Source organism: Pseudopodoces humilis, chromosome 10, assembly GCF_049639895.1.
Source record: "Pseudopodoces humilis isolate 2021_Gansu_Grassland_sample_001 chromosome 10, ASM4963989v1, whole genome shotgun sequence".
NCBI lineage: Eukaryota > Metazoa > Chordata > Aves > Passeriformes > Paridae > Pseudopodoces > Pseudopodoces humilis.
Genome location: NC_142209.1, coordinates 20,543,811 through 20,805,626, shown reverse-complemented (window position 1 = coordinate 20,805,626; position 261,816 = coordinate 20,543,811). Strand labels below are relative to the sequence as shown.

The 261,816-nt window shown below is 38.6% G+C and overlaps 1 protein-coding gene across 1 annotated transcript; it reads left to right on the top strand.

Moving 5' to 3' along the window:
• The first annotated feature begins 21,867 nt into the window (after window positions 1-21,867).
• ST6GALNAC3 (ST6 N-acetylgalactosaminide alpha-2,6-sialyltransferase 3) lies at window positions 21,868-240,171 on the top strand. Its single transcript, XM_005521051.3, has 5 exons — window positions 21,868-22,327; window positions 122,379-122,573; window positions 163,109-163,518; window positions 230,427-230,534; window positions 232,742-240,171. The coding sequence occupies exons 1-5, from the start codon at window positions 22,310-22,312 to the stop codon at window positions 232,926-232,928; spliced, it is 918 nt and encodes a 305-aa protein (XP_005521108.1). The 5' UTR covers window positions 21,868-22,309; the 3' UTR covers window positions 232,929-240,171.
• The last annotated feature ends 21,645 nt before the right edge of the window (window positions 240,172-261,816 follow it).

The window sequence follows — 261,816 nt, the reverse complement described above, 5'->3', positions numbered from 1 at the left end:
TATATATATTTAAGAGATTATCAGAATATAGTTTTTTCTTGCAGTTTTCACTAACAGCTGCTGGAAAACAGTTATAGCCAGAGAGAAAATATGGAGATATGTGAAACCTAGGGCACACTAAATGCAACGCTGATTAAATTCATAGCAAGATCATTTCCTGTTCAGCAAAGCTTGCTTAGCCAGCCAAGAAAAAACAAGAAGACAGATACCCAACCTGCCTTATTTTCAGTGCTCAAATCTTGTGCATTCATCCTCAAGGTTCAACAGTGTGTTTACACCAAAGCTTTAGTTGGATCTGTATTATTGAAAGCCTGTCCTGGAGAGAACCTCACAACACATTACCACAGAAATCACCCCTAGCAGTGGAAACCTAAATGCTGCTTAATTGCATAAATAAAGGCAAAACTCAAGGCATCTATAGGCTGAAGCAGGGCTGGCTTAAAATAACATATCTACAAATTGCTCAGCTCTGGTAACAACTGATAACAAGCATTAATGCATAACACAGCAAAGAAATTATAGACATTTATATCCATCTCCTCTCTACAAAGAGCCATAAATGTTGTTCTTTCAAAATGTGTTACTGCAATGTGTGAGACTTGACATTGGTGTGACGAGATAAATTATTTAATTGGGGTTTTAGCATACTAGCAGTGTACTTATCACAGTATTTAGCATTCAGTGACTAGGGAGCCATGAAAGATTATCTTTCCTGAAGAAGCAGAAAATGGCACATCCTTTCCACTTGCTGTCTTCTAAGCCTCTTCTGAATATCCTGTTTACCATTTGGAATCACCTTGACTTTTCCCTGTGTCCAGTTTTCAAGAGAAAGCTTATCTTGGAGTTGTCCCAGGTTAAATACATTGCCTCCATCGACTTCTCTAGCCAGATGAAAGCCTCTACTTACCTAAAGATGTTTGATTGTATTAACTTGTGCTTTTTCTGCCTGTGCAGTATGTTGCAGTTGCCTTCTCAATGCAGGCAATCAGGGTGGCCTTGGGAGTTTACTGCTTGAAAGATTTATGGTGTGGATCACACCGAAAAAAAAGCAAAAAAAGAGAAAATGTCAATGTCCAGTGGTTCTCACAGGTTCTGGGTGCATCCTACTTTCCATATGTGTATATTTCAACTTCTGTTATTAAGTGAGGTGGAGACACTTTTATCTTAAAAATAATGGATGAGCTACAAAGTAGTTTTCTCTCCCAGACTTATGTTTTACATCCAACAGAATCTGGCTGGTTTTTTACTGCTACATACTGGTGTGGTGCAGTTTACTCAGATTCTCTCTGCGTGTCCAGAAAAAATTGATCACAATCAAGAAACAGCAGCAGGGTACAGGTGAAGGCATTATCTACTGCTACATAGTCTTGAGGATGAGGAAGGGTAAAGGAAAAGTTAAAAAGACGGTCAGTATTGCATCTTTCCAGCCTGACAAACAGTCTGAAATACTTCTCTTCATTTTCACGTTTGTGGACGTCATTGATCCAATCCAGAGCCGGCAGTTTGACACAAGTGGGAATGGCCTCATTTACAAGCTCAAACACTTGTAACATGCTGCTGGTGTTTAATATACACATACTCAATTCCTCCTCTGTGGTTACCAAAACCACAAAGCTTTAGTCACATTCCCTTTTTGGTCGGAAAGGGGAAAGAGTGGAGTGTGACATAGTTTTAGTATTTAACTATACAATGAGTATCACTAGGATCATCTTGATAGAGCTGTAGCTGTAAGTGGGTGAGGCAATTACTAAATGAGGGCATAGAAACACCCTTGAATAAGGATCCTGCAATAAACTTCCATATTTATGGGTACTAGAGAGAATAAATTTTGTAGTAAAATATGATTTATTATATTTATGCAGATTTGGAAACTGCTGACAGCTGGGCAGAGAAGTCACAGAGATGTGTATGTGGGTATCAGCTTGTGCTTTATCTTCTGCAGGAATACAAGAATTCCTGCCCCAACCGTTTGCAGAGATGGGTTCTACCAGCTGGAGAACAGAATAACCTTCCTTTAGGTACACCCATCAAGCATCTGTCCAGCAGTCACCTTAAAAACCCAACTACTGCCACATTTACTGCTTTTTTCCCTCTCCATAGATACTTCTTACCCCCAGATTCTTAGAGTGCTGAGTGTTATGCCTTTCTGAGGAGTGGGACACAGATCAGATTATTTTGTTGGCTTCAACTTGTTTTCCCAAAATGTTTGACTCTTACCAAGTCATTGTCTTCCATACTTTCATCCCACTGGTAGCCTTTCTGTGCCTCTTTAAATTAAAGAGCCTGATCTTCTCATGTGATAATCTCCTTCCACTTGGCTGCAGCTGGCATTGTGAGCACTCAGCACTACTGTAAATTAGTCTCCAAGTGTGTAACTGGTAGCATTTGTTCTTTGTAAGCACTGGCTCACTTGTGCTGAGCTGCTGCTTTAGAAGCTTTGAACTTTCTTAAGTCGCAGACGCACAATTCATTTCCTACTGGAGTTCCTGATTGTATGGGAAAATCTTTATCTTGTCAGAGACAAAGGGAAAGGATGTAGTGGGTTTGTGTTTTAAACTCTGTTTGCATGATGTCATGCGCTGCTCACTAGTATCTGTACAGGTTTATTGAATTTTCGTAGGACTAGCTGGAATTATAATCTTCTTCATCCTATGTTTTCCAAACATCGTTTTCCTAACACATCCTGTTAGGCAGATCACCACTTCATATGACCTGCAACCTAAGGCTGACAAAGACACTTTCTAAATCACATTGGCTTAAATGTGTAACTGCTTATATGAACAAAAATCAAATGACTTTCTACAGTGGACAGACCTAACACATCAAAATTTTCTGCAGTTCTGTGGTCACAGTTTTTAACTCATTTAACCTCACCCTTTCTAGAGCTGAGCTTCCTGAGCCAGATATGCAAGATTCCCAGGAAAGCTCCCAGCTTGCTTTCTGAAATCTCTTCTTTGCTGTTTAAGACACTGAACTTTTGCCTCTACTCAGGCTGGTAGTCACGAGTAGTCACGAGTGCTGGCTGCAGCCGTGTGTGCTTGCTCCTAGAACGCAGCAATGCATTTCCAGCCTGCCTAATGTTCCCATCAGCAAAGGCTGCTCATGAGCTATGCCTGCTAAACCTATTTGTCTCACCTCTATTGCATTGTAATCCAGCTCCGTTGTTTCTGCAGGAGTCACTTGTTTTGGCATGCTCCATAACTGCAGTATTTCAACCACACAGCACAGAACTAAGGGGATTTCACATTCTTTCACTAAGGTGTTATTGAAACTGGATGGCCACAGCAAAATGGCTGTGGGGCAACTGTTTGTAGCTATGTGAAGGAGATGCTGGAACTCAAAATAGCTGCCATGATTGCCTTCTTAGCATACACCAACACAATTCATCCTGACAACAACTTTGTCCCATGGCCAAGGCAGGTTAAATGATGTTGCAAACACTGCTCAGAGAAAGAGATGGCACTGTAGTCCTCTAGCTGGGACTGCTAGCAAGGACAAACCCTGAGTAGAAGCTGGAGAAAGAAAAGCAACGTTTAATTACCAACTCATCCTTTGTATTTATCTATTTCACCTGGGAGCAGTGCCTTCTAATGGAACAAAGATATTTTCAGAACAGAATAAAGCCAGCATGGGCATGAATAGGAAAAAGGCAGGTTGACGTTCCAATACCACAGAAACATATTAGAGGGGGCAGAAATTGAATATTTTTTTCCTTAGTTCCCCCCCACATCCTTTATTTGCACTAGAAGAGCTTTCCACTATAGTATTATGTGGTCTGTGATTATCTGTTGAAAGAAAAAGCTACAGAACACTTAAGTCACAGCCTAAAATCAATCTCCAAGTACAGTGGTCATGCTACATCTTGTTCTCCATGACTGTTTGTGGTAGTAAATGAGAAAAAAACCTGGCACTTGCAGAGAATTTTAACATCGTTAATGTGTTATAAAAACAATTAATTAAGGCTCCTCAGGAAAAACATCCTTTTGCCTCCCACATTCTTCCCTTTTGCAGTCAAGTTTCCAGCTCTGCAGATATGGGAAACAGCTTGTCTGAAAGAACTTGGGAGAGATTCTCTGACATAGCAGATACAACTGGCAGAAAGGGCAAAAAAAGATATTTTTGATTTTTCCATTTACATTTTGGCTATTCAATCGATCAAGATAAGGGAAGTTAGGAACTACTCGGTTGTAGGACTGACTCTGCAATGATTTACTGTGGGTGGCTTTGTGGTTAAGAGCAGCGTTCATCACTGCAAATACAGCTCCAGATGTGCCAGCCCTGAGCAGTACCTGACCCTTTCTATCTGCAGAAGGAACTGAGCTTTGCTTAATCAGTACTAAACAACTTTATAGAGGACATTTTCCTCCTACGTGGTTGAAATGTTTTTCCAGAGAGACATGTAAAGGAGGGAGGTGGTGGCCCTGCCAGGTGCAGCAAAATTATTTTTACTAAACTTGGACAGTTTATGAACTCGAAGAGTTTCTCACAGTCTCTGTCAGTAAGTGGTCAGCTGATGGCAATACCAGCATAGTTTGATTACCTGAATTAGATTCCAATTGTCCCAATTGGCTTTATAGGTTCTACTTTAAAAATAAATTAAATGTGAAATGAGATACCAAGCGGAGTCCCAGCAGTAAGCTACAAGTGGGGATCAATTTGAACTATGTAATCTAACATGAAGGAAAGAATAAGCCAGTAGATACCGAGAGAGCCAGGGAAAGCAAGTAAAAAGAACCTGACTGGAGAAAGTGACACAAATGTGTTGTTTGTGCCAAATAATCAAATTAACTCTGACTGGAGCTGAGAGATGATAGTTTGCACAGCATTAAGGCCTAGAGATGCAGAGAGTAATTGTCTTTGGTTGTAGTAAATTAGTTATATGCCTAAAAGCCTTTGAAAACCCAGTCCTTAAAATGCTTAAATGTATACAGCTCTTACAAAATTTGAAACTTCCCACAGCTACTAAAGAAGTGAGCAGGTAGGACAAGACAAATTTGGCTTTACAAAACAGCTGCAGAGCAGAAGCTCTGGTTGTGAATGTCACTGCTGCCCGAGGATTTCCCAGGAAGGGGTGGGGTGGTTTATTTGCTGCCAAATATTTCCTGAGCAGGTTGATCTCCATGGCTGATGTAGCTGTAATCCAGGGGAGAGAGCTGCTCTCCACTCTGACAGCTTTTCCCTCAGGGCTTGCACTCAGGAGACCACGTTGAGCATTATTCTGGGTAAATATGGAAGGAGTAGGGTGTGCTGATAAAAGCTGTTTTGCAAATGAGCTGGGTTGTGAGGTGTTATTAGGAGTGTTTTTTTCTTGAGACATTACATGTGCAGTGCTGGCTTTCTACTACTGACACATTTCAGAATATCTTCACTTGTGTGGGCTATGATGTCTCTTGAGCAGGCCTGGAGTTTCATATGCATCTTCAGGATAATGAATGTATGTCGTATTTATTTCCCTTTTCGGATTTTTTTTCTTCATATTAGAAATCCTTTCACTTTGTTTTAAATCATTTAACTAATGTAGATCTTGAAATGTCATGAGGATTAGCTTAAATATTTTTGCTGTGCTTGCTTTGAAGATGTAGAATATTAAAGTGCTAAGATTAAAATATGGGCTGTGAAGAAAGTGCTGCTGATTGAAATTTTAGAGGCAGCATGTTAGATAACACTGAGTTTGTTATTTAAAGGTAAAATGAAAGCCATGGAGAACTGCAAAGTATGAATAGTAGAGAAAACTTCTTAATGACTGTAGAAAACAATATGGCTCTCTTTCATGGATGCTTAAAAGCCCTTAGGGTTTGATATAGATTAGAATACTTGAGGCATTGTGATGAGAATGGCAGTCAAAGCCCATCTTTTGGCCTGAGACTATCTTGTGTTGTTGTATATGACAGATATAATTGATGCTTTATAGTTTTTTTGTTGTTTTAAATTTTGATCCATATGTGCAAAACCGATAGAATAAAGACACAAGAGCTTTACTCTGTGCACTACACCCCCCAGAGGATAAGGAAATGCAGATGAACAGGCTTTAGATGGAAGGGTTATAAATTTTCCTCTAAATCAAATACCATTTTGCAGAACAATATGGTACAGATATTAATGGGTTAAAGCATCCTGCTAAATATGCTGTTAAACCTCTAGGAGGGGAAAAAAAAAATCACAGTTTAATTCCAGTTTTCTTCAGGGGGTACAAGTATATGGATTGTGGTGTTGTATTCTATGCAGCAGTTATAAAACCCATGTGGCAAATTTTCTTTCATTAATAAAATATTTGAATGGAAACTTAATAATATATGTGCATACAGATTGATGTGTTTCTAGTTTTTCTCTTTGAACAGAGAACATATTAAAGTCTGCCTCAAAAACAGTATTAATGACTCTTTTGCAGAATATGCAATAAACATTTAAAGTGTTTCCTCTGTTAGTGTCTTCTGCAGCCACATTTCAGAAGGTTGAAAACTTCAAGTATGAAATGCTGCCTTCTGTTTTGAGCAGGGCTTTTGTTTGTTTTCTCCCCCAAGAAATGAGAGTATTTTTGACTAATTGGAAATGAGTTTTTGTGTTCCCCAAGCAGCTTGCAATATCAATTATTTGCATAGCCTTAGTCTTACTGTGTATCATCTGCTATTGTGTGTTCTCAGGAAGGCAGTAGGTCTTGGATGAGCTGGAATATCTCCAAACAGCCTAAGTGGTACCTTAGATCAGTTTGATTCTGTGATTTACAAAATCAGCATAAAGATGAAGGCAAATCTATTTTCTGTTTGTTTCAGCAAGCAGCTTTGTTTCACATAACATTATTTTACCACACTTCATCTGACGCAGAATAATCCTCGTAACACATTCTGAGTAGGATGCTGGAAGGATGTTCTAAAAGAAAGGGGAAAATATGTTCTCAAAGGGACCAGCACTTCTGAAGAGAATGAAAGGCCAATGAATAGTTGTTCAGTGTTTCTTCTGCATTTTCCTTCACTTTTCTCCAGAGATTTTGCAAATATCTTTTGACGGAATATAGCTGTCAGCACTGTAAAACATAGAATGCTTGTACCTTGCCAAATATGTGATGTCATAGTGCCAAAACTATCAATAATATGTATTTTCTATTTTAGAGGGCTCCCTAAATCATGAAATTGAGTGAAAATCTAAATTCTTGATTCCCTGCAGGCCTAGGCAGAATTTAAGCACTATTTTTGTTGATTAGTTAAATAAACTGATGTCTTATGTGAGAGACTGCTGGATTTGAGAACTTGTAACTGGGGTGAGAGGTTTGCAGCATGAAAACATCCAGAGATGGCAGCAGTGGGTGAAGAGCCTTGTATTGGCCAGGAAAGCCAGGTAGCAAAATCAGGACTATATACAGCATGTATTTATTGTGTACTTGGTAAGCTAGCCTTGGATCTTTCTGCTGTGCTGGATATTTTCCTACAGACAGGTGGCTCAGACTCCTCTTTGGTTCACTACAACATTTCAGTTTGAAGTTACGAGTCAATATTGATGATCTAACTTGGCATCTGGTGGGTAGGTGCACCCTTTATGAGACTTTGGCAAAGGAAAACTCTAGGAAGAGGTGGTCAGTGTTGGAAGTCCCTTTTATGTGCCGCCACAAAGCTTATTCAGATGCTGCAGCAGTGACAAGAGGGTGCCATCCTGGCAGATGGGCAGCAGTGAAACTGTTGAGGTTTTTTTACCCAGGGTCTTGCCTGACTTTTATCACCTTAGTAATAAATCTGCTTCCCAGACTTGTAATACACATTAAGTGACTTGTATACAGCATCCAGTGCTTTGCCAGCAGCAGCCAACAATTAAAGCTCCTATTGGAAGCAACTGGAGGAGAACACTGCTCAAGCTTCACTGGTGCATGTGGGTGACTTCTACACCCATCCTAGTTTAGCTTTCCAGGATAAAACAGGTAAACTTCAAACTTGCTTGACGTTTCAAAAACCCTCACGTACAGATGGATACCTTCACTGGTGTCCACTGGTAACCTGCCATGGCCAAGCTGAGCATGTGAGATGGAGATGCTCCCAAGGAAGAACACCCTAGAGCTGTTGTTATGCTCTCTTTGAAGGTTTGCAGAGGCCTCTTTTTCCCCAGCAGATGTTCTGCAGCTGGCTATTACACAGGAAGGAAGCAGCAATAACTCTTTCCGTTGTTTTCAATGAAACAGATTTTTACCAGAAGAGTTATAAGTATCTACCCTTGGCGGTGTGTGACCACAGAAAGTGATTGTATGAGATCTTCAAAGACATGGCTTATGAAGTTTTGTAGCAAGCTAAAGGCATTATTTTAGCTAAGGGCGGGGGGAGTCATTAAGTACAATGGAAGAACATTAATTTGTGCAGTAATCACTGTCCCCATCCACCTTCATTCTGGAGACTAATCAAAGTCTTAGCCACTCAAAATAACAAAAACCAAAAAAAGTAATTGATATAAAAGATGATAATGAAATTCAGTAGTAGAAGAAGAAAAAGTGTTAGGGTTGTGTCTGAGGCTTTGCTTTCGGGCAAGTCACTTGATTACTGAGAAGAATAAGAGCTATAATAGGTGAAGGCTGTAATCTTTCTAAAGAAATAAATTCTGTCAAAAGCTTCCCTATGAGGTTCTGAGTGTTAAGCTTGGGGAAAGAAAATCTGGAATTAACTCAATTAGTTATATAAGCATATGTGACTGTTCTTTTCCTACAGGGAGTATGCTATAAATGGAGTCAATCCAGAATGGCTCAAGGGCTTTTTGGTTTGTTTAGCTTTTATCAGCTTGTAAGGGTCACTTGTGAACTAATAGCTTCAGAGAACGACCACATGGAGGGTCTCTGGCAAATCTTGGAAAGACACAAACCTGAAAATTCTCATCAATGACAGTCTGTTTCTTAGCTGTTGCTTAGAAGGACAGGAATTTCCAACTGATTTGAAATTTCACTCATCAGGGTGTGTGAGGATCAGCTATGGGGCAAACAAAGAGACAGTATTTTTATCAAAAAACCTTCCCAGGGAGGATCACAAAAAGATAATTAATTCCAAAAGACAACAGTTCCAGTGAGAATTCACTTTTCTCATATGTATGTTATGAACTGCTGCCATAGCAGGACTGAGTGATATAAAGTCCAAATGACACAACAGATGAACTTAGGGGAATTTTGAAAAATGAAATGGAAAACATATGGAGGCAATATGAATGTCTCCCTAGTGTGAGGATCCAGACTAGATCATTACAAAGGGGTGGTACCTCCTTCCTGTGATCTTGCATCATGTTTGGCTAGTCAGTGACAGGAGTATTGCCGTGATTTCTATCCCCCAGCTCTGCAGAAAAGGCAGGCCTTCTCCAGAAACTGAAGGATCCAATTTGAATCATGACTCTGACAATCGAGAGGTTATTTATTTTAATCACATGCATTTTTCTGTGGTATATATCCTAATAACTGTGAATACTTCAGTGGAAAACACCAGTTATTTCTGACAGTTAACTGAAGTGGAAAATTCAGATAGACAAGCCCATTCTATTATTTCATTCCAACAAGAAATGGTAGATTGGCTCTTGGTCCATATTCAACATGCTACTGGTATTTGCTCTAGGATGCCCAATGTCTATTATTCCTTTATTACTCTTCCTCTTGAGAATGATTTCACAGTAAGACAAGACAGGCCTAGGTGATCCTGGCTGCCTCAGTATGTCCTGACAGGTTTTGCTTTATAATCTAACTGATGATGTGGTCTATACCATTGAATGCTAATATTTTTTAAAATTATTTTTATGTTTGGGTTTTTTAAAAAATAAAAAATAATTTGGTTGGGCTACAAGTAACATAGGAATATGAATGCAATATCTGATTCAATTTGTAATCTAGACTGGTGGAGCTATTTGAAAATGTAAAAATACAATAATGTCTGGCTAAATCAGGCTGAGTTCAGATATTCTGTGCTATAAGAATGGTGCACTTGAGACTACTGAAAAGGAGAGGAGAACAGCAAGGTTAGAGAGGGCAAGTTATAAAGCTCTGACTTGGAAAAGTAATTCAATCTTCTCACCTGCAGTCACTGTTAAGTACAAGCCATGAATTGCACTGTTGTAGTTCTGAATGGCATTTAAGAACTGCAGTGAGCTGCTGTACCCAACCAAATACCATGAAGGGGAATGGAGGTCAGTGTATGTGCTTGGGTGCCTTTTGAATTTGTCACTTGAAACTGTACATTCTCTGAATGCTGCTGCATGTGTGCTCCCAAGCAAAAGCATTCAGTGAAAATTGGAGGGCTCAATGCTAACACGTTTATTTTCCTATGTTATTTTATGTTTCGTTGCCCTCTGCTGAAATCTTGAGCAAAATGTACTAACTTTCCTCCCATGGCAGCGGTTTGCCTTTGAACCTCAGGAGGAAGGCCATGGCTGTAGAAATTTGAGCACTCTGTCTAATAGCACAGCATAACCCCATCACAAATAATCTGTCTTGGAGGTTGCTAGTGCCAGGCTCTAACATTGTTCTTGTGTTCTGTGATTGCTACAGTGCTGTTTGACTACAAATGCTGTTTATTATCCTTTTGGGAAGGTTTCTTCTCTCTTACTTTCCAAAACAAATCTAAGTGCTCACTATTTAAATTCTTACTTCATTAGGTAACTAAGCCATTAAAGTCTGTGAGACAAATACCATGAAATAATTTTGAGGGATAGTGTGAAGAAACTGAAATGTGTTCACAGCCACAGAAGAGAAGCTAATTATATGAGGACTTTATATACGTACACCCACAGACATACATGTGTGCACAAAACCAGACAAATATATGTACCCACGCTGGTGGCTAATTATGCTGTAGATAATTTAATAATCTCAACTCTTTTGGATCCTTCTTCTGGGTTGCAGTGTCAATATAGAAATATCTGATGTGAGATTTGCTAATCCAAGATGAAGAGAGAAACCCTTCTAGTTTGTCAGGACATGCACCTAGGAATATTTCTGTTATATGATTCTTATCAGTATTTCAAATAGCAAGATATTTTAAATTAAGATAAGGAAAGCTTTATAGCATTTTTTTCTCCCATGTTTCTCTTACAGCCTGCAGAACAGCACTGGTTGCAGTGGAAAATACCCTTGTTATTCTTTAAAATTAACAGTTCTATTTACAACTGATTATTGGTAGTACTCTGTGCAAGAAGGAAGCAAGGATCCTGTTACATGTGGGTATCATGGATAATCCCAAAGAATAATACTGTGTGAACACTAGAGTACACTTGAGGCTAAAGCAGAATAATCTCCTAATGGGGTATTTGCTGCTCAAGACAAGTGGCTCTCTTGATGATAATATAATTAAGAGCTTTTTTTAATAACCAAGCCTGACAACTTTACACTTAGTGTCTCTACTGGCCCTTACACAAAAGGTACTTTGATGTCTGTGTAAATAGCTGCCACCATTCCTTGAATTTCTGTATGGTGCTGTGCAGGTGTCCAGTTTGCAGCTCAGGCAGCGCTGCTTTTCAGACATGTCATGAACACTCAGTCACAAGTAACAGGCAACAGCACAGATTTGGCATAGAAGATGTTTAAATAACTTTTTCTTAGAAAATGATTCTGTTCCAGCAGAGCAAACTGTTAGATTTATTTGCATTTACCTCACTAAAAATGCATGTACTTACTGTGAAAGTACACATTGGGTGACATGACCACCTAGTGGGGCTTGTTTTTTCAATGTGTAAATAATTTGCTTTTGGAATAAGACGTTCCAGTAATGACATTGCAGCCTGAAGTGAGAACTGAAAGAGCCAATATAAACCTGGGCTCAAAGAGATGTGGTTTTTTTTTGGGTTTTTTTGTGATTTCATCATATGCAGTATGATCAGTCACTATAGTTAATGTCCTAAATTCCTAAACTGTTTAAGAGCAGATCCTGACTTCTGTGAATTGCTTTATAGCACATCTAGGAACTTCCTGAGCAGTTCTTCGAGTTTTCTTTCTCAGGACTAAATCATAATACTGTTTACTTGCATTTCAGCCACAATAAGGAAACTTTCTGACTAATCTTGGAATAGGTGAATTTAGACTGTTCCTGTAAATAGATTCATGTTTTGTTTGAGAATGTTTTCCAGTGTGTTTCACACATCACTGAAAATTCTTTTGTAGTTTTAGAAAGAAAATGCAAATGTGTGCCAAACACTTGAGCAAATGCCTCCTTGAATCACTAATTAAGTTAATACAGAAAATAAATTAAAATATTTAAAACTTTAAATTTTCATCTGTGTGTTAACAGTCTTGTCTCATGGTCTTCTCTCTCTCAGGTTTTTCCATGCAACTTGCAGAGTCCTGACCTAGTTTTGTTTTGCCTCATGAAAGTTTAGTCATTATTTTTGTCAACTGCATCAAGTTAAACAGAAATGCTGGCTTTTTGTAGATTGTTGCTTGCTCCCCAGCTGATTTATATTTCCTCTAAAAACCCATCTCCCCTTGCTGTATCAAAATGCCTTTTTCCTAGCATTTACCTTGGCACACAAATATGGGGCTATGTGGGTGATCTCTGACACTATTCTGGTTTGGGCATGGTCAGCATCCTTGCCACTGCTTTGAGCTGGCTTGGAGACAGGGAAGTAAGGATGAAGGAGAGCAGGAGGGGGCAGGTGGAGGGTTGGGGAGAATCCCACATATTTCTGCAGCTATTCTCTAGGAGAGACAGGATACCATGATAAAACTCCAAAAGCTTTGTTCAAAGTACAGCAGAGCTCCTGTTTGAAATATATTTGAATCTAAATTCTTCTGCCCCTCCACTGAACTTACTTTAGCAGTGTGTGTTTTGACTATGCAAAAGAAAAGCTTCAAGTGATGCAAATAATGGCCTTCTGAAACCTGGATAGAAATAAACTGGGCACACTCTAGAAATGTAAATGTCACTGAAATCTCAAGTGGGTTTAAGAAACTGCTTTGAAAATTCACAGATTTGCTCTCACTTAGCCAGGCCTTCTGTTGGGGAAGCTGTGTTAAAGGAAGAGATTTTCACTTTAGCAAAACAGTCTCCATTTCTGTTTGTAAAAACAGAATTAAACACCAATCTGTCAGCTCTTCACCCAGCCCTGATGCCGCTCTGTTGAGCTGTGCCAGTCAGTGCCCTGGTGCCTTCGCCCTTCTAGTGCAGAGCTGCTGTCACCTTGGAGGAATTCCTGATGCTTCGCTTTGTGGGATTTAAAAATAGTAACAAGGAGAAGGAAGGAAATGCTCTTAAAGTTGCAATAGGGTAATTTTCTGATTGTCATTTTTCTTTATCACCCCACCATCTATTAAATATTCCAAGACCTTTAGTCCCAGCTGAAACCTTACTAATGTTACAGCCCTTAGCACTCCACAGCAACAGCAGCAAACTGCATGGTTCACAGGAGGAGAGTGTGACAGCAAAGCCTGATGTCCTTGATGTTTCCAAAAGGGAACTCTACTGGTTGCTATTATATTAAACTAAGATTTTTACAGGGCCATAACAGTGTGCAGTTCTCTTTATTCTTATCAGGAAAAGATAGAGAAATGTTGAATTGCAAAGCAAATTGTCCAAAAATACAAAGGTTATGTCTGAGCTATGAGCTGAAAAAGCTGTCCCTCCTTCCTCCCACTTAACTTCTGACCCAGCTGCCTCTCAGGTGTTCATGACTTCACCTAACAGTCAGGTTTATTTCTTCCTTCTAATAAAAACTCTCAAAAGATGTTGATTTATACCAGGAAGGATGTAAATATAATCCTGGACAAAGTTCAGTGGATCTGGCCATTTCTCCCGTGGTATCTGCTTCAGGAATGATAATTCATTAAGGGAATTAAAGGAGAGGATTAGTCCAATATAATAAAATCTCCCTTTTCCAACTCCAAAGTTATGCAAGTCTACTTCAGGAGCCTTTAACTGCAAAAGATAATTTCAGATTAATAAAATAGAGGGACTCTATGTTTGTAGATTGGTGTTGCATTTAGTATCACACACAAAAAAAATTATGCAATCCATGTACTCTGACACTTAGTGCTAGCAGCCATCCTATTTGCATCTGAACCCCCTGAATTTAAATTAAACCAATCCTTAAAATACTTCATGGACCTTGTCCTGACAGCTTGCTTCCATGACTGTTATCCAAAAAATTACAAAATAGGTGTAAAGTAAATCTTAGCTACTAATGTGTGGGTTTTTCACTCAATGAAATCTGGTACTGCAGTTTCTGCAAATGCTGTTGTAAATTTTATTAAAATGGAAAGCCAGACACAGTAAATTTATCTCCAACTATAAAATATTTTCTTTATCAAGTACTGCAGCATTATAAAGAGACAAGTGAGCTATGGGAAGAATTATGTCATATCTTGATAAAGAAAATCCTAGAAGGTCTTGAAAACAATAAAAATGTTATAAAACTGTATTAAGGTGTGGATAATAAATTACAAGCTATTTTTAAATTTAATGCTTTCTGGTTGATTAAGAAATACTGTAGTTTTATTGAGATTAACAGTAATTCTAGTAATTTGTTGCTGGGGGAAAATGAAGAGTGTTACCCACCTGAGGATGATTAAAACTATTTTCTTTCCAAAATGTTTTCTATTTAAAATATGTCTCTCTATGCTTAATTTTTCTTGTCCTGGATGTTGACATGCAATACTACTTGTACTTCTGGTGCAAAAGAAATAGGTTTTTATGTGACCTGCTAACACTGCTCTCAATATATGAACAGACAGAAAAATGAGATGCTGATGATCATCTTCAAAATATAGGGGCAGGAAAGGTCTTTATTTGTCATGCATATAAATTTTAAAAATATGCATTATGAACACATTTCACTTGGATGTTCTCAAATTGGCTGGACCCAAGTTCTGATTCCTTTGCTCCTGAGATGTAGGCTATAATTATAGAGCAATCTTAACAAACTTCTCCTGGAGATATGGAACTTGCTTCCAGTGAAAACTTTGCAAAACCTGGTATTTTACACCAAAGGCCACTGTGTCGATAAAATCTCTTACTTGGCTTAGAGTGATCTATGGCAGGATTGCATTGCTTATAAAAAGGGTTTTTTAAAACAGTCAGATTACCAAATCTTAGTGTTTTGACACTATAGTGGATGTGTGAATCTTCAGCTTTCAGTTTGGGGAAGCTGTTAACAGAGGGCTTAATGACTTTTCGAAAATTCAAAAACAACTTTGAACAAAACATCAGAGTCACCAGAAGCCATAAAATATCAAAACTAATTAACTAGGTTGCCTAATTTCCTAATGGACACTCTTATGTAATTCACTGTAATATGACATCTTGACATTAAAAATTATTACTGTTTTATAGGAAATAAAGTGAGTCACAGGGAAAAGAATTAATGTGTCCTTTTATGCATTGGTGTCCAATATTGGGTGCCTAAGATTTTTATTTTTTTTTTGTTCAGAGCAGTCAGCATTATGTATAAATTAATATGATCAAAATGTAACTCCTATTACCTTCAATTGCAGCTGCAGGTACCCAGTGCATTGATAAATAAGCCCTTATGTTTTCAAATTGAGTCCAGAAAATGAGGAAAAATAATACCAGAGCATAGGTATTAAATCAGGGACCATTGCAGTGGACTTCTGTTAGAAACAAGTTCAAAATCCACCTCTTCACAGCTGCTTTCAATGATTTAAATCAACTTCTGCAGCTTTTCTTTAAAACCACATCTCATGCATTGTATCATATTTCCCAGTAAATGAAGCAGTGATCCTGTAGGAAACATCATATTCATGCAATGCTGATTCACACTCATCTTTTGCAAGTTTCATTTTTTGAACTAGAAAAGAGTGGACAAATGGAAAAAAAACCCAAAACCCCAAACCTCACTCCTCACTCCAACTAAAAAAAAAACCCAAATGAACCTAAAACCAAACAACAACCCACAACCTCAAAGCTTCCTCTGGGGAAAGAATGGTGTGATCATGTTAAGCAATTAAGCAATTCTGAGATCTGTATACTCAGGCTGAATTCCTGTATTTTTTTAGTCTTGTGTTCAGTGCTGCAATTTTGATTTCAAGGTTGCTGTTTGGTCCAACAACAAGTTCTTTAATTTATTAAACACCTTAAGATCCCCTTATAAATGCATCTTTTTATCTTCTAGTTCACTATTACATAGCAGTGTAGACAAGTGTCAAAGGCAAAACTTGTCAGCTGTAAATTTTGTTAATTAAAACAATTGGACAGGTTAGATTTTGTTAAAAATTTGTATGAGAACTGTATGAGAGATCTTCCAAAACATACAAAGGTGTTTTCCTTGAGTATATGTGTGAATAGTTGGAGATGGACTCTTCAAAGTATGGCAACGCTTTGCTACTGGCATCTTTTATGAGTGAAAATCACTTCAACAACAAAATATTTTCTTCACTTTATATCCAGTGGAGCAAAGTCTGTTGGCATTAGGGCACAGCAGGATGGCTGGTTAGAGCCTCTGAAGGCTCCAAGGAGAGTGTGGATTTACAGGGCAGAAGGGTAGCAGTTTATTCGGATTCAGAGGAGTAAAAGCTCATGATTCCAGATGTATAAGCAGCTTTTGCTGCTGCTCATGCTGTGGCTAGGTAAGACATTAAATTTGCCAAGAACAGAATTTCACAGAGAGAATCTTAATGGAAGGAGTAGAGCTGGATTTCAGTATAGTTCAACTATAACTCAGGAATCAAGTACAGAAAGAGGTTTAAAAACAGGAATTAAGTGTTTTTTGTGACTTTCTGATCATCTTCTGTAAAACTCCCCATATGACACCTTTGCTACGAAGAAAATGTCACTTACATTTGTGGTTGCACAAATCAAATTCTTTTCTGCATGTCTAAACATTGTGGCCATAACTGAACAAAATATATCCAAGACAGGAAAAAAAATCTGTGAAAACATTTTTTTTTATTCCTAAAATTATGGTAATCATGTTAAAGATAGATTTACAGCACGCTAAAATAATGCTAATTCATGTAATTTCCTGAAACAAGACCACCAGTTACACTTGAGTCTAGTTGATATCCCATTTTGTGATGGTGTGAGCAGGATCTTGCTGAACAAGGTGGCTTAAACCTGACACTGTTGGGGTTGAGACCCTCTAGATGTTACTTGAGAGTGGTGTAAAAAATCCACCCTTCCCTCCCCTGGCCTGCACCAAAATTAAGTCACTCCTGAATTAAACATATTTGTCTTTTCTGCTGCACTTCTAAAGTTTTCCTTTCAAGAGCAAAGAAACATTAGATAAACCCTTTGGATGGAAGAGAGAGAGGTTTGGTTGTTTTTGTTTTGGGTTTTTTTTTAAATACAAACCGTTTGGATAATGACAGAGCTTAGCCCACAAAAACAGGCTGGATCTTTGGAGGAAGGAGGCAGGGTATGTCTCTGCTTCTTCAGTTCAGGACAAGGTATTCCCCTAAGCTGAAAGTCTGCTTTTAAATTTTGTTCCAATTTAAGGCTTTCAATACCATGATTGAAGTTGTTTCCGGTTCCTTTTCCTAAGCTGCTTTTATGTGCACAGCTGTATTCTCCAGGATAAAATCTCATTAGAGGATAAACTGACATGGCCATAGACTGTGAAACAGTATCAGTATTTTTGTGATGTTCGTTACATCTCATAAAACTAGTGGGAGTGTAAAGCATTGATAACAGAGCAAAGAAATACCTATTGACCACCCATATCCTCTACTCAGCAGCTACCTGCAAATGACAGTGCATTTTCAAACACATCATTTAGCTTTTGAATGTCCTTCAGAATATTACTGGTAGGTTTTCTTCTCCTGGAGACTGCAGCAAGTTTTACATTTGTTTAAAGTACTATTTTTATACAGGCAAAACATCTGGTGGCATAAGCAGACACAGCACTCTTCAGAGTTGCTTAGTCTGTTTATTAATTAGAGGAAAGCTGTCTGGGACAGACACTGTTCTGCTCTAAGCATGTGGGAGTTTTGGTTTTTGTTTTGAGTTTTTTCCCCCTGCATTTAAAAAAATCGACTGTTTTTGTTAAACACATTTAATAGAAAAAATAAATTAAAAATAACAGATGACATACAATTTTTCATTTATATTTAAAAAGCCCAACAATTTGTAGTTTAGTATAAAATGATCACTGGTTAATGACCATCTTTGAAAACAGACACCTGAAGCTCTCAGATGAGCATGCATTGAAAATAAAATGTCAACAGTCTGAAAAGATTACTGATTTGGTGGGGTTTGCTTTTTTCTGCTTTCAGGAACTTCTACAGACCTTTGTGTTTTAATCTCTGAATATTCATGCAGTGTTAGGTGTGGACAAAACTTGGTTTTATTTGTTTATTTATTTATTTATTGAAAATAATGTTTAGTTGAAAGAAAGTTGTGAGGCCTTGATTTGAGTGTTTGTGTGTGTGTATTACAATGGGGCTGGGGGGAACAGCAGGACATGCAAGGTCTGCAAGGGCTGTGTGGCTGTGCTAAATTGTTACCATGACACTGAGTAATACTGAGGTGATGAGCTGAATTTCAAATAGCAGGAATGGTGCTGAGCAATACTTGTCTCCTGCCGCTGAGACATGCAGAAGTATTCCATGACTAAACCCTTTTTTTTTTTTTTCTTTTTTTTCTTTTTAATTTTTTTTTTAATGGATCTGGGTTGTCCTGCAGCTGAATCAGGTTCAGATGAATTATTCTGAGAAGGAAGCTGGGCAGGGCAATATATACTGGCTCTTTCAGTAATGTGCACATGGCAAGCTTGCTTTAAGCTGTAAGGATATTCTGAAAAGTAACAGTAGAATTTAGGTTGTAACAAACCCTACCTACTCTCCTTAGCTTCTGCACTCCAGAATGTAGCAGAGGTTCACCTCTAAAATGAAGTACTCAGGCTGGATTAAGCCTTTTTTCTTACCTGGAAAATCAGCATCATTAAGAGTTTTAAATTAAAAATTCCATGTAGCATTTGAATAACCTGGTAAGATTTCCTGTTCATAATAATAACCTGCTGGTTTTTTAATCATCTCATCCTCTACCTCTGCCATGACATTGGGCTGCTGGGTACCTTAAATTTCTTACTTATAGTGTTGAGTTACATGAGGTAAGAACTTGATACAGAAGGTTGGGAAGATGAGATCTCTGCATAACAGCAGAGTGGATCTGTTACTCTGCCACTGACTCAGGTTGCACCTGAAGGGAGAAAAATGTCACCTTGTGTCATCCTTGTCTGATAAAACTTTGTAGTGGCAACAAGTGTAAGAACAGGTTCTTCCTTTTTGGCACGTTTTCACTACATGAACCAGTGTCTGATTTCATTGATCAGTGAGATGATAGCTTTCAGGCTTTGTGTAAACCTGCACTTCTAAAATACAGATGTGGGACGACAAAATTAACTTACTGTTTAAGTCTGTGAGGTTTTGGCTTTGAAGTTCTTTCCATAGGTGAAAGTGCAGCTTTATCAGTGCCACAGTGCCCAGCCACCAAGCAAGCCAGCTGTTCATGGCACAGCCTGCCCAGCAGGACTACCCACACTGGCACTATAAACTCCTGCCTGGATGCTGGGATTTCATAGCTGTATTAATCTCTGCAAATTGAGGCTTGATCAGCCGTCTCCACGAAGGATTGATTTCTTATGACAGAAATAGTTTTTAAGAATTAGAATTGAAAAGGGCTGCTGCCCACACAGCCGTATTTTCCCCAAGGTTACGTCTCCGTAGGAATGTCATCAGAAGGGTTTGGACTAGATGGAAAACAGGCAAGGTCTTTCTCCTCAGAACTAAAGGTCTTTGTCCTCAGAACTAGAAGCAGTGACTGTGTGGCCTGTCACAATGACTCAGACTTGAAAGGCAGATTCACACTGCCTTTGACATCCCTACCAGGCAACAACAACCGTGTTAATTTTGGATGGAAAATTGCAATTTATGTGAGCTATGTTTGGCCTAAAGCTGATTTCAAGAGTATTGTAAATTCAGGTAAAGCACTTCATGAGACTCATGGAATGATGTCCTTACAATGGCTCCTTGCTTTTATAATTTGGTGGATGCCTTTCCTTGTGTAGTTTCTCTGAGATGAAATTAGCTCAGCCTGAGGCTGGGCTTCCTGTTGCTCTTTGTGGTGATCTCAGCTCAAGTCACACCTTCAGTTTTGTCCCAAGGGAAAAATAAAGTGAAATCTCACATCCCTTCTGAAAGAAAGTGAGAAGGATAGATGATGCTGATGTCTAGTAATGATGAAGTATTTTTAAGATAAATATTCATTTACAAGAAGTCTAAAAGTTAAAGTTCACTACATTTTGGCTGATGTGATGTTTAGAATAAAAGCATGTCAGGGATGCTTAAAACAAGACAACTACCCATGCCTCTGCCTTTCCTTAAGTAATATAATTCACTGGAAATCCCTCAATGCTTTGGACATGTTGAAATGGTTGACCTTTCCAGGATGGTTTCTCTCCAGTCTCATTCCTTTTATTCTTTACAGAGCTGGTACGGTGGAGGGTGGGAAGGGGGTGGAATATGAAAAACTCAAATGAAGACTTCTTTCATGCCCATCACACAGGTGAAAGGAACAGTTTCACTCCTAGGAAAACCAGATTCTTGACTGCTAGAGAGAAAAATAGCCAATTATTTTTTATTCAGGAAAGAATGAATTATTTGTTTACCTTATTCACTAAGAAACAGAGCTTTGTTACAAAACTCCTTATGAATAACTAGCACTTAAAGACACATAAACTGCTATCCAGAATGATCTAACACTGGTTGGTGGTAGCCTCTAATTAAAAAAAGCTTGTAAGTCCTTCCTTTAACACCTTCTTACACTGACTTGTCATTTAGATATTTGCTAATGTTAATCAACACAGTTAGAAACTTCACTAAATTCTTTTTCATTAGTCGTCCCAGCAATACTACAATTTTCAGCTCAAGAGCTTCGGCTTGTGTCTGTAACTGAGCAAGGAAGTCAATCTCCAGTAGTGAGAGGTGCTGAGGAGTTTGCAGGACCTGTGTAAGAGTACAGCACTTTGGATACTGATACAAAGGCCAAACACACATTGGCATCTTCTCTGGAAATGCACAGGAAGGCAGCCAAGGAGTGTGAGCAGGAGAAATCCCCCCAGGCCGTTTGCTCTGGGGAGGATTTGCCCCTGCATACAGATGAGGACATCAAGTTCCTTTAGTTTCAACCTACTTACTGTCTTGAGGGATTGCACCTGGATCCCAGAGGCTTGCCAGGCAGGGAACAGTATTGGTTGTTAAATGGGCAGCACAGCACTAACCCCTTCTGGCTCCCACCCACTGAGGGGCTCTGTGGTACATGGTTCCATAACTTGAACTGGAGGCTATTGCCTGCATGTGAACAGGTAACCTGACTTGCTGCAGAGGGGATGAAGACACACATTACAAGGAATTTATTAAGAGAGCTGGAGAGCTTTTGGTACTAAAGCAGCAGGAGTGAAGCAATGTGGCACAAAAAGAATACAGGGAAGGTGCCAAGTACAGAAAATGCAAAGGGTTCCAAGATGAAGTAATGAGAAGTACTGAGAAAGTGTAAGAAGGGGAGAAAGAAACTGCAGAAGTGACAAATATGAAGTAAAACCTCTATGATATATAGAGTATGTTATGTAAGGGAAAAATTTGAATTTGATGAGATTATGTAAAGCAAAGGATTTCTTCAACAGCTTAATTTATTCATCTGCACTTTACCCCACCTTCTTATCTTAAGAAAGTCCAAAGAAAGCTGCACAAGCAAAAAACTTCACAAACCAAGCCTAGATTTCCATTCTCTGTGATGGATGCCAGCTCTTTACGCAAAAAGGCGTGCACCACACAACGCAAACACCTCTGGTGGGATATTTGAGCTGATAATTATTATTTCTCATAGGGCAGCAATTTAGACAAAGTACAGTGCAAAGGGCTGAACATAAAACAACACCGCGCTCTAACAAGCAGTGTAAGGATTTTTCCAGCGCAAATAACAGAGAGAGTTTGGACTTTTCTGCCCAGCTGCCAGCAGCCGTCTCCTGCGAGCACTGAGCGGGCTGCAGGGGGTTAAGGATGAGCACGCAGCTCGCTGTGCAGGCATTGCAGAGCCCCTGCGAGGTGCAGGCTGCCGTGGGCAGGGATGGCAGGGGCAGGAGCTCAGGAAAACACGCTGGAGCCATGAATCAAAGGCGGTCATGTGACGGAGGGGAGGCGCTGGGCTGGCTCCCAGCCAGTGGCAGGAGCTGATGGGTGGAACGAACCGGGCAGAAAAAGACTAATATGACTAACGGAGCCTGGATGCGTGGTACCTCCGTTCGGATCTACGGGAATGTAGGCTCCAGCAGTTCTGCAGCTCCACCAGCCTCTTGCCCGACACTGGAACTGATGCTCACAAAGTAGAATCCTGCTGCTCCTTGGTAGGAAGGATAGAGAAAGAACATGGCCTGCATTCTGAAGGTAAATCTCTGTCTGTTGCTTGAATGCATTGTTAAGAGAGCCCCTCACTGCTCGGAGGCATGGATTTGGTATGGTCCTATTGCATCTTCGTTGTCTTTTTGAGTACTGGCTTTGTTTGGCAAATGAATATGGAGAGATTCTGCAACGCACAGCTGTGCTCTGCTTCCCTCTGCCATTCTTTCTCTTTTTCCCTGCATTGTCAGAACTGTGAGCTAGCGGGAAGAGAAGTGTGTACGAATAACGGGAGGGGGGAGAGCGGCTCTGGATTGTCTCAGCTGACTTTGTCTCCGCTGAATTCCTTCAGGAGCAATAGCATTTGGGCAACAGACTTCCAGTGCAAAGGACAAAACGGGCAACTTCTTTTCTTTTTCTAACCATGCAGCATTTACCGCTCTTAAAACGGCTGCAGATGTCCACAGCTGTCCCAGATGCTCCTTAAGCACACACTCCCCTGCTGCATCTGCTCCAGATCCACATGCCCCACACAATTACACTTAGCATTTAACCGCATTTTCTAATTAAGCAACCTATTTGACAGCGGGTTTTCCCCCTTGGCGCCAGCAGACACAAGCACAAACTTACCGTGTGCTCACGTGTTTTCTGCAGCCTGTTCCCCAGCGGGGTGGCGGTGCTGGAGCCCTCACGCCGTGCGGCCGGAGGGAGCCCCGGCGGTGCTGGAGCCCTCACGCCGTGCGGCCGGAGGGAGCCCCGGCGGTGCTGGAGTCGATGGCAGGGGAGGAGGCGGAAGTGCGGTCAGCCAGAACAGGCAGCGTTTGTTTCCTTGCAGCGCTGTCACTTGCGGGGAGCCGCTCTCCTGAGCTCGCTTTCAGACCCATTTGTTATCCGCCCTGCTTCAGATCCCTTCGTTACCTGCCCTTGCTGCTTCCTCTGCATACTTAGAGTATATCTGCGCTTTGTTTCTTTTGGCAAGTAAAAGTGATCTGAGAATTCTTTGTTATTTGCAGTCTGATCTTCTAGCATAGAGTTGTTTATCTCAAACTTTGGGATGGCCTGTGGTAGCAGTTGCTTTCAACAAATTAACGAAGTGGATAAATTGCAAAACTTTAAAACACCTTCTGGATAACGCACATTTAGGTGTTTCCATTAATCCAGTCCTTAGCACTACTTTTGGGCATTCACCTTTGAAAAAAACTTGTTACTTTGCTGCACTCTTTTCCTCATTCATTCATTCGTTCGTTCATTCATTCATTCTCAGCTAGTGGGTCTGTGGCACATGGATGTTTTTTGAGTTGTCTGTCTTGTAGGTTGTGGTAGCTTATGTTAATAAATATGGCAAAGTCTGCTGTGAGTGCAGAAACTTCCCTGAACTAGCAGGTTCTGTGTGGAGCTAGATGCTAACAAACTCCTTTAGTCAGACAGCAGTAATGCAACTGAGAGTTGTGATTTGAGATGAGAAGATGTGAGCTCTGTGAATGGAGCCTAGTTTCACAAACATAAGCATGTACACCCCTGTTTAAACACTCCCTAAATGACTTAGGTTGGATCTGCTAGTGATCTGGAAAACAGCATTTTTTTTTGTTTTGGTTTTTTTTTTTTAATTCTGTGGCAAGATCACATTTCTGTGGCAAGATCACATGCAAAATCTTTCTTTTGGCCATAAGAGTTAAGTAAGAATCCCTTTACAAGAAAACTCCAGTGTGTCTCTCACCCTTCTAATTGTTTCCTCTGCCATCTAATGACATAGCCTGCCACAAGCACCTTAGAGTTTGAATTACAATGCAGTTTGTCTGGCCAGGAACTCCATTTGGTTGCTATTCTGATGGTTAAATCAATAGATTAATTGGCATTCCTTGACAGACAGCCCTCTTCCAGCTTAATTCTTAATCTTGTTAATTCAGGCAGGTGCAAGGATAAAAAGTGAAACAGATATGAGATTAGCATTGCCATAAGGCAAGCTAGGTTTTCTCAGACAGACATCCCACAGGAGTAATTTAAACGTCTAGCTCAAGATACTTGTATATAAGTTTTTAATGTAATGTCTACAGCTTTTCCCCTAACAGGGAATTTCAAACTAATATGTATATTGACATGACACTAAGCTCATTCCTTCCTGAAAATACAAACCTGTTAGCTACACCCTTCTTTCCCTAGGGTTTGCCTTGAGCTTGTGTGGAAACAGGAAAAGCCCCAGAAATCTGTAGGTATAGATTTGAAGTAAGTTGTGGCACAGTGGATGGGAAGCCAGAACAACTATGTGTCCTTTCCACTTCACCCTGAGTGTCTCTCTGACCCTGCCATGTGGCTTGCCCTCCTCTCTTCCTAGATTTTTAACCCCCTTACAAAGCTGTTGAGACTTGTTGAATGTTGGAGTTCCATATGAGTGAGAGTTTAATATAAATGCGATTGGATAGAGGTGTCTGTAAAGTGCAAAGATCAGCGATGGCGGTTAATAATTAACTGGAGTTAGAGTGGTTAAGAGTGTATTAGAAGAGGTGTTATCACCTTCAGATGTGAACATCTCCTTGTACTGTGACTGCTGCATGAAATAATCTCTGTGTGCAGCCAGAGAGAGCGAAAGTGCTTTGGAAGGGGATTTTCACTAAGAGTGCCTGCTGTCTCTCTGGTGTTTGCTGTTCACTCTTCCTAGGTAAGAGTGATGGGGCTGTTACTGATCGTGGCTCCAGAAACTTTGTCTTCTGGCCAATAGTGGGGCATTCTCAGTAAAACCGGTGAAATAATTATTCTGAGGCATTCTTTCCTCTGTTAAAGAAAAGCAGGGAAAGATGCAAGTTCTAAAGTGTGTGATGTGTTTTTATTTTCTCTGTCATGGTTTTAAAAATCATGGCAAATAGCTGAGTGAAATGTAGGCATTTTTGGAAGCTAACAGTTGATCTTATGCTTGTTACTATGGCAGCTGCATGTCACCTTGCCAACCACTAGATTAGCAGTAATTACTAGTTATGTGTCACTCTTGTCCCTAATGATATTGAAGTCCCTAAGTTCCACTATCAGCCAGTGACTCTTGAAAATGAGGACAAATTTCACTCAATAAATTACTTCCTGCTCTACTTCCTGCATAATTGAAAAATAATACTTTAAAGTATGTGTCATTTTATGATAAACACAGCATGAATGACAACACTCTGTAAAACCATGATATCCCCCAGTGAAGACTGGACCATGATATTTTATAGCAAATAGGACAGGTAACTGAGTTTGCACATGCTGCTGTTTGCAGGAGATTGTTTTACCCTGTTCCCAAACTCTTCTTTTTGAATGGAAGTTTTGAAGAAGATGATGGGGATGGATTATGTTGTTATTCAAGTACAATTTTAACTGTTTAGGCTTAATGGGGTAGAGCTTAATAAACAAAATCCGTGTGTGATGGGCCTGTACGGTGAGGACTAAACATGAAGTCAAGGAAGACACTTCCTTCTGGTTTGTGTGCTGTGTATTTACTGTGCAGTGAACAACAGAGGTTTCGTGTGCCTGGGGGCTGGATGTGACCTTCTATCTACAGGGATCATAAACCTTCAGTGAAATTCTGTGGTCTAGATATTATTTGCATAATGAGAGGCAATGTTCTTATTACCACAGCTGATTGAGGGTCCTCTCAAAGTAAGCAGGTGGCCAACTGAAATTCATAGCCTCTTTAATATTTTTTAAATCTAATTTAAAGATTGAAAGAACTGTTTGAACTGATTGAAAGCATAACTTACAGGTTTCAAACAAATAAAACCCTTCAGCACAGGCTTGTAACTGTTCTGCAGGATGCTGTCAAAGTTAACAGTACCTGTGTGTTCATGTACAATTCTTTTACATGCTTCCTCTCCGTGGTTATCTCCACTGGCTTAATTAAATTCACAGGTTGCATTTTTTCCCTTAGTGCACATGGTGAACTTTTTTGGCAGGAATTTTCTCTGAGAGTTTTTTCCTGAGTGTTCAATGGCCTATGTCTGATTGGGGTCTTCAGACACTGCAGTAATACAGATAACATTACTATCTACAGGCATATGCTCCATCTGCACTTTTGAGACTAAAATAGCAAAGTTGATCTCATTACATTGAATTTTTACCCTGGTAAGTAGCTGGTCAGAGGGGAGAGGCAGAAGGTCTGAAAGGATCTGATCCCAGTGTTTGGATGCTTGTAATCTTGGATATTATTTGATTTTTTTTTTTAACCTCTATGTACATGACAATGAGTGTAGATATTTCCTCCAAGCATGTTCTCTGTTTCAGTCTGCTATGTTGTGCAGGGTAGGCTATGAGTCTTACCATTATTCCATTCTTTGCTAGATATTTTCAGGATGCAAGCATTTCCATTGAGTTGACCTCTATATCCTGCTTGAATCAGGTCCAGGATAATTCACATTCTGCCTTGACTGTTAAATTGACTGCAGCAATGTTTATGCATGGAATCCATCCGTTTTCCTGTGCTGAGAGTTGTACTTGGATCCTGTTTGATTTTCATGCTGTGCTCTTTCTTCTGACATGACAAGGGATGGAAAGATCCTTGGAAAAGGAACAAGGGTGACCTCCCCTCCATATGGGAGGGTGCTGCACTGAGGGGCCATTTCCCAGCATTTTCTGCAGGTTTGCTGTAATGTGAGCTCGCTCCTCAGCATGTCTTAACATGATCAACAGTTCTGTGGGCTGCAGCATTTCTCTTGTAACTGGAATCATTTCTAGGATTGTATGGTTGTGTCTCTAGGGAGGGAAGGTGTAAATATGCAAAGGTGCCCCTTATGAGGTGTGCATAAATGAGCTGGAAAGTATTTGGTGGATGCAACAAGGAGTTACAGAGAAGAATCAGGATTTCTGAGGTAATATCCAGGTTTTTTTGTGGATCACTCCATCCATATTTGTTATGGGTTAATGTTCACATCCTTTTTCACCCCCACCCAACAAAACTGGCAAAACTTAATTTTTAATTATTTCTAATGCTCCTTCTTCATTGGATATTTCTACTTTTAATGGATTTCTTACAATTACTCTGTTTCTAAATATTTTTTTTTTTGTGGTTCTACATTGTTTACCTTTAAATTGCTCCAAAGTAAATGAAGCTGAAATTAATGAACCTGCCAATGTTCAGGGCTAGGATTTGCCATATCATGGTCCAGTGGTGCTTAATTACCATGTAAGATTTTATGGAGTGCAGTACATGGAATTTCATAGTGTGTTTTTTGTTATGTTCACTTCTTGAAAATCTAAGGAAAATTAAATTCTGAGAAGGATAAAACCACTTTTCACTCTCACTTGCAATGACCTTAAACTAATTATACTTTATGGATAATATATTAGCCCCCTCCCAGAAAGAGACAGTTTCTAGTCAGTCTAGTTGTACAAGAGGACTTGCTGTGGCTGAATGAATTTGATTTTAATGCCCATGTAATTGAACCAAGAAAAGCTCCAGTTTTCAGTGCACTTCAGTTGGTTTAAAACTGGAGATTTGTGTCTGACTTGGAGGTGTGAAAACTAGAACCACAAGACCAGCATGAAATTCTGATGTGTCTTACACATTTAAGTAGTTATTTGATAAAGCAGTAATGGGGAAAGGTTTTTGTCTTGCAGTTCATCTTTAAACAATGGAGCATGTGTCACCCAGATGTTTTAGGCTTCCCCCTACCAGGGGCACACTATCTTTGTGTGCTGTTTGAGCAGCTTGGTGTAAGTAAAAGTGTCCCTGCCCAAACTGATTTGGCCAAATTGCCCAATCAGTTCTGTGATTCTGTGATTATCAGGGGTATGGAGTCACATATTAAAGGAAATGGTCTCAAAATTCAGCCATTTGTAGACTTGTGTGTGAGCTTTGATGGTTTATATCTTGTTCATTTTTTTCAATTTCCATTTTGAAGTCCTGAATGCCAGATGACTTGGCATGTCAGAGTATGACATAAAGCATCATAGAAAGCAGCAAATTGCTATACTTTGACATAACATATTGAAATTCCTTGAGATGTGCTATTACCTATTTCTAGTTACGTGGTAGCCAAGAGAAAAGCACATCTTTTCTTGCCAAACAATCATGATTAATTAAAGGGAGTGTGAAATGCAGCTAAAAGACCCCATATTTTAGGTTTTAATCACAACTATCACAATATAAGTGTGGCTAATTAAAAAAGGCAGAGCTTTAAGCATTTTGTTCCTTTGCCATGTTTCATTCCAGCAGTATCTTATGCATCTTCCAGAAGTGTAATACTGGACATGGTGATCTTTCCAGGATTTGTTCTCTCATCTTTTCCCAGGAAAGCAGTATCTATGCAGCAGATTGACTTTTTTTTTAAGAGGATTTTTTTTTCAATGTCTGTGGCTTAAAGAGAATAAAAGTTTTCTGTGTGTTTTCTAGGAAGGGAAAGGTCAAATGCTTACACATGAAATGGAAAGTGAATTTCTTTATCTTCCTGAGGCTAATGAATAAATATAATTTTTCGACCAATCTACTCCCCAGGGCAGCTTCTACCATAATATCAAGAGCTATTTTGTGCAAGAAAAATTATTGTTTCTAAATTTATTTTGAAATTTTAGTTTTACTTTCAGATATTAAACAGGTAATTTATTTTGTAGTTGTTATCCATGGCATTTTCCCAATACTTTCTTCTGCCTATCAGCTGTTCTCCATCTGTATTCGGATTCCTAGCACAGAGGGTTGGAAGTGTGCACATACATAACAATGAGAGCTGGAGATGTGTTTTATCTTATTAGTGATTGAGACTTCTCTGAGACCTCTGACCAGGAGCTAGGAGAAATTGATCTTTGTGGAAATCTGGAAACAAGGTGGGTAAAGGCAGCTCCATTTATTGGATATATTCTTAATAAATAAGGCAAAACTCTGACTTGGGCCTTTCATCTCTTAAAGCTGAGGGAGCAGTTGCCTTGCTGTTGTCAGCATCAAATACTCATATGGAATGAATCTGCTGTTGCTTTGGAGAGAAAGCTGCATCTGCTGCATTTTTTGTGGTGGTTCTTGTAAATAACCTGTGGACTGCTGAGAGAACGGCCACTGCTTTTCCCCCAGCTTCACTGGTTTCTGTGAATGGGAAGTATAAAAGGACAATGTGTGACTGTAATGTGTGTTGTGTTCCTGAATCTGTGGACAGAATAAATTATGGCTGGATGAGGTGAGAATTGCTTTGTGTGATCTCAGAAGATGTTAAATATTGAGCTGACTGTTCTCTGCACCCCTGCCCCTTCAGGAACATCCTCTGTTTATGTAAATATTGCCTTTACATGATTATCTGCTTTTAAATAGCAGTGTCCCAAGTTATATTGAGTAAGATATCCTTCTGCTGGTGCATTCATATGCCTTCTGGGAGCTGTAAAGGTATACTAATTTTTTTTTAAGTCAGTCAACTAGCTAAAATTGAGTACAAAGTTCATATAAACGTGATTTATATTGAAAATAATAGCAGTTATTTTCATTCTGATTATTTTAGCAGAAGCACCTGAAAAACATGACAATTTTTGGTTTATATATTTGAAAGTGGATAAAATACCATGATGGATATTCTTTTTTCATATTTACTATTGAGGAGGACAAAGGTGCGGCAGGAACTGAACTGGAGGGGTTTAGGAGATGAGATCTTGTAAGTGATGCTGTTCAGGATCAGTGATGGAAAGGCAGTCCTGTTAAGCAGTTCTTGTTTACTTGCATAGCATGTGTGACATTTAAAATTAACGTGGGAGCACTACACTTGCAAATAATTAAATGAAGCAGTAGCTTCTTACAAAATATATGTTTTCAGCAATTTGCATTAACAATAGGTAGAGGAATGCTGGCCTAGGCAGGTAGGACGGCAGGTGTGGAGCGGCTGGAAGTGATCAGAAAAAACATGTTTATTTCATGGGAACAGCAATTTGTACAGAAGATATGTGAATGAATTATTTATAGTTCCTGTCTCATCTAATGATGTGTTCCCTGCAGTGCTTGTTTGGTGTAGGATTTGGTATCTTATGTCTCTTTCTTTAATTCTTTTCCTTAAAATTATATATAATCTTAATACTAGGAAACGTTTTCCCGGGCTTTGGCAAAGAGAATGTCCCCCTGAGCATGTAACAACATAAGACTTTGTTCCATGAGGTTTGGTGATTTAATTCTAAATAGGAAAAGTCAGAAACCAAATACCAATTAATTATTTTTTTCTAAGTTTCACAACCCTTTTTAGCCATCAGCTTTTAGTTTCCTCCAAATCTATTGTTTAGCCAGATTTGAACATAATTATTTTCTTGGAATGATGGGCTGCCATTACATTTAAGAAATAACAATATGTATCTATTAAGCCTTTAATATACACAATGGTATTATTACTAACATGTTGAGGCCCATAGAGTGCTTCTTGGTGTACTTTCAATAATTATTATGACATTGTTTTACATTAGGTTATAAAATCATATGCTATGTAATTTATGTATGTACTCCTCAATATTACTATGATCTGGCCTTTCTCCGTAAGTGAAAATCACTTTATCTTTTAGATTAATTCAAAAAGACTAGAAGGCTTTTGTGTTTTGATGTGTTGTGTTCTGCTGTGGGATGCAGTTACACCAGAATAAGTTCCTACAAAATTTTGTTTGGCTTGATTTGTCAGGGGACCAAATATTTTAATTCCAGGTTATGGGTGTCCACAATGGGGCTTATGTGATTATTGAAATTCCTTATAGTTTTACTAAACCTTTCTATCTCAGTCCTCTGAGCCATGTGGATAAGTTATTTACAAGTTACTTCATGGCAGCTGATCTGTTATAGTTTTCCCGTGTTTACATTCAACTCTGACAAGCTAGTCAGGTTAAAATCAGCTGTTAACAGAAAAGAGCTTTCTATTAGTGTTTCTTACTTGGAAACAAAAAAAAAACCCAACATTTTAAAAAATGGAATGGAGAATGATACTGACTCATTCTGTGGGATCCTTGGGAGCTGTGGAATGTGTAATGTGGGGAAAAAACTAGAGGAAGACACATCTTTAGTAACCAGGGAATGGAAGTTTTGACAAAAGATTTTGTAACTTTTTTCCGTATGATTACAGAGAGAATTCAGACAGCTGTCTCTGTGTGTGTCTCTATTCCTTTTCTATTTTTCTTCCATGGGGTATAAAAATATTTTTAAAGAAAAATAAGTTCTACTCTACTAAATGCTCTTCTTGAGAATGGCAGCGGGGAGAGAAAAGAGTACACCAAACCAGAGAGAAGAAATGGCACCTTGTGAGGACACTTCTTGAACAGCATCCTTGCTTTATTGTGCATATTCTCTCAGCCAGCATTTTCTGTACCTGTTACAGGGACCTGGAAGTCTGTCTCTGCTGTTCACAACTCTTATTATGAAATGAAATTTATACTGTATTTTTACTTTGTGTTTGCTGCCACTTGCCCATTCATGTTTCATTAAACCAGTTAAGGTATCTTAGTGGTTTTGCCAGGTCACTTAAGGTGAAAACAGAGAACCGAGGACCTGGAAATGCCATCAGAGCTCCCCCCATTCTAAGCACGCATCCTCTTGGGAATCCTAAATATGGAGGCTCAGTTGCCTTGTCTGTAGCTGCTGCCTTAGCCACGAGAACAGAGTGGGATCGCAGAGCCAAGTGAGGAATCCAGGAGTCAGACGGCTGGCAGTGGGCTCTGTCCCAGGGATTGGGAATGGGCTCTGTCCCAGGGATTGGGAATGGGCTCTGTCCCAGGGATTGGGAATGGGCTCTGTCCCAGGGATTGGGAATGGGCTCTGTCCCAGGGATTGGGAATGGGCTCTGTCCCAGGGATCGGGAATGGGCTGTGTCCCAGGGATCGGGAATGGGCTCTGTCCCAGGGAGCAGCACATCTCACCCTCTCCTCAGCACAGCTCTGGTTCATGGAGTGGCACCCCTTCAAGCCACCTGCGGCTGCTCGCCTCCCCCTCTGCGATGCAGCATAGCTGTTACACAAACCAGAAATGCAACTGGACTACCAGGACTCTTCTTGCTTTCTTGAGTGTTATTTTTAAGATGTATTTGTTTCCTGAGTGTTGCAGGGTTGCATTTGACCCAGCTGAGAAGGTGGTGCAAGTATGAGAGAGTAGCTTAGAAGGGGTCAGGAAATCCTTATGAGGGTCCTACTACCAAAATACTCCTCCTGGAAGAGTAGGAGCTCATATTGTTAATAGAGATTGCTTGCCAATGTAAAGGCAATAAACCCAGACTGGATCTAGCTGCTGTTTAAATGGGAAGTTCTGTAGCAGAAATTCAGCTTTATTCTGTGTAGGCCCTGCTGCCCTGAGGAGGCAAGGCCCCTTGCACAGTTTGATAAATTGGTGCCTGCTGAGTGCTGGAATATGGCTTTAGTGTGCCTAGAATGGACAAAAGGGAGTGTTCCCTATTTCATATGACCCTGATGGATGTCACTGTTTGTCCTGGGCTTGTAGTACCTGTATAAACTTTCCCAGGTAAGCTGGTTCTGTCCAGCTTTGCTGTCTTTGGACAATGCCCCTGTGGCCCCCCTGTGTCCGTAGGTGCCTCCACCTCACCTGCAGCCCTGCACAAACTCCAGGTACCACAAAGTATTTGCATTCTTAACTTCCATGCTTGACTGAATGCAAGCCTTATTTATTTAGGAAGCAGTAGTATTTGTATAATGCTGTAGTTTTAGATAGTAGTTGTATTCAAGCAGCCTTGTATTCCTCATTCACAGTTAGTGACTGTGTCTGTTGAATCTATGCTTTTAGGCCCTTTATTTCTTCAGATACACCTCTTACTCAGCAAATGAGTATATATATCCTTAAAATGTTTGTTGTTCTTTTGTGCTTCCTATGTCTGCAGATCAAAGACTTTATTTCTATTGCTGTTTCCCCCAGCCAATTTTTTTTTAATTAAGAGAATGATTACCCAATATTTGTCAGTCAGAGAGCTTGGAGAGTTTGGAGAAGCTATTCAAAGTCCACTCTACTTCAGTATGTTTCATAATACGGCCAAAAAGACGAGACAAAATTTTCCCTTGTTCAATCCTACAAGAACAAGAGACAACAGTGACTGCACTGTAGGTGGTCTTTATTGAAAGAGGGATGCTTGTCTGACAAATAAAAAATACTAAAATTGTTTGTGATCTTGCATCATGCTGCATTCTGAAGACATTTTGTTTCCCTTGTTTTACTAATTGCCATGGGTATTATGGGTATTCCAAGGTTGACCACTCGTCTGAAAGACGATGTGGTAGTTCCTCTGCTGTCTCCCATGTGTGCTTTTTGAGACACAGGAGATGAAGCTCAGCTGGCATTTTGTTAAAGCTTTACTTGCATTGTATTCTTTGCCTCTTGGTGAGGCTTGTAAAATGAGTGTTTCTGAAAATTCAGCTTTCGGTATTTGCTAAAACTAATGTTACACTTGGTGGCACTTAGGAATTAACAAGATGATCGTCTCTGCTTTTTTCCCCACTGAAATCTTGCATGACAGCTTATTACCACTCCCCATTCACTGATTCCAGGGGGAAAAGCTGACTTTGGTGTACTTGTTCCGAATGCAAACTGCAAGAGCTGTTAGAACTCCTCTATTTTGTCTTTTACTTCAGATCCTCAGTTTCAAATCTGCCTGAGGCCATTGCAGTGAGGAGCAATTGTACAGTGAAAAGCACATCCCCCAGAAGGCAGATAGCATGCAGGTCACAGATACTGTGGAAATGGATTATAACTTGTTTTTACCTTTAAAATCTGCAGGAAAACACTATCAGTGACACTGAAAAGAAAATGGTATTTGACAGCGTTGCTTCTTTTTAGTTTTTTTTTTTTTCTTTCTGTCACATCTTTCTCTCAATGGGAAGTCCTAAGCCCCTCTTGGATAAGTCCAGAGAGTTGAATTTCCTTCTGGGCCTCAAGACAAGGTACCATGGCTTGTCCGGATTTTGCTAATGGCACCATTAAGCAAGCTTTGTGTTGGCAAAGTGTCTTGTGAAGCATTGCAAGGAGTGCTCTAAAGTGAGCTATGGAAAAATGTCATCCATTTATGGAAATAAACATTCTTGAAAGAAGGAGAATGGAAAAATCATCAGTATGTTAGATATAACTGTGGGAAGTCTACTTGGGGGGTGTCTGTGTGGAACTAAAATAAAATAAAAACCCGAACATTTAAAAATATTTACTGGAAGGAAACATTTCTTTTCTTGTGCTAAATGAAAAGGAGTTATGAAATTGTTCAGGCTCCAAGGTCTATGACTCTAACAGCCTGAGATGTGTGATTACTAGTCATGTATTTCTTCATTCAGCAAAATGTTCTGTAAACAGTTGTGCAGTTTATTAATTCTTAGTTTTATTGTTTATCAGTATTTCATTACCAGCTACAAAATGCTGTTTTCATAGGATTATAGAATGGTTTGGATTGCAAGGGACCTTTAAAGGTTATCTCATTGCTTGGACCAGAGATGTTACGGTAACATTGATCTAATGCTTCCCTTTAGTGGACATAGGATTGTTTTGGTTCAAAATAGTGATTAATCATTTTATATAAAGGAATTATGCTTTGTTTTTCAAGTCAACACTTGTGACCTTTCATCCAAACAAAATGGGAAAAATTGCTTTACTTACATAGCACTAGCATTGCTTTACTTCATCTTTCCTACCATCTGTAGCTGGGAAAAGTGAGATTATGGGATCTGTATTGAATCATGGGTATGGTATTCCACGCAACTGGAAAGACAAAAGCTACTTTGCATACTTCTCTAACTACTAGACAGGCAGAGTAGAGAGGAATATAATTGGTAACCAACTCACTGTCTAGATGATGTTCTTTAATATGCCCTGGAGTAAAAAGCATAAATTATTTTTGTGCTTTAACAGGCATGTTTCCTTTCAGGAATTTAAAAGTACTTATAAATTCAGCAAGAAAGGTATTAAAAACTTCAGAAAATGAATCAGGTTTTGCTGATCTTCTGTTAAAAGCTCCTTCCTAATATTCCATTTATATGATTGCAGACTATGATAATAACTTAATTAGTATGATACATGTACAGTATTGTTATGTATATTTAATATACTTGCATAATAATTTTGTTGGTTTTGTACTTCTATTAGGCATCTATTTTCCATGCAGTCCATGAGGAAAGGTAATGAAATATAATAAGGGCTGTATCCAAAGCAGTGGAATGAAGTAATTAAACCTAATTGAAGTAATTTCTTTGAACTATAATAGCAGATGCAAAGGATTAATTCAAAGCAGATTAAGGCCAATGCATGCTTTGAATTGCCAGCCTGCAAACAGATAAGTATTACTGTTATTTAAATGAAGTTATATGAAAGTATCTTCTGAAACCTGAGTCTGGGAATCAGGTCTAAAAATAGACAGTTGGGTAAGGTTTTGATAAGAAATTTCTGTTTCCTAATTTATTACACTCTGCCAGTCAGAAATGAAATCTTAGTAATGCTGTGTACATCTCATCAACCAACTGCACTAGAACTGGGAATTAGCCTGGGCTATCCCTGAAGTTATTCTCTGAATGGCAACTTAATCATCAGCTGTGACAAGCCCTTAGTTGGAAATTACAGGAAAAACTACTTTAATGACGTGGAAGTAAAATTACTTTGTATTTAGAAATGTTACCTATGAAGTTATAAATGTTCTTCTGTCTTTGTACTGTAATATTCCTATGGATTTTACAGTCAGTTTTACATTAGAAACTTAAATTAGGTTTATTTGTACTATAACAGGAAAACATATTGGCTAATATTGCATAGGGGACTGAATATGAAAATTTATATGAAAAATAGGTAAGATAAAGTTAGGTTTTACAGCACATGTTTTATTTTTTTGCAGAACTGATGCAAACAAGAGAACCTTAAACATAAATTTGAAGTTTTGGTTTCTTAGTCTATAGAACTTTAGAATTGGTAATTTCTTTCCGCCTGCACAATGATTCTAAATAAAAGAGGATGTCAGATATCTCAACTGACTAACTGTTCTGTCAAACTCCTAAGTGTGGCTAGATGTGAGTATATCCTTTTCTCCCCAGACTTACAATGTGGAAAAATAGAGAAGTGAGAGCTCTGAAAGACAACCATCCTTCTCTGAATTTGGCTGATGGGCTGAGTGTGGGGGTAGGAACTGAGGCAAAGCTGAAGCATATGGATCGGGAGATAGGTTTTTCCAGCACTGAAATGGGAAAATGAGATAAGCCATACACAGACTGGAAGATGTCAACCATTAGGAAGAAATAACAGAATTGTAGTCTGGGCTTTTTTATTTTTCTCTCTCTCCCCTGGTTTAATCTTATTGTTGCTACTGAAGCACTAAACAAGAGGGGCAACTGCAGTAAGATTTACTGCAGAACTGTGAGAGGGACTGTACTTCGAATGTTTTCTTGGTGTTAATTTGTAGCTTAGACTGTTGGTAATTCATGGCAGAAGTAGGGTGGTATGACATTGTAAGCATAATTCCATAGACAGCATCACCAGGCTTCCAGAACTCTTTTAATTGTGAGAGGAAAGAAAAATTGACTTCTGCTTTCTGTGTTGCAACAGTGAAGGGCTTGTAATACGAGCCCTGTGAGGAATGGCTGAGAGAGCTGGGGTTGTTTAGCCTGGAAAAAAAGAGGCTCAGAGGTGACCTTATCACTCTCTACAGGTACCTGAAAGGTGGTTGTAGCCAGGTGGGGGTTGGTCTCTTCTCCCAGGCAACAACTGACAGAGCAAGAGGACACAGTCTTAAGCTGTGCCAGGGGAAGTTTAGGTTAGATGTCAGGAAAAAATTCTTTACTGGTCATTGGGCACTGGAATAGTCTGCCCAGGATGGTGGTGGAGTCACTGTCCCCACATGTGTTTACAAAAAGACTGGATGTGGCATTCAGTGCCATGGTTTAGATGATGAGGAGGTGTTAGGTCATAGGTTGGACTTGAAGATCTCAAAGGTTTTTTCCAACCTGGTGTATTCTGTGATCAACTGCTATAGAGTCTGTTCGCTGCCCCCATTCCCTGGAACAAATAGCAGGCATGTCTGTGCGTATGGGAAGTTGGGATGTGTGCGCCTTCCTTTAATAGGAACTAAAATTAAAAGTGAAAAATCCCCGGAGTCTGAGGTCCTCCTTTGCAAAGGATAGTGAGAGGCAGATAACCACCTACTAATATACTAGTTGTTACAAAAGAAAAATCTTCTGAGTCTGAGGCAACTGGGTTTGCCCAGCCTGTAAAAGCAAAGACCTGGGGAGTAGCTTTTGGCAGAATGCTACCTCCTCTACAGGAGATGGAAGCAGGTTTTTCTCATAGGAGCATAGTGGGAAGTGTCACAAGCTGCAACAAAGAAAATTCCAACTGAATATAAGGAGAAAAATACACAGCAAAACTGGAATACTACTGGCACAGGGGCCTGGCAAATACAGCCTTAGAAATACTCTAAACTCAACACGATATGGCCCTGAGCAATCGGATGTGACTTTGAAATTAGGCTTGCTTTAGGCAGGAGGTTTGGCAAGATGATCTCCAGAGGTCTCCCAGTCTTAATTATTCCTCAGTTTTATGATTTCTTCAATGTTGCTTCTGCCATTCATAACGTTAATTGTAATGTACCATATGTAGTGGGTTTATTGAAGCATGTCTAATAGCTCTGTTAACAGAATCACCCTCACCTGTGGGCAGGCCAAGAATTTGTGGTTGTTTCATTAATCTTGCTGAGGTATAGTGTTACCTCCAGAAGGTAAAAACACTGGAAGTTTAATTTACATGTCAAGGGGTAAATTGAAGAAATGGAAACAGCGGCCTCTCAGTCATTAGTAGAGAAACCATTTACCAATTGGCTTAGGACACAAATAAATTGCTGTCTGGCTATCATGAGTGTGGCATCCTTGATCTTTTTTTAAGGTCTCTACAATGAAGTGCAAACTTCTGCAAGGAATTACAATTTGCATTACTCTTGAGAATGCTTGAAGGGTTGTATTTGGCAGAAAACTTTAATGTGACAGGGTTTTTTGTCCTAGAGCTTAAATTTAATTTGTTCATGCATAATGCACTCAGTTGAGAATTTTCTGAAGTGGTGGAGTGTAACTCTTCTCCCCAGGTTCAACGAGACAGGAAAATCTAGCTAAACTGATGAGCCTCTAGTAATTTGATGGTTTGCGAAAGAGTGTGTGAAAACTCAGTCTTTTCAGCTTTTCTTTCTGCAGTTCACTGTCTCATCCTTCCCTGTTTTTCCCAAAGGACCCTATTTAAAACCTATATTCAGGGTTATTAACTTTTTTACCAAGAAGGTTAAGCTTGATGTAATTATGCAAGAGAGGATAGTTGCAATGAGGTTTATAGCTCATTACTGGTATGAAAATTCTATAGAGGTTTTTTATTTGTATTAGGGATAAGTGAGGGAATGTTTGATACATATGCCTTTAATAGATACGAGTATGATAAGCAGGAGAGATTTATTCCAGCTGTCTGTTGTCTGTTGAAATCCACACCTTTCCTTGTTTCTCAAGGGCTGTAGTGCAGGCACAGGAAACTTTGAGTTCTGCTTAAGCCAAGCTGTGCATGACTCGACTGTGTTATTTGAATTTCACAACATTGTATTTACTGAAATGGTAGAATGTACAATGTTGCTCATGGATTATGATTCCTAGATACGCCTAAAGTCTTGTGGGTTTCAGAGGAGTTAGATAAATGCTTTGCTTTGTTCTCATCTTAACACTTTTCTTGAGGATTATAATGCAAATATATTGTCAACATATTTTTTCTTTTTTCTTTCTTTTTTTTTTTTTTTTTTTTTTTTCCTATTTGCCATCTGGTCACCATAGCTTAAAATCAACTGTCTGCAAAAGTGCTTAGTGGTAAAGTTGTAGAATCATTGTTGGAATGAAAGGTCCATGGCCTGGTGTCTGAAAAATGGATTCATTCTAACGTGATGGTCACAATTCTTTGCTTCAGTGCAGTCTTGGCTCTCCTGTAAGCAGCTCTCATTTGTCATCTGGAAAGGTTCAAATGACCATCCTCTGGCTAATATGCTGCCACGTTTTATATTTTTGAATTGAAAGCTAAACTTAGTCCAGGTTCTCAGACAAACTGTAAATGGTGGGAGTTGTACGCTTTGCATCCTCTGATTCTGGAAGTAAATATGTTTTTGCTTTGGCACAGAGACAGAAATTCAAACACACAAGTTCTAGAATTTATTACAAGCATCCCACAGCCACAGAATCTATTTTATTACAGTATTTTTGCAGACTCATTATCAGTGGCAAGTATGTACAATTTAAAGTAGATTTGTTTGTAAGACTGGCCTATAATGTGTGTTTGCATGCATGTCCACATTCTAGTGGACAAATAAGAAGGGCCAATGTCACTACAGACTTTGTCTCATATCCCCCCCCCCTTTCTGGATGTAGTTTCTGGCTTCTCGATACTTTTTAAAGTTCCTAAATTTTTCTTCTCAGAGATTCTCTAATACATATACAATATTCTTAATATTTTCTGAATTTAGACTGGAGACCGTAAGTGGATTACTACACTTGACTAGAATAAAGCTTCAATTTTAGCAGTTCAGGCCTTCATATTCAAGAACAACAAAATACTCCAGATTTTTCAACTGGAAGGTTGGTGTTCCACCTTAGAGAAGCTGTAAATAAATCCTTTGTGTCAGTTTGTCGGTGTAGTTGCTGTTCTGTGCTTAATGGATTGTAATTTTTTCTTCTGTGGCTAAAGGCAGAACTCCTTGTTAGGTTAGCTCCTCTGGAGCAATAGTCAGAGGTTTTTCTAGTCTTTCTCCTCACTCCAAAACCTTTCAAAGTCTTTTTCTAGTAAAGGATATAAACTAAAAGGACAAGTAAAACTGTTGCCTTTACTGATACTCTTAGATTGAACAATACTGTTGACTCCTGCAGCTCTCTCAGGGATTTTAAGGAATACTTACTAAAAAAAAAAAAAATCTGAAAAAATAATAAGGAGAGACTGGACATAAGTCAGAATAATGTTCTGTCTTAAATTCAGTCTATTATGTCTTGTTTGATTTTCATCTAAGCAAACAAGGGTTTGATTTGAGTTGCCAAGTGGTTGTATTATATAAAAGTCTAACCTGGCTGTCAGGGACAGTATCTCAAAAGGGTCTTTTTGAGTAATCTGCTCTTTTCTGAGCCATCTACTTTAAATTTAGAATCTAGGAAAATAAGAGACTGCAGATCATTTATTTACCTTTTTATTTTCTAATGGAACAAGGTATTTTTTCACTGCAAATGGTTTAACAACAACAGACATTTCTGATCAGCTGCAAGAATTTGAAGTTTTAGTCTCTTAGTTTGAATTCTTCTTGTTTAGGCTTTTGCATATTTCTAGGAAACTTGTGCAAGGTCAGCTCTGACTGTACTCAAATGGGAGTAATTAGCCTGCTTTCTGTGAGGCTTGACCTATACTGCCCAGAAGAAAGGATCTCACTTCTTTCTTAAGCTCTGCTTTTTAAAGGAGTATCATAACAGAGCAGTATAGTAAGTTAAAAAAAAAAAAAATTAAAAATTTGTGCTCTGATGATTTATTCACAATTCTTGCTTCATCAGGATTGTCTTTCCAGGACAGATACATGCTGGTTTCTTCAGATTCAATAATGAGACTACTGGTTGTCCTGACATAGGGAATTGGGTTTGCCTTAAGCATTTTAAGCATTTTTGTAGCCATTCAGGAATTTGAATGCACAATATGTTATTTTGTTGCTTTTGAAGCAATCTGTGTGCTCCAGGGGTGGAAAAAAATTTGAAGTAGGAAAAGAATAGGGAGGGAATGGTGCTGGGACAGAGAAATAAATACAGCAAGTATTTTGAGCAGTACTGAGTCACCCTACAGAAGTGTTGACAACAGGCTTGCATGCTTCTGTAAGTTATAACACATTTCCATGGAATAAAAGATGCAGCACAGAGCTCCTTAAAAATAATATTATGGCTTTGCATATTTTGTTTGCTACCAATAACCAGATTTCTGGGTAAATAGGCACAACTTCATTAACAACAGCAAGGGTTCACTGGAGTAAGAATGAACGGAATTAAATTCTGCAGAGCTTCTGCTCTTATTGAAGCTTCAAGGTAACAGCTAATGCTCTGCACAGCATTTAGAAGAAAAAAAGCACAGCTTAATTGAAATCAGATGCAGTGACAAAGTTGTGTCCCAAGGTCAAGGTGGGTGGTGGTCATTTGCCAGGAAATATAGCATTGGTTGCACTTGCATCTTTTATTTGGGGGCATGACTAATGTTCGAATAGCGAGGAATCAAATTATTGCATGCAAATCATAATTTAACAAAACCAAAAAAAAAAAGGTGTTTAATACCACCTTACTTCATGGAAATTTGGGGTTTTTCTCTGGTTAACATTTTAAGCTGTTTGAAAGTGCTGGGATCTTGACCCTTTAACTGTGATATCAAAGGTACTGCACCAGCTTGCTTTTTCAAACTGAGTCCAAAGCACTGCTCACTTCTAAGGTATAAATACACTGTAGAAACAGAAGGTAAGCTTTGAAAATCTGCAAGTGAGACTAGCAAGTCTTAAGGTAGTTGCAAGAGTTCAAAGACAAGTAAGAATCAGCTCCCTGTTTTAAAGGATCCTTCCAGGACCAGAGAGATCAGGGATTTTACTCTGGAAGTCTCCCAGAGCATGGTGTTCATGTGGTGTTTCTCCACCCTGCTGTTCAGTTCTGCTGGGTATCCAGAGGAATGTCTTCTGTCTGAAGTCAGGATAGCCTATAAATTGTTAATACATTCATCCTAAGCTATGAAGTAGTTACTACAGAGAAGACTGGTGCTATTTCAACTGCTGTGAAAATGTGTTTGTTTTGAGCGCTGCATAACTTGGAATAAATGTTTCATTAACTGTGTTATGAATGATGTATTTAACAACTGGAGCAGGTCAGTAATGTTCAGAATTAAATTTAGTGGGTTTTTATTAAAGGTTGCCTGTTTCAGTGGTGGATAGTTTAGTAAGCATGTGGTGCTATAAACAAATGCTTCATATGGTCTGTTATGAGTGCTTTATTAAGTAGTTTGTCAATAGCTGCATTTACCAAATGAACTTAATTTATTGTATTTATTTTTTCCTAAGGGTTTCACAGTTCATTATAAATGATTTACTGAACATATGTAAAGCAATTTAGTAAGCTATGTTCTGCCTCTTAAAATGAATGCATTGCTAGTAGGGCTTGGTATTGCTAACACTTTTGTTTGAAGAGTGCTTATAAGTTACTAAAACATCATCAGAAAACACTGTTTGTAGTGGTGGTTGTTGTCTTTGTTTTTTGGTATTATTTGTTTCTTTCATTTGTTTGTTTGCTTTCTCCCCTTCCTTAGAAGTCATTGTAGATGATGTTTAAAACATTTAGTCAGTCTGTAGTGTGGTGCTTTCTGTAGTTCATACTTACTGGTAAAAGCAGTTGTGGGGACTCACCTGTATACATTAGTATTGTTTTTTTAGGCAGCAACAACAAATTCAGCATTGCATGTGGAAGACACCAAAACTTACTTCATAGGAACCATCATCTAGGAAAACAATGCATGTGTCACTCTGACATTTGAAAGCTATCCTCCCTTATATTCCAGCCAGAGATGTGTGCCTGATATATTTGAAGACTGATATTTGAAGATGGATTGTTACCATTCTCTGAGAATCATTTCCTTTCTTTTTTTTTTTATGGCGTGCCTGTCAGCAAAGAAAACAGTTTTTCTGTTTAGTTTTTCTGGTTTAGAGGCCAGAGCAGACTTCAGTTAGAGAGAGAGAAAATAGGGCATATTCTCAAATTCACACTTATCTTCATGGTTGTGGCTAATATTACTTCTAGCTGGGCTATGAATAGCCAAAAGAGCTAGTTTGTCTGGCAGAGTAATGTTGGTGAAGGAAACAAGAACCTGGAGCAGAAACAGAAACTCAAGGACAAGGTGGGGTTGGGAGCTGCACGGTCTCTGCTTTGGGGCAAGGTCTTCGTCCCATTCTAGCATGTTTCCTTCTCCATCAGTGCCATGAATTAACATGTTTAATTGACATGAATTAACAGATTTAATTATTACATTTCTTGGCTGACCCTGAAACTATTTTGAGCCTCATCCAGTTGGTCTCATCACCCTGCCAGTGTGCCCTTATCTTGTTGAAGCTAAAGGAGTCTAGAGCTCCGTGAATTTGTATGTGGGGTTGGCATTTGAGACAGCTTTTAAGCATACTGTGGATGCAAAAAGTATTTTTGTTGACATCATAAAACCCACTAAAGGCCTTGTCTGAGGGAAGGTTATGGTACTACGGAGCTGAGTATTGATATTTATAAGCAGCCTACAAAGTAGAAAAAACCCCACACTTCAGTTTGATTGCTGTTCTGTGAAATGGTGTATATCACACATGAATAATTCATAATTTAAAAGCTTAGCTGAAAGTACCTACAGAATGTGCAGCTGTGTGTGGATTGTGCCCCTGGTTGTTTAGTTGTTGTTTTGGTTTTATTCTGTTTTGTTGGTTTTTTTTAAACAATATATGATGAAAATTAATTTGGAGTTGTAGCATGGAAGCAGAAACAAATGTCAAAATATTTTTTCAAGAACTATATCCGGAGAAAGCATACAAAATTGTAAATGTAATACCACATGCATGACAGAAGAAATAAGAGTAAACATGAAAAATGCTTTCTCTATAACTATGCCCTGGAAGCAGAGGCAGCAAATAGTGAGAGTGTTGGAAGTGTCACGTAGTGCCCTTATCATTGCTGAGAAAGAGCACGGAAATGCAGGAGGTTGTTCACTCCTTCAGATAAAAATGCAGATGCTTGTACTGGCAGGATATGTTTGAATGCAAAGCATAGATGAGCAGGATTAATCCGTTTCTGCACACCATCCATGTTCAAAAAGTGGTCAACAGCCCATACATTCAACAAGCTGCTTGATGAGGTATTAGAGATTTTTGCCTCTGTTTTGTGGTTTCTTAAAAAGCTCCAAACCAAACAACTGTGTGTTTGTAGAACATCTTTCTATAGCTTTAGCTGTCCTTTCAGTTTTTCTTCTTTTTTGCACTTCCCAAAAGTAGTTGCTGCACAGTGTTGCTAGTATAAATGTTCTGCACCCTTTATTAAACTAATGACTCTAGTTTGTTGTCCTGAAATCTACACATAGAAAAGTTCTTTAAGTAAAGGAACATTGTAAAAGACTGGATTCCTTTCAAGTTAATGAGTTCACAGAATCACAGAATAAGCTGAGTTGCAAGGGACCCACAAGGATCATTGACTTCTGGCCCTGCACAGGACCATGCCCCAAATTGGCACGTGCCCAAGGGCATTGTCCAAACGCTTCTTGAGCTCTGTCAGTTTGGTGCTGTGACCACTGCCCTGGAGAGCTGTTCCAGCCACCCTTTGGGTGAAGAACCTTTTCCTAATATCTGACTTGAACCTCCCCTGACGCAACTCAGGTCATTCCCTTGGGTCATCTCACTGGCCACAGTGGAGAAAAGATCAGGTAGCTCAAGCATGGAGGAGAAATATTCTCTCCTGTTCAGACCTTTGAATTCTAGTTTGACTGTACTGTGATGTTATCTTATGGGCATTGTGAACACACAGGAAATTATTAGACCTGTTGTTGTTTGTATTGGTCATCATTTGAATTAATCCAGGATATCCTGTTCAGTTCTCTGTACACTAAAACAAAATGTCCAGCCTGACAGAAAGTCTGATACTGGGTCTGGTTGTACGTGTGCAAGTCTGGTTTGTTCTGTCCTGACTCCCTTCCCCTCCGGCTGGAATGTAAAGGCTGTTTAGGTGATTTTGATGAATTCAGTCTTTAGGACTCATTATATTTTAGTGTGTCAATTAATGACTGAATAGCTCAGTAATCTGGCTTTTTAAGGTCCAGAATTAATTTTGTCTCCTCTCCTCCCAGCTATTTTCTACTGCTGTTAGCAAAATCTACTTTCTTTCTGATTCGGCAGATGGATATACAAAACCCTGAAATAACTCTCTTTGGACAATGGTGACAAATGCTGCACAACGTTGGCCATGACATGAAAGGACTTGAGCCCAGAGCCCATAAAAGGCAATGGGAAGAAGCTCGTTGACTAGATTGGATCTCAACTCAATCCTCTTGCCAGCAGAAGAGAAAGCTCGATGGGATAAGAACTCTTACATGTCTAATATTGCATGAGAAAATATTTGTGCCTGATACATTAGGAGATTTGTCATCTTCTCAGCAGTGTCAACGGAACTGTGTGCAATTCTTCTCAAGACATTGACATTATTTGGGTTAGACTTCACCTTGTGCCTTCTATTTATGCTTTTCTTCTATGAATATTCTATTAACCCATCTCAGAAGCTTCAGATCCTTGTTCTATGCTCCTGCCTTGCTTTCTCCCCTTTTTAAGACAGTGTGGTATTGACAGATGTTACAATAAGACTCTTACTTGCTACAGATTTATCTGTCCTGCAGCTGTTCTCAATCTCCGTTTGATTTTTCAGCCACCCTGCACATTTCCTTGGATCTGGGTTGTCGGCTGCTCTCCATTATTTCTACCACAAACAGAATCCTTTTATACAATATGGGAATTAAGGCTGGTGATGAACTGGAGAAAAGGCTCTTTGATTTGTGATGGCAGAGACCACACAGAAGTGTGGTGATGTGTGTGAAAGGTGCACACAGCACAGTGGTACAGTCTGCATTGTCCCGGTCTCTCCAGTCTCTGGTAGATGTTTGTCTGTGCCACAGGAGCTTCCCATGTGCCAGAGAAATGTTCCAGAAGATGGCTGGGAGTGATGTCAATCTTTTTGCTTTATATAAGACACATCTCATAGCAACTGCAGTTTCTGGGTTTTGTTCTTTGGCTTTCTTTTTGTCTCCAGTAATCTGTTGGGTGTTTTTGTCAGACAGTCTTGATGCCAGAGCATGGATGGAATTGTGGGGAGAGCAGGGGGAACAGGTTTGGGGGTTTTTTTGCCTTCTTTCTGAACCTCCTTCTGCCAGTCATATATCTACTGCTGTTAGAAGAACTGAAATCCAGGCCCGGAATCTTAGAAATTTGGAATGTTAACTGAAAATACTGATCAGTTGCAGAGACTGCTGTATGAATATGAAGGGTTTTTTTGTGGTTTGTTGCTGTCCTTCCCCAGGGAGCCTGGTGAGAGGTGTCAGGAGGTGTCTGAGGTAATGGGTATCCAAGCCCAGCGTGCGCTGTTAATCAGGCAGCTGAAGAGGAGCCACCACATTCAGATTGCTGCCTGATGTTTTTATCTGCACAGATTTTCAAGCTGTGAAGCCAGGGCCCTGCCAGGACTGATAAGGCTAGGCATATGAAGTATTGGAGATGGCATCATGTTGGCCCAAAGGGTAACAGTACACAAGCCTGTCACACTTGGGGTTTAAAAAAAACTTGCAGGATTGCTGGGACTCAGTCTCATGTCTGAAAAGCAGTTTAAGCATTTAGGCAGACAATGAGAAATATCCTTGGTGCCTGATTTCCATTTCTCTGATATTAGTGAGAATTTAGGTCATAGGAGCCTGTGTGTTATTTGTAAGGCTCCCAAGGCCTCAGAGTTGCTTTTCTTGTATCTTACCTGAAGTGGTGTTTATTTTTGAAAGAGATAGTTTAAACAGGTACTTGTAGATATAACTGAGCATTTTACAGCTGCTGTGTGGGGTGCTCTGAGCAGTGACATGTGGAGATCTGAGCCCTCCTGTTCCCATTTCTGTGCAGGTGCTTTAGGGCTACCAGAAGCCATCGATGCCTTTCATGTCCTAAGTAGCTCTAGCCCTGTGCTCATGGAGTTTGATGCTCCTGTCATCATGAAGACTTTGGAATATCATTGTGATAATAAGGTGGGAAATTACACAAATCACATATAAGCCTGGCTGTGAAAAGTGAGACCAAAGGCCTACTTGGCAGAAATGAAAGACCAAAGCAAACACAAGACAGTTTTTCCCCTGCTCTCTTCCAGCTCTCAGCAAGCCAGGAGGACAGATCTCCTGAGTCAGCCATGGTTTCTGTTTATTCCGTAACCCTCAATGCACTTGGTGAACTTGCACAGGCTGCTCATGAGCCCACAGAGTTTTATTATGTCCTGTGTCAAGGACAGCCACGTGCACAGGAAACACCTCTAAATTCACTTGGTGTACCCTATTCCTGTTCTTGAAATGGACACTAAAAAACTATCCTCCTTCATACCACTCCAAATACTTTTTCCCCAGCTACTTGGGGAAGGAAGATACTCAGCATAATTTCTCTGTGTAATCTAGAGAAGTCTACCATTACCTGAAGAGAAGCTTCTCTTTCAGTAAAAGACAGTTGTCTGCAAACTTTGAGTGTAGAAAATAGTACTGTAGCATTCCATCTGATTAACATGATACTCACCTGGATAACATCTCTAGATATTATGTAGCTCCTGTTGTATTTAAAGAGATTGATGCACTTTGAAACCCCAAATGTGGCCCTTGGTGACAGGAAGTTTGTTGCTACCTAAGTAGCCTGACCATAAGGCTGGGAGATGGGAAGTCCTGCATTTTAATCCTTATTCAGGTTGTTTTCTTAAATGTGAGACAATCTGCTTGTATTTCCTTTTCTCAATTAACCCCCCCTTTCCACCAAATTGTTTAGAGAGTATTCTTTTATAATGACAATTAACCAGCCAGCATTTTGTAAACACAGAAGAGCATTCTTTAAGTAATTTTGATACTGCTGATTCTTTGTTTTATTTTTAAATGTTAATATTTTTGATAATACTGATGTTAAACTATCTTCATGTGTTTCTGCATTTAAAAGACCTTGTACTAAATAGTAGAGCACTCTAAACACCATCATACTACATTTAAATATTACAGAACTTTTTAAAAGTTATTACTCTGTTGAAAACTTGCAAATAGTGTCTGTAACCTTCAAGCTGTCTTTTCAAGTCACATTTTGGTTGGGAAGATGAAATTGTGGCATCTAATGGATATAAATGCTTCAATGCTGGACATATTAAATAAAAGAGATAAACATCAATAACTGTTGCTTGTGATCAGTGGTTTATAGCCTTTCATTGTCTAGAAAATACATTTTCTTAAAACTTAAAATCTGATTTTCTGATCTTTTCCTAGGTATTCTAAAAGCTTAAGCTTTCCAGACAGCAACTCAGACATTATTGGGCATATAAGGAAAATCAAACTCTGCTGTGAAACCAGTTTTTATTACTATACCCACTGGTAGTAGATCACATCCCTGGGAGAAGAGTTTTGTTGATGAAAAATACAGTCCAGAAACAAGAATGATAGGAGTATCTTTGAAATAATGAAGAAGGGTTATAGTTTACAGATCCATCTATATATATTTTGAAACTCCCTTGTCCACAAAAAATATTCTCCATTCCAGTTCAACAACCCTATATAGCTGTGCATTTATTTTAATGCCATGAAAAGTCTTGATTTATTAAAATAAAACTCTGGACCAAGGAGAGGCATCCTCCATTCCAGCCTCTGTGGATGGGGTGTGTCAAGTGTCTTGACCTTTTATTGTTCTTAAAATTTTATCATCTTCTGCCCTTACTCGAGGACAGTGCTGAGCTGAAAAAAACCCTACACAAAACCTGAAAAAAACTCTCTCAAAACACTGCTACCAGCATAAAACCCCCCAAGACCCAACCCCCAAACAGGTGTCTGAGAAATTTTGAGAGAATAGTGGAAGATGGGTGTAAAGTAATTGCTTTTTTACATCCGGTTTGTGAGTCAGTTGAAAATCTTTTTCACAGGAGTCCACACAGAATGGCATGGTTTAAAATAGTATGGAACACATCAAAGTCTTCCTGTCCCTTAAATGCCTACGTTTTTCATTGCAAGGTGTGACCTAGATTCCTCACTTCTTGCCTTCAGCAGAGCTTTTTCTCTGTGCCACATAAAATGAGGGTTTAAGAGAAGCTGCCCTGCAACCTGTCCTTGCAATGCAGGTCCCTTTTGGAGGAATTTTGGAGGAATTCTGGCAGTGTCTCAGGCTTCCCAGTGAGGAATGGCCAGGAGGATTCTGCTGTGTACTGTAGAGAAACACAAGCAGCACAATAGACTGTTGTTTTGCTTCCACGTGGTAAGCAGAAGAAACTCCCTGCTGATGAGAGGAAAGCTAATGACTTTACCAACAATTCGATGGGTGAAGGGCTGGCTGCTGGCATCTTTGCAATGGCTGTAATGTCTCTGCTGACTTTGGCCAGCAGGTTTGCTGCAGGGCCCGGGCGGCTTGGCTCCTGGAACAAACAGGGGTCTGCACGAGCCTGAACTTGAGAACTTTGGGGTAAAATGTCAGCTTCAAGGGGGAACATGGGGTAGGAGACTGGGGAAGGCTGTACCTTCGCAGTCCCTCAGCAATGGGGAGGGCAGAGAGCACCATGTGCTCAGGAGAAAAGGAGACTGCGCCCTCAGAAACCTCGAGAGACAAAACCCCGCGGGCCTGCGCCCTGGACTCTGCCTTTATTCAGATAAAGGTGCAGAACTCCTCTGTGTCCTGTTTGGACATCAACATCTGGCTTTTGTGGATTTTCCTAACTCTGCCAACTCAGGAGCCTTTGTACGTGTTGTTTCTTGGAGCTCTGAGCTTTTCTTTGTTGCTTTTGCAGGGAGTGGGCTTCCAGGCATTGTTTATCCAGCAGAAAAACTGAGCTAGCTGTGGGTGGGTGCCCTCCCCCCCACCCCCAGGCACACATAACCAATTAACTTGTAGGTTTAATTGGGGGTTGAGGGAATAGTGGGCATGGCATTATTTCCATATTGTTAAAGGGCTGTAGGGACCAGTTAGGAGACTTCTCAGTAACTGGGATTTTCAATGACCTGGTCCTGTTCACATTTCCCAGACAGGGATTCAGAGCACTACCAAAATTGTAGTAGCTGGTGTTGTGTCAAAAGTCCTCCACAGCAGCTCTGATTTCTGAAGGTATGATCAGTGTGGGATATGCAATAGCCATGTGGATTTCTAGGTCAGCTGGAGCTTTGTGTTCAGAGAAGTTGAGCAGAGCCCGCTCGGGCCACTTTCACAGAGTAGTCTTGGTGTGGAACAGAATTGGGAGGTTTTACGTTCCAGCTGTAGCAGGAAGGAAAATTAAATAATTCATATTACCTTAATTTACTGTATTGTGTCTTCACTTCTAAGTCTCACATTGCTTTCAGCCATTTGTAAGGCCAAGGAGATCTGTCTGTAACAGCAGCTATTTTCTGTCCCAGTAGAAGGTTCCTAACTAAGCAAAATACTGGATCTAATTCTATTAATCTTGAAATAATGTCAGAGGTGATCTTGGTGAAGCCTGTGGTTACTACAATAAATATTTACTTGCAGCTCCAAGATGGCAGTGCCTATTTATTTATTTATTTACCCTGCAAAGTCTCCCTTTTGTTGTGTCTTGACAAATTCTCAGAGGCATTTGTTGCATGTAGGATTTGGAAGGAGGTTATTTTCCAGATAACTTGTATTTCCACATGGCAGCTTTAATATGACCTTTGTCCTAACCAGGTCTTAAGCTTTTCCCATAATTCTTAACAGTTGAATGTTTCATTCATTGAAGCTCTCAGACTTCCATTCCATTTCACTGACCTAGATTTTGGTGCTTGGGACTGATTGCTGGGATGATCTAGGCTGCTGTCTACTAAAGCCTTAAATACTCTCCTTGGTATAAACAGAACATTATTTCTCAGCTTCTTGTGTAGAGTGTAGTCAGGAGAAACAAATTCAGATGCTTTTTTAACTTCAATTTTCATTCCTGGGGAAGTGACCCAGCTTGGATTTTGCTTAGAAAAGAAACCAAAGTGTAAACTGGATTTGCTGAGGCAGCAGACCAAGGAGAGATGAGACAGCTCTGTGCCTTGTGCTGTGGGACACCAAGGGCAGGGGAATTGTTACTCAGGCAGCTGGTGACAGTGACACTGCTGGGCTTTAAAAATCTTCGAGGAAAAAGTGGTGGGTGCTGCTCATAATGTGCTGTCTGTCAGTCTCTGACATCCCAGAGGAATGTTACTGTGACTTTGGAGGCAGTCCAGGAGTGCTGTGTGTTGACATTTGTTTTGCCTTTTCCATTTATTTTCTTTACTTTTTTTTTTTTAATCCCGCCTTAATTTTCTTTTTTCCTTGGTGTGGGATTTTTTTTTTTCCATAACCATGAAGGCATTCTAGAGGTATATTAAAATACTGCTGTGGCTCTCAGGTGACTAAATACTTCTGCAAATAAAATCTGAAAGTTCGAAGGACATAATTTACAATTTGGTAAATGGATTGGAAAAAAGCAAGATGATAAACTTGCTAATAAAAAATGAAGCTTCACTGTTTTTGACAGAAATAATTTACATATGCTATTATCTGCCTCTTGGTGTTCACACAGGGAGCACTAAATGTAAATATTACCAAGGTCTGGAAGAGAACATGTAATAAAGAAGGATGGATGTGTGTATGAGGGAAAGGGAGGTAAATACTTGGTCTGATCCCAGCCCACTTCTGGCTTTCTTACAACACTGAGGATATGGGCAGAGAGGAAAGACTATTGATGGGTAACAACGGTACACATGTTCCATTAGGATTCAGTCCTTTGTGGGATGAGAGGAATGTCTTAGTGTCTTGGCTTATGACCAGGAGGTATCTGAAGATTTAATGAAATTTCATGTTATTAAAGTAGGAATCTGGAAAGGCAGTGAGTGGGTCTGGTATATGGAGGCACTCATAAAATTGATAACACCTTTTATTATAAGTAGCTCTTAACACAGCTCTTGGTGTTTGTGCGTAGTATTTTCTCTCTGGGAATCCCTTTGGTGACAAATATGCCCATATCACAACATATTGTGGGGAAGTTGTGCGTTATTTTTTATTAGATCCAGTCTGTGTGCACTGGTGGCTGTAGCTGATCATTATTCCACATATTCATTCTGATGTAGAAGAGCCCATATTGAGTTGAAGTTGTCTTTCTTCTAATTTTCATGGTTAGCCTTTTGCATGAACGGGTGCCTGCAGTAATTTTGAGGTCTGGTTTCATTGCCTTTTTATAAAAGTGAATGACAAGGATGACAGAACTTGTATTTTCTGATAGCCTTTCTTAACCCTTTGCCAGTGCTCTGCAGCATGACACCCCATTTAATTCTGTTGAGGATAATTAATGCAGAGTTAGAAATAATGATGCTTTGTATTTGTTTTTATGAGCAGTTTTGCCTTTTTAAAAGCTTTGTCCTGTAGAAGCCTCTTGAAGTATAAGGCAGAAATAAATGTGGTTGCATTCAGTAGGACAAGGTAGCATTCTAGTTTGTGTGTCTTTAGATTTTTATTTAAAATACAAGGAATGATTATCACTTCTCTTTCACTTGTAATGTGGAACAGGTAAGAATTCTAATAAGTGTAGCTTCTCAATCACATCAAGGGGTTTTTTAGTAGTTTGTCAACATAAATGCAGATCTAATTACATGAAGATTCACTTTTTGATACCTGTGAAGAGACAAACATTAGACAAGAAGCATTTATATTTATTATAATGTGCTTGAAGCATACTAATCCAACTTCAGGCTCCTTTATTAAGTGTCAGCAAAGGAAAAGCAGTTATCAGCTTTGGAGTCTCTTCAATCAGACCTGAAGTTTTGTGGTGCAATTTAGAGCCTGTTGTTAGTGGTATTTAATGCAATGGTGTGGCAGTAAGTATACTTTTGAATGACATCTGTTGCTAAAGATTCGCTAATTTTAGACTTAAATGTTTGCTGGGTCCTAATTCAGCTGCATTTTCAATTGTTCCTCCATTCATATGATAATCAGGCTGCACAAGAGTTGCTAATTATTACCACTGTTGTTTAAAGAGTACAGTGAGAAAAAGCTTGTCTGTGACCAGATGCTTTTAGAGATGTAAGCATTAAGATGATAAAGCTCACATAATTCACAGCCCTGCATCATGTGCAGGGAAATGATTAGAAAGTAGCTAAGCCTGTCTTGTCAGCCTTCTAGCTAAAAGGAGAAAAAGTCTGTGTTTGTAAGCAACATGGTAACATTTTAACTGAGAGATGAATGTCAGCATTTCCATAAATCTCCAATTTAGAAAATTAAAATGCTTTGGGGGACCGTAAAGGGCTGAAGCTGACATCTAGTTTCAGTTCTATGCTGCTACAGAAGACAGGCTGTCAAGGACGTTCAGTTTAATTGCTAGGAGAAGGCAAACACAGAATTAAAAGAATGAGTAGCTCTAGTGATGAGGATTTCATGTTCTATGTGGATTCAACTTGTAAACTCCTTTCCTCTCCTGGGCTTCTTTTATCTTCCTTCATTTCAGGTCCTTCCATCTGCCTCCTCCCTTGTTTGTTTTTGCCACACTTCCTCAGTAGCTCTGAGTCTGCTTTACTTTTGGTGTTGATAGCAGCTCTAACAGGCAACATGTGCATTTTCCCTGGTAAATTTGGCTTTGCTCTGGCCGCTCGCATTTGGGGCTTTTAATGAGCACCTGCCAGTTTGCATTCTGTGGCATTAGTCAGTACATTACCTTCGAGCAAGTGTCTGAGATGCCTTTCAGTCTTCATCTTCCTCTGTGACAAAAGATGCTTTGCTACCGACATTCCAGTGTAAATAGATAATTATTTTCTGGAAATTTCCAATTGCTGACTGTCTGATTTGAAGATAGACAATGAAAAGCGAGTTGAGTCCCCTGCTTGCTCACCTCTCAATTCAAATTCCATTTTTTTCAGTTTTTCTCCTATCAGCTTCAAAGTGTCAGCTGATATTTTCTTCTTATTTTTATTAGGGTCTGGTATGTGCCAGTGCCGCAGCCTGGAGGGAAGTATCACTCCTGCAGAGCTGAGTAGGGAAACACTGGAAGAAACTATTTAGGAGACAAGATAAGGAATAGGTTATTTTACACTGATTTGGCTTTGACTTTGCCTGCTCATGTGTCCGTGAGAATAGAAATCCATTGAGAACAGGTTGGAAAAAAAAAATTGCCTGTCAGGAACAGGCAAAGTTATAGGGTGATAAGAGGGCATGTAATTACGTTGTTGCACTTTTGGAAGTCCATCATGTTTCAGCATTGCACTCAGTGTCTGGCAGTTCTCACACAAGAGGGCGCTCCGGGAATTTTAAAAGAAATATTAGGATGTTAGGACTCTTTACATGCATGGGTAGTTGAATGTGCCGTTTTCAAAGCTCTCGTACTTTAACTGAGGTTCAGTCTCCGAGCCTTAGAAAGCAGTGTCTCCCTTCTATGTTTACCTCCAAAGTAATTAATAGAAATAACTGTTCTGATTATGACTTTTAGCCACTAAATCCACTCAGTGAGAAGGAATGATTGGCAATCAATCTGAACAGCATAACCATGCAGATTTTGTTAACAGCTGTGTAAATAGTGGGTGTTTATTCTTGTGTAATATGTAGTATTTGAGTAACGTCAGTCAGAAACACAACCTAGTTTTAATTTTATGACAAAGCTAATCCTTGTATTGGGGAAGCACTATTACATTTCTAGTATATGGAAGGAAACACCTGCTTTTAGGCTAATATAGAAAAAAAAAATTAAGAAACCAGAATCTACACAGAAAATCACAGCAAGAAGGTGGTGCTGTGGGATTTTTGTTTGTTATTGTGGGGGGTGGGTTTGTTGAGTTTTTTTCGTTGTTATTTTTTGGTTTGCACATTAAAGAAGTGTGTTCAGCCAAGATCACTGTCTTGGGTACAGTCAGAACAGGGTAGGACATCTGGCCTGTAGCTTGGAAGGCAATAATCAAGTGTAATAACACTTGTGAAAGGTGGAAATTCCATTTCTTACTGAGCTTGTCTCAGCTGTTGTCACTGATGCCATTTGGATGCTCACTGGCCTGGTTAGAGCTTGGACTGGATGGTATGAAGCTGAAAGACAGTGTAGGTCAATTAGCAGCACCCATTTCTTACCAGTTTCCATGCTGAGAAATGTTAAGTGTTGGTGAGAGAACACTGACTTTCTGGGAAGAGAAATGTGTTAAATCTGGTTGTGATTTTTTTGGAGCTCACGGGAGCAGACTCTTCCACTTCTCCAGAAATGCACCTGCTTTCCCATGAGTTTGTTACCTCCTACTTACACTTTTAAAGGAGAAAACTTGTGTAGCAGAGCACAAGCCATAGTTTAGCCCCAGTGTTAATGCATTAGTTTTGCAATGCAATCTTCTAGATCTTTTTGTGAATATTGAGACAGCCAATATTTTTCTCCTAATATCTGGGCATGCAGATTAGTGAGTGCTCTGTCTTTCAGGACAGGAAACCAGAGGGAATCGGTCTCACCCTCGCTTGCCTTCCTAGTGAACTATTCTTTGTTTTGCAAAGTTAACATGTAAACAACCATAAATAATCCCACTACTAGTGCTACAGCTGTACAGTCCTGGTAAGTTTGAAGATATTTTTCAGTGTCTGTTAACGTGGGTGATTGCTTTTAGGAGGGTATTTAACATTCAACCTCTATTTATCCCCGGTAATGAGTTCTGTGGCCTAGCAAACTAATGTCTTAAAAGAGTATTTGCCATTAATTCACTTGGTTTGCTTCTTATCTTCTGTCTTTCAGATTCAGTGACTGACCTTGTTCTTCACCTGTTGATAGGCTTACAGGCCTGGACAGGACCTCTGTAATCACCCCTGTGATCTTGCCCTAAGGCAGGATCAGCTGTATTTGGTCCTTTGGGATGGTGATTTTCTAACTAGGTCCTAACACCTTCAATAAGCCAGACCTTACAGGCTAAACCGCTGTATTTCATTACAGTCTGAAAATGTTGTCCTTATCGGTCTTGCTGAAACTTAATCCCTTTACTACTTGTACTTTTATGTATTTGAAGCATATCACATTGTCATCTCTCCTTCGAATTAATGGAAGCATTTACCCTAGCCTTTTCCATTATTTTTTTAGCATCTCTGGTCTGATCTTCTTCATTGCTTATCATTCTTTGGATTCCCCATTTCATTTCCATTTTTTTGATGTGTGATGCTCAGGAGTGAGAATGATATTTTGACTGATATTTTACAGTCTCTCTGTAGAACAAAAGTATTTGCAGATGCTTCTATGCAGAGATCCTATGTGACGTTGACTCATTTTGTTTTTTCAAGTCAGATAGAGGCATTTTAAGTTGCAGATTGCTCATTGGGTCTTGAATAGAAGTATATTTCAGTTTTGCTATTTTCATGTTCTTAATCAAACTTCCAGTCTGATGAGTCCAGTCTTAATATTCATTTATAAGCAGGCTAACTCCAGATTTTTCAATCGGTTACACGAGCTACTCTCATAGAAATTCAATTCTTCTGTTTCCTCTAAAATGAGGATATTAGAACTGACTTTGTATCATTTGCTGCCAGTTTAATATTATCTCAATACTTTCAGTAGTTGCCACTCCTTCACAATGTAAATCAATCACTTTATTTATCTTCAATCTTTAATCCACCACAAACAGGAACTGTAAAATCCAGGATTTTGTTTTGGTTTTTCTCTCAGCGATTGTAGTTAACCTGGAAACTAGCAATCATAGTTTGAATTACTCTATTCTACATATATTACACTTCTCAAAGTTTCCCTTTTATCTTTATTGGGAAGAATTGAGTTCACAGTTGAAATTTCTCAAGTACCTAACCATCTTCTTCCCTTAACCTGAGTAAGTAGATGTTATGCTCACAGGTTGCTGTTTTACTCTTAGACTAGTTTTTTCCCCTTTTCAGTGGAGTTTTGAGTATAGCAATAAGCACAAAGCATAGATTTTTAAATTTTTTTTTGAGGAGGAGGAATAGATTAAAGGTTTTCCAGCTTCTTGATCTGTCAGATTGAGGTGAGTCTTGTTAAAAAACAGCTTGCCTTTTCCTATTTGTTTTACATTATGTGCTTTTCACCATGAATTGTACCAGTTCTTTTTTGATTCACATTTCCTAAATCTCTGTTTTATATTTTCTGATCTGAGGCCCAGGCAAGCACAACACATGAGAAACAATCAAAATGTTAATGTAATTTTCAATTACTTTAAGCCCAGCCCTAGTGCTCTCTTCCTAGAGAATGACCTTCATTTTTGTCCCTGCAGGGAAGAAATCTTCCTTAGGCAAGTATAGGCCATAATATGCTACTGTTTTTTAAGTAGAATTCCCCATTGATTTCTTCAGGGAGTTCCACTTAAAATGCGACATCACGGCAGAGCTCAGTCTAGTTACATATATCAAATGGAAGGATGCAGTTCACATACATTTTTGAATCCTGTGTCTAAGATGCAGTGGCCACTAGAGGGAATGAGAGATCTCAGACGTTTACATTTCAAAAGAAACATTTTTTTCTCTGGTCGGTTTTAGATTAATCTCTGAGAAATAGCTGCTAATCTATATTAGCTCAGTTATTTTTTTATTGTAAGAAAATTAATCGTGTGCATAAATGTTTGTGATTCTTATCTCCACTGTGTGTTTTCTAGCTCTTCAACAAAAATTGGATTGGTCCCAGAAAAAGATTTGCAAATCATCAGTACAAAAATTAAAAATAATAGGGATTGTGGTTAAAGGGATGTGTTTCTTTTGCCTCTCTCAGAGAGCTCTAGAGCTACTGGCAAAATACTGGATTAGTGTTGCAAACTGTTGGGGCCTTCAGTTTCAATACTGTCAGACTGTTTATGCCAGCTACTAATGACTATAGAAGAGTAGGCATTTAATGTTACTGAAAAATCTAAATTGCATTCCAGACAGGTTGACACTGATGCTTCAAATTGTGGGTTTGTGAGATGATAATTCCTAATCTCAATAGAAAAGAGGTGTCAGATTCCGTTTTACTAAGGGACTGATTGTATTTTGCATTTTAACTCTAGAATGCTACAGAAACAATCCACTCTTTTTGGCTCTAGAAGTATTTTCCCTTCACTTTTTTTTTTCTGTCTGTAACTAAACATAGTGTACGTATAAGCAAATTTGTTCCTTTAAGTTTCTGGTTACCAATTCTCTGCAAACATGATTTGATCTTAAACAATCTCAATATTTTCTCTGTTTTAGCTGTCCTTAATCCTGAGTATGCATCAGGAATTGAGCGTGAGGATGTCTGAAAGAGATTGTGCACCAAGAAATGGGGACTTCTTTTGGGGGGGATAAAAAAAATGACTTTCTGGATTACCATAATATTCTCTCAAGTCTCTGTGGTTCTTTTTTTGAAGAAACTGGTGGGAAAAACTAGGAATGTTAGAGTAATGTAGTGTTTTACTTGTATTTCCACATAAGGTAACAGAAGCACATGTTTGAGTAGAAATGACAAGGTAGTGCAAAGTTTGTCCTGCACATATCCAGAATGCTATTATGCTAAGTGGTTTAGGATCCTCAAAAAAATAAATGAAAAAAATCTGACGTTATGTTCTACAACATTTGTTGAGGTTCATACGAATTCTAGTCCCGTGTGCTTCAAAGGATAGACATCCTGAGCATGTAGTACAGCTAACACAACAAGCCAAATTGTTTAAATACCCCTTTTGAAGGGGCAGGAGGAGTGATATTGGTGAGAAAATCCTAATAATGAGAGCTTTTGGGGTGTTTTGATAGCAGCTAGTGTAATCATGAAAGGTGGTGAGCATGCTGTTATAGCCTTTTCAAGATGAATAATGTTACACTTAAAAAGAGGCTTAGGATGAATTTACTGATAAAGCAAGCTTTTTTAAGGTCTTCCATATATAGAATACTTATTGGCACTCGACCAAATTATCTAAAAGAAATATGTGCCTGCCCTAAAATAAATAACTTTAGGCTGTCTTATGGCTTTCAAAATACATACTAATTTAAGAAGAATAGATCTCGGTATCTTTTGTCCTGAAATAACTCGCCTAACCTCAGTATTTGTACAGTGTATATTTGGATCACTTGCGAATATTAACATGATCCAAATTGTTACCCTGTGCAAACATTTACTATTACTCCAGATAGGCAGTGTGAGGTATAGTCTGTAGTCTGATGGAACTTAAAATGCCAATTAAAAATGATGACTTATTTAATGCCAACAGGCCATACCCTGCAGTGCTTACTCAAGCAAAATTCTAATTGACTCCAGTGGGAGGTTTGCTGAAGTGAGAACAGTGGAGAGGGGAAGAGGCATAAGCAAAGGCACGACCTCAAATATTACTCCAAGCATCACAAGGGGCAGAATTTTATATTTCCTGGCATCAGTGAGGAGCCTGTCTTGCTTACAGACAGAGATTGGAAGAACAGGGGTTTCTCTGCGTGTCTGGAGCTCCCTGCAATTGTAGCTCACTTTAGGGAATGTTTCGGTGAAGCCTGGCTGCTCATTGAAAATTGCAGGTTTAATGACAAAGAAATAACTCATGAGTTTGTATGTGTTTTCACAAATGGACATGGGATGATGAATTAGGGGATAAAAGGGGAGATGACATTAAAAAGTACCCACAAAAGTAAAACTTTACAAGGATCTGTTTATTTTTTTAAATTATCTAGAAACAAGATTCCTCAAGAAAAAGAAGTTGCAAACAAACAAAAAATGTAATTTCCATCTCTCTTGGGCTTTATTTATTCTCTTCTGGTTCTCCATGCCATGCTCCCAGCAGCCAGAAGAGCCTCTGCATTTCAGTTCGAGTTAGTAAGGTATAAGAAATGTCATCCAAGTGATGTTCTGTTTGCTGTCCTCTGACCATTGTTTGACAAGTACTTTGATGTGCTTTTTGAACTGCAGTAAACTATCTGTTGAAGATTTTGGTTGCTGCTACTTGAGATGTTTTCACTAGACAGACAAGTTGGAAGGTTTTTCTCTGGCTTTGTCACTGGAGTTATTCCTAAATGCTTTTGACAGTACCAAAAACCCTAGAGAGCAGACCTGATTGATTACTATTGACTGACAGATTAGTTGGTTTGTTTGGGTTTTTGCAGGTAGTAAGTTACTCTCTGTTCAGTGTGCACCTATAAATTATAGTGGTTTAGTTACCTTTATTTTTAATAATGCTTTAATTTAGTATGCTTCTTGCACAACTTCACTGCTGCTGCATTTTAGTCAGCAGATCAACTTTATTGCAGACTGGAACACATTAAGAGATGTGTGGTAAGATGTTAAAAATAGCAAGACATACTTTTGCAAGTTCTGAAGCCAATGACAGGACCATTTAATAGACTTGACTTTTCATATCTACTTATTTTTAAATTATAAAAGCTTAAATGTGGACATTTGTAATGGATTATATACCTCTCTAGTAGTCTTTGTACTTCTCCACTTTGTTCTCAGAAAACAGAAATGGCTTAAGGGAGAAATGAAAGTTGAGTTTATATGGTCCTCTTGAAGACCTTTGCCATTTATTGCCAGAAATACTGGGTTTTTCTACTATACTATATCGCTGTGAGCAAATGATGTCTTGCTCAAATTTACCATCTTTGTGACTTTATTTTTAAATTTTTAAAGTTCTTGAATGTTGCTAATTGTCCTGTGAGATAAGCAGATGATCTATTTAGGGAATAAAAACCTGCTATTTAAGTGCAGCTGCTGTTCCATCAGTGGAGATGTCAGCTGTTGCTGGTGGTAGAGGATTTAACCAGTGGGCGTGGGCATGTCAAAGAGACAGGAAAGGCTCCTGTTCAGCGCAGCTTCATTTTTTTATCCTTTTCTGATCTCCATACAAAAGGAAGAATGGCAGCTCTGCATTGGAATGCTGAGTGTTAAGTTTAGAGAAGGAGCAAATATAAATAACATCTCTGTTTTTATAGATGACATCTTCATCTCTGTGGTATCTTTCTAGCACAGAGGATTGAAGCTATCTGAAACTCATTTACCTTTGATAAATGTTGGGGGTTTTCCTCCTCTTTGTGATCTTGTTTCATAAATGACAGATATTTAAGAGAAGTGTTCAGTTGATTTAGAGCTCTTTACTCAATGCCGTCTAAAATTATGCTTAAATCACTGGAAATTTTTGTAATAGATTTTGACATCAGCAGTGCTGTATTTTGCAAGAATTGTATTCTAGTAAGACTTTGCGCTAGATCACTTCTAAAAATGAGAAATGTGCAGTTTCCCTAAATTTTTTTTTGGTAGTGGTGTGCCACCCCATTGCCATGCTCCATTGTGACTGCCACAGTTGTCTCAGTGCCACAGATCACGGTGACAGTACTAAATAAACTGGGCAGTAAGGCTGTACAGACTGTGTTTAAAATACAGTTCTCATAGTGATGTACGCCTGCTCCCAGACAGTTGCTTTAAATGGTGCCTCATATTATGCAGGTCTGCAACATTTACCTGGCTACATTTAGACTTTAGTATTTAATATGCTTAAAAGCTACTAATTTTTAAAAGTATGTCTAATCCTGGGATTATAGTCACCTAATTGTTAATTAGTAATTTATTTTTCTGTTGAGAGGCTTTTTAATAAAGGTAGTAGTTTGGTCTTGTTTTTCTTTTTCACTTGTGATAGGAAATTTTCATGGACTATTGAGAATATTCTCCAACTCATGAGATATACTGCTTGTGTTCTTTCATGGAGTTTCTTTCCTAAGAAGAGGTTGGTTTTGAATTTCACAGTGTAATGAAATTGGCACCATCAATATACTGCACAAGAACACAGTGCCTTGCTGACCACAGAAAACAAAATATCCCACCCAACGTGGAAATTTAAGTTCACTTCAACATGTGAACAGACTTTCACCAACAGTTAGTAGTACTTATTCAGTGTTTCTTTATCAAATGCCTTCTACTAAATAACTGCATGTCTTCTAAAAAAAAAAAGGGGAATGCCAAGGCATTAATTGCATACAGGCATTGGATTTAACGTGATGGTGGTGTTTTTGTTCTGTCATAAGAGTGTGTCTTTTAACATGAAGTTGTTAGGAGAGTTGACAGCTGCTTAGGTGGCTCATAATAAGGGAATATTTCATGTAGCAGCTCTGGTTTTGTAGATCAATTTTTCTATTGAATTTTTGCATTCTGTATCTGAAAATTTAATTTATTGTATCAAAAACTGATTTAAATAGATTTGCAATTCAGGGCTGACTTTGATCTGTCTCTAACTAAAAAACTGAACAGCTTTATCTTTTTATTATTTTATTTTGCAGAAGTGTAATAGCTTCAAGTGCTTAAAAACCACAGTGACTTAAATAATTCTCTTTCTCCTTATCTTTTCTGTTGGTTTCTGTAATTTAACAGTGCAGGTGAAATGATGAAAACTGTGCAGACTTGTAAAAATTTTATAATGGTTGACTTCATTGTAAATTAAGATTTTTTTTTTTGTAAATGAGATTTTTTTTGGCTTCCACTGTAGCCTTTAGTCTCAGCTGATTTCCACTTGTGGGTTTTTTGTGGAGGTCATGTTCTGAATGCACATTTAAATATGTAATCATGTACATGGGTGTCTGCAGGGCAGTCCCTCTGCTGACATTAGAGGCCTCTAGTGATCCTAAAATCAAGGCCATTCAGAGCTGTATTCCAGGTCAGGAGCAGATGTTTCTGGGGGCTAAAATCTACCCACTTAAAGCGTGATGATTGACCAATATTTTCTAAACATTTTTTTTCCCTTAGGATTTGCTTCTTAGTAAATATCTTGTGTGTGGCCCTTATAAAAGACATGCTTGTTAACAAAAATGGCTTTAAATGAGTTTGTTCTCCTGAAAGGCAGCCTGTTTCCAAGACCTATGCCAACTGAAACGTGCCCTACTAATTATGACTGTAGGGACACCAAGCAAATAAAAGACTGAACTGTGCTTGTGGCAGTCATTCATCACACAAGAGGATGCACATGGAATTCATTCTCATTATTACTTTCACAGCCTGGGCACTGGTGACTGTTCTCTTCTGCTCTGGTTGTGCACTCTTGTTGTTTGAGCTGTCCTATTGAGCGTCCTTTTATGTTTCTTAGAGATTGTAAATGTTTGTTTTCTAGATTTGTTCGCTTTAAAGAATAATATTTGCTTTGTAGTAACTGTGCTTTCTAATCCATATTAAACAGTGCAGCTATACGTGTAGACTAGTTTCCAAGGAAACGTCATCCCCTCTCCTGCCCCTGAACCCCTCCTGGAACTTTAGAAAGTGAAGTGTCTTACTTTAATCACACCCTGGTTTTGCCATCCTAATCCTGAACTCATATTTCCAACAAAATTACAGCTTTTTAAATGTTTGCAGCGCTGTTGTGAAGTTTATCATGCACCAAATTATTTCAGATACTTAAATGGTATTGGAACAAATTACTGCCTTCATTGTGACAGACAACAGATGAGTACATTACACTACTTAGTCTCAGCTTCTTTAACTAAAATACCGTGATTGTTTTCCATCCAGTAGTTCTGTAATTACTCTTTCTTTATGTTCAGTGTAAGAAGTAAGATGGCACTTTTTTAATCTCTTCAAATGGCACAATCAATATACGTCTTGTGCATTGTTGGAAGATGATCCATTACTTCATTTATGTACCCATGTGAGTAGAATGGTGGTTTAGTTGGGTAAAATTTGGCAAAGATACTTTCTTATTGTTTTGATTCTATTGTAAGATTTCATGGGGTAAATTTCAAGGAGTTTAATGTATTTACTACAGTGCTGATAGGAGCTAAGATGGTAATTTGAGGAGTGTCAAATTACATCCATACTTTGATCACTAGATACCTGCTTTGGCTTACAGGTTAAGGAAAAGAGAAACTGATGACTCAGTTAAAGATAGTATTGACCAAGGTTTGAGTTTGTTGGTGTGGAATTCTCTCTCCAAGGTTTACAAAGACCAGAACCTGCTGCTGCAGTTTCACCTCTCCCAGAAGGGTGTCAGTCCAATGTTGTTCAACTTGCTTCCCATTTCCAGGCTTTCCAAGTGTGTTGTTTTTCTGCATGTGCTGGGTGGATTTTCTGGTGATCAGATGAAGTGAGGGAGGTGGTCTGCTCTGTGTTCATTGCTATGTTGACCAAATTCAGATTAATTTCATATCAACTGCAAATAAATCAGAAAGTTTTGTCTACTGTACTAGCATCTAAGAGAGCCAGTAAAGACATGGAGTCTAAATAGCTTCTGTATTTCATTGGTTTAAAAAAGGCATAAAGTTAGTGCACTGATAAAAGAGGATGCTTAAGAGAACTGTGTTCTGAATTGGGAACTGTGAAATAAAGAATTAGGAAAAGAAGTTTTTTCAGATGTTTTCATATTTCTAACAAGGTGTTTGGAGTTACAGCATGTGCTGTGGCAAACTGTCTGAATTTTATAAATGAGGGATCAGATACTTTGCGCAGACAAGTATTTAATGACATACTGCTGGTATTTTTTATTTTTTCAGTGCTTTGCTTTTGAAGGAGCTCTCAGTGAAGTTACATATCACACACAGGCACAGAGGCTGCCTGAAGCAGTTGAGTGAATCTGTGACCGACTGCTTGTGCCCCTTGGTGCACGGGCTGTGTTCCTGCTGGAGCCAGCTTCTGGGAATGTTAGTGTGGGAGCATCTGGGAAGAAGGGGATGCTGCTCTCCTGGGATGCTGAAATGATCTCATGCCATCAAAATAAAAGTGTTTTCAGAGAAGTATTGCTGAGGAGTGAAACTGGTACTTAATGTAAACATGTCCTAGACAGACCACAGATTATGTCTGAGAAATGCAGCATCTTTGCTCACAGAAGTTTTCTGAAGTCTAGTAAAGTCAAACACACTTCTCCAAGGACTCTTTGCCGTTGCTTTGAATTACTCCTAAGAAAATTACTTAAAGGACTTGAAGAACTGAGATGGTAAGGAATGTAGTGCAGAAATAATTGATCCTTTTGGTTTATTAGGTTGTGTCCCTGTTGTGGAAGCTTCGTCAATAACAATAACACTGTAGAGATGTCTGTCTGCAGTTAGTCTGTAGCTAGATCAAACATTTCATGAGGTTCTAGCTACGTGATTTCTCCTTGAAGAAGGTGATGTATTATTTAATTTGTAACTAAGTCCTGGGACATCTTGAAAAACAGCGTTGTTATTTATCTTTGCTATTCCAGGCAAAAGTCCACTGGTTATGTACAGTACTAGCTTGAGTTTGTGAAAATCTGGCTTGCATACAGTTGATAATGATTTTGGACTATTTTCAGAGCAGAATTAAACAATTAACTTCTTAATTTGATTTGAAAGCGTAGTGTGTTTGACGGAAACCTTTGAGTATGGTGTTTGCTGACTTTGTGCTTGTAGTTCTTACAGAGTGATTTGATTTGTATTTTATATTTCTTTAAAAATGCATTTCCTTTTAGATACCAGCCTAGCACAATAAAAATATTTTCTCAGTACCAACACCACCACTTTTTTCTCTAGGGATAATAAAGATCTGTTTGCCTGGGATCAGGCTGAGGTGTGTAACTCACAATTACCAGGCAGACTTTGGGTTGCTCGTTACAACTGTTTGGATGCTGGGGAATCAAACTGATTCTGTGCTGGCTTTTTAAATGTTTCAGCCCCCCTGTACAAAAATCTGTTGCTGCAATTGGTATGCTGGCTTTTCTGCATCAGTCATGTTGTGCAAAGTAGTTTCTGATGGTTTCCTTTAGCAACCTTCATATGGTAAATTAAACCATGAGTTCTAGGTATCTGATTGTACTGACCTTCACTTCAAGGAGGTTTTTTATTTAAGCTTCCAGCCTTCCATCAGACAAAAACATGATCGCCAATAAAAATAAAATAAACACCTAGTCTTGCACCCTCTGCTTACTCAAACTGAAGTGTTCATAAACGTATAGCTCTTAGTTGGGCAAATACAGGCAGCCTGCCGAATTCATTTACATTTTAAAATTTACTGCAGTGAGGGTCATTCCAATTCAAAAGAGAGTATTTGGTAAATGAGTTGGCAGGCAGAATGACTTTGTAGTGTTTAAAGGAGCTCTGCCAAGAATTGGCTGAAAAATGCTTGTTGTCTGGTTGCACCCATTGAAATGAGATGGGAGAAAAGACATTTGGATTTAGTAGAATAAATTATATGAGACTCCCTTAGTCAGTGAAGGAGCTGCCATATTCTAGCATGTAATTCCTTGTGATCTCTGCCTTGAAAATGCTGATGAAGAGAGAAGAAATTTGATGACCAATAGCAATCAACGAGAAAGTGTCTAATGAGTGATGTAGCCATAAATGACAGCTGCTTTTACAGTTACTCTGTGGAACATCCAAAACCCTTGTCCTGAAATGCCAGTTTAGTGTAGGCCATATAGCATATTCAAAATATGCTGTGTATAGGTCAGGATGATATGAAGGAAAATCACCCCGGAAATCATGAGATCCAAATCTAGTGAGAGAGCTGAGAATTTATTTCTCTTGCTGTCAATCACACAATCATGGGATGCCAGAATTTGTACCAAAGTGTTTGTGTCTTCATCTTGTCTTCTGGCAAGTGGGCTCCAGTGAGCAGCACATTCTCAGTATAGCTGGTTTTTCACTAGAGCAGTTGAGGAAAGAGGCCTCTGGCCCAATATTTGCATGACACATGTAACAATAACACAGAGAAACCTTTGAACTGTGAGCAGTTCAGCTCTTATTTGTAGGAAATAGAGATTGGAGGTAATTACTTGCATTTGTTTCAGATTAGCTGTTTCCTGCCCTTCTTAAGAGATAATCTTTCCCTGTTTTTTCTTTTGTACAGCCATCTATTTTACTTATTCTTCCACTTTCTGAAAGGAAAAGAACAGTAGGAAGGAAAGAAAAAGCTTTGCTTTTTGAATGGACACCCGCATAATATGGCTAAGGAGTGCACTCTCTTCTTATAACTCATGGCCTACATCCAGATTAATCAAAGGGACCCTGGGGGTAGAAATTCAAGGTTCTTCTGGACTACAGAAGATGGTGTGATCTACAGGTGAAAAACCTCCCCAGAAATTTCCCTGCCACAGACCTCTTGCACTTACAGTAAAGGAGATTTAGTTCTAATCTGGCACTGTGTGATTTGTTTTGTTCGTAATGAGAATTTAGTCTCATATTTTGCTCTGGTTCAGAGACATTTCTGTGGTCATACTGGCAAAATACGTAGCATAGCATTAAATTTTTAGTGAGGAGGATTGTTTTTTTATTAGTTAAAACAAGGTAGAATATCTTTGTGAAAAGAATTGATAAAAACCACGTTTTCTTAGCTGTTGCAAGTTAATACCTGGCAGTAAATACTAAATCCATGTGTGGTGACAGGCAGATTAAGCACTAGGGATTGCAGTGAAGATTAGACCACACGTTTTGTGCAGATGTCAGTACTATTTTACGTCACTGTGCTGAGTTTAGCTGCCTTATGTTTTGCATATAAACAGGGGCTATTATATCGTCCTTTTTTTCCTTTTTTTTTTCTTATTTTCCCTTTTATTTGGTGTCCTATTTTCTCATTTAAGTTTCCTCACAGTGGTGCTCATCTTCACGGAGATGAAGTGTTAACTGGTGCAGCACAAACATGAAAGGCAGTGTAAGGCTGTGTGCCCACTGCATGAGTTAGGCAGGTGGCCTTCTGGTTAAATGTGAGAGTGGAGGAGAAAGAACTGGAGGATTTGAGAGAGAGTTGAAGTCAGGCTATTTAGTGGCAGAATAAAAATAGGGACACAGAGGTGGAAAAACTAAATGAGACATGGCTTTGGGAAAGTTGTGTCATACAGATGTGATACTTTTCAGGGCTGCCACCTTTCACCTGGGTTGCTCACAGTTTGCTAGATAATGTGTTTATGTGTTAATACCAGATGCACTTTATGAGTATGCTTATGAATCCATGTAAAGCAAGTAAAAGTCGTAAAAGAAATATTTCTGGCTTTGAAGCCTTAAAATCAATGTGGGGAGAAGCGAGTGGTATGCATAAACACAGCAAAGTGAGAGAATGGATTCACTTTCATCAACTAAAAGTAAGAGTGCAGCCAATCCTAAGCAGAACTATCCACATGTAACTGATCACCACCACTCACTGGTGTTGCAGGATCTGCTGAACAGGAACAAATGGTGCTAATAAGTCCAGTAATATTATCAACAGACTTACTGTGTCATAAATGTCATTAGTGACTCTTGCTAGCTTTAACTGCACTCAAGGGATGGAACAGTGCCCTGGGGAGACAGTGGCCTTGCATCACTGTATTTAAAGAGATATTGTCTCCTCTCAAAATAACTATTTTGCTTCATTTTTGTCAGGTGTTCTTTAATTTATATGTAGCGAAGGTGTGCAATTAAAGGTTCCTTGGCCTGTTTCTTTCCTCCAGTGAACCCTGAAAGAAACTAGCTTTTATTATGTAGAACTCTGCATTAATATGATGATTATATTATATTTCATACATCAGTGTTTCTGCTAATTGCCTGCCAGGAATGAATCCCTCTTCTGCACTCTGCCTGTTCTTCTTATGTATTTTGACTTTGGTGAAATCAGGGTTCCTTGGGAGCATCAAAACCAGGTCGTAGCTGACATCTGAATATGAAGTAGGTCAGGTCAGTGTAATCTCCAGGAAGCTGATGCAGAGAATTCCCTTGCCTCTCTCGGCAGTGATTTGCTTTCAGACCTGTGATCATTCAGGTTTTTCCTCTGGCTTAGCCTGGCTGCAGCTCTGGGAGTGTTTTATCTCTGTGCTGCAGAGGTGTGGTTTGGCTTTTGGAACTGTCTGGACTTCTGCTCATTAGCTCCTGGCCATTGCAAAGGCTTTGTGTAACACTGGTGCTTTGGCTTTTTCTGTTCTGTAGTTACAGTAGGCTAAGTATTTCACTCCTAAACTGAAGTACATAACTTGCAGCCTAATGAATTTATTTGGGTGGGACACAGTTGCATTTTCTATAGAGGTCAGACTGGATCAGAGGTCAGAAATGACATGTGCCTTGCTATGCAGAAGGGATTTAATGTTCTGCAAGTCTGACTCCCAGCCTTTGGGTAGCTGAAATTAAGATTATTCTCCCTCAAGTGGCCCCTTATGCTCAATCCTTACCATGAGTTCAAGGACAAAGTTAATGTTTAGCCCGTGTTTTCTCCCAATTGAGATGTCTTCAAAGAATTATTCTTTTCTCCCTGACTGCAAAGAGCAACTCTTTCAGCAACTTAACCAAAAATATCTGCCAACCAAGGGAATAATTAGCAACCAAAGAGTTTGAAAAAGCTATTTAACCTTTTCAAATAGAAGTCCATGTCTTGCTTATTCCACATTGAAGCTGGACTTTCTTTTTTTTTTTTCCTTTCTAGCACTGCAGAAACAGTTTTGAATGGATAAAAACCAAATTGCTTCAAAGGGAGGTGGATCCTCCAACACTGCAGTAATGCTGAAGGGAAAGGAAACACAATCATTGCAAGTTCTGCTATATTAAAGCTCTCAGACCTAGTCATCTCTTGCAGTTGTGCCACTTGCAGCTGGAGGACTTCTGTCAATCTACTCTGCTTAAGCTTATGCTTTTGCCTAAACTAGTTGGTTTGGGTTTGTTTGGCAAGTGTGGCGAGGGGATTCTTTTTCTTTACCTGGCCTTCCCAGACTCAACATTTCCTGCATAAAAAATTGTATTTTAATATTATAAAAGGATTTTGAAAAAAGACTCTAGATTTCTCCACTTGTGGGATGCAGTATCTATTTAATCTACTACTTAAAAAGTGACACTTTACACTAGATAACTCTAGTGCTCTGAGCACATTCTTGGGACACAGCCAGGCTTCCTGGTTTCCCCACAACATTTACAAATGCACAGAGGAGATCTTTGCATGATTAATTCTGGTTTTATCCAAGGCAGTGAAGTCCATTTTCATGTAAATCTTTTGTATTAGTGTTCTTTAATAATTAGTCAGAGATGTGAACAGAACTGTGCTGATGAGTAATAAACTGTCGCTGCTTAAGGAAAAGACACGTGAGGCAGCAGGGACTGAAAGGGGACCTCAGGCATGTGCAGCATCCTCTGTGTAGCTCAAGGGAGAGGGAGCAGAGGATGGAGCTGTGCCTGTGGGGCCCTGCTACAGAGCCAGGCGTGGTGGCACAGCCCCAGTGGTGACACACTGACTGGGGAGGCCCCTCCTGCTGAACCCTGGCTGGAGATGGACGGCTGCTGTGCTGTTCTGTGAATGCAGCCATACTGTCCTCCTGGGACACCCGCTCTTGGGAGCCTCTCCAAATCAAACCCTTCTGATTCATCCGAAGAGGCAAAGCTGAAAAAAACGTGCCAGACATTTTGTCTTAATTACACTTTAAAAAATTGTCTGCACATTTATATAATAAACACAGATATGTAGATAATAAAGGAAAGGTGGAAGAAATGGTGCTTTAGTGGCAGAAAGCCTATCTGATTTTGAAGGTGTTAATCTTTCACAGTTTACTTTTTGTTGGGAACTGCTAGTGACCTCAATTTTAAATTTTTTTTTTCCTTAAGTAAGTCTGAATCTTTCCTTAGAGTAAAAAAAATTCTTGACAGAATAGGATTTTAGAAAATTTTGCCATTTTCTTTTGTGATCATCTGATTAAGTCTCAAGAGCATATTATGTCCTCTTCAGCATTCTCAGTTATGACTTGGCTTGTTATGAATAAATTTACATGGGTTTTTTTTTGTGAAATATATCACAGCCTTCTGCAATTTGTTTATGAATAAGTTAGCATCTGCTAAACAGATTTGCTCTCCAATTTGCTCTGAATGACTGACTGTTTCCAAATGTGACTGAAGTTAGGCCTAATAATCAGCTGAAGTTAAGGCTGATGTAACCATGGAATCATAGAATCATTAAGGTTGGAAAAGACCTTCAAGGTCCTTGAGTCCAGCCTTTAGCTGATTACCACCATGTCAACGAGATCAGGGCACTCAGTGTCACATCCAGTTGTTTCTTGAACACCTCCATGCCTTTAAACAAAGAAATGTAATATATATGTATTTTCCTCCTAATTTTTGACTTCTGGTTTGGCTGCTTTTGAGTGTTGGGGTAATATTACAATGTCTGACCATTTAGCCAGCAATCTGGAGGGCTTTTTCTACATTGTGCTAATGTCTTTCCTTGTGCTTAGACTGGGCACCATTGTGTGAGCTACATTTTTTTTTTTTTTTTTTTTAAGCAGCTCTCTGGTGATTTATTATCTTTTCACTAGAGTGGTTTCCTGTCCTTGAACCAAACTTTTCACATGCAAACGCTACTTTAAGACATTTCTTTTCAGTCAGGTGTGTATTTTTCCTCTGGTGATAGTGACCTTCACACACAAGGTACTGACTGTCCCTTTTATAGGAATGATCCTTCAAGCACCATCTCACTGGCCTCATGTTTTGTGATTTTCTTTTCATTCACGTACTGCTTCAAGGTGGGATGATTGGTAATAAGCTTCATGCTACCTCTGATGGCTGTGTCAAGTTAAAAGAGACATATTCAGGCTGCATCTTTATTTTGCATCAGCCTCATCTCTCATAAGAACACTGCTTGTTTTAGCATTGCCAGGAACAGCCATCCACTTGTTTTAACTGAAGGCACTGATTGTATTGTCTCTACTTTCTGAAATGTCACTCTGTGAGTTTATTCTTTGGTGCTTTGTATGTAATTATAATCTGTGTACTTCCTTCAGTTTTATGACCATTTAATTCAGTTGGTCTCACAGTAGCTTTACATTATTTTCTTGTGTAATTCTGAGGGAATTTGCATGATGTATTACATTTAATTGTTTGAACTTTGTGCATGAGTGTCTCTATACTTAGTGTTGTCTTTGCTCTGCAAACAAGGCACTGCATGAATGTTACTCATGCAAAATGTTGTCTCCCAAGCCATTGATCCCTGTTGCTGCCTGCCTCAATACAGTGTGTTACTTGCTTGTCTGGATGCTGTGATATAATTTTGCTCTGTACCATAGTTAGTGCAAGTGACCCCTTATACTAACCCTTAGACTAACCTTATACTGTCCTGGATATTGCTCTTCCTGATTTCCACACTTCTTTGTATGAAATTCATCCATATTTTGTACTTTAGTATTTGCTTTTTCCTTGTTTCCTTACCTTCTGAGGTACTGCATGAGTGGACTCCAGGCCTGTACCACACATTATCTCTCTTTGGATGTGGTATTGCTCACTAGTTTTGCATGTATCTCTACAACTTTATTATAGAATTCCTGAGTATTATTACTTGTTTCTTATATTTGTATTTCCCCTTATTAATCTATTGCATGTTAGTTGATCTTTATAAGATTTCATAATAGCATGACTTGGCCATTTCACACAGCTTGGCAACTGACCAATCTGCTTTTTCTCCAAATGCATTATTACGCTTTTTTGGTATATGACAAAAATTGTGGATTGAAAATGCTTCTAGAATTTGATATAGGTGCTCCTGGTTTGTGTTGAAAAATCCAAGTGCTGCTTGTTGCCTGTGGCAGCCATTGCCCATTACAGGTGGTAATGTGATTGCTTTTATTTGAGTTCTCTCTGTCAAACTTCACTGCAATTTTTCAGTGTGATCAGAAGGGTTTCCAGTTTCTAACTAAATTCCTTCCATGTCCATCTGCTCAGGTGCAGGTCTCTGGTCCATTGTCATGATCCCTGTTGGTTCTTTGTGTGCGTGTGTGTGCCGGAGGGAGATTCATCTTTTTTAGCTTCTGATATTGGGTATCTGAAGGAGCTAATTCCTTTCTGTCACCAAGTTCACTGCAGGAGAATAAATGGGGATGGAGCTAGGGGTCTAACCTGAACCTTTTGCCTGTTTCTGTATTTCCCCATCTCCTCAAGCACTTTTAAAATGAAGAGCTGTCTAGATGTTGTCTCATATATGAATATGCCATAAAATCGTATCATTATGATCATAAAACAACAACCTTGAGGAACTATTGTCTTTCCTGTTGGGTTTGCCTTTTTTTTTTCTTTTCTTTTTCTTTTTTTTTTTCTCTTTTTCTTTTTAGTTTATTTGCCTGAAAATGGGTTGGACAGAGACTGGTTACATCATTAATGAACACTTGTATAATCCTTGGCAACTTTTAAGTGAACAACTTGATTGAACTGCAGAATTGGTGGTAGTGATGGCTGTCTTTGTTCATGCTCATTTTCATTATTGCAGCTGCGTGTGGTTTCCCTCCTCACCTGTACTTTAACACTTTCTTCTCAGCACATAACAGTCTCAACAGCTTGGGTTTAAAAAAAGAATATAAATGCCTTGCTTGGTTAGACCAATTGTCCATGTAGCCCATAGCTCTGTTCCAGTAGCAGCAGCAATCCCCAGCACCCACCATCACTGACTTTGGGATCTTGGAGATACATTCCCTCCCCTTTATCATATGTTAATGGACAGATTTTGCAAGAATTTCTTCTTTGCTGTGGTGATATAGTGGTTGAAGCTTATCACTATTGAACTGCTTTTAGCCTGAGCACCTTCTCTTCAATGATCTGCTTTCTTTTGCATTTGATAAAATTTGCAGTGCTCACATGTTTATGATCACCGAGTATTTTAAAAGTCAAATCTTCTTCTGCTCTTACTGGTTATCTATAATGCCAGTATCCCACTTGAAAATACTGATCCTAATTCCACAGAAGTGCTGGAACAGGGTGTGTATGTGCTAATTTCCAGAAAGGGCCAATGCTTCCTAAGGGATTCACCTGAGTGAAAAGCTGTTTGGGTGTCTCCTTACTGCCAGCCTTACTTGGTTGCGTGATCCCCGTTGTGCCCCAGTGAGAGGGCTGAGTCTGGATAGATCCTCCTCTGCTTGTGGTCATGGGCAAAAATGGGAACAGAAGAGTTATTCTTTTTACTGAAAGTTTACTTTGTAACCTTTGGCTTGTTTTGAAATGTAGAAGTTAGTAATTTCTAAAAATTATTTCCTGTCTTAATTAAGCTCTCACCTTAGAGCTCACCTCGGAGATGTTTATTTTTTCTGTTAAAAAAGAAATGGTTGAATTACGCTGTGATTTTCATCTTGGCAGTATCCTCAAAGAATCTTAATAGATCAGAGATGAGCTTTTTTCCCCCCTTCTGGAAATAGATCAAATTTGTTTTAATCAAGTAAATTCAATTTTGTTGTTCCTCTTTTTGATCTTAAGAGAGCAGTTTCCATTAACTCAAAGTTTGTCTAAACTCTGTGGTTCCCTAGGGCACATACATGACCTTTTGTGTTAGAATTACACTTGTGACTAACACTAGGAGTCTTACTGGCTTGAACCTGTTTGTGAAAAAGTATCTTCTGAATTCTGTGAGTGATCTGGGTATCATGGTTTTTCTTCTAGATGGATATCCCTCATTTTAAACAATATCCTCAGTAGTGTGTTGGATATAAACAGAAATTGTCTTCTCTCCCACTGAAGAGACTTCCTTTTCCCTAAGCTTCTTAAGTAAATATCTGTGTTTTGTAAGGATATCTTAGTTAAAAGGCCTTACTGATGTAGCTTCAAAATTTGCACACAGGTGGAAGCATATAAATGTCATTTGTAATTCTGCATTTGTCCCACTACATGTACATGAAGAACTGTATTTTAAACATATTATTGTCCAATGCTCTGCATTGTAAAGTGGAGCTTTCTAGTAATCTCATTATGTAAAGGCTTTATCCATCTAAACTGAGGTGGTGGTAAAAACCTTACAACCTTAAGAAGCTAATTAAGGACAAGAACATCTTGGTCTTGAAATAAAGAGCAAAGAGCACAGTGCTTGTTCCAGGGAGCTTAACAGCAAATTTTATATACTGAATTCCACTAAAAATTGGATGTACACTGTAAATTTAGTCACAATATGAATTTCTTAGAAAAATCCTCTTCAGAGGTGTACAAACATTTCAAAGAGGAAGAACTCAATATATTTACTCTGGGGTTTTGTTTTCTTTGGTTGGTTTTTGGGGGTTTATTTCATTTTGTTTTGCTTGATAGAGAAAAAGAATATTTTATGCCTACTAAAGAATATTCCCTGGACTTAATCACTTAGTCCTGTGCAAGCATTTAATATTGAAGACATTCTTTTCAGGTTTGGTCTGTAGCTTGCTTATGTTGCCAGATGAGTTGCACATTCTCACAACCCAAAGCATGCTGGCTTTGGTTTGTACAAATGCTATGTGTGCAACCTTGAAAACTGCAGGCTTGGGTGTTCCTTTGTTAAAATTTCTGTGAATAAAGGTAACCTCTGAAATTCTGACAGAAAGCAGAAGAGCCAAAGGGCTAAGCATGGCCAAAAATGATCTTATTATGATTGAAAGCTGCAAATATCTGGCTCATCTTAATTATGATGTGGGGCAAGGGGTGGGTTGGGGTAGTTGAAGGGTGGTGCTTTTTGGTGTTTGACATCAAAGCAGTTAAAAGCTGTGGGGAAACTTAGAAAATTAATTTTGGCAACAGCTTTTTGGGAGCATTTGAAATTAACAAAATTTTAGCAGCTGTGTGAAGAAAAAAATCATCAAAACTGAAATAGCAGGGACCCAAATTAGTTTGCAGTGATGTGCACACAACAAAGAAATGTGCTTTGGAAATGTTACGTAGGAAGTAGATAGCTTTGGGACACCTAAGCTTTCATTCTTGAGAGGGAAGAGTCAAAGATGATCCCCCATCTGTTGGCCCAAGGATTACAACTGCAGTGATTATTTGCAGAAATATTCTGCAGTAGCAACCAAGACTTACTGATTATTTCTCACACATGTACTGCGGATTCAGAGAGCAAGATGAGCAAATCCTTGTTTTTCTTCTCAGCAGAAATGTCAGAGAACAAACATTGGCTACCTTTACCAGAATTTCTGCTAGCTAAAATAAAAAGCTTTAAGGGAATTGGAAAGCTCAATAAACTAACTAAAAGGAAATGTTAGTGGGTTTGTTTGTTTTAAATAAGGCTTGTTTTGTAGTTATTATATATGCATGTGCACCAGTATAATTTTTTTTGAAAATTGCACATAACAAAGTTGGAAATTGTGCTCAAACAACATTATTCTGGTTGTACATTTTATTGCCCTTCCATTTTCCTCTACTGTTGCTCATGCTGCAAAAAAAAAGATTATACTAATTAGTTGATGATACGCAACAAAGGTATTCATGGTGTGGAAGTTAAAGGTCATCCTAGAACTGATTTTTAGATCATCATCTTTATTATTTCAAGCAGTTTGTCTACAGTAATGGACAATAACACATTAGGAAATTATGCTTAATTTTTCTTCAAAGTTTAAAAAAAGTATGTAGTGCTTTTTCATCAATTAGCAGCAGGAGAGCAAATTACAGTTATATTAAACTGTGCATGCTATATAAATCACAAATCTTGTTAGCAAAGAATTAACATCATAACTGGTAATTTAAAAATTGCCTTTAGCTCTGAATAAGGATTGGCTGTGTATATATTTTAATGGTATTGAAGAAGTAAAAATAGATCTCTCTAGAGGAGAGCTTTTCTGGTGGTAGTGAAATTAACTATCTGCTCTTTTATGAAGTAGCAGTGTCTGTCTTAGCTGTGTAATGGTAACGTGCTATAGAAAGGACTGGCTATCTTTTCCTTGATTCATGGCACTGATTCTAGATTAAAAAAAAAAAAGCAACCAAAGCCAAACTGTTTTTTTTTTTAAATAATGGCAAGACTGGATTGTATCACCAAAGGACACAGACATCTAGTTTTCTCACTTTTGTTGGCTATCCAGATACAGATGCATGAAAACTTCATGACTTCTCAGATGTGGATTAATAATAAGGAAGTCAAGGAGATCTTTTTTTTTCCCTCCAGCATATCAAATATGTTTGGTATGTTTCTGAGACAACAGACAAATTGCTGAGTTGCACGCTCCAAGACTTTCCTCCTGCTGGCAAATGAAGTAGAACAAGACATAGAAGAAAAATACACCTTTTTTATTGGTTTGCTGTATCTCATTAATTATCTTGTAGATTCTTTCAGTGTACTGACAACCTCAAAATGGAGCCTATGCAAACAGTAAAATGTGGTTTGCAGTGTATGTTAGTTTCTGGGGGTTTTGGTTTTGTTTTTTTTAAAATTTGGGTTTTTTTCCTGGGAGGTCAGGAGAAAAGCATTATGTATATCATTAATAGAAATTAAAAACAACCCACTTACAGTGATGACTTTCCCTTCAAATATTCCCTTAGTTAGGGAATATTCCCTTAGGTTAGTCTTATTTTAGTCTTATTTTCTTTCTGGCTTCATCCTTATCTGCTCCTCACAATAGATGGAAAATACTATATGAAGAACACCTTTATCATTAAAAATGGTTTATTTTAGTGTGAGTCTTGGCATGTTGTATCCTTTTTATCCAGGTCAGTTCATGCTCTCATATACTTTGAGGTCTTCAAAAGCATTTTAAGACTGTCCTCCCTCACTGCTACTGATAGCTTTGGTCTGAGAGAAATACATTATGCAAGTATTTTGCTGCTCTTTTGTAATAATGCTGATAATTACTTAAAGACTCTTCCCAATTTGTTGCAGTTAGGCTTGATCAAAGACTGATATAAACAGACATTATGGCTGGGCACTTGTGTTTATTAATCTATTATGGCTTAGAGGACTCAATTAGAAGAGAAGAACACATAATGATTTTATGCAATGCAGAAGAATAAACCAAATAATTTCCACAACCTCTTTAATTTTTAAGATACTTTCCATTTGGTTAACAGATGTGTTCTGTGTTCTTCAAGCTATTTCCCATTCTGTTTATACATTTTTAATGTTTCTGTAACCCACAATGTGTAGGCATTAGATGCAAAATTCAAATTCATGTTCTGGATGGCTTTAAAGGAAGAACCGCTATTTTTGATGTCTCTCTTTCTTTGTTGTTTTCACTCTACCTGTTTGTTTTGTCATTTGGAAGGTGTTTAATGCAGCCTTTGGAGGGATGAGAGATAGCTGTGAAGAAAGATTAACCTTACAGTGACTTGGACCTGTTTTCTTTGTCAGTGATAAGGAGTTTCCTAACACAGACTATCCCTGCTAGAATTTGGGAGGTTTAGTGGGGGACAATGAAAGGGAAAAAGAAAAAATCTCCCTGATACTGTATCGATCCCAGACAGCCATAATGTGTTGCACAGGGTGTATGGTATTCCAGAGCAGAAACTATATTCTTAATATATCCTTTGAGGAAACAGTTCTTTAAAATACCTTGTTATGTTATGCCTTGCATTTTCCTGTATACATGGCTGTGATGTATTGAGTCAGCTCTTGATATGAACGTGTGGGACCCAGTACAGCTTTCCTGAAGCAGCATACAAGAAAAAGCTGGTAACATTGGAAAAAGACATTGATTCTTAAACTTCTAAAGTAAGTGGATTTTGAGTCCTAAATTAGGTTGGAACAGGATTAGCCTAATATAATTTTTACATATTCTGTAAAAAATGTTTAAAAAATCCTAACCCTGTTTTCAATTGGGAAAGTTGTATTTAAACTTAGCTTTTTCTGTTGTTAGGTATTGTTGTGATAGTTCATGTCCTCTGATGCCTTAGCGCTCCTCCTGGCCTGCAGTAGGATTTCAGTGTTCTGGCCCCAGGTTCCCTGGGCATGCAGACTCTTGGGCTGAGTACCAAGGTGGGATGTGTAGGAAACAGTTGTAACATCTGCAAAATAACATGGAGGGGTTTATTATTTGTTTTTTTGGGAGGCAGAGGAGGGGGACAATTAGTATGAAACTGTTCTAGCCTGTGCTATACCTGTTTTGTATGAATTTGTTCTCTTTGCTGTCTGTTGCATCAGACACAAAGGCATGTCTGCTTCAAAATTTCAGATCCCCACCAACTAAGCATCAGACACAAAGGCATGTCTGCTTCAAAATTTCAGATCCCCACCAACTAAGAATCCCATAAGCACCATGATCCTAGAATATATTGAACTGTGATTATCACACTGTTTAATAGTATACACTTCAGACCAAAATACAAAAATTTTCTAACTGCCAGAGACATAAAGGGAACTTCAGTATTAAAGTATTTTTCTGGGTTGGGGTACTTTTCTTTGGTAGACAGCAAGTAATATATCTTCTCTTTTTGTTGTTATTTTACTTTTAAATGTCAGAGCAAATGTTGATAAAGGATCCCCATTCAAACCACAGATAGTTTTTTCTCAATTTTTTTCCCCCCCTGAAATTCTCAGCTCTAGGTTACTTCTAAAATATCACCAGCATTGCATTCTCACCAAGTGCCTCATCTTCTGGTCTGCCTCCTGTTGTATTTTGTTTTCAGTTGATAACAGGACCCAGAAGTGAGCACAGGACGTTGCCCTACATCCCTCCTCCTGCTGCCAGGGCTTGCAGGGGTCTGTGGTGTCGCAGCCCAGTGAGGGCAGCGCTGGAGTCTGGGAGTGACCGGGCTGCTGTGGGTCTCTCCTGAGCAGCTGGAGCTTGGCATTGCACTCAGGCACTCCTCAGTCACGTTGCTCTCAGAAGTGGTCAGATCACGTTCATTTTCTTTTCCAAGCTTCCCAAAGTTTCCCTTTCAGCGTGTGACTGTTCCTAGAACATCTAATGATGTGGAGCATGATTGATGAGCCCTCACTAGAGCCATATCCCTGTGATGTAGATGATGAGAGTAGATTTCTATATTGCTTTCTAACTTCATCTATGAACTCATCCCACAGAGCTACACTATCTGGGGTATGTTCTTTTTTACCTAATTTTTTCTCTCTTTATTTCCTTCTTGAGCAGAGGTGTCTTGGTGTGGTTGTGGCATTTTTTTCAGGGTTTTTTTTTGATTGTTTGTTTATTTTAATTTAGTCAGACTACCTAAAGGGGAAAACAAATTGAAGATGGCTGAATAAGTTGAATAAAGTGGATTGAGAAGTGCTAGAAAATATGGAGGAAGTGAATGTCTTCTGCTTCTTTGTGAGTCATCTACTCTTCCAAGACACTTGTGGCTATGTGTGTTTCTTCACACATATGATTGCTTTTGAACTACTTCATAACTAAATTTACTGACAGCAACACCCACAGGTTGGCCTTGTAGATCATCAATGTTATGACACTGTTGTTTTGTAATACCACAATAAGAAACTGAGGCAGGGAAGTTTAAATTATACTGGTGAGGGCACAGTGGCATTGGCAAATTTTGGTTACTGGTCTGCAGTTTGGGCTCATTGTTCTTTCTGAAGAACACTTGCATGGGAGTTACCCAGTGAACCTGTTTTAAAAAACCTTGTTTAATTCTACTGAAGGTTAATAAAGCCTTTTCTATTTGCTGAGTTAAAAAAAAAATTAATAAAAGGAAAGGAAAAAAGAGGAAAAGAAGGCATAACAGATGATTTTATTGGTACGCATATATTATACTTGCTTTGACACTTATGTTTTCCATACTGATAGATGAATTATTTCTGTGCCAGTAAATCAATTGCACCAGAAGTAGTAGCACCAGGGTCTTTGTGATCTAAAACAACAGAGGTTTTGAAATATTTTGAAATATAATTTAACATGCTTCTCTCCTGGAAGACTTCAGTGGAGTTTTTTTGCTCCTAAAAAACATAACAGTTTTGCAACCTGATGTTTAATGTAAACATTCATTCAAATTTCAAGGACCTGCCAACCTTACTTCTGAAGAGTAAAGTAAGAAATTCACTGATTTTTCTTTCCACGTATTTAGTGTTCACTTCTTTTCTAACCCCACTTTCTTCTGCCTAATTCTGAATATTGTAATCCAGACTTCAACATTCAGTCAAATTATTGTAACTTGTAATGTTTTCTGCCAGCAGATAGCAGTCATTTGTTATTCTTATCAGAGTTGTTTTCTTAGGTAATGCATATTTTAAAATATTTTCTTGAAATCAATTATAAAACAAAAAGGGAAATTGTGTAGAAAGAATGTTCTAAGTTCTTAGAAATAATTAGGTAATTCAGTGATTAATTTCATGATTGGCAGTCAGGCAAAACTATTAGTATGTGTTATGACAGAGTTTGTAGGAAAGGTATTTAAAGAGATTTTGAATAATCTGTTCCAGTACTTTTGTTGAAAAATTTTGCCTTCGCACCACAATTTGAATAGCAAAACATTTACTTGGTTTCGCTGGCCCCCTGTGGATTCCCAGATGATTATTCCATCTTCCCTAACTGTGAAGCAGTATGAAATGCTATTATTATAACAATCTACTGTTACAAAATAGCAGTGACTAATATGTAAACTCAAGTGTACAGTGAATTTATAGAATACACCAGTCTTAAATATTTTCAATATGGTCTTTAGGGAATCTGTCCTTTGAGACAACAGTGGAATTAAACTGTATATAAAAATACCTAAAGCTCTGAGGTTCCCCTTCATCTGTCCTGAACCAGGTGCTGAATTTGGAGCAGATCTTATCAGACTGATGCAATGTTTCTGCTTTGGGAAGGTCTGTACTGGATGATGGGATTCCCTTGCTTCAATTCCTTCAATACAGGTGTCCAATGCCATTTCACATGTTCTGGGACAGAAAAAACATGTGTAGGCATCACACAGCCTTCTTGGAAAGTCAGCCAGAGACCAAGGCTTGTAAAATGGTGGTTTGACATGTGCGTTCAGGTATCTGATGTTCATCTGTTTTGTCCAGAGTATTAGAACGAAGATTGTTAATGGGAAGTAGCTGACCAGAAAATCAAAGCTGATCAGTTAGCTTTGGTACAGTTGTAACAACAGGCAGTGCTGATCTGAGAAGATGAAAACCAGATTTTGATGCCTTCTCTAAAAGGGGGAAAGGGTAAAAAGAAAAAGAAAGGCCTTTAATCATTATTTTTAAGAAGAGGCATTTTCCTCACTGAAGTGGTTTTTTATTCATCTTTACTTAAGGTTTCCTGTGTCAAAACATAGCTGTGGGAAGGAAAATGCATGGAAATCGGTAGGAGTTCTGCTGATTTCAAGGAAGAAAGCTTTCATTACTAGATATTAACTATCCACCCAAAAGAAGTCTGTCCCTTGCTCTAAGTCATGTGCCCTCACAAGGTATCTTTCATTGCCTCTGCTCCCATAAAACTGGAGGCTTTCAGATGAGACATTTACAAGTATATCTTTCTCTATATAGAACTGACATCTCTGTGACACCTTTCTTTCAGGTAGTGTTTGTTCTGGCACCTTTTTGCTCTGCTTTCTCCCACAGTGTGCTGGTTTGGGGCTCTGGGAGGCTAGTTTCTCTGTTCCTGAGATGGCTGGATTTCAATATGCTGTGAGGATATAGACACTAAAGCAGTCGGGGTAAAGATAAATAAATCATAAATTAAATGTATATTATTCATGTTGTTCTCTTGCTCAATGAGGCAAAATTCTACTAGTGAGAATCACTAGCAGTGTTGAAGATTATGAGAATATCTGAGTATCTGTCTTGCACATTTAAGTATAGGTTTTAAATTACTTTCCACACTAGCTAAATGTTACCAATCAGGGAAGTGACATAAAAGAATGATTCTTAAGATAATGCTCTTTACAGTTTCCCTATGCATTTTGTATCACAGAAATTTCTTCAAAGTAAGTACTGCAGCTTTCAAAAACTGTCATTCAGAAACTGTAAACTGCTTACAGACACATTCTATTCTGAATTAGCCTTCTGCAAAATCTTTCGTCTCCTTAAAAGCCAAGGCAGTGCAGCTTTTTGCTTTTTTTGTTGTTCCAAGTGTGGCCTCACTGGTAGCCATAAGGCAATTTCTGAAGGGAGCTGACACCAAAAGCAATGAGCTGCCTTGTGTTGTTCCTGTTATTTACAAACTTTAATTCAAGGTGTTGCAGTAAGAAAGTGATACCATCAGCTCAGACAGAATTTTTCTTATTCCCTCCTTAGAAGCGTCATTGACCTGTGGGGAAACTGTGGGATGCCCAATCAAATGCAATACAACACACTCAAAGGCCACAGTCGTAAAACATATTATTAAATGTCAATGAATACATTTGGGCATTGGGATGCAGAAAAGGTACCTTGTTTTCCAGACTCAGATTGGAGAGAACAGAAAGCAGCACACAGATCTATGGCAGAGACATAGATCAATGAAGGACGCTTTTAAAAAATGTATATATCTGGAAATCCTTTAAAATGTGTTTTGGAGGACTGGAAGAGATGGTAATTAATTTTGCATTGACTGCTTGTAAAATATACACAATTATGCAAGTGTCTTCAGCCCCCAGGTGATTAAGATTGAGGAACTGGAACAGGTCTGAATACAGGGCCATTATCCTGTCAGCAGTGGCATGAACAGAGCCTTTGCAGGGTGTCCACATCAACACTGAGCTTGTGGGAGGAAATTACCACCTACAGAACTGGAGCACAGTTCCATTTTTACTGAGACCTCCCAGGGGATTATATTTTACCTCCTAAGGGATGAGTCTGGGATTATGCATACGAGATAGTTTTATTAATTGAACAATAGCAAAAACAGTCTTCCATTCTTACTTTGAGTAAGGTTTCAGTAAAAGGGATTATTTTGTATATTACTTGATGCCCAAAGCATGCTAAGTGCAATGGTAAAAATAACTAGCAGTCAAAGATTTTATAATGATGATAGATCTTGACACAGTAGGTAAGAATAGCTCCAGCACAAAAGAGGATAATAGAGAATAAGGTTTTCAAACTACTCATTGGTGCATGACTTTTTTGGGGGGGATGGAAGGATAAATGGTTCATATATTAGGCGGTGAACTAAGCCTTGGGATTTTAATGAGGTCCAGACTTTCTCAGACAGATGAAGAGGAAAAGTTCTGCTTTTTGTGTTATTTTTGGATCACTATCAATGGTGAAGCATCCTAGTTAAAGGCAAGACTAACTCCTAACAATGCTGCTCCTTTATTAGTAAAAAAGTTTGTAGTTTCACTGTAGTGAATGGCAACCAAATTTTGCTGGTCAAGGTCTTAAGTGCTATTTTTTCCATTCTAACTCAACTTCTTTCTTACATTCATGAATGTCATGCCAAATTCTTTCTTCAACTCTAATTTCTTCTTGATTTTTTTCCAAGGAGCACACTTGAATAGGAACAGATGGCACCTGATACTGTCAAACATGAGGGCTTTTCTATAAGTGATTTATAGCTGTGGCTCCTTCTGTATTTTGAGCATGTAGCTTTGCAATTTAGATATTATATAGATTAAGCGCTTTGCCTCAGGATCTGCTGCATGACCACTCTGCTCTAACCACTGTGCAAGTTTGTGCAAGGATACAGTTGCTCTTTAGAAGTTAAAAAGTTTTTTGCTATACAAAGCTTGTTTCAGCAGAATGGAACATCATACGTCATATAACATATAGGTGAATATGTCTTGCTTTATGATGTTTCCATATCTTTTGTAATCTTTTCATAGTTTGATTTTACCTTCACTGTCTAAAGTCATGCAGCTCGGTAACAGTTGTGCCTGCACTAAATGGCTGAGTTAAAAGGCAGTATTAATGCTTGGGCGACTCACAGGGGTATATGCACATGTTCTTCTATTTGGATTGCATTAAATGAGTTTTCAGAACCATATGGCAACGTACCTTAACTGTTCTTTCTGAAAGAGTCTAACTGTTGCAGCCTTCTGTTCTAATTAGTTACATCTTCTGAGCTTTACCAATTCGCTGGAAAAACTCCATGCTTAATATTGCTTAAATTTTACCCAAATGCTTTTTGTTCTTGGGGGTGTATTTTAATACTGTGCATGTGAAATGCAGATAGCTTCTTAGTTACTTGCTTTACTTTTAATATCTCCCCAGACAATACATCACTGTTTAGAAACAGTTACCATTGTTTATTACAGTGAGAAGTATTTTTCCTGAATAGTGGGGATTTGATGAGTTCTAGAAGTCATACAAATATTCCTTCTTCGAAACAAGGAGATTGCAGAGCTGCACTGAAATATATTATCTATGTTCATTCCACCCTCTTGGGGACAGGGAAGAATCATATAACATGTGGGTTTCAAATGGTTTTGTGCTAGCCTGTCATTTCCAGGTGTTGGAATATTCTTCTGGAGTATGTTCTTTATAAAGGACTTAATGTTACATAAAGGATTTGTCATTTATTTAACTGCTTTTTAAAACAGTCAAATAATTCTTGCTACATGAGTAAGTTATAATAGGGTTTTGCAAACACAGCAGCATGTTCTCAACCACTGAGCTGAACTGCTCTATGCACTTTTCATTAGCAACTGGGATAATATTGGTGAGGTTTGTACTATTCAGTGTGTTAAAGGTGGAACTGTGTCTGCACTGTGTGTAAATTTGAACTTGCATCTTTAATAGGAGTATCAAATGTATTGGTTTTGTTATCCAAAACAGTTCAGAAAATGGAAGAAGCACTAAAAGTTGGTTAGCATGAACATATGAAGACAGGTAACTCTTTTTTTAGAAATTTGTAGGCTCTTTGTGTGTAGAAAAGGGAAAATACCTTTTCATCACTAAAAAGAAAACTCCATTTGCTTGTTCCCAAAGGCGCTGTGCAAGTAAGAATAATATAAGATGTAATATCAAATCAATCACATTTACATTTCAAAAGCATCCTTCGTAAAAGTGCCCTAGAGGGCTGAATTCTGCTAATAAAAACACAAATAAAATAAAATATTTAACAAGCTATATCAAGCACAGGTAGGTTGTGCATGTTTTGTAAGTCTGACCTTAAAAACTAACAGGAAATCAGAATTTTTAAAAAAAAAGTTTAAAAAATGCAATGTCTAAAGGTAGGGACCAAAAAATACAAAAAGAGCATGGAATCTATAGTATCTGCTCATGATCAGAGGAAAGCCACTGAGGCTGAACAGAGATATTGGTCTGAACAAGAGAGAGAAAATGGTCATATGGGTGTGAAACTCCACAACACTGCATTGAAGAGTTCATGTGTTGCCCAAAAAAAAAATTAAAAATATAGACTCTTCTTAATTGATTGCTCGATATAAAAATAAAGTTGTAGGATCAGACACTCAGAATTAAAATATTTTTCTCAAATTTACTTTACACATTGTCACAACTGGGCTGTATTTTCAGTCAGGCTTTCAAAGGGATTGAATAAAGAGTGGAGATTTATGTTTAAAATGGCTTGCAAGGACAGGAGGCCTTGGATGGCCTTTGATCTAAGGACACTGTAAGCTGGCCTTTTATCATAATCATTTTCATGCTTTTCTTTAGCATCAAAATGGTTCCTTTCAAAGGGTTTAAAACATGACAGACCCACACACTTGTGTATAATGTTACTGTCTCTCCTTAACTTCTTCAGAGCCTTTTGGGTTGCTCTTCAGGTGACTTTATTTAAAGATTTTTTTTTTCATTTTATGTTGGAATGCAGTATTTTTTGCCCTGTATTTTTGCTAATAGATATTGTTCTGAATTGGACTAAAACTGTTGCTGCCAATGGGGAAGCAGAAGTTGCCCTTCATCTGGGAATACTGTTGTGAAAAGAAGTGCTCTTTTACAGAACAGATGGTAGAGTGATAGCAGCTTCCACTTCAAACAGAGCAGGCACAGGGTGCATGTGGGCAGAAGGTTTTGTTGCAAATGACTTTATGAAGCCTTGAATGTACAGGTGAGAGAAAGTAGATGGGGAACTGGAGCAGTAAGAGAGGGCTGTATATTTAAAGCATTGGATATTGTCACAGAATCTCCGGCGTTTGAGTTCAGAGTGAAGGCCAAAAAGTCCTTCTGAACTGTCAGCTAGAAAGAAGTTTGGTACTCTGTGACTAAAGAAAATATCTCCTTTTACTTTAATTTCTGTTACATTCAAGGCAAATCTTGTGTGTTTGGGGTTTTTTTTTTCCGGGGGGAGGTTGTTTTGTTTGATTGATTGGGAGGCTTATTTTTTTGTTTGTTTTTGTTTTTTTGTTTGGGGTTTTTTTTTCCATTTTTTTATTATCAGACAGAATTGCATGTGATACTTGGTTCTATCATAAATTTCTCATCCTAATCAGAATAAACTGCAGCCCTCCTGAGCTGGGTGATGAATTCTGTCAAAAAGGATTATCAGAAATATGAATTCTGTTAATTTGCTGTTGTGTCTAAATTGTTGCCATAAACAAAACCCTTACATTTTCTCCATGGAAGCATTTGGTTCCTGATAACAGGAAATGTATTTATCTAAAAGTCTTTGTGATGACTTCTGACTTGTGTTGGTCCATGATAAGGCTTGGACTTGGTGGCTGTATGGTGCCACTGCTAATAGAGTCTGAGCACTTTAATTGTGACCTTGCAGACATTCAAACACCCTTACATTGACTCATTTGTCCCGCAGACATATCGCTACCTGACCCTCCTAATCAATCTCTCTGTTCTGGGAGCAATGAGAACAGACACCAGCAGACTGTCTAAGTGAGTTTCTTAACGAGTAAAAAGTCATTCCATCAGTAATGCAATTCACACAATGTGCTTGCCTCAGGATGGGACTATTGTGTGGTTGAACGTTTCCCTCCCTCCTTCCACACAACATCTCTTGCTTTTCTGGCTGTTTCCTCATAGCCTTTACAAAAGAGCATCTCCTTGCCATACTTCTGACGTTTTCCTTGGTGTTTTATAGTTACTTTTCCTTTGTAGAAGGACATTCTCAAATCAGTGCTGTGAGAGATCCTGAGCTCCAGGAGGCCTGGGTACCTGGCTAGTCTGTGTGTATTGGTATGGACCAGAAGTGCAGTGGGTGTCGACAACTTTTGAGTATACCCTCAAAGTAAAGATTTTCATGAAATTTGCAAGGAAATCTGACTATTGAAAGTGGTGAATAGACAGGCAGGTTAGAGACATCTGTGAGTTCTTTTCTTAGAACAGCAAGCTAAAAATGAAAAATGAGAGGGACGATGCTGGAAAAATACTGGAATGCTGCTCACTACTTCTAGTGGCCTTTCAGCTGAATCTCGTGTTAGTGCAGACTCAGTCAGTTCCTATTTGTTTCATGCAAGTGTTAAGTGCCTTCTGTACTAGTCAAGGCTTTAGTGGCAGACCTGTTTGCAACTGGTGGTTTCATCACAAGTTTTCTTTGTGTTTAGGCCGGCAGATCAGGTGTGAATGTAATGGCACACAGGTTACAACAGCCCCAGGCAGCGCTACAGGCTTGGGGAGGAGTGACTGGAAAGGTCCCTGGTGTGAAAGGACCTGGGGATGTTGATTGTCAGGCAGCTGGACATTAGCACTGGTTGTTCAGGTGGCCAAAAAGGCCAATGGCATCCTGACCTGTGTCAGCAACAGTGTGCCCAGCAGGAGCAGGGCAAGGATTGTTCCCCTGTACTCAGCACTGCTGAGGCCAGACCTTGAATCCTGTGTCCAGTTTTGGGTCCCTCACTGCAAGGGACATTGAGGGGCTGGAGCAGGTCCAGAGAAGAGATGAAGCTGGTGAAGGGCTTAGGGAGTGAGTCCTGTGAGCAGTGGCTATGGGGGCTGGATGTTTTTAAAAGTCATGGTTGTTTCACTTAGGGATATGATTTAATGGTGGACTTGATGGAGCCAGATAAGTGGTTGGACCTGATGATCTTAAAGGTCTTCTCCAACTGAGACATTGATGTGATTCTGTAAGCCAATTGGCAAATAATGGTTGCCCTTCTCTCCAGGCATCCCTTCCTTCTCCCTACTGCATGCATGTATTTCCTTCTCTGTTTTTTGATGATCTCCTAAATTCCTGTGCCAGCTTCTTTATTCCTCAAGCTAACTTTCAGCCCAGTTTGCTTTTTACCCTTTCCTTTATTTGCATGTACGTGCACAAATTCACAATAGACCTGACCAGCAAATCTGTGTCCCCTCCTTCTGCAGACGATGTCTCATTTGTATCATGACTTTGCCCCCAGGAGTTCTCACCCTGTGCATGTGTGTCCCTGCTGTCAGCTCAAACACAGATCATTAGCAGCAGGGGACTTTCTTACCCTGGAGTGCTCTTTCGGTGTCCTGCAGTGTTCTAAACAACTTCAACCTGTAGTTTGTCTGTCCATGTTTGGGTCTGCGGAATATGAAATGTTAAGGCCCATTAAGTTTTTGCAGCAATTGGATTTTTTTGCTGGAAGTGGTCTTGGGTATTTGAAGTAATATTAGGATGGGTATAAACTGAGCGGCATTTTGAAGTTTTCTTTCACTTGAACTCTCATCTCAATTGAATTGCAGTGAAATTGTAACAAAACATTTCATCTAATTGTTAAATAGTTCAGAGGCAGAGCTCAGTTTTAAATGAAATTTGCAGGATATGACAGCTCATAAAACAATCTTAGTAGGAGTGAGGCATAGATTTCCCTGGCAATCTTCCTGTGGTTTGTAAAAATTCAGTGACTGGTTTTGAAACAATTAGAACCAATTGATCAGAAGTTACTGTCCACAAAAGACAGGGTTTTGTCTGGAAGTAATAAGAAAATTAAAAAAGTGTCAAAGGATGGTGTTTCCTTCGATTTATCTTGCTTTATGGGAATATTATAGCCTTTCCCACTTCCCCTACAATTTCTGTCTTGTAGTATGTCTTTTCAAACCAATGAAGTTTTGGAACAGCTTTTAAACTGCAGTGAGGAAAAGGGGTTTTGTAAGGTTGGAAGGGATGCCCAACTGAGTCAACTCATTTCAGGGTGACATCTTCAGAGTCAGCCTGCTGTGCTCACTTCATGTTTGTAGACTAAAGACTTCTATTCCAGAAAAATACACGCTATCAATTAGCAAAGCATTTCAGTCATGAGAGTTTCTACAAGGAAGGTGAATTGGTCTTTGACTTCTGAGATAAATGAGTTTGTTGCTTGCTGGATGCTGTTTCTACTGGCAAACTCAAGACTTTTTGAGGGAGAGCTGTTTTGAAGTATGGTCTGAAATATGTACACATATTAATAGTGTTTTACCCATAGGTTGCTTTCTTTTTGCTGGAACTATTTTGTTCCTGTGCATTAATTAGACATTTGCATCAAAATACTTTTTAACTCTGGTGAAAACAGGATCAAGTGGATGGTGAAAAAACAATATATGTAGATTTGACCCAAGCCTTGTCCTTGTTTTACACTTCTTTTCTGTATACCATAGGCTTTTCTTGAGGGCTGGATTCAGGAGAAAAATCACTGGCACTATGTGCATCTTTAACAAACATGGAAGAAATAGAAATGGAGAATCTGTATGTTTTAAGGGTATGGAGATATATCTTTACTGTTTCAATAAGGGATGCATTTGAGGTAATTTACTCTTATCTCAAGTAATGTGAAGTATGTGAAAGAGAAATGAAAGGATATTAATTTCAGAACTTATCTTTTATCTGCTAACAATATCCAAGGGTTTCTCTGAACAGTTGAAGTGTTAAGCAGTTCAGGAGCTTGCCTTACTCTGTCTTTGCTAAGTAAATACAATTTAAGTATTTATGAAGGGAATATTATCCTGCATGATGTATTTGTACCCTCCTCTTTTTTGTTTATTTACCGGTCAGTAGTGTTATTATAAAGCCAGAAATTCTTGGCCTTGAAAAATATAAACTATGCTTTAAATTTTTGTCATCTTGCTGATAAAAAAACTTGGGGGTATTTCCTAATAAATTTACAACAGGATGCTGTTTGAATTAAGTAATTTCAGTCTCTGGGCCAAATTAGGTTTCAGTGAAGTGGGTACAGTGTTGGCAGAAGTGTGCAGGTCCATGATGGTTATGGCACATGCAGTTATTCTGAATATGGTATAGATGGGCTCCAGGCAGAAATTTAGGAACAGTTTCTCACTCCAGATCAGCATTCAGATTCTAAACAGTCACTGCTTTGGCCCGAATTCAAGCCACAGAATTTGAGAAACTGAGGACCCTGGATCCCTTATGTATCTTTCATTTGGGATTGTTTGAATTCTGCTAATTGTTGTAGTGCAGAGGCCACTTGCCAGTCTTGGTTTGGAGAATGACAGAACTAACAACAGAGTTGTGGGCATGTTTGTCTTGCATTTGAACATAGATCAGTCTCCAATTTCTATGGTGTGCAAGCATACTTTAGGAAACTTATTATTTGCCCTTGAGTGCTCCAATTTTTGAGATGCTGGAACAAAAGAAAGCTCAGTCATATAGACTTAGTTTAAAAGCAGCATGTGTCTACAAATACCTGATTCTAGCTGCTCTGGGAAGGGTGCATGAGGTGCTTTTTGTGATTAAATCCAGCATAAACAGTGGAGAATGCTGAAGCAGGGTTTATGGTAGCTATAACTGGGCTGCAGGAGAGAGTGTGGGAATTGGAATACATTACTAATGTGGTAGCTTTTGCTATGAGGGCAGATCATTCCCAAAGGCAGATTATGATAGTGCATTTTTAAGGCATCTAAATGGTTTAGAAATTTCTAATCCCAGCCTGTTTGCCACAGTTTAGTGCTGTGTCAGGTTCAGCAGCACTCAAAGACAGCTAATAAGGGCTTTTATGCATAGTGGTGAACAGTTATTGAAATGTTAGTGGGACTTGTGTGTCAAGGGTGTGCAGTCTAGTCCCATTTCTATTTAAATCACAAGATAGGAAGCTAAGCGATGTGGAGAGGGGTCTGGTTTGCAGGAACAGAGATGCCTTCCTTACCAGCAGAGCAGATGAATCATCTCTGCTGTGGGACTTAGTATGGTAATGTAATTAATACCATTTAGTCCAGAGAAATTTGTGCAGATGCATCTGTTTAACAAAGAAAAAGCCTGCCCCACCATCAGTACATTTCTGAGCAATTTCTTTATTTTCTTTTTCATTCATCATCCGTTTGATGAATCTGAGAATCTGGTACTGGTCTAAGAGCACAGACTTTGTGCATAGCAAGTTGGTATCTGTTTCACACAGCTGCAGTTTTTAGTATGTCTGCAGGACTGAAATACAGCAAATAATTCTGCATGGCTGCATGCCTTTACATTTCATATTGTACTGCATATTGTATGCATTATATCCCTTTGACTTCTTAGCTTTCAGTAGTAAATTGATCAGGGTGCCAGTATGCCTTTCCCACAGTGCATGTCACACCATTTGCTTTGTCTTTAGTTTTCAGAAGCTTAAGCAGAGATCGTTGCAGACTAAAAAGTCTGCACTGCTGTTTATATAGAGTACTGATTTGATTTTTAAGACTAAAAATCAGAAGCTATGAGAGAGTTCTGTGACAAAAAACAAACGTGAAAATTTCTGCAGAGGCAGTAAGAGAGGCTGTGGTCTGAAAGTAACTAATAGAAGGTTGCCTCTTGCACCTTGGCAATGATGATCTTTAAAGGAATGCTGAACCACTTTACAGAGATCCTTGCTACAGGTTATGAGAAGGACATGACACTTCATCCTCTTTGTGATTCGCCACATTTTAATTTACCCAAGGCACTTTGCAACTTTGTTCACTTCCAGTGGAAACATATACAGAAAACACTAAGCACAGGAACTAATTCCCCACTCAGGAACAGACAGCCCCAGCAAGCACTATTCATCCCTGACATCCCACCTTCTTTCCAAATAGAAGATGCTTCAACTGTACTTTCTCTAACCTAAGTGCTGTGGCATTAAAGGAAACTAATGCTTAAGCTTGTCTTTCAGACAGCTGATGACAGCAAAAAAGGCCAAGTTTATTTAATGTGTCTCTTGACAAATAATAAATCAGTTTGAGCTCTCACCCAGAACTCCTGTAAAGCTCCTTTTGCTGGTGCCTTTGGAAGCAGAATTCTCCATCCATAAGCGTGGTGGAGAAAATTTATGACTGCAACACCTCCCTTTTAATTTGAAAACCACCTGAACAACAATCTGAAGGGGCAGTGAGACAATATTCCTTCTTGGAGTGAGTGAGTGAGACTCCTCCTTCTTGTAGCCAGTGGCAGTGAGATCACCCAGTTGTGTCTTCTATTCCTATAAAAAAAATCATCCTATTGAAGTATCAGTATTGGCCAAACATCTCCCTTCAGACCAGCCCCCTGTCCCAGCAGTGCTTTCTGCGTCTTGCCTCAGGTTCTGGCACCTGAAATAAATGAGTGATTGAAGTGACAAATAGCTGAGGTCCCCCGGCTTTCACTCAGGGCTATTTCCAGTGGGTGCTTGCTAGTCCCTAGGATACATGGCATCCTGGTAGCACAGGGAGCACTTTAAAGGATTAGAAGACCAGCTGGATGAAGCTCATCAATAACACTATTTCCACCTTAGCCCCAGTGAAGCACACAAAAGCTCTCCTTTTCCCTCTGAAATGTCTCACAGCAAGCCTGCACGATGCGCACACCCAGCCGTGTCCCTGGAGAGGGGCTGAGACACGGGCAGGTGACACTGACTGTGCATCAGGAGAGGATTTACTGTAGTGAGCATGCTGGGACAGCCTGCAAGGAGTGCAGGGAAGGCAGGGCTTGTGTGTCACCTTTCCTCTGCACTAACTGGAGGGAACATAATGGCTTGTGGACAATGCTGGGAGAAAGTAATGGACTTTAAAAGCAGCGTCCTTGCTCTTAAACTAGAAGGTTTGGTTCTAGGGCATGTTGTAGTGGCTGAGAAGCAGAGCTTATGGCTGTATAAATATGGCTATATAAATGTGTAAATTAGTGCCTGCTCATAGACCAAAGGAACTGATTTAAACCTGGTTCCTTCTGCATGGCAGTATCTAACAGTAAACTAACTCCACAGCATGCTGAAATCTGGTAACCTTAAACAAACGCTAAGCATATACCTTTTGAGAGAATAGGCAGAAAGAAAAGGAGGCCTTGACAGGAGAAAAATAAGTAAAAAGCAAAAATAAGACACAAGAGAATAAAAGTAGAAAGCATGAAACAAAGGCAAAACCAAATCCACTAATAAGAGAATTGTCAGACAGGAAAAAGAAATAGAGAACAAACAGAGAGCAAGACAGAAGTAATGAGACAGGGGGGAAATCGGATTCAAAATGAAATCTGGTAATAAAAGAACTGTCAGACATAAAACGAGCCAATATATGACAAAGGAAGAAAGAGCCAAGGAGACGGAGCAAGGCAATCTTTGAAGAATTAAGCTAACCAGATGTGGCCTCCAAAGGTAATTTGTGGAAAAGTTGATGTTACTCCTGATTTCTAATGAAAGCAGACTCTAAGAAGCACGTTTCTTTTGTGCTCTAAGGAAAAAGGTGTTTGGCTTTTTTAGAAAATAAGAAACTATGCAAGAGAAATCGGAGTTTTGCATTACTTTCACAAAACTGTTTTGTAGGTAAGGCTGTGCTGAAAAACAATATGAAACAAATAAACTGTAATGGATCTTGTGGTTTGTGTGTTGAATCTGGTGTGCTTAGTCATCCACCCTAATGTGGGTTCCTTGACCTAGCTGCATTGCCTTAGTTTTCCTCATTTCAAAATACAGACTGTAATATAAACACATCACTAAAACTGGAATGGAACAGAATTCAAAATGTTCATAAAGGTTTTGGTTGTGGGAGAATTTTCTACCTTGCCAGATAGAATCTAAGGTTTTCTTTGAGGACAAAGATGAAAAGAAATCGGTGGAGGACATGAACCTTTTTACTCAGGCAGAATAAACTCATTGACTTCAAGGGACCTAGAATTGAAAGAAAGACCACTGATTTAATAGGCTAGCTCAAGAAACCCAGAAGTCCACTTAAAATGCTTGTTATGTTGGAATTCTTAAAACTTCTTGTGTCTAGAGGAGTACATACAATAAAAAATTAAACACACATATGGGCAGTGCATGTCCCAGGTACATGCTGCTGGCTTCACAACCACTCCCTGCCTACCACCAGCAGTGGCTGCCTGTGGGAGCAACAGCTTCATGTCCTCTGGAAGCTCATTGTGTCCTTCACTTACTGAATTTCGGGTCAGATCCTAAAATGGGTTCAGCTGAGATGTTAGGAGCATGTTAATTCTTCAGTCTTGCAATGCTCCCTTTTCCCTTTCCTTCCTCTTAAGACATCTGAGGATAGTTCCAGAAAGATACTTACGTCTTGTCGTTGCTGTCTTTAACTTGTACAAAATACAAAGCTTTTTCTTCCCATTTTGGGCAAACAGTGAGTTCTAGTCTGTGCTGATTTATCAGGTGGTACTTACCAGGAGTTTAGCCAAACAGTCCCTTGCTTGATGTGTAATATTCCACTTGAAAACTGCTTATTTTGTCTCGTTTCTTTTTCTCAGTTAGATGGCTAAAACTTCTCAAGTAGAAATAAAAATTAGTAATTAATAAAGAATATACGTATTTCCTCACGTACCAGAATATAGATATTTGCAGAAAGTGTTGCTATTTGTCAGATATTTGGATAGAAATACCAGAAATAGCAACTGAATCACTAATACAGGTAAACTAAGCAGAAACTCATGGACTGAATGTGAGGTCAGGACTGCTGCAGAAATAAGTCAAGCCATGCCTTCCTGTGAACTTCGGTGACCCTTGGAGGAAGCTCTTTAGACTTCCAGTGATGTTAAAAATAATAATTCATCCTATCTACTTTTAGTTTTGAGGATAACATAGAAGAAGGTACCAGCTCTGTGGACACAACTTTTGGGTTTTTGCTTGGTTTGTTTTATTTTTTTTCCCCTTCTTTTCCATATAACTTTTTTTTTAGAAGAAACTAATGCACTTTCTGTGTCTGTGGAAATGGAACACTTACACTGGGATATACTTGAAGCAGTATTTCTAGCCACATGTATGTAGCTATGTGATAGTTAGTGGGAAGGTGACATTTGGAGAACTCTTCTGAGAGCACTCAGGGTGACAGTAGGGAATGAATAATAGAAGTGGTGCTTGCTGAGTTTCCTCTTGTGAGATTTGCCATGTCCTAGGTTATCATGTTTGATGCACTCAGAGTAGTAGGTTACCTCAAGGTACCTTACAATTGGCCAAATTGTAGGATAATCTGCTTGGGGTTTGGGGGAAAGGGGTGGGAGTAGTGGTGGCGAGGTGTTCATATTTAGTCAATTGAAGAGAAAAAATTAGAAATGTAGATTGGAATATGATTCTTACAGGTAAATGTTTGGGTTTGGAGATATTTCCTTAGTCCTGCTTGCAGCTTACCAGGTGGTCCTTGTCTGCAGTATAGCCTTCAAGTGAAAGATTGTTTCACAGAACTCTTGGAAAAGCTTGAATATGGGAAATTTGGTTTCCACACAGAAGTTCTGGATTTCAGACAATTTCTCAGATGAAATTCATATCGTATTTGGAAATTAAGTTAATAATTTATACAACTGCATTGGAATTAAGGGTTTCATGAAACTTAGAGTTTCATGTGCTTATAAGGAAACTGCATGCAGAATGATGCCTTAAGGATTAAAATCTTGATGGTAACAATAAATAATGCAGAAAATTCAAATATTGAATGCAGAAGAGACTTCAATCAGGCAGAGCATTGCTGACATTTTTTTTCACACTACTCTGTTCATATTTTTTCTACTGTTGTTCCTGAAACCAGTGGCCTCCTCGTGAGAATTTTATCATGAGCCGTATGTACACTTTGGTGTAGTTTAAAAATGAATACTCAACTTGAAGGCAAATTGAAAATGCAGGAGGGTGGAACCCAACAGGGTCGGGTCCCAAGTGAATCTCTGCGTTTCACTGAATAATTTCTACCCTGAGTTATCATGCAAATGATAATAAAATAGTGAAAATCCTGTGGGATTTGAAATCAATAGCCAAGAGTAGAGCTACACATCTGTTGCATTTATTTTTAATTGTTTTAAAGAGGGAACTCTTTTATTAGATTTTTTTAGTCAGTGAAAGAAAGTTGTATAAAAGCATTAAGAGGAATGTGCAAAGACGAGTTCAAAAGCTGAAACATCAAGCAGTGACAGAGTTGCTGAGCTGTGAAACCTTTAACTCTGTATTCTTTTGAGTTTCCTTTAAAATGGAACCACCCTAACCTCCATCTACCTGTCAGCCATTATTGTTAGCAACAAGAACTGGGCTCCAAGTCTGGAGTGTCTGTGTAGAAACATGAAACAGGATTATTTTGTGTTCCTGATGAGTTACCTGGGAAAAGCTTGGGCTTGCATGATGGGTGATGCTCATACACAGAGACTTTGGTAGTACAGTTTCTGACTTTTTAAAAAGTGTGTTTCTTCATAACCTCTTTAATCTGTACCTGTAAGGGTAAAACTGTTGGATAGGATTTAGAAAACACTATAAAAAAGTGGATCATTGCATCAGGGGATGGCAGCCATGGGAATGTAGAAGCCGGACATCCCTTCCCTGGTGTCCCAGCCTTGTCAGTGCCCTCCTCGGGGCATGTAAAGTCTTTTTTCTTCCACCATGTGGGCAAGCCTCAGGGGAAGCCTTGTGCTTCTGTGCAGGACTTCAAGAGGCAAGCTGCAAGTGTAGCAGAGCATTTTGTTTGTGATGGGAAATGCTTGAACAGGTGGTCAGTTAACAGGCTAGAGATGTCTGCAACTGCCATGGAAGATTCTGTCTGGAGAGGGCTATGGCTACAGAAGGACTAATGGCTTTAATTTGGTGAAGGGATTTCCCTTCTCTCTGCAAAATGACAATGGCAGAAAAGCCAAGGGACAAATTCTAGACACCTCACAGCAAAATATTATTTCACTCTATTTATTTTATAGAATTAAAAACCAGAGTATTCTTTTTCAGTGATAGAAGCTGAGGAGACTGGGTACTGTTAGAGTTTTGAAACATGTATTTTTTGCACAAAAATGCTAAAGTAACAAGAAAAAATGAGAAGCAGTGTTATGAGAAAAGTGACTGAAGTAAAACTCCAGGAAAGCAGAAAGGAAATTAAATGCCAGGTTTCTTTGAAAGATGGACTTTTCCCGCTCCTGGGAATAGAATTTTTAAGGATTCTTAAATTATAGACTGACAATTCCTTATACAAAGAAGACAGTTTTAAAATTTTATTCATAAAATTGGAAGTTATATTTGCATGGGAAATGGCTAGAAAGCTCTTCATCTTAATTTGAATCAGAGGATTCTTTGCAGGAGTTAGTCATAGCAGAATCTCTTTTGAACAGGTCAATGTGGAAGCAAATTCCCAGGCTGTCTTACTGGGAAAGATATGTAGCTGGCATTTTATCAGCTACAATCAAAAGCAGCAAGGGGTAAAAAGATACTGTGGCAGTTTAGTTGAAGCTCTATATTTGAGTTGAAGCACTGTTTGTTTTTCAAGAATCAAAATATGGTCTAGATTTGGAACAAGGATGCTATTCCATCCAGTGCAGGTGGGCTTACTGAATGACAGCACTCAAAGAGCAGAACAGCCTTTTAAACAAATAATTGTGATGATGATGAGACCACTTTGAGAGCCTTAGAGCTGTTGTAAACCAATGGAAATTGTGCCACAGAGTTCAAGCAATACAGTCTGCTGTGAAATTGCTGTACACAGAGCATGGGCCGATCAATGGAGCTGCGGCATTTCTTCCCAAGGGGAAGAACTCTCCAAAGGCAGGCCACTGAGAATGGAATAAAATTCCAGTGACATGAAAGGTGTGAGAGCTGGAATCAAAGCAGGCTTTTCAGACAGAGCGCAGACACAATGGCAGAGGTAGAAAGTTTGCACCTGGTTTTTTTCCAAGAATGCAGACAGTGGAAATGCTTTTAGGGTTCTGTGTGCAGAGGGAGCATGTGGGAAACCTGAAGGGGATAAACCTTCAAGACAAGCACTGGCAGGCAGACTCCAGTGCCTCCAAGTTCTGTGCTATTCAGAAAACCTTTAAGATTCACAGGAGCAAGGTTACTAAAGCATTTGAGTTATAAGAACCAAGTTATTTTTTATTTGCCTCCCAAGCAACAAACCCAGACTAGCTATGTAAGTTAGTCCAGTGTTCCATCACTGCAGTAAGTGCCCAAGTCAGGGAGATGTGAGAATCCAGGTGTGCTGATTCTTGTGTCAGTAGCCAGGTAGTGATTTCACCTGTTGACAGAAGAGTCACTGGAAATGGAAATTTGTCTCGATATAACTTTGTTTTATGTTGAATATTATGGATGAAAAAGAAAGAGCTTCTTATTAGAGAAATAGGAATAAACTCTTTTTTAAGCAGAAGGCTTATTTATTCAATTTGCAGAAGGCTGTCTGAGATCCAGTGTGGTGCATGTTTTGAAGGCCCATTATTGTCAGTGTTTCCAGTTACATATTAAAGGACACTCCTGTATATCCTTACAGTCCATGGTGCACCTGCAGATTGAGGGTCTACTCTGTGCTTGTCCATCCTGTGGTCAGTGTATTTGATAAAAACATTGAGGGAGAACTGCAGTTGAGTAGCTTGGATCATAGAAATGCTATTTGATATTTCCCCCCTCAATCTATCTAATCCTTAAACGTGTTAAATGTGTTTGGTTTATGTGTAGATTTAGATGCCTCACCCCACAGATCAGCTCTAAATTTAATTCAAGTCCAGCTATTCTAGTTAGGCTCCAAGTTGCAAGACACAAGGACACTGCATGACCCAGCTACTATAGTATAATGTGAAGATAGTGCAAGGTGATTACTTGACCACACCCTCAGTGCTACAGAATTCCAAGCATCTCAGTTCAGTCAATTGTAGCTCAGTATTATTTATGCCTGTTTTTCCCCCCCTTTTGCTTTCCCGTATTTTCACTTGGTTATCACTGTCGAAGTCTGACATTAACCTACATGTGCACTCAGAATCACTGGGGCAGAAATATTCAACATGCTGATTGTAAAACACATTCCAGCATCACAGCAGAGACATGGATGCCAGGATAATCGAAATTTCAGAGGTGCAAGTACAGAATTCCTTCTCTATTTAAAAAAAAAAAAAAGAGAAAATCTTTTAGTGATTTTTGTTGGAAATTATTGACTGCTATGTAGGCTGAAAGCTTGATTCAGTGTTCTTTGCTGAGTAAATTACAGCAAGTTATCTCACCATCTGTGATACTCATGTGGATTCTTCAGAGGAATGGCACAGTTGTTATCAATCAAATTGCTTTATCAAGCAGACCTCTGCACCGTGCACTATCAGAAGAGTGTGTTCACAGGACAAAATAGAGAAAAATTATATAATGTATTACTCTACCCTATTTCTTTTTAAGATGCTTGGCTGCTTGATTTACTGCTGTCCAGGAAGGCAGGTTTGCTGAATTCATGTGTGTAAAACACTTGAGATGCACATTCTGCACAATACCCTCTGAAAATGCTTTCACTCTGCAATGCCCTCCAGCAGTTGTACAAATCAGAAATGTAAGTCTGTAGGTTGTAATCCTTTAAGACAGCTTTCTCAATCTTATGGGCTGAGGTATAATCAGACAGCATTTCTGGAACATGCCAAACCAATCAGGAGCAGACGTTTTTTCTATTCATTAAATAGGCTTTTTCAAGATGCTGTCATTAAAATCTTATACCAAAATGTTAATTGAACATTATCAGATTCTTGCACGCCTGCATCTCTTTTCCTTTCTTAAAATTAAGCTTCGTAATAGAAATGTTTCTCAAGCCAGCTAGCCAGTGCCTGGGAATACAGAACAGTTGTCTCTAGTGAATTTTCTCTGTTTTTCTTTCATTAATTAAATATTCGACATTGTAGCATCCTCATTTCTCACTTGTTTGAACTGGATCAGCTTTCATTCTCAGAACATTTTGTTGCACCAATTCATTCTAATCATACTGCTGCCTTGAGCGTGTATTTAATCGCATCCCTGGGAATAGAACCTGTGTAGTTCTATCTACATGTGTTGTATGTCCCCAAATTTCAGAACTTTGTTGTTGTGGTTGTTTTGTTTTGTGGGTTTTGTTTTGGTTTTTTTCACCTCCAGCCCATCCCTGGCTTTTTGTATAAGCTTCCCATGCACCTGAACCTCATGGAGTGTATCTTGCTGTTCATCTCTAGTGAGATGCCAGCAGAGCAAGATTGTCTGACAAAGTACATTTTTGTCTACTTACCAGTTTGTAACTTTTACCATTGATATAAAAATAACACAGTCCAATTAAAATCTTTGATTTACTGTAGTATATGCATCTTTCAGCCTCTCATTTAGTTCATGGGGTTGAAAAACCTCCATTTTTTCGTAGTATTGAACTGAATTCTTGTAAGCGATGAAAAACAGAAATGGTTCAATTGGCATAAATACATCACATTAGCTGGAGTGTGTGACAGAAAATCATGCTCTGTGGGTTCAATGTGCTTGTGGAACTATTGTCATATGTGATTTAACAAATATTTGGATTTTCCAGCTTGGTTGCATTACAGCATCTTCTGAAGCGAGTTTGAGGTAAATGTGTTTAATGGTACTCGGGGTTCTTCTTACTTGAGCTGGTCATGTCTGATGAGCTGCTGAAAGAGTTTTAGAATTTCTTTACAGCACCAGTGGTATTTGAGTAAGCAAGTTTTTCTCCATGTGTGGTGATCTCATGTGCCCTTTATCCTCTTTATACTCTCCTGCTCCCCTGCTCTCTTTCTGTACTCTGGATGTGCAAGATGGCAAACGATCTGTCAAGTCTGGAGCTATGTGCGTGTGCTGGCCAACCAGCAAAATGTCAAGTTGAATGTTGAATAGCTGAGTTGAGCCCATCTGACCTCAAGTGTGGGTGCTGCTGGTTTTTTCTCTTGGGAATTTAATTAAATCTGAGATAAAAGACCAGCCTAGCACTCTTTATCATTTTGTCAAAATTTGCAAGTGCATATTAACTGTGGGCAGAAAGAAGGGATAACAGACAGATGAGCTGCATTCAAATTATAAAAGAAAACCATTCTGCCCACAACCAATAAAAAAAGCCCCCCCATTACCCCAAACCCCCAATATTAGTATGTTTTCAGTAGTGAGTTCTTATATTAAAGATGTTTACTGCTGTAGTTCTTACTTTTCATCTAAGAGTGAGTTATTTAATGCTTATATGCTTCCAACAAATGGAATTAAAATTGTGTAGCATGCACTCAGTTTTGGCAACAGTTCAAGAAAAATTCTTTTTGCCTTGGAAGGATTAAATTCTCTCTTAGTTGCTTTAAAATGTTCTGCTGGCCATGCTGCTTAATATAGTTACAACTGTGAATCCCTCCATGGTCCTGGGTTTGTTAAAGAATTTACTAAAGCCAGCAGTATCCAGAATTAGAGTATTTCAGGCTACTTCTTTTAAAATAAGTCCCTAAGGGGCTTTGCAGTTACATTGTACTTAAGTGCTACAAAAAAAATCGTTTGACACTGAGTTGGATCCTGTCTTACTGTTCCTATGAAATGAAGACTATCAAGAAATGCCTGGGAAGAGCAGGTGGAGCTACGATAGAGGTAGGATTTTCTTTGTTATCCTCAAGTTTGAAGGCAAATAAGAAAAATCCATTCTTTAAAAGCTGTTCAGTCTGTCCTTACTTATCATGTATTTTAAAACTGCTGTGCAAGCCCACAAGGAAATAACTGGAAGAACAGTCACAACTGAAGTTTTTACAGCCATGCTTATGTGCCCATTTATCTGTCTGTCCAGTCCTCTGCTCCAAATAACGTCTGCATTTCCTCATCATCTCAGAACTACTTACATTCCTCTAAGCTTTGTGAGGAAAAAACCATTTTCTCACAAAACTTCCAGTGGGAGTCAAGGATCCAAAGCAAGCTCCCAGGCTGAGGAAAGGCAGGCAAAGCTGAGCTGTAATACACACTCTGCATACTCTGCCAGGCAGCAGCTGCCAGTTAATCAATGCAAAAATAATTTGTTAATAACTGCAGTGTATGTGGTCTCTGGCTTGGGGAGAGTGTCTTAGAGGACATATTTTCATTATTTCCATTATTCATGGATCATCTTGTAGTGCTAAATGATATACAAGCAGTGGGAAGATGGAAAACTCGTCTCTGTTTGATCATGAACTGTAGAAACCTCCAGGGACTAATGAGTGTATTGCTGCTTCGTGCTCTCACCGCGGCCCAATGACAAACAGAACGTCCACAGCCAGATGCAGATGAGAAATCATCCATCTGTACTCTCACTATCTTTGATCTGACATTACAATTAGGTAATTGCAAAGGGTGAGCAGTGTATGTGGGCACTCACGTGCACATTCATACAAGGGTATCTCAGCTCTGGTACTTTTCTCTTTAATTTACAATCCACAGGAAACTGTGAGGGTGTCTTACTTCCATTAGTAATGTTATCATTGCTGTTATATTCTGGACAAATGCACTGTTTGTAGTGATATGAAATCTTTCCCCTGAGACTCTCCTGTTTAAATATCCTCCTTTTGTTTGAAATAAAAGACACTTTAAGTTTCATTTTTCCTTTATTTCTGCCTCCTTCAGATGTAAAAGAATAAGATATATTAATTCTGCTCGTAGGAATTCATTCCACTCTCATGATCATAACTGCATTGTAAACTGTATGTGTTGGGGGGTATCCTCCTTTGTTCTCTTTGTCACTGTGTACCAAATGGTTCTACTCCCAGAGAATGGAATGTTATGCCTACAATATTTTTATCACGCTATCTATAAAAGACAAGTCATGAAAACAATGCACCAGGAAGATACAAGATCAGAATAAGGGCCAGTTGTTTTACAGCAGCAGTGTGCTGCTATCCTACGCCTTTTAGGTCTGTTTTCCAGCTCTCCTACCACTTATGCTTCTGTTGAAAATGACCTAGGGAACAAACCCGTATGGTCAGCTCTGGATGATCAAAGCAGGAGAAATATCAAAGAAAAAGCAATGAGGACATGAGTTTAAAAGAGAAGGATGGAAAGAGGGAGGTACGGATAATGAGTTTCTTAACCTCATCTGCAAGCCCCAGTTTCAAATTTCTTTATACTGAGGAGTAGAAGTGGGCTATCAGCAATATGTGACTTTTACTGGAACAGTCTCTAGTGAGCTCAGATATCTCTCAGGAAAAATTTTCTACTTCTTTTGACAGATTTAGGATGAGATTTCTGTGGTGGCTGCTTGCCGCACCTGCAGGTTCCTACACACAGGCAGGCTCCTGGAGTCCCTGTGCGCTGCCAGCGGAGCCTGGACAGAGACTGATCTTGCCCCTCTGCAGGTCGTGCTCTTCAACAGTTTCACAAACGAATGACTTGGCACAGGACTGGAAGGCATGCTGGGGAACTTTGCAGATGATACAAAACTGGGAGGAGCTGCTGAGTCCCCTGAAGGCAGGGAGGCCTTGCAGAGAGACCATAGCAAATCACAGGGCCGGGCAATCACTGACCATGAGGTTCAACAAGGAAAGGTGCTGGATTCTGCACCTGGATGGGGCAGCCCTGGATGTATGGACAGACTGGGGAATGAGAAGCTGGAGAGCAGAGCCATGGAAAAGGACCTGAGACTCCTGGTCAATGGCAAGTTGAAGACGAAACAGCAGTGCCCCGGCAGCCAGGAGAGAGATCGCTGTCCCGGGGTCATCAGGCACACCATGGCCTGCCGGGCAAGGAAGGGGATTGTCCTGCTCTGCTCTGGGGCAGCCTCACCTCGAGTGCTGGGGGCAGTTTGGGTGCTATAGTGTAAGAAAGACATTAAACTGTTAGAGTGTCCTGAGGAGGGCATGAGGATGTTGAAGGGCCTTGAGGGGAAGCCGTGTGAGGAGAGGCTGAGGGTCCTGGGTCTGTTCAGCCTGGAGGAGACTGAGGGCAGAGCTCACTGCAGTCACAGCTTCCTCGGGAGGGGAAGGGGAGCGGCAGGCACCGATCTCTGCTCTGTGGTGACAGCGACAGGACCCGAGGGAATGGCCTGAAGTTGTGCCAGGGGAAGTTTAGGTTGGATATCAGGAAAAGGTTCCTCATCCAGAGGGTGTTTGGGCAGTGGAACAGCCCCCCAGGTCAGTGGTCACAGCACCAGCCTGACAGCTCAAGAAGTGTTTGGACAACAGTTGTGGGCACATGGTGTGACTTTTGGAGGTCTTGTGCAGGACTGGGAGTTTGACTTAATGATCTTTCTGGGTCCCTTCCACCTTGACATACTCTGATTCTGTGATTTCTTCTCAAAAAGAAACCGTGCAACAAATAAAAGGCATTTTCAGACGCTTTTGTCTCTTTATGTTGCTTGCTCTCCATTCATCTCTTGGTGCCTCATGCTTAATAGCCTTGCTAATAAAAAAAGAAAATCAATTTCACTTCACTAGATTTCCCAGAGAGATAGCAGAAAGTGTTATTGGTGAAATTTATTCTTGAAACTTTGTTATAAAAGAACTCCAGGCCTTACTGAGTGCCACACCAAATACTTCTTACAGGGGATCAAGGGCCATGCTGTGAGGTCCTTCTTCCCGTGACCCTCTGGTGCAAACATTCCATTTGAATTCAGCACATTTAGCATCTGCTAAATAGTTCATCAGAAGCACACAGTATTTCCCTGAGAAAAAGTGTTCTTTCTTGGTGCTGTAAAATGTCATAAAATTATAGGTAAGGCAGTGGTGTTTATCGTGTTGTGTTACTCAATGTGCATTATGTAGGAGTTTAACTAGGGCTTCAAGGAATGGGAAGAAGGTTTTTTTCCTTTGTTCCAGCCTTTCCTTGTTTAGTCACAATGTTATAAATGTACATCCAGTCAGTTTGATCTTTCCTGAAGCCTTGGGAAGCATGGTTTTAGGTTTCTCGGTTCAGTGATCTGCTTTTGTTCTGCACGGTGTCGGTGTTAAAAGCTTAGATGTTATAAAACAACATGTACAGCAGAACAGCAATTCCCATCCACCCCTGCTTACACGGTGTTCTGGGAGTCTGTGCATGGCAAACTATGCTGTCCTCTCTTCAGTTTTTGAAACAAAACATTTTGATCGTCTCTCAGTTTATTCTAAAGGGGTTTTACAGGTAAGAGCTCCATCCATCAACATGGAAAACGTTTTACAATTTATTGGACAGTTCAGTGTGACATAGTTTATCAGAAAATGCAGGGACTAATTTCTGTTGAAAATTTACATGTGAATACAAGATTCTAATCTAGATTACTTCCCATTCATTGTTTGGTGAATGCTATTCTGCCATAAAGACCATATAATTAAATTTTTAAACCTAGGACTCGGGAATCAGATATATGTTTAGAAGAGATTTAATCCAAAATCTGTAGAAATTGATTTGTCATGATGGAAGGGTGAGGAAAAATAGCAAAATCATGCTTAAGTTTTGTATTCATCTTCCTTACTGTATGTATTTACTGCTAGCTACTGCTTAGGGTTAAATATTTGCCCAAGGCAGTATAGTTTTCCAGCAGAATAGGTGACAAATTAAATGGCTTGTAAGATATGTTCTTTAAACGAGGGTCCATTATTTGACTGGCACAGTCCTTCTCACCTTGAACTTTCGGAATTCAGAAATTTTTACTTATATCCCCTTCTAGCTTGTGGTCATGTTAAGCAATAATACAGGCTATATATAACAACAGCAAGCTACTTCAATCTTTTTTTCCTCTCTCCCTTCTTGCAGCCCTCCAGGGTGTTGGAGTTTCCATAAGATGATGTATTCCTAGTTAGAATTTAAGTCTAGTGACTGGAAGTTCAAGGTTCGCATCTGCTCAGAATAATATTCCTGGACTATTGCCTATTAATTATTCTCTTACAAAAGCTTTGCAAGCAAGTATCACGGGTCAGGATGATTTAAACTTCCTTGAAATTAATCTAATTAATAGATAATTTTACCATTGTACTTTCAAAAAGATGATAAAGTTCAACAATAATGGACTCTACTATGGATTTTTTTATCTATTAATATCATTATAGATCAAATTTGGTGATCAAATTAAATCATAGATGGGTATTAAAAACCTTTGATGAAATAGTAATTTTTTAAAATCTCATTCCAGTACTGTTGTAATGTGCTGCTTAGGAGGAATGAATTAAATGAATCAAACTGAACTTATTCATTATTAGACAACAGCATAATAAAAAAAGGAAAAAAACAAATCAAATTTTGCTTTCTTAGTGGTGTTACTACCTTACCTGGTTTGATTCTTAGAGTAATTGACAAATTTTGAACTGCTTTGCATTTTGAATTTGTGGGCTATTATTGTATAATTTCTTTCCCTCTGATGCCATTTTTAATGGGCTTGTAGTTCAGCTTATTGAGCAAATAATTTACCCCTATATAATAAAATAACAACATTTTCCCCTAGTCAGCAGTGTTGCCTGCTGTGGTCTGCTTTTGCTGCAGGTAGCAAAGGGGATCTTTTAAGGTCTTTATTTTTTTCATGGTGCAGACTGGATTCTCTAACTTAGCTTGTGTACCATGACTGGGTTTGGGGTTTTTTTGCCTCACAGTTGGTTTGTCAAAACCTCTTTGATGCTCCTTCCTCCTCAGTCTCTGTGCAGTAAAATATATCCATTATTTTTCTATGTAATTAGTATCACATATCTGTATTTATCCTGTGTTCAGGGAAGACAGAGGAAACTCAGAGTACTTCAACCAGTGCAGAGCTTTGCTGTAAGTTTTGGTACTCTTTGGATCACCAAAGGGAAACACTTTGGGTGTACGAGAGAAGCTGTGTTACTTCTCCATTTCTGTGAGCGTCCAATAACAACAAGACGAGACAGATGTGAAAGATGAGCAGCAAATATCTTGCTGTACTTACTGTTATTTATCACCCCCAGTTTTATGATATCACAAAATCTCTTTTTCCTTTCACTTTAAAGGGTTATGTTAGCTGCTGTCTCTTTGAGGTGACAGTAGGAGGCTTTTAGGAGATGACAGCTTTAGTATAGAAAGGCAGGAGGGTGAAATAAAATGTTTGTAACCCTAGTAGCTTACTTCATCCTCTAATGCTTTGTACCCTTCTTCTCTTCACTGGACAACATATGACAGGGGTGGTACAATCTTGGTCAAAATTTGAGAGGCTAAATAATTTGGTGTCAAAATTTCTCTTACCTCTGTTTAAAACCATAGTGAATGTAAAGTGACCTGGCTGTGGCAAGATTTCTGTCATGGTACAGCTTGGGCACAGTGTGTTTCCTTGAGACACTTCCAAAGTTTTTGAGTTAAGGCTGACCATTGCAAACTGTTTTTAAAGTAGTATCTAAAGGCTTGAAATAGATTGAGATGCTGTTTTCAAGACCCATTTCTGTAACTTCCCTGTCAGAAAGTGGAGAGTGCTTTCCAAAAATCTGACCCTTAGCCCAACAGCTCCTATTATTCTAGCTGCTGCAGCCTTTTCTGTCCTGCCTGGCATGACAGAGATAATTTCTGAAAGTTGTTTTGTAAAAATAACTTCTGGAGGTCATTTGCCTCCTACAGCTGATACCAGAGTTAAAGTAACAGAAAAGTCTATGGATGTTCTGCAATGTAAAAAAAAAAAAAAAAAAAAAAAAAAAAATTACAAAAGTCAATTAGACAAGCCCTAGAAAAACAGGATCAAGCAACCATGGTGCTTGACATACTGACAGCTCATTAACCGGAAGCAAATGACTTAGGATTTGTTATGGGCATGCTGATCACTCACAAAATTATCAGGAATCTAAATAAAATTGAACCATGAAATACCTTTAGCTGGGGAAGTTTTGTAGCTGAACACACAGAGTGAGATCCCTTTTGAAAGGTTGAGTTCACTACCTGTGGTCAAAGAGGATGACCTGAAAGCAGAAGAACAGAGGTTGAGAAGCTGATGTATCTGGAGAATGGGGGACCTATTTTCTGGAAGATTGAAGAGTTATGTTTAGTTACCTTGGTAAATCCAGTTGAGAGAAGATATATCAAAGTCTGGTTCTGAGAATGGATAGGACCAATTAGATACATTACATGCAGTCTATTGGTTAGAAAACTCCTAATCTAGAGATGGTTCATTTAAATTAGGACTTTCTAGGCAAATGCTTCCAAAAGGGCAGTGCCCCCAGCAGCCCCCCAAAGCTCCTTCTTTCACCAGTGTTACAAATTCCAACTGTGCTTCCTTCATAGAGGGCACCTTGCACGGCCCAAGCAGAACAGTACTTTCCTTAATACAACTCCAGTCAGAACATCTGGATCTCAGTACCAAAGTCTAAAAACTGTTACCAGGGCTGAGATACAGCAGCACATGACCATTACAGCAGACACAGGGGCAGTGTTGTAACAGAGAAACAAAACCCAAACAAAGACAGGAAAAAGGGGCATACACTCACTGCTCTGCAGGGGACTATGTTTCCGGAAAGAGAAAGGCTATATAGGAGGGTATAGATGGAGGAGAGGAGAGATGAAAGATCATATTCTCAGGGAATTTAGCATGGAATTAGTCAACTAGGTAAAGAACTATGTATAAATGTTGAACACTTAAGTACAAGATTCTTAAAAACAGTTATGAAAGGAGAAACTGATATGGAGGTTTGACTTAAATGGGAAGTTGGGGCATAGCTGCAAAAAGAAGGGATTAAAGAATTAAATATTGCAGTTCCTTAAGGAAAGTAAAAGAGGAAAAATTGACTATTTTTCTGTATTGTGGGATAGTAAGAAGCTGCTGAAGTAGAGTCACTATCTGGCAAAATAGGTGTGACATTTTGGAGGATTGGAGTACCTAAACATAGTCAGAGGATATAAAATTAGTTGTGGTACTCAGTGAAGTAGTAGCTTTCAGACAAAAGGAAATGGAGGAAGACAGGCTAAAATTGGACCAGTGACATTTGTGGTGAATGCTGAGTAACTAAGAATGAGAAATTGAAAATATCAGGATTTAATGTCTTGAAACATTAACATCTCAAATGGGATCTTGTAGGCATTAAGTTGTGAGAGTCCCAACAGACTTGAGGTTTCAACAAATTAAATCTATTTTCCAGCCCTCTGGTATAAGTTATGTGTGCAGAAGCAAGGAAATTGCAGATAAATATTCTGATTACTCACATATTCTGTTTTTTATTTAATGAAAAAAAGTACAAAAAGATCTAACGAAAAAGGAAGGGCATCATTAATTTCGGCATCTAAAATCAAATGATAAATGATCAGCTGATTAGTGATGTGCACTTTGTTCTTTTAACTTCTTCAGTAATGTGTGAATGTCACATTGTATAACACTTAAAATGAATAAACCTGGAAATTAAATACATTAGGATGCATCTTTGTGTTCCTCCCCTGACTGGTGGACAACTTGTCTCATTAATCTGTACAATGGTGTTAGTTTAAACAAACAGCATTATTTGTTGAGATTTATGGCTAGAAGATTTAGGGGTTCACTAAGAAAATCTTGAGCTGTTTTATTTTCAGAGCACTGGGATATATTTTATGACTTTTAGTATCTGGAACATGTAATAAACTCTCATAACTTGTAATGACTGTACAAACTACTACAGACCCAGGTATTCTGACAGAGAATGAGGGCACAATGAAAGATGGCCATCAACATGTGGCCACAGGGCAGTGGGGTGTTATATCCTGTTCAAATTCCATCTTGTGTTGGTAATGGCTGTCTAACCAGCACTGGGATAAAGGCAGAGATAAAAACTGATAAAAGTGAAGACCTTAGAGAGGAAAAATGGAAAACACTGAAAACAGATGAAATAGTAAATGTAAGTAACATTTCTGCATTCATTATACATGCTTTTCAATATTGTAGAGTTGAAGTGTCTAGGATTTATTTTTAGAAGTAATTGAGTATGATTCTGCTTCTAAATGAACTTTAGGAAAACTCATCTTTGCCTAGTACTTCCAAAGGGTCGTGGGGCATATTATTTAATCTCACCAGTGTCTCAGGCAGTTTCCCTGCTGGAAAGGAAAAAAAAACCCTTCAGTAACCTCTGAGACACTGTGATGAGTTCATTAAGGCTTTGGTGGCCTTATTGTACTGCTTTAGACCAGATTGGTGTTTAAGATAATTGAAGATACATGGCCTCAGGGCTGTTAGTGTGTGGGAGAGTTTAATATCCTACAGCAGAAGGGTTGTGGGCAGAACCTGCTTCCTGCACCAGCTGCAGAAATGAAGATGAGAAGTTTTTGTTCATATCCAGGTCAAGGCATGCACAGTTGGCACCTTAGGGAGTTCCCCTGTGGCTGAAAGCTACAGAGCTGCTACAGAGATGCAGTGCTGGGTCCCACAGATGTCAGCAAGAACATTCACAAGCTGGGTTTGGTGACACCAGACTTGGCTCAGGTGGGAGTTGAGGGATCTCGAGTTTGCAAATTGAGTAACTCGTACACAAAGGCCCTGGGAAAGAATCTTAAAAAAATTGTATTTATCTTACTGTTCCTGTTCAAATTCAATTGTGCTTCTGGCTTTCTCTTGCTCTCCTTTGAATCAATTAGAGGTATCTTTATATGAAGGAGGGACAGAATTCCACAGTTGGCTTTGTTTGGTGCAAGCAGCTGGATATGCTGTCATAGAACAAAGTACCTGGACAACAAAATTATGTCTTTATTACACAAAAATTAAACTCAATTTGAATGTTTTGAGGGTTTGTGCTACTTTTGTTTGTTTCTTGCATGCAGTAGAATGTGGATGCAGGGAACCAGGGGTTTGAAATAATTTCTGACACATGACACAACCTCTCTGTGTTTGATGGACTGAAGGATGGAAAGCTCTGCTAGGTGCCCAATTGTGTTGCATTTCTTCTGTCAAAATGTTCTAGACCAGCTCTGATAAAGTGGCTAGGAGTGGTTTCTTTTAAGTTTAAGAAAGCCACAAATAGGATATACTTGCATTTCCACATGCAGCACATTTAGTTTCTAATATAGAATCATGTACAAATGTGTTTTTATCTAAGCCTTATTAGACAGAGATTGATAATCTTCTGTATGAATTTTTCATGGGTTTTTTCTTGTGCATATGCTGGTTCAGTGATGCATTTTCATATGAAATACATAAAGCTTTTTTAAGCAAAAATAAAAGCACAGGAAATCCAAATCAGTTCAATTACACTTGCAGATTAAAATAAAGCTGTAATATATATATCTATTGTATTGAAATGCTAACTCTATGAATTTTTGATCTGCTTTAAAAATGTAAAACTTGGATTTGATTAGATTAGCTGTGGAGTAATCTACACTGAATAAATCTGTCTTCCTTTCATGTGATTTGTCAGTGTTTGTAGTGGGTTTGTACACACAGCTTTCACCATTATTTTCCAGGCAATAAAAGCAGCCATGCAGAAAAGCCACCCATAAATGTCAGAAAACAGAGATATTTTGTTGCATTCCAAGGGCTTTGAAGGTCAAGTTCAATTCAGTTAGCTCACCCAGCGTGAGAGGAGGGTGATACGATGATGGAATGTGTGTTTGGGTAGGATATATATGTTACTGTCCCTGTACTATTCTATCAGGGTAACAGATCAGTGAGAGATTAAACTTTACTGCTTGGAAGAATTTCTTTTGGAAAACTATCAATTTTTATGATTTTCTCCAGCTCCTATTGAGATGCTGTGCAGAAGTAATGAATCCAAAGAATTTACAGCTTTTATCACAATGGAGGTTGACTCCTGATTGTGGTTTTTGGGTGCTGTTCCACTGCAGGTATCCCATTCAACTGTGTGTATTCACAAAATAAGTCTCAGATCATGTATTTTATTGTAAACATGAAATTGTATTTTGCCTCCTTCTAATGAAAAGATGTTGTATATAAATGGTTTCCTAATTCCTAGAAGTGAGAGATCAGCACAAAAGGCAAAGGTTTCCCGCTCCAAGGAATCTGTTCTGCCAAGTTCCACTGCAGCTCAGTGCTTTGTGGTTACATTCCCCTGCCATGGTTTTTTTCTTTTTATAAAGAGAAGACATGATCAATAAAGCTCATAATTAAATTGAAGGCACTACCTTGATCAGTGTTTTTATTGAGTTTCAGTGCCCTGATTTAAAGAGCTCCCCAGTCAACGGAGGGATATGTGATCAACTGCTTGAGCAGTATGTGAGCACTCGTGTTTTGTAACTGCAATGCTGCATATTCTTTGCTATCTGGAGAGTCTCCTCTCTGGTGGTTTCTGATAACCTCTTGCTCGTGTTATCCAAGCACAAATAATGAATAGACTCCTACCTGTAGAAGGAATACAATTGTATTAAATGGGCAAGAAATTTTGTTTAACTTCCTGCTGCATTGCAACATCTTCCCATGATTGTATGAGCAGAAGTGAGTAAAGCAGGGTCAGATCACACTTCTCTTTCAGAAAAGAAATCTCTCTGCCAAAAATGTACAGGTCATTTGCCCCTCTGTGTTGGTACCGACACTGCATTGCTCAGTGCAGACCCTCCTAAAAAAAAGATGTAAAATGCAGTCCTGCCTCCTATTTTTTATTGGGATCATGAAATAGTTGGATGTGCTGCTAGGAACATGCAGTGTTTAACACAGTTGATCTGCATCCTAGATGAAAAGCTGTGTTCTGTAGTGCTGTGATAATAATGTGATTGCTGATGTTTCCAATAAAAGTGCCTGGCTGAGTTCTGCTTGCCTTCATCCAAACACACCCCTTTAATCCCCTCCCTCTTCCATGTGTGTCCTGTGGCATATTGCTCTTGTGCTGGATCATGCACTCCTTGGAATAGACCCTATCGTGACCATCCCAGCAAATCCCACATCCTCCATGTGCCTCCATTTGCCCAAAGACTGTGTGCCCTGAAGGTCTGTAAGTTTTGTAAGCCACAGGAATAAAGTCTTTTCTCAGAGAGGACTCTGCCATGCAGGTGTCCTGATTTTGGGGTTATTTTTTTGTTTCCCCAACCCCTTTTTCTAACCATCCAAAAAAGGAAACAGCATACAGAACAGAGCAAGAACTAAGCTGGGAAGGTGTTTTTTCCCCTCACTGAAAGCAGCATGCTCCCAGCTGTATGGCAGAAAATTTCAAATTCCCATTACAAAACAGCTGATCTCAGCCCAGACTTCTCTGTAATTAGGTCGTGCTTTTTATTGGCTACAAATGGTTACTGCTATTGGAATGTTACTCAGCGTGCCAGAGGCAGACAATTCTTGGAGACATTGAATAATACATTTTGCTTTTCTGATGACGTATGTGTCAGTTACCTATGGATGAAGTAGGCTGGAACAGGTTTATCCAAAGTAAACAGGGAGATTGCCATGTCTGATGGAAAACAGATGAACTGCCACAAGAATTTAGAGCCCAAGGTTCCCTTGTTTTGTGTGAAAGGCCATCCATAGAGGCTGCTCTTGCCTCCTGCCAATCCAGGACAACATTCCTCAGCTGTGCTGGAGAGTCTTTTGGTCAAATGTAAAAGAAAAAAAAAAGAAAAAGGAAAAAAAGAGAAGAGACTAGAGAAGATCCCCTGCAGCCTGGTTGAAGTGCATCATCTCTGCTTAAGAGCAGCTTCTTTCTAATTCACAGTTACCCTCCCGTTTTTGTTTTGGTTTTTTGTTTTGTTTGGTTGGTTGGTTGGTTTTTTTTTTGTGTTTGTTTGGTTTTTTTTTTTAAGTAGACCAGTGTGTAAAAACTTCTTTTTTCTTCTGTCTGAACTTGGGCCTTTGCCTGATGGCAGAGCTATCACTTGAATATTTTTATATTTCAGAGTAAAGCTAGTCTTTCATTCAGCCAGACCTTAAAGAACCCATATGGCTAATCAGGGTTTGCATCCCTGCCTCTGGAACAAGGCATTCACCTGCTCTGTGTTAGGGTGCCCTGGCTGGCTGAAGGTGCAAGAATAAAATCCATAATGATCCCCTGCTTCTGTTTTTCTTTTCATGCTTATGAACAGCAGCTGCATTGCACAGACTGGCAGAGAGAACATCCAGAGGAACTTTCCAGAAATGCTGTCCTCCCAAAGAATAGTGTGGGATGAAGCTGGTGTGAAGGGCCAGAGCAAGAGTCCTGCCAAGTAACAGGCTGGGCAACATCTCCTTTGCCTTCCAGTGTTAAAGGGCTTCTAGAAGCAACCAAAGGCATGGTGTTACTTCTTTGTAAATTTCAAGTCCAGCATGGCAATCAGGGATCTTTACACAAGAAAATTCAGTGGAGAAAGTCTGGGGTAGTCCAGATGGTGGTAGGCAATTGCAATTCATTTGTGTGAATTTCTGGTTATGCAGTTTTTGCTCTGTAGCATAAACTTTCCCCCACAGGCAGAAGTGAGCTGCAGGCAAGTAAAGGTTTCCAGCAAAAGCATTTTCTTCACAGATGTGCAGCCTGGGAGTGTGGGGTTGTTACAACATTTTATTTACTTTCATTTCTTCTGCCTCTGGGCTGCTGTCAAGTGTTTAATTTTATTTGTCTGATTATTTTCTTTCTTCTCTACTAGTTAGTACTTCCAGAGGTTACATCCCAGTGTAGTATTTACTAAACATATAGGTATGTGATTAACATCCATTCCTCCTGCTGCATACCAATCACACTAATGATTTTACTGCTGCGAGCAAAAATTGAATTTATCTCACTTTCACTTCAGAAGCATTACCTTTTCTGTGAGTTTTTGAAACAAGAAATTGAGTATTTTTGGTATTTCAGGTAAAATAGCAAAGAAATTCAAAAGACTTTTAATACTTTTAATACTGCATCTTTTTTCAAATGTAAAGATCTGCTGATCAGAAGTCTGCTGGTATTTTTTTGTCTTCTAAGAATCTTGATGTATTTGTGATGTTTTTTGTTGTTTTTGTTTTTCTACTGGTTATGCATTTTTCAGTCTGTTTCTGGTTGAATGAATCAACTTTTTGAAAGGGATTTTAATGAAAATTTTAGCAGCTATAGAGTGCTTTTCAGAATGTTTGTGAAAATCCCTCAGTTACAGACTCAGTCTTAGGATGCTGCCGATCATGAATCTTTATATATTTCTATAGAGGAGAAAGAGAGGTCATCTAAGTGAGGTATATGTGGCAGGATAAGAGTTAATACTCACATATGGGTGATTTTTTTTTTTTTCTTTGAACTTTTCTCAGCAGGTGAAAAATAGCTACAATCAGGTACTACTTCAATAAGTAGTAACAACCAACTGCCAGGTTGAAAGATCACAAATTCTTATACCAGCAGTTCTATTATAGGGAAGCGTATGTCAGCCTGTGTGTGTCGGAAAGCTTGCCAAGGTATTGATAAGAAGAGCTGGGCAATAATCCAGCTCCAGAAAAAAAAAATAAAAATTAAAAATCACCATTTGAGAGCTGTGCTGCAGTGGCTTTTCTTTTTTTCTCCTTTTTAATATTACTTTATCATGCAGAGACTACATTAGTGTTTATATAATATGCATCTACAGCTACTGATGGAGCTCACCCTAGTTGTGAAGGACATCAGTGAATCAGTAACTGGAGTTTTAGATTAAATATTCTTAGCAGATCTTATAGAATGAAAAATCAACAACCTTATTTAAAGTGTGCTTTGCTGCCATGGGGATTTTATGGGGATAGATCTTTTAAATTACTGGACAGCTTTCAGCTGCACTATAAAATCAAGTAGCAGACTAGCCAAAGGCATGCCCTGCTCAGAAGTTTAGGTTGTTTTGGTGGTACTGTGACCTTGTGGTGTGTGACACTGGGGCTGTGCTAATGATATTTGTGCCTGGTGGACTGGGGCTGTTTGCACAGGGAAGCCTGGGCCAGGAGTAGGCTGCTGAAGGAGGTACAGGTTCAGCTTTGAGTAAGCATGAAATGAATAGTGGGAACTATAGGATATGGGGAGCTCAAAGTGCTGGAAAGTCTGAAGGGATAAGAATATCTCCAGACAAATAAATGCTCCTTCTTATCAGGCTTCAGTTTAGGGCAAGAGGGAATAGTGACAGAAAATAATTCCTGAAATCTGGCAATGCTTTGCAATTTGGAGGGCTCAGAATCACTGGGGCTTTTCAAATGTAGTCGCTTCTTATGCATGATAGCATATGGAAGGCCGTCAAAATACTTCAGCAGTTACTCCTTGAAACTTGGAAGTTCTTCACCCTACATAATTTCATATTATTACCTAAATAAATGTGCTCTTTCTGATGGGAATGCTATATGTAATAAAGCTGTGCAGTTACCTGAGACTAATAAAAGGAGTTTACATATAGGAGGATTATCTCTTATATAAGGTTTTTAATACAGACTGCTGCTGTTACATCAATTATTTAGACTGTGCTGATTAATGTTTTGTTCATCGCTCAGGTCTTACCCCACCCAGTAAGCCTGAACCACTCTGCACAGTTGTGGCTTTAATGAAAGATTGAATATCTATGAGCCTGAATATCTATGAATTGCAATGAGCCTGGACACACCACCTGTGAATTGTGAACCATCGTGAAAACTGAATTATGTAACAAGTTTTTAATAAATGACAACAACACAAGAAGTACAATGAGCTGTGTTTTGAGAGCCCTTGAGCTGCCTTAGCCATAGAAAAGGCCAGAACACCTGCAGAGAAGGCATGCAAGAAGTAATGTGTCTTATATTCATGTTTGCTTAAACACCACAGTTCTCAAACACAGTCCTGATTCAGGGTACCTTCTTATGAGAAACTCTTTTCAGGATAAAACTCACATGTTTCTTTCATTGTAACTACCTATTTTTAGGTATGCTGCATTTCTTACGTTTCCTTCTTCATCACTGAACTTCATTTTTGCTCTTATTTCTCAGCTTCCTGGCTGCTTACATTCCAGTTTAGCAAATGTCTGTTTCCAGAACAGAAATAATAAAAAAAGATGTTGCTTTAATCCTAATTTTACTGGTTTTTGAACCCAAACCAGATCTTACAGGTGATATAACCCCTGCCAGCTTTGTTCTTCTCTTCTGAGAGAGAAACACTGACAGCAATCTCCTGTGGAGTCTTTGAACATATTCAGGTTAACTTTCACATCTGGAAGAGAAGAAAGTAAATCTTCAGCTACTGATTTTATGCAAATGATATTTGACATGTGACTATTTCTAGAAGGATCTTTGCTATATAGTCCTACTCTCTTTGCAAACTTCTAGGACCCCTGCTTGATTGTCTGTCTCTTCAGCAGCCCTGTTAGAGGGATTTTCAGGACAAAAGAAATAGCTGGAAGGCATGTCTTTTTCCAATACTGGTGAAATCAGTAAGGTATACTGAACTAGAGTGCTGAAAGAATTTCATTTAATGCTCTGTTGTAATAGAAAGTAGCTTTTAAATGGGATGCCTTAGACTATAAAAGAGAAAATTAAATAAAATTATTTTTTACATATAGTGGTCTACAAAATGAAACAAATTCAGTAAGTGTAGCCATTATTGTTTTCAATTGGTATTATGCTTGAGTAAAAACTGAAACCCTACATCAGTCCTGTAATGAAAGTAGTATGATGTGAGGGGATATTAAAAATGTGTTGAGTTACTCACTGTGCCTGTAAAGGTAGGTATTGTGAGAATAATACAATATTGCTGCATATTGTGTCAGCTGAGAGACACAAAGCCCTCACATTAGTCTTTACCTTTCATTTGTCCTTCCAAGCTCGGTGCTGCCATGTATCTATAAAATAAAAGACAGAATGAGTACTGAAGAAAATCAATTTATGAAAAAAAGGCTTATTTGCAATTACTGTTTGGGGCATGGTTCCTAGGGTTCTTTGCTGGAATCTTTCATAATATTATGTTCAACTTTGTCTTTTAATAAATTCAGGCATGCACTTGTGATAGAAACAATAAGCCTGAAAAACAAAATAGTTCTAGAATGAAAGTTTAGGAGTTGAGTAAAATATCTTCTTCTGTTGAGTTCTTTGTGATCTTAGGGAAGTTGATTTCAACCTCAGTTTATGCACCTGTGAAATGGCTTTTTACTGTGAAACTCACTAGGAAGGGGATTTATTCCTGCTTGTGAAGTGGTTTGATAGTCTCTGCCATATAATACATGCCAAGTGGCAGGGTGCTGTGCTTTGGCTAGAGAGTAGAATAAAGATACTTAGTACAGATCTCAGTAAAATTTACAACTTAAGAAATTATCTTCCCATGCTGAAAATATTTCCTTCCTCCCTCCCTCCTAGACAACTGTATACAACACAAAAAATGTTTGTGTCTTATTATTCTGTCAGGCATTATTGAACTATAAAAAAAAGGATCTTGTCATCTCACACTTCTTAACAGATTATGAAAGAAAAATGACTAAAACTTGTTCAGACTGTCAAGTTTCTGCCAAACTGAAAATAATGAATCACCCTGGCACTGGTAATTAGCCAAAACTAGATGATATGAAGCATATAAATCGTGCTAGGGACCGTGTTGCCATACACATATATTTATACCCCTGAAAGTTGTTATTGTTTTATTCCCATGAAGTTTTTAATTAAATTCTATCCAGCAGAGTAGTATGACACTCCTGTTTTTATTTCAGTTCTTACTTTAACAACCTAGATATAAATTGAATGTGATTCATGCCTACTAGTTATTGATTTTGATATACATGCTAGACAGAATGAGCTTGGTGTCTGAGAAATGACCGACACCAAAAGTGGGATGATGCTGTTGTGGGGATTGAGTAAAAAGAATTAGAAGAAACTGTTTAGTCCTAGTGAGTGCTTTTGGCCCAATGGGGTCTCTAGTATTGCAGTTCATGTACTCTGATCTCAGGTTTTTCATCTTCTACCCCTTTTTGTTTTCTTTTCCAAACTGGGAATGAACCCATAGGTAGATTTAGTCTCATTAACAAAAGGTAAACTCCTTCACTCTTCTGCTATAGGATCCTGTATTCCTATATGTATGTATGAGAAGGGAAATTTTGTTCTTGCCACTGCCATCTAGGCTGATCAGGTACTATAGTGACTGAAATAAAATGTAACAAAAACTAATATACCATGCAAGTCATCCAGCTAAGAAACACTTTAACATATGTCTTACTGTGTACTCCTCACTGCGTATGTGAAAAATGGGAAACATTTAAAAGATGTTTATAACTGAATATACATTTCTTATGCAAATGTTATCAATATCAAAATGTCTACATTAGATTAGCTAAAAAAAAAAAAAAGGATTGATTGAGATTTATGCACGGGGTATGTCCATATTAGAGAAACATTTCTTTTGTTAAGAGACAATTTGCATTCCTGAGAACTGAAAATTAAGAAGGAATAAGATTTGTTTCTCTGCAGACTTACGAATTAGTGTTGGTTTAGCTCTCCCAAATGGTGGGCTGTGTGAGTATTTAAAATGTTGACGCAGACAAATTTTGAGACAAATTACAATTTGGTATTCATCCCTGTTTATAGCTTCAGACTTTTCTGTCATATCCTAATGACATGTAGAACTTTTGGATTATCAAATGCTAAATTTTAAGTTTTATCAGAGGACCAATAATGAAATCCATTTATCTACAGTAAAGGAGATTTTACAAGAACCAGTCAATGACAAATAGCATCTGGGTTTGATTGTTTTGTTTGTTTTTTTAATGAGCAGGTAAAGAACATAGGGACTTGAGGGAATCTAATTACTTTTAGAAGGGCCCTGTAGAATACTCATGGCCACCGAGCAGACATTTTACTTGGTGCTTTAAGAGGGCTAAAATTATGAAAAGTATGTGTTTTGGTGTTTTTCAGTATTTTTACAGTGAAATTTATGGAGCCACTGAAATTCCAGTTTGCAGTATTCTCTCCTGCAGAGAATGCCTATTGGATCTCATGCCTTCAACAAATATTGCAGGGGAGCTGAATACTTAATACAAAAGTCCTTTGTACAAGTTGATAAATAAACATTGTGTTTGCATATAGCTAGATTTTTTTTTTTTTCCAAAGCAATTTCAATAGATGCCTTAATTCTGTTCTGTTGTAAAAATTCCTTTCTCTCATTTGAATGATCTTGTTAGTGCAGATTCTTACTGGCTAACAAACACACAGAGAAAAATCTTTGCTGTTTTCCTTTTCAAACAATATTTTCTTACATAAAAAAACGAAAGGCCACAATTCTTCTTTCATCTGGTAGTACAGTGCATTTTACAAAAAGAAATACAAAATCGAGTGGCTTCCTAGTGAAGGCCAGGAAATTTAGCTACACAATCTGAATTCTTCTCAGGGCAAGGGCTGTTTAGAACAACTCCTTGTGAGAAACACATAAAGCTGATTGCACTGTTTTCAAGTTCAGAACAGATCTGCACCAAAAAAGGAAGTAAAAGGTGATACTCAATACACCAGGAAGACAGAGTATGTGGAAATCAGGTAGTTGCATCATACAAGCAGTCTTGCTTCCTGCTGTGGATGTTTTGATTGAAACATGCTCATGTAGTGGAATGAGACTCTAGATTCCCCTTTAAATATTTGTAATATTTTAATTCTGGTTTGCAATAAATAATACGCCTAATCCATGCTCCCTCTCATTGCCTTATGATTATCACTTGCACTGCACATCTTGGCTGCTCTTAGCACTTACAAGGCTCTGATATATAGCTAAATGTTTCTGACTCCATCTGCTACAAAGAGAAGTGACACAGAAGTGCTCCCCAGCCATTTTATTGCAATTTAATGTAAATCTGTTATAATGCAGATGATGAAAAGTGCGGTGGCTTCCATGAATTCTGAAAGCTGCGATTGGGTTGTGGCTGCTGCGCTGCCCTCTGAAGATTTGCTGGGTTTAATTTTACATTGCACAGCCATTAGCTGACTGAGGTTCCTCACTGAATCATGCTGCCAAAATACTTCTTCATCCTCCTCTTCCTTTTCTCCTCACAGTGACCTCGTTCACCCAAGTTTTCCAACCCAGTCTCTCATTGCTTTTATCTTATAAATTGAAACCTCCCAGTACGTCAGAACACAGAGCCATGCAATTGACCCCTGCAATGGATTATTTTGTTAACTCTTGTTTGTGAGAATATCATAACATCCCTTCCAATTTGCTCATTGTGATTCTCAGTGTTGTGCAAGGAACAGATTTGTCTTACCTGGTTGCAATAGGAGCTTGCCTTTACCATGGCATCATGTGTGATCTTACTGCCATCGTGTAAAATAAGTGGTGTGAAATGTGTTCTCTGCTGCTTAGTTGGTGGAATTTGTAGATGGGAATTGGGGTGGTCAGATTCTGTCATCCAGCATTAACTTATGTATAGGCCCTTAGGCAAATGATTTTTTTCCCACTCTTTTTTTTGTAAATATTACTGTTTAGAATGATAGAATTGCCTTCAGTAGAGTAATTAAACGGTGGCAAATCAGGTAAACCTAGAATGTAATTAAAGTACAGTAAAAACTCCTGTAAATGATAATTGTGTCATTCCCTCAGGGAGCAGGTGAAAATAATCTTTTTGATAGAGTATCATATCTAGAATCTTTACACATGCCAAATGACATGTTTATCCTTATGTAATTTGTCTAGAAGTAATTGACTACAGTATTTTAAAAAATAGCTAAAAATAAGGAGAACATCCTTTTTTCTTACAAGTTTTTCACCTGCAGACTGGGGAGTTACCCAGGGAAAGATTTTTTTTGTGATTACATTCTCCAGTCCAACTGCCTGGATGGGGTAGAGGTGAAAGGGAAGCACTAATTAGACACAGACTTCAGATTGGTTGAATTATTAACAATGGAAGTCATCTTGTCCAAAATAATAATGCCTTACTTTGTAAATTCATGAACCGGGGAGTAAGGCAGAAAGTGGTGCTGACTCCACCAACAATATATTCTAAAGTATTTAAAGTTAGAGCATGAATTCTGTTGCATGGAATGATCTGTAGTGATGGTAATCTTCCCAGTAAACTTTGTGTGGAATTTTCCTTTTGTGTATTGTCCCTAGAAAAGTGATGATTTTTAGCGAAGACTTTGGTGTGGATGTTTACATAAAATCTTTATTCCAAATGCAAATAAAATTTGAAGTGGATAGATTTTTTATGAACCTTAAAAAAAAGGCTCTTTTTTTTTGTGTGTGTGCAAAACTGACTCATTTGCAACCAGTTCTAAAAGAAACTCTGCAAACCTCTGAAATGCAAATTTATTGAAATGAAACAATCCAGTCACCTGAGTCCTTCTGCTCCTGCAGCAAGGTGAATACCAGAGGAATAATTTCACCTAAAGCTTTCTCAAGTGTTTTTCCTTCATCCTCCAATTGAAGATATGTATTTTTTTATTAAAATTGACTCTCAATTTTAATAATTTATTTCCTTTCTTCTTTTCATTACAGAGAAAGTCCATTGTTGCTGTGAGTTTCATTGCTGCATTCCTCTGTCTGATCATCGTTCGTCTCACAAATGAAGTAACTTTCCCTTTGATCCTAAACTGCTTTGGACAAACCAGAGTCAAGTGGATCCCATTTTCTAATGGCCAAAGGCAGCCTCTGAAAACTCATTATGGATATATAAATGTAAAAACACAAGAGGTAAGACCTGCTTTTAACAGCCTGGCAAAATGGACCAGTAGATTTCTTTTCTCCAGTCACATCTAATGCTTTTTTACAACCTGCCCAGTGCGAAAACTGAACAAGGGTGTTTCTGAGAAAAGTGGCTATTTTAGAAGTCTGCTGCCACTTAGATGACCTTTGAAATTTTAAAAATTTCTGTCATGTCTGCAGTGGAGAGAGCAGTGAACTGGCCTCAAAATGACCCTTGATTGAGTGAAAACTTGTTTATACAAACAAGAAAACCTTTCAGATTAATTTCAATCCTTCAATCCCTCTAATGCAAAAAGAAATTTTCTCGTGTTTGTTGTAATAAGGTCCTAAAAATGTTTCATTTTGCCGGGGCTGCCCGAAGAAGAAGTAGCTTATTTTTGTTTGTATGGGCATGAAAGAGGAAAAGGGAGTGATTTGTGAAATGAGCATATGTGAGTCTAGTAAATGTTTAAAGCTAGAGGTTTACTGGATTTTTCTGGAAGTATTGCATTAATATTTGATAACTAATTCAAAGCTAGGTATGTGTTTGCATTCTGTACTTTAAATACATAAATAAATTTAATTAAATTAATTTAAGCAAATAAAAATACTTGCTGTGTGATAAAAATACTTGTCTGATGAAACTAAGTTTTACAGGGACTCCTGCTTTAAAGTGCCTTAGTTGTCAAAATTTCTAGAGCCACTGTTGGGTTTTGGTGGTGGTGGTGATGCATTTTCTTCAGGCTTTTCTTCTCTCTTTGTAATATTTTTAAAATGGAAACTTTCAAAAATAAGGTAACATAAAAAATGAACTCTTTCTATAGTTTGTGATCAGTTATAGCACTGTCAATCATGAAAAATACTATCAGACTTTCAATAACTGTTAGTTATTTTTTTCTATAAAATTGCGGTTATTAATGAGTGAAATTCATTCACATAACAGCTTTTATAGAGAATGAAAATGCTTTCCCACTTCATTGTATTTAGTCCTGTAAGTGAATTGGACTAGCCAGTTATTATCCTACCTTTAGGGGGTTAAATATGAAAGTCAGAATGACAGAGGGGCAGTTTTTAGGAGACAGCTTCTTTTAAACATTTATAGCTTTTAATCATTGCTCCTGTAAGATGCAGCACTATTTTGGAGGCCAAAGTACATTATCTATGAAGCAGAAAAAGGACAAGCACCTGAAAGGAGAACTGTTCCCATGTGAATCGTAGTCCCAGGGAAAGGAATGGGAGGTGCTGTTGAGCTCAGAAGGGTTAAGGCTCCATGCAGCATCTTCATCCCTCTAGAAATGAGAGGGCAGCGTGTTCTGCATGTCCCTGGGCTGTTGGCACAGTGGCAGGTGTGGAATCTGAATGAGGCAGAGCTGCCACGGTCACCTGATCACTATCGGTCTGAACTGATAACTGAGAGCAGAGGAGCATGCTAATCTGTTTTTATTCACCACTGCCTTCATCAGACGTTAGAAGTAGTTTGTGAGGGCCTTAATTCATTCTTAAATTTGATAACACGCTTGGAAGTTCTAACAGTAAATGGAAATGAATGTCCTGAAAGCTGGTGACCGGTATAGATTTGTAAGACATTTGTCTCAATTTAGCTCAGGTCATGAAGGACTCCTTAAACTTAGTAATTTTAGTTGTTTTCCCTGTTGTATTTGCAGATTACATTAATATTTGCTAATTAAAATGATAATGAAGAACCTGAACATGGCTTGCTTATTGTAAATGCACTGATTTTTGACTTAATTATTCCCTGTGCGAGGGAACTTTTGTTGTGATGCTCATGTGAAAAGCTTTTACATAGCTCATGTTCCTAGCTCACAATCATAGCTTTCTCAGACTGTGATTTTTAGAACACATTTTGCTTTGTCAAATAAGCATTTGTATACTATTTGTATTAATATAGCCAGAAAATCTCAGTTATTAATTTCTTTATTGAATCAAATACATTAATTTTCTGCTCATTTCATAAAATTAAGATATTTTCTTTTTTTTTTTTTTTTGTGCTGCTGTGGTATGTAAGATAAGCAGAAAAGTCTACTCTGTGAAACAAGCTAATGGCCCAAACAGATGTGGACAAGTTTTTTGCAAGATGGGACACATGATGTCTCATTATGGACCAAGTGGTATAAGGAAACAATACCACAAGGAAGTATCAGAAAATAAAGTGATGGAAGAGAAGATAGGAGATAAGGCTTTTAAAGATGTGAATTTTGGCTTTTTCTCTTTTCAGATTCTGTAAGGGAATCTTTTTGCACCTGTTGAATGTGCTCATGTTCTAGAGTGTCCTTTGAATCCTGTCACCCCACTGGTGTCTCCTGCTGTCTGATAGCACTCCCTCCTGTTCCTCAGCCACTTCTAACATCCTTCTTCTTTTCTTCACATTTGTTCTCTGTTCTCCTTTACCTTTTCCTCTCAGGCTGCACTCCAAGGTCTGGCTGCATGCCAAGTCCTTAGTCTACTTAAATACTTAAATGTACAAGGTCAACAAACCAGAGGAGTTAGGGTAATTTGCCACCAACCCAATCAGTCATCTGAAGTGACAGGGAAGATGGAAAATCTGGAATGAAGTACTTCTCTGCATTTCCTGTCTCTATATTGCATGTTTACTTTCTGAAGAAAAGGGAAAACCAAACCAAAAAGGCCCAACCCCTCAAACTTTTCCATATCAATAAAAGTTTAAGTTAGGAGGAGCTGGTTTTTTTGGGGTAAGTCTGAGTGGGATGAGACTTGAAAAATCTTATGAGATGATGGAAAATCAATTACTTGGTTAAAGTGGTAGTGATCAATCATTTGTATTAAAAAAGATCAGGAAATATGATGATATGAACATTAGTGTTTATCTCAAGTAAAAAACAATGATGTGGCTGTTATTAGGTATGATCAGAATAATGCTGTAAAGACATTTTTCAAGGCTGTTGTGTATTTGACTTGACACTGTAATATTGTGGAATTTTTATTATTAAAAATTCTGAAAAAAATTAAGATTACTAAAACTAGATTGTATTGGAGTATTTAATATAAAATGCAAAGAGAGACATAACTTAATCTGCAATTAAGGCTGTACATAATACAGGGTTGTTGCTATGGTTTCCTTGATTTGTAGCCATAGCAACAGCTTTGGAAAAGCTGTCTTTATGTACAGTAAATATATTAGATTTGAAATACAAATAGATGTGAAGTGTTGTATATACTGGGCCATTATGTCTAGGCACATTTTAGTTTTACGTTGGAGATATTTCTAAAATAGAGGATTTTTCACCTAGAAAATTTGCATCCTGAGCCCACCCTCACTCCCCTTGGTAGGAGAGGATCTTATAGTAGCCTCCCATGATGTGATCTCTTTCCCCTTTTCAATATCCACATCCGAGGTGACTCCTTGAGATTTGTGGGAAACCATGCCTGTCTGTTTTGCAGTATTGCTGTCTCGCTCAATACATGAATTTTGACCTTTCAGTGAGAAGGAGGTGTATGAACAAGATGACCTTTCTTTCCCTTATTTCCTCCACTTTGTGCCTAAGGATTTTTGGTGAGAGGTCCCATGAAATCTGTCTTTAGGAAATGTCATGCCTATCATGTCTTAGTTATTTTTATCCTATTCCTGGTGATTTTTTTCCATAGAAAATATTAATTTGATACAACTCCACAGTGGTTACCCAATTGAAACCTATTGAAACCCCCCATCCACGTCAAGCTGATGTAGTGACTCCTTTTGTATATCAGAAATGGGGAAGCAGATAAAAAGAAGCAGGTAGAGAAAATCTAACCTTCCTCCTTCTTTCATACCACTCCTACTCCACAAAGAGTTCTGGCAAAATTAATGAACATCATGTATTTAAATTGCAGCATTATGACATCAATTTAAAATCCATTAGCAGTTTGAAACTTTATGCTAGGCAAGTCTAATAGTGTTCTTGGATATTTGATTGTGCTTCCTGAAAGGTGAATATTGAATAGATTTTTACTCTACCATCAGTATTAAAATAATATAGCATTTTCCTTCATACGTAAAATCTGAAATATAGCTGCAATAACACTTGAAGCATAATTATAAAAGCGTGTTCAAGTACTGAACAAAGATTAAAACTGTTCTTGGAAAAGGGTAAGTTCTGAGATGACCTAAAATCCCTACATTAAACTGCAACTGTGAGATCTAATGGCTTCCTCTGAAATGAATTCCGAGGGAGCAAAGAGCCTTTGTGTCGTGAACATTGAAGAATCTTGCATTACAGTGATGAGCCCTAGATAAAAGGAATGTGCATTGTAGCACTTAAGACTTTTTAAAAATCCTGTCATAACAGAAAAGCTCATCAGTACTGTATTGATATTGAAGAATAACATTTGGATCATATTATCCCATACCATTTTGTCCCTAACCTGAACAGACCTGGGTACAAGCATTAATTGCTCACCACTTGTGGCACACACAGCTACAAACATGTGTGACTGGACTGCTTAAATCTGATTCCTTTTTTTTTTCCCTTTTTGCCAGAAGTTCTGTAGTAGAACTGGGCTGAAATGAGTGGAGGTTTCCACAAATGAAATACCCAATATATGAATATTAACAGGAGGCTACAGACCTTATAGATATTTGTGTTGTCCTTCTTATTATTCTTTTTTTAACACAGTAAATTAAGTGCACTTAAAAATTACATGAAATGTAGAAGAAAACTAACATAACATGCAGAAATATGAGCTGGGATGTGGTCTCTGGCTGTAATGTAAGGCACATACAATTTCAACAATAGCAGAACTATAGTTTTCAATGTGTTATAAGTAATCATTAGATGGACCCACACCTACCATGACACACCACCTTCTAACAAAACTTGAAAAACTGAATTAAAAAGTGCATAAGGAAAGCATAGAATGGGATTGATGTTTTAATATTAGTTCCTCTCCCGATAAGGGAAGTAAGAAATATTTTCAAAAAGACTGGAATTTTATAAGAAATATTATAAAAACTCTAAAGCTAGCAACCAACCTAGGAAGGTTTGCTTTGCCTCTGTTAGTAATGGATGAAAATGACACTATGAAGTGTCAGTGGAGAATATTGGAGTGCTATTGGAGAACAGCTTTGGGTTTAATGTCAGAAGAGAAGGTACCAGACTGTGAACTTGAATGGTGTGTTCAGCTGACTCCAGAGATGCTCATTTCATCTTGGGAGAAACTAGGTCCTAAAGAGGCTAAAATGCTACATCAGCCAGAACTCCCTGTGTCAGAAGGTTGCTTTAGTATTTAATTTCTGACACATGGATAATTTCTATCCTGTCTTTTCCTTTGGGATCTTGTTCTATGTTACAACTGAAGAATTCACAGGATATTTTGGTAATAAAAGGTCATCTGTTTCATAGTAATTTATCATTTATATCCCTTCTAAGACACTTTTTTTGTCAGTTGCACTATTACTCATTATTTCAGCCTCAGAAATAATGTAATAATAATAAGAATGAAAGTACAACTAAAAACACATCTTCTGGGTATTTTTCTGCTTCCATTTTATAAATTTTTGGGAACAATTTTAGTTGCAAGTATTGCAGAAGGATTAGTTACATAGCACTCTAAATGACAAATCACATTGTCTGTTAAACTTCCGAGAGACATTCATAAGGTGGGTTGGTGGTTCCTGTCCCCCTACCCCAATTATGTTTTCTAACTGTACCAGTGCTCCCATTCCTGGCTCTGGGAGCCACAGGCACACACTCAGAAATAAAATTCCTGCCAAGGACCTTAACCACCAAATGAGCAACTCTAGGAACACATCTTCTTTTATAGAAATAGAACCCACTAAACAAATAGACCTCACCAGAATCCTCACTGCGCTCTTCCTCTCTCCAATCCTCTTTTGGCCAGGAAGAAGAGAGAATGATCCAAATGAGCTGCAAGGTCCACTTGAAACCACTCAGGCTGTTACGAACCTACAGGAGAGAAGGGAGCACAGATAATGTGTGTCCTCATTGGAGCAAATCCTGCCAGCTCAGCCATTTTCCTTCTGTATATATGGAATTAGCTTAGGTTTTTAAAGCTGCCACGACTCTGATGGTGTCTCATGAGGAAAAAGTCAAGTGCCAGGATAAATATATCAAGTATTCTATACAGAGGAATTAAATCTGCTCCACACAGAGCCTCAGTGTGATGAGTCAAGCAGTGCTGCCTGTGTGGCAGCTCTGCTTTAAAAAAAAACAGACTAAGGGACTTGAGAAGAGATTAGTATCAGCCAGTGAGCTGTGCCTTCAAAAGTCAATCCCTAAAGAACCTGGGCTGGTAGAAATAAATGTCTGCGATGCAGTCATGGGCTGGATTGATCTGTTGAATGGAGCTTATAGGTTGTATTGCAGAAGGTTACTGGTATCAAAGATTTGCCATCCACCTTGGTTATGTGTAATTTTCTGAGATTTCTTCCACCTTCTTGAGGACTTTTTTTTTTTGTTGCTGCCAAAGGGTAGGGTTATAGTAGCTAATGTTAGTCTTCCTATTGAGAGGATGCCAGTTGTGTTCTCCATGTGAAAAGTGTGAACAATGTCTGCCCAAACAAGAGACATGACACCTAGAAAATTGGCAGGGGATCATCTGGAAAACAGAAGAAAAGCTGACTTTTGCAGTTAGCTAGTTTGATAGGCAAATTTCTGTCAGCAATGTTTTGTTTGAGTGGCAGGTGGACCAGAAAAGGGAATGGAGTATTCTTTGGACTGGTAAAGAAAAGAGCAGAGAGGTTTGGTGTTATGTCTTCTTGAGTGAGACCAAACCTCTGTGAAAATCAGAAAGATGTCATGAGCAGATGAGAGTGAGGCTTGTCAAGGGGAGGAGGAACTTACTGATCTTACTCTGGATGAGAACTTACTTCTGTTACTGTGACATGTTTTCAGCTTTTGTCAGTAATAGTTGCCAAGTGAAGGATGGGCTGTTTTGCATTAGTGGCAGGCAGGGTGTCTCCTTGGTGTTCCAGTTCATCAGCTGGGAGAGCAGTGCCCTATCATTTCTTCCCTGAATATCCTCCCACTACTGCTGTTTAAAAATGAGGATGCCTTCATTAAAAGAAGCCCAGTGTCACTCTCAGTGCCACTCTCCTGAGTTTATACTTGAAGCCCATTTCTCACAGAGATTCAAAGTGTCCATTGTAGCAGAGTGTCACTGGTTCTGGATTTGGTGATGGCAGCTGAGGTACAATTTGTACTGGTGTATAAAATACACCACAGAGTAAAAAGAGTCACTAAAAATGGAATTTTGCTCTTATAATCGTTCCTACACAGGGGCTTCCTGCTGGCTGTGGCAATCAGTGAGTTTAGCTCTTTGAGCTCTTGCCCAGCACAGCTATTCTGGCAGAGATGCACAGCACAGAGCTGACCCAAAGCTATTAATACCTCCCTGCAGGGAGCCGCGTGCCAGCCGCACACAGACGTGTGTGGGTGCACATGTAAACACAGCAGCTAGAACTCGCTCAAGAGACAGACTCCTAACACTGACAGTCATGCCAATTACTAGTTAGCTTTAAAGCCACAGCCATCTTCCTTGAAAGCCTTTGCTTTCCAAGTTTGCTCCCATGGCCATCTGTCACAGCCTGCGTTTGGCAGCTTCAGGTTCTGCTGTGAGGCTCTGCGGATTGAGCACAGAGTTCTGTCTTTTTTATTGTTCTCTGAGTGGGTGGAAAGTTTCTATCACATGGGCCTTTCCTCTTAGGCTTTTTTATTAGATTAAAATGTAAACCTTAAATGCATATTTGAGCTGTTAATCTGTGCTATCTGCTCTCAAACCAGGAAGGAACAGGTGGACTGGTGTAAGTGCTGCACAGAGAGAAATGAGCTTGGAGACCCTCTTGCAGCAGATGCGAGTTGTACCATCAATAATTGCTTTTCTTGGGATAATTTCTCTTGTCTGACTGAATGGCTTAGTCTGTACTATCAAGTCTGTGTTGTTTGGTCTGTAAGAGACCTGTATGAATGTTTTATCAAAAACCTCATGTCCATTAATGACATTACTGTGCTGGCAGTGTGTGCATCTTAGAGCTCTACTTAATAGACTTACAGTATCTGTTACAAGGAGCTACATTTTCTATGGGTGTAGCTGTAAATTTTGTGTTCTCATCACAAATAATTTTATACCTCTAAACCAATAAATTGTATTCCTACCAATGGTGGAAAGTTCATTGCAAATGGTGTCCATGCAGCTGCATCCTAAAATGAAGACCAATTCAATCTGGGGAGGGGTGGGAGGAAGAAAAATGAAGTTCTGTGTTACTTGCAATATTTCTTCCATCTTTATTTTTCTTTCTCTCTAATTGATATATTTTCCATATTGAGCTAGTCAAAGATTACAGTAATCTGTTGTTTCCTGTCACTTAGAAAAGTAGTTGTCCCATTAGATGAATAAATACAATGTTAAATGAAAATCCCCAAACAAGTGCAGAGAAATTACTAGAGTGATTTTGGGATTGTCCTCTTAATAACAACAATTCATCCTTCTTTTTAATCCCCAACCCCAGGGATCCACATTTACTGCCTTTACCAGTCAAGTCCTCTTTTCTGCACCTAATAGCATTGAAGGACCACTTCTTGAATTTGTATTTAAGAGTTTCTTGTAGTTAGGACCCAGAGTCTTGGATTTGAAATTGATGAAAATGCTACCAGTCTTAGATCAATATTTCTTCAGCGGATGAAACCTACTTTGTTCTAGTTAGAGACTGAAATGAGCACTCAAGGGTCTCGTATTAGTTACACCAGCCAAAGTGCAAGTTGGTTTGGGTTGATTTCCCTGGTTCTAGTTCAGTGATGCTACCACCCTTCCTCCCTTCTGCCTGTTTCAGTGCTGGTACCTAGGATTCACATTTGTAAAGAGAAAAATAAAATTTCTGGAGTGCATCAAGTTGAAAAGGCATATTTCTAAGCTTTTACACAGATACCTTCAGACTCCTATGAAATGCCTAACTGCATGCACAGGACTCACTGCAGAGTAGTTCCAGGGCAGTACACTGAAAGCTTAGATCAGCACTGGCAAATATCCTGCAACAGAAATTAAATACCAAGGTGAAGGATAAAGTCTGGCCTTTAGGTAAAAACAATAACCCTGTATTTGATGACATACAGTGTCTTATGGAATTGATCAATGAATGACAGTTTTGTTCTCAGGTGTTTTTTGTGTAATTAATTTTATTGATTTATCAACATTTTCCAGCTTACAATACAGTTTCTTGTGTCACCTTATTCCTAACATGTAAAAGATTTGTAATGTCGATCCTATTTCCTATTAGCTCTGTCTTTTTAGAGCCAGTCCATGATGTACAAAACTGATGATTTTTCTTCAGCTTCCCCTCCAGTTTGTCTTTCCCTTTACTGCCAAAAATTTCTTTCATTAACTCATCAGATTTCCTCTTTCCCCAAAATATATTACTATTTATGCTTTGAAGGCATAGATTGGAGATTTAGGAGATAAAAGGCTGTTGTTAAGCTACCTACTGCTGCATTCTGTGCAAGGTTTGATTCCTGATGGAGTCAAAATGTGGCCTCAAGATGAACATATTGATCCAGTCTTCTGGTAGCAGGCTTTGGATGAGCATCTGGAAATAGGTTTCAAATCAGAAAAACCTGTGGCAAAATTGTGTCTCAGGTCAGTTCTTTTTAAGTTTCTTTCTGATGTCCTTACTAGAATGACTTCTTTTTCAAATGGAATAAGCCCAGAAAAAGTTTATTTGAAGCCATGTCAGTGTTTCCCAAAGGCTGAGTACAGGCCCTTCTCAGTGTTTCCAAGGCTCCGGTAAGAAGCCAGAAAAATGCAGTTTTCTCAGCCACATAGCAGATGGTGCTTCTTCATGAATCGTCTCCATGACAGACCTTCAGAGAGTCCCACAGGAGTGTCTTGGGGGTAGTGGGATCATCCTTTGGGATGCTCCATGCTGGTGAGGTCACTCTGGAGCTGTCCTGTTCGTTTCTGCTCCAGTTGGCCCTTGGTGTTGAATGTGCCTTGTCACCATTGGTGTCAGTGACAATAAATGGAGCTGATGACATTATTGTGAGGCAAATAATGATGATTAGTGTTGGTCCTTTACTCAGAAAGGAGTGGGCAGAGGAACAGGCTGGAACTCTTACGAACTTGTCTCAATTTCTGTCCTGCTGCTGATGTGGACCAAAGTATTCTTCACTGCTTCAGGATCATCATGTTTGTAAAGGATTCAGGTTTATAAAGAAAAAGTAACATTTTTTGATCAAATTACTTGTGGTCATGTTCAAAAATTAAAACGTTATGGTCATACTGACTGTCATAAAATGATCGTGAATCTACTATCCCAGCTAGATTATCGCTTATTACGATTGCATTACAGCCAGAACTTTATTGTCAGAACCACAACAAAAATAATCTTTGCACTGCACTAATGCTTCATTCTGATTGACAAAGGATGAGGCAATCCACGTACTGTGACAGCAGCGTTGGCATGTATTATATAATGATATATAGCAACTTCCATAGACTGCCATTAATTTCTGCATGAATCCTGTCTGTCTTTGATAAGCCTGTGTAACTCCTAGTAAATTATTTTGGAGCTGAGCATAAGCATCAAGGAGAAAGGACTTTTGTAGGGATGGGGGCTGGTGATAGCTGAAAATGAGAAGGCAAAACTGACAGATAATTGTAGATGAGAAGTCATTTTCAAGCAATAGACAGAGGTGATATTGTTTCCTGTTTAAAATTAGTTGCCACCTGTTCTGGCTGCAGTGAAAGGTAAGTTCTGCTGTAAAATCTAAATCACTTGATCATTTGTTATGTATAGGCTGTTGATAGTAACATAGGAACCAGCTCCCTCCACTTGTTCTTAAATGGCTTGCTTCCATTCTGGTAGGTGTTATCCACTCTTCATTTCCTGGGGAAGAAATGGCCCTCTGTGAGGCTGTTTATCTGAATAGTGCAGAAATAATTTTCTGCAAACGTAACTATTACCATAACAGAGTCCTTAAAAAAAATTACAGTGACACTCCGAGTTTTCTAAGATTGCTGTCTTCCTTTAAGGTCTCTATTACCTCTGGTATTACTTCCAGTCCTGTTCACTGAAACTACAGTGCATGTCTGCCACAAATAGCATGAATAATGCATGTATTTTTCTGCTGGTTTCAGTGTGTGCTAAATAGTTGTATATACAAAAAATAAAATCTAGAGCTGAAAAAAGCCAATTGGCCACTCATGACCCCACTAGTACATGATTGACCCATATTCCACATTATCTCAGGTTTTAACCTGCCTGTTGCTATAATTGCAATTCTTGGACCTTTACCCCACATCCCTTAGAAGATCATGTGGTACCACTTGAGTATTTTCTGAGATTGAGATATGGCAAATAGTACAACTGTTTGTATCTCTTTATTTCCTGTTTCTTTAAAGATCTTAGATGTTTCTAGTTCTTTTTCTCTTTTTTATTCCAGTGTGTATAGACACTTGCAGTTTCACCTTTATCACCTTGTTATCAAGCAAAATGCTTCCTTATTTTTCCTAAATGATCCATAGAAAGAGCCCACTTTTTCTTTTCTCGTTTCTTGCTGTTCAGTTTCCTAGAACTCAGTATGGGAGCTGTAATGGAAGAGAGGAGATGATGTAACATGGTCCCTTTGTTTCTAGATATCAAATTACCTAGGACTTCTTTTTCCTGACATGTCTCGGATCTTTTTCATGAGATGAATCGCTTCGTTATTTTCCAAGATGATGCCACCATGTTACTTCCCTCATGCTTATGACCTCTTTATGCAAATACCATTTATTTTCCCCTGAAGATTGCTTGTAAAAACAAATGCAGATTTTGCAAAAAAAATAAAAAAAAAAAAATAAAAAAGCCAAAAATATGGTGTTGTATGAGGCCAATCAAAAAGATATAGAATTAAAAGGCAAAGTGATTTTTTTTGTTGGTTGGTTGGCTGGTTTGTGGTTTGTTGGGGTTTTCCTCCTTAGTTTGTTTCAGTCCATATCAGAAATCTTAGAGTGGCTTAAATTATTCTTGAAAATAGAATTTTTGGTCATAATTTTTCCTATTGAGTCTGCAGTAGCATTCTTGCAGTTTAAATGCTCATGTTCATTAGAGGAACAGTTTTCATAATGGAATAAGAAAATGGATCTGTTAAGAAATTACAGCTTCATTTTATGTTCAGAGCACTTGATTTGTATATACATTTGTATTTCTTGTACATTCAGATTAATTGTTCAATTATCTAGGAAGCTGTATTCTGAATTCGTGAAAATCTGTCTTTTTATCAGTCTTTAGTAAATGCAAGAATGCCTCTAGTAATTTCCCTTCACTCACTAAGCATGTCATTTTTCTTTGAAAAATCTAGTTTTTCTGGCAAGATCTTTATAAACATAAATATAATTTTAGCAACTACATATCACTAAGTGGCATTTCTATGTTAGATGTGAGTGAGTAGATATTATTGCATAATACATCTTAAAATCTGTTCGAATTTTTAAATTGCTAGAGGATTCATGAATGTAGTTTTTAGTTTCTTTCCAATATGAGTATCTATCTCTCTATACAACCATTAGTTATTTTTAGATGCAATGAAGTATTTATGTATTTTAGGATGTCCAAGAGTTTTTCTACTGTTTTGTATTTGAGATGGCATGATTTTTAAAAGTGCTCAACACAGAGGCAGTGTCTATTATTTAATGACTGTGGTGATTTGAGAGGGTAAGGGTGTTTCTGGATTTCACAGTTAGGTTTGGTCCCAGTAACACTTGGAGTGAAACCTCAAGTTCTCCTCTTTGTGAGAGGAGACTGCAAGATTCCTTTCCTGTTAAACAGATACCTGTTTTGTCAGGTTCACAGCCCAAATCCTGTCAGCCTCTGCAAAGCACAGGTCACAGCTCCATGCAATAGTTGTAAGAGCAAAGGAGACTGAAGAAGGTGAGGAAACATCTGCATATATTCAGCATATCAGCTTACCCAGCCCTGTGCTCAGTGCCATTTAAAGCCCCCATGTTTTGCCCCTCCATAACAGAACAGTGCACAGTAATCAGTAGTGTTTTTGGCTGTATTTTAAATTCTGTTGTGAAAGGATGCCCAGTTTATTTTTGCAGCAGAAAATGGACTCGACATGAGCTTTGGTCCATAGGTAATAGGTTCTTGAAGGCTCAGAGTGTTTCTTTCAGTAAAATGCTAATCTGGTAAATTGGTACATTTAGCAGTTGTCTGGAAATGCACCCTTTTGTGTAATATGTAGTTGATTGTAACAATTATGGATGCTATTTAATGGTGCCATCCTTAAACTTTCCAGTGTGATACTACCTAGAGAATTTGTTACTGATGAAATCATTATAGTGTTATAGAAATGAAATAGGTTGCTGCTGAAATTACTCTCAAAATCTAATTGTAACTTCACTGGAATTTTTCCCATGATGGATGTTAAGTATATCTGTATTTCTTATTTTTATAGAAGCAGCAATTTTATTTGTATGCTTAATTTTATTCCACTATCTACTGTGTATATATTACGTTTTGCTTCTCATTTCCAGTTGTGGTCAAATACAACTTTAGTCCAATTTGGCTTTTATCTGATATTTTTTATTTTTATTTCTCCTGTCACATGACTGAATAAGGTAACATATTTCTTGAGACTTCCCTAGGATTTCTCAAGTTAACACAATAAAGAGTTCTATTTTATCAATACCTGAAATGATGCAAGTCCTCTCAGTTTCCTTGTGAGGGCTTCCCTGGAAAGAAGAATGTGTTTTATAATTTCTGATTTCTAGCCTTCAATTCAGATTATTTTTTATTTTTTTTAAAAAAATCAAATCCTTTTTTGTACCCGAATTGTTGTTGCTGTACCCTAATTTTCCATCAGAAAACTGAAATTCATGAATCCATGCTTCTAAAAATGTACAAGATATGCTCCATCTGTACAAAGTATAATAATGTGTATTTGAACCCTGTGCTCTCACTGTTCTTAGAAGTAGGCTGCCCTCTCTCCTAAAGAAAGCTTTGCAGAGTAAGGAGGGAAGTATTGTTGGCATGGTTTGGATAGTCCCATGGATTTCTATTATTTTGTTTAACAATTCTTTCCAAGGATTCTCAGATACCCAAAGCTATTCGTTAGAAGCAAGTATTTCTTAAAGCCATCATGCTTATGCCCTACTGTTGAGAAAATTGCCATGGAAGTGTTACCTGTCAGCCAGGTGGTCCCCAGTGATGGGCAGCAGTGACCTTGCTGGGGTGTCTCATGTGAATGCAGGCGGCTGGAGCTGTGCCAGCCATCCCCCAGACCTCTGCTGCAGTGTCAGCATTGGACACGAGCCCATGGCTCAGTCAGAGACGTGAATCCCTGACCTTCCAGTGGAGAGGCAATAGTGCTGCCAGCTGTGTTATGCTGACAGGCAAAGGACTTGTTTTTGAGATCCAGAAGTGAAGAAATGGAGCTAAAAACACAACACAGACTTGTAACTGTTGAAAAAATGTAGCAGTAAACCCCAGACAATCTTACCTTCAGTTTCCAAATTATTTTGTTTTCCAGGTTGCTGGGAGTAATTTGCTTCATTAATGCAGTTCTGCAGCATGAGCTATTTAAATTTTATCCCAGAATGAGTTCTTCTAGCTGCATAAAAGCCTTTTGAAAAAGGCTGATTTATGTCACATCACAGCTTTAAATAGAGCAATTGTGGTTCAGTGGCAAAGCGTCGGGGTCAAGGTCTGCGTTCCGCGTCCCGAGTGCTGTGCATGGATTTGCATGCACACAGCTTACATTAGCACTAACACAATTTGTGCATGTGGCCCCTGTGCAGTAGTTTAGGAATGTAGCCCTCAATAGAGAAGATATTTACAGCACTGAAGTTCATGTTGGGAAATATGAACAGCTGTGCTCCAAACAGAAAACACACATCTGAAGTAAGACAAGCATACTGAAAATTATGTCCTGGCAGTTAATGTTTTTATTTATACACACTGCTAGGCAAAACTGAAAGGAAATACTGTTCTTTCAGGATTCATATGTTTTGCAGAGCTAATAGGAGGAAGCACCTGTCATCAGAAAAGATTTTTGCTGATTATAATTTTTTTTGCTGCATTTCCTGTAAGTGTTGGTACGAAAGAAATATAATTAATAAGTAAAAGCTGTGTCACTTACTAACTATGTTTTACTAGCATTCAGATGGCCTCTCTACTTCTGAATACTCAGTTGAAATTATTCCTTTAGAATATTTGCATAGATTTTTAGATTTAAATATTTTGGATTTTCAGTTCTAATATCTCAGCACCTGCTGTGCACAGAAAGTGAGCACCTGAGAAAGGCATTATCCATCATGCTGTTATGGGGACTTTGTATTTACTTGCATAATGCCTAGAGCTGACTGGTTGCTAAATCCACGGCAATTTTAGAGGACTTTGGAAAAAGAAGTTTTAATTAATTTTAAATTTAGCTGATGGAGCACATGCCAATACCTCAGATTTCACCTGCTGGGCTTCCCTGGCATTAATCTGCCTGCGTGTTCCCCAGTCCCTGCAGGGTCACACCTGGGGGGTTGTTGGCTCTGTTCCACTGATGCCGTGTTCAGGGCTCTTGCAGGAGGAGTGATAACTCTCTGACTAACTGGACCATGCTGAATACTTTGCCTTCACAAACAGCGTTACCTGTGGAGAGGTTTGAGGTGGAGAGACTTTTTTTCAATAACACTAACATAGCAAGGCAGGTCTGTTTTGCAGATTGCCAAAGTGAGACATTGAGGTTGTCATTTACCTGACACATGAAGCAGGTCAGACCACAGCTCAGGCTTCCCGAGTTCAAAACCCCAGACCTTTATTTTGCCTTGCTTCTGGGGTGGTGGACTTGTACGTCCAGGGAATAATTTGTATTGCCAGATGGAAATCTGGTGGGTGAAAGACACAAAAAGCAGTCTAGAACACGGTCTTGATAAATACCACTTAATTAGTTTACATAATGAATTTTGGAACATGGCTATCTGTTAGACAAAAAATTTTGGGTGCTTCTTTAATATTAATATTTTATTTCTTAATGATATATTAGTTTGTCAGGTGGAAATATTTTCACTAGAGTTAGTTGGAAAAATATTTTCCCAATAACAATTATGACATTATAATTACAAAGGAAAAATAGTGTGGCTACTGAAGTAGAGAGTGGTGCTCTGCTGCTGCGTTAATTCAACTGACTGAAATCTGTGTGGAGGATAGGCAGGTTCTGGCCCTGCTGGACAGCACAGGTGTCACTCTCATGCTCTGGACAGATTTCTTGGCTCTTCTAATATCCTTTTTTACTTTTGAGGCTGACATAATATTAGTAGGGTTGCAAAGTCAAGGCTCAGGAACTGGGGAATGCCATAAATAACTTGTCCACTTTTGATTCAGAATTCTTTAATGTATTCATAGCTCTTCAGAGAGGGACAATTTCAGCCTCATTCATTGTCCAGATTTTACCATTTTTAGTGCTGGGTGGAAATGTATAAAGAAGTTGCTAGGACTACTGCCTCATTTGCTGAAGAAATGAAAAGGTGTGAAGGAGTTGGGACACTACAGGAATGGAAGGCAAGGCTGTCACAGTCAAGTGTTAATGCTAGCTGCTATATTCTATTCTTGCCTCTGTTACAGAATTTCCATGTGATTCCAATCTAATCAAGCTATGTTTTTACTAATTGTGTGTGTTTACTTTCTGAATGCTTAGTTTGAGACCCTTGGGTCTGATTTATGAAGCACAGACAGCTCAAGTCAATGAAAACTGTTTGAACATATAAATTACCAAAGAATTCTAATTGTTCCAGGTTCTGTATGCCAGTGAGTGTATTCTTCTTAATTTAAATTATAACTTTTACTTAAATTTCTCAGACCCCTTTAGCTGAAGAGGACTAATACAATCTTTTCCTGTCTCTCTTTAGAATCGTATTTGAGAAGGGAGGAGCTACTGTGAGTGCTGAGTGACAGCCCAGGCAGAAATTAATAAGTCTCAGAGCAGGGTGTGAATAATGCTCGATAAATGAGGCATGGGGACACATTGACTAATAACAAGAAAACAAAGGCATTGAGTAGCTGCTCATTATGTCAGTCAGTGCAGGCAGGGGTCCAGTGGAAAAAATAGTAGGTGGTCGTGTAATTAAAGATAGTATCTTAATGCATGCACACAAGGCTGCCCAATTAGGGCTGCGCAGCAACTCTAATTCTGACACTTCCCTAAATTTTCAGTGCTTGATTTTACACATTTAATGTTCCCTAGCATATTTTTGGTGTATTTACATATATATGCTCCCCCATTGCCTTCTTCATTGCCAAACTGTTAATTAGGTAGAACTACTGAGAAATGCAGTTGGATAAACAGGGCTTTGCAATGAACCTTGGATATCATGCTGCAGAGCAGGAAACCTCAGGCTGCCAGAGCTTTGAAGGGTTTACATCAGTGGTAATGAATTTGTTTTCTTTGCTTAATTATTTTTAGGAAGTTACGTTTTTGGTGCAGTCTGTTTTCTTACTCACTATGCTATGTTATTTGTTAAGCCTTTATGGCTGATGGTCTGGATGAAGCAACTTTTAATGAGACTTGTTTTCATAAGACTCTTCTCCTGGGGCTGTGAGTTTAGTGAGTTGGGTCTTTAGCTGTGGCTCTCATTTAAAGCAATAAATTTATTTCACCCATTTCTTTTGGAAAATTGTGATCTGCAGCTAGATACTTTGATTTTCAAGTGGGATTACCTGCCTGTGTGATGTGGAATTTTTCAGAATATCACAGAAGAACAATAAATGGAAAAATGAGAAAAAAGTGGAAATAAAGTGGAAAAATGAGAGACTGGGAAGGGAGAATGAGGGACAGAAAAATAAATAAGCTTTATTGAGACTTTTTGTCTTGTGCATGCACATAAATTATTTCAGTGCTTCAGTGATGCTGTTCTCCTGAGCTGTTCCACCACAACTGCTCTGTAAGTGTTCTACTGATGCAGGAGTCCAGTATTCTGAAATATGGCCTCACCTGAGTATGAATATGGCCAAGGGTTGAGCAGGGGCTGTGTTCCCTGTGCTTCCTGGCTGAGGAGAGATACCTGGATCTCTCTGTTGTTGACACCAGCCAGAGCACAGGGACAAAAGGAGGGATGTGATGAGTGAGAGCCACCTTTGCTATCCCTAAGAACTTGCAGAGTTACAGCAGTCTTGTTTCCTGGTAAAACTACATTCTTACATTCCTACTCATGCTAGATCTGTCTTCATACCAAAGGGACTGCTGGTGGTGTTGGGTAATCTTCAGCATTAGTAATAGCATCAAAATACAAATCCAGGTGATAGATTCAGGATTAGAAAGCCTGAAAAGCTGAGCCTTTTTTCACCTTGCCCTGTCTAGATACTCATAACTCAATTATTTTCTTTCCCTTTTCTGTGAATTTACCTGAAATGAAAAGGTGTCATTATGGTGACAAGAAATCACAAATGAAGGTGTCTTCATTATATGTCAAGCCATGCAGACATCATCTTTAAAGCACTGTTTGTATTTTTTTTGCAGAACCAGTTCTTGGACTTAGAGTCAAATGTGCTATAATTAAACATTGATTCTCAGGAATGAAGGGATTTTTTTTTTTCTTCTTTAAGGAAATGGATTTTAGGTGAGTAATGGAACAAAGGAAACACAGTATAACTTCAGTTTTATGTCAGAAAATCAGCTGCAAGCAACCTCTTACTTGCACCTAGAGCTTAATATTTATTTTAGTTTTTCTTTCATATTGTCTTTAGTTGTATCTTTTTCTTTTGATTGCTTAGCATTCCAGAATTCTAGCCTTTCACAAAATATCTAAAGTTGCAGTGAAAATAGATGTCTGACTCTGAAATTATATTTACTATTTTCATGCACTTTTCATAACACTTTTACCAAGCCTTCTATTCTTAGAAGCCCTTTTGTTTTAGAAATTGCATGGAAATAATTTGGCAATTAATTACATTATAGCATAGCCTCATATTGTGAAGCCTTTTGGGATATTTTGTTGAGACTTAGGTTGGTATGGGCTCTGACAGTCACAGCATTTAGGTAAACTACAAAAATTTTTCAGAACCATTGTTAATTTGAGCTCCATGGCTGAATGTTGTGACCCATGTTTTCTAGTTAAGGATTTGTAGAGTCACATTTTCCTGTCACTCCCTGTTCATGTGAATTAAAAGCTGAAGCACAGAGAACACAGATAGTCAGATGATAACAAACAAGGATGATGGGTTCAGTATTTATCCAAAACTTAGAATATAACCTGCTGCTACACTTAAGATTCTTCAAGAATTTGGTCTTGTAGTGTCCCAATGTTTCCACCTTACACTGTTTAAAACTCACTGTCTTGGATGGACCAGTAACATTTAAGTGCTCAGACAGACAGAAGTGACCTCTGTGAAATCTTTATTTCTCTCTGATACTTGTTTAGCAAAACACCTCAGCTCATGCTTAGTCCCAGGTATGTTTAACAGGGGCTTCATCCCAGACCAGATAAAAACATTGATTTTTTCATGTGTTTTGGAATGGACCCCAAAACATTTAAGCACATGAAAAATTCTGTATTGGCTGAATTACCTCCAATTTGTAATAAATAAAAATTTTAAAGGGAAATAGTAAATGCATGTACATTGAAAGCAGTGAAACTAGGAGACATTTACACTACATGAGTATTCTCTGAATTCTCTTTCCTTTTTTTCTTTTTTTTTTAACAATTTGCTTTATCACAAAACCCCATGATTTTGGTTGATTTCCTGCTGTATTTCTCATCCACAGTAAGCTTCCTTCTTGCAAATTGCAGCTCTGGATGCTCACTAAAGTATTTGTAACATGGTCCTGCTCTGTGATGGTTTCAGAAAGTGACACCAATTGTAAAGATACCATACAGTTGGCTTTAGTGTATAATTTATTGTAACCTTCAAATCCTTTCCTTGTTCTGGATATTGTACTGTTCATTCCTCCCTTTTATGATTCAGTCTATGTGATTTTTACTACCATTCCATCTCAGAAGCTTGCACTTCACTTTCTTTCAGAACCCCTTTGGAAAACATGGGTTTAATCTTTCAAAATTAACCTGGATATGTATGGTATTTACAAATTTTGATTCCTTGGTTAGTTTTCCAGAACGTGGGCTGATACCTATACATAATTAAAAAAAAAAAACCAAACCAAGAAAACCAAACCAGAGCAACCAAACAAAAGTCAGTTTGAATGAACTGCTATCCCTCATTCTTCCTTGTTTTGCTGCAATTTGGTGTAATTATCTGCACTGTGGATGCAGAGACGTTTGACTTTTTGCAGTAGAATACTTTGCCACTCTTGTCTAGTGATTGCACAGAGCTTGCTGATATTTTATCCCAAAGCTATGATTTCAGCTCTCCGTAGTCTTGCATTTAAAAGCAGCCAATTGAGATAGCTCCTGTGGACCTGAATCTTTCTCTTCAACTATCTGTGCAGATACAGCTTATTACTAGTTTTATGCTAACAATAAAAAGCAATAAAATACATTTTAGCAGAGACAAAAATATGTAGTGAAGGCTTTTTTTAAAAAAAACCTACATGTTATCTGCATATCTAAGATACATAGTGTCTATCTTTGACAGAAAATTACTCCATTAGGTGTAAGAAAGGACCACAGGCTAGCATGGAAGGTTACAAGTTCATTTCTTTCTCCTTAGCAGAGATTTTTTACTATCAATTTCTGGTTTTATGTTTTACTTACGTTAGATGCCCTGATTTATCTTCTTTGTAATGGCAAAAAATGGTATAAAAAAAGCTCAAGTAGGTACATATATGGCACTACACATTGTTTACAGTAAAACCTTGGAATGTTCTGTTTATAGACATCCTTGTTTTCTTGTCTATGGAAAGATTTATAACCAGCTCTGTTTTCTGTCTTTTTCAATGCCATGCTTTCCTACTTTAGAAATCAATCTGTTAGATGAAGCAGCATCAAATCAGTTTTTGAGATCCAGAAAATAGATGTCTAGCCTTATACCTTTTTGTTTGCTGAACAGCAAGAGGGTTTTTTTACACATGGTCTTCCTCTTCTTAAAAAAAAACACAAAAACTGCCATGAGTGAGTGATCTTTCCTGTGAGCACAGCTCAGCTGGGGTTGGTGGTTGTATTTGCCTCTGGGTTTGGAGGCTCAGGAGATCATCTAGTCCAACCTTGATCCCCAAAGCAGAGTCTGCTAGAACAGATTGCTCAAGGCTCTCTCCAGGTGTGCTTAAATGCCTCCATGGATGGCGACTTCCCAGCATCTTTGGGCAACCTGTTCCAGTTCCTGCCCAGGCACCCTCACAATAGGAAGGTTTTTTGTATGTTTGACTGGAATTTCCTGTGGTTTTGTTCATGCACATTGTATCTTGGTCTGTCGCTGGCTATCACTGAGAAGAGTTTTCTTTCACCTTAACTCTCACCCACCCCAGTCAGGTATTTATACCAAATCTTTGAACAGTACAAAGTCTTTCTCTTGGCATTTAAAGCTGTAAATTCAGACTTTCTCCCATGAGCCAGGATCCACAAGGTAAATATTGCTATATATTGCTGTCTTTGAGACTTTGGCCCCTTATGTTCCCTGCTCTCCCTGCCTACCTTCTGCCTTAATAAACTTCTATTCCCATTCCTTCCTCCCTACATCTGTCTGTGCATTCTCCCCATAGGAGTGAGCAAATGTTACACAGCACAAATAAAATTGCATAAGAATGAATGTTGCCTCAAACAGCAATATTTTGGGATCAAGTGAACATAAGCAATAGCTCACTCTAGGGATAATGCTGCTGATTGTGAGAGGCCTATTCAGAAGAAAGTGCTATTTAAGGTGACACTATGAGGCTTAGAGTCCAAGGGAGTGTGAGTTACATGTCATTTGTTATCCATTTGCTTCAAGACTAGAAAAATTTATGTTTCTTTCAGAAATAACTTGGTATCAGAAGTAACCCCAATGGCAACTCCCCCAGTTCAGAAATGGATACGATTGCCAAAGTTCAGACTCCTAAATTTGAAAATGCACCCACAGACAGATCTTTTCTGCTCTGTGCTGTTTATTGCTTCTTCACGGAGGTTGTTTCGTTACCCTGCTAATTACCCCTCATCTGTACTTTAACATAGCCCTTTAACAATATCACTTGTTTATGATAAAGGTGTTTTTAAAAAATCCACCTTGATTTGAAGGGTGTCTGTGTTCATTATTATTTCTCATGTATCAGGATTTTGGGGAAACAGAATTGATATTTTTGTGCTCAGCAAAAAGGACAAAAGTAAAAAGTACAGTTATATACCAGAAGCAATATCTCCCTTCAGCACAGCAGAAACTTGTGCAGTCTCTTACCCTCCTTAGTTCAGATCTCTCTATAGTGGTTTACTATTCACAGTGAAGGTTTCTTATTTCTGCCACTGGCATAAATGACTTACCCATAATTTCAGGTTTATATTAGTATTAAAGGAGAATTAAGTCCTTTGTTCCTTTTCCTTTGTCTGCATTATCAGACTCATACAAACTTGGGTGTTGGTTTTGGACATTTTTTTCTTTTTTTAATTGTCAGTGTTATAGATTCTGGTCATATGAATAGTGCTGCTGAAGATGTAAGTAAATTAATAAAATAGTGGTGTAAAGGTTGTGTCTTAGAGAAATCTCAGCATGATTGTGCAGAATAGAGTGACCTTGCTGTGCTATTACATTTAATGTTTATAAGTGTAAAGTCAAAGATAGCAGACACAAAAAAACATCAATCTGATTCTCACATCCCAATGCCAATAACTGAACAATCACATCCCAAAAATGGAAGCACATCAGCATTTACAGTCTGTCTTTCTGAAGCCTGCAGTTGTTATTTTGCCTTATAACCTCTTCTTCCCATTGTAGCTGAGCCCTCACTGTGTAGCCCTGTGCACGTGGTTCTGTTTCCAGAGCTCTGTGTGAGTGCAGTATTTGCTTCTCATTCAGGAATTGTTGTAAACAGACTGATCTCTGTCACAGGGAGTCATTCAGTACTGTAACTGATTTGCAAATGTTGAGGCCAGCCTGGAGTTCTCTCAACAAGTTCAGCTGCAGTGATGGATGTGGAAATCTGCAGTAGCACAATCTCTACACGTGCATTCCCACAAGTGGTGGGTTTTGTTTGGTGATACACTGAAAGCCATGAATTACAAGACCTCTGTGATGCAGGGGAGCATCAGAGATTCCAGACAGTACACTGGTGTCTTATCAAGGGTTATTGCCTGGAACTCCATATCTGTTTTTACAAGTGATATGGTTACTTGCTTATCATGTAAACTTGCAACAGCTTGGAACTGAGCAACACATAAAATGCAGATTTAACCTGTGGGTTTTTCCTAGGCCAATAGGGTCATTCACCTAGCAATGGCTTTAAAACATTCATGAGTGCTTTTCTATTGTCTGCATTATCAAAGGTAGTAGCCACAAAATGGCATTTCTTACCATAGGACATGTAGGGTGTCTCTGCAGTAAACAAACATATGTTTGCCTTCACAGGAGAATTCCACCAAGGAACTTCAGTGCACAGCAGGTTTATGCTCTGCAGTCAGAAACTTTCTGCAGAAGGTTCCTTTAAGGCTTCATTGCCCTTGAGAAATTTGTGGCATCTGATTCATTTTCCCCTGGCAGCTATATATGAAGATGATGCTAACAATATGGCAAAGACTTTGGAAAGGAGTCAGGGAAGAGCTGATCAGAAACATGTGAAAATGCACACCCTCAGACTGACTTAAAAACAACATTTTTTGCACATATAGAAATTCTTATTCTTTAAATACACATCCAACACCTCAGTTAGTGCAGACATATCACTATTCCAGACTTGATATGTACATCAGGCAGCTTTTTAAAAAGTAACTCATACAAAATACTATTTATTTAAGCAACCTTGAAAGCAGGGTCTAATTGCTTATCATTTGACAGAGCTTACAATAGAGAAGAATTTGACATCCTTACTCACGATGAGTGGTACTTTATTCCACAATTATTCCTATTCTTTGTACTGAAAAAAAAAGGAATGGCAAGTCTAGAGCTATCATAAACTATGAAGAAATACAGCTTTTACACAAAGGCAGCTTCATATCTACTGTTGTCAAGAAACAGGGGTTTGCTAGAAATGCCTCAGGTAACATTTAAATAGATTTACAGGAAAGAATGGTTGATTTCAATCCTTCTATTGCATTTAAACAGGATTTCAGCAGAAAAGGCGATGGGCTAGTGAATATTTGTATTTCAGTTTCATTGTGCTGTAGCTTGAACTTGAAAATCAGAAATGGCACTACTAAAACAACTGTTAATAGGAAAATATTCTTGACTTCTTAAAATGTTTGAAGCTAACTTAGCTGCTGCTGCATTACCTGTTCTCATTTTCCTGATTTTTCTGTCTGGGGATCAAGGTTTGTCAAATTGCAGGTTGTTTTACTAGAGCATGAGTTCCATCCATCCACACACATCTGCCCTGGTACCTTTTTGATACAGGATACTTGGATAGCTGCTTTTCCATGTAGTGCAGAGCGCAGTGCTGAGCTAGAGACTGCAGCACTGAACATTATCTTCTTTCCTAAGTGTCACCCAGGAAGGCTAAGTTGTGAAGTGCTGTGTTTACATCAACTAACTAAAATTCACAGAATTACAGAAAATAGGATAAGAAAAGAATTCTGGAGATAGCAAGTTTGTAGCTGTGCCCCTGGCAAGATTGTTTATAACTATGTTTTCATATAGAAAGCTGCTTAAGGTTTAACCCAAATCTAGCTACCACCCTGCTAATGTAGAACAAACGTGTAGAATCCTTTGCAGCATGTTTTACATATTTGGAAACATTTATCACAGCTCCTCCATTTTCTGTTCTCTCTTCTCTCTTCTCTCTTTCCTCTTCCTCTTCCTCTTCCTCTTCCTCTTCCTCTTCCTCTTCCTCTTCCTCTTCCTCTTCCTCTTCCTCTTCCTCTTCCTCTTCCTCTTCCTCTTCCTCTTCCTCTTCCTCTTCCTCTTCCTCTTCCTCTTCCTCTTCCTCTTCCTCTTCCTCTTCCTCTTCCTCTTCCTCTTCCTCTTCCTCTTCCTCTTCCTCTTCCTCTTCCTCTTCCTCTTCTCTTCTCTTCTCTTCTCTTCTCTTCTCTTCTCTTCTCTTCTCTTCTCTTCTCTTCTCTTCTCTTCTCTTCTCTTCTCTTCTCTTCTCTTCTCTTCTCTTCTCTTCTCTTCTCTTCTCTTCTCTCCCTCTCCCTCTCCCTCTCCTTCTCCCTCTCCCTCTCCCTCTCCTCTTCTTCTTGCATTGCTGTTTAATTTTTCCATGGCATGGATTATTTTTTTTTCCTTTTTTCTGGCCTTTCAGCAGCAGATCCAAATCTGTGCTGAAGTCAAATGCCCAGACTGAGTTTACTATCAGTGCTGCTGAATAGAGTGAAAAGATAATTTCAAAACCCTTTATGTATGTCTCAGGATTATGTCTGCTTTTTTAGTTGCTAAAACCTGTATTGATGATTTTGCTGCCACTGAGCACATGTTTGTGACTTGTAGCTCTGGAGATGACTGCCATTGTCACTGAAGGCTGCCCCACTTTAGGAAGTTAAAGCATCAATTAAATTAGCTAAATGTTTATATTGCTGACATCTGGCCAGCAGAACAGATGTATCTTTGTTGGAATAAAAATACATAGAAATTAAAGGTTATGCTCAGAATAAGATTATAGCATCGTAATCTCATTACTTGAATTGAGAGGGGGATGTTGAGATTAAAAAGAGAGAGAAATGGAATGCAGTATACACCAAAACTGATATTTGTTACAGAGAAAATGCAAATGGAAGAAATTAGAGGAGACATGCCTGATTTGAACTTCAAAACAGTGAAAATAGCATTTCATTTCTATTTTTATTTCAAACTACATCCAAGAAAAGGAATAATGTAGATGGAGACAAAAAGAGACTTCTAAGTGCTTTTCTTTTCAAATTTTTTCCTAGTGAGAGATGGATGGCAGGGGATTTTATGCCCCAAACAGCACTTAAAAGTGCTTTTGTTTTTTTAATACCGTCCTTCGACTGGGAAAGGGAGAGAAAGGAGCAGACAAGGTGCCCTGACACATCACTTCCAAGTGATTTATTTCCCAAAAGTATTCAAAATACTGATAGAATATTTTTTTTCTGTTATATATTTATTTTGTTCTATGACTTGGCAGAAATGAAGTGGGAAGATGAAGGGAGAGAGCTCTTCCTTGTGGAGCAGTATTAAATACCTGACTGTAGTTTTAGCTGTGAGAGTGATTGGAAGGGTAACCTTCTCTATTTGGCATGACATGCTACAGAATTTTATTGTTATGTCTTATGTATTTCTCATTGTGGGTCTCTTGTTCCAAAGTATGTAGCTAAGCCTCACCAGGGAGCAAATCCCAAGTCAAATTGTCTCATGCATAAAGAAAGACAGTTTGGAAGGCAGGAGTCATTAGAGGGAAAGGATTTTTCATTTTAGTTATGAAACTTAATTTGTTTTCACTGCCTTCCCTCCTTTGCATCTCTAAAATATTGATAGAGGTTATAATTTCTGACAGTGATGTTGATTGTGGCAAGTAAGTAGGATCCAACAGCTGATACTGCAATATCGTGACAGGGCTTATCACATAGAGACAAGATTGGAAGGTGCAGCTGAAAGAGTGTATAATTGGTATAAACGAGAATCTTGAGTCTGAACAGGCCTGAAATTAGAGAAAGTTTGTATCTGCATGCAAGTTTCACAGCTCTCATCCAAGTTCTGAATTTTAGCAATGATATTTCAAGTGCGAGGACTGAGCAGCACTGTGTGATCACAGGGATACGGATGAGAAGGAAACCCTTCCTCAGCAATATAGCAGAGAACTGAGCAAGCCCATGGACTTTAATCCTGCCAGAAAATGATTCTGTCTCCTGTTGCTTCATGGCAGATCCTGCCTTTCCTATTTTGGAGTGCTTTCCATCTCTGGCATTAGTGATGACTCCCATCAGACACCTGTGGTCTCTCTGCTGATGGCTGATTGATCATACATGCAAGGCAGAGAAACAGCCTTGCAAACCTTTGATCAGTGTCCTTAAGTAGAGTATGTTTTATGCATTAAATTTGACTCAAGGATTTTAGAACCATGGACTGCTTTCTCTTTAACTAAAGTTTCAGAGTATTTGAAAACTGAGGAAATTTTTTGGTGCATGCCTATGTCTGTATTTTGTTTTTTCCATAAACCTTTTTACAGAAACAGTTGTTCTCACTTTTTCTTGAAGTTTTTCCAGCTGCTGATAGTGTTCAAAATAGCTCTCCGCTATGTGGGATCAAAACAGTTTAGGCATTTAAATAAAGCACAGCATTAACTGTTTCATTTCAACGATAAAATAGGAAAGAAATTAATAATTTTTGAAAAATAGTTATATTATCAAATAGACTGCACTCCAGAATTAATTTGTGACGTGTATTGGTTATCTCCACAGTTAATTACATTTTGATTTGAAATGTGTGGATGTGGAAGTAAACAGCAATGTGTTTAATAGTCACTGCAGCTGGGTCACCCCAAATAGCATTTAATCCCCCCACATCAAATGGTTTGTGGGTAGAAGGGAATATCAAGGCAAGAGAACAGCCATGCTCTTCACATTTAACCTATTAATCAACAGGTAAGAAGAAGAAATGTCTTGTGTCTGTTTAGGTATCCATGAGCAGCAGCCAGATGCTTTGCCCTTTCCAAATGTACTCTGAAGAAGAATGGAGCCATGCTCCTTGTTTAGCCCATTAGATAGCATTATCTCTGTGGAATGCCAATTCATATCTCCTCGTGCCGTGTGTGGTTCTCACATATGGGATTTTAATAACCTTCATGCTGTGCTATGAATTCATAAACAGCGCTTATAGAGGAAAAGCACCACAGGACTTTATTTTTTAATTATTGCTCTTTTGAAAAATGGGGTCTGCAGGATTTTTGCAAGGGTCTTGTGACAGAGTCAGCAATTGTTTTGCTGCTGCAGTGAGGTTATTCCAAGAGGAAGGGATAAATACAGTATTTACCTATGATACACTTTTTCAGAATTGATTTTCAGTATCCTACATTTCGTAGCCATTGTAATTCTGCTGTTTTATAGATGGAATTTTGAAGGTCTGATGGCATGGGAGTTTTCCCCATTTTTCTGGAATGTAATGTGCATTTGATTTCTTAGAGCTTACCTCTCCTCCTCAGCCTGTAAAACCACAGTTTACTGCTTACTGGACACTAGCACATGGCAGCAGTTTCGATTTCTGTTCTGAAGAAAACCTATTCATTCTGGATCAGTGGAGGTTTTTCTTTCTTTTTACCTCTCTTCTCTCTTGAGTCCATTTGAGCACCACTTCTGCATCTCAGCCATGTTCCAGTACTGGTGAAGAGGGCACCAGTGGTTAGCTGGTAGAGCTAAAATGAGTAACAAAACCTCCCAGCACTGGTCTCCAGGTATGGCATAGTATTTATCACCTTCTGTTCACTGCTGACAGCCTTAGAAAGTAGACCTGTGAGGATGGCTCAGTAAACTTAGCTTTCTCTACAAACACCTACAAAGTAATGAGTCTAAACCGTGGGATACATCCATTTTAGCAGTCCAGGCATTGGTTCACACATGCCAGGAGGGAAATTGCACCGTGTTGCCTGCCCATACCCTGTGCCACAACCAGCAGGAATGAACCTGTAGTCATTCTGGATTCCAGTCTAGTAACTGTACCTAGTAATATTTTATCTGGAATAAGATTTATTAGGTCTGTGTTCTGTGCAGGATTCTCATAGGACATGCAGATCAAATCTTTAGTCCGTTTTCATTTTAGGAATGTTTCTCTCTCATGCTGTATTTTGTATGACTTTGTGTATGACAGGCAATAGAACCAAGAACAGACAAGAAAAAAAGAGAATAATTTTTTACTAATTATTCCATTTTCAATATTTTGTTGTCATTTTGAGTTATTTTATTTCTAAAAAAGTTCCCCAGCACATTGAATAGTCCTCATTATCAAAAATGTGTGCCTTTTCATTAAAATTCATTGAGCTTCCCCTTGGTTCTTCATAGTGATAGAACTATAGAATTACTAAAAAAAGTATGTTGGAAATAACCTCTGGAGACCATCTTGTCCAATACCAACTATAAATAAGATGAACATTAAGGTTAGATCAGGTCTATGCCTATTCAAGCTCTGAAAATCTCTAGGAACAGAGACTCTAGAATCCTTTGGGCACCTGTTTCAAAGATTAATTGCCCTCTGTCATAAAAGTGTGTTCCTTGAAAAAAGGATTATTTTTTAAGGAGATATATATAGTCCATCAGGTGGTTTTTTTCTCCTCAGCTCATCTGCCTTGGTCTTTTTTAGCCATGAGAACACTGTGAATGTCTGACACCATGTATGATGGGGTAGCTGAACACAGACACACACAAACTTCTTCGTGCTGCATCTATAATTCTGCAGTTGTATGACTCAGAGAGAGGGGATGCCAAAACTTGCACATTTGCTTTGTAAATATTTTCTTAGAGTTAAATTAATACGTAATCTAGACCCTTCATCTCTCACTTGCTTCTTTTGGTGTTGTTAATACATATGTACACGCATGTGCTTTTTTTTAAAGTCACTAAGCAAACAAGAACATAGAACTAAAGTTGAGTATGGAAGAGTTTTCCATTGTATATATAATATATGAATTATATATTATACATATAGTGTATTTATTACATATAAAGTTTTCCATATATATATTTCCATTCTATACTGTTCATAGAAATGAAATGTTATTTTTATGCTTTTCTTCAGTATAAGCTGTAACCTGGACACCTGTTCATTTCCTTTGGATAATTATTTTACAATTATTTTACTTCAGTTGATTTTTTTCTTTTCTTATTCAGCTGCATCTCTGAGTCCCTCAGACCAGCTTTGTGGCAGTGAGGGGGAACTTACCCTCCCAGTTCCTAGTGTGCAGTTGTGAGGTGTTGATAGCTTGAGGTGCAACAGAGCCTGTAGCATGGAGCAGCATTGCTCCAGAAGGAGGATGAAAGGAGAGAAATAATTTATTTGCTTAGAAGGCAGTTATCAGTATTCCATGATCTCTTCTCTTCCTAGGCCCTCAGCTGAGATGTATTTTGCTGTATTCATAGTGCCAGCAAGCCACAGCAGGCAGATGCTCTCAGAGGGCACTGATTTTCTTTCTCATGTTGCTCTCCCCAAGAACCCGTTTTGTCAGAACCATGGTAGTCATTGCTCTATCAGTGTGAGCTACGGAGCCACTGATGAGCTTAGGTGTTGACCTTTAAGCTTGCTTTTCAAGTTTCAAAAATCCTGCTGTCATTTACAGTCCTTGGAAACATTAGGAATCACAAGCTCCATTAAAGCCAACAGTCTAAAAGAAGAAAACAAAAAACCTACACAAACTCTGTGTACTCACAGGCAGGGTGAAAATACAGGGTCTAATGCTGGTGTGGAAGCTAATGTGGCCTCAAGGCTTCCACCCCAGAGACAGACTTGGGGCAGGAAAAGCTTCCAGCAGCGACCAGGGAAGTCCATCCAGCCCAGAACATCAGTGTGTGTGCTCACACACAGAGGAGGAGCACTGCATTCTGGCTTTGTGAGTAGGTAACTTATAGCAGGAAAACATTCTACGTCCTTTTCAAGGGTTGAAGCAGAATCACAGCTGAAAGGCCTCTGCTGCTGCCCAGGCAAAGGAGTAGCATCATGATTTTGTAATCTTGACCACCCATGAACTGCAAATCCAAATTTCTTTTCCTAAAATTCCTGTGTTAAGTGAAATCTCCATGAAGTCTTTGGTCATGTCAATGGGAATTTTGCTTTTAACTGTAAGGAAGTCAATGAATGTGCCATAGACTTACCCAGAAGGTCTGTGTGTAAGTACATTGCAGTGGTCTTTTTCTTCTGAAGATGTATGAAGGACTAAAACCTAATTTCTCTCTTAAAAATTTAAATTATTGGTAGAGGACCTATATGATTATAAATACCCATTTTGGAAGTAGTGTTTATATCTTGCAACTATGTCACTGTCAGGCCAGACTATATAGTGGAGAAAAGATTGATAGGGTTTATTATTTTCATCTTTTAATAAGATTTTGTTTTGCAATTGCTTCTAGCATGTTTCACCTCATAACTTAACCAGCTCATTTGTGTGTGTGTGTGTGTGTGTGTCTATGTGTGTGTTATTCAGCACCTCAGGCCTTGGTTTTGCTCTGGCTCTGTGCTGAGGATGCACTGACCTGCCCAAGGGCCTGGACTTCAGTGAGATTTTGGCAGAGGCCACTGGGGCTTTTCTTCAGCAAAGGCTTTTAAATGAGGGGTAAATGGGGCTGGTTTGGGATGTGGTGGGAGCAGGAGCTGCACTGTTGGGCCCCATAAGAAAGGAGAACCGGTACAGAAGGATCTTTGAATTATTTACAAGTCACTTAACCCCAGTGGTTTCCACCTGAGTTCCTGTTTACCGAGTTCTTGCAGGTGTTAGTCCAACTAACTAGTCCTACTAACTAGTCCAAACTGTTGTCTGCATGAAATCTACACTGATTAAAAGGTGATTAGTGGACATATGCACCAAGGCAATGATGCAAAAGCAATCAGAAGAGAGTATATGTACAATGATTTTTTTCTTTTGAAACAGACTTTTAACTTCAAAGTTTTAAAATATGCAGCTATGCTTCAGTAGCTTTCTTTAATGACTTTAAAAAATGTAAAACACATCTACCAAATTATTTAAGCAGAGCTTCCCAATCCAGTTTAAATTTTTGTCCTAGTGCCCATTGCCACAGTGTTTGAAATTTCAGGTGTCTGACAAAAATGATGATTTAATCTTGTATCTTTCTGCAACTGAAGTGCTTTTATGATCTTAAAATAGAAGATATTTAAAACAATTAAATTTTTGTACTAGCACTTCCTAAGTGAAAATTTAACCCGAAATTATATTTTTAGAGAAAATTTTAAACATTTTTACAGATGACAGTCACAGAGTGGTACTGCAAATATTGCCAGTGTACTAGTGAAAATAAATGAATGTGGCCAGAAGCAACTGTGTATTCCCTTTCAGATAAGGCATCCTGCAATTAAAAACACTGGACATAGAGAGCTTCTTAAGGCTTATTTTGTCAAATGAAAAATGCCACTGGTTTTAATGCTATTGTAATAAACCTTATTCTTATTCCTGGCATGGATATTATATATTTTTCTAATATCAGAAAAATGGATAATTAGCATTTTAGCTTGTCACTTTCCTTCCATGCATACAAATAATTTGTCAGATAGACCACCAAGAGAGACAAAATTAAATAATAGGTCTAGACAGCATGGAACCAAAATAAATTAGAGGTTAAGCTTCCAGCCCGTTAGGTGGGTTTTCATGGGAAAGAAGAGTTGGGGGGTTAAGACCAGGAAGTTTTTCTGAACAGTTTTTGTTGTCTACCTTGATATTGTTTCTCCATATCAAATCCCAAATAAATTGACCTGAAACAAGATGTGAACTTCACATTAGAAGTCCCCTAGTTTATTTGTGAGTCTAATTTTTTCAAATGTATTTAGATTAGAGACCTAACAGGCATTACTGCATCTGTGATTCAGCCAACTAAGTTCCTAGATAATAGTCCATGATTAATGGTGAGTGCTCATAATAGGAGGTTATTAGAGAAAGCAAACTTGGAACAAATCTGCTGTATACATTATATACTTCACCGCCATCTGTGGGTATTTATAATAAATACAAATTAAAGTCAGCGGTTAGAGAAACCCATGTTTTCCATATGTGACGGAGAATTCCTTAGACGTAGTCTTCCAGTAGGCATCTTCACTGGAAGAATTCCCGTTCATTTTTTTGCGGAGACACTTACTATTACTTGCAAAGAAAAACCAGTTTTTGTGGATAGAGTTCTTTTGGCCTTGGTTGCTGTCGAGGATGTCTTTCTAGAGTCCACTCTGTAAGGAAGGATTACGTGTTACATGTTACCTCTACTGTGCTGCCACACACGTTATTGGGTGTGAAAAATTGTTTTTGTCCTTTCGTACTGAGATTCATTTGCTATTCAGCCCATGTGCTAACAGGATGTTCCTCCCTTTTATGTCTCCTTGAGTTGTGACATTTTACCTCCTTGTGGTTTGTATTGTTTGCTGAGCAAATATGTCTGTATAGACAAGAAACAATTTTTATCTTCCTTATTACTAAATGTAAAAAGCAGAAAAGAAATGTGATACAGACAGAGAATTGCAGAAGATAAATTAGAGCTAAATATTATGATACCAATAACCTGCTGAATCAAGTGACATGTTTTGCTGGTAGCAAGTGTACTGTTGCAAATACAGTTCTGCAGCAGAGTGACAAAAGGGGTGCCACTGTTAGGATCAGCCTGTGTTGTGCTCTGAGTTGTTTATGCTGTTTGATGGACAGTGTCTGGTTTACATCGTGTTTTTCCAGTAACTTTTGTGCACAAAATTCAGGAGTCATCACGTAGTACTGAGGGCAGGTGAGCAATGTGGTGGATGTTAAGATAAATGACTTACTGGATTCAGCATTCAGCAAGCAGTATTTGGTTGGAAGAATTCCCGGCTTTTGTACTATTACAAAGTCATGATATTTTAAACCCTGTGTGTTTGTAAATGGGTGATAGATGAAGTGTCACAAACGTTTTGGTTATTTATGGTCATCAGCTAAACCTCTGGGATGAAGTTAGGAGTACTCTAGAACTAATGCCATTTGTTTGGTTTTCCATTTTGTACAGCTGTGAAGCTAATTTTTTCATGGGTTGTTTTTCAGAGTGAATGCTATTTTAGTGCCTACTTTGTGAACTTGCCTGCGTAGTGTGTGCATGATGGAGTTTAACTTCCTTCCATAGCAATTCAATCCTCAACAGTGTTTGACAGGATGTTTGATGACAGGAATTTGGTGATTTCCACATATGTTCTTGGGTTTACTTGTATTTTTGTGCTTATTTATATAGATATATATATATATAGATAGATAGATAGATAGATATATATATATATATACACACATGCCAAAGAGTATTCCACTTTTCTTCCAGTTCAGAGGTGTTCATTATGTGGATCTGAAGGTGCAGGCATCTGCATGCCTAGAGATATCAGGGTTTCTGGTTACCTACAAACTATAGTACTATATGCTGGACCAAGCATATCCATTTCCATCTATTTTCTTCTTGAGCAGTTGAAGTGTAGAGGACAAAAGCTTTTCTCTCTGCCTAGTCATTTCCAAATTATTTGATTGACACATCTGATGAAGTTTTCTTCACAACAGTTAGTTTATAACTTAACAAATACCTTTAGGAATTTTGGTTCTTCTCTGCTGGATTGCATTCCCAAACATCGTGGTTTATCTTCTCTGCTGTATGTCAGTATTTTGCTTTTTCTCAAATCCTTCTTCCCCTTACATATTTCCCTTTTAAGCACTAAACTACATTCTACCCTTTCATAGGTGTCTGAAATTTTTTCTGCTCTCTCTTCTCTTCTGAGTGTTCTTTCCATTTATTTCCTCCCTGTTCTGTGACATGATCCATTCCTGTAAATAAGAGCATGTCCCTTCTGCCATCCCGCCTAGGGACAGGACACTTTGCCAGACACCTGAAACACAAATGAAAATAGGTCTTCTGCAGACTGACTGAGAGTGCACATGCAGGACAGGTCTTCACATCCTTCAGGAAATGCCTTAGAGCAAAACTTTCTTCACCTGCCACTCTCTCAGAGCCCAGAGTCCTTCAGAGCAGTTGGCCATCACTCCTGCAGAGCTCTGCCTCTCCCGGCTCTTTCTGTTCTTGAAATCCTGGATCTGGCAGCTTCCTTCCTTCATTAACCCTCCATGCAGGGGCAGAATAGTTTCTCCTGTTCTTATTTACTCCCTGACACCTATCTATTTTTAAATTGTTTTTACCAGTAGACCTATCAAGAGTGTTCTAATAGTTTATTACTCCAGAAGAAAATACTAGTGTAGGCTTATTTAAATGGTGCCAGTTTCCATAACGTTTCAGCTAGAAATTGGGAAAAAATAAAAAAATGAAGGGGACTGTTTCATTGATGTGAACTCCCATTCTTTCACCTTTTCATAATAAAGCAAAATGTTCAATTGGAGGAGCATTTTAACTACATTTTAGAAAATTACTTAAATGCAATTTTTGAAAAATAGAAAGTTAAACTATTTTGATCAAGCTGGACATAGCTTTTATTCAATTTTAGTAAATTTTGGTTTATGAGATTATCATGAGGGTATTATTTTCGCCTTATAATAAAGTAGTGGAAAATACCTAAAATACATAACAAGACCTAGTTTTATTCTTTATAGGTTATATTCTTGGTTCTTCCTACTCAGAGTTTTCTCATGTTTATTTGAGGCATTTGGTTTTTAGCTTTTGGTATCATGGTATGTACCATGTAATTCTTGCTTTGTTTCAAAGCCGCCTATATTGTTCCCAATAGGAGCAGCAAAATCAACAATATTCTGGTGAGCATTTGCTCTGCTGTATCTTGAAAGAGGTAGGAGCTGGCATGGAGTTGTCTGGAGCTGTCTCTAAAGTGAGAAAGATGACACTGCATCACTTTACACTGTGGTTTGTGTTTGGAAGGTTTGAGTTTCTGGTTTGTGGTTTGTTTTTTATTCCGTGAGAAATAAAACTGTTTCAAAAATACACTTGCTGGTTGAAAGTTTAGATGGGGTGGGTGACTTTGGTGCACAAGTTTCAACCTCTGCTCAAAGTCCGAGCTTCCTTTGTTTTTCTGTCTCATTACCACTGATATGAGGAATCCACGAGATATTTGTTCAAGCAAAGGGCTGGTACAGCCCCTTTAAGGAGCTGTAACAAGAGCTGCAAATCAAACAGTTCTCTAACAACTGGGTCAGTGTATATAGAAAGACGTTCAAATATGGTTATTTATTCAGTCTCCTGCTGTAAGATTAGTCCCATTATGTGCCTCTTATGCATTCCCTTCCACTTCATTCAATTTTTAAAAAAAAAACTTTCTACTAGAACTCATGTACATATCAGTGACATTAATCTAAATAAAATATCCCAGGCACTTGAGTCTCAGGAACAGTTTTATGAAGAAGCAGATCATATTCTATTTATTTGGAAATGGGATGCATGTTGACATTGGGCTTTTTTCAAAATAATGTCAAAATGTTAAAATCTTTATGAAATCTTAACATTAAATTTTATGAAGACAGAGATGTTTACTGGGATGTGATGCCGAGAGTTAGGACCAAAGTCAACTGCTGAAGGTAAAAAAACCACAATACTTCTGGTAGAGGGAAAGAGGGAACAAACACGAACTCAGGGTAATCAGACCTGTCTTTTTATCATTTTTATCATTTTTTTGCTTGATGTTAGTCATATAATGTAAGTTATATACAGTGCTGTACTAATTTGGCAGTTCTTGCTGGGTGAACACAAAAATACTATCTTTTTTTTCTTCTAATGTGCTGAGTTTTTTTTCCTAGAGAAGCATGGCAAGTCTTTTCTCCCAGTCAGAGGTCGGAAGAAATTGAGTAAGTGTAGATAAAACCAGCTTGTTTAATCACTGAAACACAGGAAAAATTAAAATGCATTTTTTGCTTGTGAAGTAGAGAAAAGCAATAAAAACAATGCCAGACGGTTAATGCCTCTCTTGTACCTTTCATTTCAAAGACCTCAAAAGAACATCAAGAAGAATAAAGGCAAAATCTATTCCCTATTGGCATCATTATAAATGTTGTATCCTCTAAAACTCTAAAGACATCCAAGAAGAGTAGAAGAATAAATGGCATTGAAATAAAGGAAGTCTCTCTGGAGCTTTGTTCAGTCGGCTTTGTTAGAATTGACTCAAATAGGATGATTATAAGAAAAGATCTCATTTGTTTCAACATTAAAGGAGCAAATTAATATGTGGCAAGCTGCTAATAATTGCCTCATTATGTAGTGAATGGGCATTGCGTCCAATTTACAAAATTACAATCTATTGTTAAAGTAACAATTGAGAAAGTTTAGTCTGAGTTTCCTAACTGTCTGCATGATTAGTTGTGGGATTCAGAGTGGAACAGAGTTGGTCAGAGAGAGTGCACCACTGGTCTGTAGTGCTGAGAAGCCACAAGAGAAATTCAGCTTTTCATTAGTGGAAATTCCATCTGCAGAGGTTCTGAGCTGGATTTGGTCCAGCTGAGGAGTGAATCTGTCAGTCTCCACTGAGACCAGAGCTTGCTGTGTGTCTGGTCTGTCCAGACTTTATTTTGTGGTTCAGAGACCTGGCCTAAGATCACCCCCACGTGGACCTCAGCAGATGGACAGGGCTGGGAAACTTGGTGGTCCAAGATCTGTGCCATTGGGAAATCTACCCATAGAAATGGTTGTGTGGCTGGAATTGCAGTCTCCTGGTGGAAACACTGGAAATGGTGGGGGAGTTGTCAAATTTGGAAAGTAAGCAATTTTTCAAATAATGAAATCCTGCGTGGAAGAGAATCATGTTTTGTGACCTACTTTAGTTGGATTTGTTTGTGACCTTTTCTAATTCCGGCTGATTTTGTTATTTAATGATTTGACCTTTGATTCAATGAAGCCACTTCGGTGCTAAATGCAAAGATTTAATAACTAGAACTGTTTGATAAGTGACCTTTATTACACAGCTATTTCTCTTTGCTAGAGAAATGGCAGTGTTTTGTGAGTTCTAATTCACAGTTTTAATTATCTTTTCTATTGTCTGTAAGCTTGCACAGGAAATTGAAAGGTCAGACATTTCATTTTCTTTACTGATTAAAATATAAGTGTTCCTCAACAGTTACAATGTATCATTCAGAAAAACGATGGGACTATTTGTAAGAACCATACCCAGCTGCTCTGCTGAGGACTTCTACATTTTTCTGGTCGGCAACAAAATGAGCAATTTTCTAGCTGCAATAATAGCTCAGCCCCCTTCGTGTTTAGAGGTGAAATAAATGTCTAAGTACATGAAAAGAGAAGAAAAGGTGAATGGTTCTTAATGTTTTTGTCTTTAACTCGTGTATCTATGATGCAAGTGAAGGAAGATCTTGTGAGAGGTGAACCTTGGCCTAATGTTCTGGATCCACAGAGGATAAGCAGTAGCAGCACGAGTTTCTGTGTGGTCCTGCCAATCTGTTTCAATCCCACTGGGGATTGCTGGGGTCCTGCTGGACCATCTCTGCAGATGAGGGCAGCCTGAACTGCCTGGAAGACCCATTTGTATTGTATGTGGATTCATGTGTGTTACTGAAACCGCCCTTCTCATCTGTGACACTTACAAACCAACACCACAAACTGCTGCCCTGTCTCCATATGGGGTTCAATCAGTGAATATTGATGTATGTTTTCTCATATGTTGAGGGAGATACGATGCAAAAAGATGATGAAGACAGTGGGTGATTCTGGAGTCAGTGGAATATCTATAATGGGTATCAGTCAGTCTCCTAACTCTGTCTGGGATCTCTGTTGAGAAATATGCATATTGGCACGTGAAAAATCTCTCTACGTTGCAAAAATATTTATTGAGATAGAGCTGGGAGCGGGTTAGCTTCTGAGTCTGTTCAAGAAGAGCAGATTATATGTTGACCTAGTATAGGCATTCAGTATTATGAAAGCACTTCATAAATTGGAACAAGATAAATGAATCACAACAAAAGAGCTAGAAAACCAGGGGACACAGTTGCTGGAGTGAGTGTACTCAGCTTATTCAAGCAGAACAGTTGCACTCAGTGAACAGAAAATGTGCAATGCATTTCTAACTAAGGTGAGAAAATCAAACTATTCCAAATTTAAGAGACCAGCTCCATTTTAATGAAGAAGGAAGAATTTAGTGAAAAAAACAGCTCTGAGGATGAGACAAATTTAAATGGAACCAGATTCTTGACCAAATTGGCTTTTCCTATCTAGCAGTTTCATATTCAGCGTTTGTTAGTTCGAAAGTTCACCCTGAAAGCTATAAATTAATCTACTGGGACTGTAACAATTCACTTCATTCTAGGATATGAGTTATGCCCATGGATTTGTTTAGGTCACCCAGCCATGTCCTCATAATGTATCTTAGAGAGAATTTCTGTAAGTAAGCAGTAAACAGAAAGACGGCTGCGTTCAGCTGCATCTCCTGGGATTTCATCCCTGCTGTCAGAGAGCCATGCAGGACAGCTCTCTAAAACTGTAACAGCTATAAAAAATGCATGGTGCTCTGTAAAGGAAACACTGACAATGCTTTTGCATTCAATCAGGAATCTTTAGCTACTGATGAAATGAGGAAAGGATGTTTTCCTGAACCAGCCACATAACGAAATCAAATCAATCACAATAGAGAAATCAAAGCTTTGAAATTGTGAGGTTTACTGCACAAGTCTTCCAGGATGCACCTTAATTCAGTACAATATTTGTCACACAAAGATGAGATATTTTAGCTCTTACAGTTTGGCTCTCTTCAGATGTTTGTCTCTTGTCCTTGCATTATTCCCCCCTTATCAAAGAATTCGGGTTTTTTGTCAGCAATTGCATCCTAGGGTTATAGTGGTCAAATGTAGGCAGGCTATTCATTCCCATCAGCTAAATGAGGTGTGATTTTTGAAGAGAAATAACCACAAGTCTGATCAGAACAGCACCTAGCATTCTGTCAGAGTAAATGTCCAAAGAACGTGAAGGGAATTCTTCCTAAAAAATACTAAACTGAGGTCACTGGCTCCCAGTTGTGAGCATGACAGAGAATCAAGTCTGTGACCATACAAAAAAAATGTAGGTTATCTCTGACCTGGATGATCTTCTGTAGGGGGGTTTTTGATGGATCTAGTTTTCATTTGATTTTGATTTCTAACTGAACTCTATACAATCAAATTTAAATAGAGGGCATTTCCTTTTAGTCTGTAGGTACAAAAGAATGAAAAGCATTTACTCTTTATCCTGTGATAAATGGGACATCAGAAAGGTCCTTATATCTCTGTTAGATGATTTTTTCTATTTTCAGTTCATACTGGAGTAATAGCACCCTAGAACGTGGTCAGGAAATAGTGTCTTTGACTGAAGTTTTCTCAGGATTAAGTTCCTAGTTCAGGTGTCACCAGTCCATCTGCCTCTCATTTTCCATGGATCATAACTGCTCTCTGGACGTATTCCTCTGTCCACATTTCCTTTCCAGCTGCAAGATTTTCATACTATTAGGTTGCGTTTTAGAGTTATATCTCGCATTCAACTTCTGTCACAAATTTGGGAACTATTCATTCAGACACAAACACAGTTAATGTACAGTTAAACTTCCAGCATTACTTTTTTAGTAGGTTTTTTCCTATTGCTGACACCTTGTTAAAAGAGAAGCCATTGATCTAAATATTGCTTTCTGCTGCTTCTTTATTTCCTTGCTTTTTAGTGAAAAGAGTAACATTTAGAGGAAGAGAAGGAATGATTATTTGTATAGTTGACTTTGCAAGGTGTTAACTAAGGCAAAGATTGGAACTGCCTATTTCACTGAGGAGGTTTGCATTTGGAGCTTTGTAGTGGCAGAGTTTCCGAGCAGCTCTGCCACATGGGGATTGTGGTTTTGTTTTTTTAAAGAGAGGCATTACTTTCAATTTGTTGTACTGTACTGTTTTTCTTTTAACTGAATTTCCAGTCTTTAATGTTTTAAAGAGAAAAACCTGCAATATATATTATTGTTTCCTGTCTTCCAGCCTCTACAACTTGACTGTGACCTCTGTGCCATTGTTTCAAACTCGGGACAGATGGCTGGCCAGAGGGTGGGCACCGAGATAGACAAGTCCTCCTGCATATGGAGGATGAACAATGCTCCCACAAAGGGCTATGAGGAAGATGTTGGGAAGAGGACAACTGTCAGAGTGGTCTCTCACACAAGCGTGCCTCTCCTGCTCAAGAATCCGGAGTACTTTTTCAAGGAAACCAACAACACCGTTTACGTGATCTGGGGTCCTTTTCGGAACATGAGGAGGGATGGAAATGGCATTGTGTACAACATGCTGAAGAAGACTGTTGACAGCTACCCAACTGCCAAAATCTACGTGACGACAGAGAAGCGCATGAGTTACTGCGATGCGGTATTTAAGAAGGAGACAGGAAAAGACCGGTAAGTCTTAAACGTGAAGAACAATTATAATGTTTGACAAAAGATATGTGAGAAGAGTCCATGCAGGATGTCAGCTACTAAATGAGTCCCCAGATTGGTTTTTAATGGATTGTTATATGGGTTTGACTGTTACAAGCACTTGATGAAGCAGCAGCTAGGCCCCATTTACCCCACCTACGCTACCTTCTGTTCATTCCATTTCTGTTGGCTTGAATCCCAAAAATATTGGATGTCTTCCTGAAATGTTTTCAAATGTGTGTTGTTTTCAGCTCAATTTACTATTGATTAAATTGACATTTTATTTGAAGAGGATAATCCTACACAAACATTTCCAAATGCACAACCTCAGGATAATTCTGGATATTGCATTTTCTTCTGTGTTGAGATTCACTGTAGCTTTACTTTAAACACAGACCTCGGCATTATGCATTATTTCAGTTTCTTGGTGAAAATGGGTTATCAGAGATACTGGAATAGATTTAGGTTTTTACCAGTATTATGCTGAAATTCTATTTTCTTGCTTGATAATGTGTATTTATGCTACTCGAGTGAGGCTGTAAGAGGCGAAAGTGTGAGGGCCACTGTTTGGGTTAGCATGTTCAAAGCAGAAACTGGATTTCTGGGATTAAGACCACAAATTTCGAGAATTTGCAACCAAGCTGCAAAAATTCAGGTCATCTGTGTTTTGGCATGGAAGAGCACCTGTAATACATATTCATTTGAGCTAACTAGGAAGGAGTTTCCAGATCACTGCTGTGCCTTAATATTAAGTTTTTAATTTTCACATCATGAGTTTGAAGTTGGGAAGGACTGTTGCTATTCTCTCCAAATTAAAGATACAGATACTCACAAGCAGCTTGATGTAGTCTGAATTTTTGACTTAGCTTTTGAAGTAGAAAGGCTTGTTATCTCAAATGTACTTGTTTCACTATGTTATTAAACTGTTAGAACTTGGTGACAGTTGATTTTTCCTAATTTTCAAACTATTGGAAGATAAGGAGGAACCTGCCCCCGTTCACAAAGTGCACATGTTGCTGCTGTGGTTCTGGAGTTGGAATGAGCTCACATATCTCATAAAAGTGTCAAGGTTATCATGGCTTCTTTGGTTTAGCTGAACAAACTGATGAACAGAGGCTAATAAATACACAAGATCCATTCTTCAAAAATGACCTTTAATAATCCAAGTCATCCTGTTTACATATTAATCAAGTTAAATATGATCACAGGTACATTATTGCATTGCTGTACATAAATTTGTTTATATTTATGAGTCAGTCATGTCACAGCGACTTTATAATACTTCATCAGAATCCTTATTGTGAGAGTAGACCTTGAAAAAAATCTTTTTCCTATGTAAAAGAACCTCATCATTCAATGTCAAAGTATCCTTCTCTCCAGCCTAATCCATTCCTCTTCAACAAATTAACACATCTCAAGATTTTATAGTTACGCAATTAACACAATACAAATGCTTCTTTTCATATCAAAAGTAGATTGAACTTCTGTGCTTATAACAAAGTTCTTAAGCAGCCTAATGTTAAAGTGGCCCATGTTCTTTCTCCTTGAGCTAAGCATTGCAACAACAGTAAGTTTTTATGAGCCTGTCTCACGACCCATCACATTGTTTGTGCATGTGCGTCTCTTCGACACCAAGGGAAAAGCCTACCACTTCTCACAGTGCCAACCAGGTAACGTCCTTGTATCTACTGCAGCTTTAGTCCTGCTTTTCCACTTCAAATAGTGATGTTTTTAACATCATTTAATGCTTTTGTCAACCAGAAACAAGGGAAATGATTGATGAGTCACCAGCTAACACCTTCTGTATCTCAAGAAAACATCTTGCAGTTCCCTATTAATCGGGGACTTCAGTTAGGAAACCATTTCATTTTCTGTAACATCTTCAATTTGCAGGACCTGTCTTCTGTTTCTAGGGAGGGTCATGAGACTGTTAGAGGTATGTGGCATTTGTGGAAGGAGTAAATGGAGAGCACAGGAGATTTGTGGGTGATGAAAATACTTTCACACATTGTGCCAGGTTATTACAATGCTGAGAGACTTGGGTTCCTCAGCCAAATACTCCTTCAGTTCCTCAGAGAAACATCAACCCTTGCTTGGAATATTAGATTGAACAGAGGTCTGGTTTGACATGTTTCCAGCAAAAATTCTGGAAGGAAACCAATTTCAACTCATATTTTAAAATGTACTGAGTGGATTGCAACTACATCTATTTTAGTTTACTCCTAAAATACTGCCTTTCTGTACAGTGTATGCTACTAATGCGTAGTAAGATTGCAGCAGATTTCTAGTCTGTCAAGCCTTTAATGAGTTTTCTGTTTCTACTCTTTGATGTACAATCTTTTGAGGTAATTAGTGGGACTTCTCAGCAGTTTCATCCTTGTGGTGCCCAAGTTTTTAAAGGACGTTGTGAGAAGCAGCTAGCAGGTATGTGGTGCAGTCACTTCTCTACTGCAGAAAAGCTCTGGTCCTGCAGTGCTGACATGGGGGCTTTATCCCTGAATTCACTGGGTGCAGGTTCAAAACACACAGCTTTGGTATTGACAAATTATTTTTTACTGATGTATGGAAGAAACAAGAATTGCTTCTGAGTAACTTCCAACAAACAGTCCTTTTTTATTTATTTATTATGTGATGCATTTTTTAATTCTACAGCAGTACAAAATACCCTCTGATATGGGCTATCTGCACTGGATAATTAACCTCGCATGAGTGTTAAGAATCTGGGGAACATATGTTCTTTCTGAGAGTCTTTATTAGTGAAGCAGTTGAGTTCAAGGTGGTGAATGCTCATCCACTTCCAATAATTGTTGTACATAAATAATATTCATTACCAGACATTCACAATTTTTCATTAATGCATTTTACTTGGTACTTCCCTAGAGGGAGCATAATGCTGGCAGCTTCTTCCAGTACTTCACTAATGTGCTGGTGTGTTATATATATTGACTTAAGTGAAAGGATTTAAAGAAATATTAGATAATTACTTAATGTGGCATCTTTGTATGTACCTCAACCCAGATAAGTGTTTCTAAATCCATGTGTATCTTTGCCATGCAATACAAATATAATGCAATATGATATAATAACATTTATTTGGTAATAACAGAGAAAACTGTAGTCTTCATTAAAGCAGCAAAGCTAATTCTGGTCTGATAAAGTGCACTGAGCATCCCTAAATAGGTTTTAATTAGCTGGCACCAAAGCTGCACCACCCTTAGGGAGGGTAAAATTAATGAAAACTAGCAGCAAATAGATCAATGCTACTGGATGTTCTTGCCTTAGGTGAAGGTGATGAGAAAGAAAGGAGTGTCTTTTAAGGATCATTGAGAAAACAGTCTGCGCTAAAAGTCACTTTCCAGAAGCAATGCTGAAATAAATCTGTGCTGATATCAGCAGAGCAGTCTAAAGCACTGGCTCCCTTTGTGTTTGTACTGCAAGCATCTGGGGCTAACCCTGAGCAGTGCCTGTGGGGGCCAGCTCCTCATCCCTCCTGGGGATGGGCTCAGACCACTCCTGTCCCCCTGCACAAGGGAGGCGTTCAGCCCCAGCCAGCAGCCAGTGCTGCTCAAAGAACAGCTCAACTGGGTGTTTGTAGTCACTCCTTTTGTGACTAACTGCTGAGCTCTGCTGAAGAAATGTGTCCTGAGCTCCTAAAATTTCTCAGTAGGAGATGTGAGATGATGTTCTGAAACCCAGCCAGTTTGGTAGACAGAGGACTTTCCACATACACTGTCTTAACTCTGACAGTGCCTGTCCCATATCCAATCACTACAATTCAACAACATTTTTTAAAGATCATTAGCTGCACACACATGTCTTCAGGACGTGGGTTCACTGAGCCACATTTGCAGTCAAATCACTGTTTCTGAAAGACTTCTGTCAATATCTTGCACAATTCTGAAGAAACAAAACTGCTTTTGTGCTTCTCTTCCAGAAGTTCTTAGTTTCTTCAGTTCATGCCAGATGGTGCTGTGTGTTAGGTTGTGAGAAAGCTGTTTTATCATTTGAGGCAGAAAGATGTATCATTCTGATAGTTGGCTTCTGCATCAAGATTCAGAATTTGGGGTTGTGTTCAAGCTGCCATTTTACTCAGTTCTGCTCACTAATTATTTATTACTTTGGTGATATATGAGATCTATATTATATCTGTCATTTAGAGCTAGCAAATTATATTCATATAAAGTTTGGATTGACACTGTTAAGACAACTGCAGTCATCACAGCTTCACCTCAGCTAATATGTGGTTTTTCATGTGTCTAACTAATATACATGAAGCTATAGTCTAGTAAAAAATGTCACTGAAATGAATAAATGAAATTACATTCTCTCAGGTTGAAGTAGCTGCAAGTTCTATTGTTTGGTGATATTCTCTGTGAATTGAGGTAGTAAAGCTGTCAGTGTCCAGAATATGAGTTTTATGCTGTGTTTCTGGTTGTTGGCTTGAATGAAATACTATAGCGATGATATTTTCATTTTTGAACTTGCTTCCATATATGTATTGGTTTCTCTATCTTAAAGTTATTAGTAGGAAATAGAAAAGATTAGCTAGTGTTGCTTAAAATTTGCAGAAAGCAGTTTTTCACTGGGAAGCTTGAACATTGACACTGAGTCTGGCTCAGAGAGTTCAGTTTTGGCGCTTGGGGAGTGTGTCCCATCAGTGCTTTGTATTAATGTGATTTTTCTAAAAATTATATATAATTTCTAGAAGATGAGTGAAAGTTCATTTAATTTTGAATAGAAATGAGCAGAGTTAGAGAATATCAATGTCCTTTAGGAGGAAAAAGGATGAAAAAACTGATTCAGACTGACAGAGGAAATGTATAATGCCTGCTGGAACATTTTTAAGGACAAAGATTAATTGTAGTTTACATTTTGCTATAGTCTTTATCATGGTGATGTAATATCTGCTGCTGCACCAATAATGTCAGCAAGAAGTTCTCAACTGCCCGTGAGCATCTCAGCAACCAGAAAAATGCATGTTTGATATAGTTTCCATTCTTCAAGTACTTGACAGGGGATCTTTCTTGAACTATTGCTTGGCACTTGCATTCTTTCTTTTTATAAAGTAATTCCTTCAAAAAATGCTAATGGATTTGTCCATCTTAATTCATAGAAGTTCTAAATAGTTTCATTGTCAGTCAAGACTGCTTTATTACCTGAAAAAACAAGGGTCTAAAGCATGAAACCTTAATGAAATAAATAGATTTTTCATTATAAAACACTTAAAACCTCAGCATCTATTGCTATTTGTGGTCAATCACCAGATGGTTAACAACTGTTTGGGGGTTTATATCCACTCTTCCATTTCCTGGTAAAACACCAGTTGTTCCTGAGTGTTCTACATTTATTCCCTGCAGCCCATTAGTAACTGCATTTATATTCTTTATGAAGATTTTCCTAATTAAGATGAACACTTTTCTCTATTAGGCAGATGGAACTCAATAGAAGAAGTCCATTCTTTATTAACATGCCAGTAAATGCTGCTCAAAGCACCAGCACTTCTGTTAAGAAACACAGCTTCTACTACATTACACTAATTACATAGTAAAGTGAAACTTTATTAAAAAATATCAATATTAGCTATTATTTTGTGATAAAGCTGTGGCTGCATATAGATTGGTGTGAGCTTAGAGACCTATTGATTCTGCAGCAGTTGCTGACTATAGCCATGGAGTTGTTTCTTTTTAATTAATGATTAAAGACAACTAATATATAATCAGGATCCACTCTATCATTGTGTATTTTCTCATGTTCTTTGAAATTATCCATCTATTTCTTTTAATTTATCACATCTTCTTTAAGTGTCTGTTTTCTGCTCCTGATGAACTGTGTGTTAAATCTCTGTACAGTGTTTGGTATAGCCCTAATTACGTGCACACCTTTTTCATCCTGTGCTTTAAATACTCTGCAGCTTTTATTGGTATGAGAGAATTGCTGATATCTCTCAGAAAGAACAGTGCATGTGGATGGGATTCTGGACTTGATCCTTTGAGGGTCCCTTCCAACTCAGCATATCCTGTGATTCTGTGATTCTCACATCCCATGAACATTCACCTTTGGAAAGGATGATGTAAGTCAGTGACTCATGCTGGCAATCCTGGTAGCATCCTGGACTGCTGGGCTTCCAGTTTTGCTGCTGCTGGTGAGGATATTTTATGGTTGCAAAGGAAAAAAGTATTGAAGAGAAAAATTAGCAGAAGCATAGATTTTGAATGAAGCCTTTGGTGTTCATCTTCCATAGTTCAATGTTTTTCACTTTTCAGATCACAGTTTGTAAAATAGACCTTGATGTTCCTAAAGGAGCTTAAAATTTTGAGGGAATAGAAATAAGTCCTTTAAAATTTAAAAATTGTAAAGAGATAAACTAATCTGTTTTTAAAATTCAGCCTTGCTGCCAGGTGAAGTAATTGTCTTGAAAAACACAGAGTGTTTACCATCCAATGTTTACCATTGAAGTCTATATTTATTACCAGTTGTCACACATCAATTCTTTTCTAAGAGATATTAAACAGATTAGAAGATAAATGTAATGCTGCTATTGCTTGTGGTACCTGTTGGTTACTGGTAACTGTGGGGTTTCTAATGGAAGCTCCCTAAAGAGCTCTGAGCTGAATTTACAGTGATAAGTAAAAAAAAAAATAAATAAAATACTGCAATAAAGCTGCATGAGATGTACTGGGAGGTTTGTGCTTCAGAGCTGCTGCTCAAGTGAGGATAGCAACTTTAGGAGACAGGGAATAAAACTCTACAATAATTTCTTGCTTTGGATAGAGAAGAGTTTCTGTACATCTGTCCACCCACTAGCTAGTCAAATTTATTAGAAACTACTTTTATAAGAAGAGGTGTATGAGAACTCTCATACATATCTCACTGAATGATATTTTGAAAAGATTGTCGTCTCAAAGCTTTGTACAAATAAATAACACAGCAAAAGAACATCTGTTTGAAAGTAGAAAAAAAGTTTAGCCTGAACTTATGTTCGAATATTTAATCTTAAAATGTAGAAAGATTAGTAAATGAATTCTGAATGGAAAATTTAATTAGTAAGAAATCAAGCCTGTGTGAGACCCCATAGACATAGATAGGAGGAAAACTAAGGGGAAATGGGAATTTTTGTGACTCATTATGTTAGTTTAGAACTCTTTGTTAACTAGGTGCTTGCTTGTGCACATCTTAAATTTGTATTTTTACCCAGATGAAAACAAAGCAGATGCTCTGAATTTTTTTTATTTCTGTGTTTATTTGTTTATTTCTGTGTTATCCCACAAAAAAAAAATTTAGGCTGCAATTTCAGAACATTGAAATTGTTCAAATATATGGATCTATAGCACATGTCTTTGAACGTGGCACAGGATTAGCAATGCTTCTCAGGGAACCTGATGTGCTATTGGTATATTCTACAACCTGTGTTTAAAAAACAATCACTCCTACACAGTTCCTGTGATACTCAAACTTCTCTGAGCTTTTAACCGTGAGGCAGCTCTGCATTTAGAGAGTAACATGCACAAGAACAGCATGTACAATTTTTCTCAGGGTTTCACATCTTCAGCAGGTTTTGGAACTGTCAACAGTCTGGGAAAACCTAACTATAGGAGTGGGGATTTATTATGAATCTTCAATCTTATGTCTTCAAACAGTTTGTGTTAAGTCTCAGATATTGACCAGCATGGGCCTTAGTTTTTGTGTGAAGGGAAATAATTTTTTATACAGATGTTCAAAGATTCAGCTCTTCTGTTTTCAAGGCTTGTAAGCAATTCCTGTTTGTGGGAGCATTCAGTACAGTTGTGACCACTTACCAGAGACACCACTCATCTCAGAAACTGAGCAGCCCTATCTGGTGCATTAGAATTCAGTAAACATGCAATTGCCGTAGAAGAAAAGGTTTTTAAATGCTCATATTTGTTCTTTACAAGTTTATTGTTGGTATCCTATCCTTATATTTGGAGACTTCTTTGTTTATATTTTTAAAATCATGTCATCCCAGCACACGTATCCTCTCTTCTCTAGTCCTACATGTTACAGAAAGGAGAAATAGTGAACTCCTGTCTAATAACATTCTCTAAATGATTCATTAAAACTTTCAATGCACAGGATTTTCTGCAAAGCTTTAAAAATTGCTGCAGATGATGTCACTAGTGTAGAAAAAGCCAGAGAAAGAAAGAGCTAGCAGATGAAATTCTAAAAAACAAACAGCATGCTTTTATCTTAACAATAAAAACAAAGATAAATGTCAGAAATATGTTCTCTGTGTTGAGTTGGCTCTCCATATGTTTCAGAATTTTTACTGAATAAATTCATTATATTTTCTAGTACTCTTGTCTCCAAAAAGTGTCCTAAACATTTTCCAAGAGGGCATTTCTGAAATATGTTGCAGGTATCACTTAAATCTCAAAATGCCTTTGTGAGGCAAAGGATATTTGTCCCTTTTTTACAACTTGACTTCTCAGAGAGAAAAGGACATGAGGGGAAAGCAGAAGCCATTGCTGTGCAGAAATTCATGCCCATAGGGCTTTTTGAATATTGTACACTTACCATGAAGGCATTTCAAACCCTTACAGTCCTAATTTGGGGTTGGAATGGTCTGGAAGTGCAGTATGGAACAAATTTCTGCTATTCTATAACCTGTTTTCAGCCAAACATGGTAATATTACAGCATTTCCTTCTATATGAAATTAGCAGTAGTCTCCTGACCTTTTACAATCAATCAAAATATTAGGAAAAGAAAATCATCTGAAGAATATGTGCAAAGCAGTATTCCTCTAAAAGAAGATTATTAGTTTAATTTTTTCCTAGTGTTATTTAATATATTATCAATATTGTCTGTCCATGCATTTCAGCATTCTTTACACATCTTTCTTGTCCTTTAGGAAATGTGTCTAGTGTTTGTCATGTATAGCTTTTTCTTTTATCATGGGAGTGTGTCTTTGCCAGAGCTCAGTGGCTGTGGATTTTTGCTCACTCTGTGCTGCTCTGATTTTGTATAAGTGATGACACTGTTGAAATATGTTTTGTGTTTGGAGTAGAAGCAAGCAGTGGTCCTTAACTCCTTGGGGCTAATTTCATGGTCTTAAATTGCCTTTACCTCCCTTTCCAAGAATGCCCAGTGTTTGGGAGAGTTGGATTTCAGCTTCACTGTGCAGAATGTGCCCAGGACTCCCAGCTGCAGCGACATCCCGGAGCCTTCACACGCCTAGAGAGATTTTGAGTCTTGCTCATGGAGTGCCTCTTGGATATGAAAGTTAATTTAACGTTACAGAGGACATCCCCAAGGTATCCTCAAGCTTTATGTACTGCTTAGATCTGTCTAATCACTTCCTACCAAGCTACACTGCTTTGCCTGGTTAGAAGGAAGGCCATGAATGGAGGAGTAGCTAAAGGCAGTTCAGTATTTATCAGTGGGAAATGTAGGATTTCAGGCACAGTTTCTGGATATGGTTTAGGATGGTACTTGGAAATGATGCATTGAGGGAAGGCTTATTCCAGTTTCCCTTCCAAGCTCCTAATTTTGGACGACTTGGTAGTTTTCTTTTGTTTTTGAAATAATAACCACTGATGTTATAGAAATTTGACCAGTTTCAGGGTAGCACAAGCAAGAGAAGTTCCACATGTTTTCTTTAAATTTCTTCTGTCTGCATTCCAGGTCTGAGGCTGGCATGTAACATGAACATTTTCTTCATTATTGCTTTACATTTTTTCTTGAGGCTATCATACTGATTTCAAAACCACGGTCATCATTACACTAAAATGGTGGCATTAATACATTGGTCTTTGTGGGTAGATTATAATATGAAGTTTCAAAATAATTGCACACTAATATGACAGGTGGATGTATAGTATTCTATTGCTTGTAATGCAACCATTAAAATAACAATTATGTGATAATGAAAGAACTCATTATACTTTAGTTTATCTTTGCATAGAGTTAATAGCTAATGAAAACAGGAAAGATTATATCTAATTACATTTTACAATACTTTTGCTCTTTCCATAAAGAGAACATTTTGCAGAGAATTGTAGATTGGCATACCTGGGTAATGTCTATGTCCACTCTCTATGTGCTTTAAATTACAACTGTTTTAAGACCAATGGTTGCATGTTCTTTTTTATCAAATGGTACACACAGTCTTTACAAAGAACACTTTTGCAACTAAGTTATCAGAGGTAGTCAAATTTGCAACGTGACTGTGCTGAAGATAAAAATAAATGGAGTTTTTTCAGGTTTGAAGTGTTAGGAAAATGAAGGCAGCTTGACAGTGAGTCAGTCGGTAGAATCCTGTCTCTCTTTGGGCGAATGAGATATGTCAAATGGGTACATTACCTATCATCTGTGGCAATTTTGATTCACTATTGTCTACAAGGCATTGTCAGGCAAGTGAGCAAGTTCCTTTTCTATTCTATCCAGGGGTGGAACATGTGAGAACAAATAGAAAAACAGGGCTTTGGCATTGATGGAGCAATCTCTCATTTTGTGTGTTGGGGTACTAAGCTCTGAGCAAAGAGTGTAGTTCAGGAATGCATAGATACAGCTCCCAAATTATCTTAATGGCAAGAAGACTAATCAGAATTAAAACATTTTGATGTTCTTATATACAGATCATAATACACTGATTTTCAAAGATGCAGCAAGATTGTCCTCCACTTTTCAATATTTTGTGTGTTTTTTAAACATAATGATTTATTTGAGTGTTACCTTTAAATGCCAAAGTCATGGAGGTGGGACTTAGATAACCTAATCCATTTCACTCCAAAACAGAATTAAGAGATATGAATTCAGCTGTTATGAATGAACTAGGCATTAAAAGTATAATTGTATTGATTTTACTAGGTATTATATGAAATTACATCAGTAGTAAATGTCTTTGGTCTAATTGCGTGACATTTAATTAATTTATGTTCCAGTGAGCTAAATGGTGGGTTGAGTTTGTGAGACACAGTGTACGTGGTTTTAGGGTGTTCAGAGCCTGCTTACTGTCTGAGGCTCTATTTGGATGCCAGGACAGCTCCATACATACTAAGGCACGCATTGTGAGTCTTGAGGCCTGGTCCCAAATAATTCCTGAAGCATTTCTACTTTCAAGCCTTTCTCAGACTCTTCCATTTGGATTAGCTAACTTAAATCACAAGCTGTAATGTCACTGTGTTTTGATCAGAAACTCTTGCTTCTCCTACACTTTCTCCTTCTGATGAAGGAATCACAGGATTGTTAGCCTTGGAAGGGACTTCTGGAGTTCATCCAGTCCAACCCCTTTGCCAAGGCAGGGTCACCAGAGCAGGTTGTACAGCAACGCGCCCGGGTGGGTTTGGAATGTCTCCAATGATGGAGATTCCACGACTTCCCTGGGCACCTGTTCCAGTGCTCTGCCACCCTCGGTGTAAAGAAGTCCTTCCTCATTTTAACATGAAACTGTTTTTGTCTTAGTTTATGGCCATTGCTTCTTTCTCTCACCTGTTGCTGGGCTCCACTGAAGAGAGTCCGGCACTGTCCTCTTGGCACCCACCTTTGAAATATTTATATGCATTAATGAGATCCCCTCTCAGGCTTCTCTTGTTCGGACTAAATGGGCCCAGCTCCCACAGACTCTCCTCACAAGAGAGATACTCCAGACCCCTCATCATCTTTGTGGCCTCTGCTGGACCTTTCCCAGCAGCTCCTTGTCTTTGTTATCCTGAGGAGCCCAGAACTGGAGACAGTATCCAGATGTGGCTTCACCAGGGCTAAGAAGAGAGGGAGGATTACTTCCCTCAACCTGCTGGCCACACCCTTCCCAATGGGATTCTTGTTTTTATATTACACGTTCCTTGCTTTTCTTGAAATATTTTTTTCCTTCTCTGATACTTGTTACAGATATTTTGGACATTTTTCCCTCTTTTATTTCCTGCCTCATTGTTTGTAACTATGTCGTCTATATAGCTTTCTTCTTTCAGCCTTTTGTCCTTTTATTGTGAAACATATTGCCTCGAACATACCTCCTGTTTTCGACACAATCTCTTTTAAAACAGCTCACAGACCTGCAAGGTATCTGATGAAGAGCAGCTTTTCCCTCTGTGCCCTTGCCCTTGCCCTTGTGTTTCCTCATTCACATGAATCCTGGTGCAGAACACCTGAAAGTCTGCAGGTCCGGAACTGCAGATCTCAACTCAGTACATCCAGTTCTTAAAACAAAAACAAAATATCACAGTGGGATGTAGAAGCTGTGCATGATTATTTATTGATGATTGTTGGTTACAGGAATTAAAACAGCAGGGAGCTCAGATTTTGATCAGAAACCAAGCGATTTTTCTGTACACTGTTTATTGTAAAATGTGAACATAATATAAACCCATTGTGCTCCTGCTGTTAAATGCTAAGCCCCGGCCTGACCTGCTGTATGAACAGTGCGTGTCCCTGTCACACAGGTATGTAGCTCTGTGTTTGTGAGCACTGATTAAGGCTTGAAGCTGTTACAAAGCAATTTTTATATATGTGAATATAGCTTTCACAATTGCTTCACGTCAGCTCTCAAGCGTGCCAACCACCCAGCACAGTGTGATCTCCAAGGGAAAAGCAGAGGGATCTGGGGCTGGGCAGCCTTTCTGGGGGCTCCCAGCACAGGAGTGTTCACACAGAGCCTCAGTTCTTGTGCTGGCAAGGAGCAGAGTGCATGTGCTTTGCTTATTGTAAGCCCTTTTCTATTATAACAATACAAGATAGCCAGCCTGGCAGTGACTTTTACGTCTACAGTTATAATTTATTTGCTTTTAGTTTTTGTAACATCACCAACTGCTAAGGGAATTGATGCTTAATACATTGCTAAATAAGTAAAACTAAACTATAAATAAATTATGCCTGGTTTATTAGTCCAGGTGTTTTCAGCATTGCTGAAAGTGGTTTGATGACAGCCACCAGCACTAGCAGTGGAAAAAAAACTTGATTTCACAGTGATTATTATCATTATAGTAAACCATAATTGAAAGATTACAAAATTGATTCTTTTAAAAATTAATGTTGCATGAGTGAACAGGCTCTGTGGCATTCAGATTTTTTCAGTGTTACTTGGAAGGAAAGTGGCTTATTTTATTTCCTGGCAGAAAACTGCTGATTTTCAAACAATCACATTAGAGAAAACAGTCCCAGAGGGTTACAGGAGGCAACAGACCTGTGTCATTATGCTTTACCCTTTCCTGATGGGTTCAGAGAAGAGCCAGAAACAAAAGAAAGTTACATTCATTATTGAGAGAGCCCTGGGAAAATCTGTTTGGCCAAGCAATTTTGCATGAAACGAGTGAGGAAATATTTGACTGCAAAGAACATAAACTCCTTCCATCAATATGCAATTTTCTGGATCCATTTGTCCAAGTGATTATTAAGAACAGTTTCTAAATTTGCAGTGCTTTACAACTTCAAGGGGCTGTGAAAGCGTCACCTAGTTAAATGGATGGAAATGTTTTTTAATAAATAAAAAAAAAAAAGACTAAAGTCAGTTGTAAGACAGTTTAAAGTGCAAAGTATTGAAAACAGCAGGAAACCTGAAGACCTGCAATAGCAATCATCTGCTCCAATCAGGAACATGGAAACCACAAATTTATCTTTGATGATTTCCTGTAAATATGCCCTTTGAGGACAGATTGCCCTGCCCAGTCTTGTGGAAAATGCTCAGAGTTACAGCTCTTCTCACTGCAACATATGGATCTCAGCAAGCTCTGCTTCTCCATTTCCAAAGTCATTCTTCAGATGGAAAAGTCTGAGCAAAAATGTAGTGCTGCAAAAACGCTGGTTAGCATCCTTCAACATGGTCAGCCTGACTGGAAAAACATCTTTCTGAGTTGTTGGGGTTTTTTTCTTGGCCATTTTCTTCAGCAAGATCTTCCCAGTTTACCAGACATGTTATCCTAGTGGAAATGGTTTTATTGATGTTTTTGTTCACTTCAGAATGTCTCATATTTCCCTAGGACACTGCAGTATAAATACTTTCCCCCCAGATATGTAGCAGTGTGTGCTGGGGGCTGGGGAAGGCACATTTGGGTGTCTCTGGGTGCCCCCAGGGACACTCTCTCCAAAGGACCCCACCTGCAGTGTGCCAGCACGGCCAGGGTGGCTGTTCAGCGTGCTGGGTTGACTGTGCAGATGGGGAGTCTGGTCTGTCTTTCTTTCTTGCCAGCTCTGTGGGACACTTCTCTCCTGGTGCTGCGTTACTGGGTCTGAACGCCTGGAATCTGGGCTGCAGCCAGCAGTGGTGCATCTTGCTAGCTTGGGGTTTCCAGTCAGTGCCACATCTCACATTTATGACACAGACATCAAAGAAGCCCAAGAAATTGAGGTTAGATGTGGCTTATTGCTTTCCCCATATATATGCTGAAGAGAAAACATGCTATTCCATTTTAAAGCTGATGTTTATGCACCATTTCACATTGTCCAGATAGTTTGCAGTCTCTGAAGAAGTTTTCTATGCTTGAATTTACAGTAGATATATAATCTACCACATTTAGCATGTATGCTCTTACTTGATGACAACCTCCTACTGGCCCTATGTAATGTTTTATTAAATAGAGGGACAGTTCCCAAGCCCATCTTTCTCCCCAAGATTGAAGTCAGTGTTAGGTTTCATTAATATTATTTAGCATTTCATAGCAGATATCATCCACAGACCTTAAAGCACTGCAGGACCTTAAATCAGCTTTAATTTTCCCATTTTCCTGATTGTAAAACTCACGCAGGGAGTCATTTGTCAAGTTGCACAGGGGTATCATCCTGCAAGTCTGTGGCAGAGCTATGAAAGCACCCTTCAGTCAGGGTTCCCAGTTGTCTCTGATGCACTACCCTAACATTCAGAAGGCTTGAGTGTTTATTCATACCTGTGCAAGTTCATGCTTAGCTGGGAGGGAGTCCAGGGTGACCAAGTGATGACCAAGTGCATTTTTATAGGCAGAAGGAAAGAACTGGGATTTCTTAAAAGAATTCACTAGAAATTCTGTATTTCCTAAAATTTTGTATGACTAGACCCAGCTCTTGTGTCTTGGCCTCTGTGCAAAGACAGGATTGTATTGCTCAGCAGAGCCTTGTTTAATAATAATACTTTGCAGGAGGGAGGGGTGATCATTAGATTTAGGAAGGAATATTAAAAGACATGTTGGAGCACTCCATATTCAAGCAGTTGCTTTCCTGCCACTTTCCCACAGTTAACATTGCCCATCAAAGAAAATTGCTAAATAGCTCTGCTACATCGTTCTTCATTTGCATTAGAAATGGCTCTAAGCAATAACAGGATTACAGTCAAAAAGTGCCAGCACTTTATCATTCATTTATTTGATTTAATATATAGAGGTACCTATTTGAAACAGCATTTACTTTTCTTGAACTCATCTTAAAACCCACTCTGAATGGAAGTGTTTAAGGTAATGACGACTCCGATTAATTCTCTTAGAACAGCATGACTGGCATCAGATACATTACTTCTCTTTTCATTAGACATTTCTGAGCTGCTATGAGTGATCTTATAGCATGAGAGGAAAGAAATTAGCTGTATAAATCCCCATGTAAATAATCCACAGCACGCTGCTACTCCTGTTTAACCTGGTGAACTGTAAGCTCAGAAGCCTTTGTGGTGGTGTCCAGATTTTTGTTTTTAAAAAGGCAGAAAAGCCATACTTGCTGTATGCTGCAGATTTCTCTTCACCTGCACTATGAATTGAGCAGTGTTGCAGCTTTCTCAGCCAGCCATTACCACCTTCTTCCCCTCTTCCCACTGCCACCAAATCCCTGTAAATCCAAGCCTGTCCTGAACAGCAGATCTCTGATCTGTTTTTCAACACGCACATCCCCCACCAAAGTCAGGAGGTCAGACGCTGTGTTGCACTTTTGTTCACAGATAGGATAGATACAAGGAATGCTGCATCAGGAACTCTCTTCTAAGTGAGAAGGATGTTTCAATTCATTCTAGAAAATTTGAGAGCTGGCAGCTAAGTTTTGCCAGTGTTTTATTCCTGTTTACATTTCTTGATCATCAGTAACTACTATTTATTATCAATGAACATGGCACAAATACAGGGAAAAACATTTTCCAAAGCACCTCCCTGATCAAATAGCCTGTATTACATCTGAAAATGAAACAGTTCCCTGAGTAACTTAGGCATCTTGACTTTTTATTCAAACTGAGGTATCTGAAATGTCCATTTTCTTCTGAATGCAGAACTGGAAACACTGCTGTAGGATGTCTACATTAGTGGAAGAAGCAAAGATTTTCTGGTAACATTTGTCTGAATTTCTTATGCTGTTTTTCCTAAACATGATTATGAAGTTCTGCATGATTGCTGGTGTTGCAGGTGTCTTAGCTTTATAGCATGGTAGTAGTAGTAACTAAAAGAAAGGAGTGAGGAACTCCTTGTTAGGAGTAATACTACTACTACTACTTAGTAGTAACTAAAAGAAAAGGCTAGGAAGGCAACATGATAAAGAATCTCAGTGAAAAATTTTCTGAGAAAATACTCTTTAAAGTCAGAGTTACAAAGTGCATGCTTTTCTACTGAAGACTGAACCTATTGGTTTCAAATTAAAGGTTCATACAAAAGTTGTATCTGCTGTGCCTAATCTGCAGTAATTGATTCTTCTAATTCCTAGAGGAGCCCTCTCCACTGAAAGTACAATTGAACTCCACATTACCTTAAAATGTTACAGTTTAAGAGGCTGTATTGGCCTAGCTCTGCACAGTACCAAGTGGGCTGCAGGTGCAAGCAGAAACTTTAGACCCTTTTCACTTCTTTGTTTTGTGCCCTTTGAATGCTAAGCAGTAGAGTCAGCAGCCGTTCCCACCCTCTATTTCACACATGCTTTCATTTCCTACATGTCTGTGCCTGGCAACAGAAGAGGAAAATTCAAAATGGTATGGTATGTTCTCATTCAGACTGGCTTATGGGCTGGGTTTTCTTTTCTGATTTCTCATCTGATTCTAAAAAAATCACCTGTATCACATGTAGTATCAAGGCTAATAGAACAGCCTGATCTTCATTATTGTTTGAATAAATTTGCAGGAGAAAGTTAGAATTCTGCTGAACCATTACCTTATCTATCAAAAGAAAATGTATTTATAAGCCACTGTGCGGAAGATTATATGAAGATAAGTTGTATCTTATCGTGTGATCTGAACCACTATGGATTATAGAAGTGCTGGCTTTCCAAAATCAGTTCTTAGCATTTTTAGTGGCGATAAATTTAGTCATCAGTTCTACAAAAGTCTGGCTGTAACTAACAAACTGTGTGTATCTGTATTTGTAATGACTGTCTTGATAGTTTCACATATCAGTTCAATAAAACATCTTCCACTCAGGGGAGGCATTGGGCAGGAATATCTCATGACATCCTTGCCATTCCCATTACCATCACTACACACTCAGAGTAATGTATGTTTTAAAAATTGATTGAGTGTGTATTTACAACATATATCATAGGACATTTTTTTTAATGGTGAGAAACTCCCAATGAAGCCTTCTGTGATCTGTAGCATTGATTTGGATTCTTTGATTTTAATGCTACAGAATATAGTCATAAAACTTTTAGACCCTTAATGTCATAGGGTGCAGCTTCTTGACACAGAATGCTAATGTAAAAGGCAATAGCTACTGCAAGTAAGAGCTGATGAAAACCAAAGGCTTGCACTAAACATAGCTAACTAAATGAATTTGAATTCTTAACACATTAAATATAAAATCTGGAGGAGTTTCTTGAAGTGACCTAAGTCTGATATGAAAAATCTCTAATGCAGGTAGACTTCCAGTGGGTTACTTCGGAAGTGTGGAGGATACACGTTTGGTTTAGAGAGTTTACTCACCTCCCTTCAGGCAGTTTTCAGTGAGCATCTCTAAAAAGTATTTTTCTGAAGGAGTCATCTAAAGATGGGTGAAGCAAGTTTTCCTTCTCAGTTTCCTTCTCTCCCTTTCTCAGTTGACTAAAGATGGTCTAGAGAGTCACCTAGACATTTAGCTCTTGGTTAGCAACGGAGGTGAGGTAAATAGTGGTTAAATATCTAGTTATATGTTGTATTGTCTAACAGGTATTTGTGTTGTGCTTAGTTCAAGGTTTTGGTAAAGGCATGACAAAGGTGATTTGTTCTTATCACAGCAGAAAGTTCAAATGCTTTGTCATACTCTTTTCAGTCTGGTTGCCATCCTGGTTCTTAAGAATTTCTTGTTTCTAACAACATAAAACTAGGTCTGAAATTTAATTCCACTCTGGGTCAGAGGTAAAAGGTGACAGGGAAAAATGAGTGAGAAAGATACCAAAAAAAGAAGTTTTGCCAGATAGCAAGTGTTGGAATAAGCTGTGAAGATTTTTCCATGGATCTAGTTATAGTGAACAATATTGGAAAGCTTTTAATTGACATACAGAAATCCTACAACCATCCAAGGTGTATTAGAATTCACTTGGATATAGAAAATTCTTGACATTTCTCACTGCAGTGAGATTACTATCCAAAGTTATCTGGAATGCTTCCAGTGCAAAAATTGAGTTTAGAAAAGGCTGAAATTGCTTTGTTTTAGTTCTGTGTGACTAAACTCAGATGGAACAGTCAAGACAACAGAACTGTGGACTTAAGTGTGTGTGGTTGGCAGTTTTAGTTTACTGTCTTTTCTTAGGAATTTTATTCTGTCCATTGGCACATTAACACCTGATATTCTGTGTTCTTAGAACATTGTTTGGACACAGACTATTTTTCACTAAATTTTCATTTTCTTTTTTAAGAGAAGAGAGAAAATTGTTTGTGGGAATGCCTTTTTTTTGTTACAGGTGTCTGCACTGAGAGGTGTTTAGGAACACACATTGTAAACCTAATTTAGCACACCAGTAGGTTTGTAATTTGGCAATATTGGTGAGGACAGAGCTTACTTTCCCTGTGGCACTCTCTCCTGGCGTTGTAACCTTACCCTGTGGGACATGCAGAGCTGCAGCTGGGGCAGGCTTGCCCATGGGCTGTTGTGTGACTCTGCTGAGCACTTAATGTTGTTACCTGTTTTCCCTTGAGATGAGGGATAAAGGGCAGAGCGCTGAACCCACCGGAGGAACAGGTAGAAGAGAAACTCTTTTTGCAAAGGAGCAAGACACCTCAAGCTGCTGCTGGATTGTATTTACAGTGCCTGTTCAGACCTATGTCTCTGTGCCTAACCTTGTCTGCCGTCCAGGAGTAAATTACCTTTCCCAAAGGTCGTGAGCAGATTTTAGTTCCGGACGTTGCTATTCCAAATGTTTCCTGCTGCTGTTAACAAGAGTGCTCCTGCTGGCCAGGCTGGGGGCTCAGGAAAGGCAGATCCTGTCACAAGGAAATCCTTGTGACATTGCTGCCTTGGGCCTTACACCCCCATCCCCTGACCAGCAGAGCCAGTGCTGGGGTGTAGCAGCCAAGGGGAGGGCAGCTGCCCCACACTTGGATCTCCATCACCTTGCCATGCTTCGCAGAGCGTCAGGTGCTGCCACAGCGGGAGGATGCTTGAGTGGAGAGGATCCAGCTCTGGCAGGCTGTTCTTCATTGTTCCAGCTGTTCACAGCTGCTCCATGGCTGATTGAAAAGGCATTTGCTCCCCTCATGTGAATAACCTTGAGGGATCAGAAAGTCAGCTGTGCAAAGCACCTACAGTCAGTGCCAGATGTGTGTCTGGGAGCCACTGCAAAGGCGACTGACATTTAGAAGAGCTTTTTGCTGGTGGTTTAGGGACTGGCTGTACTCAGGAGAATTTATTGCTGGTGAGAGGGGTGCAGAGGTTACCTAGCACACAACTATTGGTATTTAAAATCTCTCTTTGCACCTCCTTTTCAGAGCGGTACTGAGCGTACATCCCCTGTAGTTTTCAGTCTGTTAGTTCATCTGTGAATGAAGCAAATGTTGCATTAATTGTAGTTCATTAGTTCCATCTGGTGCCAGGGTGGGGAATGGAGACCCTTTCTTACCTTACAAAACATTATATACCTTTCTTGCCAAGCTGCTCTACTGAATAATAGTTAGAGCCTGAGGCTAACTAAATGTAAAGATTTGGAATTGTTTCTCCACTGGTTTTCCCATAGTTACACACTTGGCTCCCTACATCTGGCTGCTGTCTGAAGAAATTAAGACCAACAGTATTTTAGTTAAAGCAGTAGTATGCCATATGCAAGGCCAGAGATGCTCTGTGTGATACCCACAAAATTTGGTACCTGTCTGCCTTTTTTTTTGTTCCCTTTAATCGATAAAATACGATTTCACTCTAGTTCAAAGGAAATTGAATTTTCACATAGCAGGGGAAAGCAAATACCCTCCAGCATTGCTGTCAGTGAATTGGGACACCAGATGTCTTTTAAACAGGTCCAGCATATTGTCTCTCCATTTCCAAGTCACTCTTCTGTGCTTCTATTTATTATAGGCAATTATGCTTTGACCCAAAGACATAATCCTAGTAGAATTAAAAATCATTGACCTCTTTTTATAAAAAAGCTGAGTCTGATTTTATGAAAAAGAAATGTAGAGAATGAATCTAGTGGGAAATTAGACAGTAGTATTTGATGACTGTAAATGTATTTATTTATAACAGCTAATCTTGGTGGAAATGAAGAAATAAGAAATAATTAACTTTACTATTTATAAAAGAGTCTCTTTTATCCACTGTGTAATGCAGACACCTCCAGGATGAAATGCAAAGTTTGCTAAAGAGCATATAGACATTTAAGAGAGAAAGAAAAGAGAAAATGTGTGTTTGACACAATGGGGAAAATGTAGCATGGAAGGAAAACATTTGCATGAAAATGTTGCCCCTTTTAGTTGAAGACATATTTTTTACTGGTTCTTGTAATTATTCAAACTGGAACTTGGTCATAAAAGTAAAATGTTTCTGGCCTTGCAAAATGCACTCTGACATTTTTAATAGCTTCAATATAGAAAAAGCACTTACTTTACAGCAAAAAAGAGCACTTACTCTCACAAAGATAAAGGGCTTCATTTTCCTTTCACAAAGACCAGTTTTACTGATGATGTCACTGGAGTTATTTCAGACTTAGAACAGTGTGGGAGAAATCAGGATGGTCACTCCAGCAGCACTGGGACAGAGGTAAGAGTGCTGCTCACTGAATTAACAGCTCTCTTCATAAGCCCAGAGAATGAAGCAGTAACAAAGAGGCTCCCTGGCTGTTGATGAATTCCTGACTGTGTGCAGTGTATCCTGGAGCCCCAGTTAAACCTTTATATACCTCAATGGAGAAAGGGAGTGAATGATACAGTAAAGAGCAGTTTGCCAAACAAAACAGAAAGATCCATGGGATTGCTGCACTATTACAAGTGTCAGCACACAATTAGGAGTCGGTTTATATATGCAAAATGTTTTACTGAGCTTGAGTGAAATTTACAGTTTTTAGCAGGAGACCTATTGAAATACACCACACCATCTGTGATACATGTACTTAAAAATTCTACTGCTCATCTTAGATCACTAAACTTAAATGCACTATATGCTATTTTACATATAACTATTGCCCTCAAATCAATCCACATTCAGCCAGTAATAACTAACTTACATGCTGACTGAAAGTCAGAGGGAGACTCAGTCTTGATAAATTGAAAAAAGGCAGAAAAGTGATTTTCGTATCTTAGTATTGTTGATTAAATGTGTTAAGCTAACTAAGAAAATAATCTGCACAGAGAGATATTGTGATAGTGGTCACGTTGTGTCATTGATTTGTATTAAATGCTAGGGAGGAGAGAGAGACAACTTTGAAGATTTGCTTTTCATTATGGTATAAATTGATGTTCGGCTACTAAAATGAAATAGGTTTGCATAAGAGTTATGACTGTCAAAAACCATTTGGAATTTCATTCTGTGCAGAGACATTAAAATTTTGAGTGATTATGTGAAAGACTCTTCTGAGGTAAGGTTATAAAACCACATGTTTCCCTTGTTACTGGACTTTTTAGGTTAGGTGAAATTCTTGCTGTTTTATCTCATCTCAAGTGCTTTTTTAGTGACTTGCTGAATTAATATCATATTAAATTCAAGAAATTATGTTGATGGAACAGTATGCTGCAGTGTCTAACTGCGTACAAAGATACTCAAAGTTACAGGTCATACAGCTAATGCAAGTTAGCCATCTGGGTATATACATACAAGAAATATTTATTCTAGTTTCTAAAAACAGTGTAATTGAGTAGATTGGACAGATACACCATTAATTACATGCTTCAATACAGTCTGATCTGATATCAGGAACAGAACACTCAAAATTCAGAATCTCTTGACATTTTTCAGTCATTTCCATAACAATCAACCACTCAAACCACTCAGTTTAGAAGGAAATAATGATACTGGAAAAGCACTGAGTTTTACAGTGTGCTTTCAACATCCTAGGTTCAATTAAAATGGAAGAATATATTCTGAAATTATAAGACTTGTCCTTTGAACAAGAATCTGCAGATGAATGTGTATGATTCCCATTGGCATAAATTTCCCAGATCAGATTACCTAAGCCTTGAAAAGCAGAAAAAAATTTTAGGGTCTCAAAGTTATGACTGTTAGGTTTCAGAGTGTTTTACAACACTTGAATATTGCAAAATGCTTGCTGGAGTTCTGGGCCTGTTATTATAACTGCACTCTAGAAATACAGAATGTGGCCATGCCACTTTATCCTCTTAGAAATGTTAGAACAATCAGATAATAGAATTCCCTGCAAGATCCTAATGGACTTTGTAACCATGGATCTGAATGACTCACCAGTGGAGAGCTGGCAGATAGTGATGCGCCACAGAAAAAACATAAGTAAACTTTTGTGCATTTAGGGCTTTTAGGCTGGTTTTGCTCTGTTTGCAGCTATCATCTGTTTTAAAGGAAACAATAAACCAACAAAATTGCTCACTTGATGACAGAATAAATTTTTTTTTGCATGTCTATAATGAGATGTTGAGTTAAAAGCACAAAATGAGTGCAGTCCTTCGAATTGATGCCCTCTGAAATAAATGCACTTGTGTTTTCTTTTCAGAAGGGGTTTCTAGACATGTAGTAACAAGCCTGGTGTTCTTTCGCTGGCATGTGAGGTCACAGCTTCAGTCAGCTGCTTTGCCTTCAAGTCCCAAAGTGTGTTGGTTTTCTTGCCTTTTGAACTTTGTCTCTTTGGTGCAGTCAGTACTGTTGGGAGAAAACACCAGGTGCTGTAAGAAAGTGTCTGTTTGCAGATGGTGCCTGTGTTCCTCATCACATCTACACTGACATGTGCTGGGAGCTTCTCCTCAGAGTCCCTGTGTAGATTCTGGGCCAGGAACAGAAGCTTGTTAGAGGTGTCACCAAGGGTCTTAATGCCATCATTCACAAGTGTTCGAAGCTGAAGCTGAGGTTATGAGATTTAAGAAGGATAAAACTGGAATTCTGTTAATTTCTGTTCTTATTCCTGGGCTTCTTGAGTTTGTTTTCCAATTGCTCTTTGAAATCATGATGGCTAGGAAATTTCTTTGGTTGCAGCAAAAGTGCCATCGAGTGCGATCAAGTCAATGGATTCCAAAAAGTGGGGCTCAAAGAATGGTAGATAGTGTAAAATTTACAATGAAACTGTGAAATTTCACAGCCCCAGGGTCTTGCCATTAAAACAAAAGATGTGTTTGGATGACATTTTCCTGTATTTATGAAAAGTACTGTAGAGGAGAAGACATCCTGGAAAATGGTTTTGCTACATTTTTAACACAACATCCCAGATTTGATTAACTTTCCTTTTTTCCCCTGTAGAGTCATTTGAGTTAAGGTTACTGCTGGCTTTTCCCCTGGACTCTCAGCAGAGGCAATGAGTGAGGCAGGCACTGTCCTGTGGAGAGATCCTTGAACTGTGCCAAGGGTTCAGCTCCCCACACTCTTCAGGCATGACTATGCAAATAAATGTGCATTTCTTCCCCCAAGCTCACGTCCCTTTTGTCTGAACTGCAGCCTCTTGTAGGATTTGCTTTATTGGCTTGCAGCCAGTGTCGTGTCCTGTAAGGCCAAGGAAGGTGTTACAAAGACAATTCAGCAAACAGGAAAACTTCAATCCCAGCAGTGCAAACTTCCTCAGAGAAAAATGGGCTTTAAGTAGCTCCTCAGCATGGTGCTCTCTCCACTCTGCCACACCAGTTACTAGTGATAATGCATTTTAGAAGAGGCTGATAAATTTGTTCCAGCACTCAGCCACCCACACATTTCACCATTTCCTTTTATCAGCTGGGCTCTGTTTAATAGCTGTGTACTCAGATGACAGTTTAAGTGATGCTGGACCATTACTTTTGGATTATGGTCCGGGGACCTGCTGAAAGAGAAGGTAAAGTGTTAAACTTAAGGAAGGGCAAATGCATACATGTATGCAGTGAAAAATACATTACTGCATTCATCCTGAAGACAAAAATAACCATAAACAAACATGAAATAGACCATATTATTTTTCACGGACTTTTCCAAGCAAAACATAGAAGCCTGTATAAGAGGCTTTAAAAAATCCTACTATTTTCTGGAAATCTTCAAATGCTCACTCTGCTTCTGTACTGCTGAGATACTGCATTGGTGGTGTTACTCTGGCATTACTAGGAAACCTTGGGGTAATTTTCCTTTCAGACCTGCCTTCCAGGATGATTTGGTCCTTTCTGATAACACTGGAGACCAGCTGAAACTGAAAACCAACCTCATATACTTTGAAAGACTACGTCTCAACGTCTCCCATTGTCATTGTGTCAGTTAACTCGAATTTCAGCTAAGGCAACCTACTTTAACTTTTATGTGTCTGTTTACAGCAAGATACCTCAAAAAGCTGTCTGAAGTTAGCATCTTAAGTCTTCATATAGAAATGTAAAATATACCACAGTTTTTCCAAGTACACATGCAGCACTTCCTGTATTTTCAAAACATGTTGGTTTTTTTCCTTTTAGTGTCACTCAAAAATAAGATGAAAATTAGGATAATAATTATACAGCAGAGTGCATTGATTGCCAGTGCCTGACACTGGGTACTAGCAGAAATACACTTTTAAATATCCAGGCAATTAATTTGGAGATAGCATTTATTGATTGTGTAAAAAGTTCCTACAAGTCAATCTAAAATGTATCGTCCAAAGATGTATTGTTATAAATACAATAGTAAGCTTTGCACTGGATGTGCAGTGAATGTAATGGCTTTGGGGTGATCCCAGTTGCATTATTTATGCATCAAGTCACCTTAGATTTTGCAAAGGTATGTTCCTCGGAGGATTGAAACCATGGCAAATAAAAGCCTGGTAAACCTGGCCTTTGCTAAGGTGACACAATGGGGAGGTCACTGGAGGTCTTTTCCTGTGTGGTTCTTTCATCTCCTGCTACAGGTTATCTGAGCCCCTCTCCCCACACAGATTGGCACAGCCCTACCCCAGCTGTCTCCTCTCTGGGGTAATCTTCACTTTCAAGCCTGTCAGAGCTGGTTTAGAAAAGGGTGACTGCAACTGTGGCACAAAAAGATGGTGTGCAAATACCAATTAAAGTCTCGAGGCTTTGATTGGCACTGCTGGAGAGCTGCCACTCTGTGCATTCAATGCACCAAAACCTCAAGATTTCCTGTTACCCCTTCCAAGGTGAGCACTGTTCTGCAGCTGGTGTTGCCACAGTAGAATTGTGATTCTTGAGTTTGTCAGGAAAGTCAGGTTCAGATTCCAGCCCTTTCCTCCTTTCCTCCCAAAAGTATTCCAGACTGTGAATGAGTTTGACTGTGAATGTTTATTTTCTTTACTGCTGTTACTACATTCCTATACTGAAGCGTCTTCAGTTTGGGCAATGTCTGTGTTTAGAGCAGCCCTACTTGTTAGACCCTTGATGCACAGCTGAGAGTGAAGTATCAGCATTAATCTCCACAATGAAAATGTATTTGGGGACATTAGCACACATATAGTGAGGATTTTTTAACCTACATTACTGTATGTAACTTTGCAGCTTAATTAATCAATTACGATTAGTGCATTTGTAATCAAGTCCGAGAGTGATTGATGCATGCCATGTTAATTGCAACATTCACATGAAGCATGTCATATACACAGTCATTTTACAGCTGGATTTCACATTGGGTTGCTCATAAGCACTTAATGGCAGGAATATTTTAGACTTGCAATCAGGGAAATTGTATTGCACAATATGCTTTATATGTTCTACACCCTGCTTAGATAATAACTCCTCCATCACTGATGGATCCTCTTGCTCCTCCCTCCTGGTTCGATCGTTGGCAAAGTAGTCCATTTTCAAAGGCTTTTCTTTGCTGTGGAACAAGAGGTATAATTAAATTGTATCCCAGTAGTGAAGGTTTCTAATGATGATGAGCCAAAACTAATTGTATTGATTTGTTTATTACTGGCTTAGGAAGCTCATCAAACAAATGGACTGAAACTATTTCCATATTCTTATCTGTTTGGTAAATGAGAAAAAAATAACACTTCCATATGTCTGTTGCATGGTGTCACGGCATTAATACTAATTCTGAAGATACACTCAAGCACAGGATGGGAGGTAATGCCTGGTGCAATTTTCTACAGCTAAGAAATGCCACATTTTTTCCACAGTTGTGTTATGGGATGAGCAAAATGAGGATATTTTCTTTCTTTTTCAATACAGATGCTCTAACTGCCAGAACTGGGGAGTAACAGGCTATACCCAGAAAGTAGAAAGGTTGGGGCAAAAGAGAGGAAACTGGGTTTATGTTCATGTCTCCCTTTGTTCTGCACGTTTGTTCCTTGGCTTCTGTGTTAAACAAAGCTGGATGAATAATGTGAACTAAAAATGTCTATGAATATTCAATTTAATTTTTAAATTAATTTACTTCACACTCTCACATTAACTCTGCAAACAGTGAAGCAATCACATCTGGTATAAACATTTGCAAAAAGTAAATTTCTCTATTTCATATCAGAGTTTTTGTAGAAGAAGAGTTTTGATTTTGAACATGCACAAATGTATTACTGCTCACCCAGGCAAAACTGTGGGCCAGACAAAAGTTTCTCTGTCTTCTTTGAAAAATTATTTTTGTTGCATAATGACTTTAAAATGTTGGGCTTTTTATTACTAAATATTTGTGATCAATTCTTAGAGCAACGATCTGTCCAACTTCATTTAAACAGTTGCTGATCTAAAACCACTGAAGCCACCAATAGTCATTCCTTGGCTTGAGTTTTGGATCAGTTTCCTCGTGGATGCAGTTGAGAACAGCCAGAGCTAAAAACAAAGGACTAAGTTAATTGTATAAATTGTTACTTTAATTAAGTTTGGGGGACTGATTGTATTTAGGCTGTGAGAATGTGGATTCCTCCACAGTGAAATGTTGACTTGGGCTGTGTTTTGCTCTTAGAGTAATACTAGTAAAGTGGCCACCCTAATCAATTTAGAGCCTGAATCTGCTTCCTGTGGAAGCAAAAGCAAGTGTTTTATTCTTAGGAGCTGCATAACACTAGATAAAATTGCTATTTATACATGTGGAACCATCCCATTCCTTTTCTGAAATACAGCTTCCTCTTGCACTCAGCTGTGTGTTTTCAATTACAAATGTTTGCCACATCTCACATCTCTTATATGCTGTAGCAGATGACACATTGTGGAAACTTTTGTTCAACTAGCAGGTTTTTGTCCAAAGAGGATTCAATAAAGTTGGAGGGTGAATTACCCTTACATCCCTTGAGAAGCTGATCCTGTCAGCTTGGCAGAGCATTGCTCGAGCTGCTGCACTGCATATTGTGTGTAGACTGAGGGTAAGTTAATAACACTGAAGCAGAGCTAAAGGTAGAGGGGAATTATACACCACAGTTATTAAACTTTGACCTTTATGATGCTTTAAAATCATAAACCACTTTAAAATAGGTACAGGATAGCACTTCTGTTGGGCAAACTGCCTCTCAGTTCAACGCACAGCATTTATTTCAGCACCTCTCTTCCAATATTCCAATTTCCGTATGTAGCAGTTACAGACTGGTAGTGCCGCCTTTCTTCTGGTTATGTTTTCTGTGAAGATCTGCTGTTAGAGACAGAATCTGGTGTGATGTGAAGCATCACATCCTGCCTGTTCTGCCTCTCGTGCTCTCATTGCACAGCTGTGGTGCTTTACAGGCTTCAGCATTAACCTCCAGCCCTGGACCTGGTGGAGGGGGACCCAGCTGAGGCACCTGCTTTTTTTGTCAGCCACAGTCTTGTGGAGTAAGCATAAACTGAACTGAGGAGATTCAAAATACTGCTTAGGAACTTCCATTAGGACACCTTGGCTTTCCTGCTTTCTCTGTATTCATTGAAGAGAAAGCCTCTTTTCACTGCTATTGGGGTTCTTTTCAGAGCCATATCCAAGAGAGGTGATCGGACATAGAGGGTTACTTAGGGGCTCTGAGTTGCCTTGTGAAGCTGACTTTCTTCAGTGGCTGTAGAAAATTTGGGGAAAAGTGTCTTAATTAAGTTGTGTTAATATCCTCTCTCCCCATGCTGTGCCTTGTGCTATAATTATGAAGCAGCTTTTATTCCCTGTTTATTGCACTGATAGGCAAGGGAAGAAACACAGGTACCAGGACTTAAACTTATCCCATAACAAATAGCTCAAAGGTAGATATTTTTCAGTTAGGATTTAGATTTGGCTCATTTTAAAGATCCAAGACTCTTTGCAAAATATGAATGTTTCCTGGTTCTGGTCTCATAAGTTGCTGTCTTTCCTCACCTCTGCAGGGCTTTCTGGCCCTGGATGACAGAGTTCACCACCATCCTTGAAAGTTTACATTTACTAAGGTAAAAAAGGTTCTTTTTTGGTTTCAAAAAACACAGTAGTTTTTTTCCCCAAGCTGTCTGAAAAGCTGCCCATACATTTGTGTGCACACCATAATTTTGTTTAATATTTACAAAACTTGTGGAAGCTTTTGCATTTGAAATGGAAGGTGAATCAGAGGTCTTAAGAGCACTAGTGAGTCAGTCCTGAAGGAACTATTTCCATATGTCATCTCATTTAACTGAAGTTTGAGTTCAAGAAAAACAATCTCTTAGCCACTTAGTATTCAGACATTTGCATGTGCCCTCCAGTTTCTAAGTTTTGCTCCAAAAGTCAGCTCCGTGGCTACTCTGTGCTTTAACAATACGAACTGACAATTCCATTTTTCCTTTTGCCTTGCAATAGTAAAAATATAAATGATGAGATTGGTCCCACAGGTATAAAGAACATGCATTGAGCACCAGAGTTCTAAAGCAATAGGGAAAGTGCTCAGCACCAGGACAGGAGCAGCCAGCACTTGCAAGGTCAGATTTTTCTGCACTCATTTAAAAAGATTCACTGGCATTTCATTGCAGAGCTATTAGAAGAGCATAAAGCAAAAACTTCAAACCCCTGAATAACACATTTTTATTTTTTTGCTTTCACTGTGTTTATGCCTTTGCATTGCTTTCATGTTGCACAGATGTGAGCGTTGTAGTGCAAAGCATTCTCAGAAGTACGTGTGGCTATGCACTGTGCCCACTGTACCTCAGAACAGAAGAAAGGTACTGGCAGTGTCTCCTTATAATGCAGAGGAGCAAAAGAAAGAGAAGTTTGTCACCTGTCAAGGCTGTGTAGTGGTAATGACCTTCTCTGTGGTTCACTGGAGAGCAGCAGATATTCCAGGGAGAGGCTCTACTGTAGAGCAGACATCCCCGTGGCTAAAATATCAGCTTCTTACGGTGCTTATTCCACACACATTCTGGGAAGAAAAACCTTGGGGATGGGTTTTACTATCAGCAAAGGCTGACAGGGCTCCCATTAGGTAAGGGACGCTTTTACCTCCTATTGCACTAACAGCAAAGTAAACAATTTCCTGAATGCTTTTGAAAATCCTTTCTTTTGATGCTGGGATGTTTGTAAATATGCAAACAAAGAGGGATGAAAGAGGACCAGAAGTGTCAAGGGATTTTATTTATGAAGCTATTGACAAATACCTTTTGCTCTGTTTACTCACCTCTTCCCTTAAGGAGAAAGTAGATAATGCCAAGGATTTTTATGAAACCAGCTGAAATTCTGTTATGGCACCAAAGCTCAGAATTTTGTTTTTTTAAATTTCTCTAAGATTGATATGCTGGGCATGGGATAGTGGAGGAGACATGAAAAAACAAAAGAGAGGAAAAAACCTTGAAGGGGTCCTGAAGGCCAATTAGAGATGGAGACAGTGTTTTCAGATTTAGATAGGTCTGAAAATTAAAGTACTTCAAGTTCATGGAAACCTGTGAAAGAAAGGAATCTAAAGCCATTATATTTCCATTCTTTCTATCATAAAAATGAATCTTCAACTGGGTGTATTGTAGCTACTGTCAGTGGGAACAATTCAAATTCTTGTACCCTGCAGATAAAGAACCCCAAATTGCCTCTTCCTAAATATATCCTCATGGACAGCTCAAAAGCTGGATGGCGTTTGTGAGGCTCCCAGGTGCAGTTTGCACAGTCACAGCTGCTACCAAGACCAGCAATATTTCAGCATGCTTGAGTGCACATTCCCAGGAGAAACACAGCAAGTCTTGGTGCAGACAGTAGTGAGGTGCTTGAGGACAAGTCTGGTTTGGAGGTGACCTGTCCTTTTGCAAACCCAGAAGGATTTGCTTCCTTTCAGAGCTGTCTGTGCAAAACTCCCTTGCCTGGTGAATCTGCCAGTGATAATTCTTTCCCCGTGTAGCTTTCACTGACTTCTGAGAAAGAGAGAACACTCATGCTTTACTTCCTGTCACAGAGGAGAAATGTTGGCCTCAAATCTCAGCCACCCAGCTCTTTTTCCTCTTTATTTTTCTTCTTGCCCAGCCTTCTCCCGACAACTACCCAGCTTTGCTGTTGTAGGTTGAATAATTCAGGTGGAATGAACTGTGAGTTGAAACAAGTGGACAGTGTTCCACCACTTGTCCACTTAAGTTATTCACAAACTGTCCTGAAATAGAACCTTTGCTCTGTATCTTAAATGGTTGCAGTGTTCCAGGTCGAGTTATGACCATGTCATACAATAAGCAGCTGTGTTCAGTTTTAAATAATCAGGCATGAAATACATTAACAAATTTTCCTTACTGAAGGAATGTATAACTGAACATGTATTCTTTCATTTTAAGCTCTGTTTCGGCGTGACACTAATGAGTCATGTCATTGCATTAGATTGCACAAGATTTTCTTAACCTTTTTTTTAATGCTTCTTCATTACACTTCATATGATTGGCTGCTCCTATTAATTCCACCTGCAGTTCCAGTTACCAAGTTCATGTTAAGCCAAGGTACATATTTGAGTGTCATAGACTCAGTATCTCATTTTCTAAAAATCTTAACTTCCCCCAAACTTCCATCAATAGCAACTTTGAAATCCATTTGCAATGTAAATGACTCCAAGTATCCTGCTGTGTTCCAGAACACTTCCTTCTTACTTAATTGCCATAGACACTTTAGTTACTAATTAAGCTTTATTGTTTATAATGTTGCATTTCATTAATAGTTGTGATAAAAATGCGTGTTCCAACAGTTATTTTGTATGTTAATGCCACTAGTGGGGTAGAATTCAGAATTGATGGGAAACAGTTCATCTCGGAGGTTTCAGGACTGTGATCTTAAAATAACTTAGTGAAACTGCCCCACAAACACCATCTTGAAAAAAGAGGGTTCATGTTTGAGTCTCATGACCAGAGTCTTTGACTTCTCATATGATGGAATGGCTTAAAGGTTCTTTAATTGTAATGAAGAATTCTGGAAGTATCATCACAGTAATTAACAGAAGTACTTCAGATTGCATACACATATCTATGTTTATATGTATTTGAATGACAAAGAGAACGGCTAGGAAAATTTGGAACATAGTTTGAACCAAGAATTTTTTACTTTCAGGAGCTACAAAACCCTAAAGTTGTAATTAAAGATATTAAGGAAAACCTAAGGCTAAAACTTGAGCTATAGGTACAGGAAGAAAATGGGAAGTGTCTTAGTTGAGGGCAGCCAAGAAGTCACTGAACAGATAATGTATAACTCAGTTCTCAGCGAGAGAAAGATGCCTGAATTTCTGAAGACTGGGAGTTTTGTACCTCCCAGTCTCATGGTTTCAGGAAAAGGATCATTTACATCCAAAAGCTCTGAAGCCACTCATGGGACCTCCCTGTCCCCACCATTTCACTTCCTTCCACAATACCAGTATGGCCCACCAGCTTTAGTCCTACCACTGGTACTCCTGAAATAGCATCTGGCATGTGCTGGATCACCCAGAGAAAATGGTGCATTGCAGCATCTGGTATCTGACAATATAGAAAGCCACATTGATCCAAGTTACTTTTCGCAGCATAGCATGATTACAGCAGGATTTTGACCCAGTGAAGCTATGTTTGCTTCCCTGTGCTGAACAGAGACCTTCTCAGAGTCCTGCACAAAAACCCTCAGGGATGAGAGCAATGAGAATCTTACTGATGCTTCCCTGGAAGAAGGAGCACAGGCAGAGGCTTCCTGGACAACTGCCTTCAGTGTTGAATACAATTACAACAATTCTCTCTCATTTCCAAATTTCAGCTGCATCTGCATTTGGGTAAACGAGCTTGCCAATCTCAGACATTATTTCCTAAAGGAAGCTGAGGCTTTCTTGCAAATGCAATAGGTAGAGTCCTCCAACTGCCTGGATGGACCAAGTAAAGGTAAACAATACGTTTAAATGAGACAACTGATTTTGTAACCTAATCCACAGCTGTTGCTCCACACCTCAAGTACTTGCTCACTCAGTGGCACATTCAGCACCATTAACAAGATGCTAAACAATCACCACAGTCTTAATGAGAGGTTCCTTTTTCTGGCTCCAGAGCGCTTCTTCCAGGCTGCAGCTGTATTGAGCTGACCCGGGGAGCAGAGCAGCCCAGTGCTGGATGCTGCCAGTCTGCAGGGTGTAGAGTACAGGATTTGTCCTGCAGTTGAGCAATAGCTGTCTTTCACCTCCCCATCTCTCCTGATGCAGCCCTTTCAGCTCCTAGGGAAACTTTGGTCTCCTAATGACTTGCCAGACTGTGTGACTAAGAATGATTTCTTTTGTGCCTTAGCAGAAAAAGATTTCAAATAGATATGATAATGGTATTGCATTCAGCATGTAAAGATCATTGAATATAAACATGAAATAGAATGTACTTCTTCTTACAGAAAACTGCATTTAGAACTTGTTGCCTACCTCGCTGCTTTTGTAATAATGCTTCAACTTCAGATCCTGGATCTCAATATAAATATGTTGGCGTTTCACACAAAGGAATAAGAGAACAGCTATTATCTCCCAAAAGCTGAGAAATTCTGGAAGGTACATTAAGACATGATGGGATCCTTCTACTTGTGCCTCCCAGAAAGTCACAAAAGATACTACTTCGGAAGAACTAATTTTTAAAGAACACTTTTCCTAATAGGATTATGTCATGCTGGTTTTTTGCACATACTGGCCAGACCACAGATCTGTTGCAAGAGGAAAAGATGGAGAACTGGGAAAAGAATAAATGCTGGGTTAGAAGTTCTGACTTTAGCATAGCTCAGAAGAGTTAGTAAGTGTCACCACAAATTCATAATTACTTTTTATTTGTCAGTCATTTTGTGTAAAACATCATGAAAATAAAACTAAGATTTACACACTTTGGTTCCAAAAGTTAGATGTTCACTGCAGAGTTTGACAGTGATGAGATTTCCCAAGGTGCATCTGCCATTTCTGTTCCCATGACTGCATGTTTTCCTTGTGAAAATCTTCCCCTTAATAAATAGCTTTAGTTTAAATTAATTCTGAGGTACAGGAACTTCACTGGTAGCTGCTGGGTAGTTATTGCTTTAGAAGGTCAGGCCATTTGGATAGACATTTCTTGAATTGTTTTATTACTGTGCAGACAGGAGACATGGAACTTGTTTGCACTTCACTCCTCTAGCTAAAGTTAAATATATTTTGTATTGCACTGCTTTGTTCTACACAGGTGTATCCTTAATTCATAAAAGCAGAAGAACACTAGGTATTAATCAGCCATGTCAGTTTTCTGAATATAGCATGATTCTTACAGGTTATGTTTGCATTAAACTCAAAATAGTGCATAACAGAGATTAATGCTGTTTTACTGAAAAAATAATAAATCAAAATTCAAACCTCATTTTTAAACTAAAACTTAAGGATTAAAAAATGGCCAGTCACACAGTTTGTAGTGTTCTGCTTTGGAAATCATGTTTATTAGTTTGCAGTGAGATTGAATTTTGGACCATCAGTAGTTGCCATTAAATGGAAACCACATTCTGGCCCTTTTTTTTTGTTCCAGCACATCCTCATCACTACCAGAAAGACACTTTGTGGGATATGAGCTGGCCTGACTATAGCTGTTCTCTTTCTGCTGCAAACTAAGTGTTCTACATCACTCTTTATGTTCCACAAAGTTAGGGTGCTGGGCAGTTTGTCTTGTCAAGACTGGAATGTCACTCTGAAGTAATTTGCTGTGCTTGGTTTTGTAGATTTCATCAGCTTCCTAATGAACATTAAAGGGGAAAAAACCTGCAAACATTTTTTCTGTCTTAATCTTGTGGCTAGCCTAAGATGTGTTTTGAAGACACTGGGACCATATATTACAGACAGGTTTTATTAAGTTATTTTTTAGTATAAAAAGATCCAACAACATAGCTGAAAGAGAGGAAGTTTAAGCTGGGATGGCTGCATGTGGGTGTCCTTATCCATGTATGTACCGAATACTTGAAGATGTACTCTGCACCACCTTGAGCTAAGGCAGCTTCCAGTCTGAAATCCTGTTCTCATCAGTTCAAATCCCTTTCCAATCCACAAGCAAGTTCCAGCTTCTCACACCAGCCATCCTCTGCCACATCCCCTTGCTTGTAGTCACACTTCCAGCCTATTCCAAAGATTTCCAGAAGCTCCTGAGGGATATGGCTTGTCCTGAGTGTAGTTTCTCTCTTTAGGAAACAAAATGCCTCATCTCTTTCATGCCACAAGCTACCAGCCCGGGGTGCCCTGGTGTCCCCAAAGGCAGATCCATGGGGTCACAGCCGAGCCATTGAACTGACAGCAGAAAACAGACTTGGGTTTAGACAGCATGAGAAGTGTGCAGTGATACACAGTAACCTCCTGAATGCAAATATGTGTGACATTTCCATTTTCGCAGTTTTCGGGGGAAGCAGCAAGCCGGGTCATTGTAATGAATTGGTAAACATCACGCTGTATTACATATGAAATTCATTTCCCAGAGCTCAGGAGCGGGGTATTAATGCAATGCTCCCCACTATGGTGTTTGCTTTGTGATATTGGTTCAATGCTGTGTTCTAAAATATTAGTATCCCAGTCATACCAAACCACAGAGTTATTAGCCTAAATCTATGAAGACAAAAATGACAAGGAAGAAAGCTAATTTCACTTTTGGTTTTCAATTCTTATGCACTGTAAAAGAATGTGAATAATCTCATTACTATACAAATTTTTTGTGTCACATAATGACCTCTATACTGAGGACCAAAGTTTGCATAATTGAGGAGAGACTCACCTACAACAGTGCTGGAATTCATTAGCATAAGGCTGAAATAATGCTAAGAAAATAGCATTTGATGTCACCTATTTAAACTGAAGCACTAGGTGTTTTCTTTCCTTTGGATTTCTTAAAGGTATATGCTTATGATAAAACTTGTCCTACTGAATCTGGCAAACAGTGAGAGATGGCTCTGTAACTCACTGGGTCTTTACATAACAAACAGAAAAGGGCTGCTCTTATGTAGCTTAGCAGTTTCTTGCAAAGATCAGTGAAGTAGATGTTACCTAATAGGTTTATTTTTATAGGCGATGTATTAATATATTTATCTTGACTTTTAAGTGTTCATCGTTCATGCTAGGTTCTCGGTGGTAATTTAAATATACCATAAATCATATCCACTGTAATTAACAAAATTCACTGTAATTATCTGTTGATCTTTTGCGCCTATTAAATAACTACTGGGATGTTTCAAAGCTGAGTTATTTTTGTATTCCTTGAGATAAACCTACTGCAAAATGTTGGTAATTCACTTAATATTGCGGCATAGATCAACTTTGGAGTGTTTCATGTCTCCTCTCTCTTCTCATGGTAATGTTATGGCAATTCTATTGACTATCATTCTGTTAAAAATCACATTTATGAATGGCACCTGAATCCTGCCAGCTGATGACAGCATGCTGGGGTATGCAGTTATCAAGGATCACTCTGCAGGCAGCTATTCCTTTCATCCTGCTCTTTGTCTTTACCATGACTGCAGTCAGAAATTTTACATGAATTGGGGGAATTCAAAACCTGAGCTGGAAAAAGGAACAACTCTTATCTGAAACCTGCAGGTGGTTAAACCTACTTCAATGCAGCTGCTCAGAATGAGAGAGAGTTGTGAGCCCAGTGGTAATAAGCACAAACATACAAAAACAATCCAAAAAATGGCAAAATAGTTCTGCTTACCTTCATTGAAGGTATAAGGATCCATGTATGAATGTTTGTAATGTAGCCTTGGAACAAATGCACCAGGCCTTGCTTACTGCAATGTTTCTCAAACGTTTCCCTTTTCACAAGTATTAATTCTAGCTAAAACACAGGCACCTTGCCAGATTTTTTAATATTACCAACTCTGTGGTTGTGTAAGAGGTATGAGGATGCAATTTGTTGTAGTGTTTTATTGGAAAACGAGGTGAGCCCAAGTGGAGTTATATAGGTGTCAGGGTTAATTTTCTTGCTTTTCATGGAAACAACATTACATCAGTTTCCTGCAAACTTGAATTTCCAGTGATAGTAATATCTTGCAGCCATGGTTGTGTGGTGTGTAATGTAGCAGTGTTAAATTCTTGTCTTCAGAGATTTATGCAAGTCATTATTTAAAAATAGAGATCTGGGAGTCACAGCTAGCTAATTAATCTCTACCAAGGAAAGCTAAGTGCTTGGCCTTTCAGGCATCCTGTGATGGCTGAGTAAGCTTGCAATCCCATAAAATTCTCACTTTTATGTTGTTTGGCTTTTTCCTTCTTTTCACTTCTTTTTGTGTGTGTGTGATTTGTGTTTGGTTTTGGGTGGGTTTTTTTGTTTTGTTTTGTTTTGTTTTGTTTTTATTACATAAAAAATTAGATGCTGATCCAATCAGCTTATTGCAGACACAGTTTTCAAATATTTGCATGGATCTAGTCCAGAATTTGACATGAATTGGAAATAATCAGTGTACTGCTCTTCACCATGGACTGAAGATTTGTCAAGCATAAGCCTGTCAGGAATTCCTTGTCAGGAATGTAACCAGCCAAGTATTGCTTTCAGATTGTATATGATATTAATTCACCACTGCAAAAATTCAGCCTTCTTACCTGATATTATTGTGTTTTTCTTTTGTTCTTGTTAGGATGTTTCTTGACATCTATTGTCATATTGCAGTTAATTTTAACAGCACTGTGGGCAAACCTGAAAGCTGACTAATTGTTAAAATAATACAAAAAATATATATATGTCAACATTGTAGTAATCCATACTATGTATTTACTATCAGTAAATAGAAAAGGTAAAACCACGTAATCATAGTAGCTTGATTGGAAAAAGTAATTTTTTCATAATGACTGATAGAGTGAGTAGCAGTAGTCCCCAGTTCCCTGTAAACAGAAGTTGAAGGTAATCAAATGGCTCCAGTCCAACCAGCAGAATCTTATTGGTTCAGGATAGTCCTTTGTAGGTTAATAAGCAGCTAATTATTTTTACAGTCATAACAGCATGCATGGGAATACTCCAATATTCATTTGGCTGTAGCTTGAATGACATGTAGTTTCTGGCACACCAGACTGGAGAAATGCAGTTCACAGGAGTGACTGGATATCATGATCTCTCTCACAGACTCTTTATTCTGACAAACACATTATTATCCATTATTTGTTTCGTTATTAGTAGCTCTAGTGAAGAATTAAATTAATTATGTTCTTTAAGATGTATGTATCTATAAATTGATGTTATCCATCTCTGTGGAGGCAAGAATTACAGACATTAACAAAAGATTGTGTATAAAATTTTGAATATCTGTGCTAAGGTTTGAATTTCTGCAAGAGCTGTAGGAAGGTTTAGGTCTAATTGTAATCACATAAAGAAAGTGGGTTTGAAAAGGAGTTTCCTGTCAGGCCACAATTCCCTTCAGTGAAAGCAGGTGCCAGTGCCACACAGGGCAGTGGAGTTTGTGCTGAGGAGCTGAAAATGAGCTTAGGTAGCAAAGCACATGGGGCCTGTGTACAATGGTGAACCTGTGTCTAAATGCCACTGATATTATGTTACTTTTTGAGCATCTTTCTTCTATATATTTACACAAAGAAAGTCTCCACTTTAACATCTTTCTTTGCCCTACAGAACTGGTGTAACCACTGTAATATCTTGACATATTTTACATATTTGAGTACATTCACCTACCAGGTGAAGGCAAATACATTTGCTGGCCTCCATTCCCACAACTGGAAAGACAATATTCCTAGCTCAGTAGGCCAGAAATAACAAACATCTCACACCAGTCAAACTCTGTGATACAGAAAAGATAGATGGTGATGCTCTTAATCAGTTCTCTGTCCAGCAAACTCAAGTGATAACCCCTCAATAACTGCTAATTTTTATTCCTTTATCTGAGCAGCATGTCTTGTTTATCTCACACATTGCCAATCTACTGGTGTAAGACTGAGATGCTGTTATCTTAGTCAATTCAAATTATTCAAATTGTACAAATGGCTTGTTGTGACACAGAACTGTGTGAAGACTTCTCTTCTACCCATCTACCCATCACTGAGCAGTGCCAAGTGAAAATTACAACCAACTTCCACAACAAAGATAATTTTTGTCAAGTAATTAGATGCAATTGTTCATACATTTTTTCCTAGTTAACACTCAGTCTTAAAAATTTTTGTGAAGTGTAGTCCATAGGGCTTTTTTTCTGTATTTGAAATAAAATCTACTGAGGTCTTTTCTTGTTTCTGTCAGCAGGAGTTGTCATTTGATCCAGAGCAGCATTTTTAACTTCCTATTCTTTTGTGTCAAATGAAAGGAAGAAAATTGGTAAAGGTATTTATGGTCCTGTAAGGTAGAAGTGAGAATAATTCTTGTTCTTGCAGAGTCCTTTTATGGGTATTGGTAGACATTGTGCTAATTACAGTGTGGCCATAACTATCTGTAGGGAGGAGTGAACTGCTGCAGGTGTGAATAATGTCTTGTACCTGCTATGGTGGTTTCAGTCCTACGTGTCAGAGTTGATGGAAGAGGACTCCCTAACTCATGTGGGAAATGGATTTCCCTGTCCCTGCAATCCATGGAAAACAGCTCAAACACTGCTTCTAGTGTGTCCTACATTAGTATTTAGTAAGATTTCATTCCCTCACCTATCCACATACCTTAATGACATCTTTACAACTTTCTTTTCACCTTGTCTCCTGTGGGAAATTCTGTGTGAATATGGGCTAATGCTGATATCTAGGCTTAATGTATTCAACTCTAATAACACATTTTCTAAAAAAACAACCTGAGGAGACAGCTGGGATGCTTGTCTTTTCTAAAGTGCTAGAGGAGCACTGATAGGCTGCTGGCTGCCCAACTTAGGCAGTTATATTGCCTTCTTTAATAGTAAATCATATTTCTACTTTTCCATGAAATTTAGCTTTTATCTATTATAGCTAGTCCTTCTGGTGAAAACCCAGTCCTGAGTAGCCTCATAGGGAGAAATGCTTTGCTCAGTAATTTTGACTAAGGAGACTGACCTACACTACGTACATTCCTTCCATTCTTCTATTTTATTTCACTTTTTGCTCCTGATCATTTCTGACAAATCTCATGTAGCCGAATGTAAGCAACTCTGAGCCCAAAAGAGCAAGAAATTACTAAAAATAGTAACCAGAAAATCTTTTACCAGGAGTAAATATGTGCCTAAATATTGTTTAAATTCATAAAATAAATCATGATGTCTTGATCTGCTGGTTTTAAATTATTTTGTGAAATTAGAACTTTTAAATTAATCTTGAGTGAGTGAGATGCTGCAATTCCCAGAACTTCTTTCTGCCATTGACTACAGACTGTTTAGCCTGACCTCTGGTTACATTTGTTTACAGTTTATTTTTGAAAAATGCAGGGAGGAGTGACAAAACTCTCAGGAGTTCACTTCATGATTAACCGTGACGTAATTGACAGAAGAAAACAGCAACAATTCATGCAACCAGTAATTAATCTCTAGCTTTATGGCCTCATTTGCCAACTGTCTCCATATTTGACAGCAGAAGTGACTTGCAGAATGTTTAATTTCCACAGTGACAGCTAAGGTATGAAATCAGATTTGAAGATAAACATTTTCTGTGGCTTCTGCTTGCAGGAAGGGTAGCCAATTAAGTGTGCTTGCTTAGTCCTTGCAAATATTTGCCATAGGATTGACATAGGAAATAGAATATTTTCCCTGTCTGGGCAGGAGCCCCACCCCACTGCTCCCCTCTGATGTGTGTGTTAAGGAACCTTCTCAGTTTCATGGACATGAACGATGCAGGTGTTTTAGTTTTCTCCTTTCTCTTCTTTTGCCTCTGTCTGTAAAAAGCCCAAATCACGTGAGATGCTGGCTATCTTCCAATAGAAATTGCATGCCCTAGTGGGACATGGCAGTTTGACATATCCCAATTTGCACCTCTTGGGATTGGTAAAACAAGTAACTCAGAGATCAGGTAGTGAGAGGCTGCAGTGAATTCTTTCCAGAAATATTTTCTCCATATTGCAATGGGAAGTATTTTTATTTTCATGTTTTTTGTGAACAGGCAAACTTGCCTATTTCATCCACACCACATAACTGCTGACCAATAAGAGAAAATTTCTCCTCTCTGCTCTGCCCTGACAATTTGAGATTCTATCCATGTTCTGCATTCTCTGGACAAGTCAAGCAATCTGCAAACAGACAGCTGCAGTCCAGAAAGGAGAGAGAAATTTTACCATAAAAGGAGAAATTAAATTAGTGTCCTGCTCACCTGCATTTGATTTTTAAAGTAAATACATTTTATATGTGTCCCATTTAGTATTATTGAAAGGGCAGTTTCCTGACACCGCTCATATGAAACAATCACTAATGTGGACTCTGGTATCTCTTTATGTAACAGGACTGTTATTGTCAGAATCTTCTTTTTTATTAAGTTGGAGTTAGTAAGGGAAATTTTTTTTTTTTTCTTTCTGTATGCTTTAATGTGCTTTTGTTTTGAACTTGTCATTTTTGTTTGCCTGTGAACTTTGTTTTGATTTTTTTGGAAGATTTCTAATAACAATAATTGTTCGCAGCAGGAAGATTCATGTGAACTGACTTCCATTTTAAACATCAGTTCCTGTGAAATGGAAGGGTATGCAGTGTGGATGTGGGCAAAGTGGACTGATGCATCCAAACAGTGCACTTCTGCTCCAATGGTAAATATATTTTCATGATTAATAAAGAGAGAGCAGAAATCATTGTACTCCGTTAGGGTTTTGTTGATGGCTGCTCCCCAGAATACTGAAAAGATGCTATCAATACTCTTGACACTCTGCTTAATCAAGATGTGACCCTCCAATGCAACCAGACAGCATGCTTGTTTCAGAGCTGGAACAGTGCTGCAATTAAGGGAGGCATAGTTGTTGTTATTTTTGGTTGTGGGATTTTTTATAATTTCATTAAAATTTAATCAGTGCCATTAAATAATATTTAATGCCACTAAAGTGCTGTTGGATACCAATAGGAAATCAATCAACTTGTGCTCTGAGTGGCCATCAGCTCTGGAATTGCATAGAGACCTCAGGGGGAAGGGCTGCACCTTGCACAGCAGACAAAATCAGATCAATAATAGTAAGTTTAGTTCAGTTTTTAAAATTGCCCTTGCTTGGAATGTGCCAGTGGGCACCTTCAATATCAGATATGTGGGCTTGGAGCAAGAAATTTTCGAGTGCACCCTTAATGTTTGCAGCTTGCTAAGTATTTCTGTTCCTTAGGTGCTGCACATCAAAAGCCAAAATTATAAGAATGGAGGTTCCCCTGGGCAAGCTGGAAAGATGTGTCAAATATACAGCATGATCTTAGGCTGGTGGTGGAATTAGTCAGGCCTGCTCCTTGATGTGCTTTCCAGCTTGAACAGTAGCTCATGGTTGCTGGCTCAGTGCAGCCAGACCTGTCTGCGTGCACAGATACGCTGCTACGGCATCCTGAGGAACTGTGTGGCAATTGAGGTAGGTCTGGAACTAAACCACACTCTGGCCTCTGTTACAGCCAGTCCCCAGTGGGTTAATGGAATAGGATAGCTTCCTCTGAAGGATTTAGGATGATCCCATTAACTGCAGTGGATATTTGTTCACATTCCCTACCTGTGAGGGCAGGGGGAAAAAGGATTACAATCAGTAGCCACTAGCAAAGGAGGGCTCTGCTGACTGTCAGTAATGTCTTTATAGGACTGGGGAAAACCGAGCAATTCTGTAAAATTTCACAGAGTCCTGACCAGAGACTTATGTCTTTCCTTCAGAAAGTCCACATGAGGTGAGTTTTCACATAAACTCAAACGATTTCAAACGCTCCCGCTGGGTCTGGCCAGAATGCATTTGACGATTCCTTGCAGCTGTTTAATTCCAACATAATTGCCTTTGAGATTTTCTTCCTGATTTTTCTGTGTAAGCTGCACTAAGCTATGTAGATAAGAAGCAATCTATACATTCTGTGTATAGGAGTAAATCCAAGATTATAACACAGATGGACAGAAGCAAGCAAAAGACTCAGTTCTTGTAATTTAAAATACATTGCAATGTGAATCCCACTGAGTTGAAATATCTGATTTCCAAGAATTTCCTGGGGCAGGAAGTATGAAGCTGCTTTATTCCACACCAGTCACATCAGTCTACAAATTAAAATCTAATGAAACATGTTTAAAACAATTACACATACCTTTTCTGAGTTCTTCACACAATAAATTTGTGTAAGCCATCCAATGACTAGCAAGCAGTGCTTGCTGACAAATAGGATAATAGTTAAGATTGGTGCTACATAATTGTGCTGAAAATGTGCTTTTCGCCTCTGATCACACTTAGATGGCTTGATCAACCTTCTGTCATCTATAGGTGGCAGATGGAAGGAATTATTAAGTCTGGCCCTTTTGGATGTCATTCCCCTTGGTATTGAAGCCTGCCTTACTCTGTTTGCACTCTAACACCTTGCAGTATCAACAGTACCAATTCCAGTTGTGGTTTTTTTTCAAATCGATCCTCAATTCTAAATGATACCTCAAAATAGTCTTGCCAGGGCTTTAGAGCACTCACACTTTTGGAGCAGAGCCATGAACTGTACAAAACATTTGGTCTGTGACAGGTAGGTGAGGGAGCTGTTGAAAAGGAAGGAAGGAAGGAAGGCAGGCAGGAAGGCAGGAAGGAGGGAGGGGAAGGGAAGGTGCGGGAAGGGAAGGTGCGGGAAGGTGCGGGAAGGTGCGGGAAGGTGCGGGAAGGTGCGGGAAGGTGCGGGAAGGGAAGGGAAGGTGCGGGAAGGTGCGGGAAGGTGCGGGAAGGGAAGGTGCGGGAAGGGAAGGTGCGGGAAGGGAAGGTGCGGGAAGGGAAGGGAAGGTGCGGGAAGGGAAGGGAAGGGAAGGGAAGGTGCGGGAAGGTGCGGGAAGGTGCGGGAAGGGAAGGGAAGGGAAGGGAAGGGAAGGGAAGGGAAGGGAAGGGAAGGGAAGGGAAGGGAAGGGAAGGGAAGGGAAGGGAAGGGAAGGGAAGGGAAGGGAAGGGAAGGGAAGGGAAGGGAAGGGAAGGGAAGGATTGTATTAGTGAGGGGGAAGAGCTGAATACCCCACATCCCAAGCTCAGCCATATCTAATCTGTGAACTCCTCTAAGGAAAAGCAAGATGTTCACTGTGTGCAGCTGAAAGAGCTATTTAAACCATGCAGTAGAAGCATGTTGCTCTGTTTTGTGAATTTGGCTCCTCACACCATCTCCATCCCAGCATGAGAGAAGTCTGTAAGCTCACTGCAATCGTATCATAATTTGGATCTCCACAGGAGACTGAACTCGCATCACCAGAATGCATCGAGCCAATGCATGTGTCAATGCACAGTTACATATACACACCACATCACAGGCCCGTGGTGACATTTTTCAAACTAATATATTGACAGAGTGCCAGGATATTTTTTAAGCATAGCCAGAAGGAAAAAGAGTATTACAATGAGGAAGAAAAACCAGCAGAATGCTGACACCCAAGTACATTACTTAGTGTGCAGTTGCATTAATGAACCATTACTTCAAATCCCAGGTTTGCCAATAGTGTCACTGTTCGTTTATCAAGGCAGAATCATCCTGGATGTGAACAGAATGCCTTTATAATAGATAACTTCTCAATCCTCCCATACCATACATTTCCTTGAGCCCATTACAAAAGATTTATTTTTAAATTGGATTTTTTTTTTCAGCTGGGCAGAATGAGACTGTTTGTTGAACAAATGGTGTTAAAATCCCCAAGGCTCTGACTTACTTCAATAACGACCAAGACTACTGCTTGAGCCAGCTGATGCTCTTTTAATGAGCACTGCTTGTCAGAGGATCATATCTGCAAGTTGCTGTATAAAATAACCGTTTTCCATGAGTTCATAAAGCAGTCTCTCGTTTGAAATGGATGAAGTGTTGTACCACTCTCTGCAGCACAAAATAGTCACTTGTTTGAACTGAAAGCGAGAAAAAAAAATCCTAACCCAAGGTATTTGACAGGGTTTTTTCTTCTTTTTTAAAAAATTGTTTTCCCTGTCTGTGACAGACAGCTTTGTGTTCATACACAACAAGCTCAGCTGGTTCAACACAAAAGATGCCGAAATACAAGCTTCAAAATGAATTTCAGCTTTGGCCTGATTGAATTAATACAAGCATGACAAGTTGCTTATTTAGCAAAGTGGGTAGACAGTAAGATTAAGCCTTTTCCTGTGACAAGACATCCCAAAAAAGTCTCTTGCTGTCCCTTGTAAGGTTTTTCAAGGCAAATCAAGAAGAGACTCCCAGATAAATCAAAATGACTAGTTCAAAACATGTGAGTTCTTTTTTAAAGAAATATTATCTCCATAACAATCCCAAGTTTATTAATACTGCATTCTGACAAGCATGACTACTTTGTGATTTTGTTCAGTCTGTGGACCTGATCATACCATGTAACTACCGTCCTGCTACTGCTAACCACTGGATTCAAAGCTAGGATCACAAAGTTAAAGAACAGCATTTAGTAGCTTTGCCATCAACCTGTTCTTTTTAATATATATGTTATTTATGACTGCAGGTTAGGTTATACCCTTGAATATCACATTTCTCACCAGAAACAGCAATGAGTAATTGAGTACTGCAGGGTTTAATGTGCAGTACTGAGTCATTTTGATTAGACCCATATTTTATCACTCATGCTATTAACATCAAAGATTTTTTAAACTACAATACTCCATGCACTTGGTATTAATATGAATTAAGGAAATAGGGTTCTAACATGCTCAAGTACCTTGAGTTTTCTTTGTCTTGTGCATATCAAATCCTCTTAGGTCACTGGTAAAATCCAGCTTGTACTTGTGTACAAACAAGCTCTGTCCTATGAAAATGAACGACTAAAGTTAATTCCGATTTGTTCAGGGCCTTGAACAATGTAAGTAATGAATCTTTCGGACAGTTAATTTGAGCTGAACAAAAATAGAATCCACTTAAATGTTATAACTGCTTGGATTGAATCTTACCAGCCTTGATAGGTCTGAAGTTCCAAGCGTCAGTGGATGAGATCTGCAAATCCCAGCCTTGATCTCAGCAGAGAGAGAGGTGATGACTTAGTTTCTGTTTATTTAATGAAATTACTGCTCTAGCTTGCTTTCTGATCAGAAACATAAATATGTAATTCTATTTTGCTCTAAAAGGAATTTTTACATTTGTAAACCTTTCTCCATTTTGCAGATCTTATATCCAGGCTGATAAAATCATGAAGCAGGAATAATAATGATTTCCTGCACAGAAAAATGTATATGTTAGAGATGTTGGTTGAATGTTTCACCTCTATTAACCTCTCTTCCAAACCAGCAGAGAAGTGGTAATATTTACTTATCATACAAATTCAAACTAAGATGCTTTTCCTGTGAGCAAAAATTCTCACTAACTTTGTTTGCAAGGGTAAAGTCTTGTGTGGTTTGCTGCATATGTTACCCTCATGCTAGTTTTTCAAATTTTGTGATTCTGTGAAATTATATGGCATTCTTCATATGGGGAATAGTAAGAAATAGTCTCACTGGTGTTTAATTTTTAACTTCAAACCTGGTTAAACTTCTATTTTTGTCCATCTGTCTCAAGTTGTCATATTGTCCAATAGTAACAATGTTGATATATGATTCAGGTTCTATATGTGATATTTAGCATGCTGCTTCTCTTTGCTGTTCCTGCTCAGCTACACAGAAAACAACCTCTAGCATATTAAATGCCTGTTTCACCTGAAGCAAAAATGGGAGAACACTTTAAAAGATAAGTTTTCCTTTGCCACATTTCTTGCTTGTACTGTAGATTATCAGAGCCTTTCCCCCCTCACATGTAAGCAAAGACAGATATAGAGAAAAATGAGTTCTTTGAACCACAGGAAGATTTTTATTTGCTGTTCTATTAATACCTGACTGAAATAAAAAGGAAAAATTCTGAATAAATGACTACAGGCATCTTAAAACCTGTAAAATTATTTTTAAACAGGGCTTTTGAGTAAAAAATGGGATATGAACATGTGTGTAATGGAGCCAGACTCACAGAGGAAAATTACAATTTCTATGTCTAGCACCTGTCAGGTTTCTTCAAGAGTCTAGAATGCATGTATTATCACTGATAATATTCCCAAATAGACCAATCAGATCCTAATTTTCAGAGGTAATTCTTAGAATCCTTTTGAAGTCCAAATTTAAAACATGATTGTGTGTTATCCATCAGAGGTCACTCACTACCAACTAGATATGTTTGCAATAAATGTAGCTTTGGAGCATGGTAGTGATAAGAAATATGAGAGAAACTATCTTCCACCATTGAACAAGGAGTGATAACAGCATCAGAAGTAGTACTAGTCCTAAAACTTGCCTCTGTGCTCCAGTGGTTTCACACCAAGCATTTGGAGATGATACAGTATCAGATCACAGTATCCTCAGAGATCCTACTCACAGTAGGGATTCTGCTGAAATCTTTGCTAAGATACTGGGAGCAGTGCTCAGAGCAGGTAGCAGCCATATTGCCCTATATATCATGATTAATCCAGGACAAAGAACAGATGGCAGGAGAAGGAGATGGATTCCATGAATATGGAGTGGGTGGCAGTTGTAGCTGGTCCAAGCTTTGAGACCTGAGAGAGTAGTATTGGTAAATAGTGATAAATGTGAAGGGATTGTTTCCTGCATGTTACAAGTTTCAGGAAGACAGAATGGAGTTGTCAGCTACCTGACAACTAATTTTTATACATGAGGGTTTTTTTTATGGCTGCTTTTATTCTGTGATCTGTTGTTTCATTTGTTTGTTTGCTGCCAGGCATTCACTGTGAGATTTCAGGATTCCCAGCTTCTGAAGATATGGCTTTGTGTAGGCAAAGCCTGGGAGACCAGGAAGGCCATGGTTTCACAGTTAGAGAAGATGAATTCTCAACTAGTGGTGAATGTTTAAGTGCTGATTTTCAGGAAAATGAACATAAGCAAATATCTTTAACTTTCCTTTGAGTTTTGTCCCATAAAGTTAATTGTTTAATGTTGAATTAGTATTGATGATTCCTTTTCCACACTGCAATTACTGTGTCAGGAGGAGCAATGCTTTAAAAGGTAGGCACAAGAGGAAAATACTCCAAAGGCAGTTGGACTGTTGGTCTCCTGAGACACCCAGTGTATAGATTTCGTTGGCTTGTGAAATGCACATCAGTCACACCTCCACTTAGATCAAGTCTGGCTTGTTTCTGAGACTTAGTGTCACAGGCAGTGAGTGATACCTCTACAGCGGAGAGATGACATGTTTCAGGGGAGATGCCAAGGTGTAAGTATGGATTAGTTCAAGTGACCTTTTCTTGGCAGATGGCTTAGAAGGTGCAAAATGGCTCAGCAGATCCTATGGGAATACAGCTAGGGTTTTTTTTTTATTCCTTTGCCCTTACTAATTAATTAATTAATTAATTGCTGGGTTCAATCCTTTTAATTGCTGTAATACTAATTTTTATTCCAGAGGAAACCAGAATGGTAATGATGTACAGTTTCATGAATAGATTTTTTCTTACTGTTTACTTAGGAGAGTTTATCTCCGTACCTAATACATATTTTAGAGCATAATAGGTATACACTTCCAGAATATTTTTGCTTCTCTTTGCAGGAAAAGAAAATGGGTTTCAGACTTTCTCACAGGAAAACTATAAAGTAATTTCTGCTTCATACTAAAGAAGTATTTGCTATATTTACAACACTTGCACTGTTTTTCTTCTAAATAATTTGTGTCTCTTGCTAGAATTTAGAAAAAGACCATCAGTACTTTTTTTCTTTCAGCAAGATATTGTTACTTGAGGTGAGGCTCGTGCTCATTAGTGGGTGCCATATAGGTTAAATTTAGGATACTGTTTCTGTAGGATATATAAATTGTGTAATGAAAACTGGTTATTTTCTTTTGCATTCACAGCTGATCATTTACCCTTTCTAGACTGGTTCATTTAAATTTTTGAAGATCTACTCAAACTTTTTTGAAAAGAACATTTTGTAAAATATGGAGAACAAGAATTGCAAAATCCTCAGGAACATTAGGTCAATTTATTGACAGGAATTTTGCACCATTTTGGGAGATGGGGTCGAACAATATCTGTCTCTTTTCTATTTCTTGTTTGTAGGAGCATGGATTCTGTGACCAGGCAGACATTCTTTTGGCTGTTTTGTAGTACAGTTACACTCGTTAGAGGAAGGAATATGCAGGACTGGCTGAGAAAACAAACCTCTGTGAGAATTTGAGCCAATGAAGGATGGCACTCTGGGAAATCAGCTTCCCCATATTTCAAACCTGTGTTCAGTGAAAGGACAGTCTGCACAGCAAAAGAGGATTTACTGGGGTTTAATCCTGTTTGAAATTCTGTACTTTGAAAAGTTCTCTATGCATTCAGGCTAGGATGAAGGTTTTTCTTTCCATACAAAAACCAAGCATACATCCCACTTAGTTATGAGATTTGGGAACAGAAACAGACAGGGATTTTCACTTTGTAGATGGACCTCCATTTGCTTTGCCGTCACAATTGCACATTGCTGGCACATTGCCCCCCCGTAAGGGAGTCATTCAAGAACTGCTAGGACAAATTCCGGACCAGTCGTGTTGCCAGTGCCTGTGCATGCCCTGTGAGATATCCCATAACTTGTCTCTGTAACCTGTATTTGCCAAACACGCTGTCTTCCTGTTGTCCTGTAGTCTGTGGTGCATTGTCAGTGCAACTGATTGAGAATTAGATTTATCTTTTGTCGATTTGCAGCTTACTCTGGGCTTGATACTACAATTCTGGAGACAGTGAGAGTACGACTGTGTTGTCCATGAGTAGGCCATTTGGATATCTGACACAGCTTCCATGTGCTTCAGTTAGCAAGTCAGAATCACAGAGTATTCTGAGTTGGGACTCTTAACATGAGTGTCCCATACAGGGATCAAACCGACAACCTTGGCATTACCAGCACCATGCTCTAACCAGCCAATCCCTGCTGCATTTACAGGTGTGTGAATAGTTTAATAATTCTGTTTGCAGAAAGTACTTGGAACAAAGCCCAAAAGGTTGTTGTTTATTTTGGAGCACCCCAAAATGTGAAGGAATGTAATAATTCAATACAACTTTGTGCAACTTCTAATTCTTATTTCTTGGGCACTTGAAGCCCTCTATCCACAAAGTCATTTGGATATAAACACAGCGCAGTTTAATGTCAGACCAAAAACCAAAAGAGATCACAAGGAACATAAATAATTTTACTTCATTTTTATGGAATTTAGATAAAATTTAATTTGGATTGAAACCTTTTTCTTCTCTTACAAAGAGGAGGAAAGAAAAAAAAAAATTTTTATAATGTGCCTCTACCTGCTGCTACCGAATGAAAATCCATCTTAATGTGAGCCTCCACCTAACCACTTTGTCAAATATCTTTTCTGCCTCTTTTCATTATTATTTTTAACAAAGCTAAGGCAAAGTACTGAAAAGCTCACAGCATTATTTGCTTAGGGAGGAGTGCTTTACTAGTGGTCTTGTCTCAGGTTGGCAATAGTCTGTTGTATTGTATAATATTTGAATTATGAGGGTTTATAGACACTGTTCAGGTAAACAGCAATGTCATGCCAGGTAAAAGATACAAAGAGGTGAATGATTTAATCATAGCTGAGTCTGCTACTCAGGCTCCTGGAGTGGCAAAGAAATTGCCATTACAACAATGATCTTTATATGTGAATATCAGGCATACTTCAATCCAGGCTGAAAAGATGTGGTTCCAGTAATTGTCTTTAGTCACAGGGCCATTTTGAAGCTATTTACTTGTCCGTAATCACAAGATCTGATGTTTTGCTCTCTCCTGATGGAATTATTTTTTCCAATTTCCTATTAATAAAAGTTCTAGGAAGCTGCTTTACCAGGGCTCACAAACACACACTCCTGGAGGTCCAAGATTCACTTTCCTGGCCACACTGCTTCAAGACACATCCACTTCCTAACTCTGCTGTCCCTGCTGTTGTACTTCCAGCGTCCAGGAGTTGGTCTGGTATGGTTATTTTGCTCAGAGCAGGTTAGAGACCTGCACCATGTGCTCCAGAACTGTGTGGGATCAACCACCTCCAGCAGTTTGACAAACAGCTGGAGCAGTAACATCCTGTAGCCCACAGCTCGTCTCAGGCAGGGTCTGACAGGCTGCTCAGCATAGATGGAACTGAGCTGCACAGAGCTGGCTTTGTCCACCCCAGGTTTAGCTTTTCTACTTGTTGATGATAATATTTGTCCTTTCATACCTTGCATGAAACTATGAGGGCTTGTTTACGTGCAGCATCAAACTGCTTTAAAAGGAATATGTTGCCAATGTAGATTTCACCTCTGGATTGAGGTGTGTTTTCCCATGGTTAATTTTCATGCATTCATGCAATTCAGAATCACATTTCATATGATTTATGCACTAGAGAAATGAGTTATCAAGAGGAGATAATCTTATATTTGTAATGCCTTCATCCCAGACTCTCTTCTTAAAGGGAAACTCGAGAAATCTGTAGGAAAGACAGTTTTAAAAAATGTTCCAGGGAGAAATGAGGTTTGACTTACATGCTTATTTACTGTGGTATTTGAGGATTGAAGGAGAGAATATCTAGCATCTTTTCAAAGACTGCTCTGTACAAAATACTTCCACTCCAGTTGCTTGTTTTCTATTGCTTGCCTCTGTAAATTCTGTTTAAATATTATGGAGTCTGTCTGGTCTACCTTGTATTTTACAGGTTAGAGGTGGGCAACTCTTTCCACAGTGGGGGAAAACAAAGCATGATTTCAAACTAATCCTTTGCCTACACTCAGAGAAATCAAATAAAAATACAAAGGTAAAACAGAACAAAGCTTCAGTCAAGTTCAGAGAAGTGACAGCTCCCTGGTTGAAGAGCAGCTCTCTGGTTATACTTGTATAAGTAAATGGCAAACATTAATGATCTCAGTTGAAGATACTCTGTCTTCTTCCTTCACCTGTATTGTTGTTCTCAAGCTTTTGAAAAATTTCTGAAATCTATAAAATAGTATAATTTATTTTCCTGCCCCCACAGGTGCATTTTTATTTTTTACATCCTCTTCGGAACAAACTGAAGGAAAACAAAGTTATTCCACCACTAAAATAATTCAATATTTACAAAGTATAATCTTCTAGTGTATAAACTAGTGTAACTCTGCTGCTTTGCCTTGTGAGGGTGAGGAATACTCTGATGGATGTGAGTGCAGTGTGTGTCCTTGGCATCTGTAAATCAGCTGGTGAAATCTGTGTGTGTTACATACTCATGCAGAGGCAGTGCATGACAAAGTGTGTAATAATGAATAGTGCACAATGGAGGACAATACTACACAGCATAAAGATAAAGGATAATGGCATTGCTCTCAAATAACAAACCCCTGAGCAATGCTGGCAAACCTATGAGGGGACATAAGACATCTTCATTGTTTCATATGGTAATAATTGTGTACGCATGTGGTTTTCATAATGATCCATAGATATAGAATATTATATGAGCAGTTCAAGAAGAAACTACCTGTTTATATTGAATAATTTCCATATGAGTGGGTTTTCTTGCTTTGCTTTCTTGAGATCTGCAATTTCTAACACTGGTTTCTTATCACAAACTTGCAGCCATGCAACCTGATCTCATCGGATGAAACAAGTTCAGTGTAGTCAGATCCGGTCAATATTTAGGTGAGCAATTCCCAAGGTAATTCAAGAATGCATTGGGAAACTGCTCCATAGCAGTCTTCCTCTCTTGCCAGCACTCAACAAGCAGCTCCCATATTTTTGGGGTGTTCACTCGATACATGGTTCTTCATCCTCATCCTAAATTGTCCTCTATCTTTGCCATGCTCAAGTGGCTGGTTTTGTCAGTGTGCATGTATTCTACTAAAAACCTTTTGTGATGAAAGGTACTACATAAGCAATGGTGCCAGCTCATATTTTATATTTTATATTTTATATTTTATATTTTATTTTTTATATTTTATTTTTTATATTTTATATTTTATATTTTATATTTTATATTTTATATTTTATATTTTATATTTTATATTTTATACTCTATATTCTATATTCTGTATTTTATAGTCTATATTCTATATTTTATTAGCTTTGTGCTAATAAACATTCAATAGCCCTGGTTTAGTAAAACCCAACAAAATGTTATTTTTAAAGCACCATTTAGGTCAGCCTTTGACTGAAGAGCTTAGAGCACTGTTTCCTTGTCAAAAATACTTGTGCAGAATCGGAAGTGCTGTCATATACCTGTCAAATGGACAAGATAAAGCAGCATTTCTGTTATCATCTGTGAGATAAACAAGAATTATCATGTTTGGGGTATTTTTCTTTCTTCATAAGATGTGATTTAATTGACTTGCTGGACTTGAGGGAGAGCTGGACCTGGTCATTTCATCTTGATGTTTCTGTTTGCTTTCACTGTAGGCCAGTTGTTGTAGCATTTCTTGTAATTGTGTAACACCTACAGTTCTACCTCTCTTGGAGAAAATGTATGGGATATCTGTGCATGAGACCTGTGTATTATATAGCTAAGAGCTATAATAAAGAGTCCAAATTCACTTGTTCTCATCAAGCTATAAGATAGCATCAGCACAAAATGAAACAAGAGGCTATCAAACCTATTGCCAGGAGAAAATGCAGATTAAATACTAATAAACACAAAGTACAAATGAAAGATCTGAGTAAGCTTATATAATGAAAAAAGGGAGCCCAACAAGCTTCTTTTCTGTTTAATGCCATACTCCAAAGACAAGTATTACAGCTAAGTTTTCAAGGAACAAAAAGTCATGCTTTTATTCTGTATTTTTTCCTGGCAAAGCCACAGAACAATTTTCCTAACTGGGTGCAAAGAATAAGACCTACGGCAAAAAAACCAAACCACTATGAGCATGATCATAATTCTGATCATGTAAACACAATTGATTTTCTTGTTCTAAGACTATCATGTTCCACCATTGTGAAGGAAAACCACAGCAGAAGTGAATTATACTCTCTGCTATTAATCTAGGGATTCAGTCCATATACTGTGTAAAAATGCTGATGCCTCTGCTCTTAGAACTTCCAGTGAATATATCTCTTTAGAGCAAACAGTAAAATGAAGTTAGGAGTCAACCATTCCTAAATTTCTTGTATTTATATATATAAAGCTGGGTGTGTACATTACTAGAAAGAACAAAGGAATGAATTCTCTCTTTGTTGGTGGTGTTTCAGTTCAGAAAAAGAAATATTCTCCTCAATATTCTGTATACTTCATAATATGCACTTTTGCACTATTCCTGCTTCTGGTCCTGTATGAGGATCCTCATTTCCAAAACCTTTAAAGCATAGACAAGTTTGATTATGACTTTTAAAATCAGGTTTAGGTAAGGAAGTCCAATTCATACAAGCTTGGAGAGGTTTTGTTAATACCAAGCATATCTGAATATGCCTGTCTTTGTACCTTTGCAGGATTTCACATTACCTAATATAATGTTCATGGTTTTAATTTTTCCTCAAAATGGATCCCTTTTATGTCTGCTATTTACCATCCTTGTCAGAGTCATTGAGCACAAGAAATACAGTATCTACAACATGCAGAAACTGCTTTCTTCCTTGCACTCATGTAATATGTAATGGATGGTTTTAAGAAAGGATCTTTACTCTGTGCTTTACCTATTCATGTGTAGGATTTTGATTTCATTTGAAATGAAAGGCGTAAACCTCAGGTCTGAAAACTAATAGAATTTCTGCATTTACCTGCTGATCCATAGCCTTTAGGTTAGATTGTGTGTCAGCCAGCAGTCGGCTTGTTGAATGAAGCAATACTTTAAAACTAAAATGAAAAGATTTCTGTTATATGTAGCCTGACACCAGATATGAAGGCAGATTTCTGCTGGCTTATTATTGGAAATATTTTCCAGTGTGTCTGATAAGCAAGACTGAACAAGCCGTAGGAAGTACACCTAATCAGATAATGCTGACTTGCAGACCAGAAAAAAAAGAGAAATGTATTTTCCTAAGTGCTATGCCTTCACTTGACAAGACTGAGGACAAAATGGTTGGTGTAATGGCAAAAGGCACTCAGAAAGCAAGGAGTAAACCTGCTGCTTCCTGGGAGTGGCTGTTGTGTCTAAGCCTTTTTTCTTGTGTACATTCATTGTCTGTGTTACAGAAGGTTTACATCTAAGTGCTGGAGTGCATTGGCACTCTGGAGATGGGGCATGTAAAAAGGACTTGGGAGAACATCAGACTGGATCATACCTGAGTCTAGGTATTTTTTTGGAACTTCAGAGGAATTCAAAATAGACTTATGAGAGGGTCCCCCTGAAGGATTGAGTGCTGTGTTCTGCTCAGACTCTCAGTGCTGCAAATCCTTCCTGGAAATACACTCAAACACTGAGGATATTCACAGGAGAAGCAAATTTTCAATATTCAATATTACAGGACCTTCATGATGTTGCAGGATGGAGGAAAAAGGAATGTCTTGCACTAATTCTTAGAAAGAGTTCCCAAAGAACTGAAGAAAAAAGGTACCTTTGTTATTCCCATGCCTAGGTGTGAAGTGGTCATTACCACAGTTCCATAGTTAACACAGAAAGATATTTAACACAACTTCAGCTTCTTTAATGTCTTCAGATTGCATGTAGATAATAATTATATGAAATGCAAACATAGTGCCACATTAATATTGCATGACAAATGTGCATACTTTTATTTGTTGGCCTGAAGACATTAAAAAAATCGTTGGAAGATCCTCTTTATTCTAAGGTTTTTTTTTAAACCTCTCAGCTCTTGGTTTTTTTACCTTGAATGTCTCTGCTCAGGAAAAAAATGAATTTAATTGCATAAAACCTACTCTGCACTTATTTTTCCAGGGGAAATATTAAAGTTTTAAATGGATTGAGTGTCCCTGTAAGTATATTCACATTCATACGTGTCTAGACTGAACATGCCATCTGTGGCTTCTGCTTTATTTTTCTTACTGTATATTTGGAATTCAAAATAACATTTATTTTGTGAGGAAAAAATCAATAAATCATTTAAGTTGTTCTACATTTTGTATAACTAATTGTAATTAGTATAATGTCTTTGTTGGCAAAGGCTTATCAGGCACATAGCATGAAGAGGCAAAGAAAGAGCTTTATAGAGAACGATGTTGTTTTGTAAAGCTAATTGTGACATTATCTCTGCTATTGTATGTGATTGAACTCTTAAATTTTGATGTGGTGCTCCTTCCAGTAGTGTAGCTTCTACTGTTACCTGAGGTTCTCTGTAATGTAACCATAGAACAGATTTTAGTCAGTTCTAGATTTTACAGTTTGGTGCCAAAAGGGTATAGTCTAGACTTGAGTCAGCTAAATTGTGGCGAGCATGTTGCAGGTTCTAGTTGTAATGAATTAGCTTGTTTTAATGTTTGTTATGCAAATCTTGTAGGTAAGAATTTAATTAATTGTGATGTCCTGAACTTTGGTTCCAGGGGAATAGGCATAGGCTCCTCTGATGGATCCTGTCACGTTACAGCCTTTGAGGAGCTGCTTCCACAATTCCGTGGCAACACTGCTAAGTCTTAACTAGCTGATACTGGCAATTGCTGAAAAGATAATGTTACTAAGAGCAGTACAATGTGGAAGATAAATCAGAGCATTTATTTATAAAGCAAAGGACCACTGTCCCGTTTCCTGAACGCATTCCAATAACTTGAGTTCACTTGAAATATCGTATTCCTGGTGCTAACTAAAGTCCTCACCATTCTTGATACCTAGGCATTAGTTTAGACTGACAGTGAGCTGGCTAGATGATTGGTATGATGATTCTTGTGTTTATTATTCTCAAAAAGCTAGATTGTGAAAGACTTGGAAAATTAATTTGCTACTTCAGTTGATAGCAGAGAAGCCATAAAAATTCTGGTTTCGAGCATTTAACTGCCATTCTAATATGTATGGAGATTTTTCTCAAAGCTTCCACTTGTATTATTAACCTCCTGCAGACTATTCAATGAATATTGGAATAATATATTCTGAAATTGTCCAGTGTTGAAGAAACTGTTCAGTGGGATAGTGGGAAATAAATTGTGGCCCCTAGTTCCTCTTCCTATGAGCTTCACTGTGGCAGTCTCCTGGTTTTCTGACCTGTTTGCTGTACCATGTTTTTTCTAGCATGGTACAGCAAATTGTTTCATTCAACAAGCCAACTGCTCAGACTGCCATCTGAGAGAAGAACTTGTGCCAGTCTTTGTCCTGCCAAATGTGTCTGCCTGCAATCAAGGTGGGCTGTTTCCAGTGCAGATATTTGAACCAGTGGCTGCAGGCATCTGGCCTTCAGAAGACCCTGCTGCATAATTGTAGTGACTCTAGGGGAACAAAAGGGGAATGACAAAAGCTAATCCTGTGTGTACTCAGGATTTGGGACCCTATATTTTAAGTATATTTTTTAAGTATATTATTATATATTTTAAGTGAGGCTTTAATTAGACTTCAACCTCTTGTGCCCACAATGTGCATGAGTGAAAGATGCCCTTCAGAAAGCCACCTACTGGGTCAGCCAAGCAGTGGAGGAGTTAGAGGAGGTTTCCATAGCTCTGATGTAAGGATTATTTGCTTCTTTCTTGATATTTGCACAGAGGTGAAATAGTTAAGAAAGAAGTGAAAGACTTGATCTATTTTGATGGAATATTGATAGTAAGCAAGACCCTAATATTGATACTAAACCATAATATGATACCTATATATGTGTGTGTGCTTCATTAAAATGTATGTCAAAAAAGAAAAAAAAAAAAGAAATGGAAAGAGAAATATTTTGTTCCTTTTATACTTTAAGGAAAAGTTAATCTGGAGAAAGTTACTGTAGTAAAAGGGAAGGCAATGTCTTTGTTAATTAGCAGTTCATCTTCAAAGCTTGACTGATAGGTTACACTATGGCCTCTTGCAATTGAATTAAAATTCAGACGCACTCAAGTTCTATTTTTACCTCCTTTTTCCGTATCTGAATAATTTGTCTGTATTTAAGACTTCAATTTTGCCCAAAATATTGATGTTTCATAATCAAAAATGAACTTTTGGTTAGTGCAAATAGGCTGTGTAGAGAAGAGCTCTGTGGCTCCGGATGCAATTCCAGAGAGTGTGGCTTTATGATTTGATGTGGTGTTAGTGATGAGGACAGGTAGTTCTCCAAAGAATCTGTTTCTCTTGGGTATTTGACAGTTAAGCTCTTTGGTTCAAGGGCTGCTGTGTGTGTGTATGGTGCCTTGCACAGTGAGGGTTCACAGTGCTACAGTAATGTAAATAATCAGTTAGTAATTTAGCAACAAATTAGGAATTAATTTTAGAATACCTGGAAACACTCTTCTGACTACCACAGCTGGGGGGAGATGAGTTGTTGATAGAGGAATGCACACTGATGAAGATCTAATCTATGGAGTTTGAGTTCTCTTTTTCCAGTGAATATTATCTGTTCAGAAATAAAACTTACTGTTAACATTCTGGTCCTCCATAAGCTTTTTTTTGTATGGGCATCCATCGTGGTAAAAAGCAAAGTTCTCAGATAAATGTGAAATCTGTGAAGAACAATGTAACATCGCCTTCCCTTCCATGTCAATATCAAAGAGGTAGTGCTTTAACTGCCACAATGACTGCAGACTGTGGAAAATTTGAAAGGATATCAGCTGATATACATCAGTGTGGGTTCTGTCAGCTGAGTATCTGGTCCAGTGTTCTTCCCTCTTAAATTATCAGAGTTAGGGTACAATCTCATGCTAGCTATTCTTTCATTTTCACCATAGCAGTAAAACAAAATATCTTTATAAAAGCCTATGCTCACATCCCAGTGTCACAGAAATACAATGTACACCTTTACAGAGTTGTATCATATTTTTGATTTAAACATAAAAAAGACCTAATAGTTTTTATGAAAAATTTAAGCTGCTTTCAGACAAGGTTAGATGAACTCCTTTCAGTATCTTGTATTGAGAAGGTAAGAGCTAATCAAGAAATTTCTTCTGTATTCACCCACAATACATTTCACTAAAATATGCAGCTAGGAGTAGTGAGTGCCCTTTAATACCAAAAGAAAAGGGTGGGAAAGCCTCCTTAATTAAATCTCTTCAGGGATCCTGGATTAACTGCAGCTCTGTTTAGTTTATATCCTCCCTGTAGAAAAATGTGCAGACCCAAGACAGCAAATATTGATTTAAATGGAGATGCAGGGAAAAGGCCCTGTTGTCTTTTTTTCTTCCACTTGGCACAGTTTTTAGTTTTGATTCACTTTTGGTTACAAAGGATGAAAATCTAAATCCTTCTCTGCTCCCTTTCATGCTGTGTGAAAATATTGAACCAGGACTCAGCAAACTGGACGCAGCTATTGCTGAAGAGAAGAGCACATAAAGCTGCCCTCCAGAGGACTGTGGCACCTGCCCTGAAACCTGTGCCAAGGTTTCAGCTGTCACTCCCTTTGTCACAGCCACCAGGGATTGCAGTAAGTCTTCAGCCTAGCATAGTCCAATGAAAAGTGGGGAACAGTGGGATGGGGTTACACCATGGTGCCACAGCCAGGGAAATTTTGGGATTACTCCCCGTTTGCATCAACCACTGCAAGCATAAGTAATTATACTGTGGAGTAAGTGCTCTGCTGCCATTGACCAGAAGAGTTGCATTTCCCGATAAACAGTCTTTCTAGGCATGAAATGAATTTTACTCAGGTGATTTTTGAAGAGAAAAATGGCTGTGTAAAGATGCCAACATCTTAGCCCTCAAACCTGCTTATGTGAATTTAGTTTTCCTTCATTCTGAACATAATTGTATGTTTGTAATGGGCGACATTTCTGTGCATCTATCCTGATTTACCCACACATTTGTTCATCAACAAAATCCAAGTGCAAATGGAGATGTGTGGAGCCATGTGCAGCTCCAGCAGGTTGAGGTTGTTTGTAATTGTGCATAAACTGCTCGACTGCAGACCCCAGGGGACAAGTGAAACCCAGGCACTCACGAAAGGCATCTTCTGCTGATTACTTGAGTGCAATAGCATGGGCTGTGGCTCAGACCATAGTCTGTACTTAAGAAAGGGAAATTAAGAATCTTGACTCAAGAGAAATCAAGAGAATATGTATTTCTAGAAACAGAAGGATTAGCGAAGAGAGTGGGGAAGGAAGAAAGTTTGGAATTGGGATTTACTGTTCTGTAAACAGTTTGCACCAAGACCAGAGTTCTTACCTGAAGACTCAGTGCAACCTGTAGAAGCCCAGTAGCTGTAAGAAATTCATCTACCAATTCGTTCTCTACAGGGGATGCCATTCATCTTGCAGAGATTGCACAGGTTTGAAAATACACAAGAATCACCTTGAAATATTATATATGTGCAATATATAGGCTGGAGGGCCGAGATTACAATTATAATTCTTTAGTCTTGTTTCTCCTCTGTGTGCTTTGCAGCAAGCTGGACCTCCATGATCACCCTTGATAAACAGGAATTCTGCTTTTCTTCTCTGAGCTCAGCAGCAGAGGCGTCTGAAGGAGCCCTCTCTGCCTGGGTGAAATAACTTCCTTGTGTCATTGCCTGAGTTTACAACTGAACTGAGATGCATCAAAGTCAGGTCAAGGAATCAGAAATAGGGAAACTACAGAAGACTGGAGAGCAGAAGTCAATTTTCTCAGGCTGCTGACTTTTCTTTTCCCCCCTTTGATTCAGGTTTCCATGAGTGTATTGAATAGACAAAGAAAGAAAGGAAATAAATTAGAAAAATGTACACAACACAAAGATTGGAAATATATAAATTAAATACCCAAACAGATGCTTCAGGTATTTCAGTACTTGTAGTAACAAACCTAGTCCTTATTTCTAATGTTGGTTTTGCCTGTCTTGCCCAAAATAATAAGTAAATAGTAAGTCAAATAGTTTCAGTGTTCTTTTAATTAGATGCAGTTAAATACAAAGCCATCATTTCTCTGCTCCTTTTATGATCCTTTTATGATCATTCATAATGTCCTTCCTGCCTTTTTTTCAATGCCATTTTGACATTTGGTTTATTAATTGTTAAATCTCCTTTTAAATCAGATTGTGCGGGGAGATTCTCATGGGGCAGTTTGTGATCTAGGAGTAGCCTTTACTGCAGGTTTATAGCAAACTCAACTGAAATGGACTCTTGTCCCTTTGTTCCACTGGTCTGGTATTAATATAAATAGAAAGCAAATGTTTCTGGAGATTAGTTGAACAGTATGCCACCCAACTGCAGTTTATTTTCAGGATTCACAGTAAGGATGATCTACCAAGAGTTTGGGCTGGCTGGAGTGCATCACTTCTCCATACCCAGGTACATCTTGCTGGGCACAGTCGCTGCCTGAGTCTGGAATGTGGTCTGTGCTGTACATAATGCATTCCACTTGTTTAAGCTTTGCATAAAACTATACATAATGGATAATAAAACATCTGTCCTTGTATAAATGTTTCACTTTTCAGGATGACCTGAAGCACAATGTGTGAGACAGGCTGCTCATTGCTAGAGGGGCATGGCTGTTTGTTATTAGGTGTCCTGCACCATTATGGAATGCAAAGCAAACACGTGTGTACATTCACACACACACAAAAGAATGAATAATTATAATAAATGGCTGCCTAACAGGTATTTTTATAATGCAGAAATAGCAACAATTTTTGCCAGGTAAAATCAGTTCTCTGTGCTTGCATCTTCTTTGCTCTTCTTGTGCTCTTTTCTTCTGCAGAAAGTATTTAAAGAAATAATTAGCAACAAAGCACTGTGTCTTAGAGAAAACAGAAATAAATCCGGTCTAGGGCTGATATTCTTCAGGATTTAGAGTCTTGCCCTTCTCGTGTACCAAAAGTACTTCCTTTGCTCCTTTCAAAAAAACAGCTCTCTGTTGAGAGAAGTGTATGTGCTCCTTAGGGGAGAGGTGAGAGCCTTGCTGTTCTCTCAGGGGTGGGTGCATTTTTCTGTCAGCTCATTCCAATCTGTCATTTACAAATCTACATCTGATGTGAAGAGAAAAGCAGACACCAAAACCGTGACTTGGGGAGTGTGGGTGTTTAATTTGGCAAAGCAGAAGAGTTTTTCAGCAACTGTACTCAGAGATGCTTCCTCAGGAGAAAAAAAAATAAAAAAGAGAAGTCTCAACATAAGTATAATGGTAGCATTAATTTGGTTAGTATAGAATTAAGTAGTGTCTCACCAGTATGCACTGGCAGATACTTTCTGTATGGTTAGTTGTAAAGAAATAAAGAAAAAATGCAAAAACCGAGAGAAACCCAGGGAGAAAAAGAGCTGATTGTCTTTACCAAGGGAGTGCAGAGGAGACATGTATCTTCCACCTTCATTCCCAAGGACCTGTCACAGATGAGGCTGACACAGGGCACGTGACAGAGTGCCAGGCAAAACCAGAGTACCCTGACCCCCTCCCACAGGATTAATGGTCTCTTGATGCACCAGAGATACAAATAAGAGACAGTTCTATTTGAACATAGTCTAAGTTAATCCTGACTTATTTTTGAAAAAATTCTGTTTCTGTTGAATCATTTTAACAAACATTTTTGTTGGAAGGGTATCTTACATTATAAATCCTCTACTCCATGTATTATAGGTCTCTTAGTTTGTTTAGACCAATACTCTTATTTATACTTATTTATTAATCAAGATGCCTGACAAGCTGCAGCAAATAAAGCTGCTGCTGATTCAGTGGTTTGGTAGGAGAGTCATCTGAGGATTAGATTCTATAAACAGCCTTTATGAAAAGATGTACTTTTTGTCAATTAATTGGCCTGGAGAATTTTGTCATTTCAATCTGTCATTGTTGAATTTTACTTTACTGCAATATTTTGAAATTAAGTCAAAGAGGAAAAGTGTCTATCTAATGCTTTTGGCAAGCTCTCTGTTAATTAATAGCTTTTTGAAGTACTAAATTTCCTTGGTTTTTATCTTAATTAACACTCTTAATTGACCTTCTGTGATCTCTAGTTTCTCCCAAAAGAATTAAAAAACAGACTTCTAAGTTCTTTTCTGCAATCAGATTGACATGCAATTGCTTGTGTAGACATCTCCTCTGCCTTCACAAACATTTTTTTCATTTTTGTTTTTTACCACTGAAGTCCCCACTGGATATAACAGTCCATTGAACCATAGAGCTAAAATTGATTGTGCACATAAAAAATCCTGGAACAATTGAATGAAGAAAAGAACTTCCTGGAATTCTGTGCTAAAATCAGAACTAAAGTGACAACAAAACTTTTACTCGATTTGAACTCACCTGCCCTGGATCACCAAGAAAATATTTTATGTTCTTCCATTTACCCCCAGTGACAGAAAGAATAAGTTTTTCCTTCATTTAGCCTAGATCAAAGCACAGTTATAGATGTCAAAGAAGATTTATTCAATTGCCAACATTTTTATGGTGCATTCTCTATCCCATCTTTTTTATATCAATTTCTTATTCTTTTTGTGAAATAGTGAAAAGTTAAAGCTGAAGAGCCCTGTCTAATTGTTTCTGTTTTAAATTAGTTTTTAATTAAAGCTTTATGTGTCACATATTATAACTCTAGCAATCCTAAAAGTGTGTTTTACTATTTTCTTCTGAAATATAGAATGCAAGACTCTTCTGTAACATGTTGTGAGAAACTGTAATCAGTTCTTTCTGCTGGAGTTTATGGAAGGCATTACTAAAAATGCAAATTCTATGTTTTGAGACTTGAAACTTTCAAGTAACTATTAATCTTGGAGCTTACTTTTATATTCTGAGATTAAATAATGACATTTTAAGCACTTAAACCTTCACTAAGAGCAAGATAAGCAAGCATATACTTCCTTTCATGCATTTTAACTAAGTTTATTCCACTGGTCTTTTCATGTCCTTAATGTTAAGCATATGCCTATGTATTTTTCTGAAATGGTGGATGGTATTTAGCAGAATGAATTACAACCAATAACTATAGTTTCTTTAAGAATACTAATAAAGTAGGAAGTATGCAAAATAAGCTTTCATTTTTAGGGTAAACAAAGTAACTTTTTGTGAGCATTGCCTTTCTATTGCTGTACATTATTACAACATTCAGCTGTAAATCATGTCTTGAAAGCTAAGCCATCTTTTTTAAAATAGTGAATTATTTTCTTCTGAGCTGTTGAGACAATTTCCTGTCCAGATCTGGTACCCCATTAATTTTATACTATTAAAAACAGTCTCTCTGAGCCCTAGGAAACAATTTGGGGATGGTTGCACACAGATATTTCACAATAGATCTGCCTACTGTAGTTCTACAGATGATGTTTAACAAACTCCTGTTTACCCGATTTTGGAATTAATATCCTCCTTCCTCCTGATTTGTGTAGTTACATAGCTTTATGCTACACATAAATGGAGGATTCTTTTATTTCCTATGTGTAAAATTTGAAATTTGAGTGCAATTACATTAACAAGAGGAACTCTTTTTCTAAAGAATCTCAAAAAACCCCTGACCAAGAAACATGTAAAACTCTCCTGTAGAGAGGGAAATTGAGTGCACAGTGTTAGCATAATAGCAAGGGCTGAGACATTACTTTGCACTACAGTTTTATGGGATGATATTTTAAAAGGTATTCAGAGATTTATGGCTTTTTAGGGACAGCTAAAATTGTTTTCACATTTCTAGTATTGCTTTCATTAGAATTTTGAAAGTATGTTTATGGCATCAGATTGAATTCTAAGGTGTTACCAAATCATCCAGAATCTCCACTGCTTAAGTATATTCCCTCATATCCCTGTGTATCTTCAGAGGAAAAAATGGGATGAATATAAGTGCTTTGGTTTAAAGTATATAATCTGTATTCTGTCACGTACTTCATCTCCCAGGGAACGTACCTGGGAACTCACTCTGCTGTTTTTATTTATCCTGCCAGTGCAGTATATAGATGAGAGGACTAAGGTCCAATGGTGTTAAAACAAGACATGAAATATTGATTAATTCTTTTTTAAAATTCCTTTTTCCTCCTGAGTATAGCAAATTTCAGATGCTACTGTCAATATAGTGCTCTCCAATAAACCTCCATTATTGGAAGGGTTCTGATCTTCATCGTGTTCTTATAAGTGGTTATTATGATTCTAAAATGCTTTGAAAGCTCAAGGCCAGTGTTTTCCTGGTGCAAGAGCAGAAAGCAAGTTAGAAGAAATGCAGCCTTTTATCATGGCAGAATGTTATTTCAAAATAACATGAATTGGATTGGGAATTCTCCCTGCTAGACAGTAGCAGAACATTCTGGTTGAAGAGATGAAGATCCTGATGGGATAGATAAATAGCTCTACATTTTCGTGGCTATCAAGGTGTCAAAAAAGAAGCACAATTCCAGTTGGTATCCACATAATGAGACATGGGTGTTTGACACCCTGGTTTGGTTTCCACTTGTCCTTCTTCAGTTTATTTATTATTTTCTCTTTATTTATTGTTTCCAGTATGATATTTACAAAAACAGCTAAACAGATTCTTAGCTGTTTCTCCAAGGGAAAGTCTATTTCAGGAAAGGCAGGGGTAGAAGTTCACACCGGCTCACCCATGAAGGATGACAGACACGGGCAAGAAAGAGAATATTTAACTATTTTCGGTGTTCCTGGACTCACCTCTGGGAATCGAGGTCATTGTTTTTCACTAAAAAAACCCCTAAGGTTTATTTAAACTGGAATGGACTGGAGTTTCTTTAGGAACGTAAAGCTCTTGGAGCTTTTCTACTATCCATAATAAAAGGTATTACACAGAGAAGGAATTTGAATCTCAGACCTGTATGTGCCAGGTAATTGTCATGATAAAAGTTGTACAAATACTTTTTCACCCATTGTCTTAAATAATATTTAGTTCAACTTGTGCAAGGAAGTAACACAGAATCTGTGCCAAAAGCCACTGATTGGTGTATTTATGCAGGAGGAGTGAGGCATCAGACTGGAACACATTCTTGCTCTAAATCAGGAAAAAACATCTGAGGTTGGTTCCTTTGTCTTACAGGGAAGTTGGGGCTTATAGGCTAGATAAATTGCAATAGGGTTTTTTTTCCACATGAAAATTTTATTCCTATCCCAGGATGAAAATGTTTTCAGATTTTGTTGGTGGCAATAACTGATTTTCACATAGGCTTACTTGGGAGTAAGCCTCTTATACAGCAAAACTTCACTGTGTGCAAGCCTTAGGCTGCTTTAGCTTAGGATGGAGAACAGACTGCTCCCTGCCATACCCAAAAGCTAAGGGCTTATAGGTGTGGCAGAAGGCTCATATATCCCCCTCCTCTCACTCACACCCAGCTCTATTAAGGTGCTCTATTAAGATGGTTTTGTGAGTTTTGTGGTACCTTTCTTTGGAAACGAGATAATTATTTTCACTGATTTCAGTCAAACTGAAAGCAGTACATGCACAAAGCTGGACTTCAACCAGTTCATAAGCAGCAAGGGCTGAGTGTGCTCTCACTAGTTGTTGAGGTTTGAAAGCAGTGAGTCTTGCATGCCCAGGTAATCTGGGTAACTCCTCTGACTCCCAGTCCCTCATTGGTAACATTTCTGTGAGCAGAGCAAACAGGATTTGGTTTGTGGTTAACAATGCATGTGTTTGCTCAGATAACCAGTCTGTGAGCCAAGTCCTTACACATGTAATTTTTCTCACTCGTGCAGGTCATACTTCCGGGCTGATTGAATATATCTAGTCATTTGAGCAGAGAATCAATCTGTCAATCTGGGCACTATCCTCTTGTGGTTTTTTCTCTCTGCTATGTTAGCTCGAAGAATCATAACACAAAATTATGTAAGGGGATATGCACAGAATTTTGGTTTTCAGAACCTTATATTAGATGGTTTTGTACCAAAATATCCTTGGAACACATTACAGTACTGTGTGAATTTTCAGGTCAAGGATAGCCCACTGCAGATTAAGATTTTGCTTGCAGAAGAAGATGGTACCTACTCAATGCACACACCACAAATTCCAACAGTACTTTGTATTTTGGTAAACTTTATCTCATTTCACAAACTCCACTAATTGCTATCTTTCAGATGTGAAATTATTTTCTGTTTTACTGGAGATGTATTATTTGACTTCAGATATTTAACATGGTATTTTTTTCTATGGACGAAAGCTGGAGGCCCCAAGCTGGGAAGAATGAGAGTATATCTATAAATAATTCAAAGTAATTGTATGGTTTTGACAGATTTTCAAGCTGCTTAATGCCTTTTGTCCCAGGCAATAGATTGTATTTCTTTGATAAAATGTTGATAATTTCTCATTGCAATTTATTTTGTGTATGTTGTATTTTTACAGAGTCCAGTCAGGTTCGTATCTCAGCACGGGTTGGTTTACCTTAATTTTGGCTATGGATGCCTGCTATGGAATTCACGTCTATGGGATGATAAATGACACCTACTGCAAGTAAGATCATAGAAACTTATTTTCATGCATCTACAATTCTGATGTCTTGTCAAAATTTCACAATTGATTTTAATATCATAAATCCAAAAAATGGATCAGGCAGTCATTTCCCAGTGTTTTGCATTGATATGACACTATTGTCAGCATATTCACTCCTGATATGGCATGTGCTGTTGATAAAATAAAAACATTTACAAAATCTAACATCAGATGTCATAAGGAACTATTTTTAATCAAAGATATTTTGCAGTTTCTGAATTAGCGGGAAACAAAGTATGCTCATATTCTTTTGATAAAATATACTTGCTTCCACTGCTAAAATAAATCTATAGAGGAAAAAACGAATATATTATTTTCTGAATACCAAATACACCTGGAAGTGAAATAAAATGATTAGCCCAGGATAGTTACCTGAAATTACATTTCACCACCATTGAGCCACCTACTTGAACTTTCTAGGTTATATATAGCTTGTTTTGAGTAGTAGAGGTTTCTAATTAGACAATAAAACAAGTCCTGTGAGCTTTATCACCATAAACTGACATAAATTCCAACCAACTGCTGTTGCTGACCTTACAGTGACAGTGGATTAATCCTATTGTCAGAAGTATAACTCTAAACACAATTTTTAAAAGTCCATGTTAAATACTTAAATCTACTGTGTATGGTAGAAAAATATAAAATGAAACTATTCTTCATGTATTCAGAAAAGCAGGAAATGTCATGAAAAATGTATGGTACTAATACATACACAGCTATTCTGTACCTAAGCTGGTCCAAGTCCTGCATGTAACCAGTCCAGTGGGTCATGAGCTCCTCAAGTCAAGCCTTGGTGCAGATTCTCATTCCACATTCTGTGTCACTCCAGTGTGAGACTCATTCCTGGCAGAACCTAAAAAATGTCACAAACAACAGAATTTGAGTCACAGCTGTTTAATTAGGATATCTTAACATTAGAGGCTGACTTTTTAGAACTTGCAGATCTCATTGATTGAGTCATCCAGATGGAATGAACAGAATGAACATATGTTGTTCTTTGTTTATGAAAACACACAGTAGGCACCCTGAGATGAGGGGTGACAGGACTAAGGTTGTCCTTAGGGAGCTCAGCCAGGCTGGCATTGCATAGTCCTGATGTAAAACCAGTCAACAGAATGATAGCACTGTTGGCAGCAGAGAAGGATGTCTCCTTAAAGCTGTGATGCTGACTGGATTACCTACTTATATTGGATGTTATTCTTATAACTGCCTTGTTCAGCCAGTTCAAGAACTAGTTGTAACAGCTGGAACTATCCAATGAGAAGACTTTCCTTAGGGAGGGAGCCTTGTGAGCTGAGTTATCACAGGTTAAACAAAATGTTCAGTGACTGTAAGAGCCAGCCCATTGACATCTTACTGACAAGATTGGTGTATGCTGAGAGATACACTGAGCTTCTTCTGCCTTAGGAAAATTCCTAGAAATTATAATGTAATGAAAGCCCTTACAGTTTAGCAATGGAGTTTAAGTGCTGACACATGGAAGGGATTTCAGATCAGTCATAGAATTGCTTAGGTTAAGAAAGACCTTTAAGATCATGAAGTTCAGTTGTTAACCCGGTACTACCAGGTCTGCACTAAACTGTGTCCCAAGTGACACATTTGCACATATTTTAAATACATCCAGGGCTGGTGAGTCAACCACTTCCCTGGGCAGCCTGTTCCAGTACTTGGCAACCCTTTTGGTGAAGAAATTTTTGCAAATATCCAGTCTGAACTTTCCATGATGCAGCTTAAAGCACTTTTCCTCATGTCCTGTCACTTGTCCCTTGGGAGTAGAGACCAACCCTGTCCTCATTTCAACCCCCCTTCAAGCAGTTGTAAAGAATGATAAGGTCCTTCCTGAGCCTCCTTTTCTCCAGAATGAGTACCCCCAGCTGCCTCAGTTGTTCTTCATGCGAGTTGAGCTCCAGACCCTTCAGCAGCTCTGTTGTCCTTCTCTGGACTCACTCCAGCACCTTAGTGTCTGTCTTGTAATGAGAGGCACAAAGCTGAACACAGGATTTGAGGTGTGGCCTCACCTCCTGAGAACAGGGCACAATCACTGCCCTGGTCCTGCTGGCCACACTATTGCTGATCCAAGCCAGGATGCTTGTATCTTGTATTCAGGTGTATTATATATTTGTGTTCTTCTTGAAAATAGTACTTAAGTATACCTTTCTTCTCCCTAGGTCAGAAGGCTTTCGTAAAGTTCCCTACCACTATTACGAGCCAGGAAGAGATGAATGTGAGGAATACTTTCTCCATGAAAATGCTCCATATGGAGGCCACAGGTTTATCACAGAAAAGAAAGTATTTGCTAAGTGGGCCAAGAAGCACACAATAATATTTACTCATCCCAACTGGACAGTGTCTTGATACTGGTTTACTTAACTCTCCCTTAACAGCATATTACAAAAATGTCTCAGTTTACAAAAGTTTTGCTTACATATGGCTGGCCTTTCTCAGCCTAGGTAACACTAAACTAAAAACCAGAAGACAAGGAGGGTGGTGGTTCAGCTGTTAAGCAAAATTAATCATCTGTGGAAGGCAGACACATTGTTTGTTATTTCTTAGGGTTTTAATCCACACTATGCACTTTATACTTTAACTGGATTTTATTTCAAGGCAGGAGCAGTTAAAGAGAGATGAGATTTCCTGTATATACAGGTGCACACAGGGAACATGGTGGTCCTTTGAACATTGTCCATCATCTCAGAGATTTAAAATCATTATTTTAGCTCATTTGCTCTACTGAAGCACTAGTTCCATTTGTGGTATCAGTAGAAATTTTTGGCAAGAGAAATGTGAGGAAAAATACAGACCTCCAAGGTCCACGAGTGAATAAATTTTAAAAAACACCTGAATATATTGATACACAATATATTGTGAGCACTTGCATATATGGTAAAATTAGAGATGAGCTAAGCATGGTTCTTGAACTGTACCCAACTCTCGAGAGAAGATACTACCTGCTCAAGACTCCTGATTAATTCATAACTTCTGAAATGCAGCTTCCTTCCACCCTGGTCAGTCTGCACCATCTGGGACTATGTAGTTTGTGCTTTTTGAAGCTGTTATCCCACAGTTCAGCTCCAACAGAATGGCACTTGGCAAAAAAGATTGTGTTTTGCTGCCCATGATGAAGCTTTGGCTGTTTTACCAAGCCTACTGTCAGTAACCAAGCTGGTGAGTTTAAAGTTGTCTCATGAATATCTCCATTTACTCCAGCTGTGCATTTGACTTGCTCCAACATCCAAATAACAGTATTTTGACAGTATTTCCCATGCAGCCATCATAATTTATTTTAGATCTCCAGTTTCTCCATCTTTAAAAACAAGGATAGTGTCTATCTACCTCACAAGGGAGTTGTGAGGACTAATTTAATTTAATTTAAAGCACTTTCCTGATGCACAATGCTCCATATCATTTATTCTTATCACAAAAACAATGGTACCTGTCATTTATTCTTGTCTGTTGGGTATTTGAAGAAAGTGACAGTGTGTCTGGCTATGATGGCAAATTGTTCTGTGCATCCGCTTTCCTACTGAGGATAATTTGCAATACTGAGTTCTATCAGCTTGCATTGCTTCAGATGAAGTTGGAAGAACTCCCCATCTCACAGTATTACCTGCACATTAAAAGACAGTTCAAGAATCTTAAAATATACTCATCTCTAGTTTAAGTATGTATTTTCAAGCTTACTGTCATGGAAAGTTTTCAACTGCAGCAGACTCATTTGTGATATGACCATAATTCAACTACACATGTGAGTTTTATTTGAACTGTATTTAAACTAATGCTTTAAGTTTAGAATGTGTCCTATGAATATCTTAACATCTGGAATGTCAGACTCAACACTGTAATAGCCAATACTGTGAACACTTGAAGGAATTATGTGTGGAACATGTCACACAGGGTTTACTCACACTACTTAAACATTAACCAACAGGAAACTTTGTATGCTTTTGTAAATCAAGAAAAGGGGAAAGTAAAAAGCTATTTTTACATGTAAGTATTTGTATACTGACTATTTCCTATTGTATATTTGTATATATAAATCTATATTTTATACGTTCATTGCATATATATTCTTCATCAACAGCTCCAACTCATAGGATAGGGAGGAAATCTCTTCACCAGTATTCCTCCTGATCATTGGTTTCTTGTTCCTGTTGGTAGGTGATTCCAAGGTGTCATCTCTGTTGCCCCTTCTATTTTCTACCAGAAATGCAGTTCTCTGATTTTATTTTTTAATATAGCTCAGCTTTCACTGCTTACTTTAGTACTCTAGGTATTCTGGTTGTCAGACAAAGGCTGGGGCCATGCTTATGGTCTTGGATTAACATCTATATTCAAACACAGGCTTTGTCACAGGTTTCTGGCATAACCTTCCTGTTTGGAAAAGGAGAACAATAGTATTTTCCTACTTCCTTCCTTGACTGACTTTTTTGAAAGCTGTTGAGATCAATATTCCCATTTTCAATTTATTTGTATAATGCTTTGAAGAAAAGGTACCCAAAGTGTCTGAAAATTACAGGCAATGCTGTGATATACAAGTAATTAAAATTGGCTGTTTCTTGTCCATGGAGTTTAAAATCAGTTGTAGACTGATACAACATGGGATGAAATCAAAAGGGGAAAAAGGGTCATGGTTGGATGAAGAGCTGTAGTAACAAAACCAGATTTATCACCATATGCATCTTTTCAGTTCAGATGGGTGGCTGGATATATGGGATGCTAATAAAAAATTGTAAGGCAGGATTTGAAATGCAGGACATGCAGAATTAGGGAGAATGTTCCACACATATTTTACAGGACAGCCTGGGAAATCTAATCATTCCCTTCAGAGAAGAGGAACTGAGAAGAACATCAGCCCAACTGAACTTCTATTTAGAAGGTTTATGGGTTAATAGGAAACTACTATGTAAGTGGGACAGACTCCCATGGAAGTGTCCTCATGAAGCAGTGTTTCTCCCCACGAGTGTTTCTCCCCAGCAAGCATTAGGGCTCTGCCTGAGTTGTGTTCAGCTGCAAGGTGGTTTTTAAGCCTGTGAAAGTTTTTAAGATAATACTTGCCAGTTCCCCATAAACGTGTTGTAAAATATGTGCTTCATTCTGAAGTTCTTTGAAGAGTGCTTGCATGCTACATGAAACACTACCACAAAGAATAGCTAAGAAAAATACAGCTCTAAGAACATCTAAATGTACACAAAATTGAGAACGCAATTAGAGTTCAGGTGTCACAGAGCAAAGTAAGTGTTGCTCTCTGCCTGGATTTGCAGTAAGAGCCAATCTACTTCAGAAACATTGCAGCAGAAACATTCATACTAGAGAAAATAAACATCAGTTCTCTTATTTAAATGAGCCTGTCTTTAGCATAAGTTAAATGCATATTTACAGGGTTTTTATTATATGAGTAAGTAACTGTGACCACTGCATTAAAGATGATTCTACAAAGAAATTACTTGCTTGAAATCTGTTAAAAACCAGCTGTGGTACTAAAGAAAGAACGTCAGTACTTGGATGTGTATAAGGGATCTTGGTGGTTCACCTGAGAGCAGTTAAGAAATCAGCTGAGAATCACTTATTAATTCTTTAAGATAAAACTACTACAGTTTACCTGAATGTAATCATGTCCTAATTGCTTATTCATTCAAGCAGTCCTATTTTAATCAGCTACTCATGAGTATAAAACAAGCAGGGAGTTTACCTGAGGTTTTCAAAATGCATTTTCATGTTGCTACTAATAGAGGAATGCTCAAAAATAGTTTGGCCTTTTTTTTTGCCATTAGTGAGCTGAATAGTCATTAGAAGTTTCTTTTAAAATGTAGGGGGGGGGAGGTTAAATAAACTTATTTTAAAGAGAGGGAATAAAAGGGCACAAATGACTTGGTTTTAATAAATGTTTAAATTTTAATATACTTTATGTTTTATGTTGCATTACCTTCTGACTTTTTGTTTCCAAAGTAGAAAGTTTAAAATAGGAGCAGAAATTTTCATTAAAAAAAATCTTTTTGACTGGCTAATTACTATTCATAGATAATTGACTGAATAAAATTAAAAAGTGTTGTTTTTTCTTTCCAAACTGACATAACAGACATCATCCCAACCTTTTCATCCCCATTAGATGTCCAGATCACATCCTTCTGCTTATACCAATGTCTCTTCTCAGAAAGAAGAAAATTAGTCTATGTATCCGGCCAAATTCCCTTTCCATCTGGGCTGGGAGGCTCCATCTGCAGTCTGCTCCTATCAGTTACATCAGTAAATGGGAAGGACTGATGGAGAGCTCTACTTAGGAGCAGATGGTGTTCCAACTTCTAAAAAATGCCCCTAAAGTGCTTTAGGCAAGGAGTACCCGTTGATCTCTCTTGGAAATACTTTACTAAAGTGTTCAGTTTCTTCAAATGCCTTTAGCTCCTGTGCAGAATAATTGTCCTACTCTCTCTAGTAGGAATTAGCAGCAATGGGAAAGCATGCCCTTTACAGGAAAAAATGGAGGCAAATTCTGTGTTATTAAATATTTCCACATAAACACCACCAGGGATGAAGAAGGCAGCCTGACACAAATTATCTGAACACTCATTGATTTAGGATTCTCTGAGGACTCTCTTCAATCAAAACTAATGGAAGTGGTTTTGGCAAGTTCATGAGTACAGCACCTACCCCAATAAAATCTTTGCACTCCTGGGTGCTAAGGTAAGCTGTGTTTTGTCTGGGAAGTACCATGTGCACATAATGCTTTGCAGAATTAATAAAGAGAAGCCCATCCAACTCTTGGAGGGCTGATGCTGGTGGTCTTCCATTATTCAGCTGCTTGTGGGCTAGACTGAAGTAGGACCCCATGCAAAGATAGCTGGTAGCAGAGCACAGATGCTCAACCAGAAGATAGGTCCAGGTAAGTAAGAATTAAATAAGTGATCCCTTGTGAATTGTGACTGGATGTTGCTCTTAATAACTAGACAATCAGAAGCACTTTACATATTGATGCTTATAATTTGCTGTCTTTTTTTCTGCATGTATGTCAGAAGAAGTGTGTCTTTAGTTGTGATCAAGCAAGCCTGGGGTTTGTTCATGATGAACCTTAGGGTACCGACAAGAGGGAAACTCGGTGTTAGTGTCAACAGGAGCTGTCTGTGGGCATTGTGATGCACTGTGAGCAACAGTCATGTATTTACTAAAAAATGTCCTCTTTTTCCTGAGTATATTTAGGTCCTTTGGGGAGGAAATGTTTCATTTTCAACAGATGTGTCTAGTTCTGTTCCTTCTTTCCTGAGAGGATGCACAGGAATGAAACTTAACCATAGAGGAGTGAAGCCAGCCACCAGATTCATACATATTTTTCTAGCTATTGTTGTGATGTATATAGCTAAAGTCTTAGGGAAGGGGAATCTTTTTGTAAACCTTGTCTGGCATAATCTACGGAAGTCTTGTGTGTCTGTTCTGAATTAGAGTCTCTTAGGCAAACCCTCTAGAAGGGGCTGAAGGAGAAAGAAAAGATCTCTCTCCACTGAAAGACAGGACTTCTGTGGGAGCCGTACTAACATGTGTGACATATCTGGGCCTTCTCCCCCAGCTTTTGTAGGTCCCCACCTAGCTGCAGCTTTGGGCCCTTTGGAGCCCCACTGGAGAAGAATTCTCCATCTGACTTATGCAGCCTGTGATCCACACAAAGCCTGCCCATCCTCCCCTTCTGTGGATAAGGAAAGTGCTGAATTCCCCCTGGGGATGCAGAGTCAGAGCAGGGACACACTTTCCTGTCAGCAGCGTGATTTGCTTGGGGCACAGTCTCACCTCAGGTGCTGAACTCAGTTTCTTGGAATGATAGGAGAGATATCACTGGTTTTTGTTATTGTTTGTACTGTTAACTCACAAAGAGTTACTATTTTATGGGTGTCTTAAACAGCTGATTTCATGTCTTTTTTAGCATTGCTAGCTGCTATTTCTGGGAATTCTTCAAAATATGCAGCTATCAGCATCTGCCACTGCTGTTCTAATTTACTGGAGAGACTGTAAACTTGAACTAATGCATGTTCTTACCATGTATTATGCATGATAGCATGTTACACATTTTATTCTTCATTATAATAAATAATGTAACTTTTGTGTAAGCTTAGTTCAAGCAGCAGAAGTAGTACTTTTCTCTCATATCACGTGTTGCCCAGAGCACTTTGCTGGAGCTCTGTGAGTGCCATTAGAAGCCGGCAGCAAACAAACTGCTGAAACCAGTCAGAAAATAATTACTAAATTTGACATTTTTCACTGAAATATCAGCAATAGTTCAGCTTGTTTTTGTGAACCTACTCTGGCATTCATAATTACAATTCTATGTTCTGTTTTAAGGAAATCTCACATCCTGACTGTAACTTGGGAATGATTTTTTTGACAGAGACGATGTTAAGAGGTTAAGAAGGACACTGATCACAAAGTTTTTATATTTATGGGAGTATCTTTTTAATGGGAATTGAACATGTAGAAGATTGGCTAAGATGTCTGCAGAGTTTTTCATAATTTTGCTACTGAAAATACTTGCTACATCTGAAGATGGTTGAATAAAAAACAAACTGTGTGCCCTGTGCCCTCCTTATACACAGACACACTCACACGCGTCTGCAAACACGAGTGTCTCTAGGGAACATCCCTTTTTTATCAGGTAGGGGCAAGTAATAACAACTAAAACTAATCTACACGGTAAATAGAGCTTATAGTACTTGTTGATTAATGTTTATTCTGTGTATGTCCAAAGCCTGCATCTGTTTTAGCAAATAATTAGCTTAGCTGGATAGGATCTGTAGCCTGAAACTGTTGGTGCTAAGGACCTGATCTTCACACTTATCTTTAGTTTGATCCCAGGGGCTGAATGCCACTAGTGATCGGAGCACATCCTTTGTTTACATCCAAAAGGAATTTGGTGCATATCCTCAGGAACACTCCATCTGCAAGCTAAAGCTCAGTTAGTGAGGCCACTGGACTGGACTGTCCCACAGGAAAGTGAAATTCCTGCTAGACCATCTTGTAACTCAGGCTTTGCATGGGTATTTTTTTCCATGGGTATTTTTCTTTCAAATTTGGGATCTGATTCCTCCTGTCAGATCATGGGAATCAAGGGCTTCTGGTTCTTCCTAAATTTACCATCCAAAAGTGCTCCATAAGTCAGGAGTGTGATATAGGACAAAGTGATCCAGCATTGGTACAGCATTGTAAGTGGTATGTTTGATGAAGTTAATGTGATTCTGCTCATGGATGTAATTTTATCCTGAACATGTGGGGTGCTTGCTAATGCATGCATTGTTTTTATATATTGCGAGACACACAAAAATTCCCTTCATCATTTTCCCAGGGTAATTTTGTTCCTGTGGCCTTCCAGTTGTATCTGTATATGTGTGCATATATGCATTTATATACAGTGTGCAAGCATTCTTCTGTTCTTAGAAAGTTGCTACTTTATGCTGCTAATGTAAACTTTTTTAGGCCGTTCATGTTACACAATTTATTACTTGTATTCTTTGGTTGCCTTTTTGTAATGCTGACAAGTGTATTGATAGCAGATACCACTGTAGACTAAGAAGACTTTCATACTATTTGTACTTACTTTGTATGTTTTCCCATGTGTTTTCTTGCTATATGTTACTTAGTTTTTGCTCCCATTTGGAGAATGTGCTTTTATGTATTTGCAAAATTGTGCCTGGATTATTTTAAAACATGAATAAATGTATACAATTTTCCAGTTGTCTGACATAATTTATGCATGATTTTGTGCAAAACACTTTTATTCTTGTTTATGTATACGCCACTAATATCTGGCAGTTCACTGAACTCAAGGAAACAAAGATATTTTTTCTTGTGTTATAAATCAGCTCTACACACTTTTTAAAAGTTTTAAGGCATCTGCCCTAAAAATATTCAATAATGTTGGGTTAACTCAGCCACAAAAGCTACACTTACAATAACTCATGATTGTATTTCTGTGTGTTAAAATACATTGCAGGCACAAGTGCACTTTGTATAAAAGGTCCATTGGATGCTGGCCATAAAGGGCACGTCCTTGCCAGAACATAGCGGTCTCAGGGTGACGCCACTGAAGCCCCAGGAGTGGACACTGAGCACATGCTCGAAAGAGCTGTGTAAGTTTGAAGGGCTGGGGGAGAGATCACATTTCAGGAAAAGGTGCAAACCTCTACTTGGAGCTACAGTGTTGACAAAAATGTGAGGAGGACCTACATAATTTTTGTTCCCCAGTGGACCCCATGGTGCTAAGGGAGGAAGTGAACTAGAACTCATTCAGCCTCTGCACTCTAATTTATCTTTTTTTCCTGTTCCCTGCTAAGAACATGATTAACAAGCAACAGCTTTGATCTGTAAATCTTAACTTGGTCTGTATGTGCTGAAGTAAACATATGTAGAGTAGTTGGGTTTGTGAGAGATTCTGAGTTTATCTGTCAGCACTGGCATATGTAATGCAGCAGCTGTTACCACCTAATTTTGGGCCAGATTCTGGTATATACCACTTTGAACTGGGCTATTTTGTCAGCTACCAGAGTAAAGGAAATGAAAAAAATATTTCTATGATAGGAATAAATAAAGGGAGGAAATGCCTTTTACATTCTCAGCTTTGAGGGTCCTTCAAGTCTGATATGCTGCCAAGGGGCTTGTTAAGAATTTGCGTGTTACTTTTTCAGGCATACTCTTTGCATAAACCATAATGCTCACTTCAGAACTATTACAGTGTGAGCTCTGAATGCGTATTAGTAGCATGATGTAATATGGATTTGTTTCATCCTTTTTCCATGCACGATGGTTGGATATATTACTCTTGAAGTACATCCAGACATGATAGTAGTGACATAGGATGTGCAGGTGAGTTTATTTGACTATTTGTCATAGGACCAGATAATCAAGTAAAAGATAGTTTAATTGTTGAATTAGCCCACTTAGAGCTTTCAAACCCCCATAGAATAGCCAGCCTAGACTCCTGAAGCTTTTTCTCCTGCAGCTTTACATTTGGATCTTATTTTATTAGTTTGCACCAGATCACCCAGTAATAATTGTCAACAGTCTCAATGATATTTTCTTTTTATTACCAATTTCTTCCATAATGACTGAGTCTTCTGTTAACCTTTGTGTTTTCCTCTAAATTGCTGATAAAATGGTGAACTGGTGTATGCCCAGAAAGCTATCCCAGCAGAATACCTGTTCTGTGATCATTCCCCATTCAAATTTCCATTTTGAAATGTCAGTTAACCAGTTTTCCATTCCTTTAATGTGAGACATGTCAATTTTGTATTATCATGTTTTCTTAACTCAAATGTCATGAATACCACATCAAATGTCATATAGAATCAAATTGTATCAACAGTGTTGTCTTTCACTTGTACTCACAATTGGAAAAAAAGCCAGCAAATGTGTTTGACAGTATCTGTTTTCCATATTGCACTTAGTTTGGCATTTAGCATATTTCTCCTCTTTAATTAGTTAGTAATTGAGTCCCCTGTCAGCCATTCCATTACTTTACTCCAGATCAATTTCAGACTGACAGGACTGTAATTATCTAGGTCATTAAGTTTATCCTTCTTAAATATTAACACAACATACGTTTTCTTCCAGTTTTCTGGAACCTTCCCAATTGTTCCAAGACTTAGCAAAAAGCAGTAATAATAATAGAGATTTTGCAGTCAGCTCTTGAATAACTCTTGGATACAAGTTATCTGAAGTTTCCTACACAAGTGTTTTCTTACTTCAATAGCTTCCATTTAATTTTTTCCTTTTTTTTGTTTATTTTTTGCTGTTGCCTGGTAGTTTATCATCCTCATAGAGTATCATCAATTGTCTGTCTTTTCCTTAAATGCTGAACACAAATACTTATTGAACATTTCTTTTTTGTCTTTGTTACTCTTAAGAAATCTTCCACTTCAATCTGATAAAGAGCTGCTACCGTTGTCAGGGTTCCTAATGATTTTGAAAAATACTGTCTTTAATTCTCTGGCCATAAATTTCTCCTTACAACTTGGCTACACTTACTGGAGGAATTATATATGTAATGCCTCAGTTCTACTCTATATTCAGTGTTATGAACCTTCTTTTTTCATTTCATTGATTTACAATTAAGTAGAGATTTTCATTAACCCTTTGATCTAAATATTTTTTAACACATACAACTTTCCTAATTTTTCAGCTAATAAATACTTGTATTTTCCAACTATTGACCTGTTTTCTCTCCTAGCTGATTCTCGTTTTCAGTAATTTCCAGGTTGGTAAAAAGACTGCACCATCCATATAACTCTGGGCTTCATTTTCATTGTGCCCATAAAGAGCAATCAAGTTATCATCATAGCCCCTAATATTAATTTACTTCTCTTACCAAATGCCTCTGATAAGTTTTCATTATTTCTGAGATGCTGTCTCACAAAATTCTCATTCTTGGAGAGTTCTCCATTTTGATTTAAGAAACGCTCATATAGCATGTTCAATAATTCAGCAGAGGTACCAGCATCGTGAAACTTCAGGCATATGTCAGGCAGGCTGCAGTCTCAGATGATTGTGCAGCCTTTTTGCTCCTACACATTACAGAAGGTGCAAAGGCATCCAGTCATCCTGCTGTCTTCTATGATTTGGTGATTTGCAGACAGCAGCTACTATCCCATCTAGTGTTTTATCTGTTAGAGTATTGATCCATTGCATTCACATCATTTGCTTCTGAACTGCCAGTGTCCTGAAAACAGACTGTGGCTCTTTTGCTGTGGAGTGCCACTCTTCTTCTCCCTCTCTCTACTTGATCTTTCCAAAAATAGGTTATAACCATTTATTTTAATGCTTCAGTTATGCAGTTCTTACCGTCTTATTTCAGTAATACCTGCTACACTGAATTTATAAATATGTAATTTTAATTCCTTTCATTTTTTTACCCAGATTATCTGGTATTGTTTTATAGAAAATATACTACTTTTACATTCTTAATGAATTTTGGTTTTGCCATCTTAATTTCACCCTGAAAGACTGATTGGATTTGTTTTTTTTTTAAATCAGTTCCTCTTTTACTACTTATTTTTAGCCTCTTTCCTAGCAGGCTGTTTGCCTTTCTACAGAACAGGAGACCACCTTATGGTGCCATCCTTTCACCTGCATCAAAAGACAGATGCTCCATGTTCAGAATCTTTCTTTCCTGTCTTCCTTCATTCACCAGCCAAGGATAATATCCTGAAGGATCACACAGACATTCTTCTTCTTAAGCAATGTTCAGGGTTCCCTGACCTTGTCTGAGATCTGTGAGACAATCCCTATGCAGCAGAGCCACTGATGCGTACAGTCTTTCCAATCATCTTTCACCTCCAGCCTTTTCCCCGAATTGGCTGGGCTACACATGATCCCTAACTGTCCCTTTCTGAAAAACACTTCTGCCTCTGGAGAATTCTGGAATTTTGGTGGGGGTGAATTGGAGATGGAGGGAACTGTCTGTGCAAAGGAACGTATAGGCTGTGTTAACGCATCTGCTCAGGCCCTTCTGTTTATTGTTGCACAGGGTAACCAGACCTTTGTGGGCTGCTCTGTCCCTGATTAGCAGCTCCCATCTCTTCTCAGGACAGACAGAATTTGAAAACTACAGGGTCTGCGTTCTGAGACTACGTTTAAAGTGAGTAAAGGAACTGTCAAAAAATGAAACATTAATATTTGGCTTGTTTTGATTGAAATTGATCAGAATCTGCATCTTTGTATGGGAGGTTTAAATTTCAATTAGCTAGCACTCTTCACTGGCAAAAGGAAAACATTCTACCAGAGAATTTCTGATTAACTCTTCTCCTGTCCAGAGGAGAGCTATCTAAATTAATTGCCTTTGACAGGTGAGGTCTGTCCTCATTTTTGTACAGGAGATAAGGTACTGGTTACGACACAACTGGGTAGACTTGCACAGCTTTTTAATTACAACAAAAGCACTTATCACAAATGTCTTGTAAACTGAGTGTCAACAGTGGTTGGATTGCAGCTGCCTGGCCTTGGGGTTTGAAGGCTTACCTCTTTAAAAAAAGACATGATGAAACATTATCCTGCATTCTGTGACCAACTTTGCCTTCAACCTGTTTTTATAATGTCTTATAGTTCATCAAGCCCTACTGCATAGGCCTTAAAATAAGGCAAATCAAATCAATTTGGTCTCACATTGCCTTTTTTTGTCAGCACTCTAGAAAAGATGCTCAGTGCATTGATCTGACACAGTACAAGTTACATTGCTTCATCTTTGTGACCTGGTGAAAGACACTTGATGTATGGTGATGTCAGTAAAAAAGTAAAAAATCTGATTGCTGCCTTGTCCTGTGCATTAGTTCTGCAGAATAGGAAGGGAGCTGAGCTAATACTTCCCCTGAACATACTGTATAGAAACTAAAAATCTTCCAGCACCTAATTTTGCAGAATAAATCCTCATGGTACAGTACATAGCCCATGCCATGCAGAGATATTCCTCTGGGCTCTGAATGAACAAAATGGGCCTACATACAAATGGCAAAGCATTTGTTACATTTTTGCAAGGAAAAACATGAAAAAAATCTGTCAGAGCACAGCCTTGCAGCTCCTGGTTTCTCTGGCCTGTGCTGGGAACAACAGGTCGAGTTACTTGGAATTGTGAATCACTTGGTATTGTGTTGATTAATTCACACACTCACACACACAATTTGGCATGGTAAAAATATCATACACTAAAACATACACTAAAAGATAAAGTCACTGTCATGTACCTTTTTTCTGCAAGTGTTATGGAAGGAAAAGGAGACACCAGAGTTTATACTTGCACAACTGGATGAAAGCTGTATACAGCAAGCACCTTGAGAACATCCAGTGATTGTGAAGGGAATTATTACAAACACTAAAATGATTTTAATTTTTGTTGTTTCTTCATGCTGTCTTGAAAAAGATCAGTTCTTTTTATCAGCACCTCAAAGATTCTTCCCCAAAAAAGTACAAAGCAGACTGACAAAAAGTTTCTGAAAGTGGTTTCTATTACATGAAAACAAGAAGTGGGAATTTAAGAAGGGCAGAGAAAAGAGTGAATATTTAAACTAAGGACATTGAGACCTAAAATTCCAGCACTTTATGTACTGTACTTCTCACTGGTATCAATGGGAGCACTTACTTAAAGCTTAGTACAGGATTCAGGGATTCCTTCATATCTGCAAACGACATAGAAAGAAAAAGAGGCCAGTCTTTTTCTGGTGTGAAGCCTTTGTTTTATCTTTCATGATACTTGAAATGGAAACCAGCTTTAGTGATAGTTCAAGTGTCAGAATTCCCTTCCTCTCGTCCCCTCCCCCCCGGCAAAAAGAGGACAAGGGAGACAAACTGCATCATTTTTTGAGGCAGCCTTGCAGTCCTTGGGGGTACTAAAATGTGGAAAGTACTGTATTAATTTAAGTGTGTCCCTAGTGAATGGGATCATTTAACAGCACCTTCCCCTCTCAAGTATTTATTTTCTTGAATAGGTTATTAGACAGCAAGGGTTGAGGATACAAACCTTGAATCCTGAAAGCATGTGTACATGCTGAAGAGGTATTACAATGAATTATAAGTGCTGGTAATAGTTTAGAATCCAAAGGGCTGGTGACCTTTGCTTTTAAAAACATGCTTTAAATGTTACCATTCTGCAGCACCATCTTCTCTACTCTATCTCCTAAATGCTTTTGGACACACAGACCATGGGATTAATTATATACTGCAAGCAACAATTCATGAATATTTAACACACTCATTTATACTTAATGAATAAATTTGCATTTTGACAGTGTTATTTAATGTGGTTTAAGGAAAAACTGCTCATTACCTTTCAATTTTGTAGATTAGGAGAATGTAATTGGAATGATAAGGTAGGAGAGAAGCTGCATGATTGTTTCACACGGTTTGTTCCCACAGGTTTTTTGATCAAAACGGCTCAGTTTGGTTTGTTCGGGAGAAGTTTGTCAGTCTCGGTTACTTCGTCCCGCTCCCTTCGGGGGGCTGAAGCAGCGAGGGCCGAGCTGGACGGCAGCTGCCGCCCCCCGGCTGTCCCTGGCGGTCCCTGGGCCTTGGGCAGGGCATTCCCCCGCACGGAGAGCGGGGGACCAGCGCTGCCCGGGCGCTGCGTGAGGGGCAGAGGGGCCCCGGCAGCAGCACCAGAGCCTTGTGGCGGTGGCGGCACGGCCCTGAACGCGGCGGGGCCCGGGGCCTGCGGTGAATGCGCTGCAGCCCCGGGGATGGCAGAGGCTGCTCTGCAAAGCCCTTGCGGCCACCTGTGCCCAGCTCCGTGTGAGCGGCTCCGTTGCCCGGCGGAGCTTTCCGGGCCGGGCCGAGGTGCGGGGGCGCGGGCCCGGCCGGGCCTGCCCTGCCCACACAAGCCCTGCCCGGCGCCGCCGTCCCGCTGGGCCCCGCAGCCCTGCAGGACCCGGGCACTGCCCGCCGTGCGGGGCTCCGAGCGCTCCCCGTGTCAGCTTGCACAAGGCTTTGTCCATTCGGCTTTTTCCCCCTGAAGACTTGGTCCTTTTGAGAACCCTCTGTAAAAAGAAAAGAAACAAACAAATAACCCCAACCCCGAAAAACCCGCAGTTCCTCTTGCAAAACCTCGGAACAGATCTGTGTACATTTCAGCAGTTCAAAAGGAGAAGGAGGTAAAAATATAAATTATTTTCTTCTTTTTGTAGTCTGAATTTTTAAGTCTATCTCATGATTTGTAGGAAGAGTAAGCAGTGAGGAGGAGGAACAACTTGTTTAGGTTTTGTTTTGTCAGCAGTCCTGATATGAAGAATCTGTCCCATTTAAATTTCATGGATTTTCCCCCTGTTATTTTAATAGGGCTAAATACAAAACCTTTGTAATTGGGTATCTTTGCTTTGCCTTTTAAGCGTGTATTTAATTAATTCAAATGTTTCCTTAGGCATAGAGATACTATAAAGATTTCTTAGCTAGCACAAATGAAAAGAATCAAAAATAATCAGAAGTTAAAAAATCATTTCCTAGGACTTGGTCTTGTATATTTCTGTATTTGAACAGCAATAGAAGATAATATCCCCAGGTTCCTAGACTTTAATACGAAAGTTGATTTTGTAAAACAGTTTTAAAATGGGTTACAATTTGCTTCTGTAACAAAGTATATGCATTGTTTCTATTTGTCATTTTGAAGTGCCATATGGTGGCAGATACTAATCCACAATATGTTGCCACAGTTCTCTCTGATCTCTCTTGAAAAAAACATAATTACACAAATGGAGACTTGACCTTTCGTTCAGCTTTAATGGACTGTTTTCCGAGCACATTTCTAATCAAAGAGAATTGCATGAAATGTTATTGTCTAAGTTGGCTACATATATCTTGTCTGGGAAAGGGAAAAATCTTCAGGCCAGATCTGGGTTGTTCACCAATTCCCCATTCAGCACACAGAGTAATGACATCTTGATTCTCATAAGGGGGCTCTGGAAATATCTTTGATGTTAAGGAAAACAAAGATTTGAAATGTAAAAACTGTGTTGATATCCCTCTCCTCTGGGCAATGATGCATAAACAAAGATAGCCCATCTTTAACATGCTCCTCATCCTGTGGGAATATCCCCACACAATATTAATAGAGGGGAATGTACCAGATAAAGCTTGGATCTGGATTTTGGTGTTCTTTTCCCTTAAATTTTGTAAGGCTTGAAATCTTAGATACTGATTTGACTGCATCCAGCAAGCTAAGAGCCCATGATTTGCACTCACATTCCCAAACTGCCTGGGCCTCCATCACTGTGCATCTCCAGATTAAGAATTATATTTCAGTCTTTCAGTGACTTAACATAATTCTGGTTTTAATATATCAAAAGAATCTAAGCTCCTGGTGGGATATACGGGGCAAATCTAGATGGACTTCCTGTTCATGTCTCCTTTTTATTTAATGAAAAACGGGAAGGATCTGTGAGGGGCTGAAGCAGGTGTGTGCAGGCACCAAGGCCAGTTGTTTCCCAGAGGAGGTGTGTGCCCATTGCCGTCTGCAGCTGGTGCTGCTGCGCTCTCACAGGCTGGGGTATGCAGGTACCCCAAAGGACAACACTAGCCATTCCTCCTGACTGGGAACAGGTTCTTTTTCTACTTAGGAGGAGAGTTTGTAGCCCTGGTTAAAGGTTTTTGTTCCTGTTTTGGTCACCAAAATGGTTGATAATGTTGACAGTGCGTGAACAATAGAACCTAAGATTTGTTAGTTTGAGTAATTTTTTCTGACACATGCATTACCCTTTTGGTCTGGAATTTGATAGCCCCTAAAACAGTTTTCTGTCTGGAACACAGGATTCCTGTCTTAGGGTATTTCCTGAGATATTTGTTGCTGAATGTGTGTGTTGCTTGCCACCATTTTGATAAGGCAGGAAAGCAATAGAAGTCCTAACTTTAAAACTTGTCCCACTGGGAAATCTTGAGTTTGTGAATATGGTGACTGATTATATGCATCACAAAACAAAAATGCATAATTGAACAGCAGCAACTGTCTGAAAATAATCACTATTTCAAACAGTTGAAGGCTCCAGTGTGACAAGTCACCAAGTAAATACTCTCTTCCTGTGATCAGTCTACATGCTAGCTTGATAAAAGGTATTAGTTATGAATACATGAAAGAATAATTTTTATTCCTCCCATGCCCCACCTTTAAGTATGCCTAGAGTCATGTTTGATGGGGCACAACAGGTACTAGATGAGATGTCATCAGGCTCCCATATACTAGCTGTTTGGTTTACATGTTTTTTTCTCTCAGTATTAAAAGTTTAAAACTTCTGGGAACAAAAAGATGATTCAGGATAGATTAGGTTTGTCTTCTGACTTTGGTGATTCAAATTTACTTGCATAATTTAACTCAATAATGTTTTGCTTGGTAATGCATGTGAACTGGGAAATGAACAAGTAAGGAATCTATCATTTTTCCCGAATTTTTTCCAAATTTACTTCTTTCTCTTGAACAAATTTGTCAGTTGTATTCAGATGTTGGGAAATCCATCTATGATGTTTGCTTTGGATTTTACAAAACAGAGCTACTCACATCCAAGTTATGAAAAATTAGTATGTTCATAATTTGTAATGTATAAGGAATAGTTAACATCCAACTTGTTGGCTATAGGAATCAAGCCTGGGGGCATATTTAATTGACTCAGAGTCAGACATATTTCTCCTGTGGGCAGAGAGGCAACTTTTCTGAGACACAGAAGTCTCTCTCATTTGTATCTTGTGCCAAAGATCTTTAAGCCTCATGAAAACCTTCCTCTCTGGAGCATTCTTCCTTCCACTACTGTATTTCCTCTTAACAAGGTATTGCTCTTCTGCTGTTAATGTTAATGAGAGCACTAAAATCTCTTAATAAGAAAATGTTTGAATTAATAAAGACAGTGCCTTTGCTATTCAGGATCAGCCTGATTCCTTGTGCACAGATTTCTATGGACAATTTTACAAATGCCTGTATTTGACCTGGCCAGGAGCTCTCTGGAAACTCTACAATTTCAGGGAAGAGCATAAATACTCTAGTCAGGCTATTTGGGAAGATAACACAGTAAAATTTTTTACCAGTATATTATCTCAGCCTAAAAATGTTGACACCTGAACAGAGCAAGTGCTGTTACATTAATTTATAATGAATTAACTAGGTTTGCCTGGGCTTTTGAAGGTTATGTGACTGCATTTATTGATCTCATTTCACTGGTATCAATAAGAGCTGAAGTTTCCTGTTACCCCATAAGGCCATTCATGCCATTGTCTCCCAGATTCATTTGAAGCTTTTTCTTTGATCTGGAAAGATAAAAAATCTGCATGAATCCTTAGAAGAAGAACCATATCTGTCTGATATGGTTGCTCTATTTATTGTCAGTGAAGCCATAAGCCATAGCCTTATTACTAGTTCTGGGAGAAATGAATAGCAATGGATTTGTCCTTAATGGTCTACATTTCTCCATTGATTTTGCTCCATGTTCCCCATGTCCCTTAAAAACCTTCATACACTGTGATATCCCTATATCCTCTGTCTTTTTCTACACTGCCCCATGCCTCTTGTGCCTATCCCATGTATATTTCCAGAGAGATTTTATACTGTGGTAACTGAAGTCAAGGTGGCTTCAGAGCTCCATCACATATTCTCTACCACCTTTTTTTCCTGTCTGGTGGTCCAAAGAAAACATACTTTGGCTGGTTTAAAGTTATTTGTAGACTTCTGGTCCAGTTAATAAATGTGTACCCACTCACTGTTTCCTGCTTCCTTCCTCTGAGCAAAGTAAACAAAAAAAAAGACAATTTAAATTGCTCCTGCTTTTCCTTCATTTAAAGTTCTAGTAGGGGGCTCTCTCCTATTATCTGGCTGTTGAGCTTCATGAAACACATGCCTATATTTGAAACCTTTGTTTTTCTGTGAAATTAGTTTTAAATTACCCAGTGAAATCCAAACTTACTTAATGGGAGTAGACAGGCATGCAAACAAGCAGTGTGTCTGTGATCACATGAGCTTTATTTGCATTGGGACATTAGGCTTACACAAGAAGTGGGAAGATGGAGACAGTAATTTACTGTTCCTTGTGGACACCTTTGCTAACTTTCAGGACCAGTTATGAGGCAGATTGCTGGTTTCTCCTTTGGTCACTGACATAGATGGGCTGACAGGAGTGAAACCCTGAGCAAGTGAAACCATTGGAGGGTTTTATCACAATTTTTTTTACTTATCTTTCCTGTTCCTATTTGATCATATGACAAGTGTCAGTAATTTGATTTTTAAGAGGTTGTCTTGGTACCTGGAGAACTGGAGGTGCCTGTATTTTATGTGTTAGTACTAGAACAATAAATCAGAGGTAAGGACAGAAGCAAAGTATGCAGGGAGACATTGTGTAACAGAAAACTATGGGAAGAGATTTGGAGAGGTCTGGATTGCCAGCTAATGGGGAGGAGAGGAAAGAAAAGAGCAGTCTGACCTTTCTGTGGTGCCCTTATAAGAGGTCAGAGGAATGAAACAATAATGGCAGCCTTCAGTCTTGAAAAGGGCAGCAGGAAGAGAAGGGCAGCAGCAGAACTGAGCTACTGCTGTATAGTCGATTAACATTTGCTGCTCACAATCCCATAATTTTTCGCTGAGTAGGAGCCAGGATAAAAGCCATCCTACTTAGCGTCCATTTTGCAAAGTGAAATCTAATTAGTTAAATGTTTAAAAGTTAATGAAGAATATGCAATGTCAGAAAATATGTTCTAGTGTAAGTGCAGCCCACTCATACAAGCACTTGTGCTGTTGTAGACTGATTACGTAAATAACACCTCAGTGCCAATGCTATAAAAGGCTGTTTGGCAAAGGGCCAGGAGGATGCCGTGCAAAAATGTCCAGTCACTGCTTTAGGGGTTCAACTCCACTGTTAATGAAGGGTGCCCACAGACACATACGTGAAAGGCTCTTAGTGATTTCTGGAGTTTGTGTGCCATTCACATCTCTAACTGCAGAATGCTGACCAATAAACCTGAGAAGATGTTTTATCTGGGCATGTGGGATATACGCACTGATTTGCTTTAGGACTGCTGCTCATACATAGGTGCAGTCTAGCTTCAAATACTTACTCGAGAAATCGAGGGGAAAAAAACCTGAGAACTGTCTGATGAGCTTCAGATATCACTGGAGTTCCTGAGGTGTCCAGCTGAAAGTGCATTTATTTGACAGGTAAATACTTGATGCTTGAATATAGAAGTTGGAATATTACATTTTGAGGGCTCTAATATCTCCAGATGAAAATTTCTGCTATAGGACTAAAATCCAATATTACATAATATAATATTTTGCCCCTACACTGTGAAATTTCAGCACATTCATCTCTAGAAAAGTTTCCAGGAATTATTATGCTTCTCCAGGAGATGCATTAGAAATGGAAAAAAAAGGAAATATCTTTGAATCAGACAAAGGCAAACCTATTAAAAAGAAGTATTGGGTGCAATAGTATCACAGAGAACAAGGCCAGATTGTGTGTGGGAGTACATCAGCATTGCTCCATTGAAGACAAATGGATGATCTGGACTGAATGTTGAGTCCTACAGGGATCTTAGGTAATTTCTCTCTGAGCCTCTGTTCTTCTGTCTGAAAGCTGGTTGATTGCACCTTAAAAGAACCTAAATATTGTTTCAAATGTGTCCCCTTTTTATAATTAATATTAATGAAAATTAATTTCAAACTCTGGTTTGTCGAGATCTAAATACAAGTAATATCCAGCCAGGACACAGGCAAAGCACAAAGCCTTTTCTCATTATATAGTTATCAGAAACACTCTAAAATAACTACAGTAGGAAAGACATTCCTTGCTATTTCGATCTATGAGTAATTATATAAAATAGAAGGAGTCTTTTAGAGGGAGCTACAGAATGATAATTCTATGACTTGAAGAGAAAGGAACAAAAGGTTGTAGTTGGAAAAATTGTATTTTTTTCATGAAGAAAAAATGTGAAAGAAAAATCAACCTCCAGCAAAGGAGTTAGATGTGATTAGAAGAAAGATATAAAAGTGATCCCTAAGGAGTGAAAAGTAGAAACTCTTCTAAGAGATGGCTGAAAAGTAGTGAAATAATCAACCAGGCCTCTCTGGAGGAGTTATTCATAGCAAAATGCTGAAGAAAAATGGGTATACTAGGGACTTGCTGTGTAGTATGTATTCAGGCTCAAATAAATATTCATATTTCACAGCTTATGCAAGAGTAGCTCCTGTGAATATTTTAACATTAACCTGGTGATCACCTGTAAAAGCTGTCACAGTTATCCAATTTCCTACTCTCTGTACTGGGTTGTTTTGTTTTGTTTTTTTATTGGCAGCTGTGGTTAGTGTGAAAATCCTGGTGGATCAATTAGGAATACTTCCTTACTTCAAATATGGTTGAGTGGATTTGCCACTATGAGCAAATTGTAGGACTGATTTTGATTCAAATTTCATACCTTTTTACACTAAGCAGCACATTGGAATCAGACTGGCCCATGTGAGGTGGAGTCCAGGAGGGGTTCATTGAGATAACAAAATTCGGGTGTCTGCATTCCCAGCAGTCCTTCACCCCAGTGCAAACTCCTGTGTATTTGTAAGGCTTCCACAGCCGTGTTTTGCCAAGAGAACTGGTCCTGGTGTTGGGCCAGCAATGAGCAGGGATTAGGGCATGTTGTGGAAACTTAAAGCAACACAGGACTATCCCCTACTGCTCCCAGGTGAGTTAAATAGGAGCAGGATTAAGCTGCTCCTGTATGTACAGTCCTGTATTAAGTATGTGGGGTGGCTGTAGATGCTCCTTTATAGCTGAATACCTAGCAATTTTTATGGGGTCTTTATGTACCTAAGGAGCAGTAGTGCTAGATCTGTGATATTGGTTGGAAAACCAGTTTGAACACTTTAAGAAATCATTGAACAGTTACAAGGTAGGAGACACCCTTCTCCCTTTAGAGGATTCTGGAGAAGTGTGTAAGTACTGCAGCTGTCTGTGCCCCCTGTCTTATGTTAGACTGGTTTTGCTAAGAAAAAAGAATTTTTGAACCCATTTTTAGTTTTAAAGATTTTGTCAGGTTTGGGGTTTTTTGTGTGTGTCTCAATGCACAGTTTACAAAGACTGGTAGAACACTAGTTACAAACACCTGGAGTTTACAGCGTTTTTTCTGCTGTACCAAGAAACACTGTGAACTTCATTTGGGATTTTTCTCTTGGCTGGTCAAATATTTTGAACAGTTTTTATCATTTGGGTGGGATATGAAATTAGGAAAGGAGCAACTCCTTGGCTGAATGTGGCCACTTTCAATTCTTGAAACCAGGTCCCTCCCACAAATCAGGTAAATATATTTCATTAGCACCTTTGTTGTTAAGATATTGATATTGCTGTGGGTTCCTCATGGAATTTTTAGTGAATGATTATTGTTTGAATGGTGTAAATGGATGCCTAATCACATGGTATTATTTCTGTTCCTTGAGTGGATGCCCACAATGGTTTCAATCAGAAATGAGTTTTGGTAGGGCCTGCCAGGCAATTACTACCTTAAAAAAAAGGAGAGATGGCTCTATAAAGGGGAAGGGCACAATATTCTGTGTTCCTGAATATTTCACATGAAATAGCAAGGACTGACTGCTCACTGTTAGCTCGTAGTAGTTATATCTAAGTTATCTTTGGTTTTTTTCTCTTCAGTGCCCATCCATGCCCCTCTTGGCCTTGCTCCTTACAGAGAATTTCAGAGATGAAGGTATAAACCTTTCTGACGTAAGGTCTATTTGTGTGTGAATACACTTAGAGAGGGTCCATGAACACTGTGTGAATGGGATAGGTCTGTACAGACATAGAAATAAATGCTCCTCAAAAGATGAAAGCAAAAAGCCATTTTCTCTTGTCCCCAGTCTCTGAGGCAGGATAAGCACACTCAGAACAGCCATGACAAGAGTATTTCTAAAATCTTTTAAGAACAAGTGATTAATTCATGAGGGCAGATTCTCAGTTGGAGTAAACTACATATTTCATTCATTAATCTTGCTCTGCTGATTTTCACTGAGAACCATCTCCATGATTTTCAGAATATCATCCTACGTGCTTCTTGCCCAGAGTGCTGTCTCACAGGATGGTCAGATATGATGACAATGGATATGGTATAAATAGGCAGAGACAGATCTCTGAAGGGATCATTTTGAAAGAGCCAGATGGCAACAACCACGTTTATTTTTTTCCCAGTGTCACAAATATGCTTTGCAGTAGGGTTGTGCTTTTTCATTCCAAATGAACCCAACCAAAACCCCATGTATCTTTTCCATGTATATTTCAGTTCCTCAGGGAGACATCTATGGGCACAATTATACAAAGTCCAAGCCTCATTTTACTGATTTACCATCCAGGAAATGCAGTGACATAACCAGATTGCTTATAATTGTGGTTTTTTAATTGGCTTCCTGAAACATTAAAAAAGGAACAGTGAAAAGCACAGTTGCTGATACAGGGTCCCATGCATACCACTGCTTTGCATGAATAAGCCTCTGATTAATTCTGAGATCCCTTAAAACACATCTTAGTCATCCTAAAATCTAAACATTTCTGTGTTCAAATTAGCATCCACATCACTCACTTAGTACTTTGCTCTTTATATTTCTTCCACTTCTCTGCCACTTTTTTTCCTGTTCTATATTCTATCAGCTGGTAGAAGTTCCTATCTTCTCCTTGATAATTCTGTGCATTGGAGACGGTAGGTTTCAGATAAATAAAGTCAGTTTCTCTTCCCTTGCTATGTCTATAGCCATCTGAAAACTGTTCTGTCTGTAGTGGAGGTAACACTATGCTATCCAGAGCAGGTGTTCTTTTAGCACTAAGCAGCACACTTGAGTCAAAAGACTCATTAACTGAGGTGTAAGCACACTGTAAAAAATTCTGGATTTTTAAACTTCATACCAGACACGGGACTACACATGTGCCTTTTCTGCTTTTGCCAAGTTTTCACTAATGATCGTTAAGAAGTACAGTTAGATCCATCAGTTTTCAGCTTAAGTCTTCACTGACTTGTTAAGCATTTTTTATATAACAAGAATTGCTATTTATAACGTTATAATGCAGAAGGGGAGAACTTCTGGAGGGCAGGTTCGCACCGAAGCACAGCTCCTGTTCAGAGGAGGGAGGAGATAAACCCAGAATTCTTTCACCTGCTCCCTCTTGGTGGTTATTTACATTGACCCTAAGGTGAGGCTACCCAGCCAATGCAGGAAGGGCTTTGCTTCAGGGTTACTCTCATCCAGTCTCTGCTGCGGGAGATGTCTCTCCCCTGTCTGAAAAGCTTTTTGGAGGCTGTAATCCTGACTGGGATGTTTGCTTCCTCCTCCTGGCTGTGAGTTCACATTCCCCTTTCATGAGGAGCCGTGTGGGCGGCGGGGCGTTGCTCAAAGCAGCAAGATGTGAGAGGAGGCAGGAAGGCTCAGGGCTGGCAGGGGCAGCCTCAGCCCGTCCTGCTCTCTCGCACCGAGCAGTGCCCAGGGCAGACGATCTGAGCGGGGTAGGAATTGCAGGCTGTAGAGCTACCTTTGTGCCGGCTCTGTCAGGTGATCGCACTATCGGCTACCTGATCTCTCAGCAGCGATACTGGCCCCAGTGTGGTAGGCAGTGCACTGGGAAAACGCAGGGAAATAAATTTATTTTTACTTTCAGCCTGTTGTCTGAATGGGAGGCAAGTGATTCGGAGATTTTTTTGTGTATTTTTACTTCTGCTCAAGGGAAGTTTGGGGCCGTTTTTGATCTGTCTTATGTTTGGGGACGGTAAAATAAAGGAAGCAATAAGCCTCTATAAATACAATTTTCTGGAGAACAGTGGCAATGATACTGATTAGTGATAAGTGCACTATTGTTCCTTGAAATCTCTGTGAAGTGCAGGCACGAGTATTTTGCTCCCTGGTGATCACTCACTTGAGGATAACTTCGTAGGAATTTATGCTCAGCTCTATTCTGCCCTATTTCCTGGTATTTTTGGTAAATCAAACTGGCGCCTTCAGCATGCTTGCCTTTGTACTTTGAATGGATTGTCATTTCAGAGATGACAAATCCTTTATACAAATTTGAAGGATAAAAACTCTGTATGGCTTTTATATTCAAATTTGTTTACAGAATGATATTTGCAGATAACTCTTTAAGTCACCCTCTTTTTTCTTTTTATTTTTTAAAATGATGGTGTAGTCAGTAGCTTGTTCTTTGCTTGGAGGTGTATTTCTTTTATTATGTTCATTATTCATTATGGTTCTGTAGTCAAGCTGTGAGAATCTGCTGCATTCATTAAATACCATTTCATAAAATTGATGGACTGTAGCTGGCACAAGTTTATAATATTTTCAAAGAGAATGTATTATGTAAACAGGTTGTAAGATAAGTTTATAAGTTTTAAAACATATACAGATTTATTATGTGTTTTCTCTTTGCATTGCTCTGTCACCTCCATGACCAAGTCCAGATGCCTCTTGGAGCTAGAATTTGATTCTGTTTTGCTGCTGACATGCAGCAAGCCCTCTTTAGGATTTCCTCTGCTGTGTGACTTTATACATTCTTCTGGAAAAACACAAAGCTCTCAGTTCATGTAATCATTGCATTCTAACTTAATGCCTCCTGCTATTTTAACAAGGGAATCTTCACTTTTTCTATCAAACACTTGTGATGCAATTTCAGTGCTGCACACTCATGTGTCTACACAGAGATTGTTTATGGTGTAAAGGTGAAGAAACACTACAACACAGAAAAATTACAAAGAATTTTGAGAAACCCCAGGATTTCAGTTTTGTATACACATAAAGGGAAAAATTATTGTTGTTGTTATGATGGTCTAAAAATACAGATAAGGTAAGGTTTTCAGGGAAAAGTAATGTATGTTATTATAACAGCTTTTACAATTTTTGAGGTGAAAAAATACCACTCACCTTTTTTTTTGGCCTTGCATACCCAAAGCTGGCTGTTTGTCCTTACTTTGTTCACTTACATAGTAAAGGGTATCACCTCTCACTAATGTGTCAAATTTACATTTTTCATAAAAGCTGACCTTGCTTTTGTATTCAGCAAGTAAAATTTCCTCATAGCCACCAGCACTTTTTTTTCTTTTGGAAAGTCTGCATTAAAATAATGAACTAAAAGCTAAAAACATAGCAAGGAGATTGTTATTATAGTGGACAACACAAACTTGATGGCTTCTGCACTCATCACTGTAAAAGTAAATTGCAGATGGTGGGAAGTGCTGTGGTCATCTGATTACTTTAATGTGGTAATACATTAGCTTAATGTATTGAAGGTCAGGAAGTGTAGATCTCAGTGGCACTAAACTGGAAAACTGCAGAATATAACAGAAACCAGCAACAAGTATCATAATTGATAATCATTAAGAAATTAATTTAGCCAAAGAGAACTATTTCTAAGCAGCAGTGGAGAGCAGAGGGCTATAGACATGTATGCAATTATACAACCACCTTGTCTCAGAGAATGTTTTATTTGCCAAGTGCTACTCTTCCTGCAGACACAGTTACAATAGTTTCTCCTTACGCACATTGGTTACAGAAGTCTATCCATTAAGAATCAGAAATACAGGAAATGCAGCATCAGAGCAGATTCTTGAACACTGATGGTTAGTAATTTAGTGGTTTGTAAGAATTCTCACTTTGTGATTATTTTGTTGGTCAGGCTTTTAGATCTAGAAATATGCTCTGGATTCTGTGAACACAAATCTACTTGGCATTTCACAAATGCTAGAATCTGTTAGTCTGTTCTTTGTTGAATATGAATTGTTTTTGTTAAGCTGTTCATTAAGAGATGTAAGAATATATAAAGCAAAGTACAAGACAATTAATTTGCTCTGCCCTGATCTGCTGATGCACTGGAAGACGTGACAGAACCAGAAAGCCTAGCAATTTCAGTGTGTTCCTGTGTTGGTACTGAGGTAATAATCACAAACTATGTTTGGCAAAACATTTCTTAATCTGAGGGATATTTTTTTCTCAAAGACTTTAGAGCACTGAAAATCTGATGTCAAGAAAATTATTTTTGATCGATCTTGCTTCACCTTTGATTCTCATTCTGCTTAGCAACCTTGGTTCAAATAGATCCCTCCTGCCTTTTCTTCTTCCAGCTAGTTCTGCTTCCTGGTTGCAATAAAATGGATCTCACTTTTCAGACAGTTCCTCAAACTCAGTGTTCAGGTAGACAAACTGCAGTTTTCAGAGCAAGCCATGGGAGAATTTCACTTCTTTCCTATGCAGGTTACTTTCTGAAGTCCATTCAAAGACTTCACTGCTTGGAAACTCTTTCACTGAGGATGAGACACTCACAGCTGAGATCCCACAATGACTCTCAAGTTTGTAGTGGTTTACATGGTTTCTCTCTCCTGTCACTGTATGGATGGTTTAGTCCTAAATGGAGCTTGTAATGCAACAAGCCAATGACAAAACATTTGCCTTTAGCTTTCAGGACAGAGCTATCATCTTTCAAAATGGACAAGACAGAAATACTGATCTCAATGGCAGAGCACTCCTCAGAGCTTTCCACAGTTAGCAATGCTTCTACTGAATTTCATTATTCTACTTTAGTAACCCAGCAATAAAGAGAGTTTTAATTATTTCCATTGTAATCTGAAATACGGTGTGGCTGTCAACCAGCCTAGGATTGCTTAGATTTATGACAGATGAAGAGTTTTGCACTGTAAATATTGTGCAGTGCTTTCCCAGGATTTACAACTATGTCATATGTATCCATGTCTAGTTCTTATGGTGCTGTTAATTTCTGAACTGATCCTGAGCTGAACTGGAGAAGCTGATGTTCCATCTCATTAGTCTCTCTTTTTTTCCCTTTTTTTTTTTTGTTTTTCTTTTAGCACTTACAAAACATAGGTTAGAAACCTTTCAAAAATACAATATAGTTAAATAGTCAGTTTCCAAAACAATATTTTTGAAGACTATATACCTGTTTTTCCTTCCCTTTCTGTTTTTTAGTCAAAAGGATGGTGTTTTAAGGGATATTTAATGCATTACTTCTTGTGGTATAATGCTGCTTAGGAAGATGTGCAAGCAGCCTAAATTTGATAAGAATATGCAAATGTCATGCAGTATGACAGCCTGTGCCAGAGTGTAAGGACACAGACAGTGGATCTCAGTTTTATAACAAGGTAGTTTGTTGTTTTTAATGAGGCCATTGGGCAGAATAAAAAGGCTGTGACTTTTTTTTTTCACTCATTGCAAATATATGTCTCTGATCTTCCTTATTCTCTTATCTTTGGATGAGCTAGATTATAATAGGACCCCTCAGAATCCTTTGTATTTTTTGAGCCTTTCATATCTCTTATCTGGAAATCATCTTTCTTCTTTTATAACAGACTTTCTAACATAGCTTTCTAGCTGGCCTGTTAAACTGCTTTCTCAGATCTATTCTGTTTGTCCAGTAACTGAAAGAACCTGGTCTGTCACATTTCCCAGTACCTCTCCTACAGACTGAAAAGCATCCTGCCTCAGAACTGCACTTGTAGCTCAGTGTGCAGACATTACCACCTGCTTTCCTATTTCATCACTTATTGGCAATTACATGATTCATGCATGCAAATTAGGGATAAACAGTTCTCATGAAATTTGAATTTACCCAAACTTTCCAAACATTTTCTGATGTTTGCAGATGTACTCTAAGTTTGTGAAACTTTGGCAGGCTTTTTTTTTTCTTTTCTTTTCAACAACATCTTGGTGCTAGCTATGAAGATGCAATCCAGTTCTAAAGCATAAAAGAAATCTAAGGAAGTAATGCCCTTATCTTATAAATAACATTGTCTAGTTTCACTCTCAAAAAATGCAGCTGTGCATGAATTCCCTTTTACCGTTTGAAAAAAAAATATAGACAATCATTAAAAATATGCGAGCTAATTATTCATATTTGTTTCCCCAAAGTAGTGAGAATTCAGAGGTTTTGTTTCAGTTAGGAATTTGCAGTCTGAAGACAGGAAATGCTTAACTTCTGATGGAGCAGTCCTGAGTGGGTCTGTCACACAGTCAGTGCCATTTGAGCTGAAGTTTTCCACTTACCTTACTGAATAGCTGATGGAAGGAATATTGTGGATATTCTGCTCAGCTCATTTAAAGCCTTTGTTCACTACCCACTGTGCTTTTCACAGACAACTTCAGGTGTATTTTTAGCCATGTTGACAGATGTATCTTGCATTGTAGAGTTTCTATCTTTCAACTTAGTAAAACCTACACAGGTGTACACAAAGCAGTTTGGAGCCAAAACACCCCCTTTAGTGTCCCAGCAGGGATTCCTGGGGTGGTCACGGCCATTTGATGAGCACTGCCCTGCTCCCAGATCCGAGCTGCGGTGTCTGTGTGGTGCTGTACCAGCCCTGGACTGCACTGATTCACAGAACTGCCCTGAATTTCACTGCACAGTTGCCCCAACACAGAAAGTGGAATTCCTTCTGGATTTTTGTGAAAAGAGAATGTTTCTTTGAGAAGAACCTCTTGGGAAAACAGAGCAGATCCTTGGTTAGCAAGCTCTCATACTCTGGTAACATTTAATTCAAAAGTTTTCTGCAGGAAGAAGATAGTTGTAGACAGTCTACCATATTACAGACGTAATAAGACCATATTTGGAGCAGACAGATGGAGCTAAATGAACCAGGAAAACCTACAGCTCATTTAAAAAGGTCTGTTGTAGCACAAGAATAAAAAAACTAAAAAAAAAAAAAAAAAAAAAAAGGAAGCTTTATAGGATAATTCTGAGTGTCTGTCCCTAGCGTATTGACTATCTGAATGGCAATTTTTAGAATTCAGGAATCAATTATATCAGCA

Coding starts and splice junctions, on each gene's coding strand:
- ST6GALNAC3 (XM_005521051.3), top strand. Junction 163,519..230,426: donor AAGGAGACAGGAAAAGACCG/GTAAGTCTTAAA, acceptor GTATTTTTACAG/AGTCCAGTCAGGTTCGTATC. Junction 230,535..232,741: donor ATAAATGACACCTACTGCAA/GTAAGATCATAG, acceptor TCTTCTCCCTAG/GTCAGAAGGCTTTCGTAAAG.